The sequence below is a fragment of the Lontra canadensis genome, unplaced genomic scaffold (assembly GCF_010015895.1).
Source record: "Lontra canadensis isolate GAN:19392208 unplaced genomic scaffold, GSC_riverotter_1.0 scaffold135, whole genome shotgun sequence".
In the NCBI taxonomy this organism is placed as follows: Eukaryota; Metazoa; Chordata; class Mammalia; order Carnivora; family Mustelidae; genus Lontra; species Lontra canadensis.
Window position 1 is genome coordinate 2,340,815 of NW_022631129.1, and position 261,528 is coordinate 2,602,342.

At 38.4% G+C, this 261,528-nt stretch overlaps 1 protein-coding gene across 2 annotated transcripts; it reads left to right on the top strand.

Moving 5' to 3' along the window:
* The first annotated feature begins 9,302 nt into the window (after positions 1-9,302).
* Positions 9,303-229,776, top strand: GABRB3 (gamma-aminobutyric acid type A receptor subunit beta3). 2 transcript variants are annotated; one of them, XM_032843092.1, is made up of 9 exons: positions 9,303-9,415; positions 10,251-10,342; positions 10,567-10,634; positions 159,815-160,035; positions 184,634-184,716; positions 187,342-187,479; positions 213,095-213,247; positions 219,297-219,541; positions 227,848-229,776. In XM_032843092.1, exons 1-9 carry the CDS (start codon positions 9,336-9,338, stop codon positions 228,187-228,189), a joined length of 1,422 nt encoding a protein of 473 aa, XP_032698983.1. In that variant the 5' UTR covers positions 9,303-9,335; the 3' UTR covers positions 228,190-229,776. The 2 variants fall into 2 exon arrangements, with proteins under 2 accessions (XP_032698983.1, XP_032698982.1); XM_032843091.1 differs by lacking the exon at positions 9,303-9,415 and adding an exon at positions 9,938-10,121.
* The last annotated feature ends 31,752 nt before the right edge of the window (positions 229,777-261,528 follow it).

A 261,528-nucleotide genomic window follows, 5' to 3' on the forward strand; every position in this document is an offset into this window, starting at 1 on the left:
ATCTAGTTTAAGATCTTTCTAGTTGGCATTTTTGGCAAAAGTACAATACCTCTGGTAAAAGGTTTCATGGTCCTAAGAACAACAATAAACTGTATTATTTATTAACTAACAAATATTTTGTGTTACCACTGATGATTTGTTTTTCAGGGTATCTTGTCTTCTATCTCCTCAGTTAATTAAAAATGGCAGCAGGTTACCTTTGTGCTCATTGTCACATTTTTCCCCTCTTCCCATTACTGTTTAAGGAACTACTACTATTCTAGTAAAAAAAAAAAAATTAAATAGAATTTCTGATAGGGATTTTACCATAGATGTAAATGTACTTAGAATATATAAACCTATTTTGCTAGTAAATTAATAATGTCTTTAATTGACTAAATACATAGTGAGTATTATGTGGATAAATGTTCTTATCATTGAAAAGATCATTTGCTATTTTAGATTACTAGATCTGGCTGGAAAGTAATAACAATTTAATTTTCAATTGTGATTTTTCTAAAATCAAAATCAGCTCAAGAATTCTTCTGGCAGTAATGATGTAAATGTAAGTGGGTTCCCATCATAAACAACTGGGAAAGCTGAATAAAATATATGAAACAGCTTTATTTACACACTGAACAACAGGCAGTGCAGTGCTTTGACCCCTTAGAAAAGGGAAACGGGCCCTATAATTGAACTAACTTTTTGCCTTGAGATTTTATGGAACACAATGTAATGAGAGAAAACTCAAACAGGATATTCATTGGGTTGAGAAGACAGAGAGCAGAATTCTGAAAGATCATAGCAACTTATATCTGCAAAGTATAGAATAGGAAAGAAGGATGCTGTACAAAGAGAGAGCTCCAAACATGTGTCCTCTTGCATCTGTTGATGAATACTAAGCTGTGCAATCATACCGTAAGTATCCACAATGCTAAGCAGAAAAGAAGCAAGGACCTACAAGCTGTATGATTTTCAGATGTTACACAGGATGGGAAATATTCAAGTTCTGACCAGCCAGAGTGGAAAGTCATTATTAAATGCCTGGGATATTCAATAGGTATTTCATAAAGATAATACTTTAGTAATGTGTCCAAACTAACCTCAGATTAAATGTTACCTTAGACCTGCTCTAAACAAAAGTTTTAAACTACCCTTGAAAAGATCACACTGATCATCAAGTAACTGAACTGCAAGAACAGATTCCAACACTCTTTAGAAGAAGATAACAAAATCTAGCACAGAACAACATAAAATTCAAAATGTGTAATCCGAAAAAGAATTAATAGCATACTAATAATCAGAGAAATGTGACATATAACTAGGAAAAAAGCAATTTATTAAAAATAATCTTGGGGCGCCTGGGTGGCTCAGTGGGTTAAAGCCTCTGTTTTCAGCTCAGGTCATGATCCCAGGGTCCTGGGATCAAGTGCCGCATCAGGCTCTCTGCTCAGTGGGGAGCCTTCTTCCTCCTCTCTCTCTGCCTGCTTCTCTGCCTACTTGTGATCTCTGTCAAATAAATAAATAAAATCTTTAAAAAAATTATCTCAAACATGAGAAATGATTAATAAGCAGATACAAATTTTTAAAATCATTTTTTAAAATTTATTTTCAGCATAACAGTATTCATTATTTTTGTACCACACCCAGTGCTCCATGCCATCCGTGCCCTCTCTAATACCCACCACCTGGTTCCCCCAACCTCCCACCCCCCTACCTCTTCAAACCCTTCAGATTGTTTTTCAGAGTCCAAAATTTTTAAGAGTTTACTCTTAATTAGCTCAAGAATTTAAAGGAGAAGTAAACACAATAATGGCAATAATGGGATATATAAACACAGAACAAAGTGGAATTCTTAAAACTTAAGTAAAATTTCTAAAATGACTGTGTCCCTGGAATTGATTAATGTTGCAGAACTAATACAGCATTTTTTTAAGACTTTATTTATTTGACAGAGAGAGAGAGAGAGAACGAGAACCAGCAGCAGGAGCCACAGGCAGAGGGAGAGGGAGAAGCAGGCTTTCCACTGAGCAGGGAGCCCAATGCAGGCTGATCCCAGAACCCTGGGATCATGACCTAAGCTGAAAGCAAATGTTCAACTGACTGAGTCACTCAAGCACCCCCGATATAGTATTCTTATGTATTGTATCATGGGTCACATTATTTTGATTTATTTCATTCTTTAATTTATTTACATTGATCACTTGATTAAGGTTCTATCTGCAAGCTATACTATTAAGTTTCATCTTTATAATTAGTATTTTGGGGGACATACTTAAAAGCTATGTAAATATACCATTTGTGATAAAAAATTAATTAATGCACTTAAACTCAAATTTTCCTATTTTCTTCTGTAGGTTGTAGTTTATTATTGCCTTCATTTATTTTTATGCTCAAATTTTTCAACAGCTGGACAACATAAACACATTCATGTTGAATTCTGTGTCTCCGATACATCTTCCCTATTCCCTGATCACTTCCTTACTGTCACAAGATATTCTTGTATCCTCTTATACTTTCCCTGTCCAACTCAAGAATCACCCATTTTCTCAAAGAACCAAGTTTATTTTTTTTTCCCCCCAGTATAAAATTATATGTAGACGCCAATACCTGGGTGCAGGGGATGCTGAATGCTATTGGAATGTCACTGTTCCCAGACTTTCTTGGTGGATAGAACTAAATATATGTATATATACGTATGTGTATATAAATAAAATATATGTACATACGCATACATATATATGTGTGTATATATTTGTATTTATATATTTTGAAATTGTTAGTTCACACTAATGTTTGGTTGCAGTCTCACATTACAGGGACTGTTTCTCCCTTTTTGGTATTTGTAAGTCCCATCTCTAACAAAGAGAAGCCTAACTACCATTACTCATTTGATCAATGCCCCCACTATGTAACTGATCTCCTACTGCTGTCCCTATCCCCATTCCCTGCATACATTCTCCTTTCCCTGTTCAGGTTCTGAATCCCCATTTGGACCATTTCAGTGCATGGATGCCCTCCTCACTTTTTCTGAGCTCTGAGTTTCCATGACAGAACACCCCAGCACATGGATGCCCACATCATTTTCTCAACTCACTCATGCTTATCTTGGGAATGCCTTCCGAACACAGCTTGGGTTCCAACTCCTTATTCCAGGTTAACCCACCTTTCATGGATGCACTGCTTATTCAGCTTGGGCTTAGAGCCTCAATAGGGCAGACCTTGACACTTGACATGCCTTGACACTCTCCTTGACACTCTCCTCACCCTCTGAGGTACCGACTCATTAGCTTAACCTTCATTGAGGTGTGGCTTTACCTTATTTTGGCTCTGATTTCAAACATTTCCCTACATCATTGCCTTCCTCATCTCCTATGGATCCTGACACCCATGGTAGGCTGTCCCACTCCAGTGACACCCTCCTTACTTGCTTTGGCTGTGACTTCCAAACTAACATTTAACCAAAAAGTACTCCTTTCCTGCCCATTCCTACTATGAAACCTCATGCCCTCCTCACATTGTCTGGGCCCTGACACCTTAGGTCAGAGCCTAAAAGCACTCTACTCCAGGCCAGATGTGTACTTTGTACTGCTGTACTCTTAATACTGAACATTTCAGAAAGGTACAGTAGAAGAAGAAGGAGTGGGAGGAGGAGAAGAAAAAGAAGAGAAGGGAGAGAAGGAGGGGGAAGAGAAGGAGGAGGAGAAGGAAGAGGAGAAGTGGAGGAGGAGAGGAAGGGGAGGAAGAGGAAGACAAAGATGAGGATGAGGAGGAGGGAGAGGAGGAGAAGAAATAAAAAGAAGGAAGAAAAAGAGGAGAAAATGTAGAGAGAAAAGATGAAAAGTAAGAAGATGCTATTGTCATACTTAATGGTGAAAACAAACAAAACAACAACAACAAACCCTGAACATTTTCCCATAATACTGGAATAAAACGAGGTTGTCCTCTCTCACCACTTTGCATTGTACCGGAGGTCTCTGCCTGTGGTGTAAGGCAAGAAAAAGAAATAAGAAGCATCCAGATAGGAGAAGAAGAAGTAAATCTGTCTATAATCACAGATGACATCATTTTTTTACATAAACCTAAGGAAACTACAAAAAATAAATTCTATTAAGATAATAAATACATTGAGCAAAGTTTTAGGGTGCAATGTAAATATATAAAAATTATATTTCTATATATTATCAAAAAACAATGGGAGAATGAAGTACTAAAAATAACATTTATAATAATATAAATATGAAATACTTAGGGGTAAATTTAGTGAATCAAATGAAGACCTTTGCATGTAAAATTATAAAATATTTTTGTGAGAAATTAAAGAGTGCCTAAATAAATGGAGATATACAGAATTTTCCTAGATTGGAAGATTCAGTACTGTCAAGATGTCAGTTTTCCCTAAATTCATCTATAGATTTCATGTAACATAAATTAAAATTCCATGAGGCTTCTCTATTGAAATTAATAAAATCATTCTTAGTCTATAAAAACACAAAGACCTTGACAAGTCAAAAACAATTTTGGGGAAGAAAAGCAAAGTTGTATGAATTATGATACCTGATTTCAGTATTTACTTTACAACTACATTAATCAAAGCAGTATTAAATTGGTTAAAGAATACACATATAGGTCAATGAAACAGCTAAATAAAAGATCAACATAAGAGCAATTGATTTTCAACATATATATAAGGGGAACTCAAAGGGGGAGGAATAAGATTTTTAACAAATTATGCTGTAACAACTAGATATCCATATGGAACAAACAAACAAACAAACAAACAAGAACTTTGATTATTACTCATATCATCCATAATATAAATATAAGTTAAATAATACATTTAACTTCTTAGAGAAAGCATAGAGAAAATCATAACTTTTGATTAGGGCAAAGATTTCTTAGGTAGAATACCAAAAGCATGAACTCTAAAGGAGAAAGGTTATTAACTGAAATTCATCTAAATTGATTTCTTCTTTTCTTTGAAAAGTACTATCAAAGAAGTGTAACAGCAAGGCCACAGACTGGGAGAAAGTATCCACATTACAAATATCTGACAAGGGACTTATACTCAGAATATATAAAGAATTGTTACATCTTAATAAAAAAGAAAAGTAGGAATACAATTTAAAAATGAGGAAATCTTATATATTCAAAAAGAATAAAAAAAAGAAGATATGAGTGGTCACTATGAAATAAATTATACTTGTTTATATACTTACACGTTACTAGGAAAATGAAAATTAAAATCACAATGCTACTCTACCCTCACTAGAACGGATGGAGAGGATACGGAACAGCTTCAATTCTCATGCATTGATGTTGAAATGTAAAACCCTTAGCTACTGTGGAAAATATTTTTGTAGTTCCTTAGATTAGATTATGTACAATTCAGCCATTATACTCCTAGGCATTTACCTAAGATAAATTAAACCATATATCCATAAAAGACCTATATATGACTTTTTAATTTATCATTGCCCAAACAAGGACGGTTCAAAAACAGATTAATGGATAAATAAGTTGTGAAAGAGCCATACAATGGAACACCACTCAGGAGTTAAGAGAAACAGGCTGGGATCTGCAATTTATAGATATTAGAAACTAGGTAGTAAAAGAAAGAATCCAGGCATAAAATAACATATACTGCATAACTCCACTTATGTGAAATGTTAGGGAAAAAAAAATCTGTAATGATAGAACTTAGGTCAGTGCTTGTCTAGAATCCCTGTGAAGGACATGTAGGTTTAAGGATTGAGAGGGAATTTGAGGATGATGAGAATGTATACTGGTTTATACATTTGTCAAGATTCGTCCAACTACATATGCTATGCCTCCAATTGATTGCATTATTTTTAAAGAGTCTTAAAATATATTGTCAGAAGCTTCAATGCTGTTTTAAAAAACCGGTTGATTCTCCATAAATAAGAGGCAACTGTGATTGACCAAGAGACCTTTTGGTGACAGGCATAGGGGTCAGCCAGGTAAAGCGATCATGTGACAATCTTCATTTATCTTCCTTTCTTTCTTCCTACCTCAAGGACTCCAAAATAGTATTCCAGCCTGTTTAAACCACTTCCCTATGAAAAAATAGCATTCCTGTTCTCTTTCTTCCTTTTTAAAAAAATTTTTATAGTGTCATGTTTGTCACCATACAATACAGCATTAGTTTTTTGTTTTTTTTTCATTTGTTTTTTACAGCATTAGTTTTTGATGTAATGTTCTAAGATTCATTGTTTACGTATAACACCCAGTGCTCCATGCAATATGTGCCCCCCTAATACCCACCACCAGGCTCACCCATCCTCCCACCCCCTCTCCTCTAAAATCCTCAGTTTGTTTCTCAGAGTCCATGGTCTCTCATGCTTCATGTCCCCCTCCAATTTTCCCCCTTCACTTTTCCCTTCCTTCTCTTAATGTCCTCCATGTTATTTCTTCTGTTCCACAAGTAAGTGAAACCATATGATAATTGACTTTCTCTGCTTGACTTATTTCACTCAGCATAATTTCCTCCAGTCCCATCCATGTTGATGCAAAAGTTGGGTATTCATTCCTTCTGATGTCTGAGTAATATTCCATTGTATATATGGACCACATCTTCTTTATCCATTTGTCTGTTGAAGGGCATCTTAGGCCTTTCCACAGATTGGCTATTGTGGACATTGCTGCTATAAACATTGGGGTACAGATGGCCCTTCTTTTCACTACATCTGTATCTTTGGGGTAAATACCCGGCAGTGCAATTGCTGGGCCATAAGGTAGCTCTATTTTTAATTTTTTGAGGAATCCCCGTACTGTTTACAAAGTGGCTGCACCAACTTGCATGCCCACCAGCAATGTAATAGGGTTCCCCTGTTCTCTTTTGACATGAAAATTTACCCCTTGTGGGACCCCATATCATTTTTCTCCTTCAGCAGAAAATAAGTTAAAGTGAAAAGTCAATCCATAATTTCCTGCTGCTTTGGCTAGTATATTAGCATCATTTAGTAAAGATATGGAACTATTCTTGGTTTCAGGAATCCTGTCAAGAAGAGTTAAAGGTTGGAGATGCCTGGAGTTCTGTGATCACCCAACCCTCCAAAATGGCTATGTGAGAGGGATCTGATGCAAGAGGGTGGGTCCAGGGGCTGCATGCTTAGCCTTTGTTGCTCATATAAGTGCAAGCTGGGCAACAGCCACAATGAGTCTTATAACTCATGTACATTAATTATACCTGTATATACTCATGACAATGTTTTCCCTTGATTTTGCCTTCATATTATAAAACAGTGCCTTTTAGATGATACTTTAATAATTTGCCAACTGGTTGATGACTTGGTCTGGATTCCCCAGAAAATATATCCTGAGGCAAAATTTAAATGCTGCAGTTCTATTAGAGTGTTCAATACTAATGAAAATGAGAATGAAGTACAAGTACTCAGTACAAGATCTGAGGCATGGAAGAAGAGAGAACACATTGGAGCTACTGCTGCATCTCAGGGCATCTCTTACGGAGCAATAAAGGGAAAATTATTTATTTACCTGGCTCCCACCTCTCATTCACCAAAGTTCCACCCCATGAACCGTTAGCTCTCCAGCAACTTCGGATTGCATATATGTAATTACTGAGCAGGTAACTTCTTAGATCTCATTGTCAACTGAGAAACTTGAAAGTGGGAGGTGAGAGATAATAAATGTGGACATGAAGTGAGGGATGTGAGTTTGTTCACATGTAAAGCTGATCATAGCTCTTGCGGAACTGCATGCTAAAGTAGGAACTGGTATGAAAAATAAGGCTGAGAATCTCAGGACTGGCTGAAGCTAAGATCTGAAGCGGTACACAGTTGGATAATAATTACAATTGTCATGTGGTTTTGCAAGTTTTAGAACATATAAACTAGTAGAAAGAGGAATAATACTTACTATGTTATCAGCTTTACTCAAACACCTTATTCTCATTGTTTACTTTCTATAGCTGTGATCCCCAGCAGGGCATTTCTTTAAAAGACATATATGCAAATAGGAGAAATAGACTGAAACATGAATGTGGAGGGAACAGCATAATAACACAGAACTCATTTTCCTTATAATTCCATTGAACATTAACAGAACACAGAATATAAAGTAGTTGTGAACAGACATTTCCAGAAAACAATTAGGGAGCTATATTTATCTCTTAACCTATCTTAATATCAACCTTTCAGGTTCTGTGGTCACATTTTCTGTTCCAAAAATAAAATTGCTGATTTTTGAAAGAATGATATTTAAAATTAATGCACAGAAACATGCTAGCTTTTAGAATATAAGTCTAGATTTAGACATTTACCTACACAAAGTCTCAACAGTAGAAAAGAAGACCTTAATCTTTTTTTTAAGATTTTATTTATTTTTGAGAGAGTGAGAGCAGTGGGAGGAGTAGAAGGATGAGGACAAGCAGACCCTGCACTCAGCGGGTAGCCTCATGTGGGATTCAATGGATGCTTAACCAACTGAGCCACCCAGGCACCCCCAAAACCTTAATCTTTATAGAAAAAAAATAAGTAAATACAGAAAGGCAGTTACCTATTAATTAATTAAGTCCTAGAATGGCCCAAGAAAATCTATCAAGCACAAAAGTGAAGTTGATTTGTAGGATTTGCTGGTTGACCACAAGTAGGATTGTGTAACCATGTTCCTCAATATTAGAAATCTGAGGAACAGAGAAACTTTATTGAAGATTATTCACTAAAAAAAAATATACAACCTGTAGGCATGGATGAACAGACACCCCTTCGGTACACTGGTGACACACAGGGCAGGGTGGCTTGTGGTGAACATTGGTCTGTTTCTTAGTCAAAGTACCACGGATCTTCTAATGAGAACCAAAGGATGGTGTTTCTTAGTCAAAGTACCACGGATCTTCTAATGAGAACCAAAGGATGGAAGCTTGTCATAGAGAAAACAAGTTTCCTTGCTTTGTATTAAGAACCACGGACAGCTCCACAATGCACCAAAAAAAGCAAGTTACTTTCCCAAACCTGGAATGACAGCCAGGGTCTCCTCGTCTGATTTAGACTCCAGCTTACTGATAATAGGTGCATAATCAGGCCTCTCTTTACCATTCATTATAAATGAATTTATGTGAGGAGGGAGGGCCCAGCGCTCATATGAAATGTTCGAGGGTGAGAGTGAGAGGAATACTTTAATGAACCGATTTTTTGAAAATGGTCTTACAGTGCATAAATAATTAATAGAGCCGCCATGCAAGGGGCTGGATGATGGGTCAGGCGGGAAAGCCCGTGGGTGGGGGCAGGGGCGGGGATCCCCGCGTCGCTGTTTGAATGCTCAGTGGCTGTGGGGGAGAGCGGATCCCACCCAGATTAGGTCGGAGGAGCAACGCCATGTGCTCCAGGCTCCCAGCTCTCCTGCTGCCCATCTGGCTCTCCTGGACCCTGGGGACTCGAGGCTCTGAGCCCCGCAGGTGAGGTGGGGTTTTCCCCCCGACCCGCAGTCTCTTTCTAGACGCTGTAGCACTCAGTCCGGTGGGCACAGGCGGGCGGGGGTCGTAGAGGAGGTCGGACCCAGGAAAGGGGCGGGGGAAAGCGGAGAGCGTTTCCCTCACCGCCTCTGCCGGTGTCGCCGTGGGTTCCCTCCTTCTCCCGGTCGCAGGGAGCGCGGCGGAGCTGGGACCGTGGCGGAGCTGGTTTCACCGCCGACCCCGGCCCTGCTCCGCGCCGCGCAGCCGCGGCTCCAGCTTGCTGTCCCCCGCGCGGCTCCAAGTCCCGCTCCGCTGCCGCGGTGTCGGGAGGGAGCGCCAAGGGCCGGGGCCACCGGCCGCGGAGGGTGCGGGGGAGGCCAGGGCAAGAGGCTCAGCCTGCTCCGCCTCCGGCTTGCCTCGCTTCCTCCCCCTCCCTCCGCTCCCCAGTCCGCTGCTCCTCCTCTCCTCAGGCCCGCTCCTCCCCCTCTTCTCTTCCCCCTCCCCCTCCGCCCTCCTCCGCTCGGGGCCAGCGCGGCGGCGGCGGCGGCGGCAGCAGCAGAAGCAGCCCCGGCTGCGGGTCGCGACGGCGGCGGGGCGCCCCCTCCCCCGTGCCGGGGCGCGGCGGAGGGATGTGGGGCTTTGCAGGAGGAAGGCTTTTCGGCATTTTCTCGGCCCCAGTGCTGGTGGCGGTGGTGTGCTGCGCGCAGAGGTAGGGTCGCGGGTGGGTTGACGGGAAGCGGGCCGGGCGGCGAGCAGGGCGCGCGGGTGTGCGCGCCGGGAGCTGGCGGGTGAGCCGCCGTCTGACCCTGCTATCTGTGCCCCTTGCCCCCTCCCCCAGCGTGAACGATCCCGGGAACATGTCCTTTGTGAAGGAGACGGTGGACAAGCTGTTGAAAGGCTACGACATTCGCCTAAGACCCGACTTCGGGGGTAAGTGGGGTGTGCGCGGCCGCTGCGGGAACCGCGCGACCCACAGCGCTGGCGGCCTGGGTGGAGGAGGGAGGCGGAGGGCGCTTAAGCCGAGCTGCGGCGAAGTAGAGGGGGTGGAGGGCATTTCGCTTGCTCCCACTCCTCGGGTAGGCACCCCCATCCTCAGAGCCACCCTCACCCCATGCCCGAGCTTGGCTGATCAGTGTGTCGTGCTCTTTCTGCAGGTCCCCCGGTTTGCGTGGGGATGAACATCGACATCGCCAGCATAGACATGGTTTCCGAAGTCAACATGGTGAGTGCCCTTCCTCCCCAGGGCTGTCCCTGAGCCCCTGCCCCACTATCTGGGCCCTCAGTACTTGGCCAGAGGCCTTCTTTGACGGGGCCGCCCGCAGAGGGAGCGGCTCTCCGGGAGCCAGCCCCCAGCTCGTGCGGCTTCCTCCACCCGCACGGTGTGCGCGGGGGGCGTCGTTGGCGTTGGTGCCATGAGGAGGGCGCACCCTTCCTGCGGAAGGAAGGGGTCCTGGGCTGGCCTAGCGCTGGGCTTTCACCGCAGCCCTCATGCTCCCAGCTCCTCCAGGGGTCTGTCACCTGGTCCTGAGGCTTCCCAAGTGCAGTCTCGCCTCCTTAGCAACAGGCGCTGGGGAGCTGGGGAAGAGAGGCGAGTTGTGGGGGAGGCTCATATTCTAGATAAGAGGTACTTACGGTTTCCTTTGTTGTATTTTGGAAAGAGATGTTGGCAGCTGGAGAGAACCAGGGACAGTGGTCTGTGTATTCTAGGATGTCTCAGGTCAGTTTCCTTGGTCTCTGGCTTTTCTAAGGGCAAGCTCTTTGGCTGTGAATCCCGGAACCCCGCTCCGCCAAGTCGCTGTCGGAGGTGCTGACGGAGACCGGGCGGCTCGAGAACTGGGGGAACTGGGCAGCAGGCGGGCAGCTCTGCTAGGAGAGTTGAAGGCTAGTGAGCCCAGTATCACTTAGATACGTTCATGCTGTCAGGGTTCAATATCGTAACCTGTGGAAAGCAGAGAGGTCCGTGTCCCAAGGTGCGAAGTGGGTACCATGTGTTTGTGTGTGTGTGTGTGTGTGTGTGTGTGTGTATGTTTTGTTTGTTTGTTGCTCAGGGCACTTTAGGACAACAGGGAATAAGGGCGGGGATGACCCCTTTCATTTGTTAATTGAGCTGAAATATCCTGGGATTTGGAAACAGACTTAATTTTCTGTTGAGTGGCACTTTAGAAATTGTAAGAATGAACATTTGGAAACAGTATTTTTTGGGAGAAACCATTGGTGACTTCTTTCCAACATAACATTGAGGATATAATGAGGCATGGTTTCAGATAGACCCAGTAGGTTTCTCAAGTCTGGTATATGTCAGAATCACCTGCGCAAACTTGTTTTTAAATGCATACTCCCAGGTTCCTCGCAAGAGATTCTGATCCAATCGTGAAGAGGAATCTTGGGATCTCTGCATTTAAAACTAGTGCTTCACACTTTTGTGAAGTAAGGATTTTGTGGACAGCATTTTGAGATGCATCATCATAAATAGAAATATGGACATTTATAAAAATTAAAACAGTTGTTTTGAATAGACTGCTTAGCAAGATATGTTTAAAATACATACTACTGTGGATTTTGTAGGAAGAAATCTCTGACTACATAAAATTAATTTCATCAAATTTTCACTCTTAATCTAAAGTTTTAAAATTATATGTGTTTTAAAATCATGTACTTTTCTTTCAATGTATATCACTCAGGACATTTTTGTACAAGGCATTATAATCATAAGTGTTAGTAAGAAACACAGAAGGAATAGCACTTAATACATAACATTCAAAATTAACCTTACATATGTCTTTATAATCTTGTAAAAATGATCCTTCCCAAAAGTTATGCTTTTTGATCTTAAGTGAACTAAGTTGACATAATCTGTGATTTTCTCAGTTGAGAATTTCGCATTCTCTAGAGACAATCTTTATGGAAGATAATTGACTATTTAATGGATTATTGTATCAAAAATCTGTATATTGGATGTCAAATGAAAGAGAAGATATGTTGATGTGGCTCTTTAAGAACTTTATACAATACTAGAACAACCAGATGAATAAGGAGAATGCGTTCTTATACACTACTGCACATTTTCTTTGAGTTAACTTCTTTTTTTAAGATTTTTATTTATTTATTTGACAGAGGGAGACACAGTGAGAGAGGGAACACAAGCACGGGGATTGGGAGAGGGAGAAGCAGGCTTCCTGCTGAGCAGGGAGTATGATGTGGGGCTGGATCCCAGGACCCTGGGATCATGACCTGAGCCAAAGGAAGACGCTTACCACTTGAGCCACCCAGTTGCCCCTCTTTGAGTTAATTTTTAAGTTTAGTTATCCAGTTGTCATCATACTGATACTTGGTACCTTTGAAAACTACATCAGTAGTTGCCTAATTCATGCATCATGAATTGAAGTGTCCCAATTTTCTCTGGACCCAATAATAGAAAGGCATATTTAAGATACAAGCCATTATATTAAATAATCTTTAGTTTAGTTTATATCCTAAAGCCAATAATTATGCATAACTTAGGCATAGTATACTTGCATGCATTTTTTGCATTCTCATAATGCTAATTTTTGTAGTTCTCTAAACATATATTCATTGTAAACAAAAACTGAGAATTGATAAGAATGGAGACTTGATAAGAATTAGACATATTTCATGTTTGAAATATCTTCAACAAGTGGACTGAGTAAAATCTTATGCTAGAAAAATATGATTTCTCTTCACGTATTTGCTCACAATTATAGTTATGATATTTGACCTATTATTTTTAAAAATTTATTTATTTGAGAGAGTGAACATGCACTTGCACACACACGGGGAGAGGGGTAGAAAGAGAGGGGAGAGAGAATCCCAAGAAGACTGCTGCTGAGCACTGAGCCAGTGTGGTGTTAGATCAGGACCCTGAGATCACAAGCTGAGCTGAAACCAAGAGGGCCATGCCTAACCGACTACACTACCCAGGCGGCCCTTGACCTATTATTAAAGAAACTTTGAATAGCAGTGGTTAAGCATTATTTTGGAGGTCATATTTCATAAGGAAAGAACAGAAGTACAAGCATAAGATTAGAACCATCCTTCAATCATATTGCTTAGAAAAAACAAGTTCCATTTATGAATTTCTTTAATCACTTTACTGGTCACACAAAACTAATATGTGTGAAGTAATGAAGCTGGATAAATAATGGTCTTGCTTTAAGAATATTATAGCTATTAAAGGTTGTAACAAATGGTTTTAACAAAAAGTATGATGTAGTCAGTCCCATTAGAGGAACAAAAGAAAGGAGCACACAGAACAGAGAGTGGAAAGTAGGGGTAAGATTGGGGAGGAGGGAGAAAGATTATTTCTGACATGGAAGGTTTCCTGGGTAAGTGGCTTAGATGGAGGAGAGTGTTGTGGGTTAGGGAAGAAATTGGCAAAAGTTTGGATGAACAGATAAGCAGGATAGGAGGTTATGAAGGGGACAGTCAAAAAGGTGAAATTGGAAAAGTACAAACCCCTGTTCACTTAGGTTCTTCTCTGCCATGCCAATTCCAGATGCTAATTGTGGAGAAATAAAGAGCCCTGTAAATGTTTTAAGCATGTGATTGACATGATTTGAGATGCAGTTTCAAATGAACCTTTTAGCTAAAATGTAAATTTAGATAGAAGCATGAGGATGTTACAGTGGAAGCAAAATTTATGAGAAAATTAAGGGTATATACACACATATATATAAATTATATAATTATTATATAATATGTATTTTATTATATAACTTATTAAATAAATTATTATGTAAATATTTATTTTATTAGATATATAGATATATTTTTGAAAACATTTATTTAGTAAAATAAAAACTTACCAGAGTTTCAAATAAGAATATGTAAAGCAGGGGCACCTGGGTGACTCATTCGTTAAGCGTCTGCCCTCAGCTCAGATCATGATCCCAGGGTCCTGGGATCGAGCCCCGCATCAGGCTCTCTGCTTGATGGGAAGCCTGCTTCTCCCTCTCCCACTCCCCCTGCTTGTGTTCCCTCTCTCACTGTGTCTCTCTCTGTCAAATAATTAAAATCTTAAAAAAAAAAAAGAATATCTAAAGCATGTGTACCTCAAGGTGGAACAGATATGTGCATGTTCATGAACTTTTGGGGGTGTTTGTAAAGAATAACATACACTGCATAATAGTAATATTGGTACTTTTCTTTTTACAGTCGTAAAGCACAATCTTTGTCTATTGAGAGTACCTACAGATGGTACCTCCAAATAATACATCTGTCCTCAAGGAAATAAATAAATTTGTATATATACATGTGTACATCATCATGCTTTTTGCTATTTTGTAGAGGCAGTCTAAGAATGAATTTGAGTATTTCAGTATTTAACTATAACTTGTGTCATGGAAAGTAGAGATAGTCTACATTTCCATTTTTTTTTAAGATTTATTTATTTATTTAGTTGACAGAGAGATCACTAGTAGGCAGAGAGGCAGGCAGAGAGAGGGGGAAGCAGGCTCCCCACTGTGCAGAGATACCAATGCAAGGCTCAATCCCAGGACCCTGAGATCATGATCTGAAAGCCAAAGGCAGAGGCTTAACCCACTGAGCCACCTAGGTGCCCCTCCATTTTTCTTATTCTCCCAATTCTTCTTTTCATGCACCTTTTTAAAAATTAGCTGACTTGACAGAGTCAAAGGAAAACCATTTTGTCTTACATAACTTCCATTGTTTCTCTTAGCTTTTGTTTTAAAATGTCATATAATTTTTAACATAATTTAGATTTAGTTTACATATTTCTTTAAGTGACATTGTATGTGTGAGAGAACACTGTTGACTGAAAATTTTTATATACACTTTCTATAATTCTGATGCTTAAGTATTGGTCCTAGTGTATAAAAGCATATGTTGCATATTTAGATGGGGATATGAATAAATGGGGGGAAATTATTGAAAGTGTAGGAAACAAAGAAATATTAAAGATATAAAACAATTAGAAAATTTTATTTTCAAAACTATTTTTACTCAGAGAATGAAGTAGTTCTATAACTCTTAAAAATAAATTTAAAAATGAAAACAATATTTTAAAGTACTCTTGGGTTTTTTTCTAAATTTGACTAGAATAAGCCATTGCTTGATTTATTAATTCAGAGAAGAAACTATACATACTTAATTTTTACTTAATTAAAGTATTGAGGATAGAAAACTAGGTTCAAACTCTAGTAGTCTTAATTTTTATGATTTATCTTGTGCTTTGTTATTTTTTACTTAATTAGTGCATCAAAATTATTTCTAACATAAATGGAACTGCAGGATTATTTTTTTCTGATATCATCCATGTAAATCATAAATTGTCTTTTTTTTGTTCCTGAGTTCCTTTTAGGTAATATATAATGTGTATCCTTAGTTGTTATAAGAAACATTTTCATCCATTTTTGTAGTTTTATTGTATTCCTTTCTCATCTGTTGCATTTTCTTATTATAAAATCCACTTTTTAAAAATGTCTAGATGTGGGGTACCCAGATGGTTCAGTCATCAATTGTCTGCCTTGGGCTCAGGTCATGATCCCAGGGTCCTGAGATCCAGCCCATGGGCTCCCTACTGGGAGGGAAGCCAGCTTCTTCCTCTCTCCCTCCCCCTGCTTGTGTTCCCTCTCTCTCTATGCCTCTCTCTGTCAAATAAATAAATAAATAAAATCTTTAAAAAAAAGAAGTCTAGATGTAAAATAACTATTTTACGTAACACAGTTTTGCACATCCCAAGAAGCAGCTTTGGAGCTGCATCACTGTAAAATGGATACAGTCTCACTCATGTACAAAACCAGGCACACACACACACACACACAGACATTTGCACTATCACTTTGTCTTTCCTCTCTTCAGGAAGAGTAGGAAAAGGGAGGTCATCTTGGTTAGAGTGAGCTGGGATCTGTGGTCTGGAGAATTCGGCTTTCTGGCATTTTTGACCAAATTTATGTTAATCAATCCTCCCTCCCCACCTTTCAGAGTCTAGAGGTTTCTTTGTCAATAGAAAATGCTGAACCAGAGTACAGTGTCCAGCACATGCTAGAACCTCAGGTGGAATAAGAGCTAAATCCCAGGAGTCCAGGTAATGGGCTGAAAAGAGCCAAATGGGGTTGGAGTTTTCCATTCTATTTCCAAGTCAATGGGAACATCTAGCCTTAGGCAAATCACTTAACATTCAGTAAATCAGTTGCAACCTTCCCAGATGCCCATAACATGCCTACAGAATGGATTCCAAAGTGATATCACACTTCTTCTACAGAGAAAATCGTGGTAGACAATCACAACTACACAGACGCTTGGTAGACAGCGATCCTTTACTGATTTTTTTCCTAGAGGCTTGGGCCATATTTAGAGTTTGCATATTAATTGTTATTAGCATTTTTAAGGTTGAAAATGTGCTTAATGCTCTTATTACAAAGTAAACTGGGGGATGATTCAGCAGAAAGAAAAAAAAAAGTGTTTCTCTGACCCAGTTGGGGTTGGAAAACTGCTTACATGGAAGGCACTCCAGGGGTAAGGTCCACAGAGTGTGTTGGCATTTGGTTCCAGGTTGCTGCATTTTGGAGGTAAGGCTGTTTATTGAGGACATTACTTTTCACTGGCAGTATGTTTCATGCATAAGTGATGATCATACATCAATGCTGAGGCACTGATAAGAAAGCATATAATGAACTTCAGAGATGGATGAAAGTAATACCTTATATAATATGCTTTTTACGAAGGGGAGTTTGTGTTAAATATTGGAAGGAATGGTATAGAGTGTGCAAAGAGAATACTTTATGCCTTTTCCCTCAGGGAGGTTGTAAAGCTTATGTTGCTACATTTCTTAAAAGATGGATCTTACACACATTGTCCTCTTGTGAACCACCTCTTGCCTGTGCCTGGCTTAGGATTGTCCGGTGTGTTGCACATAGAAATACTTGGTTTGAAATTATGGTGCAAATATACTTATTTACATATAAACGAATTTCCAGTTTTTGCAAGTATAGCAATATGGATTCAACCTTTGAAACTTCTGTTGTGACTCTTCTGTTGGTACAGGATCTTTCTTTCTCATATGGGTTCTGTATTGTATCATGTATACTGTCATTGCATAAGAAGCTTACGAATCATTCAGAATCCTTTAAATTATTTTGTATTACATGTTGAGGTGCAACTTAGGGAAATGATAACTTACAGTTTTATGCCGTTTTGCAATTTATGAACTACTTCGAGTATTTTGTCATTTGGTCTTCTAACCTGATGGCAACACAGGTATTAATCTCATCTCCATTTCTCAGAAGAGAAAATAGCTGTAGGACTTGGGAATAACACTAACTTGGCCCTGCTCCTTTGGTGTTTCTCACTCAGACTACAGGGCAACAGAAAGTGCTCTGTTAGGAGCACACAGGATTTTATCTTCTTCTGCGACATTCACTGTTGTCTAAATTAGATTCTCCCATTCTACTTTTCCATGAAAGTTTATTCTTTGCTTATAACACTTATTGCACTGTTACATATGATTAGGGTGTATTTATTTACTTAAAAATCTTTCTCCTCCATTCCTTTTCCCATTAGATTATAAGCTCCATGAGACAGAATGATATCTATTGACAGTCCTTGCACTCGATAGGCACCTATTAGACAAGTTGTTGAAAGAAAGTGTATGAATGAAGAATGAATGAATGAATGAATACATAAGTGCCTAAATAAATAGATTATGTAGCTTTCCAATGAAATATTTTTATAACCCAGAATTTGGGCTCATGACCAAGAAGAAGCTTCTGGCTCAACGTGATGTACTGAGATTTTACCATAGGGGACTTAATTCAGCCAGATTTTGTATGATTGTACACAATATAATACCTTCAGCTGATACTTTGTAGCTGCTAGCCCTTTCACTGGAGAGCTTTTATGCCAATTTCAAAGCAGAATGGAGAGTATTGTAGCAATGTCTGTGTAAGGTTTGGTGCGGATATTCTAACACCAATCATTGCTGCCTTCTTACACTCAGTTTTGTGTCTATTTGTCGAGTATATATGGGTTGAGTTTTCCTATATGATATGAGTTTTGATTATTGTATACAGATTCATCATCCATCAGGCTTTGCCTTCCCTTCCCAGTGGCCACTCAGTAGTATAGTGAGATAGTGAGACTGTGGTGGATTTCATTTGTTTGCTTGCTTTCCTGCACAGTTTACTTTTGGACCATTTATGCCAGGCATTACGAAGATTCTTTAGCTGCAAAATTTGAAACACTAAGACTAAGATAGGTCTCATCTCTTGGCAATCTGCTCAGTACCACCAGTTCAACAGAGAGTCAAGCCTCTGATCTCTCTGGCTGGGGATGTAGAATTCCTTTATTCCTTCTTATCAGGAGACCGCATCAAGTAATAGAAGTCATTTGTAAGCATTAACTCATGTGTCCCTCTTTTCATTTTCCATCACACTTAAGCATCACACAGAGGCATTAATACAGTGAACAAAAAACTTTAACATGCATGGAACTGACATTTCAAATGAATGGGAATAAAATTAAGATGTGAGAATGTCACAGCTCTTTAAATGCCCTAATTTGTGCTTCTCCAGTCAATCAATCTGAAAGAGGATATAGATTCTACTGATTACAGCATCATTGTATTTTATCCCAGTTCTATAATGCAATAATTCCTTTTATGTTAAATATTTGCTAAATCCACATGCTATGATTCAGGACATGAAATACATTTGTTTTATTTTGAATTGACTTTAAAGGACAACAGAAACTACTGATTTAAAGCTGTATACTACTGATTGTGTTTGATACATATGTATAAAACATGTTACTTAGATCAGCATCACATCATTGTTCTTTTTAAACTGAGCTTTTTAGGGGTGCCTGGGTGGCTCAGTGGGTTAAAGCCTCTGCCTTCAGCTCAGGTCATGATCCCAGGGTCCTGGGATCGAGCCCCGCATCGGGCTCTCTGCTCAGCAGGGAGCCTGCTTCCCTTCCTCTCTCTGCCTGCCTCTCTGACTACCTGTGATCTCTGTCTGCCAAATAAATAAATAAAATCTTAAAAAATATATAAAAAAATAAATAAATAAACTGAGCTTTTTGAATAAGACTTACCAATTGATAACACTAATGAGTAGAAGAAACAAGTTTTCTGGGTCACCCATTGCTACGTGCTCTGTTTATGTGTGCGTGTGTGCATCTATGCAAACCAAAATTTGTTTTAAAAGAAACAACAATTTGGGTAATTTGTTGTAATATTACTGATTTTTCTAGTCCTGCTAAGGCTAAATATCTATCCAAGAGATAAGTTCAAATATCAGGTGGGAAGTAGACTAGAATGGTTATAGAGTATGGGGTCTGTCCTGTAGAATATGCTTAGTAAAAATTTGTTAAATGAATTTGTGACCCTTGTAATAAAACTGTACCTTTGATAAATTTTATTATAGAAATTCCCATTTGGGGTGTTTGTTTTGCATATAAAATGAACAATAGCTTTATATGCAAGGATTCCTGTGAACTTGTCACACACACACACATGCGCACATACACACACACACACACACACAATTATGGAAAACAATGCCATTCATATCATCTAGACCAGTGACTCCAAAACTTATAGATAGACTAAGAATATTTGTGTAGTATTAGAGTTATTGTAGGGGTGGACATAGCTAAGTGTTCTCCAAGTATGATTTCTCATCATTGGTGAATTCTGTGCTTTGCCTTTCTAGAACAGCACACATACTAGAAAAAAGATTGGGAATAACTGTTTGAGTATATGAGGACCAGGATTGACTGTGCTATATTCCTTTTTTATGCTGTTATACATTCTACAGATAATTCATTGGAATGAGGGCATATTTAATTGTGCTGTTGAATGAGTTCATATTTCTGAATCTTTGTTTTGGCCCTGGGCACTAAAATTTTCTGTGAGAATGTCATTTCATGTGGTATGGGCTAAAATAATGATTTCTTAAGAAAACACTGTTCTATAGAATGCAAATGTGGGCCCCATAATCAAAATATTTCTGCTCAAATCATATTGGAAATTATGTTAAAGATGTAAAATAGGTTTCTTCGCTGCAGGAATTTCAGACCCATAATATGCTAATGATTTTGTAAATCTTCTTGGGAGGGGTGAAGAATTCAATATTTTAAAAATTATGTTTCCCTGGGCACTTTTTCTTTGTGGGTGAGGGACCCAATTAACACTTCTTCATGAAGTTTTTGTAGAACATTGTTTAGAAAATATGGGGCTAATTCATTGATTCATAACAGCCATCTCCTGTGAATGATAACTGAGAAGATTGCTACATTAATAAAACCTCTTTTGGGGGCACCTGTGTAGCTCAATTGTTAAGCATCTGCCTTTGGCTCAAGTCTTGGGCCCAGGGTCCTTGGATCAAGCCCCTCATCACTCTCCCCACTCAGAGGGAAGCCTGCTTCTCTCCCTCCCACTTCCCCTTGTGATCCCTCTCTCACTGTCTCTCTCTGTCAAATAAGTAAATGAAATCTTAAAAAAAAGAATAGTTTAAAAAAATAAAATAAAACCTCTTTTGGTGAAGATGTCCACAGCATGGAAGGTATAATTTTGATCAAGAATCTACCAGTACATATGGGGATGGGTTATTTTTCTAGAAGGAAAGATTAGGCATCTGTTATAACTGATTGATAAAAAGCACAAAGATTTTGTTCTATAATTATAGACTGCCATATTGAGGGAAATCTGTGTGTTTTAAGCTTCCTTGTTTTCTTTTATTATAAGAGTACAAGTACATGATACAGAGGCAGAGATGTATGTGTTAAAGAAGAGGAGATGCTAAAAGCTCTTGGGCCAAAAGCAGCAGACTAATATTGAAAGCAGAATATGGCTCCCTGAGGCTGTCAGGCTTGGCCAGTGGTTTTTAGATGGTGGTCTATATGTTATTCATATTTATATGTAATATAACATTCTGTTTGGATGAAAGGTTCTTGTGATAAACATACATATAGCATCCCTTGGAATAAGCTATTTCTAAAATTTCCCTTATGACTAATTTTCTATAGTTCAATGGGAGAGATTATATATGTTTATAAATAGTCAGTGACAATAGTCTATAAGGCAGATGCGTTTTCTGGATTTTTCTATAAACCACAGTGATGTCATAAGAGGACATATTGCTCAACATTGTCCCTACCACTGTGGAGGCCCTGCTGGGGATCTGTGGTAGGTTCAGGGATTATAAAAGACTGGTGGTAAGGGGCACCTTGGTGGTTCAGTTGGCTAAGTGTCTTCCCTCAGCTCAGGTCATGATCCCAGAGTCCTGGGATCACCCAGCATAGGGCACCCTGCTCAGCAGAGAACCTGTTTCTCCCTCTCCCTCTGACTGCTTCTCTTCCTATTTTTACCCTCCGTCAAATAAATAAATAAAATCTTAAAAAAAAAAAAAGACTGGTGGTAATGAGCAAATAAGCCAAAGTAGATCCAAAAAATAAGAGATTCAGAATGCTATTTGATTATAATAGTAAATGGGGTTTTGTTTGTTTGCTTATTTGTTTTTAGCATTTGGAAGCACAAAAAGCTGGTTTAAAAAAAAAAAAAGATGGGGCGCCTGGGTGGCTCAGTGGGTTAAAGCCTCTGCCTTTGGCTCAGGTCATGATCCCAGGACTCTGGGATGGCTCTCTGCTCAGCAGGGAGCCTGCTCCCCCACCCCCTTCTCTGCCTGCCTCTCTGCCTACTTGTGATCTCTGTCTGTCAAATAAATAAAATCTTTAAAATAAAAAAAATTTTTAAAAATTTTAAAAAAAGATTCTTATTTTGGAAATATAGTATTTCTCTCTACATATATATGTATGTAAAATGTATAACAATATATATTTTATATATTTATATATTTATAAGAAATTTTATATTTATATATTTATAAAAACATTTATAAATATAAAATATAAATATGAGAGAAATATAAATAAATATAAATATAAGAGATATAAATGTAAAAGAAATATACATATTTCTTTTCTCCCATGCTATGCCTTATTTAGTATTACACTGTATTACATCTAAATTTTATCTTTAGTTTATGATTGAAAAGCTACTCTCAAAACTTGAGATTTTACTTTATTATTGTAAATCGTTTGGAATTTTAGTTACCTAGGTGATTTCTTTAATACTCCGGGTGTTTTGCCTTTAGAGACCATGGAGGATCTAACTTACAAGGTTGCCCTCTGCTTTAAAAAGAGTTGCTTGTCAGAACACTTCGATCCCATGGAAGGGTTTGTTGGAACTTTGGCAAGACATTCAGATGCAATGGTCCTCAATTTGATCTTTTTAAAGAGTGTGTTAATAAGATTCTCTAAATTGCCTTCCAGTTCTGGTTTCTGTGTGTCTTAGAGTCTGTGAACAGTTAGAACCATTAGGGGACCTTCTATTTGCCTTACACAAACCACTACTTGTTCATTTGATACTGCATGTGGTTTAATTGGTTATCTGAGAGGTTGTCATCTGGCAGTTTGCAACCTTGTATTCTAAGCATGGCAAGTGTGAAACCCAGAATGGTTTTTTTTGGGGGGGGGCGGGGGGGCTACTTATTTCATGTGCTATGAAATTCAGACATTTTGCACATGAAGAGCTGGGATTTTAAACTCTGCATCCATGCTCATCAATTTTCAGATCTCAAACAGTGGTATTTGCTTTCTCAGTTTGAATGTAGAATTATAATTTACGAGTAAAAACTATAGTGGTCTGTTAAAATTACTTTTTTTTTTAACATTCAAAGTATAATCTTTACATTACTACCTAGGAAGAACAGTATAGAAATGTCTTAGTTGCTATTGGATTCCAAATTGTCTATATTCAGGTTTTTTAAAAACTCTACATAAATTTAATTCATGCATAATTTTTTAATCTTCTATGGTCTTTTATTAACATAATATAATTTTAATATTGTTTGAATTCATAATGCAGTCCAAAGGGAAGAGGGCACAGACCTGGTCAGTGTCATCAGGACTGCTTCATTCAGCCAATTTGGAATGCTAAGGCAGCATTCAGTGGAGAAAATTTTAAACTTAGACCTCAAAGGTAGAATTTCCCTATTTTGGCTCTACAAAAAAAGAAAGTTTTACCATTTTCTGCCTTTTTCTTGATTCCTAGTCTTATTTAAAATTGAATTTCTTATATATAACACCCAAGCAAGTGAACCTGTGCAGATATAGGGATAAAAATTTCACTTACCTCTACTATAGATTGCAAAATAAAATATGTAAAATTGTCTAATTTTATTCCATAAAAGTAAAAATGTGGGTGTACCAATTGTTACATTATTAAGAAACTACCTATTTAGGATGATATAGATTAAAATGCATAGTGTGACCCAAACTTAGATCTAACCAATCAGTAACCAAAAACAAACAAGTAAACAAACAAACAAACAAAAATGGCAAAAAACCCCAATAATTTTCAGAGTGCTCAGCTCATATTTTTCCACTGTAGGTGAAATCCTGCTAATTTGTAGTATCTGGTTAAGGGGAATTGTAGCATAGTCTAAAATGATTTCCTGATTTACACTTTGAAATTTTAATTTGTCTACAGCGATGGCCCCACATGTATATATTCCTCAAAGGTTTTTTCTCAGCAGTCCTTCTCTCCTTCCTTTTCCCTCTCCCTGTCCCCACAGACAAGAGAGGTATGAAGATTCTGGCAAAATTCAGATATTAAAGGGGGAAGACACTTTGTTCTAAACGTAACCAAATTAGCACTCGGAGAGTAGAGCCAACTCTGCGGATCATGAGCATGGCTGGTTTACTGAGATTAAGGAGAAAAAGCCAAAAGAGGGATAAATGTTCCTGAATGACATTTATCTCCCCTTACCAGATAAGAAGTAAGGGTTTTACCTGCCAGTTTCTCTCACCATTTATCTTTTCGGTATTTTGAATTCAAAATTTGGATACCTCAAGAGCCCGTTTGGCTTAGTAATGTTTCTCCTTTTATCATATCTCTCAGTTTCTGAAACAATGAAGGAAAATCCTCTTTTCTTCAACATTTTTCAGAGGAAAACACAATGAAATTTGTTAAACAAATGTTGACAGGAAAGCAAGTGTCTATTAATTGATATCCAATTTCCCGATATGCCAGCCTTTGCCCAAGACTGTACTTGGTTATGCAGTAATGTGCAAACAGAAAAATCAGAACCTGCTCTTGCTACAATACTAATAGAAACTGTCAGTTAACCAAGGGAAAGTCTCACAAATCAGTCTCATACATTACTGAACTATTTTCTCTATTACCAGATAATATGAGTGTTTCTAGATCACTCTTCTGTGGAGATTTTTGTGGGACTGTCCACACTAGAATGGCAATTGTGAAAACAACAATAATCACACACACACACACACACACACACACACACACACACAAAACCCTAAAATGTAAAAGAAAGCATGGTGGAATTCCATTATACTGATAGTAGAGCCTGATGGGATGGTAGAGAAGAGGGGTGTGGGGTTGTTTTGTGAATATGTATGGCAAGCACTATTTGTGATGCTTCAGCATGAAGTCCTATACCTAATTTACACTTATCCTAACAGCTCTTCTAAAAATAGACTATGCATATAGATTTTTTAAATCTCAAGCTTATCAAAACACCTTGCATTTATAGGTCAGCACTAGAACTTGGTGGAAAGAAGCAAAGCAACAAACTTTCCCTTTTTTAAAATTCTTAAAATAACTAATATCACTTAATAATTACTTCTTGTATTGTCTTTCATGGTTGGACTTTTTAGTTCAGCCGCTTTGTTGACTAATACTGTTGTGCTGTTTCATTCCAAACGTTTTTAGATTTAAGCGGTGACCTAACTAGTATGTAACTGCTTTCATAATAAACAGAATGCCCAGGGCACCTGGCTGGCTCAGTCAGGAGAACATGTGACTCTTGATCTTAGGGTCATGAGTTTAAGCCCCATGTTGGGTGTAGAGATTACTTAAAAAATTAAAAATCTTAAAAAAAAAATAGAATGCTCACCATCAGAAATCCACATGATGATAGTTTGGGATTTTCCCTATTTCTTCAGTTTAGCACACCTGTGCAAATTTTGCCTGCTTTACTTCAGACTTGAAACTGGCAAGACCTCAGGCCCACATAAAGTTATTAAAGAAACTCACGAGGAGGGTGCTTGACTAGAGCCAGGAGTGAGTGAACTAATGAGCGAGTTGGACAGTAAATGTTTGAAGTATAAATAATTTTAAACTCCATGGTTGCAGCAGTGGTAGGAATGAAGAAAGGACTGACAGACAGTTGGGCCTGTGAAGCTGAGAGATATACAATCAAACATTACTGTTGGTATTCTGAAAAGCAATTTTGGGGAAATATGGCTAGAACTAGAAGGCATGGAAAAGACTTTCAGAGACCTATGGAAGGAATAAAAATAGCAAAAATGAGCAAAATTGTTATAAGAAACAGGATTTTTTATTCTTTTTTTTTAAAGATTTTATTTATTTGACAGAGAGAGAGAGATCACAAGTAGGCAGAGAGGCAGGCAGAGAAAGGGGGAAGTAGGCTCTCTGCTCAGCAGGGCTCCATCCCAGGACCCTAAGATCATGACCTGAGCCAAAGGCAGAGGCTTAACCCACTGAGCCACTCAGGTGCTCCAGGATTTTTTTATTTCAGAGCTGCAAAACTTGCCAGTTGTTTGATAGATGTTCCTTTCAGGTATGATAGGAGGAGCAAAGTGGGAAGGAGAATAGTTAAGTGAAAAGGAAGACAGGATTCTTCTCTCTTATCCGGCTATGAACTCTCTAAATAATCAGCACATTAATGAACTATTATATATACAGTTGTGTCAGGCAGGAGATTTTTCCTTGTGAGGGATGAATGCCCTGTACATTCATAGTGAAAAGAAGGCCTTCTTGGCTTGGAGCAGGCACGATGGCTGATGACCATCTATTGGGAACTTTGGTACTCATTATACCTTTCCTGCTTTCACAAGAGAGCATCTATTATTTTCCAAAATTTATATATGTATGTATATATACATACACACACACACATATGTATATTTTCCCACTAGAAAATTTAGAATATTTAGAAAAAAATCCTTGGATGTATTTTTAAGTTTTTTATACATATGTACCATGTATGCACTATTTTTTACACATAGTATGCACAAGTGATTATCATGCTTTTCAGTGTGATTTGTATAATATACACTTCCATGCTATTGAATATATTTTATGGTTATTTTAAGAGCTGTATGTTATTCCCTTGCATGGCTGAATAATGTAACTTACTTAATATTTTCCTTTTGTTAGCTATTTAGGTTACTTGCTCTGATTGCAAGAAAATTGTGTTTTTGATCACTATCCTTGTACAGACATGGGGAAACTCTGAGGAGAAAGGCCTAGAGCTGGGAGGAGCCCATCATCACTAAATGTACCTCTGGACGGAAGGGTCCTCTTGTGTGTCACTGCCTTGATCTTTATCAGGAGGACAGAGAGGCTGATTTGACGGGAGCTCCCGATTAACCTGAGGGTACTGGGTCTATTATTTTTTTATTAACATATAATGTATTACTTGTTTCAGGGGTACAGGTCTGGGAATCATCAGTCTTACACAATTCACAGCACTCACCATAGCACATACCCTCCCCAATGTCCATCCTGAGGTACTGTTTAATGAAGCATTAGTTAACTTTGCCTACAGGAGTAACAATTTCAGAGATTATTTTCCATAGACTTAATGAGAAAAAAAAAACAGACATCATTTAATGTGATCTGAAGTTTGGTCTACTGATGCAAAGGCGGGAGGGGGAAGTAGGTGGTCATTACCATTTAACTGAAAAGAGAATTTGGATTTTTCCACGTTGATTATGAGATGACTGGGTAATTATTCTTTCTGACCACCCTGATTCTATCATGCCCAGAAATGGCAGAAAAGCCATTCGGAAACAACCACAATTTCTTGATTACCCCTGACCTCTGTTCTTATCTTTTTCACATAAAAGTCACACATGTGACTAAAGGTGCCATCCTGCTTTTGAGAAGATCCTTTTTGCTGGTCCTCTTGTCTCTTTCTCCCTAACTTCTTCCCTGTTAGAAACTTTAATTTGACACCTTAAGCACCTTGCTCTGCCTCTCTCTCATACCAGACACTAAGGAAATCTCTTTCAGGTTTCTGTAGTCCTCATGAATGTAGTCAGCTTTTGCCCGGCCTTCAAAAAGATATTTGTCCAAGTGCCACAAGCAAACATACCCACCAAGAGGAAATAGTTTCTGACTACAAAAAGTCTCTCAGTATATAATTTTTTATTATTTAATCTTCATTGTTTTCACCACATGGAATATTCTCTCTCCTTAACGTCTCCATTCTAACCTCACATCTTTCCTGGTAGTGTTGACCACAAGTTTTGTTTCTCTCAGAAGATTAAGAGCATAGGCTCCTTTGCCCTGTATCAGCAGAACGTAGGGGCTCCTGTTTCTGATGTCTTTCTCAGAGAAAGATGTTTTCCCTTCTGTCTGAAATCCATCATGCTTTGTGTGCTCTGTGTGTGGTTTTTTCTTGTGGCCCACATTCACTACATCTTTTCAACATATCTTCCTCTTCATTAGGTTCTTTCATTTTGTCTTCATATGGGAAAAGGAACATATCTGTATATAAGAGAGATAAACCAGGCTCTTCCCTTGACTGCACTGCCCTCCTTGACCACATATTTCTGGACACTATTTCTAGAACCAGTGACAACCTGTAGTCCTTGCCCATACCCTCACTAAAAAGGTTGCTGGGGAGTGTGTATCCATGTACAAGTGTTCTAATCAGGCTTGATCTTCTGCATGTTAATGCGGGTTAAAGTTCCTGAATTATGCTCCTCCACCTTATCACCCAATCCTAAAGATACTTTTTGCCTTTCCTTTTTTTAGTTTCCCTCTAGTATCCAGTTGTTCACCATGTCTTGCCCCGATAATTTTGGTAATATATTGAAGACTCACTCCTTTTTTTCCCCATGACCCCGCTTTGGATCCCTCAAATACAGTCATCATGATCTGTCTGAAATCTGTGATTCTCCCATATTCTGGTTCCACTTGTAAGAAATTGTTGCTCTACTCTTCCTGCTGTTTCCGGAATAGGAGACCCTAATTGGCTCCAGAGTACCTGCTGGATATGTCATAAAATGGGTGATTGGCACTAATGCCTACAGTGACAGGGATGTTAGAGTTAAGAACCAGCTTCAGGATTTGGAGCAAAGTGCCTGTGGGCTATGTCTGTGCACATCAGGTTAACCATAAGGGAAGAGAGTGGAGCTGGAAATTTTCAGGTTCTAAGCTGATATCAGAGCCTTCCCCATTTGGTTCGTACAAGGGGCAAGATTTTGGGTTCTTCCTGAAAAATGCAAAAATGAAAGAAATGGCATGTATGAGAGTGTTGAGTATACACAGTGGGTTTTGAGAGCACTCAGAATCTAAGAGCTGGGTTAATAGTGCAGTTTTCACCTTGATATGGTCAACTTGCCCTATGATTACCCAATTTTGCTTTATTCTAATCTGCACTACAACGTTAATGTATTTATTTTTCCATTACTTTTCTATTAGCCTTCAGTTGCTTCCCTTGTACATTTCTTCCATTTACCATATTAGGTATCACTTTACTTCCATATATTCCAACTATCAGCCATAATTAGATGCCTTAAAAATGAGTATTGATAGTGATGATATTTGGAATGTCAAGATGGCCAGAAGCAGAAGAGGAAACCATCACCCTGATATACAGTGCAATGAGACAGACAGAGCCATTAAAGGTATTCATGAAAGAGAGCAAATAATGAATGTTGAGGAAGTAATTGTGAAATTGTGAGAGTTGGAAGGGTGTTTGCTATGGACTCCTCTCCACTAGACCATCACCTTAATCTTGGATAACTGCACAGTTAAAAGGGAGAATCAGAAAGAAAAGACATAAAGGAGTGGGTATGAGAAAGGGTCTTGGTCTGCCACTTAAGTAACACTATGATGTCAAATTTTAAAACATATTTGAAAGCATTTTTTTTTTGGGGGGGATAGGAAAATACATTTCTTGGGAGGGGCAGGCATGCTGTCTCAGCTAAATACCTATATTTAATATGTACCTCCCTTCCTTGCCAAGTACCCATTAGAAGTAAGGTTATATATTATATCAGAAAATTAAGGATGGATATAAAGCTTACTGATGGTGGCACAAAAGCATTGCTTTTATTCCTAAAATAATAAAAACCTGGAATTAGTTAGAAAAAGAATAGACTTGACAAATATGAAAGCTGGAGAAGTGGTGGCAAGATTTGTGCCCTGGCTAAATTTCATCTGCTGAGATGCTGAACCAATAACACAAGTCACCTGAGAAAGGTGTTGATGAGTTTAGAGATACTATTTTTTTTTCTTTCTAAGTGCTTTGAGAATATTGGAATATAATGAATGTGAAAAGCCATGCGTTAAATTCCAAATCAGAAGGAAGAGGTGAGAGGTGGTTAGTTTAAGATCCTTTATCTCATGACCTTCTGTGTCTAGAGAGCTCTTTTTAAACTGAAGGAAATCTGATCACTGCTCTGTTATTACCATTGGGCCTTGTTCCAGGAGCTGGAAACCATACACTATGGAACAATGTAGCTTTCCATCTGCAGTTGTTCTGGTGCATTTCTGGTTTGAATTTCCACAATGAATTTGTTGCCAGTTGATATTTAAAAGGTTATTATTATATTTTAAATATTTGATTAACACAAATTGTAAAATATGCTTTGTTAAAGAAAGAGAGGAAAGAATCCCGTGACTTCTAGATAGCTGTAACATCAAAACAGTTTTTTTTTTCAAGTTAGCTAAAATAAAAAATACAAACACTTAAATTTTGGAGAAATCTTACAAAAGTGCATTAACATTGTCAGTTCATGAATCTTCTGTAATTTAGAAAGATTATGAAAATCTAGAGATTCCACTATTCCTAGATGCTAATTGCATTTTACAACACATTTTGCCGGAGGAAAAGAGCCAAGTGTTGCATTGTTATGTGGGGAACTTAAGGGAGAAAATGATTCTGTCATAATGAAATGTGAAAATAAATTAGCTTTGGAAAACTTTTATGATTCATGATATTTCTGTGTTGCAATAATTTATTAGCAAAACTTTTCTTATTCCCCAGTCTAAATAGCATTACTCTTGACCTCTTTACCAGCTACTTCACAAGCTTTCAGAGATTGTCCTATTTCTGTCAATTTTCTACCATTCATGAGTTAAACATTTCATGAAATTCTATTTCTTTAACTTAATAGAGCCATTTATAATAAAATAGCTCCTTGTGTTAACTTTTCTTTTCATAATCAACAGTAGCTTATTTAAAACCAATGTAAATCCCATATTTTCATTAATCTTAATTCACTTGTCTTCATGTAGTCAGCCTGTCTCTTCTTATTTAATTGAGCATGCTTTAGAGATGGGTACCATGCCAGCTGGTCACTTTGCTTGGTACAAAACAAAACTATTTTTAAAAGCATAATTTTTATTTTTAATAACAAAAAGTTGACATTCCTACTTTGTTATCTAGTTTTCTAGCTTGGGTTGGAAGTACCTTATCATGCTCTGAGCAGTTCCATCTAGAAAACATTTGAAGGACAGTATCTAGGCAGTGAATGGGGTCTAAGACTTAGTGTTCCACTACTTCTAATTGAGGGTTTGCTTTGAATGGATAATTAACACCCACAGATTATTGAAAACCTCATTTTAGTAAGTAGTTTTAACTTCTTCCTTCACTGAACCTCTTCCAGAGTTACTAATGAGTAGCAAAATGGACTGATTTCGAATTTGAGCTCCTTTTATTTCCCTGCCTTCTTTCTGATGGAGGTGCTAATAAGCAAGAATGCAATCAAAAGGCATGACACATAAGGGAAGAATTCAATGAAACTGTTTTTTAAAAACCTGTAAACAGATTCCTAATTCCTGCCAGCATGGAGTAGCCTCATTTTTCCTTTTCTTCCCTCTTACAACTAAAAGCCCGGGACATAACACAGCTACTAAACAAGATTCTAAAGGTTGAAAGAAGAAGGGATTACCTGAAGTGAGGAATGGCTTGGTACTGAATTCCCTGGGATTTCCTTCTGCCTTTCAGATGTCCCAGATAGCATACTGGGAAGCCTACAGCCTAGATAGAACTGTCAATAAATAGAGACAAAGAAAATAAACTCCGAAAAAGCCCCCTCCTAGCCAAAGGATCAGGAAAAGAATGGCCTAACAGAACAGAAACTTTTTGATAATGCCTACCTTAGTTCAGCCAAACACTAACAAAAAACAAAACAAAATAGAAGCCCCAACCCTATATATCCTCCCTTCATGGTTTCATCCAGGCCAAATAGGAAGCTAATCTTCTACCCACTGCCCAGTGGAAACAGGTGTACATGCTCCCAGAGTATAGAAGAACTGAACAACACCTCAGTCAACAAGATCTGATTGTCATTTAAAGAATACTTCACCCAGGGGTGCCTGGGTGGCTCAGTGGGTTAAAGCCTCTGCCTTTGGCTCAGGTCATGATCCCAGAGTCCTGGGATCGAGCCCCAAATCGGCCTCTCTGCTCAGCAGGGAGCCTGCCTCTCCCTCTTTCTCTGCATGCTTCTCTGCCTACTTGTGATCTCTGTCAAATAAATAAAATCTTTAAAAAAAGTTAAAAAAAAGGAATACCTCACCCAAAACCAGCAGAAAACAAGTATCCACAGATAATTTCCCATAAGACAAAATTCAACATATTTAAGAGACTTCATATCCCAAAACCAAGAAATATAAAAGAATTCACATCATACAGTTTGTCTATGTTTTCTAATTACAATGAACTCAACTAGAAATCAATGCAGAAAGACAATGGGAAGATCTCCAAATAATTGGAAATTGAAAAAAAAAAAAAGACTTGTAAGTAATCCATAAGCAAAGTGGATAACTCAAAGGAAATGAAATGAATGAATGAATGAATGCTGAGTGCAAATGAAAATGTAGTGTATCAAAATTTGTGGGATACATTGAGAGAAGTGCTGAGAGTGTAAGTTATATTGCCAAATGCGTACATTCAAAAAAAGGTGGTATCTCAAATCTAAGTATCTTGAAAACAAGAAAACATTAAATTAAACCCAAATTAAAGATATGTAAGGACGTTATAATGATAAGAACAGAAATAAATGAAATTGGAGACAAGAATATTAGAGAAAATCAATCAAATAAAAAATTGGATCTTTTGAAAAAGTCAATTAAATTGATAAACCTTAAACATACATAAAAAGAAGACACAAATCACCAACATCCTAAATGAAATAGGAGCTATCATTACACATCCTACACTCATTTAAAGAAAAGTAAGAAAATAGTATGAACAAGTTGCAGATAAATACAACAACTCAGGAGAAAAATACCAGTTCCTTAAAAATCACAAATTACTAAAACACATTCAAGATGAATTAAGTAATCTTAAGTAATCTGAATATTCCAGTAATGACTAGTGAAATTGAATTTGTAAATATAAGTTTCCAAACAAGTAATCTTTGGTCCCAGATAATTTCCCTGGGAAATTCTATAGTACATTTAAAAAAGAACTAACACCAGAAGTACACAATTTCCTCTGGAAAGGAGCAGGTCCTAACTTATTTTAGAACGTCAGTATTGCTCTGATACCAAACTAGAGAAAGACAGACAGCACATAAGAGGAAATCTCTCAAGAACATTGGCACAAAAATCCTGAACAAAATACTTGCAAATCAAATTCAGCAATTTGTAAAAGTAATTCTATGCCATGACCAAGTGTCATTTATTCTAGGTGTGCAAGGCTGTTCTTTTTTAAATAAAAAATCAATCTGTGTTTACAGTATCAAAGGGTAAAGAAGAAAAATCATATGGTATATATCAATAGATACATAAAATACATTTGAAAAACATAGTAACCCAGTCATAATGAAAATTCTCATCAAAGAAGAAAGAACTTGCCCATTTAATAAAGAAAATCTGCAAAAACCCTATAGTTGTCATCGTGCTTAATGGTAAACGACTGACATGGATGGCAAATGACTGATAAAGAAAATACATACAGTTTGGAAAGGAAGAAATAAAAATGTCTCTCTTACCAGATGACACCATCATCTATGTAGAAAATTCCAAGGAATCTGAACAAAAAGTCCTAAAATTAAATTCAATAAGGTTGCAGGATATGAGATCAATAGGAAAACCAACCACATGTCTATATACTAATGAGAATGTGTAAACTAAGATTAAAATTAAAGATAATAACATTCATAATCACTTTAAGAAAATGAAGTACTTAGATATAAACTTAATAAAACAGATAAAAAACCTGTACACCAAAAATTGAAAAATGCTAAAAAAATTGCAAAATGTTAATGAAAGAAAATTTTAAAAAGCCTTAATAAATAGAGCTACTGTTTTCTGAGCTGGAAGACTCACCATAGCAAGACATTGATTCAAATTGATATGTAGTCTTTATGCAATTTCTATCAAAATCTCAGTAAGATTTTTTTTTTAAGATTTTTATTTATTTGACAGAGATCACAAGTAGTCAGAGAGGCAGGCAGAGAGACAGAGGAGGAAACAGACTCCCTGCTGAGCAGAAACCCCCCCCCCAATGCTGGGCTCAATCCCAGGACCCTGGGATCATGACCAGAGCTGAAGGCAGAGGCCTTGACCCACTGAGCCACCCAGGCGACCCAGCAAGATTTTTTACAAAGACAGACTGACTCTAAACCATAAATGGAAAGGCAATGTACAAGGAATGCTAAAATAATCTTCAGTAAGGAAGGAAGGAAGGAAGGAAGGAAGGAAGGAAAGAAGGAAGGAAGGAAGAAGGAAAACAGTGGGAGAGAACACTCTCTACAATGTTTATTTTTTTCTGTGTAACTGCAATAATCAAGTCAGTGGGGTATTGGCAGAGGGACAGACATATAGATCAGTGGAATAGAATCCAGAAATGACCCACACAAATATGCCCAACTGCTTTTAAACAAAGGTTCAAAACAGTTCAGTGGAGGGAAGACAGCCTTTTCAATAATGTTAACGGAACAAATGAATTTTGACCTAAATTTCAGATTTATACAAAAATTCACAGAAAATGGGCTTTCACATAAAATGTAAAACTTAAGAAGCAAATATATGGGGAGTATCCCTCAGGCCTGGCATTAGGGGAAGAGTTTTTCAACTACACCGAAAGCTTGGTTCATAAAAGAAAGAAATTAACAAATTAGACCTCACCAATATTAAAATATTTGCTCTGCAAAGACCCTGTGAAAAACATGAAAAGACAAGTTATATAGTCAAGGAAAATATCTGCAAATCATATATTTGATAAAGGACTTGGATTTAGCATATATAAAGAATTTCCCAAATTTAAGAGTAACAAAATGAATAATCTAATTAGAAAATGAGTAAAAGATATGGATAGACATTTCAGCAAAGATTATATATAGTTGGCAAATAAGCACATGAAAAGATGTTCAATATCTAAACACCTATCAAGATGGCTATAATTTTAAAAAAAACAGTGACAACATCCAATACTAGCTAAGATATGTGGAGAAACTAAATCACGGATACATTGCTGGTGGACTATAAAATGGTACAGCCACTCTGGAAAACAAGTTCACAGTTCTTTATAGAATTAAATGTGCAGTTACTCTACAACCCAGCAATTGTACTCTTTGCTGTTGGTCTCAGAGAAATGAAAACATACAGTCACACAAAAACCTGTAAATGAAAATTCATAGTAGCTTTACTTTCAATCACCAAAAACTGGAAACCAAATGTACTGCAATGGGTGAATGGTTAAAGGAACTGTGATACACCCATATCATGGAATACTACACAACAACAAAAGGGAATGATCTACTGACAATTCAACATTTGAATGGATCTTATAAAGTCATGCTTTTGAAAAAAAAATCTCAAAAGGTTACACACTGTATGGTTCCATTTACATAACAAGTTTGAAGCAACATTATAGAGAAAGGACAGATGTGTGGTTGCCAGTAGTTAGAGAGGGAAGAGGAAAGGATGGTGGTAAGGGTGGTTATAAACAAGGAGTAGAGGGAGGCTTGTGATGCAAGAACACATCTGTATCTTGACTGTGGTTATCTGAGTCTCATATGTGATAAAATTGCATAGAACTATAACCACCATGCCCCCACCCACTCATCTAATACAGACACACACACACACACACACCACACACACACGAGTGCATATGAACCTGGCAAAATCAGAATGACATCTGTGAATTGTATGGATATCATTTTTTTGATTTTGGTATTGGTTTATATTAATGCCAGATGTTACCATTGGGGTAACTCGGTGAAGTGTACTGGAATCTCCTTGTACTTTTTTTTTTTTTTTTTTTTTTTTTTTTTAGGATTCTATGTATTTATGACAGAGAGAGATAGCGAGAGAAGGAACACAAGCATAGGGGAGCTGGAGAGGGAGAAGCAGGCTTCTGGCTGAGCAGGGAGCCCGACATGGGGTTTGATCCCCAGACTCTGGGATCATGACCTGAGCTGAAGGCAGACACTTAACGACGGAGCTACGCAGGCACCCCTCCTTGTACATTTTTTTGAACAGTTTTCTGTATATCTAAATTAAAAGTTAAAAATTAAATTAAAAGTTAAAATTAAATTAAAAGTTTAAAATTAGAGGTTAAAAAATTAAAAGTTAAAATTAAAAAGTTAAAAGTTAAAGTTCAAAAGTTAAAATTTAAAGTTAAAAATTAAAATTAAAATTCGAAGTTAAAAATACTGAACTTCTGCATAGGTATACATAAGTACATATATAAATCTACTTATAATAATATGTAATACAAAATAGAGGAAATTTTTCTTGAGAATACACATTCAGAATTGAAAACATGAGTTTCAATGAAATGGGTTTATTACTGTTTTTCAAATTTTAAGGGAAGTTTCTGTTCCTATTGAGTTACGTTGAAAATAATTTCCATCATAGCTGGTAACTATATTTATCTCACAAAGGAAGCACGGTTTAAGTATTTAAAAAATTATAAAATGGAAAGAAGTGGGCATTACAAAAGCAGTTAACTGTCCAAATAGCCTATGTGACTTTCTAAGGGAACTATCTGAGAATTTTCATGCTGGATCCTAGTATCAAATGCAATTACTGAGCAGTTAGCCCTGATCCATACGAAACGGCATGTAGAAAGAGCACGTAGATTGTGCCGTTTTTATATGCCTCATTCAGAAAGCCTCACCCTACATAGAATTCTTCACTGCAAGTTGTGTTGAGCTCTGCTAGTTATTTTGGTGGGAGGCATGGTCTCAAGAACACTGGAAGAGAAATTACGTACATAGGACTTTATTTTTGGTGACTGGCAGCAGTCTTCTTCCCCAGCTTCCTAATCTGTACACGTAATTTTCTTCCTCCTTAGTGAGATAGGAAATAGAATTTTTTTTTTCAAAGAAACCTGAAATGTATTTCTTAGAGATGAGTGCTCAATGCATACAAATTGTTGCTGATCCTTGTCTGCATGTTCATTCATCTCTGGTGATCCATCCAATCACTGCTTTGAATCAGTTTTTTGTTAAGATGGTAGAAATGAAAATGGTACAAGGTAAATGTTCACAAGGAGGAGTCTTCCTATTAAGTCTTCCTATTAAGACTGTCATGTTACATTTGGCTCAGTAACAAAACAGAGAAACTAAGATGATGTGCACTTTTCCCTCAATTTTGGATTTTCTTTGCTCTGGCATGGAATGTTGGTTGATCTAATGAAATATTATGGGAACACATAGTTATATGTGGGCATCATTCTGAATCAGAAAGTGTTTATAATGATACATCCTAATAATCAAGCAATACAAATTGAGCACCCACAGATAAGCATTAATAGCTATCTGCTTTAGGCAGAAAATGAAGGAGTTCAATTTCTACAAGCAACATAGCTTGCTTAAAGCCAGGATTCAACCCCAACCTGAAATCTTTCTACTATAGAAGTGAATGCCTTTTGGGGTGTGAAGGCTTTGGTTAGGGATGGTGGAAGGAGTGGATATAGGAGGCCGAGGAAAAGGATGTCATCCATTATATGTGTACCATTTTCATGAGGAAAATAAAGTCTAGTGACAATGTAATGATAGGATGAAAGGACTTAATATTATATAGATGCTAATCATTCCCAAATTAGTATGTAATTAGAATCCCAGTTACAATCTAAATTTCTGGCAAGAACTTGATAAATTGATAAAGTTCATATGGGAGAATAAATGAGTAGATAATAACAGTCTGGGAGAAGAAGATTAATTATGGGAACTTTCCTCATCAGATATTTAAAAAGCAGTATAAAATGAGAGCTGATTAAGTTGCAGCAAGGATGATATAGTGAATCAGAGGAAGAGAAGAGAAAGTCCGGCAACAGATAACATTCATATATGAGAATTTAGGCAGTTAACAAAAATGGTGTTTCAAACCAGGGACAAAAGAATAATCTATAAAGATTTGGGCGAAAATATTACCTACTTGGTTTTCTACCTTTTGCTGTGTGTAAATATCTTCCCGATGAAGCAAAGGCTTGCACACTGAAAAACAAAACAAAACAAAACAAAAACAAACAACTCAGGAGAAAATATGGGAGAATATTTGGACTACATCTTGGATGTTAGTTATGATTCCAAGATAGAAAAATTTATGTCCCTTCCCTTCCCTTTCCTTCCCTTCCCTTCCCTTCCTTCCTTTCATTTTTCTTTCTTTTAAAGCTACACACCAAGACCAGACACTATAAAGAAAACAGAGTTAAATTAATAATTGGGTGAATTGTACAGTATGGACTGTACCATGGCAAATAGTAGCTATCTACTGTGGGAAAAGTACTCTTAGACCTAATGATATCAAAAAGCTGGTCTTGTAAGAGATCTATAAGGGGCCCAACGGATAAGCCATAGAAGAAACGTGGATGTCAATAGTGATAATGAAGAGGATGCCAATAGGGGTAAGGTGCTTAGAGAAGCACAAGTAAAGCAATACAGACAAATCATTACTTATCCAGCATTAATAAGGCTGCAAACAAGTATGCTTCTGAAACATGGATCGTAAGAATGCATTAGGATACCATAGAGAAGGGTCACTTGACACCATATAGTGCATTTTAAAAACTTCCTGTTTTTGACTGAGATGGTGCAGCATGAGAATTTTCCTTTGGAAACACTTGCAAAATTGTTATAAAGAGAATTACATCATTGTTTAGGACAGTGAGAAAATGATAAGTAACTACAGTAAATGCCCATAATAAGGGAGGCTCATTAAATAAGGGTGGATACTTTCAAACAACAGCATACACTGAAACCCTTCAAAAATTTAAGTGTATATATAGCCCCATGATGTCCATAAATATTTGTAAAACAGCATATGTGGTATAAACATAAATTTGGGAAAAATGTATATACATTAGACATGGGCAGAAAGAATATTCTCCAGTTATACCATGTGTTTTATTTAACTCTTTTGGAGGGTATCAGGGAGATGGTATTACAAGGTACTTTCACTTTACAAATTTCTTTTCTTTCTTTCTTTCTTTTTTTTTTTTAGTTTCACAGCTAAGAGGAAGTATTTTTTCCCCCCAAATGGAGATTAGAGGTATTGGACAGCTGACTTTTGTGGGTCTCATGTCTCAATATTTGGCATTAGCACTCATGCCCAGTGGAATGGCTGCAATATTAATTCTCTTTCCTTCTCTGTTAAGGATTCATGGGAATCACCAAAAGCATCTACTCATTATGTCATAGGGAATTCACACAAGACTTAAACATTTTCTATTCTGACCCTAAGCTTGGTGCTGCAAAGAAAAAAGATAAATAAAAGAAATAGCAAGAGATGAAGACTTTGAATGGCTTGCTTTGTGCCAGGGGTTTATATAAAGTATCGAGACACCCATACACACACCCCTTCCTTAGCTCGATGGGGTAGGTATCTTTGTCATCATGCCATTTTCCAGGGAAAGAAACAGAGCATTTCATAAGTGTTCTGTTCCTCCAGGCATCCGAGAGTCCGTCTCAGCATCTGTGCTCTTGGTCTTGAATGTTAGCCTCTCCTACTGTCTCTATCCTCCAAGCACCTCCAAGAATGCACATGTATGTGTTGGGGAACCTGGGAAGATTCTATACAGCTTCTCTGTCCACAGGGAGACTTTGAGTGTGAAAAAGCATTACTAGTAACCATTCTGGGACAAGCAGCGGTAAGCAAGGGTGCCTGGGAAAAAGTGGGACCACCTACAACTGCCATCAAATTAGGTGCATCTCATATTGTCTAATAGAGAGCAAAAGTGTTTCATGGCACAGATTAGGAAATATCTGAGAGTTCAGAAGGAGTGCAGAGCCCTGTCATGGGAAAGGGAATGCCTTTGTAGGGTGCCACTGGCAGCAGCAAGGTTGTCCAAGCTGAGTCCACAGAACTGGAGGGCTAACTCAAGTGCTGCAGAGGAGAAACAGACCTAGTGAGGGGATGTCCAGGGCAGGGGGCTCCTTCAGCATTACACCAGGCGTTTCTCCTGCCGGGAATATAGCCCAGTCCTCAGGCCCCACTGCACTGCCCCTGTTATCTGCTTGGAGATGGTTTTGTTCCTTACGAACTAGCATGCTTTCTCCATTCGTGGCAGCTCCCTCCCTGACTAGGCCAGGGTGAAGTGATGGCTTCTATCCTTGCTATGCTTCTGAGCCCTGCCTACACTGCAGCTTCATTTTCCTGGTTCATATCAGCTCACTGGAGCTCGTCCTCTGCTGGACTCCTATTACTCAGCCTAACCTTCCTGGCCTGCCAGCGTGAGCTTGGGGCCTGGCACCCTTGAAGATGGTGAATGTGGTGGGACATGAGTCTTGACCAGTCCTGAGAAGCTCCTGACTGTTGTTTGAATGAAGGGGTGCAGACATCAAAGCTGATTTGTAGGAAGACTACCTTTTTGGCAAGGTGGTTAAAAGCAGGGACATCCTGGAGATGGAGACAGGTGAGCAGCTTGTGCAGGTGTCAAAGCAGGACGCAGCAAGGTGGATACAAGAACTGGAGGTCAGCTCTTGCATGCATCCCCTTTTATTTTCTGGAGATAAATAATTTTAACTCCATTTTCCTCACTTCTACTTGATATATTCCTCTTGATCTTTTCCAAAACATTCCCATATTCTAGTTTTCCAAATTAATTGTCTAGACACAACAACCATTTATTACTAAGAAATGTCTAGTCAGTAAGAAAAGACACACTCTGTCCCTCCTACCGCATCAGCCTCTCATTGCATCCTGACTGTCTAGTTGGTATAGAAAGGTGAATGAATTAGTGCATTAATTCGCTCAACAACTATTTATTGAATACCTACTAACACCGTAATAGACTTCTGATTTCCCATCAACAATATTGGACCCACCAAATATGGTAAACAAGTAGTTCTTATCAATAAGGATAAAGCTGTCTTGATTTTCTTTTAAGTTAACACTTCCTTCTCCTTACATGTCTGACACAAACACACAAGATAGAATATCATGCAAAAAGTGGTATTTGTCTGATCAAAGGCCCTTATAATTTGGTAACAGGCCTGCATGTGTTCTGTAGAAGTTGTTCTTATTGTAGACATGTTCTTTTTTTTTTTTTTTGAGATTTTATTTATTTATTTGAGAGACACAGGGATCACAAGGGGGGGGAGGGGTAGAGGAAGAAACAGACTGTCCGCTGAGCAGGGAGCTGGATGTGGAACTTGATCTCAGGACCCTGGGTTCATGACCTGATCTGAAGGCAGACACTTAACTGGCTGAGCCACCTTGGTGCCCTTTTAGACATGTTCTAATTGATAGATAGACATCTGTCTTATTCTGTCACATAGAGCGAGAAGATGGCTCACTTGGATGGGCCTCAGTTGGCAAGGGTGGGGCAGGCTGGGTGGAGATGCTGCACCTCCCAGTATCGGCTGCATGAAGATGGACAAAGCAACCAGCACAGGCACTGAGGAGCTAGGTCACTTGGGTCCACTTCGTCACTTCACTAAGCCCAAATTTGATTTCTTGTCTTTGATAATGACCTTGTGTGTTTGTTGCTATAACTAAGTTAAGTAAGATGTATCATTAAAAGTGACTACTGCATATGTTCAGTACATCCTAGGTCTTTACCCCTTTGTTCTTCTCTCTGCCACTGTCAAACCTGAAAACTCACCCTCTCTTACTCTAGCATTTCATCCTTTGTAACTTATTAAGATATATGGCTGCTCTCTCACAGATAAGCCCATCCATCACTCAGGATGTGATAGCTCAGGCAGTCAGGAAGTGAGGAGAGAGTTCAGTGGAACACTTGGCTTCCCAGAGAGTGAAACTCAGCCTCTCGATTGCATCCGTGCAGTTACATGTTATCCGGGAAGGAATTCCAAGGTAGGGATAGGAGCAGAGTGTGGAAGGCATCATGGAGTGAAGACCATGAGAGGGGTGCTAATAGCAACAGTCCCTGTTAGAGAATCAGAACTCTCTGTAAGCTGAGTGGACAAGAGTGTTCACTGTAGGTGGGATGCTCATTCCCTACCAATAACTTGTATTGTTTATTGAGATTCTTTTAAACTTTTCTAGCCTAAAAAGGAATTATAATTCTCACTGAAGATAAAGCAGCAGAGACAGACTCTCTCAGTCACAAATGATACAATGACAAATCCATACAAATTGCCAATATGTATAGGATTCTAAAAAAGTTGATATTTCTCTTCCAACCTTCTCTCACAGAGGAACATTGATAAACTTAGACAGAGACTTAATGCCACATTCTAGTTTTAATAGCAAAAAAGCACAAAATAAACGTCCAACGAGTAGTGTGTAAATAAATGATGGTACAGATTGAAAAGGTACAATATTACATGGCAATAAAAATTAGTGTTTTTAAAGCTATTTCCTGCTAGGAGAATGTTCATATAATGTTAAGTTTTATGCAATAAACTACATAAAACCTTTGAGTAAATCAAGATATTGGCACTAACAGGTGCATGAAAACTGATTTGAAGAATCTCTTCCCATTGGCCTGCAAAATTCATCTTTGTTTTCAGTTTCTATCTTGATAAAAAAATTTACATTTTACCTAGCCAAAGAAATAAAATTTATCTTTATTTCAGAACATGGAAATGATTGATTTTGCTATTCTCCTATTTTCTGTATCCAGTCCTATTTTGCATAGTGAGTTCTTTTTCCCCTGGGCTATCAAGTTGTCACTGCATCCAAGGTCTCAGGCTTTTGAAATATCCGGCAGAAATCACACAGATACATGGTACTTTTATAGTCAAATGCTCCACAAACAAATCAAGAAGGAAGCAAGTACTGGTGGCCTCAGCTGTGTCAGTGGGCATGAGTGTAGAGGGTGTCTTTCCTTGTCTGGCAGTGAAATAGCACGTTAGATGGCATTGGTGGCCCCTGGAGACCTGGCAGTGACGTAAGAGGCTAAGTGGGAAAATCAAGAAGGTCAAGCCCAGAGGGAAAAGGTGGCACTTTGCCAGCTGTCCTCCTTATTGGAAAATGAACTCTCTCCAGACCTAAGCTTGGAAATGCTGGTGATCTGTCTGTGTATTTTAGGGCATTTCCACGCATGCCGTGTCCTCGGGCTATTCTCTTCTCTGGGTCAGGGCCCATTGCCATTATTTATCCATTACTTCAGTCAGTGTAACTGGGGACCTGATTATCCTTACAAGAGCCCCCATTGTGTGATATTGAAATAGAAACATGGGCTAACTAGTTAATTACCTTGCTTTACTCCACAAAGGTGCCCTGTGCTCCTGATCCACAGCCCTGGAGTGTCCCAACTCCCCATGAAAGCCCAAATGTTGCCCTTCCCATGGGGCATGGGACTTCTTCCCTGATGTCTGGGGTTTCCCCGTACAGATGTTGGCAACATGTTTTCATCAGACTGTGGATGGAAGATCCCTGATGGGAACATTTAGCTAACAATTTCAGAAGCAGTCGTCTTCAAGACAGCAGTTTCTGTCATGATTTATTATTTCCATCCCTATAAACTGTTGCTAAAGAAAATTCTTTACACTTCAGCTTAAAGTGAAGCATAGGTTATGCCTTGTAATTTTATCATGTTGCTGAATAGCATATTTTTCTTCTGCTTTTTCCTAATGGTACTATAAGTATGTGATCCCACTAGATACTGGCTTATGTAAGTAGCTTCTCTTTTTTTAGGGTCTTTAGGTCTTTAGGATGGAGGATTGACCTATCAGAAGTTGATCTTTCCTTGTAACCAGCTAAAATTCCATGTCGACCTTGTTCTCTAGGAAATAAACATAATCGATACACAAATATCATTCATTACCCAATTCAGCCACATGGTCTCTATGCAGGGGGCAGAGGCTATTGTAATGTTTTTCAGAACAGCACTAAGTACTATGCAAGGTCTCCTCTTTTCTTGTTGACAGCTCTCCCACTTGTCTCCCTCTGTTTGTTTGTTTACCGAATTTTGACATAAACCCTTTGCAACTGGCATTATTGTGTGTAATCGTCCATGCAGAAATAGAAATGCAGAGTGTCAGGAATACAAATAAGGGAAGAAAAAGGACATTATGCTATGAGCTCAGTTCTTCTGTTTGAGTTGAGTTTCATAAGAGGGTACAAAAATAGCGTCTGCGTTGGCCTGCACGCCCTTTGCATACAAGTGTGGGTTTCTATCTATCCTGCTTCCCATGTGTGTCCTCAGAAAGAACTAATGAGGTTGAAATCCCCTGTGTAAACTCCAACGTGAAGCCCAGGGAGCCAGCAGAGCTCAAAAGGTTTTTATTCAACTTGAGAATTCAACAGGGATATTATTCTGGTAAGATCTGTGTACGATGAAAAATCATTCTCTCAGTGGCGAAAAGAAGTCTTTTGAAACCTGGAAATGAAACGCTTGCTGTAGTAAGCGGTGCTTTTTTGTATGTCTACTGGTTTGTTTTCTTCTTGCTGTTTATTTTTGTTTTGTTGTTGTTTGGTGATTTCTTTCACTATTTTATTAAATAGGTCACAATATGTCCTACTAGTACTTTCCCATTTAAACAAGTAGAACTGTGAAATCAGTGTCAATTACAAGCATAACTTTCAGATGAAAATAGCATCATTGATTTGTTGAAAAGATTTAAAAAGAGAGATGATATCTTTCATATTAGTGTTGCTGAACATAAAAGAAACTTTGCAGTAACAGCTACAAGGATCACACTAATACGACTAAATGTTGAACCCGGATTTTATTCATGATTGTTTGATAGGAGTTATTTGTGTGCTTCCTTTGTAAGTGCTGTGTGTGTGCAAATTCACTTTTCACTTACAGTGGTCCTGTGAAGAAAGTGTTGTATTATTAACCCTTTTCTTAATCAATGAGGAAGCTGAGGCCCAACTGGGGTAATTTGTGCCATATCACATAGCCAGAGAAGAGTAGACAGAGGACTTAAGCTCAGACATCTGGTTCCGAATTTTTGTTCTTACCTTCTATATCGTACTTCTCATTAATTCATTCATAAGTACATGCACAAAACCCAGAAAAAAAATGCCCCCCCAAAAGAAAAGGTCTTAAAATGTAAAGGAAAAGCAATGGCCTTGAGCATCCTGTTTAGACTCTGAGTGAGATGAAAGTAGGCTCAGCCCCTCCCCTGTCCTCTGTGCCCCCGTGGCCTCAGGCCAGGTGCTCTGTCTTCTCTGCTCAGTTTTCTTCTGTCTGCAGTGGGATGCGGCTGTGTTTACCCACGGGGTCTTGGCAGAGAACACATGTGTGTACTGGGAAACTATAGTTTTCATCCTGTAAATCTCTCTGTTCTAGATGTTCTCATCACTAGTGTCAGAGTTTCAGGAAATGACACATAATAACCCACAGAAGAACAGTGTATTTTCTCAGTTTGGACTGTCACAGCAGGTATTTGATGGACTTCTCAGGAATTCCGTAGATTTGAAAGCCCCCCATTTTCTAAATCCTTTTGTGTGTCTTAGTGTTCCTTCCATAGCAATAAAGGGGACACTCCTTTTGCTTCATCCAGCCAGGTCATTCCTGTGTTCAGTATCCATTCACAGCAGTTAGTGAGGAGCTTGACCTGCCAGGCCCTGTGCTCGGGGTACATCCAGGGTTATCTCAGGGGAAAAAGTCAAATCCCTGCCGTGTTGGAGCTAACAGTGTATGGGAAGAGATAACAAACCAACAAACATGCAGCAGACCTACCGGTCAAATAGGAAAGCTTCCTGGGGAGCATGGTGAAGTCGGGCAGATAGGAATGAGGGGAGGCCCCAGGCTTGGGTGAAATCTGAGTGTGTACCTGGAATAAGTGAGAAAGCAAGTCATGAAGATATCTGGAACAATGATGTTTAGGGCACAGGACAGAAAGTGTAAAATTTTTGCCATGAGAAGGACAGCTAAAACAGATCCATTTTTGTCCCAGCAAGTTGTGGGGAGAAGTGAGGTTGTGAGAAAATAAAGAATACCACACTCACGCACAGTGGCGGCTCTAGAATTACCCCAGTTAGCATGATGGCTACTTCTGTAGGCCTGCAAGGACCCCAGCCATTAGCTTGCTGACTTAGTCCAACAAGGAATGCGGTAGAGTGGGCAGTCGGTGGTGGGTGGGTCACTGAGCATGCCACAGTGCTCCCTGGCCTCCTTGGGTCTGTGTGCCTCATGAGAGGACTACAGAGAAGGGGGCCTCTGGGCAGGGGTGGTGGAAAGGACTATACGATTGAGGGCTCCAGGTTTTGTTGACTGCATGTCACTCTTGAAGACTAATTGGAGGCTGGAGGTAGCTGTGCTTAGTGGTCTCAAGAGTAGTCTGAACATTCTCTGCAGCTGACACCACAGAGAATGTAGAGACCCCATGCTGTCCCAACACTGCCTCCCTTCCACTTCTGGGCCAACAGTAACCATCCTGTGGAGTACTGGCAAAGTTAAGAGCTGAAAGAATAGATTGGTTTAAAAAAGAATCTAAGTATATATCTTACAGATAAATTATTGAATCAGACTTATTTTAATCATATATACTCAGGGTAGGTAGGAGTGTTTTTGGGATACCCAAAAAGTGAGCCTTCTTGAGGAGAATCACATAGGAAGCTATATTTTCATTGTACATTTTAGTGCTGTCATGCAAATTTATACAACTAGATGCATTTAAATTGCTTAGCACAAAACCTGGCCTATATAAAGGGCTAAATAAAAGTCAGCTGTGGTGTATGGGGTGATATATCTAGAAAGGATAAGGGATATTTTGGGAAATGATATACAAATGGAAACACGAGAATCCTTTGTATTTGAAAGTTTGACAACAATCCTAAAGCAAATATGTGATGAGATTTGAAGTAAATTAATGGCAACTTTTATGGAATAGTACCATCAGAGCTTTTTTGAAGAATTTTGATAATATAAACTTACCCTCCCTCATGAATATTTAGCTTTGTCAGTACAGGCAATGTGGCCGCGGTGATTACCTGCTCACAAAAATCCACTCTCTTCTCCTTCAGACCTGCAATAGACCACATTTTCCAGTCTCTCTTATGGTAAGTGTGGCCTTATGCTTGAGTCCCATGGAAATGATGGGTCCTCTTCTCGTTATGGCCTCTAAAGACCTGTATGCATGCCTGGGTGGAGACAATCCCCAGAATTACTTTGGAAGGCATGTGTTGAAGATGACAGAGTCTGTCTGGGAACCCAAGTGAGTGGAGTCTTGACCACTCACTTGTCTGTTTCCCCTGCCCAGTGCTGTGACTAGAAGACTTAAACTTTGATGGTGTTTAGGTTTTGGTCTCATTGATACAGCTAACCTAATTAGTTAGCCTGACCCAATATACACGGTATATGATAAGCTATTTGACAGAGCGTCCCTCAGTTTTCCCCCATAAGAATGTCTCTCCTTCCTATTTAAGTGTTTGTTTATATCCAAGCTTGAGGGGAGTAAGAATTAGTCCAGGTAACTTAGAAAATAATATTTTGACCATTGACACTTGGGCAATAATTCTACTCAAATATTGTGCTCTAATTTCTCACCGATGCATGGGTTAGAATTTGTGAAACTATATATAATTTTGAGCATATAAGCAAGTATATTATGAGTAATGAAAGCTAGGTTTCTCATTGTCAGAGAAAGGAGTGACAAAGACAGGGGCAACGGTAGAATGACCTATGCAATTTATGAGACCACAGATTTTTGATGTACGTGTGGAGAGAGAGACACAAAAATGGACATAAATGTACAGAATGTGGTTGTGTGTGTGTAGAAATGAATGTCCCATCTTGAGCTGAGAAGCAGTGATACACTGGTAGCAAGGAACATACCTAGCTTCCAGATCTTGGTTTCCAAATATTTTCCAATGAAATGAACCTTCTTGGAGTAATAGCTGATTTCAGGGCTGGGGCAGGGAAAGTACAAGATGATCCTAGAGTCTCTTTTCATACCAAAGAGTAAGAAGGTGCTTAAAAATAATGGGAACCCATTGGAAAAAACATGGGAACCAAGCTGAAGGCGTTAGCCAAATCCGGAACGATTCAAGCAACAAAAAATGACAGTAATGGACTATAACCTATAGAATAAAAGTAACCCATTGAGGATTAATGAGTGCAGTTGTTGTGACAAGCACCAGGTGTTGTATGGAAGTATTGAATCACTAAATTGTATACATGAAACTAATATTACACTGTATGTTAATTAAATTGGACTCAATAACATTAAAAAAAACCCATCAAATAATCCATGAGTTCATACTAGTATAAATAAACAATTTAGTAAATAAATATATAAATAAGTGATCAAACAAGGGAGCCCTTCCTTACTATAAGGGATGGTCGACTGGACACCTGGCTGGCTCAGTGAGTTAAGCCTCTGCCTTTGGCTTAGGTCATGATCTCAGAGTCCTGGGATCGAGTTCCGCATCAGGCTCTCTACTCAGCGGAGGGCCTGCTTGCCCCTCTATCTCTGCCTGCTGCTCTGCCTACTTGCGATCTCTCTCTCTCTGTCAAATAAATAAATAAAATCTTTTTTTAAAAAGTGGGGGAATGGTAGACTAAGAAAACCACCATTAGGCAGGCGTCATAGCAATAGTTGGTTCAGGCAAGAATGACTAGTGTGCTAAAATTAGTGAGTGAAAATTTGAAGAGAAACAAAACATTTGCATAGTCGCACAGTCTCTCTCCACAAGATACTTATTAATTACAAAAGGAAACAATAGTGAACTAACCGCAGAAACTAGGCAACTAAGTAATGAAAGTTGCTGATGACGAAATCTTACCAACAGTGGCACAAAGAGACATCCTACCCTTCCTGATGTGACGCACTGAGAAGGGTACAGCAGTTCTTCAGTGATATTATTCCCTAAAACACAGAACCTGAACTGAATCATGAGGAAAAAAACAGACAAACCCAAATCGCAGACATTCTACAAGATACCTTGCCAGATTGAGGAAGGGTTCAAGGTTCAAGAAGACTAAGGGGCTGTGACACCTACATGCAGTGTCTGATCCTGATTTGGATCCTGGTCCAGAAAGAGACGTTAGTGAAACTGTAGATGAAATTTGAACAAGGTCTGTAAATGAGTTAATAACATGATACCATTATTGGCTTCCTAATTTTAATCAATTTGCTGCAGTTTTGTGTGATGTTAACAGTAAGGAAGCTTGGCAAGTAGTATATCGGGAATTTTTACAATTATTTTATAAATCTAAAATTATTTCAAGATGGAGAATCAAATAAATAAATAAGAAATTATTCATATGTTATTATGCATTATCATAATATCATTACCAGTTGCTTGCATATGAAGTAGCTCATTTTCATTCTGGAAGCATGAACTTATCTGAACATCTTGCATGGTGCCTGGAAAGATGGCTTCTGCCACAGCCACCTATAACTTTCCCAGGAACAGATAAGATCAGCTGAAACCCTTCACAAGCCTGTAAGAATCCAGACTGGTTTGTGTGTTCTCCAGGAAATAAGGCGTTTCTTCCTATTAACCAATTCATTCAACAAATATCTGTTGGATATTTCTACCAGGCACAGTGTGAAGCACTTTGGGAGACAGACATGAATAAGAAATGACACCTGTCCTCAAGGAGGATACACTCTACCACTTGCATTTGGCAGGTCATGGCCAACTTCAATACAATGTGTTGTGTGCTCCCTATGCTGGGATAGCCCTGGTGGGGAGGAGCTGTTAATACTTGTAGGTGTATTTTGCATGGAGGAGAAGATAAAAGTGTTGTAGAACAAGTGACATTTCAAGAAGATGGGCAGGATGTTCCCTGGGAGAAGGGTGTTCTCACTAGAGTTTTGTTTTGTTTTTTTAATGTTCGGTTAGCCATTGTATAGTAGTACATCATTAGTTTTTGATGTAGTGTTCAATGACTCCTTAGTTGCATATAACACCCAGTCTCATCACAACACATGCCGTCACTAGAGTTCTGCATTAAAAAAACAAAAACGAACAAACAAATAAACAACCCAAAAACCACAGATACAAAAAGTTTGGTTTGTTGGAGACTACCAGAAGAGCAGAGTGATGAATATGTGGCTATAGATGAAATGTGAAAAAAGGGGGGTGTTTCCAGATTGCAAGGTGCCCTGGTAAGGAATTTACTTATGTCTGTGGCTAACAAGGTTGCTTCTGACATTCTTCCTTATTGAAAAGCAATTTAGGAAACACCCATACAATTATTTGATACCAGCCTTTTGATCGATCTCTTTTTTTTTTTTTCCAAATAATCAGTGGAGTTTTAGGAATTATGGGTAACGGGTGGGCAGAGAAAGATATAGTAGGCAGAATCTGCCCAGAATCTGTGAGAACAATGACAGTGGCTGGAGGCCGTGTGTGTGTGTACACATTTGCCTACCTTCAGCTCCCACTGCTGTGTGTTCAGTTTTTTGTCTGTATGGACAGGCACATTCTATCTTCATATATGCAAAGATAATTATTTACTTAAATTAAGCTGGAGTAGCTCATTCTTTGCAGAATTATAGCTGATGAATGCCAAAATGTGGGATTTCTTAGTGTGAGAACAGCTACTCTAGGTGGGGGTTATATTCTGAGATAGTCCATACTTATGAAGATGTAGAATTATAACGAATGTGAAGAGCAAAGGAGAATACAACATTCAAGCTATTTTATCATAGGAAAATGTAAATGATGTGTATAAACCTGTTTCAAAGCTCACATACATTTTATATAGTGACCTTGTAATGACACTAAAGATCATATTACTTCAACAAATTCCTCCAGAAATTGAGCTGAATTTTCTTGTGTTTTCTTTGATATGTGGAACTTCAGGACCCACTCCTGCCCTTATTAATGTGCTTATCTTGGGCAGAGAACTTGAAATGTTCTCAGTGGAAGTACAAAGGTCTTTTTGAGTGACATTTTGGAAGCTACTCTGAAAGTCTTAAGGTTGACAGCTTTTGTATTGTTATTAACATGAATTTACTCTCCTGGGAAATGTATGATAAAATCTAAAATAGTGTGAAGCTGATAGGTCCTTGAGGCAAAGCAGTGGGCACAGGAAGGCAGTAACAAGTACAAGCTGGGCAGAGAAACCCAACGGGTGAACAAGGCTAATTTTGATACTTAGAGGCAGAGGATCAAAGGCAAGGCCTATAGAACTGGGAAATCATATTTGAATGAAGAGAAAGAGTCAGAAACTCTGAGTCTTGTGACTTTTTTCCTAGGTAGGCATTGTGTCCTGAACAGGATACCTTTGCCTGGGGTCCCAGTTTCTCCATCTATAAAATCTAAAGAGCTACTGAGGTAACGTATAAAGACGCTGTCAGGGGCACCTGGGTGGCTCAGTGGGTTAAAGCCTCTGCCTTTGGCTCAGGTCATGGTCCCAAGGTTCTGGGATCGAGCCCCACATTGGGTTTTCTGCCAGTGGGGAGCCTGCTTCCCCCCGCCTCCACACCTGCCTCTCTGCCTACTTCTGATCTCTGTCTGGCAAATAATAAATAAAATCTTAAAAAAAAAAAGACGCTGCCAACCTTGAAATTCTGTCAGGTATGAGGGGGTGAATGTTGATGTAAAGTTCAGTGAATACATTGCCTTAGAATTTTCCCCCTCAACCCAAATCACATAAAAGAAGCAAGGGTGAGAGGCTAGTTTTAATTTGCACAGCTCACCATGTGGCTTATTTTCTCCTGGAGTGCTAGTTTCACTATGACTCTAAGCGGCCCAGAAGGATAACCAAGCAGAAGGTCTTAGGGTCCAGTGTTTTCAGATTCTGTCTCATAAATAAACAAGTAATCCAAAAGGCAACCCAGAGATTTCAATGAAATAGCTCTTTTGTTTTTAACTTTTTATTTTTTTATTAAAATATAATGTATTGTTAGCCCCAGGGGTACAATGAAGTAGCTCTTTACGTCTTCATTTTGTTGGCTGGTTCTGTATTTCCCCAAACTGGCTTAGAGCTGATACCAATAGCCCCGACATCACCCAACCCAACCGATTAGAATCTCTAGGCTGGAACTTCAGCCTAGTTAAAAATCTTCTGGGTTATTCTAATGACCCACTCCTGTTGAGGGTTCCTTTCCTAGATGGCACACACTACGGAATGGGAAAGTGAAATTAGATGATGTAGGCTGTGGAAGATTTATTGCATGGGACACACTAGGGGTTCATTTAAAAAAAAAAAAAAAAGATTGCATTCCCGTTTAAAGAATGCAAAACTCTTGCTAGTAAAACTGTGCAGATGGAGCACTGAGCTTGGGGTGGAACTATAGTTGGAAAATAACTGTGATTATGTTAGCAAGCACTAATTGAGCCACTGCTATGGGCACAGATCTCCCTGCAGCATTCTTAGATATTTCTACAAAATATTCCAGGAGAACAGAGGGTGCAGCTGAAATCTACCCGTTCTGGCTCTTTTTGGTGTCTCAGCTGACTCACCAGAGTCTTGAGTAATCAGAGTGCTGACACCCCTGGGCGGGAGTGCTGTGGGCATTTGGGGGATGGGCTCTTACACCCATTTTAGGAGGGTGAGCTGCTGTGGCCTGACCTACTGAATTCTGGCTGAAGTCCTCCCATTTTCAAAAAGCCTGAGAAGAGCTGAGGAGACCTCTTGGTAGATGAAAGGAGAATGGAAACCTTGCAAAATAAAATGTTTACTCACATTTGAAATGTTGGCATTTTTTTTTTCTTCCTGATGGGATCTGGTTTGAATCCCCCTTTTGAGTACTTTATTTGATTCAGTGATAAGACTGAAATTCTTTAAGCACTTTTTGATAAATGAAAGCAAATAGAGTCTTTGGAATATCAACATAACTCAGTTCACTGAATTTACACTTCCCACGTTGTGGTCCTTAGGCTTTATCTTTCTTCCTTAGCTTTTCCTCCAACCTCTATTTCAAGTTTCAATTTGAGGGAGCTTCCTTTTGAAGTAACTGGAAAATTCTCTGGGCTTGTGTACTTAGCTGTCACTGTGTGTGTAAAGAAAGTTTAAAAAGAAATAATGTAAAAATTCATGAATCAGAGAACTCTCAATATTCCTAAGACGGGGGGTATTGGTAAAATAGGTAAAACCAGATGCCTTTTGAGGATGGAGGGGGCAGGAGATTGCACTCTTGCCAGTTTTTAAAAGTATTTCTCTCTGGGTCTCTCCGTGCTCTGAAATGAATGCCCGCTTGTTATGGTGATCTGGTGTCCTAAGTCACAGTGCCTTGTGTCTCCATCACACTTATTTCAGAGCCCAAATTATACTGAGCTGCAGGAAGGAAGTGACAGTCTGACAGTCAGGAGGTAAGTGATGGCTGATGGCAACTCACAGTGGTGACCGATAGTACAGATTCTGATGATCAGTCAGGTTTGGGCATCACCAATTTTGGTAATGGAATCAACTGTTGGATCAGTTTTTGCTTTTTACTTTTTCTCTTCTCATCCAAGTGTCCTGGTTTCTTGAAGTGGTTGGTAACATTAGTAATCAGGGCTAACCTTCCTGAGAAGAGCTGTGTCCAGACTGATATGCTGGCATATTTTGTGACAGAAACAACGACTGCCTGTATGGGATAGTAAGACACGGTGTAGGAATCGGTGTCTTTACTCCTTGAGGCAATTTAAAACACTGCGTCTGAACGATAGCAAATACTCGTTATCTAATGTTGTCAGTCATTCAAGGCAGAATATTTTAAAACTTCGCTTTTACACACCAGTGTTGCAAAATGGAGCACCCAAACGTATGGATGAAATTCGAATATTAACAGTTTTAATAATTATCGACAGTTGCTGAAATCACCATGCCACAGATTTTCACAGAATGATTTCATGCCTGATTAGAAGTGTGAAATTGAAACCAGGGACGTTTAGTTTGTGGTCTGTGCCAACCTGAGTTCCTGGGAATGTCGACATACATGTCTGTGTAGGTGTGGCCTTCTTGGAATAGCTCACACTAAACAGGATCCCCTGGGAAGTAAACATGCCCTGCAGTCTGCCACGTGCCCAGCTCTATGCTGCATGCCGTGCATGCAGAACAAAGATCATGGAACTCTTGTAGAGGCAGCGGGAATAACTACAACCCACATGGATGTGTGTGTTACCCAGCACAGGTGTGGTATATACAGGGAACACCAGGCAAGGTCTAACTGCCCCACCCAGGAGGTAGATTCATGCAGGATGGAAGGAGGGGCCTGGATGCCCTGTGGTGTTGGATCGCACTGAGTTGGGGATTCTAGAAGCCTGTGGCTTTATCTGTACGTAGGAACACACCATCGCTAACTGCATCACGATCATCATCTCACCTGCTTTGTTGGATGTGGTTCCTTTTTATTTCTCAGGGTGTTTTCTAGCTCCACTCCTAGCACGTGCTCCCTCACACCCCACCACAGTCAGCAGAAGATGTTCAGTTTGTGCCATTCCCTCACCACTGTATATCCTCTGGGCCCTTAGGACAAAAAAAATAAAAAAAAATTGATCATTATCTTACATTTTGAAAACAAGGTTTTTCTGTTTCCTTTTTCCAAATTGGGATATTGATCGACTCCTATGTCTGAGTTGGGTGGATTTGCTTTAGGAGAAGTGGGGAGTTCCTTCAAGGATTGGTTTCCCGTTCTCATTGAAAACCAGCCTCTGTTTTCCTGGGAAGTTTGCATTCTTACCATGGCTTGTTTGTTCCCTCTGCATTTTGCTTTTTGTAGTCTGGGAGATGTCACAAGTCCAGACATTTTAGGGAAATCTTTGTAATGACACATGGTCACATTCTGTAGATTATTAATGATTTACAGTAAAGCATGCCTATATACAAGTCATGTACACTTTTAATAACTTACTCACAAAGGAACCCCTTTTGCGCAAGAGACGACAGATGAGATTCAGGCAGTGAAGACTTCAGAGCGTCTACTCCCCGTTGGTACCCTACACATCATCAGAGGAATAATGCGCCGGCCCTATGCATATTAACATTTTCTAGCATCTCACTCTCTTTAATTTTTATTTCAAGAACATATTCTATATGCTCAGAACCAACAAGAGAATTAAGTTTATAAATGGTTTCACAATTTGTTCCACGTAATTACCAATGCTAAGTCATATCCTCCCAGTTCCTGCCTTGGCACGTAAGCACTTATTGTCATACTGTGGCATCTTTGTGAGAGTCTTACTCCGCCGTGTGGGTTTTCTTGCCCCTGTCTTCAGGGATGCAGCACATCCCACACACAGCTGCAGGGAAGAGTCTTTGTAGCCGTCATATCTGTTGCCCTGTTCCCTGCTCCATTTGGGAGAGGTTCTGAGATCCTTCCACATTCAGAGTTGACTTTGCAGCCCAGAGGTAGTGGCTTCCAACAATTGTTTTTCCTTCCTTTCCTCAAACCTTTCTGTCCTTTATGTACCAGCCCACATCTCCCATATTCAGTGCTGCCTCTCTCCTTCGGTGGCATGAGTATCAAGGCTTGCTGGTCCTGGAGAGTGACTCCCCAGGCCACATCTGCCTCAGCCTGTAGTCTTTCTTGCTCACACCTGGTCTTCCTTAAACCTCCCCATTTGTCCTCCACCCACTCTTCTTGCCCCTCATCTGTGCACTCTTAGCTCATCTAAATTTAGCCAGCATTCTGTTTTGATTTTTTGTTTGTTTGTTTGTTTTGTTTTGTTTTACCTCACTGCTATGTGGCTTTATAATTTTTCCCATGTTGCTTTTTTGGGATGTGTTTTCTCTCCCCATGATGCAGGTGATGTTTCCTTTCTCTGTTCTTTCTGTGTCCCCTAAATATGTCATATTCTACATGGGGCTCAGATCTGTGTTTGACAAGAGTTTATGGAATTTCTCTTGTGAACCAGGGACAGTGCCAGATGATTTCAAACACACATGTCATCCTTACCAACCACAGTGATAATGATGATAGCTACAAGGGGGTTATATTTCAGACACAGTTCGAATCTATCATCTCATTTATTCCTCCCAGTGAGAGACATGACAGTGATAGGCAGGGTCTGTTCTGAAGGCTGTTTTACAAGTGAAGAAACTGAAGCTTGAATAGGTTATGTAAGTTGCCCCCAAATCATGCACCAAGATGCTTTCACATCTTCCAGGACTGAGATCCCGGGGATTTGAATGGAGCAACAAGTTCATTCTCTACTGTTACCATTCACGTTGCTGGCATGTGTTAGTTTTCTTCTGGGTCCAAGGTTCCTGTCAGCATTTTCACCTTAGCACCCAACCTCGGGATGACATACCCTTGGACATATATGCTGTGGTTGTCTCCCTTTCCTGGCTACCTCACCTGAGGTTTGGTGTTGTTTTGAAGTATCACATACAGAGAGGAAAGTGGACCCATGAGGTGGGCAGCCTGGTAAATTCACACTCTTGCACAAGTTGCCACCAGTGCCCAGATCAGGACAGGGAGCACTTGCTCTCCACCCAGCACACCTGATGTATCACAGATGGCACCACCCTCTGCTGGAGCCCTAGCTCTGTCCTGTTACAGCGCCCATGTCCTCAGTGCTAGTTCTTCCCTCACGTGGCTGACAGAGCACAGCCATCCTCTGAGTGACTGACTGGCTTGGAGAACTTTTCATCCTGCCTTCTGAACCCTCCACCCTACAGATCCCCAGGCTAGATCAATCCCATGGCCACTGCCTTCCTCCACACTCATGAACCTCAGCCCTGCATTTCAGTGCCTTCGGAGATGAATGGTTTTCTGCAGTGATGTGACTGCCAACATTACTGATGAGTAGTCCCCACAGTGATCCATGTGCACTTACTCACTCTGCCACCCCTCACCTCTGCTACTCAGAACTTCACCATTTTCCTCATCCCACACCTTCTTAGCAGCTGGCCTGTGTCCCACAGCCTGGAAAGACAATGAAAAGGTTTTCAAAAGGAAGTCCCCTTGGCTGTCCTCATAGGACTGCTGCCCCTTCATCTACGGACATGTCTTCACCCCAACACTTCTCTCACAGCTGCATCTCTCTTGGCTACTCTTGGACCCTGAGTGCCACCCCATCGCCCAAACCAGAGTCCTCTGGGCTCTTTCTTTGCTGTTCTTGCCCTCATGGCCTGTTCAGTTTGACCAGCAGAGCCTTACAAAGCTGTCCTTTTCTCTACCCTACCCCATCCAGTGGCTCACTGGAACTTCTGTGTTGGTCTTCTCTTGCATCTGCCATTGGAGATGACCTCAATGGTGTGACTTCCTTTGTTTCCCACCAGCACCTGGAATACAGCCTGCAGGGCCAGTAGCTTCCTGTGAACCCTTAACTCCACATACCCTCCTGCCCTCCTCCTCTTTGTTTTATCCTGAGTGTTTGCTCCAGGCTGGGGTGCTCTTGTGCGGGTCTCTGTGTACAGAGCCTCCTCTTAGACCCAGGGTCAGTACCCCAACCTCTATCTGCCCTCCTCTCCTTCCAATGTCATTTGCCCTCTGATAACCCCACTAATGAGTAACACAAGCCCTTCCTTCTTCCAAGGACCACATTTGCATCCTAAACAACTGCTTGGAAGTTTGAGCATTGCAAATATAAAAGGTCCAAAACAGAGTTTTTCAATCATTGGCTCCTGGTTTCCCTATACTCTCTATTTCTCACTCATCAGAGAATCTTGCAGAGTGCCCCCTGCCACACCTGTAGATCACTCCTCTTGTTACTGTTCCCACCAATCCTGTCCTTACCCACAACTTCATCGTCTCCATCTGGACCCCTTTAACTGACCTCCTTGCTCTTCTCTTGTTGCCCTTCCTTTTGCTGTTGATGCCAGAGTGACTACTGAAAATCATGCATTATATTTCATATGTAAAATCCACTTTATGATGAAATATATTTATGATGAAATGTAAAATCCACTTTATGATTCTTTATGTCCTCTCTGCCCTGCCCTCTGTCCCCCTTCTCTGCCTTTCCCCTCCTCAGGCCTTGTACTGGCAATCTTGGTTTTGTTAAGTTTGTGTCTACCTCAGGGCCTTTGCATTTATGCTTCTTGCTCCCCATTCCTCTGTCTTTTCTGGGCAAACTCCTTAATATTCAAATCTGTATTCAAGTTCATCCTCATCAGAGAGGGTTCCTGCATTTAATACAACTTCTCCTCTCTGTCTTAGTCACTCTCTCCCCTTACTTCTCAAATCCACAGTGTAAAGATTGCACTATCTCACCATTTGTGTATTTCTTCCTATTCTCTCTCCCTTAGAATATAGGATTCACTAGGGTGGGTACTTTTATGTTGCTCACTGTGCTCATGAGAAAAGGAAGTTCTTTCTGGACAGTAGCTGTGGCTGGAATCATCCCCCACACAGTACAAATCATATTGCTCACTGTGCCCTGCTGATTAGCACTGTGCCTGACACCTGGTGGATGCCCTTTTCCTGGCACTGTCCCCCTATTGCTGTGGGGGGAGTGGACAGGTGAGCTGACTGGTAGTTGGTAAATGCCATGTGTGGCTATGTTCAGCTTTTACATTGTCATTTCTTAGGGAGCAAACTAGAGCTTGGCACATACTTATTGGGGATGATTGTCATATACAACAGTCAACTTTTTACTCTTTGTTAGATTAAAACTCTAGAAGAAGAATGTGAACATTTTTTTCATGGAACAACTCTAGGAAAATTAATTTATTTTAAGAATTTGGGGGGCGGGAGTTCTAATCTGGTTGTATACTGTATCATCTTACAGGGATTTTTTTTTTTTCCCTCTCTTCCTCTGCGATCCTCCCTGGTTTCAGTGTAACTTCTGTCCCCATCAACATGCTGAAACCCCTCATGCTAAAATTTCATAAAACCCCCTTTTGTCTAAACTCTTTGTGTTAACACTGCCTGAAGCCGCCAGATCTAAGGGATGGTATTCATGCTGTATCAGACTGACATTTAACACCTTGGTCCATGTCTATGGATTCTCATCACACCTGCAGCAGAGAAATATATCTTGCTCCATGTGACTGTCTAAAACATCTCAAATTCACCATTTCCAATAATGAATACATACTCTGAAATGGGTGAAGTCATGAATGACACTTTCCATCATCTAACACAGAAACTCAAGTTCTTTCTTGACCCCATCCTGTTCCTCAGCCTGTACTTGTGATTACACAGTTACTCTGGAAGACTCAGTATCCCAGATGATTAAGTCTTTATCTTATTTTCCATCCTAAATGCTACTGTTTAAGTTCAGTATCTCCTCAAGTTCAGTATCTCTGGATTTTTGAGGTCTTTTCCCAAGTGGTTTCCCTGTTTCTGACTTACCATCCATCTTCTATGCTGGAATTATCAGATTCTTCTAATACAAATCCTATCTCATATTTTTTTTGTTTGTTTTTTACAAAATGTTTGCTAGAAGCACACCTGTCATTCACAATTTTCATTGCAAATATCTTCTCTTCCAGGAATCCTCTTTGTCTTCCACAGATGATTTCTCCAACGATCCCATAGCATCTGGTAAATTACTGTTAAAACGTTTGTCATACATGCACAATCATGCATTTTTGTGCTTCTTTCTCCTTGGTTTTATGAGTGATTCTAGGATGGAAACAACATTCCCATCTTCCTTGGCATTTCCGACATGTAGCACATTGTCCACACAAAGTTGAAGCCTAAACACTGCTTCTCAAATACCAATCCTCATTCCCTTTGGAACTTTCACTCCACCTCCCTTCTCTGAAGACTCATTGATGAGAGTGGTGGGAGGTTGGGTGGGAGACTGGGAGTCCCTATTTTTTTCATGCAGAGATCTGTAGACATAGATTTAGTAAATACTGGCTTAAAGAATCTTTGTGTTTGTTTGTTTGTTTTACTCAGCATCAAGACACCAGAGGTTTGAACTGTGTCAGTGAGCATCTCTGATTTATCTTGATTTATTTTGAGCAAACATTAGTAAGATGTGTCCTAAGGTATCAGAAAAACCAAAGACAGGTTATTTTTTTAGTCTGAGAATGCTCAAATTTTTTTCATATAAATTAATGCTAATTTCTTCCTTGCTTTAGGCCATTTGGACTTAGAAAATCTTCCTTAGGAACCCTCTAATTTTATATAGCACGGGAAAGCCACATATCTTCTTCTTTGGTGAAACATCTGTTCAAATCTTTTGCCTGTTCTCTTATCCTTTTTTTCTTATTGTTGAGTTTTGAGAGTCCCTTATATACCTTGATATAAGTTCTTTTTCAGATATATGCTTTGCAAATATTTTCTCCAAATCTGTAGCTTTTCTACTATTCTTTTCACCCTCTTAATAGTACAACAGTATCTTTCAAAAAAGCAAAAGTTTTTCACTTTGGTGAAATGCTATTTCTCATTTTTTTTCTTACATGGATTATGCTTTTGAGTCTAAGGAATCTTTGTCTAACCTAGGGTCACAGAGGTTTCTTCATATGTTTGTTTCTGGAAGTCTATAGTTTTAGATTTATGTTGAATTCTATGACCCATTTTCACTTGGTTTTTGTATATAGTACCAGGTATAGGTTGAAGTTCTTTTTCTGCACATGGACTTTTCCTTTTGTCTATGGAGATATATTACATATATATATATATATACACACACATATATATATATATACATATATATATACACACACACATACACACACATATACATATATGTATATATATACACACATACACACACACATATTTGTATATAGAATTGTTCTAACATCATTTATTAAAAAGTTCCTTCTCCACTGAATTATCTTGAGGCTTTGTTGAAATTAGTTCATAAATGTTTGGGTCTATTTCTGGACACTGTTTTCTTTCATTGATCTGTTTATCTTCATGCCATTCCATGCCATGACAATTACTTCAGCATATAATAGTTCTTGAAATAAGGTAGTATTAGTTTTAGGAGTATGTCCTCTTTTAAAAGCTTTTTGGCTATAATAGGTTCTTTGCACTTCCAAGTGAATTTTATATACATTTGTCAGTTTCTATGAACATACTGATAATGTATTGATTAATTTTTTAAGTTAAACTTACTTTGAATGCTGGTATGCACTCAACTTGGTCAAGATATATTATTATTCTTTTTATATACAGTTTGATGTGATTTGCTAAATTTTTAAGTTTTTTTACATGAATGTTCAAGCAGATATTGATATCTAGGTTTTTTTTTTCCTTGTGATTTCTCTGTCAGATATGGGTATTAGGGTAATTTTAACCTCACAGAATAAGCTGGGGGTATTCCCTAAATGTCAGTTTTCTGGAAGAGTTTGTATAGAATTGATATTAATCCTTCCTTATATGTTTGGTAGAGTTCACCATTGACAGATCTTTGTGGCAAAGTTTGTAAAAATACAATTTTAATTTCCTTAATAGATACAGGGTTATTCATGTTACCTGTTGTTTCTTAGGTAAGCTTTGGTAGTTTGTGTCTTTGAAGAATTTGCCCGTTTTTGTCTGAGTTGTACAATATATTGATATAAAGTTGTTCATCACAGTCCTTTATTTTCTTTTTCAACATATATAGACCCTCAGGTGACATTACCTCTCTCATTCCTGAAATTGATTATCTTTGTTTTCTCTGTTTTTAATTTTTTTCCCTTATTCATCTGTTAAAGGTTTATCCATCTTCATAAGGAAATCAACTCTGTTTCTTTAATTTTTCTGTATTGTTTTTGTTTCTTGTTTCATTGACTTCTAATCTGACCTTTATTATTTTTTTTTTTTTTGCTTAATTTGGGTCTAATTTGATCTCTTTTTTAGTTTTGTAGGGCAGAAGCTAAGTGATTTGAAAGGTTCTTTTCTAAAAGTAGACATTCAGTGTTACAAATTTTCTCAAGTACTTCATTAGTGCCCCCTATAATTTCACTAATGTTATATTTTCATTTTCATTCAGTTCAGAGATATGTTATACTTCCTTCATTTTTTCTCTTCTTTTCTCTCTGTCTTCCATTTTGTGTAGTGTCTACTACTGTGTCCTCAATTTCACTAACATTTTTTAGCAAGATCTAGTCTGTGCTTATTCCCATGCATATGTTTTTCATCTCAGATGTTATAGTTTTCGTTTGTAGAAGTTCAATCTTTCTTACATCCTTCATGCTTCTAGTTAACTTTTTTTAATATATAGAATAGACTTATGACAATTTTTAAATGTTAATCCTAATTTTTTTTTTTTTTTTTTTTTTTGCTTTCTGGGTCTGTTGCATTTGGATTCATTGGTATATGTCCATATGGGTTGCATTTTTATGCTTCTTTGGATGCCTAGTAATCACTGTTTGGATTTCAGGCATTGTGAATTTTAACTTCCTGAGTGTTCAATATTTTTGTCTTCCTATAAATATTCTTATGCTTTGCCCTGGGACACAATAAAGTTCCTTGGAAGTAATTTTATCCTTTTGAGTGTTGCTTTTAATATTGATTAGGCAGGACTGGAGCATTGCTCAGTCTGGGTTTAATTATTCCCCATTATCAAGGCAAAACCTTATGAGTACTTCACCTCATGTTCTGTGAGTCTTGTTCAGTTGCGGTAGGCACTATTTATTCCTAGCTCTGGAGGTGTTTTTTTGTTTTTTTGTTTTTGTTTTTGTTTTAAGATTTATTTATTTGTCTAAGAGAGAGAGCACATGCAAGTAGTGGAGGAGCAGGAGAGAAAGAATCTCAGGCAAGACCCCCTGTTGAGCACGGAGCCTGACACGGGGCTCAATCCCAGGACCCTGGGACGGTGACTTGAGCTGAAGTCGAGAGTCAGCCACTTAACTGACTGAGCCATCCAAGCATCCCAGAAGTTTATTTTTAAACCCTGACAGATGTTCCCCTGAATATTTATATTCCTGCCTCTCAATTGGCTTTTGGGTTTGTTTTTCCTTTTCCTACTGTTTTGATATATTAGCTTAGTGTAAACTCAAAAACTTATCACACTGTCTAAAGAATGATACTTTTTTCTTAGATTTATTAAAATTTGGTTATTTAATCTAAATTTAGCAATTATGTTACTCTTATGGAGGTTCAATACAGCACACACAAAAATAAATGTTTTCTTGTTGTGGTGGTGGTAGTTGTTGAATCAAATTTACTATATCAGCTTTCTTTTTCACAGTCCTCATAACTAACATTTTAACAGATGAAGTTTCTGACAGCTGAGCGTAGGGAGAATAAACATGCATCTGCTGAACACAAGCTAAGCGGAAACCTTTGGGGGAATACAGGAGAAAGGCAATAATGAGGTTAAAAAAGGGAGGATTAGCCCCATAAATATCTCTTATCTCCCATTAGGCCCTCTCCTCAACTTTCTCCTACCCTCTCTTTTTATTCTCCTTCTATTTCACTTCCTCTTTGGACATATTTTTCATTTCCCCCTATTTTATTTTTCCCTATTTAATTTTCATCATTTAGAACAATACTCTCTTCTTTTTCTTGTTGTGGGTCCCTTGTCACTATGTTTTTATGTTCAGAGAACAGTCCCCTATAAATGTATTATAATTGTGACTCCCTGGGTGTGATCGCACAGCAATCAATTGAATTCTAATAGATTTCACTCTGGCATTCACAGCCGTGTTACAAAAGAAATGGAAGAATATGTAATAGAGACTGAATACTTCTTATACCAAGAAACAGCCAAAATATTCCCAGCCCTTACCTTCATGAAGCATATGGGTAAATACTCTTGTGTTTTCTCCCTGTTTCTAATTCCCAGAGGCAAATAGGCTAATGACATTAGTCACATCAATCCATCTGTCCCCTTTTCCTTCTGGGGTATAATCAGTTGACATTTCTTTGGCAGCAGAGAGGCTAACCTGGCAGCCTGCTTTGCATCTGTCTTTTCTGCAGATTGCATGGGGGCTGTTGCATCTCCATCTCCTTTGCTGCATGTGATTCATAGAGGCTGGCTTAGCTAATGAGCACTGAAGTGATGGGGTGGGGGGGGGTGAACTGAAATGTAAGATGATTTCTAAGTCCTTTCCTAGACCTGAGATTCAATAGAAAAATGAAAGATCTTGATGGCTCCTACCTTGATCAGGTCCCTGAACCTGACATGAGAGACAGTGGGTGTGGAGAAAAAAATGTGAGAGGAACATTGTTGTTTGATCCTCAAGTTTCTTGCATGTAAGACCACTTTTATTTAGCTAGGGTTGTTATAATTTACCAGGTCAGTGACTTGTAAAATGTTTGCATGGGTTTGTTGAGAGAGATATTTCAGTCTTCTTTTGTGGCCCAAGGGAACAGACCAGAGTTTCTGCATACTCTTGAAACTCTGGGCAGAAAGGAGATTGGGTGGCGAGGGGTGGGGGGATGATGGGGCATCCCAGGATCGAAGAGGGTATGGGCTGACATACATGTGGTGTTTCCCATTTTATCTTATATCTTACTTCTTTGTAGGATTTGAGAAGTGCCAGGAGGTGGGGGAGGGAGAGAGGGAGTGTGTGTGTGCGTGTGCACTAGATAGCTAGATCCAAGTGAAAATGCAGGAGACAGGTCATTCTCAGCAAGGAGGGGAGACCTACCCCATGCTCAGGGGTTGAGAAGATAGTCACTGAGATCATGTTGTATAGACTTCGCTTCTTTACAGAACTCTTAATTCTCAAACAGAAGTTCAGCAGTTGATTTTTAAGCATATCCAAATAGTGTTTATTTCCAAGGAATTCAGAGGAAGAGCACATTATTTAAATAAAAATAAATGCAATTTTTTAAATTGGCCATTATTTATCCTGTTTAAGTAGGATAATACATTTCTTTAAAAACATTTTCTCCTGGGGCGCCTGGGGAGCTCAGTGGATTAAGCCTCTGCCTTCGGCTCAGGTCATGGTCTCAGGGTCCTGGGATCAAGCCCCGCATTGGGCTCTCTGCTCAGCAGGGAGTCTGCTTCCCTTCCTCTCTCTCTCTCTCTGCCTGCCTCTCTGTCAACTTGTGATGTCTGTCTGTCAAATAACTAAATAAAATCTTTAAAAAAAAATTCTCCAACCTGGTGCTTAAAAATAATTGAATCTTTAGAATTATACTTCCCTTGCTGTTAGCACTTTAAAGAATCTATGGGGATCTGAAAACTGCAAGGCCACCTACTTCCAGAAAAGCCTTATATATTACAAGCATTCTTTAAAATGTGTGTGGGTTTGGATATAAATGTGTTTTAAGCACATGTTTTCTTGTGTCATCTCTTTTTTTAATCCCCCAAATTTGATTTTATCACTTATGTCAACATCCTCTCAAATTCATTATATGATGGCCCGTTTCTGGAGTGCAACATCATATTGTCAGGTCTGATCCAAGGGAACACAGATATTCCATGTATATGCTTTTTTTGAGAACATTTTGATGTCTTTGTCTCCCACTGTCAATGGTATTCAGGTCCTCTTTATTATACTCTGAACTCGACAGTACCTGGTATAAGGTTCTTGCCCAGTGTGGTGAATGAGCTGGATCGTCAGAGTAGCATTGGTCTCCTGGCCACTGGAGAGATGAGGCTCAAATGGTCTAGAGCCTTGCCCTGTGTGGAGTCAGGTAATTGTTGATCCAGGGCCAAGGTGAGAACATGTACACATGTGTTACTTTGAAAGTCCATTCTGATTCCGTAGATGAGGTCACACTAGGCGTGATAGACATGAATGAGCCCCTAGCAGAGTGCTGAAGAATGTACCATTTATTCTATCCACATGCATGGGTATATGGAAAGGAGTTTAAGGATTGAGGGATGTCAATAATTTAGATACCTAAAAGTTTCATATGGGAGGGACCTCAAGTAGTATAAAATTTTCACTTTGAGGAGAAATAACATAAACCCAAACACCACTGCATTTTGTTTTTGGTTTTTTGTTCTGTTTTGTGGTTACCCCTGTAGAATTTACTCCTTACTTTCTTGCTTAAACCTACCAGGAAAGCAAAAGCTATTGAGAGTTTACATAAACACCATGAAAAGACAAATTGCCTTTCAGTGACTGAAGATGGGTTCCTTGGATTTGCTGTCTCCATGTCAAGCTCTTCACTACATTAGATTTCCAGGATTCAGGAAGAACACCCAATGAGGTTTTTTGTTTTTTTGTTTTGTTTTGTTTTTCATTTATTGATAAGCTGTCTTCCCCAATTCTATTGCTGCCATGATTATTTTGAACAGTTATCTGTTAGATCAGTTAAGAATAAGAAAATTAAAGTTTTTATCTTACCATCATTTAGTCTTTGTGTAGATACACATTTCTTACCTATTTCAATTTTCTTCTTTCTGAAGAACTTCCAAAAGTCCTTGTAAAACATGTCTACTGACAACAAATTCTAGCCACTTATGTTTGCCTAAGAAAGTCCACTTTTCTTTTACTTTTGAAAGATACTTTCACTAGATAAAGAATTCTAAGTTAGTGATTTATATCTTTCAATAGTATTTCATTCCATTCCAGTCTTGTTTTTATGGTTCCTGAAGAGAATTTTGATGTAATTCTTATCTTTATTCCTCCTTAAGTTATTTTTTCTGGCTTTTTATCACAGTCTTCTCCTTGTCTTTGTTTTTTGTTTTGTTTTGTTTTGCAGCTTGAATATGATCACCCTAAGTGTATTCTTTTCCTGTTTATTCTGCTTGCTGTCTCTGAGCTTCCTGTATATGTGTTTGTTGTCTGTTATCAATTTTTGGAAATTCTCTATCATTATTACCTTAAATATTTATGTCTCTTTCTTTCTTCTCCTGATATTTCCGCTACACGTATGTTATACCATCTGTAATTTTCTCACAGTCCTTCGATATTCTGCCCTGTTTCTTTCATTATTTTATTTCTCTTGGTTTTCCAGCTTAGCACATCTTTATTGACATTTCTTGAAGTTCACAAATTCTTTCCTCGGCTATGTCTGGTTTACTGATGAACAGTCAAAGGCATTCATCATTTCTGTTAACAGTGCTTTTGGTTTCTACTATTACCTTTTGATTCTTACATAGAGTGTCCATCTCTCTGCTTATATTACCCATCTCTTCTTATATGTTGTCCATTAGAGCTCTTATTAATCATAGTTGTTTTTAAATTCCTTTTCTGATAATTCCAAAATTCCTGCTATATCCAAGTCTAGTTTTGATACTTACTTTGTCTCTTCAGCCTGTACTTTTTTTTTAATCTTTTAGCATGTCTTGTAATTTTTTTTAAATTTTTTTTGAAAGCTAAACATAATGTACTGGTTCAAGAGAACTAAGGTAAATTGTCCTGTAATGTGAAGTTTTATGTTTATCTGGGTAAGAGTTAGTCTGTGTTTACTGTTTGCTGTAGCTGTGGCTTTCAATAAGTATTTCTTGTTTTTTCCTCCTCCTAAATGAGCAGAAAGACTAGAAAGAGCTGGAGTTATATATTCCCCTTCCTTCATATTGGTTAGGCTTTGATAAAATAGTTTTCCTTGAGGAAGGTCTTGTTAAGGGAAAGAAGACACTTTGAGTGTATTTCTAAGTGGCTTCTTTTCCCTTTCCCCTGTTGGAAACACAAGAGGTTTTTTCTGCAGTCTTCACCTTAATAACCTGCTGGGGCTCCTGGTGGTAAAAACTTACAAAAGTGCGGGAGCCTTCCTAAGACTGTACCCACAGGAGTTTTTAATTTTCAAGATAGCCTATGCTCAATCTCTAGCAAATATTTGCTAGCTACAGCAGCAGCTTCTACTCTCAGAGAGCTGTGATTCTCCAGATCTATCCATTGGTCTGTATAGTTTTTGAGACAGTAGCTTGCACTGTGGCCTCAATTCTTGGATGGATCTAAGAAGAGTTGTTGATTTTTAGTGTTTTCAGCTTTTTTCTTGTGAAAACAGGAGCAATGACTTCCAAGCTCTTTAAATGTCAAAGTGGAAATCAGAAGTTCCTTCCAGGTTTGAGTCTCTCTCTCCAGAGACATCAAGTATTACCTTTTGTTGTAGGAATACAGCTCCAGTGGACTTTTTCTTTCTAACCCAACAAGGTTACCACAACTGCCTTTGTATTTAGCATGATGCAAATAGGAGACATTCACTTCCATTTCTTTTTGTGTGTTTCCTGTGACTATTTCAGTCTTCTGGAGCACATTGAAAATAGTGCTGGAAATGCTAGGGAAGCTTGCAATATTAGGCTTGCTTCTGCCACTCATCAGCTGAGTGAATTGGAGCAACTCAGTAATCAGTTTGTGCCTTCGGTTTCCTCACCTGTGAGAACAGTTACTGATACTTGTGCCCTTCTTCTGATTGTTATGAAGGTCAAATAATGCAATGTACTGATGCATTTTCAAATGAGAAATCCTGTGGGAGTAGAAGGTATTATGCTAAGCAAAATAAGTCAGTCAGAGAAAGATAAATACCATATAATTTCACTCATATGTAGAATTTAAGAAACAAAACAGATGAATATAAGGGAAGGGAAGAAAAAATAAAATAAGGTAAAAACAGAGAGGGAGGCAAACCATAAGAGACTCTTAACTATAGGAAACAAACTGAGGGTTGCTGGAAGGAAGATGGGGGGGGAAGATAGAGGGAAGTTGGGGGATGGGGTAACTGGGTGATGGGCATTATAATAGGAGGGCACTTGATGGGTGTTATATGCAACTGATGAATCATTGGATTCTACCCCTGAAACTAAAAATAATAATAATAAAAATTAAAATTAAAAATAAAAGAAAATGAGGACTCTTGGGCCCTGGATTTCTCTGTGCTATTTTTTTCCCCCAGCTGGAACTATCATGGCATTAGTTCCTCAACATTTGAAATGCATGTGAGCTTGGGGGCAAGCAAGACCTTCTTGTGCAACCTTAGTCTTTTTAGTCTTCCTTTGTTTTATATAATCTCTCCCAATTTCTTGAGACCTAATTGTTCTTAAAGTTAAGATCTGAATCCTGTGCTACATGAAGAACATTTTAACCCATAAAAAAGAAATGAACTTTACTCAAAATTGTAAATGTTAGAAATCAGTTAAGTAAAATGAGATTTCTTACTTTGATCATGCAAAGTTGTGATTCACAAAGCACCTTAGTTTAGACTAATTTACACTTTTCTATTATCAAAGCAGTGTAAATAATATAGAAAAGATCTTAATGTTTCTTTCTCGCCTTCATTGGAAAAGGTATTGCTGTTATTACATGTGACTAAGGTAGATACGAAGATATCCATATGAACTACCCCCAGATAACTGTCAGCCACATCTGGTACAGGCCATAAGTCTTCAACTGCTTCAGACACTAAAGATAGGGACTTAATAATCATAATTTAATATCATCCTAGACTAGATCCTAGACTGGACTCTAGAGTCAAACACTTGCATTTCCGAGTTGACTACAGTCTTAACGGGCTAAAAAGCAACTTTTGAATTACAAGAAAATGTTCCACTTAATACTTTTACCTGAAGATTCCACAGAAATATATAGGAGAGCTTTGTGATACTCAAGCATGGAAACTGTTACATCTGAAAAGATTTTTGCTGATCTCATCATCATTTGACCCTTTGTTCTAGTCCATTGCCTTGATGAGTGCAATGGGCACAGTTGCTGGCTCTTTCAAATGAGTCATGAATTTCTGTGATGCACAAAGTCCCAACCAAGGGCCTGTGTGTGCAGTGAGGGATGGTAAGGGACTCCATTCATTATCCTTTCCTCCTTCCACTGTTTATACTTCCTTCCTCCCTTCCTTCTTTCTTCAGGTTTTATTTACTTATTTATTTTTAAAGCACTGCTTAGATAACAATCACCTCTCAGGATGATTTGTACTTGGCTCAAGACATAATCTTATTGCTCCTCAAGAAACAGTTTCTTGGGGTCCCTGGGTGTCATGGTCAGTTAAGCATTTGCCTCTGATTCAGGTCATGATTCTTGGGTCCTGGGCTGGAGTCCTGTATTGGGCTCCTTGCCCAGCGGGAAGTCTGCTCTCCCTCTGCCTGCCACTCACCCTGATTGTGCTCTCTTTTTGATAAATAAGTAAATAAAATCCTAAAAAAAAAAGAAGAAAGAAAGAAACCATCTCTTTCTTATTTGTCTAGAATGAAAACAGTTTTTCTTCTAATTCCCCAAGTCTTTGTAACTACTTTTGGACAAGAATTTGATTTGACTTTCTCATTTTCCATGGGAATGTTGGGAGAACAAATATGAGTTGAAATCTCTGTGAACTTTTATAAAGAAAGAGGATTCTAGAAGTGTGACTCCTGCTTTAGAACTTGCATAAGAAAACAAGGCTTAAATAACCCTGAAAATAAAGAAGAAGCTGAAGTTTTATTATAGATTTGTGCTTTAAAGTCTTATTTACAACTTAGCTAGATTCCTAGGTAATAAGAATTTCATCATGATATCTAGACGGTTTAAATTATCCAAGTATACCTTTTTAGAGTTCTTGGAGTATTAAAATGTTCAGCATCAGTAACCAATTATCAGTGTCTGGTTTACATGTTGTCAGATTTTTTCAGCTGCTTGAAAGTGACTGGGCTAATTCCCCACCCACTGAACAAATAAAATGAACACAGCTCACTATAGATTTTAATCTATATGGCCAAAATTTGGACTGAAATAAACAATAACTTGGAAGGTCTATCATAAAAACTCCATAAATGATAGCACTGACATATATGACATACAGTATGGCACAGATAATCGAGTGATTCCTTTAGAAGAGTTTTCCACCTCTCTAAATGCCTCATGCCTCTCCCCCAAGAAAACACAAGCTGAGAACAGTCACTACAAAACCATCATTGGCATGGAGTTGTGGAAGCTTAGTTCACAAAAGGATATCTGTGCAGTGCTAGTTTAGTACCTTAGACAAACACACCTACTGAGGTTTGGAGAGGGAATGGCTAGCGTGAGTTTCCAGAATGAGCTAGTGAGTAATGGTGGGGCAGCTGTGGAATGCATTTCTGGCAACTGTAGTCCATGTGGTTGGCATTCATTCTACCTGACTGGTTAACTGTGTGGCTAATGTTTGCCCTGTGCCCACACCTGAACCTAACAACCAAGATTTTCAGGGGAAAATACATTTTAGATACATTCATTTACCTTTGCCTTTAAACTATGCGTTGTGTCTGTTTAATTTATGATAACTAATTACTGACTTTGAGCTTTTCACTCAAATTGTCAGTCTTGTGGTCATTATGTAATAGAGAAAATTTCATTTCCAACTTTAGTTTTTGTTTTGTTTTGTTTTGTTTTTCATTTTCTGATTAACAATGATATGTCATAAAGTCAGTGTGTCTTCCTTGGTAGTAGATTCTCCACTGGACGCAAAAAAAAGATGTTCTGCAAATATAAAAGGATTATTAAGATTCAGTAACTTGTAACCTACTAAAAATTAAAATAATATGTCCATTTTAGGTAATTATTTGGTTTGAAGCAGGACTCCTTTTTAAATATACATTTTCTAATGATGGGAAAGAGCATTCATCATGGAAATACTTATTAAAATTCTCAGTCAGCAGGCGTAATTAAATAGGACCAGACATCCTACAGGGCAGCAGAAGCAAATCTGTATGAAAAATGCAAGACCTGTCCCATTTTGCACTTTTCTGCCAGACTTTTATCAATGAAGTGAAAAATAACAACAACAAAAATTAGGATGTCATGGTTGTAAATATTTTATGTTATACAACTTTCCATCAGTCCGAGAGACAATTGAGAAGGAAGAATGGGAGGGAGGAAGGAGGGGAGGAAGAGAAAGGGAGGAAAGAGAGAAGAGAGAAGAAAGGAAGCAAGCAGGGAGGATGGAAGGAGAAACAACAAAAAGATAAATGACAAAATGATGCCAAGTTGTGTCAGAGCACTCCCTTTTGGAACATGGCACTTAAACCTTTCCTGTTAACATTTTTTTTTTTTAAATAGGAGGTTGCTTCTATAAACATTTAGTTACTTATATGAATTTAGTTACTTGTATGAATAAACTCATTTCAATTTAAAACTCATTTATAATTTTCAAATCTTCACTGAATTCTAAATCTTAAATACATATCTATAACCTCATTCTTTCAAAAGGTGACACTGATAAGTTTCTTTTGAAATATCTTCAAAATAAGTGATGGAAGTTAATCTGAAAAGTAAAGCTAAATAGGTATTATCCAGAACTGTGTGAGAACAGAGTAGAGAGTCAGCCAACCAACACTGAGGTGAAGAAGAAGGGGAGTGACATGGCTCAGGCAAGACCACCACCCCGCCACATACACCCAGAGAGGTATAATCTCCCTGCACTCAGCTTGCTCAGGGTAGGGGGGTGGGGGAATGTCCACAAGGCTTCTTCTCTCCAGGATGAAGCTGTGTGGTGTCTGAGAGCTGCAGAGAGCTGCCTGGTCATCAAGTTTATGCCTCTTTTGCTGAGGTAGTCGGTTCCATCTCAGCACTTTCCCAGATGCAGCTACTATTGATAAAAGAACTTCCACTTAGTAGAGAAGTATAACACTCTAGGCAGAGCCTTTATTAAACATATTCTTTGCAAAGTGGACTTTGTGCAAGTTTGTGATTCACAGCAACTCCTCTGTGGTGTCTCAGGCACAACCACCCTGCAGTCCAAGAGCATAAATGTGTTATCACGCTAATGATGCTGGAGCTCATGCGGTTTCAGCACTTTTCCCTGGGGCATTGCCAGTGCAATATAAAGCAATATTGCTGACATATTATCTTAACTTTATGAACATCCTTTGATGTGGGGTATATTTTCATGAGCCATTCAGCTACTATCAAATTAATTGTTAAAACTAGAGTTTTACCATCCAAATATTTTGGAGCCGTCAACAACTATTCATACCTTCTAACAGAAGCCATAGATTATTTAGAGCTTTAGATATTGTAATGGACTTTGTTATTTATCAATATAAATGCTTTTGCTGAAAGTACTGGAATATCCTCAACAACAATATAAAGATGACAGTGCCCTGAAAACTCAGTGACATACCATCCTTGCTTATTGTTGAAGATCTCCTTCTATTTTTACATTGTGCCCTTTTTCAAAATAGCTGATGATTTTCTTTTTTATGGCAGTCATTCATATTTTGGGAAGATCAGGACCACCATATTTACTGAGAAATGGTGGATCCAGTCCAATATCCTAGCCAACAGTCATACATTTGTGAGCCTTTCTTATCAATGACCTTGACAAGTTCGAAATCTATTCCTGCTGTCTTTACCTTCCTTTAATAATTTATTTTGACAACTCCTGCATGGCTCAGTGGGTTAAGCATCCAACTCTTAATTTCAGCTCAGGTGCTGATCTCAGGATAGGGGGGTCAAGCCCTAGTTGGGCTCTGAGCTCAGCAGGGAGTCAGCTTGAGATTCTGTCTCTCTCCCTCTGCCCTTTTCTTGCTCTGTTTCTTTAATTAATTAATTAATTGATTGATTGATTTTGGGAGAAAGACAATTACCATATGGTTTCATTCATATGTAGAATATAAGAAATAGTGTGGAGGACCGTAGGGAAAGGGAGAAAAAACTGAATGGGAAGAAAGCAGAAAGGGAGACAAACCATGAGAGACTCTTAACTATAGGAAACAATCTTAGGGTTGCTAGAGGGGAGATGGGTGTTGCGATGGGACAATTGGATGATGGGCATTCAAGAGGGGACATGATATGATGAGCACTGGGTGTTATATGCAACTAATGAATTGGTGAACATTATATCTGGAATTAATGTTGTACTATTTGTTGGCCTAATTGAATTTAAATTAAAAAAATGTCAAGGACATGGTGATTAATAAAAAAAGACCTGACAATCAAAATAATAATAATAATTATTATTATTATTATGAATAAGTTATTTCATAAACTTACTGTAACTATTCTTGAACATAATTATATTTTAATTCTGCGTTATTTCTTGAGATAATTTCACTTGTTTATTACCTAACACTGCCTATTGTTTAAAAAATTGTGTATTTTTGGGGCGCCTGGGTGGTTCAGTGGGCTAAGCCTCTGCCTTCAGCTCAGGTCATGATCTCAGGGTCCTGGGATCGAGCCCCGCATCGGGCTCTCTGCTCAGCAGGGAGCCTGCTTCCCCCTCTCTCTCTGCCTGCCTCTCTGCCTACTTGTGATCTCTGTCTGTCAAATAAATAAATAAAATCTTAAAAAAATGTGTATTTTAAACTCATATAGGTTAGCACATAGTTAAGCATTTTTAGAAATATAGAAAACAAACCCAAATTCACTTTTCTCTTACCAATTGTGCTTTTATGGACTTGGATCAAAACTTTCATCTTCCACCATTCTATTCAATAATCATTCATGCGTGTATTCCTTCATCATTAATGTTATCTCATAGGAGGATTAGTTAAGTGCCCTGCATCTCAAGTTGCCATAATATTGGCTGGGTGGTTTTTTTTTTTTTGTTGCTGCTGTTGTTTGTTTTTGTTTTTGTTTTTTTACTTCCTTGGAAACAGACCATGATATTAGGATCCAAATTTTAGCGGTTTTAGGAAGGGCCTTGAATGCTGGCAGAGAAATAGGGCAGTGATACAGGGGAGGAAAGCCAGCCAAAGAAAGCCTCATTTTTAATCCACTTACCACTGAGAGTGACTTTAGCTTAATTCCATGGGAAACAGTAGGCAAATGTGTAAAACACACCCATTGGCATTACCTCACCCAAGAAAATGGGAGATACCCAATACATGGGTGAGGTACTGACAGTTGGCTCCAGTAGAGTTGGTGTGAGGAATAAATGCATCATTATGTGGGAAATACTTTGAATAAAGAGAGTCTTGCACATGGTAAAGTACCTAGTATCTGCTAGCTATTATGATTCTTCACTATGAAATTATATGATAGCTATTTTTAAGAGCAGTACATATTTACTAAGTGCCAACTATAGGTTCACAGTCCATCAGATCCTAGGGTAACCCCACTGGATAACACATGGTCTCACTAAGTTTACAAGTTAGTTGGTGGACAAGTCTGTGAAGAAATCAGTGTGGTTAGTGCCAGGACACAGACAGGAAGGGAGGGCAACATTCTGTTGAGAGAGGAAAGGGAGCTTCATTTAGATCTGAGCTACAGAAGAGGGATGTTTAAGGTTCGCTAAAGAAGGTTGACTGTGGAGCCTGGCCAGGCTGAGGAAAGGCGTATGGGACCATGAAGACTACAGAACAAATATGGAAGTAGGGGGAAGACGCTGGATTAAAATCTCAGTAGATTTTTGTCATAGAGCAGGGAATTTGGAAGACCAAAGAAAAGGAACAGCTTTAAGGGCTTGTGATTTGTGCAGTCACCAGGACCCTGTGCTTGGAAGGGCTCCACACTTGGCTTAATGTTGTACTCTTATCATCCTGACATTTTTCATAATTTTTGAAAAAGGGATTTTGCATTTTCACTAGGCCCCATGAGCTGTGTAGCTATTCTGCATAAGAGCATTAAGTTTGGGACCGATTTTAAAGGGTCTTATTAACCTTTCTATGATGGTTAATTTTGTTTATCTTGACTGGGCCATGAGGTCCCAGATATTCGGTCAAATGTTATTCTGGATGTATTTGTAAGGAAGTGTTTTTGGATGAGGTTAACATTTGAATCAGTAGACTGAGTAAAGTAGATTACCCTCCTCAGTGTGGGTGGGCCTCATCCAATCAGTTGAAGTTATGAATAAAATAAATAACCTGACCTTCTTGTGAGTAAGAGGGAATTCCTCCTGCCTGACTGCTTGATTTTGGACTTTAACTGAACCACTGGCTCTTTTTTATTTTCTGAATCATGCTGCCCTTTCAACTAGAACTACACCATCAACATCTCTTGGTTGCCAACTCCATGATCATATGAGCTAATTCTTTATAATATATTCACAGGTAGATACAGATACATAGATTTAGTTAGATGATTTCTGGATAGATAATCTCCTGTTGTTTCTCTGGGGGAACCCCCACTAATATGCCTGCAAAGGCTTTCATAGTTTCCTATAAGAAATGTGGGACCATTTAAGTTTTTGCATACAGGAAAGTGGCCTGTGTCCTAGGAAAAAATCCAAAGCACAGAAAAGATGAGTTAAATCAGGAAGAGGCTAGTCCAGCAGAGAGATGATGAGGGCCAGCATTTAAGCAAAGTGGTGGTGAAGGAAAGCAGTTTATAAACCATTTGGTGTGCAAACTTAAGGAAATTGGGTCTAAGAAAGAGATGAATGAAAGACAACCTCACAAAAAAAATTTGGGAGACCAGAGTTCTCATGCTATTGTCTTCCCTCACTTGAAAATTTCCTTGGTAACTCGTCATTTTTTCCCTCCTCACTTGCACTGCTTCCAGTAGCATTTCCCTCTTGCTACCATGTGGCCACCAGACTAACACCCAGTGTCCAGATATGGGTGGCAATGTGGGGGTATGCTTATTCTCTAGTTGGTCCTATTGTCCATGCTGATGGATGGACTGAGTTTTGTATGTCTATTTCTGACTGCAGAAAACATTAAGGTCTTCAGAAGGCATCCTGAAGTTATTTCTAGCTCCCTTTCCTGGGTTGGAAATGAGAGCTTGGAGCCATTCATTTGGTAAATAATGACATTAAGTCAAACATGCATATACTGAAGTGTCACAGCATCTTTTTTCTAAATCTCACTCTCAAAAGTTCTGCTGTGGTTATTGCCACTAATTAGACACTTTACTCCCTGCAATAACTCCATAGTATCTGAAAACTTAGAGATGGATTTGTGCTCTCCTCCTTCTAGGTCAGTTATGAAAATGTCAGCTACAATCTTCATGCCTCTCTAGAGAGCTCTTCCTCTTTGTGTGTCTTTATTCAGAGATATACAGCATTATTTCTACTCATCTTTTTCCATCAGCCAATTTACTACTTACGGTTTTATCATTTTATATAGTTTTATAATGCCTTACACTTGTTTTAGTCAGGAGTGCCTGGTAGAGAAAGCTATAGAGGGTTTTATTTTAAGTCTAAATATATTATATGTTTGGATTTCCTGCTGTCTTCAGACTCTAGGAGACAAGGGTGACACAATGTCTTCTCACATAGATTGGGTTCACTTAGGTCATTTCTCCTATGACAATCCATGTCCTTCTAGAGGTCAGTGTAAAATTGTCCATCTCATTCCTTTATTCATCTTGCAAACACTCTAAAGCACTTACCATAGGTTAGGAACTAGGTTATGGGCTAGCAGTAGAGCAAGGGCAGACTGATGTGGCCACTCTTACTCTCCATCCTACCCAGCAACAGGCCATTTCCAGCCAGGAAACCCCACGATATGAGGGCCCTGAAGCTCCAGGTGGGAACTTAATTAAATTGAAATTGACCCTCATCGATCTGGAGGAAGTTGTACCTCACATATGGTGTTCATATTTGTATTATTTCGTAATAGAGTACATCTCCACGGAAGAATCTCTAGAAACCACGTGCAGGAAACATCCAGTGTTGATGCCCAGGAGCCACACTGCCCCAACGGTGTTTTTATGAGCAGCTGTCAGCACACTGGCTTGGGTAGCGTATTTTAAAGTGGAAGCCAAAGTCTGGACTCCTGATCCCTGAGCTTTTCCTGAATTATCCCTAGAACTGAGGGAACCTGCAGTTTGTGTGGGGGAGATAGGACAGTGCTGTTGGTGACCATGCAATCTATTCATGTCTCAGCAACACACATTGCTGGCACTGTGAGATGAGTTCCTTACCTGGGCTGGGGTTGACCTGCCATGTCCCACCTCTCTCACAGTCCTGTAGGAGGCTGATAGGTACATCCAGAGGGCAGCGACAGGCCTGAACTGGCGCCCCATCCAAGGGAATCTGCCAGTGCTTTATCCTCCTATGTCATGATCTAACAATCTGTCATTATGTTACTCACCCTAAGGTACAGGGCTGTGACCTGCCCCAACTTATCCTGCTAGTTAGGGGCAAAGCCAAGACCCAGACTTCACAACCCCCTTGTAACTTCAGGCTCCTATGGGCAGAAGAGCAAATTCTCTAGAACATAGAGTTTATCCTCCTTCATTTAGCCGGGAGTTAGGAGCCACCTAGTAAGGCACTCGACACCAACTGACCATTCATTCAGTTAGGTCAGTCTTAAACTCTTCATAGATATGCTTATGTTTCCTCTTGCTTCATTGTAAGACTTTATCTGCATTCTGCCAGCAAAAGACGAAGAAGCTTATAGAAATCTGCTTGGGTGCTTTTCTTCAAAATAGCAGGAAAAAGGGGTGCCTGGGTGGCTCAATGGGTTAAGTCTCTGCCTTCGGCTCAGGTCATGATCTCAGGGTCCTGGGATGGAACCCCGCATAGGGCTCTCTGTTCAGCAGAGAGCCTGCTCTCCCCTCTCTCTCTGCCTGACTCTCTGCCTACTTGTGATCTCTCTCTCTGTGTCAAATAAATAAATGAAAAATCTTTTAAAAAATAGCAAAAAAAAAAAAAAAAAGGGAGGGTCAATTGCCTTGGGAGTGAGTAAGGAGAAAAGTATGGGGACAGTCATTCCAGGATTTCCCAGGGCTTTATCTAGAACATTGCAAATATGAAGGTGAAAGCAAGTTTTATATACTAAATTGAATCAATACTACCTGAGCAACATAAGAGAAATACAAGAAACCAAACATTAGATATGAGCATCATATGCTATAAGGACAAACTTAAGTGTAAATATTGGAGTCAATGATTTAATAAGACTCCTCTAGAAAAGTAAGGAATCAGAAAGTGTTCAGGGAAAAACAGAGGCAAGATAGCAAGTAACTTAATAATAATTACATTTAATAATAAACATTCTTCTACTTCACTAGAAATGTGTTTCTTAAGCTGCAAGGCCTGGGAATTTCTGATACTAACTAGAGCCAACATAAACTTATGGTTTCTGGTTTGTAATTTGGACCATTACCTATACCTTGACACTTAAAAACCTAAATGTGGATAAATATGCATTCTCTGGGAAAACCTTGAAAAAAAGACTTTCTAAGTTTTTCTTATGTTCTGACTTCCCATATGCTTAGCATGGACACAAAATAAATAGGAATCACATTACTGATCAAGTGTAGCAACTTGGATCTGATAATATGCTCACATTTTCCTATATGTGGAGTCAGATATCACTTGAGACATAGTTTATGTTTTTAGTAATCTGATTTTGAAGGGAAATAAGCATTTAGAAACTTATACTGATTTGCTCCCTGAGGAAGGAAATGGAAAGCAAATAGATCAGCCTTTCATCTTAATTCATACTGGGTGCATGAATCTTAAAAGTTTACGTTTTGGACCAAGTGAGGAATATATCCAGGATGATTAGATCAAGGAAGGATCATATTAGAAATGTTGATCATTGACTGGTTGGTTAATTTCAGTCACCTCCAAAAGATTGAAAGAAATACATAATGAGCAGTAAGCTTCCTTTTTTAAAAGTATTTTATTTATTTATTTGACAGACAGAGATCACAAGTAGTCAGGCAGGCAGAGAGAGAGGAGGAAGCAGGCTACCCACAGAGCAGAGAGCCCAATGCGGGGCTCGATCCCAGGACCCTGAGATCATGACCTGAGCCAAAGGCTTTAACCCACTGAGCCACCCAGACACCCCTGAGCAGTAAGCTTCTTAAAAGTAAGAGCTTTGAAATCAGGCCTGATGGAAAACAAGGGTAAGAAAAGTAATGGGAAGCAATGGGGAAGGTCAATTATTTAAAATGCATACATTCATGGCTGCTACAGTTGGAAGATAAAGAGCACACATTTGGCTCGATTTCCAGCAAGCAGCACAAAGAAGGCAGGACAGTTGTTCACATAAAGTGTGATGCTCCTGGGCTTGGTCTGAGGAAGACTCCTCCATGGAGCTCCATGAAGAGTTCAGCACTCTTGGCCCCTCACCGCCAGGCTCTAAAGCAGTGATTCCTGCCATGACGGTGCTGACAATAATAACAGTCATGACCACTTTTTGAATATATACCATGTCCAATTATAGAGAAAATGTGAGTTAGCAGCTCTAAAGTTCAGCTCGCTAATAAATGGTTTGTTCTCCACTCAATCTGATCACCAGGGTTTTGCTTTTAACCACCACCCTATAAATTAGGGAAAGAACAAATTCAGAACACTTCAGTCTGAAAAGAAAGCATCCTCTGTGCCAGAAGACATGTTGAACAGTGAGATTAAATTGATCTATGTGTGACTTTTTGTCTGAAATAGATTTGGATCCAGGTGCCTGGGTGGCTCAGTTGGTAAGTGCCTGCCTTCAGCTCAGGTCATGATCCCAGGGTACTGGGATCTGGGATTGAGTCCCCCATTGGGCTCCCTGCTCAGCAGAAAGCCTGCTTCTTCCTCTCCCACGCCCCCTGCTCGTGTTCCCTCTCTCACTCTCTCTCTTTCTGTCAAATAAATTAATTAAATATTTTTTTAAAAATAAAAATAAAAATAAAATAAAATAAAATAAAATAGATTTGGATCATGACATCAAGCAGGGTCAATCGCATGACAAGTTTGCTAAAATGCTGTTAGGCAATCATAGCATAGGCTCTAGGGTTTGCAGAGGTGTGGCCCTAGGCTTACAAGTTCTTCCCAGGGTGGGATTCAGTTCCACTGAGGTGTTAAGAAAGTATCAGGAATGATAAAATACCTGTAGATCATGTCTTGGGGTATTTTCCAGAGAGATAGAACCAATAGGTTGTATACATAGATGGAGATTTAAATCAGCTCATGTGATTTTGGAGGCTGGCAGATCTGAAACCTGAAGACTGGGCCAGCAGGCTAGAGATGCAGTTTTGAGTCCCAAGGCAGTCTGGATGCAGAATTCCTGCCTCTTTGAAGGACATCGGTCTTTGCTCATAAGGCTTTTAACTGTCAGATGAAGCCCACCACATTATGGAGGATAATCTGCCTTACTCAAAGTCTACTGATTTAACTATTAGTCACATCAAAAAAAGTGCTTTCTTGGCTACATATAGACAGGAGTTTGACCAAGTATCTGGGTATCCCAGACTAGACAGACTGACACAAAATTGACCATCATATCATGTTAAAAATGGAATGGAGGGAAAAGAATAATAAAAAATGGCTAGTTGGGTCAGGGCTAGATTTCTCCATATGTGCTTATAGGGCATATTAGGGAATGAGAAATATGATTTGTGCTTTGGGGTGCTGGAGTGAAGAACCAGGCCCAGTTAGGGATGCCTGCCTCGCTCAGTTGGTTAAGCATCTCTCTTTGGCTCAGGTCAAGATCCCAGGATCTTGAGATGGGTTCTACTTTAAGCTCCTTGCTCAGTGGGGAGCCTGCTTCCCCTCTGCCTGCCACTCCCCCTGCTTATGCACTCTCTCTCTCTCTCTTGCTCTCTCTGACAAATAAATAAAATCTTTAAAATAAAAGAAAAGGAAGCAGGCCCAGTGGGTGCCAGTTACAGGAACAAATGTTAGTCTGAGATAAGGAAGTGCTCCCCACACAGGGTACCAGGATGGGCTGCTTCCCTAATCTTCGGACATAGGAAGCAGTGAAATTGGCTCTCAACTTTTGTGATGGGACCTGTTTATTGCTCTGGGTGGTCCTAGATTTCCTTCTACTGTTTGAGAAGATTTAGTTTAAGATTTTGTGATCATCAAAAGCTCAATTATGTCTTTCCAAAACAAACTTGAATAAGTACACCAAAAATGCAAATGACATAAAACAGCTAGAAACTGAATTTGAAAAGGAGTGATACGGGGACAAAGAGGATGAGTATACAGTAGACACTATATCATATGACAATGTGCTTAACCAGATCAGAGTGAAATTCTAATATGTATGTGTGAATTCTCAACAGCAGGTGAGTGTGATTCTCACTGTCTTATTCTGCAAATTCAGAAAGGGTATTTTAGAAATGTGACGCCAGGCAGCACTTATCTTAATGAGGTCAGAAAACGAGATTTCAGTGGACAGTGTAGCCACCGATCAATGAATGAGGGGCTTAGAAGCAATTGCCAGAAGACAGAAGAACTTTCCCATTTAAAATATTTTATGTTTTTATTTTCGTTATTTGAAACATATCATAAGACCAGTCATCTACACCCCAAATCCTGTAAGGTTAGATCAGGGTGTTGGTTTCATTATCAAGGATTCAAAGGGGCTGGCCTTGCGGGGATTGATGCTGTAGATATCCATGCAGGTCCCTATAGACCTCCAGTCTCCCAGGGAGAACCTGTCCTCTGGATAGCGTCGTGTTGGAGCTATGTCATGCTGCTTGAGGAAATTTTACATACGCTGGCACTTCTGGTTCTTGATCAGAACCTGGCCTCAGTGAGGCACATGTCCACCTGGGACAGAGAGCAACACTAATGCTGCCCACCTGCCTTAGAGTTCATGAGTTCAGGAACCAAGGCTCTGGAAAAGCAACTTCCCCAGAGCCTAAACCCAGGTGCTCCCTCAGGATCCACCTGACTGGGTGGTTTGAGGGTCACAGTGAGCTCAGAGCACATATGGTTCATCCATATTTTCCTTTGATGCATTCGTGTTCTCTCTCCCTCCATCTCTGTCTCTGTGTCTGTCTGTCTTTCTGTCCTTCTCAAATTGAATAAGGTCTGGAGAAGCAGGGAAGGGCACTGGGTCTGGGCAGGATGCTGCCAGGATCTTTCCACTTAGCAGTCCTGTTCATTACCAACACCCTGAGAGCTTAATAATAGATTAAAAAAAAAATCCCAGGAGTCTGAAAGCTGTACCAGATTGTGAACCAATTAATTTAAAATAAGAAATCGTGAGCAGACTAAGCACAGAAGTCCTCATAGCCAGCTCATTCTCTCCTGATAGACCCCTGAGAAGGCAGATCATAATGAGAACGTTGCTTTGGTGGGTGAAGATAAAAACCCAAAGGCATTGAGTGGCTCTTATGAAAATGTCTTAAGAGAATTCGAGGGACAGTCACATTCTAGAAGTAGCTTTGCCAACCATGCATAACTCTGCTTTCACTTTTTTGGGGGGAATCTCCTCCTTGGTGCCACACCTCTTTGATTTTGTTTTTTTGTTTTTTTTCTTGACATATGTTAATAGCAGTAGCTAATGGGATTCCTAGGATGTTCATACTTTTGTGTGAGCCTACTTTTGCATAGAGTTACTTTCTAGAGCTTAATTGGAAAACAAATTATTGATCTATTTATGTAGTGATGGTAGTTTAGGCTGATAGAAACTTTTTTTGATGTCCTTGTCATCCTCCTATGTGCTGATATCTGGATGAAATTTGGAGCCTTTTTTCCCCCTAATTTTTAAGTTCTTCTGAGAACCTCATTATAGCCCTCAAATACTGACAAGAAAGGAACACAAATAATTAATTATTAAAGTAGTTTCATGAGTCAACTTCAAAGGAAAAAGGAAAAAATCAGAGTAAAGAAATAGCTCAGAAAAATGCGATACTCCATATTAATGGGCTGCTGCCATTTTGATTCACTTTACTGTAAATTGCCCCCCCCCCTTTTTTTTTTTTTTTGGAAGAAAGAATACTGTTTTATCTTTTGTCTCCTTCTGGGTTCCACACAATTGGGTTGGTGTTTTGACTTACAGTTTGGGCCTTAGAATTCAGTTAAGTGCATGAATGGCATCTCTAAAGTTTTGGGGAGAAATCCTCTTTCTCTAAGCTGAAGGATGGTCAAAAGGAGGCCAGAGAACTTGGCTTCATGTTTTGGGGTATTTTCTCTGTCCCAAAAAAAGCAACGTTAAGAAAGACTCTGATACATTGGGTGTTATAAACAACTAATGAATCATTGAACACTACATTGAAAACTAATGATGTGCTGTAGAGTGGCTAACTGAACAAGATAAATTTAAAAAATTTTAAAAAAGAAAGGCTCTGATAAACTCACTATCACTAACATGTCAGTGAATAAGAAGACTTAAAAAGTTTTCAGTTATAAATAACTAAGCAATATTTGTATTATCTCCTCTATGGATATTTGTGGTCCATGTTGGAAATAAGCTAAAAGATGGACTTCTACCTGGGGAATTGGGACATCTTCCAGCTCGGTGGAAGGAGTATTTGCAGTGGGATGGGCTTTCTGTTCCTGAAATCAGATCTGTTTCCTACCTAGCCCTTTGAAGGAAAGGGCTTAACTTTTAGATTATTTTAGGCGAGGCTGAAGGAAAACTAATGCAGAGGTCAAAGAGGCAAGTGGGATAAAACTAAATGAATATAATTCTGTGCATAGCTGATCCAGTTAGGGAAGAGTCCTTCTTATCACAGGGCCTGGACATGTAATACCCACTGTGCCTGAGAGACAGGCCAAAATTCATGGTTATGAGCCACTTCTTTAGTTAAAGATACATTTTGGAAAACAACATTAACCAAAACCACTAGCTAAATTTAAAAATGCTTCTAAAAGAGGAAGAATTAAAAAAAAAAAAGACTTAGAAGAAAAGTACTTAAATATGATATTTGGTATAATGGGGAAATCTTAATCATTTATTTAATCTTGAATTTATTGTTATTCGATTAATACCAGTCATGCCTATATCTATTAGTAGGGCATGAAGTGCAAATGACAGTATTTTATTTACCTTAAATTTATTGGAGATGTTTAACCATGAAGGATTTGGAAGAGTATGCCTAAAACATTAAATAAAAACTAAGATATTAAGAATAAATTCTTTTATTTTTATTTTAAGAGATTGAGCTTAAGAATCATTTGTGGTAATGTATGTAACATACTTCTAAAAGAATGACAGGTGTGTGTGTGTGTGTGTGTGTATGCATGTGTGAGAATTAATTAGCACACACACAGTGTTGGAGTATCTTTCATCTGTCCAAATGGTAGTTTTAGTTATACCAGCTTCTGCTTGGTTGCAGGGTTGCCTCTGTCAGTTATAGGCAGGTGGGCCTCTTCAGGGAGCCTGTTCACTTGGATCTCATCAGATAGACAGTCAGTGGCTATAAGTCAACCTCCTACCACCACGGGTTTGCTAGGACCAGAGTCAGAAATGAAAGGAGAATAAAACCTAAGGGTATCCTTAGGAATTGGATTCTGTATAACTCAATCAAATGCTACAGCTGAATCAAATTCAAAGAGAACTGAAGGTCTGTCTAAACAGAACAGTTGGGAGCAGGTGCTAAGGAATTTGTTTAACAACTCAGATGCTTTGAAAGATGTGCTCTATGTTGATGTAAGAAGAGCTGTAGGGTCTGACAGTGACTGCAAGTCATGTAATTAATTGTCCAAGTTCTTTTCTTCAAGATGCTTTCCATACTATTTCTACTTACACTGACCCCTCTTAAAACATACACACACACAGACACACACACACACAGGCACAAGGTGGAGGAGCATTTAGAGTCCTCTGATTTTTCAGCTTCTTTATGATTGAGTTACATCATCTTGGAAGGGCTCCAAGGATGGAGGGAAAATGGAGAGACTGTGGTACAGCTTCTTCTTTTGAACCGATGTTCCACTCTTGAGTAGGGTAGAACAACTGAATCAAAACCAAAGCTTTGGTTTTATAAGCTGCAAAGAATCTTAAACCTTGCTGTGTTGTTCAGAAAATTGGGGAAAAGTCATGGTGCCGTGAGAAATCTAACTTCATAATCTCAATTGGACCCAGGGCTCTTGAGTGTAATTTAATATTCACTGCCTCATTAAGAGATCCAGGAACTCCTGAGATTTCTGAAATCGCAAGTAAATATTTCACAGGGAGTCTTACTGGCTTGGTAAGTTTGAGCCTGCCTATCCCAGTGACAAGGAAGGCAGAGGTTTGGATTGCACAACTCTCTATGGTAGGTTGGTTCCATTTAATATATCATACTCTTGACTCAAGGAGAAAACAGTGTGTGGTCTAAGAGTGAGACACCTTTTTCTTCTGCGCAGAAATGAAGTGTTGGCCCTGTACTTGCACTTCTCAAAGCTGGTGATCTTCTGGTGACATCCTTAATGCCCATGACTTTGTAGCTATGGCCTGGTTCATGTTTCCCTTTTTTAGGTCCTCCTGTGAGCACATTTCATTAGATCTCTGCTCACAGTCATCTCCCCAGGGAGGCCTTGCTTACCATGCATCACTCTCTGTCCCTTCCCAAGGCTCTGATTTTCTTCATGACATGTAACCAGTCTCCATCACTGCACTATATGTGTAAGTCTTTATTAGTTCATTAGTTCAGAATTTCAGTGCCAGAAGGAAAGAATCTTATTATATTTCTCTCTGCTATGCCCACAGGCTCTAAAACAGTCTCTCAGGAAATACTAACAGATAAAAACTAAACTGAATGAATGAATGAATAAATTAATATCTTAATGCATGCAGTCCTGGAACTTGCTTAGGCTTTTACTGCCAGATAACATATTTTATAGATTATGTATATGTGTCTTTGAGAGAGGACTTACATAAAACTACTCTGAGGTGTCAGATAAAAATAGAAAAAGAAATCTGCGTTAATATGGCGTTGTCCCTGTAATGGGTCATTAATTAACTTGTCATATTCTATCTTCTATCCCAAGAAGCAAGCTTTGGGGAGAGTTTTTAACACGATGGTGCATTTCTAGATGTATTCCTATGTGCAGGGCATCCTCTAAGAATACAGTAACTTGTGTGAGGCTGACCCAGCATCTTGGTGTGATGCACAAAGCTGCCTGATTTGCTCACAATGAGAATGCTTCCTGTGATATGGATTGGCATTGCTTTCATTGGGTAAACTAAGTCAGACACTGCTTTTCCTAAGAATGGAAGGATAATTCCCTCTCCAACAAGGTACAGGGTGGCCCTGGGCACCCTTCAGCTCAGATCAGCATTTGAGAGCACTGTTAAATATTACCACTGCAAGTGCCTTAGAGGACAAAGCGGAATTTTAGGTGAAGAGGTAAAACTGTAAGAAATAGAGATAAGGTAGTTACAAAAATTCACTTCTCTAAGAGAGACTGGGAAGAGAATAGACTAAAGCCTGAATCTGACTACTCACTCTTCTAATGGTTTGAAAGAACCTTGTCACCAATTTGCCTGTATCCACCCTACGAAAAACAAAACAAATAAACAAAAAACAGTCACAATTTGAATTTTTTCTGGCAATATTATGGATATTGTGTTTTAGAAGTTCCTTGAATATAAATGCCTTAATTCTGTGCTCAGCTTGTGTTTTTTAGAATGAGTTGGAATTAGTCTTGGGGAGAGCTGCGTCAGGCAAACACCATACGAGGTCGGTTGGCCACTCAATTATGACAAACTCTGATTCCTGCTTAAAATTCAGATTCTACTCTTTTGTGTATGTTTAGGCATGTAAATATGACAAGTACCCATATTTTTTTGTGCAATAGAGTTTAAGATAGCATAAAATAATTTCCTATTTTATTCTAAGAGGATATACTTTTTCTTTCTCCCTCTGTTTTGAGTGCTTTTTTTTTCTCTTCTTTAACCTCATTCTATCATTCCTCCTCTTCCTCCATGTAGTTTTCTTCTCTCTTCATAAATATCACTGCTCCATTCTGATCATGCTCGTAGAGGCCCAGGATTTTTCCCATCATGAAAACCTCATGTGTATAAAATGGTGAATTGTGCCCAGAAAAAACGGAATGATATTAGACAGCCTATAAAGTCCTAAGCATCCACGGAAAAGGAGGGAGGGAAACTAGAACTACAGAAAAGGAAACAAACAAAAACATTGGTTATGAGCAGAATGTAGGGTAATTTTTCCAATTTTTTTTTCTTGGTATTATCTCCTTCCCACAGCGAAACCATTTGTTCATAATGTACCAAAGTGAATTAACAAATTTATATTTGTGAAGATGAAAAATAGCATTTTGCCTTAGACAAGATGAGATCAAAGTCTTCTAGAAAATGACTGAAAGAAAACAGAATTTCTGGTGTACAATTTCAGAATCTTACCACCTGTCCCTGTGGCATTAGGGAGAGGGAAGAAAGAACTGAGCATTTCCTTCCAAAACCTCATTTCAATTTTTTAATAGTAAAAAGTAAATTGAAAACATGTCAACCATAAAATGGATGAAACACAATAAAGCCATTCTGAGATTCGAGCAGAAAACCCGACCCAAATTAATCAAATAAGTACTTTACAGTTCTTTAATATGACTTATCCATAAAGCACCCCAGCATTATAAAGCACAGGGCTCTATTACAAATTCTTCTGGTCTCTTGTTGAATGCTTAAGACACTCATAACAGTGAAGAAAAGGTGCAGTCATCACGGAGAGATTCTTTTTCAGCAGTATCAGATCATTCTCTGAACTAGGAGGAAATGTGTCCCTGATTCAACCTGAATCTAAAGTTTTCCTGCCTTCCCACAACACATAGATTGCTTCTAAAGCCTCTGGATATGGCACTTTTGCTCAGATATATGTGAGAGATAATTTTAGATTTCACTATGAATTTATGAGTTATTTGTATAGCATAACAAATTCTGTTTATTTCAAACCACCTAGTAACAGATTCTTTTTTTCTAATTTATTGTATCATGGAAAATTTTTAAGAGATACCAAAGACCTAAAAGGAAAATGATTGGTTATTTGCATTTAGTTATGGGGACATTTTTGGAAATTTAAATCCTAAATTTTTCTTGATGAAAATGATGTTGGGGAAATTTCTTTCATCTTTTCTCCATTTATCATGCCGTTTCTTCTTTCATTATGTGACCTTGGCCTCATCACTTAGCAATAGAATAAGAATAGCTTCCTAATAAGGGGCCTTAGTAATTAATGGTCTTTGGAGGAAAAAATGAGAGCCTAAAGGTGAAAAAGGAAGAACACATAGAAAAAGCAAGGAGAATACAGTTTTTTAAAGTTATGCTGTGTCTTGAGTATACATATATTGATTTCATCATATTTCTCAAAATACAGGTACTCCTCATAATTTTCTCAGTGCCAATATTATCATTTTTTTAAATCCCAGAATTTCACTTTTCTTATGTCAATATTTATTGGAAAAGCTGGAGCTGGGATGTGGTAAACAGCCCCTGAGTACATACGGAACTAGTATATTGAGTGGAGCCCTGTGGGCTTGTCTTGAGCCCTCTGCCCTCTACTCTTCTTCTTACTGTCTTTTGGTAATATCCTCTGAACTTGCTCTGCCTGAGCCTCTTGGATGCCATTCACAGTATGGGGCGGGATGCTCCAAACCAAGTCTGCCCTTCTTACCCTGACCTGCCCCTTCTGCTGAGGGTCTGTCTCAAGGGCTCCCTCCCCTCTTCCTTGCCCCACCTCCAACCAGAGATGCTGTCTTCACCTCTTGGATCTCTCTGTCTATCTTCTTCTTACTATTCCCTTTCCACTCTGCTTCCTATCTCAGCCCAGACTCCTCTCTCAGCCAGACCATTCCACCTGAGTACTTCCTATGCAGTTTTCTAGGTGCGTTCCTCTGTGGGGAGCCTGTACACCACAGATCAAGAGCACCTGGGCTCCTGCCCTGTGGCCAGACATGCTGGACTAATGGCTGAAATTGGTCTCTTAATTATTTTTTTAAAATTAGAGAAAATCTAATCTTTTGAGTGGACTGAGACTTTCTGAATATTTCTTCATGCAAGTGTTGCCCATATTTACTAAGCACCGGCTATGTGTGAAGCATGTGCTAACTATTATCTAATGAGGCTGAAGAGATAGATAAATTCTCTCCTCAGGGTGCTTGGAATCAGCTCAAATCATCCTCATCCTTATCATCAGTAAAGACTCCAACCCATCTCTGTTCAAGGGTTGTGTTGGCTAGTGACAATTGTTGGGGTATCATGGTTTTTTTTTTTTGTATCATTAACTTACTTTGGTCTTTCTGCATTTTGTAATAAGTTGGTCCAGTCAGCTAGAAGTTTATGTAGGTTATCACAAATATGTGTGTGGAAAATCAACACAAATTTCATCTTTCTGCCCCAAATAAAATCTTTGCAGAAAGACTAGGCATTTTAAGAATGAGGTTGTATTAGGTTGGAAGTTTTTAAAATGGGTTTTATGATAAACTTACAGAAGTCTACTTAAATAGACTCCATTTAGATTTTTGAAGTACTTCTTTTTTTTTTTAAAGATTTTATTTATTTATTGACAGAGATCACAAGTAGGCAGAGAGGCAGGCAGAGGGTGGGGGAAGCAAGCTCCCTGCTGAGCAGAGAGTCCCAAGTGGGGCTCAGTCCCAGGACCCTGGGATCATGACCTGAGCTGAAGGCAGAGGCTGTAACTCACTGAGCCACCCTGTGCCCCAATTTTTGAAGTACTTCAAACTAACGCCCTTCTCATCTTAGAACTCTGATGAAGAGAGTGTTGGTTTATAGTATATGGCTTAGAAGAGTCTAAACTTCACCTTGTTTCCAAATGTAACATAAAAGCTCTAATAACATATTGATTTGATACTAAAGGTAAACTTGTTTCAGTCCCTTGTATAGTCCTTTGAATAAAAGGAAGTGCTCTCTGTATTGCCCAATTAGCCTCTCACCGGTTATCAGTTGTATGACCATGGGCAGGTCTGCCCTTTGCTCTGTGCCTTGATTCCTGAAGCACGGAATGAAGAAATGAAGCAGAAACTGGATGAGGCCTCTTGGGAAGCACCACTTTGCATTGGGACAGCACACGTAGGGGACATTGCATAGCTCCAAGACACTCTAAGGAGAATGGCATCTGGATCCGAGGTGGGGAGTCACAGGAAAGGTACTTGACCCAAAGGAGAATGATCAGGGTGAAGGATGGGAAATCTTGGACCAGGGCAGAACTTTTTTATGGACCCAGAGATAGGTAGTTGTAGGAAAGACAATAAAAACAATGTTAAAAACAGAAAGGGATTCTTGGACCAAGGTTTAAGAAGACAAGAGAAAATGTCAAAGAGAAATTTTCATATCAGAATAGGAATACTGAGTGAATACAAATAAGAGAGAGAGAGAGAGAGAGAGAGAGGGAGAGCACTCTTTTGAAAGAGTCTGGGAAAGACACTATAGGGTCATAAGAACATTAGGGACCACCACCTTCTCTGGGGAGAACCAGTTGTGGTGTTGACTATCAATAATTAAAGAAGTGAGTGATAATAATCAACATTTCTTGAACACTTGCTCTATGATGGACATTGCACTATGTGCTTTGGATGGGTTATGTGATCTAATGCTCATAGTAAATCAACAAGTGAGATACAGTTATGATCCCAAAAAAACAAATAAGGAAATTGAAGTTTGGGGATGCTACCCATCTAACAAATGCACAACCAGGATTTGAACCCATGTTGGGAGTCACTGTCTTACACCACAAAGAATTAAGATAAGACTGTTTCAGTTAAACAGTTAATGGAGGTCATATTTTTAATACCAAAGATACTATACTGTGAATTTAAGAATTTAAAATAAATGTGAAGAAGTCAGGGTGCCTGGGTGGCTCAGTGCGTTAAAGCCTGTGCCTTCGTCTCAGGTCATGATACTAGGGTCCCAGGATCAAGCCCCGCATCGGGCTCCCTGCTTGGAGGGTAGCCTACTTCCCCCTCTCTCTCTGCCTGCCTCTCTGCCTACTTGGGATCTCTGTCTGTCAAATAAATTTAAAAAATCTTTAAAAAAAAAATGTGAGGAAGTCATGCCTTTGTAGAGGAATGAGGAAATTTACTAAGGCCTGTCAGGAGTCTACACATTCCAGGTGTAGCTGTGTCATGCTTCCAGAATTTACTAACCTGAGCAGGTCCCCTTGGAGGACTCTGCGCTCCATGTGGCCACTACCTGAGAGCAGTTACAATGAAAGGAAGCAGGTGAAGTGTCCTGGAGTGTGTCATGCCACAGATCCTCCTAGAGACAGAAGAACCCTGATGCAAACACCCACAATCTCCAGAAATCTTAGGAAGCTGTCCTGCTTAGTGGTTCACTCTTTTGGCTCTAGTTTCTAAGACTTTGGCAAAACCCTGCCTCTGCTCTGACCTAGTGTGAAGCCATAGAGTGATGTGCCTTCAGTAAATATTTGTCCCATTAGTTATATACCTAAAGTATCTAAAATCCACAAACGGTGTCCATTGGGAAATGAGAAAAAAGTATGCATTTTTATCCTGCTATGGTCTTTTTCAAAGGAAATGGATTATCCCTTGGTCCCCCTGGGAAAGGACAGAGATGAACTTTCCAACCTAGAATGTGTTAGACCTCTGGGTCTGATGTGATTGGCCCTGTCTTTCTTCTTCCTGACATATCCTCCCTCTTAGGGCAGCCTTGGCTGTTTAAATATTTTCTAGGACCAGTGAATGCTTCCTCCACACAAACATTTTATCCTTTGGGGAGGGGGCACCCTTGCCTGGAATACTATATATGCCTCAGCTGGATCCGTGGCTCTAATTCCACAGAAGTTTCAAGTCTTGTAGGTGGTTTTAGGGATCCCTGAGGAGACACTGGGTTGCATTCCTTGTTTACAGCTTCCTGGGACTTCCTTTGACATGTAATAATGATTAATGGTATAAATAGCATCTGTCAGGTTCTCTGTGGCTTGCAGATCACTTCACATCCCTCCACATTTACCTCTTGCTTCTGAACTGACTCGTATAGAACAGCAAATGACCCATGAAAAGCCTGGAAGGGTTACTGCATCCCTCAGCCTCCCCTACTTTACAAGCCTGAGTGACTTCAGCCCTGCACAGACAAGAAGCCCAGTATGCTGCTGGTGAGTGGAAAATACATTATCTCTAGCAAATTATTCTTCAGAAAGAGTTGCCATAAAAATATTCAGTTCTCACTTCCCATCTGCCAAGTAATAGAAATAAACTACTCAGTTGGTGCCTTAAAAATTATTTGACCATAAGTAATATGGTACTTGGGTAGAGTGGAAGAGTCATCCTTTCATCTGAACAATTCATTTTCCCCTGAAACCTAAAAATAGAATCACACTTGGATAGATTATTGAGGAGTTTTACAGAGGCCATTTTTCAGCGTTCTTGTCCTTACGTAAGCATGCTTTCTATTATGTATTGGCTTCAGGCTGGAAAGCAGCACAATGTGGGTGTGTTCATGTGTGTATACATGTTTGTGTGTGTTTGATGAAATAATGATCTAGGGTCAGAGTTTCAACTTTGAATGACCTGAAATAGAGAAAGAAAGAAATAGAGAAAGTCTGCTTGTCTCATTGTTACCATACATAATGCTATGCCATTTTAACATATATATCATTTGTTATCCTTCACCGAAAGAAAATAGCCAGGTTTATGGTTTTTACTGCATACAACTTTGTAGTTTATCCTAATGCTATCCATACATTGGCACTTTTAAAATGAACAAACAAAAACTAGCAAACAAAAAATAAACAAACAAACAAAAACAAAACCAGAAACCTATATGTCTATCAGATGAGGATTTATTCTGAATATTAGGAAGCTGTTGCCCAGAAAGGCTAAGGAATAGTTAGAAGTCCCTAACCCATCTAGCATGGGTGTAGCATGGAAATTAAAGGATCCTCTTTGATCTGACACCATCCTCTTCCAGCGCCTTATTTCCTACTCTTTCTCTTGTCATGTGTGAGAAATGAAGTTTCCTTTAGATGGAACATAGGATAAATATCAAAAAGAAAACATTCATTTTTTCCCTCTTCTTCTTCCTCCTCCTCCTCCTTAAAAGATACTCTCAGTCCTCTAACATTAGTTCTTTAATTCTGTACGTTTATCCATCTTTTCAATAGCACTTTCACTGGCCTATACCACCTTTATAATTTTGCATTAAGTTTCCAGTTTGTATTTATGTAATGAGAGGACTTAACCCTATAATCTTTAACATTCCTTCCCACAATGAGAGGTACACTACCCAGACTGAATGAATTTACAAATAAGGACAAGGTTTCCAATTCTAGCCAAGATGGAGCAGCCCCTTTCCTCCTAGCTTCTAGCTCTTACAGCTAAAGCATACTGGATGGATGTGGCAAAACAGATCAGAAGATTTTGAAACTGGAGAAGCAAGGCAGACTGTCTTGGTCCTCAGGACTGAGGAAGAACATGTGATTTTCTGTCCTTCTTTGTTATCTCTTTCCTGTACCAGACCCAGTGCTGGTAAAGGGAGCAACGGGGAGGCACCAACAGTCAAAGAACTCCAACCAAAGCCTCTACCCCAGGCAGAAGACCAGGAAAAGGGTGACCTAACAACATGGAGAGGTTTTTAGCAATGGTTGTCCTCATCCAGCCAAACACCAACCGAATAAGTGCCTTTTCCTATCACCCTCATGGTTAAACTGGGGATGAATTGGGAGAAGAATGTCCACCTGCCCCCAACACAGCAGAAGTAGGTAGCGTTACTCAGATTTTCCACCAGGTGGTGTCAATGGGCTGATCATTGGATGGACCTACCATCCCTTGCAAACTAACGCTCCTAGTTTTCCGCCTGGATGGTGGTTGATGGGGTCAGCAAAGATTTGATCTTCCCTCAGCTTACCCCAGTGTGGTAGTGTAAGTAATGTATAACAGGGAACTAAACCTGTATCCTCAATCAGCAGCAGTGGATGTAAGGGAGGCAGTGTGAGGGAGGTTAGTTAGCCCCTTGCTTCTCCCCCTCCAAGATATCAGTGTGGAGCTGAGAACCCATCCCCACGTAATAGCAATGTGACTAAAAGAGCTGGTGTAAAATGGAACTGTCACTTTGCTTTTTCACGTTCAGATACTAGTGGGGTGATAACAATGAGAATGAGTGAGGTTGCAAGCAGGACTATCAGGATTTCACTTACTCCAACCCTCCCTGATTTCTGTGGGACCCTGCAGGAAGCAAAGCCTTCAACCCTCCCTGTACCAGCAAGGTGGAACATGTTGGTACAAGACAAGGCTAGCCTTTTTGCCCTCCACCCCTTAGGTCAATGGGGTTTGATGAGAGGGTGAGATAGGGGTGGGTTGTGTTGTGGGTATTTATACCTCCTCCTAGCAATAAGTGACTCAAGTCAACCATTTGTTTCCCACCCCCTGACCCCCACTCTGGAGTCAGCGTGCTCAGTAAGGAGTGGATACACTGCATTTCCTGGAAATTTGTTGACAGGGTCTAGGGAGAAGTTGAATTTATATCCCACTATACCCCACACACGTGCAGTTAGGTGTCATGAGTCAGAGAGTGAGGCCAACTGGAAACTTGTGCAGGGAAGAGTCAGTAGAGCTCACTGGGGACCTAAAGAAAATCTGCTCCATCCAGATATGCATGTTAAACTTAAACAGGGTGACTACCTGCTCAAATGAAGAAATGATGGTATCCAGAGTTTCACAACATAATATCCAAATGGCCTATATACAATTGAAATCATTTGTCATATCAGAAACCGGGAAAATCACAGCTTGAATTAAAAAAAAAAAAAAAGGCAACAGATGCCAATTCAGGAATCAGATATTGGAATTATCTGACAGTGATTTTAAGGCTTCAACCTTAAAATGTAATTTTAAGTTAATTTAACCAGTCTTAAAATGAGTAATTACAATTAGACTTGAAACAAATGAAAAAAGAAAATCTCAGAAATGGAATAGAAAACATAAAAATAATAAAAGGAACATTATATAACTCAAAAATACAATAAGTGAAATTTAAAAGAACAAAACAAAACCCTCACTAGATGGGAGATTGGAGATGGCAGAGTAAGGAATGGGTGAATTCTAGACAGATCAATAGATATTACCCAATCTGAAAACAGACGAAAAGTTAGACTGGGGGGGAAAGGAACAGAACCATGTGGGGTAATCACAAGAGAGCTAACATTTGCATCTCCAGAGTCCTAGAGGAAATGAGAAAATGTGGGGCTGAAAAAAATTTAAAAAATATCATATTTGGAAATTTTCCCAAGTTTGCAAAAGTCATAAATCTACAGACTCATGAGGCTTATTGAATCATGAATAGGTTGAACCTGACAAAATCCATACCAAAAACAATGTGATCAAGCTTTTAAAAAGAGAAAAACAGTTCTTAGAATCAGCCAGAGATAAACACAACTACCTAGAGGAACACAACAGTCTGAATGACAACAATATTCCCATTTGAAACCACAGAAAACATAAGGAAGGTGGCACATTTTTCAAATGCTGAAAGAAAAGAAATGTCACCTGTGAATTCTACATTGAGCAAAAATATCCTTCAGGGATGAAGAGGAAATAAAGGTATTCTTAAGATTAAAAAAGAGAGAGAATTTGTCCTAAGAGACCCACCCGTACACAATACCTAAAAGGAGTTCTCTAAACAAAAAGGAAATGAAAACTGGGAAAAAGTGTTGCATCATGAAAGGAGATAGAACTGTAGAATGAGTAACTTAGTGGTAAATATAATGAGATTAAAAAAAAAAAACCACTTGAAGCAAAAATTATAGCATCTTTCGATGTGGCACTCAATGAATGTAGAGGAAATTTTTAAGCTACTTCTATTTAAAAAGATAGATGAGTACAAGGACCAAAATAGATACAAGGTGTTGCCACTTTGCTCAAAGTGGTAAAATACTGATGCCAGTGGATTCTGGTATGTTTTATGTATATAAATATATATAAATAAATATACATAAATAAGTATATAAAACACTAAGCAAACACTGAATTACTATATTGAGATAATCAAAACATGACAGATAAATCAAAGTAGATTTCTAAAAGATACTCCAATAAGCCATAAGATGGCAAAGGAAAAAAAAATGGGGGAGACAGGAATAAAAAAACAGAACAAATAGAAAACAAGAAATAAATTGGCAGACTTTAGCTCTAATCTATCAACACTTGAAATATGAAAGGTCTAAAACATACCAATTAAAAGATAAGACTTGTCAGAGTAGATGAAAAATGTAACCCAAAGGTGGTATATGCTTTCTACAAGAAGTTCACTTCAAACATAGTGGTATAGAGAGGTTGAAAGTAAAATGATGGAAAAGAGAACATATCATGCAAGCATTAGTTTTTTAAAAAAGCAGGTTTGACTATATTTATGTAAGATAAATTGGAGGTAAGAATAAGGAAAAGAGGACCATTACATAACAATTAAAAGATCAGTCCACCGGGATGATACAGCAATACCAAATGTTCATACAACAAAAAGCATGAAATACCCAAAGCCAGACTAGTAAAGCAGAAGGGGAAAAATAGCCAAGCCCACAGTGGTAGCTGGGAGCTTCCCTACCCTACTCCCAGAAGTCTGTAGAGCCCCTAGACAAAAAAATACATAAATAAATAATAAAAAAAAAATCCCATAGCATTCCTAAAAATAACAGAATCCAAAAAATGGAGAACACATGAGCCATTGTCAGGGGTTAGGAATGGGGAGGGGATGTGGGTGTAGTTACAAAGGGCTCACGAGGGAGTTCTGTATTTGAATTGTGGTGGTGGTTACACGGATCTACCCACGCGCACACATGCGCACACGCGCGCACACGCACGCACACGCAAATGATTGCACGTAAACCTAGTGAGATCTGAATTAGGTCTGGATTTTACCAAGGCCAATTTTCTGGTTTTGATTTTGTGCTTGAATTATGCAAGAGTCCTATGGTAGGACTGGGGGTGGGGGGTGGGGGGAAGATTGGTGTAGGGGATGTGGAACCTCCTTATACCTACCCCCCCAACTTCTTACGTAACTCTATTTCAAAATAACTTTAAAACAAACTAACAAAGGAAGAATGCTAACACACAGTATGCCACTGGGTGTTTGTTGGAGTTGCATCTGGACGTGTGGTCATGATTTTAGAGTCAGTACAGAAATTTATTCCTCTTTCTTCACCTGATTTGAACTGGAGTTGTAATGACTGTGAAATGTATTTATCTGTGCTGTGGACTGAAAATGAAGGATCCTTTCCAGGGATCGCCAAGGCGAAGCCACATGTGTCGGGGCCAGCATCTCAAGTCCCCTGGGATCTGAAGCCCAGGGTCTCCCCGTTCATCTGCAGACAAAAACCATGGCAATGTCACTGTGCATAGTAATTATGCCTAATTGTTGTGAGGTTTCACTCAAAGCATCAGAAGCTAAAAATAGGGCCATTTATTTCTTGATGCAGGTGTACCATCTGTGGAAATGCTCCTGGCTGTGAAAGGGGCAGCATAACCCAGTGACAAAGAACATGTGATCGGACACATCTATTGATGGAAATGACTGAGGCAAATAAAAATTATGTGTATAATCAAATAGGAAATTAACCATTTATATCTGATTAGCTCTCTTCTAGAGCCCTCTTTGAAAGCAGAGAATCCTTAAAATTGTAGAATGAATGCTTTTCTCTGGTAATCGAAGTGTCTCTTCTTTGTTGTGAAATGTGAATGAAGACCAAGGGGCCCAAGCAAATCACCTGGGAAGATGTATTTCTGGCAAATACACATCCTTTTTATGTACTGCACAAGTTTAAAGCCTCCACTCATTTAAATGGATTATGTTTTGATAATTATGAAAGATGGTATGTGACTAAAGACAGAGTGGAGATGACCACATAGCTTATTGGTTTTAAATATCAATCTTGTATAAAATAGATGATTTGGGGGTATATATTAGTCACTTCGGCTATCTTGGCTGAATTTCCTTGGATACTCAATATTTATTATATAATAACATGTTTTTCATGTTTTTTGTGGCAGTCAGTGCTACACCTTAAGTGTACTACATTAATAGCTTAACACCAAAATAGCCAAATACTGTCCCAGCCAGAGAACCTGGGGGACTCATTTTAGGCTGCTCCTGAAGGTCCAGGTTCACATCTCAGCTCCCTGTCCATCCCACCTGACTAGGGGAGCTTTTCCTTTGGTGTTTGTCCCACTCTCTTCTCTGTACCCTGTAGGCATTTCCCTCACCACACCTTACTGCTATTGTAAGTAATACTGCTCTGAGCATAAGGAGGCAGGTCTCCTTCTGAGACAGTATTTTCTTAACCTTTAGATATATTCCTCGAGGTGGAATTGCTGGATCATATGGTTGTTCTATTTTTAATTATTTGAGGACCCTCCATGCTGTTTCCCCTATTGGCTCTACTGATTTACAGTCCCACTGAGAGTGTGCAATGGTTTCCTTTTTCCCATGACCACACCTGCATTTGTTATCTCTTGTCCATTTGATAATGGTCATTCTAACCAACATGGTGTGATATCTTATTGTGGGTTTAATTTGGATTCCCCTGATGATTAGTGATGTTAAGCATCTTTTCAAGTACCTGTTGGCCTTTCTTATATCTTCTTTGGAGAGAGATCTGTTCAGATCTTTTGCCCATTTTTTTTAAATTGGGTTGTTTGGTTTCTGGCTATTAAGTTGTATGACTTTTTATATGTTTTGGATGTTAACCTCTCATCAGGTATATGATTTTCAAATATCTCCTATTTCATGGGTTTTCTTTTACTTTGTTGATGTTTCTTTTGCTGTGAAGAAGCTTTTTTAATTTGGAGTAGAGCCACTTGTTTATTTTTTATTTTATTGCTTGAGCTCTAGGTGGCATATTCAAAAAATCATTATGAAGACCCATGTCAAGGAGCTTTGTTCTTATGTTTTCTTCTTGGAGTTTTATGGTTTCAAGTCTTAAACTTTTAACACATTTCAAGTTTATTTTTGTGAGTGGTGTAAGATAGGATCCAGTTAAATTTCTTTATGTGTGAATATCCAGTTATCCCAGCCCCATTTATGGAAAAGACTATATTTTCTCCATTGAGTATTCTTTGCTCCTTTGTCAAATGTTAATTAACTGTATATGCAAGTTTATAACTGGGTTCCTGATGCTGTTCTGTTGAACTTATCTGTCTGTTTTTTATACTGGTGCCATACTGTTTTGATTACTATAGCTTAATAGTGTAGCTTGAAATCAGGAAGTGTGATACCTCCTGCTTTGTTTTTCTGAGGATTTCCTTAGCTCTTAAGGGTCTTTTGTGGTTCTATATACATTTTAGGAATTTTTTTTCTACTTTTGTAAAGAATACCATTGGAATCTTTATAGGAATTGCATTCAATCTATAGATAGCTTTTAACAATTTTAACAATATTAATTCTTCCAATCCATAAATAGGGGATACTTTTTCATTTATTTGTGTTTTCTTTGATTTTTTTTCCCTCAGTGTTTTTTAGTTTTTAGCACAGAGATTTTTCATGTCCTTAAATTTATTCTTAAGTATTTTATTGTTTTTGATGCTATTGTAAAGGAGATGGATTTTTTTTTCTTTTTCAGAAATTTCCCTGTTAGTGTATAAAAATGCTACTGACTTTTTATATGTTAACTTTGTAACCTGGAGCTTTACTGGATTAATTAATCAGTTCTAACAGTTTTTTGGTTGAGTCTTTAAAATTTTCTGTGTACAAAATCATGTTTCCTAAAAATAGAGAAAATTTAATTTTTTCAAATCCTGATACCTTTTATTTCTTTCTCTTGCTTGATTTCTCTAGCTAAGATTTCTGGCACTACGTTGATTAAGAGTGGACACTCTAGTCTTATTACAGATCTTACAGAGAAAGCTTTCAACCTTTTACCCCTAGTATGGTGTAAGCTCTGGGCTTGTTATCTATGGTCTTTATTATGTTGAGATATGTTCTTTCTGTGCCTAGTTTGTTAAGAGTTTTTATCATAAATAGATGTTGAATTTTGCTGAATGTTTTTTGATATGTCTATTGAGATGATCATGTGATTTTTTTCTGTTCATTCTTGATTTACATATGTGAAACGATCTTTGCATCCCAGGGATAAATCCCACTTGATCACGGTGAATGATCTTTTTAATGCACTGCTGAGTTGGTTTGCTGGTATTTTATTGAGAATTTTTGCATCTATAGTCATCAGGGATATTGGCCTGTAGTTTTTTTGTTTGCTTGTTTTTCCTACTAGAGTCTTTTTCTGGTTTTGTGTCAAGATATCAAGTTAATGGTATGAAAATAATGCTAATCTTGTAAAATGAGTTTAGGAGTGTTCACTCCTTTTTGATTTTTTGGAAGAGTTTGAAAATTAATAGTGTTGATTCTTCTTTAAATGTTTGGCAAAATTCACCAGTGAAGCCATCTGGTTCTTGGCTTTTGTTTCTTGGGAGATTTTTTATTACTAATTCAATATCCTGACTAGTAATTGACCTATTCAAGTTGTCAGTGTCTTCCTGATTCAGTCTTATAAGTAAGTTTTATTAAAGTTTCTAAGAATTTTTCCATTTCTTCTAGGTTTTCCAATTTGTTGGTATATAGTTCCTCATAATAATTTGTTATGACCTTTTGAGTTTTTGTGGTGATAGTTGTAATGTCTCCACTATATATATTTTATATATTTATATATTATATATATTTTATCTCTCTCTCTCTGTATATATATATATATATATATATATACATATATATATATAATTTCAGCCTTTCCCCTTTTACCTTGATTACTCTATTGAAGTGTTTATCAAATTTATTTATCTTTTCAAAAAACCAACCTTTAGTTTGGATAATCTTTTCTATTGTTTTCTGTTCTCTATTTCATTTATTTCTGTTCTAATCTTTTTTTTTTTTTCATTTGCTAATTATGGGCTCAGTTTTTTCTTTTTCTAGTTTCTTAAGGAGTAAAGCTGTTTGTTTGGGCTCTTTCTTGTTAATGTAGATGTTTATTGCTATAAACTTCTCTATTAGAGTCATGTTTTATTTTATTTTACTTTATTTTTAAGATTTCATTTATTTATTTGACAGAGCTAGAAAGAGAGCACAAGTAGGCAGAGCAGCAGGCAGAGGGAGAGGGAGAAACAGGCTCTCTGCTGAGCAGGAAGCCCGATGCGGGCTCCATCCCAGAACCCTGGGATCATGACCTGAGCCAAAGGCAGCCACTTAACCAACTGAGCCACCCAGGCACCCCGAGTCATGTTTTATTTTTTTGTTCATTTTTGTGGGTTGTCTTTTGTTTTGTTTTGTTTTGGTTTGTTTTTTTGCTGTATCCTAGAATCCTGGTGTGTTGTGTTTCCATTTCATTTATCTCAGCTTTTTAATTTCCCTTTTATTGTTTCTTTGATTCATTGGCTGTTTAGGAGAGTGTCATTTAGTTTCCATGTGTTCATGAATTTTCTAGTTTTCCTATTGTTGTTGATTTCCAATTTCATGCCAGTATAGTCAGAGAAGATACTTGGTATGATTTCAAGCTTTTCAAATTTGCTAAGATTTGTTTTGTGGTCTGTCCTTGAAAATATTGCGTGCATGCATGCATGAGAAGAATGTGCATTGTGCTGTTGTTGGATAGGATGCTCTGTATATATCTAAGTCCATTTGGTCGATAACATTGTTTAAATCTGCTCTTTCCTTATTGATTCTGTGTCTGGATGACCTATCCATTTTTGAGAGGTTGGTTATTAAATTTCCCAATTAGTATTATATTACTGTTTATTTCTCCTTTTAGTTCTGTTCTTCTTTTTTTTTTTAATAAATATTTAGGTGTTCTGATGTTGGGTGCATAAATATAACAATGTTATATAATCTTGGGGTCTTGGTCCTTGTCTTATTATATAATGACCTTCTTTGTTTCTTTTTACCATGTTAGTATAAAAATCTTTTTTTTTTCCTGATCTACTTATCTCTGACCTTGCTTTTTTTTTGGTGGGGGAGATGTTACCATTTGCTTAAGATGTCTTTTTCCATCTCTTCATTCTCAGTGTAGTGTGTAATTGTCCTTAAGACTAAAGTGAGCCTCTGTATCCTGGATCTTAGATATTATTTTTGGAACTTATTTTTATATCTCTTTACTGGAGAATTTATTCTGTTTATGTTTAAAGCAATTATTGATAGGTAAGTACTCATTATTGCCTCTTTGTTAATTGTTTTCTGGTTGTTTTGTAGATCCATTCTTCTTTGTTTCTGTTTATGCTGTCTCTGTTGTATGCTATAGTGTCTTGGTATCAGTTACACTTTGACTTCTTTATCATGTTGTTTTGTGTAATTACTGGAAGATTTTTCCTTGTGGTTACTGAAAGGCTTACACAAAATATCTTTAACTTATAACAGCCTGTGTAAAACTAGTAACAGGTTAGCCTCAAAAAAATTCCTATACTTTATAGTTTTACTTCTCCCCCCCGTCACATTTTAGGTTCTTACTGTTAGAATTTACATCTTTTTATATTGTGCAGTAACAGATTATTGTGTTCATGTTCTTTTTTTTAAAAACTAGAGTTATGAGTTATGCACCACTATATTGCAGAATCTATGTACAACTATGTATTTACCATTATCAGTGATATTTGTACTCCCGCTTTTTGTTCTTTTTGTTCTTGTTAATTGTGTTCTCTTCCTTCCACTCGAAAAACTCTCTTCAGCATTTCTTCTAAAGCAGGTCGGGTGGTAATGAAATCCCTCAACTTTTGTTGGTTCAGGAAAGTCTTTATCCCTCTTTTGTTTCTAAAGGACAGCTTTACCAGGTATAGAATTCTTGGTTGACAATTATTTTCTTTCAGTATTTTGAATATGTTATCCCATTCTCTCCAGGCCTGAAAAGTTTGTGTTGAGTAAATACTGATAATAGTGTTATAGGGGCTCATTTGTACATAACTTCTCTTTTTTCTTGCTGCCCTTAAAATTCTTTGTCTTTGTTCTTTTGACAATTTAGTTCTAATCTGTCTTGGTGTAGCCCTGTTTGGGTTCAAACTATTTGGGATCCTTTGGATCTCAGAGGATCTGTATTTACATTTCTTTCCCCACGTTCAGAAAGTTTGGGGCCATTACGGTTTTAAATATACTTTTTGTCCCTTTCTCTTTCTCTTCTCCTTCTGGAATTCCAATAATGTGAATATTGTTTCTTTTCATGTGTCCCATGATTTCATAGACTTTCTTCATTCTTTTTCATTCTTTTTTTTTTTCTTTTTGCTTCTGTGATTTGGTAATTTCCAATGTCTTATCATCCAAGTTACTGATTCTTTCTTTTGTTTGGTTGAGTCAACTTTTAAAACTCTGTATTCAGCTCTTTATTTCAGTTATTTTATTTTTCTGCTCTAGGATTTCTGTTTGTTGATAGTTATTTCCTTGGCGAACTTCTCATTTTATTCATGCATGATTTTCATAATTTTCTTTAGTTGTCTGTCAGTATTGTCTCATAGCTCACTAAACTTCCTTAAAAAGAATTATTCTGAATTTTTGGTCTGACAGTTCATAGATTTCCATTTCTTTAGGGTCAGTTATTGGAGCTTTGTTAGTTTCCTTGGCGGTACTTACCTAATTTACCTGATTTTGTGATCCTTGATTTCTTACAATGATATATGTACATTTGAGTAATGGAGCTCTTTTTCTAGACTTTGCAGGTTTGCTTTTATAGAGTTGGTTCTTCATCACTCAGCTTAGTTTGGATTTCTGGGTATGTTTGCTGATAATGTCTTTGCTCTGGGCCAGTCAGCTATGGCTGCCTATCTCTTGGCTCAAGTGTCACTGGACCACACACCTTTTAGGAGTTATTACCAGCCTTCCTGGTCAAATGGGGCTGGAAAACACTCTCCATAGCAGGTAGGGCTGTGATTCAGGTACTTGCACGGGACTGGGCAAACCAGGCTCCATGGCTAGCAAAACTTCAATTTTGAGGATCCAAATCAGACAGATTCTACAACCTGCTTACTTCCCTGGTCACTGTGCCCCTGGCTTGTTTCTGCAGTTAAGCAAAGCCACTGGTTGGGATTCTACTTGGGCACTGCAGGTATGAACTAAGTCCGCCAAGATTATGTGCTGTTGTTGCAAGCCTCTCCCCTCTTCTCTGTCACAGTCAGATTCCCAGTGGCTGGGCCCTGTAGGGTCCCTGCAATCCTCTGATGTGAGAAAAAACATAAACAGTATGGGCTGCTATAAAGCTACCCATATGCTAGGGGAGACTGGTTATCCCCCCTGGGTTCTCTTTTCCAGCTGGAAGAAATTGATGCTCGGGGAAGCCTCTATATGTAGTAATACACTCACCTGTGGGAGAGACTCTGTGGTCAATGTGAACGTACATCTCTTACTGAATGCAGCCTGTCTTTGTCTCTGAGGTGCAAGGGATTATTCATTTACCTCTTTATTCTAGGATTCCCTTAAGGGTGTTCTTGAATAGATGCTAATTGCTCTACTTGTGATTGGGAGTGAAGTCAGAAACACTATGTCACCATCTTGGTGAATTACTCTAAATATTTTTAAAAATTCCTTGTCATTTACAAAGTGTGGTCATGCCACTATTTCATTTTTTCATCATGACAGATGTGTGTGATAGGCCTACCTAGTTTTATCTCACTTTGCAAGTTATGAAATGAGGATCCCAAGCATGTTAACTTTCGGGGCTAGAAAAGGCAATTCCAGATCCAGAGCTCAAAGTGGTCTTAGTCCTGGGTGCTTTCCCTAAAATATCCCACAGAACTGGAGTGCTGCCTGGAATTCTGCCAGATTGGGGGAAATAGTCTTTTACTATCAAAGCATTTTGGAGAGTTGCCAGTTGATTTTCATTCTAAATAAGGCCTCTATTAACTCTGATATATTTATCCTCTGTATTGAAGTTCAGAGGAGAGAGACAAGGAAATTGACTTGGGATTTAAGAACTCCCTCACCATCTGAGATCAGGTGGTTTTCACTACAATATAACTAAACTGTTTATTACATATATTCAGTTGCTATGGACATAACCATGTGTTTTGTGATCAACTAGATGTTGGGAGGGTCCTAGCTCCAATCACTTATGCACATGTGCATTTTCCCTGATGAGGCTTAAATCTGCCAATTGCTATTCCCTGAAGTGTACATTAAAGGGATTCCTTCATCTTTCCTAACAGTGCTAGCAAAATAGCTTTACAACATGCTTCCTGTGACTTTTTATGTGCTGTTTTACTTGTGGATTTCCCAAATGCAGGCAACTGTCCACAGATATGGTGCTTTCCTTCAGAAAGTGACTGGGCTGTCTTTAGAAGCTCATGGTTATTTCTTTGCTAATGGACCCTTTTCTTGACAAAGAAGGTTTATTCCTTTCTCATTTCTGTCTTCCTCTTTCATTCTCTCAGTTTTTAAACTACCAGGTGAATATGTGTGGAGGATGTGACACTTGAGTAAGGTTTGTTAAAAAATCAAGTTTATAGATGGTCACCTTTTTTTTGTTTTGCCATCATCATGCTACTTAAATTATTTTTAATAAGTTGTTGGCTTCATTGTTCAAACAACAAATGAAGCTTATAGAGTAAAAGATAATGTGTGAGTTGAAACATGGAACGGTGGACCCACTACTTCATCTAGCAGTGTTTATCTCAGATCCCCCTCCCAAATAATGTCAGTCTTTGAAAGCATGATAATCTCACTTTATCCCCAGGTCTTAAGAGCAAAATACAGTGGACGTGGGTTTTGTATTCATGTGGCTAAATGTGAAAGAGAAAATATATTCTGGGGGCAGAGATGGATTGCTTGTAGGAGCAATTTGATCAATTTATTTTAGCATTGTTATGTTCACCTATGATTTATTGTCCAAGTGAGCATGCTATGACTTCCTCTGTGGCTGAATTCTAGTTTTGAGTGTTTGATTTCAGTGCGCAACAGTCCTGAGAATGTCTGAGATCAAAACAGCCAATTTCCCTTCAAATGCCAACAAATATAGAGGTCTTAGCATTAGCTACACAGGTAGCATCATGCAATGCAAAGAATACGGGCCTTGGAATCAGATGGAGACACACTATTTTGAGCACCAATTAGTGCATAATGTAAGTTAATAAAACTCTTTGAAACTCAGATACCTGTGAACTAGGAGGAATACCCCTATTCCTCATATGTTTGCTATGAAATTTAATGAAATCACCCATATAAAGTAACTAACAGTGTCTGGGATATATTATGTTCCCATTATTACCCCCTTTTCTGGTCATTAGCTCACTCTCTTCATTTTCAGGGATTTTACTCACATTTGGATACATGGATGGCTAGCTTGTTACCTCACATCCTTCACCAGTTTCTCCCATAAATCTCTCCATTACTAAGTTAGGGAAAGTAATGAAAAGGTTAACATTTCATTGTGAAAGTCACTTTGGATTGCATTTGACGATTGGGATTCAACTCAAAGAATTATGAATCATTGATTACCAGTTTTCTCCAAAATCTGAAAATTAGTGAAGAAAGAAACCACTCACCCTTAGTTACTAACAGCTGCAGGGGAAGGAATGTTTGGTTAAATAAGGCAATAAATAAGATATGCGTCTCCACAGGAAAGAAAAAGTCAACGGCAAATGAAGTCCAAGCTGTTTGTCTTAAGCCCATCTTCTGCCCACAGCAACATGAACACTTCTGGTGTGAGTTAAGATGAAGAGAGAGGAAGTAATTGCTTCCCAAAGACCATTGTCAAAAAGCTGAAGACTATACTGATGACTATAAATCCTCCACATATTGAACTGTATTTTCTTTACACCTCAATACAAAAGGGAAGGTGTTGCTTTCTACTCTGAGACCAGAGCTCTGTATGAGAGCTCATTATCAGTGTTTGTAATAACCCATTATACTTTGGGACCCAGATCACAAGGATCTCAAAACCCAGTCAAGAATTCTTTTTTAGAAATTCTGTGCTAAAGGATATTCAGAGTAAAGTTAACAAAGGTTAACCATGCTTAAGGTACTTAAAGAAAAATCTTAAATTTGCAGTAAACATAAATCATGTCTCTGAGGTTTTCTGGAGGGACTTGATTTTATAAGAGTCATTTAATTCTTCTTGACAGCATTTATTATTCAAGTTTAGGAAGGATCAACTGAGTTCTGCTTGTTACAATAAAGTTGCAACACAATTTATACTTTAGGAGGTCAAAGTGATGAGAGATGGACAGGCTAGATCATTTGTTTTTCAGATCGGAAGCTGTGGCAGGTGAGTCACTTACTGGTGGCAGAGTAGAAGTTTAGCTCAGGGCTGTCCCCTCTTCCTCACAAAAGAGGCAAGCTGCAAGGACTTCTGCATCTGATGACTATTAAAACATGCATGACAAAAAAATCACAAAGAGATAAAAAGAAGATACTACAAATGGAAAACTGACTTGCCAAAATACATTAATCAGAGGTTAGTAGCTATAATAGACAAAAAGTGCCAGGACAAGAACAATCTGAAATCTGCGGAGAAATCTGGGCAAAGGCCTCATTTCATCTACTCGCAGAAAAGGAAATACAAGTGATGAAATTATATGTACCTGATAATTCAAAAAATGCAAAAGAAAACAACAGTGAGCTTTCTTTCTGGTCTAATAAACCAACTAGAACTGCAGGTGCTTGGGTGGTGAGGCCAGGCTTTGAAGCAGGATCCTGACAGGTACATGTGTACCCATACTTTGAAAAGTTCTCCCTGAGAACGTAGCTGGAAAATTTACATTCACTTCTATCATGCACCCCACAAAATAGTCACTAGCCTGGAAATCTATGTGTCTCTGAAATTTTTCATCACTCTATTATTTGTAGCTCTTAAAAAAGGGGGTAGTTTAGATAAATTATGATACATCCATCTAATAGATTGTGCATGTAAAAAAGTGATCTTCAAAGAATTTTGAATGGGGAAAGATGTTCAAAATGCAATTTTACATGAAATGAGGCACACACAGCACAAAATTCAATATAAGCATGATCCCAGCTATATTAATTCATGTGTACTACATTAAAATGTAAGCCAGTTCACCCACATAGTAATAGTAGTTATCACAAGGTAATATGGGTTTTGTTTTCTTTATTTTTTCAAACATTGTATAATAAAGGGGAAATATTTTTATAGACAGAAAAAGGAACATGCTTATTTTTAAATAATTTACAAAGTTAAATTAGAATCAAACCCATCTTTTGCAGTACCTCAATTTGCCATGAATTTAAAATTTCTGGAGTCATCAAACCCCATATGTACACAGTGCATTCTCCACAGATCACATGAAATGGCTGTTGCACACCTCATAATGGTATTATTACCCAGTGTTCTCTGGACTCAGGACTTACTATTTTAACATTCTAGCAGCTTATTAGTTCTAATAAACATTATAGTCATGAACTGATTGAGTAGTTTTCCAAGCTGCTTCCCAGGTTTTCCATATGCCTTGAAAAAAGGAACTTACTTCAATATTCAGATACAGCAATTTATTTTTTTCAGCTTCTACATACTTCCTGTTGGGGAGAAAAAAACAATAATAATGACTAATATTTATTCAGTGTACCAAGAGCGCTAGGTGTGCAGTTTCATTTAGTCCTCTTGTGTTCCTATTTTAAAAACGCATAAAGGAGGGGCACCTGGGTGGCTCAGATAGTTAAGCATCTCCCTTTGGCTCAGGTCATGATCCCAGGGTCCTGGGATGGAGCCCTTGCATTGGGCTCCCTGCTCAGTGGGGAGCCTGCTTCTCCTTCTCCTACTCCCCCTGCTAGTGTTCCCTCTCTGACTTCGTCTCTCTCTGTCAAGTAAATAAATAAAATCTTTTAAAAAATGCATAAAGGAAGGCATGGGAGGCTTGCTCTTCAGGCTGTCTTGTCCTCCCTGTCATGCCCCATGCCATACATTTCCATGTCTCTGTATCCTGGACCCAGATAAATAGGCATAAATAAATATTTTAATTGTCATTGTACAAAGATTAGATTTACCCACCAATTTGATAGTTAAAGAAATTGTAAAGCTCCATGTCTTGGTTTTTCAGCCCAAGCATTGGAGATGATTAAGAGTTTTAATCCAGGCTAATGTTCACCTATCTGTCGACTGTTTCAAAAACAAAAACAAACAAACAAACAAACAAACAAACAAAAAAAACGTTTTGGCTTTGTTAAATTAGAAAAAAAATCAACCAAGTAAATTTGAAGATCTAATTGACTTTATTAAACCATTTATGAATTGGGCAGTACCTCCAGTACCTCACCTAGCAAGTAGAGGGGGCTCCAAAGAGTTGTACAAAATGGAAAGTTTTTATAGAAAGAGGGTGGGGACAAGAAAGGTATTAACAAAAGAAAAAGATTGTTCCAGGGGAGCTCAGTTTCTAGAGGGAAAGCAAGGTGTCTCATTATACATATTACATCATTATCTTTGAGGGGTGAAGAGTTCCCTGGTGAGAGATCCAGTTTGGAATGAAAAATTCTTGGCTGACCAGTCAAGACTACATTTCTGGAGGAAGTTGAAACAGCAGTTAGGTTATGTATTGGGCACTGGTTTGGGAATCCTAAGTGACACCATTTTGATCCTGTGGGTTTTTTTGTTAGTTCATTTCAGTAACAGCATATATTTTTATTTTCATAGATACATTTATGTTTTATTAAATATAAATTTATGTTTTCATGGGGTTATGGGGACAATCTCTACATATCATACAGTTAAAATTGTGGTGATTGTCTTTTGTTATGTGTGTCATTTTCTTTGTCTCTGGGAAGATGCTAGCCTTAAAAACAATAATCTAATCTCTAAGAATTACATCCACTTAAAATCTACTTGCCTTTATCTCCCTCAGCATATAAAAATGGACTCTAAGCTCTGACGTTTATTCAGTCGGAAACCACCAGTAAGGAGGCTTTAAAAACAAGATTTATATAGTTCTGAATATATTTGCATGTTTTCACGACTCAGTACACCTTCTGACTTTTATCAACAAGTAGCTGAATGCAGAGGGATGATACTAATGTTGATATTAAAGGAACTACGTATTTCCATTTGCTTCTGAAGACAGAGGGATCTTCTGACCATTTGCTAACATCATGCAATAGCATTATACAAATGCTAGTAAAATTAGATGAGGTGCAAAGTCTTATTTGCTGTGTATGTTTTTAATTAAACACACTGATTATAGAAAAATATGTTCACATAACTCTCCTGGGTAAGGGGGTGGTGGAGGAGCAGTTACCCATAAAGCAGCTTCTGGTTTCCAAATTCAGAATCCATATCTTTATTTATTTATTTTTTTTTCTTGTGTGGCTATAGCTTCCTCATTAAATGTCCTAAAAATTGACACCCACTTCATAGAACTGACTTCTGTGTCTAGTCGATGGCTGCAGTGCTGAAAAATTTACTTGATCCTTTCCCTATGCAGGTTAATTGCATGACTTTGCACTCCTTTGAAATTCACTGTTTTGTGATAAGATCGGCCCTACTGCAGTCATTTAAAATGCAAATTATCATAGCAGGGTAGCAAAAAACTGTACTTACAAGGTAATGCCTCACACAGTGTCTGGGCTGGATGTGAGAAGATTCTCTAGGGTGGGGAATTGGGAGCGGAAAACCACTACTAAGAAGAAAAGGAAAGAAAACCACTAAGAAGAAAAGGTGCCTGGGAGCCTTGTGTGGGTGGGTTTGGGTCCTTGACCTGTGAACTCTGTGTGCTGGATCAGTGCGATGGCCTGTCCCTCAGGCAACTGTTGTGGTAGGGTGTGGAAGTGGAGGACAGTCTCATCATGCTCTTTCCCTAAAAAAGGGCTTGCATAGGGCCAAACCTGAATCTGCAGCTTTCTGGGGAGGGCATCCAGAGAGCACTTGACTGAATTATGCAGGTTAACAGATGCCTCTAGGATGAAATGGTGAGGCAATGAAAAAGAAAATAAAAATGGCTCTAGAGGAAAGTACATATAAGGAACAAGTGACAGCTTTCACACTTGGATCTGATTTCTCAGATATATATTTGGCTTGTCTCAAGCCCTCCGGCTCTCCACTGGGATTGTGAAGCTCCTTTGCTGGGTATCAAGTTGTAAGCAGATTTGCCAAGCTTTGCAGGCAGATTCCTGAATGCTCATTATGATCGCCTAAGAAAGGCTTCCTCTGCAGGGCTGCAAGGCTTTGTGGAAGGACCCAGGAATGGAGCCAGAACTGGTATCTACACAGGTGTTGCTTTGACCTCAGTTTCCCCAACCTGTGAAATGAGAGCACTGAGCAAGATAGTAAGAATAAATTATAGTTCTAAAGCTGTGGGTGCTGTTCCTGAGAAATAATACTCATGTCAAATATTCTGATTTTTGTTGCATGAAGAGTTTGGAAAATACCAGTGTTCACTGCAAAGAACAAAGGAAATGATTCTCAAGCTCTGTTTTTGTTTGTTTGTTTCTTATCACCTTTAAAGTCCTTTTTAGGATTTTGAGGCTGTAGAAGTCAGTGTTGGGGAAAGATCAGTCAGCATGTTTTGGTACAATTTTGCTAAGTTATACTTAAGTGTTAGTTTTTAAGCAGAGTAATCGTTATTTGCTTTTTACCTGCGTGTTCTAATTGGACATACTGAATATGGTTCCTCCTTGCAAATTCTGATTCTCAAAGGACTTTGAATGACTCAGTAATTTTCCTATAAATTGCCAACACAAACTATCATTTTATTCTTTATTTATCTTTGATAAATATAAAATGCTCAACTATTAAATAGTTGCTCTGTTGAACAAAACTTTGAGAAGTTACAGTATTGCCTCCTATTGTTGAAGTTAATCAAATTATTGTCCCTTGTGGATAGTAAAGGAAGTGATAAAAATTATTCCTTGCTCTATTTGGTATTTTTTGTTATGCAATTACATGATAAAATATTGTTCTTATGGTATCACCTCCAGGCTTTCTTGATAGATAACTTTCAGAAGTATTTGGTCCCCTTCCCCTGGACTTATTCACAGTATTCCAGGGTCTGGTAAGGAACACGGTATGACCAAATAATGCCTGAGCAAGAATCTCACATGTTTGAAAGTTGGGGGCTGCTACAATGAGATTGCAGTACCCAGTGTAGGGGAAGAAAGAAATTCTTTTTCTGTAAGCACCTTAGAATCATACCCTCGGGTTAGGGCTCTGCAAATTAGATGGGCAGAAGACAGATTAGTAAGAGAAAAACAAACAAAAGTGTATTAATGCATTAGTTGAGCATACCCACAGGAGTACTCAGGGATGGCTTAACTCAAAAGACGTGGTTGGGGAGCACCTGGGTGGCTCAGTCGGTTGAACATCTGACTCTTGAATCCGGCCCAGATTATGATCTCGGGGTTGTAAAATCAAGGGCTGAGTCTGGCTCTGTGCACAGTCTGCTTGAGACTCTCTCTCCTTCTCCCTCTGCTCCCTTGCCCCCTGCTTGCACTCCCTCTCTCTCAAATAAATAAATTAAAAAAAAAAAAAAAGGTGGTTGGAACTTGTGCTTACATGGCATCTTAACAAAAGAATGGTAAATTTGTACATAAGTGACACCATAAGGAAAAGGCTTTTAGGGCTGGCAAATATATGAGGAAACTAAGGGTAGATAGGAACCAGTTAACAAAGCTTGTGTAGACTGTCAGTGTCATCTCATCTCCTTTAATAAGGCTGTTACTTTCTTCCTGGTATGGACATTGGGGAAGGAAGGAGCATCTTCATCAGAGGACTCTGTTCCGTTTTCAAGTAAATAGGGGAAGAGTTCTTCTTGTGTCTGCTTTTTCTGAGTTGCCTTCAATGCCAAATAATTCTTAGGCCTGAGTGGCACATTTTGGGTTGGTATATTTTGAACCTCTTCATCAGCCGAGGGTAGGTCCATATAAGGGCTGGACTACCACAGATCCAGCAAGGGTTGCAAAAGCAGACCAACCCACACATGCTCAGGCAGACAGCCTCCAGAAGGAGATCGGGGTTTTTACTTTAGCCATTCTTCTCCTTACTGGGCCTTGGTGTCCTTCAGGAAGGAAACTGCTCATGGATACCGAGGGTACTCCATGCATGGTCTGTGGTGAGTCTGCCTTCCTCATGTCCAGAGATGTGGGAGAAAAATCCATGGTCAAAATACGCAGACCTCAAAGACGTTGACAGATCTCGGCAGCCCCAAGACGCAGCTATCGATGGATGCGTCTGGATTTCCCTTGCTTCTGCTTTTTCTTCATTTTTCCCCCCTTTTCTCTCCCCCCATCTTTTCCCCATAGCTCCTTACCTTCTTCGTGTAGAAATACTTAAGTTCTCAAATCTAGATCCATGAGCTGCTTCTCTCAGTGCCCACTATTCCCCAGCCCCATGCTAGCCCTTCACTCTGCTCCTTTGAGATTACCATCTGGCTCAGAGTAAAGTCCAGTATTGCTGATACCAGTTTCCAAGCCTATGTGACTAGCCCTGACCAATTGTGTCTACCACTCGCTTGCTCTCTCCCCAGCCCATTGACTCTTATCTTCTTTATTTATCTAATGCACCAAAGTATGCTCCCACCCCAGCACCTTTCCCTGTTCTCTTCTTCCCTTCTGGAACATTTCCCTCTAGCACCAGCCTGAGGATACATCAGCGTACCACTCTATTCTGTGCTCAACCGTTTCCTTTTCAGAGTTTTTCTATCTGCTTCATCAAAAATAACATTCTTCTGCACCATTACTTCTCCATTCTTCCAATGTACTTTTATTTTTCTTCAAAGTATCTGGTGTATCTTGTAATTGTTTGTTTTTAATTGTTGGTATGCCCCAGAAGAGCTCTATCTGTGCAACTCCTGCAGCGGTGCCTGTCAATAGGACATGTTAGTAAGCTAAATGAAATAAGTTAAATGAACTATGATGAGTCTCCTCTGCATCATGTCTCATCACTTTTCTTTAAAAATTGCATTTGCACCTTCTTCTTAACTCCTTTTTGTCTAGCTCTCCTACATGTAATACTTTCCATTTTATTTTATTTTATTATTTATGCCATTTCTTTGTTTTTTCCCTGACAAAGCCTTGTGGACAGGCTCCACAACAGGTTAGGCCAAGTGGCTTGCAGACTTGCATTTGGTTCAGTGTTCTCTATTGCTTTAAAGTTTACCCTGTGCAGCTGGACCATCTCCCCATCCTTGCTTCTGTTGCTGCCAAGCTCCGGAGCACATTTTTGTGCTTTCTCCACTGATGCAGGGCCTATTCCTAGTTGTCCATTTCCTTCTGATTCATTCTTGTTAGTAGTTCTCCTCTGGAGCTTCTAAGTGTGCCTGCAAATACCACTTCATTAGGAGTCCCATTCCACTGCAAAATTGTGCAGATGTGTCTCCATGTTAACCCCTTGGCAGTACTTGTTCATATATTTATTCATCAGGAAACAGAGGTGAATCCTGGGCTAGCAGCTGGGAATCAGAGGGGCTTTTGATTGACAGTCATTGTCCTTGAGGAGCTTTTATCCAACTGAGGAGCACATAGACAAAGGGATCATTTGAGATCGAGCCTTGTAGAGTATGCTATGAAAAGTAACAGAGCAACTCTGGATGCCTCTTGGGTTTGAGGAGAGTTGAGGAGCTCACCATAGTCCTAAGGGGGTATGCTTAGGGACCTCCATGGATTCTTTTAAAATATGGCTTAGAGATTCCACTCCATAGGTCCTGATTTGGTGGGTTTAGGTCAAGGCAGAAGCATTGCATCTTTATTGTGGAAAAAGGACACCCTGGGTACTACATAGATATGCAATCCACCAGTGGTAGTGACTGGCCCCAGACACTATGTCAACTTTATTCACAGAAAAATATCCTAAATCATTTCAGGCGTCCCATTGAATAGCCTACTAACTTGCAAACTATTGAACTAGATTCATCAGATTTTGCTAAAAGCAAAGATAATTTTATAATGCAGAGCTAGAGAGTACATTCTATTTTTAAGGTTAGAAGTAGGAAATTATATATGTAATATATGCTTTCAATATCCAGATACAGAAATAGCTTCTTATTTATCTAACCTTGATGAAAAAGAAGTTATAGGCCATAATTTAGTGTGGGCTAGTCATTTTCCAAAAAGTGGCAGTACTCTCATAGACATTAAATACCCAGTATGGAGGAGGCTACAAAATGTTTATAGTAAGCACCAAGTAACCTCTTGTGCGAGGGTGAAGTCCTCAGGGCTTTGGGTCTGATGCTGCTCTGTCTGGTCACTCGTGTGAGCTCGGCATCTGCGCTTCTGGATGTCATGGTCGGGGAATTGGGTCGCTTTGGGACACTGTGGTGTTTAACTGCAGAGTTTCTGTCATTTTTAAATGCAGTTCCTTACCCCAAGTCTTGTGTTAACATTTAAGTGGTTATAAAACATTTTTTTAGAAAATCGCATGAAGTCATCAAATGTGAAGTTCTGGAAAAAAACATCCTTATAAAATAGGACTTATATTAGTCACTAAGGTTTTAAATGGAAGAATTAGTGACAGTATTAAATTTTACCTTCCTTTCCATCATTCCTTTGTTGTATATGTATTTTACAAACATTATATCTTGCATCTCATGTATATATGCACACTATCTCATGCACACCCTGATAAATCTGATGGGAAAAAGCCATTGCTCTTCCCCAGCTGCTCATGTTCAAGTTATCTCTGGCAGTTCTGATCCAAACACAAATACATGTTTCTTCTCCATGTACAATGTAAAATATAAAATTCACGAAGGGGACATTATCTCCCCAAATTTGAGTTACAATCTTCTGCATGTACATCACCAAGTGATGTTGGATCATCACGGGAATGTGGCAAGACATGCACGACTTCCCTTCCCAGTTCACTGGTCACAGAAAATCATGGCAGTCCCACATCTGCCACACCATCTCATGATGGGAAGGAGGGGAGCCAAGAGATTTGGTGGCTGCGCAAATGATGCCTGATGAGGACAGAATGTTGAACTTTATTTATGGGTGGAAGGATTAGTATATTTATAAGCTGAGGGAAAGGAGCCAGGAGAAGGAAGACATGAAAACCGGAAGTCAGGCATGGATGAAAAGAGTTAAGAACAGACGGGAATGGTTTTCCTGTCTCTACTTTTTCTTTCAGTAGATTTCTACTTCTCACTTGCACTTCACTTTTATACTAAAAGTGAGAATAGATAGCTTGGGGACTACCTGATATTTATTGTGTTTTCAGACCTTATGTTTCGCTTACTCTTCTCCTTCAGTCTTCATTTTATTGTCTCTCAAAATGCTCACGGTCCGTCATGGTTCAGCCTGAACCCCACCTTCAGAAGGCTCTCTGACGCCTCTCCCCAGATGCATCCTCTTCTCAGCTCCCATCATCCTTTAGCCCATGTTCCTCTCTTTTAGAGCACTTTTCCCTTCCTGCCTTGTTGTGTAATTATGTGTGCCCTCCGCAGAAGGGTGACTTGATAATGGAGCCACTAAATTGGTGTTTACTTCAAAATCCAGCTTGATTTCTTCCTCCTCTCTGGAGCATTCTGAACTACCCATGCCCACATTGTTTTTATCTTTTCCTGACCTTTCAAAGCTCATTAAAAATTTGTTTTCATCTCCATGACTTATTTATTTTATTTTAAGATTTTTATTTATTTATTTGACAGACGGAGATCACAAGTAGGCAGAGAGGCAGGCAGAGAGAGAGGAAAGGAAGCAGGCTCCCCGTTGAGCAGAGAGCCTGATTCAGAGCTGGATCCCAAGACCCTGGGATCATGACCTGAGGCGAAGGCAGAGGCTTTCACCCACTGAGCCACCCAGGTGCCCCTCTTATTTATTTTATAACTGGAAGTTTGTACCTCTTGGCCCCCCTTCACCCATTTTGCCCATCCTCCAACATCCCCCCACAGCTCTAGCAATCATCAATCTGTCCTTTGTATCTATGAATTTGTTTTGTTTTATTTTAGATTCTAGATGTAAGTGATATCATATAGGATTTGTCTTTCTGTGTCTGACTTTTTTCACTTAACAAAATGCCTTCAAAATCCATCCATGGTGTTGCAAATGGCAACATTTCATTCTTTTCTATGGCTAAAAAATATTTATATATATCTCACGTCTTTGTCTATTCATCCGTTGACGGAAGCTTAGGTTGTTCACATGTATTGACCGTTGTGATAATGCTGTAGAGTACATGGGGGTGGCATGCATTTTTGGGTTTAGTGTTTTCCTTTTCTTTGGGTAAATACCCTTAAGCTGAGCTTGATTTCTTTCTCCTCTCTGGAGCATTCTGAACTAACCATGCCCACATTTTCTTTTCCTGTTCTTTCAAAATTCAGTCAAAAAAAATAATGAATTGATCTCCTTCCTCAAGCACTGATCCTAGTCTACCTTAAATATTTCAGATATTTAAGACTGCCACCCCACAAATTTGTGAGCTCACAGTTGGGTCGTCAGTTAATGGTAGCTCTCAATATATGCTCATTCAAAGAATGTCTTCGAGGATCCTTTTAGTCATAGATGTATGTCTATTGTTCCAGAAAAGATAGTAAGCTATTTCTAGAACAAGATATTTCATTTCTTATATATCCTTTCAAAAATCCACTATAAACTATGCTTAAATAAAAAAGAAAGAATCTACGATAATTCCAGATTAGACAGTTAAAAACTAATTGACTATGGTAGAAACCTAGGAAATGTTAGAGTCTGTACATGTATGTATTACTAGTGATATTTATGATGAAAACAGAAATAGTATGCAAACTGATTTTAAATGAAGCATTGCCTTTGTGTGTAATAGTTGCAGGGATACACAGTTGAAGAGGTAAATGTCTATATGTTTCTGCCCAAATAAGTAGCTATTATATGTCATAAAGAAGCTCAGAAAACAAACAGAGCTGTCCTCTGCAATTTACACAGCGTAACCAATTCCATGGAGCTCCTGAGTATTGTACCACTGCTAAACAGAACAATAAGGATTCTATTTGGAACTGTTTTATAAAGATAATATGCTTTGGAACAACCATTGCATGGTGAAACAGATGTGACCTTCTTTCCTGATTCCATTTTGAAGGGTTTAGATTGAGTCTCTATTGTAGATGTTTATTTTGTTCATTCAGCCCTATAGCAGGACACTTGACTTCAAATTAAAGATTTTTATACATCAGCAGACCCTTTAATCTCCTCTCAGCTTCCTTGTAGTAACATCCTAATATCTGTTTCAGACTAGCAAGCATTGATCTTGAGTCTTATAAAATACTGTAATACTGCCTTAGATACTGCCTAGTTGAAGATTTTTTTTTAAAGATTTTATTTATTTATTTGACAGACAGAGATCACAAGTAGGCAGAGAGGCAGACAGAGAGAGAGGAGGAAGCAGGCTCCCCATGGAGCAGAGAGCCCGATGTGGGGCTCGATCCCAGGACCCCGGGATCATGACCCGAGCTGAAGGCAGAGGCTTTAAACCACTGAGCCACTCAGGTGCCCTGAAGATTTTTAAATATCCACAAAAATAAATGTTTATAATGAGTTGATTAAAAAATTATATGAAAGTCTCTTAATATATTATTACATTGTGACTCAGTTACCTTATTTTTTGCGTGCAGAAGGAGAACCTATTCCTTAGTACAACAACACATGAAACGATGTCCTTTCATTTCTGTAGAATCAGAAAAATGCATTGTGTTTCAAATTCTCTTCTTCCCTCATTAATGTTTCACCTCCGGGTCTTTGTGTGGTAGATAAGATATTTGGGGTCCTGACTAATTTGGTGTTATGGTTGATTGTGCCCCAGAAATTTTGGCATAAAATGCTGACAGAGCTACAAGCTGAATGGTACATTTTCTCGTAGAAAAACAATACTAGAATTACACAAGTGTATAGTTTTACACTTGGCAAAAGACATGTAATGGAATCAGACAAAAAGCCTTGGTGCCTTCTTGATAAAAACTGGAGAAACAGAGGGGTGCCTGGTGAGCTCAGTCAGTTAGGCATCCAATTCTTGGTTTCAGCTCAGGTCACAATCTCAGGGTGGTGAGATCAAGCCCCATGTTGGGCTGTCTGCTCAGCATGGAGTCTGAGATTCTCTCTCTCTCTCTCTCTCTCTCTCTCCTCTGCCTCTCTCCCTGCTCATGCTCTCTAAAGAAAGAAAGAAAGAAAGAAAGAAAGAAAGAAAGAAAGAAAGAAAGAAAAAGAAAGAAAGTGACAATAAAATTAAAAAAAAAAACTGGAGAAACAGATGTGTGCCCCCTAGGATCACTCACTTGGTGGAATGCTTTCCCCATTCTTCTGAGAAGATGGAGAGGCAAAGAAAGGAAGCTGGTTGCCCATCACACTTCTGATCCTGGGAGTCCTGCCTACCCAGGCTCTGGGCACCCACATCATGGCATCTGCTCCATGTTTTACAGTGGTGTTCTTTTACTGCCCAATTTTTGGATGGGTTTTTCTGTCCTCATGAAGGATGTCTAACTCTTAATTTTCCTTTCACAATAGTTAAGTGGTGTTCTACACCAAAACTAGAGGAAGATATGTACAGTTGTGTGTATATTCATGATAGGAGGACTGAGAGCAGGCTGTGGTTGGTAGCCCCAGGTTCAACCTAAAGGTTAGCACCTCTGGGATGTCCCAACCTATGATGGTGACTGTGGGACACAGAGCAGGACCAAGGTGTTCTAGGGGAATGAGGTGATGGAGGAAGGCCTGCAGCACATGGGAGGTAGTGAACTGAAGGAGGGAAGGAATGGCCTCTGAGACAGGGCCTATCAGCTCCCAAATGACATCAGCTGACGTGCAGGGTCTCAAACCAGCTTCAGGAGAAGGTCAGGCTCAGCAAGCAACAGCCCTGTGCTAATGAGTCTTTTGAGGTACCTCCAAGGAGCCTCAGCCACTGAGACCCAGGTGAGTGAAGCCAAGTGGGAGTTGCAGGTTTCCAGGTTCCTGCCTCATCAACTCCAGATACATGCTTCCGTATGTTCACAAAGAAAACAAATACCGATACATGCACTTTGCCAGTCGAATTTCAAGCTGGGTCTAGTTACGTGGTTGAGCACAACATTTCCATCAGTCCCCCCATGACAACCTCAGGCTCACACATTTCTCTGGTCCTCAGAACACTTGTGATTGGCCATCTCCATGTTTGATCACTTGCTATCTAGTTGTTCATTGTGTCATTTGTAGAAAGACTGATGCTGAGATTCTGTAATGGATGAAATTTATGCTCCAGGCTTGAGCTACACAAAATGATATCATGAGGGATACATTTCTACTGATGTAGTCCCATCAAGATACTGAAAGCACTAAGATCTCTGATTCCTACTCTCTTCAATGTGACAAGAGAAAAAAAAAAATCACCCAGTTGTATGTTGGCAATTCCAAATTGGGAAGACTAGAAGCAGATCAGCTTCAAATCTTCCTTGGGCTCTCTAATCAGGAATCCCCCCATAAGTTTGTATGGGAAAGTTAAAGAACTAAAAATTATTTCTTAGTTCCTATGTGTTGAGAGTGATTGCAAATATATCCAGATATATAGTTATATGGGTTTGTTTTTATCCACTTCTTTAGAAATATTATGTAAGAAAGAGAATTGTAATGTATTTTTACTTTTTTTTTTACATCAGAATGTTTGATAATTGAAAAAAAAATTACTTCAAAAATTAAAAAAAGAAAGCTGAGAATGTTCATGTTTACTCAACATCCAAATAAACTGAATAGTGATTTTCAAAGATTGATGGCCTGAAATAAATATAATATAACTCAAAATTTAGGGGATATTGTACATATCAGGCCTACTATAAATTACCAAGTAATAAATGTCTTGAATAAGTGGGCCAGGTGACTTCAGATCACTGATACTGAGAAGAACATTAAACACCAAGTTTGACTGAAGTAAAATAGATAATTATGGAAATGTGATTATCAAATTTTCTGTTTATGTGCAGTGTGTGTAGGAATGGGGTACTTCTCTCTCATAGTGATACTTACTTCTCTGGTTTGCTCTACATGATAATTTTCATACCTAGAAATATATGACCTTACTGTATAAAGTACCTTTTTGTTGTTCATCTATAGTATGTACTTGAAAGATAAAATTAATTCAATGAGTAGCCACATGTGCCAAGTAGGATAAATTAATGAGTGAGTAATTCAATAGGGAGCTTAGAAATATTAAGAGCCAGTCAGAGGATAAAGTAAAAGTGTAAACTATACCCCCAGTTACTTATATATTTTTATAGAGTGATCAAACAGTACAGAGACAGTATTGATGATGACTGTGGGCTGGGCAGGAATGTGAAGGCTATCCCCTTAGTACTGAAAAACAGGCAAAACACTTATTCTGTGTGCAAGGTTTGTTTGTAAAATACTCACATAATCAACCTCATAGGCTGATAATGAGAATTAGATCAGATGCAAAATATGAAAAGGTTAGGAAAAAACACAATCTGCTAAAAATAGGAAAAACATAATTAAATGATAATAATTCTGGTTATAGACAAGATGGAGTAACAAGGATAGGATTTGCTGTTCCAACTAGAACAACCAATTATTTTTGTTTTTTTGTTTTTTGGTGTTTCTACAAACAACAAATAAATTAATCTAATCTAATCTAATATAGTATGATATATGACATGATTGTTTTCAAGGCAGTTAGTGACTGTGGTCCCAAAGGAGTGGGAAACAAACAGGTAAGCCCTATGATTGACCCAGCTCACTACGTCAAGAAAGTTCCAAGGACACGATATAGGAGGGGAACCTAGGCAGAACCTGATGGTGACCCTGAGTGGATAAGGCAGAGCAGAGAGTCTGGGGAGACAAAAATGGTTAGAGTTCACAAGATACATTATCAGAGAGGAAGATAGTACACAGAGAAACCCCTAGAGGACTGCAGAGTCCCCCTCAAACATTCAACAGAGTATTGAGATCAGTGCATGCATACGAGGAAAATGCTTGAGGCTGGGGGAAGAACAACCCAAAAGGATCCCCCTAGCTTACCCAGGGCTGGGAATTTCCTGTTCCCACTCATTAGATCTGAAACCTCATAATTTATGAGGCATTGGTATAGTACCATTGAGTGAGTAGGTAGGGGTTTTACTTCGACAATAGAGAACAATTAGCCACAGACTGAGCCCAACTCTGGTTCCACTTAATAAATCTTTTAAAAGTAAGATCCAAAAGGATCAAATGCATTCCAAATAACTAAACAACATCCCCCCCCAAAAAACTGAAGCAAATTTACAAGAAAGCACAAATGCCTAGCTCTCAACAAGGTGAAATTTGTAATGTCTGGAAGCCATTCAAAATTTACCAGACAATTTACGAAAACAGGAACTATAATGAGAGAAACAGAACCATCAAAATTGACCCAGGATTGACACAGATGTTAGAATTAGCAAACAAGTGCATTAAAACAGTTATTATTGGACTTCTAGTTCTGACTAAGATGAAACAGCCTTGTTCTTTGATTCTTCCCCTCACAAATGAAAATCCCTGAATGTAATACAACAGACACAAACAAAGAAAGCTGGGCTGCCTAGAGGACATCAATAAGATATAAGATAGCAGGAGCAAAGGCTATTGGCCACTCTGCTTTTCTTCCTTCCCCCTACTTTGTCAGTTGGGCTCCTTGAGCTGAACTTTCATTCCCACCCTGTAGCAATAAAGCCAAGTGTTTAGCTTTCTGTTTCCTCCCTACCTTGTGTCATTGGGTCTTAGAAGGACTCTGATTGTATATCCCACCACAGAGGTGTTAAGGTGATATGAGACTATGCCACCCTTGTCCCAAGGTAGGTTTTAGTGGGAGCAAGGAGGGGATGACCTCCTATCTTAATGCACCCCAATGAAGCAGTACCCACTTTTGGCGGGATGCTGTAAGTGGGGACTAGTGGGAACCTGAACATTCACACTCACCTGGCCCTTAAGCTATACCTGAACATGGGAACTGCTTACTAAAAACAGAAGATTAAATGGAAGTCTCCCAACATCATGCCCTAAATATCCAGTACATAATAGAAAAATCACTCATCGTTCCAAAAACCAGAATAATCACAACATGAAAGAGAAAAGCCAATGCTGAGACAAATTGAATGGTGCAATTGTCTGATAAGGATTTTAAAGCAACTACAATAAAAGTGCTTCAGTGATCAGTGACACTCTTAAAACAAATGAGGAAATAGAAAATCTAACCAAAGAAACAGATATTATTAAAATACAGAAATTATAGAATTGACAAGTACAATAACTGGAAGTTTAACACCTGCTGGATGGGCTTAATAGTAGAGTGGGAATTAAATAGATAAAATTATTGAATTTAAGATAATTAACAGAATTTACCCAGCTTGAGCAACAATGAGAAAGAGAAACTATACTGAAGAAAAAAAAAAAGAAAGAAAGAAAGAAAGAAAGAAATGAATAACATCTAGCATCTCAGGGACTTGTGGAACCATAACAAAGAAACTAACATTTATATCATTAGATTCCCAAAAGAGAAGAGAAAGTAAGTGGAGCTGAAATGTATTTGAAGACATATGGCTAAAAATCCCCAAATTTGGCAAAAGTGATAAATGTATGTATTTAAGAAACTAAACTACCCCAAAAAGAATAATCCCAAAGAAATCCATGCCAAGATCCATCATAATTAAGCTTCTGAAAATTAGAGATAAAAGTCAGTTTCGAAGTAGACAGTGAGAAATTATATGGGAACACCAGTTTGAATGACAGCAAATTTCTCAAATGAAACCATGTTGTAGGCATGTAGTAGGAAGTGGTACAATAGTTTTGCGAGATACTGAAAAGAAAGAATTATCACCTACGAATTTTATACCCAGTGAAAATATCCCTTAACAATCAAGGGGAAATAAATGCATTCTCAGACATAGATAACTAAGAATTTGTCGGTAGGAAATCTAGCCTTTGAGAATGATTAAAGGAAATTTTTCTAAATAAAAAGAAAATGATAACAGAAGTCTTGGAAATTCAGAAGGAAAAGAATGATCCCACTTGACATTACTATCTTTAATCATAATTAGATAAATCATAATTAGATGGCTGAAACAAAAAAAGAAAAACAAACAAAACTGTAATATCATTTGATATGGTACTCAGTGTATTTAGGGGAATACTTAGAACAAGTATGTTTTACACAGGACAACAAAGGCACCTAAGTGAAAGCAAGTTTTCTATACCCCACCTGAGATGGTAAAATGTTGATACCAGTGGGCTGTGATAATTAGCATTGTATATTATAATATCTAGAACTATTAACAAAACAATGCAAAATGATATTCTCAAAAATATTATAAATGAATCAATATGAAATCCTAAAAATTTCAACTCAGGAAAATTTACAAAGAGAGAGAATCAGAGGAAACAAAGAGAGGACAGATAATAAAATAGCAGGCTTAATATTCTAACATATCAATACTTACTTTAAACGTAAATACTTACTTTAAAAGATAGGAATTAGTTGAATGGATTCTAAAAATACATGATTTGATAATATGCTCTGTAGAAGTAATTCACTTCAAATACAGTTACATAGATAGGTTGAAAGTAAAAGGATGAAAAAATATATATCATGCACATATCAATAAAGGAAGAAAGCAGGTTTGACCATGCTAATATCATATAAAATATACTCTAAAGCAAAGAAAACGCTCTTTGACAGACTATTATGTAATCGATCTGCCAGGAAGATGTAACACTCCTAAATGTGTGTGCCTCAAAATATATGAAGCAAAAAATTTATAGAGCCCAAAGGAGAAATAGCAGATCTACAATAGTAGTTGAGGACTTTAGCACTCCACTTGGTAGAACTACTAGGCAGAAAACTGTCAAGGAAATAGAACTGAACAGCATAGTCATGGTTATTGACATATGCACAACATTCTACCCAATGAAATAAACTACATACTTCTGCAAGTGTCCATAGAACATTCAACAAGATACATCATATTACAGGCCATAAAACAAACCTCAACAAAGTCAAAGGAATTGAAATCATATAGAATATGTTCTCTGACCATAAGGGAATCAAACTAGGAACCAATAACATTAAAAACAGAAGTTTATCAACATACTTCTAAATACTCCATGGATTTAAAAAAAAAAAAAAAAGGAAATCTCAAAGGAAATTAAAAATGCATGGAACCAAGGACATCTGGGTGGCTCAGTTGTTTAAACATCTGCCTTCAGCTCAGGTCTCCATCTCCAGGTCCTGGGATCGAGCCCCCTGTTGGGCTCCCAGTTCAGCAGGGAGTCTCCTTCTTCCTCTCCCTCTGACTCTCCCCCTGCTTATACTTTCTCTGTCTCTTTCTCTCTCTCTCTCATATAAATAAATATTTTTTAAATGCATGGAACTGAATAAAAATGAAAGTACAACACATCAGTATTTGTGGGATGCAGCAAAAGCAGCGCCAAAAAATGAAATTTACAACAGTAAATGCTTATATCACAGAAGAGGAAGGGTCTCAAATCAATAATTTAAGTTCCTACCTCAGAAAACTAAATACTATCAATATCATAAATAAAACAGGATAGATCACTATAGATCCTGCTCCCATTAAAAGCATGATAAGAAATTAATAAAGCAACTCTATATTCCTTGAAAACCAGAAACTCCTAAAACTCAGCTGAAGTGAAACATATAACCTGATAATCCTATAACTACTAATGAAATTAAATATGCAATAAAAGCACCCCCACCCCTACCAAAATTGTTAGGTCTAGATACTTTCATTGGAGGAGTCTACCAAACTTTAAAGAAAAATAACACCAGTTCTACACGGTCTTTTAAAATAGGAGGGAACATATTTAACACAGTCCCATCTCATTTTATGATTTAGTATTTAGTATTGCCTTGATATCAAAACCCAAAAAAGACAGTAAGAAAGAGAGAGAGGAAAGGAGGAGTGGGAAGAAGAAGAAGGAGGAGGAGGAGGAGGAATGGGGGAGGAGGAGAAATGATTTAAAGACAATTATCAGTTATCTCTAACAAACTTACATGTAAAATCTCAAGAAAATATTAGCCAACAGAATCCAGCAAAATATAAGATGGATCACACACCATAATAAAGTGGGGTTTATTACTGCTATTTGAGGTTGGGCTCAACATTTAAAAATAAATCAATAATCTTCCATAACAATGGGTTATAGAGGAAAAAATCCTAACTCATATTATTTGAGTAAAAAAAAATAATTTGAGAAAATCTACCACTTATTCATGATAGAATCTCTCAGCAAACCAGGAAATGAGGGGAATTTTTTAAGTTGACAAAGAGCAACTATAAAGTATCCAAGGTTAACATCATATTTAATGTGTTGTTACAATCATAATTTAATGTTTATGGTAAAAGACTGAATACTTTTCTGTTAAGATTGGGAACAAGTCAACAATATCTAGTCCCACTACTCTAAACAACATACTACTGAAAGTTCTAACCACTGCAATGACAACAAAATGAAAGCAAAGTCATATAGGCTGGAAAGGAAAAAATAAAACTGTCCCTACTCGAAAATGACATGATTGTTCACATAGCAAATCCCAAGGAATCTATATGAAAATCCTTCTAAAACTAATGTGAGATTGACAAGTCACAGGCTACAACTTCTAGAATCAATCTCATTTCCATATATCAACAAACATGCGAAAACCAAAAATCAAATCAGAATGCCATTTGGATTTTATCATTCCAAAAAAAGTGGAACACTTATGTATCACTTAACAATACACGTGCAGGATCTGTATTCTAAAAATTTCAAAATGGCTGATGAAAGAGATCAAAGACTCAGATGAAGGGAGAGACGTACTGTCTTTGTGAATTGGATAATAGCTTAGTGAGCATGAAAACGCCTTTCAAACTATTTTATAGTTTTAATGCAATTTCTATCAAAGTCACAGCAAGGTATTTAACGGACACAGATAAATTTATTCTAAAATGTGTATGGAAGGGGATACCCCTGGGTGGCTCAGTCATTAAGCATCTGCCTTTTGCTCAGGCCCTGATCCCAGAGTCCTGGGATCAAGCCCCACATCGGGCTTCCTGATTGGTAGGAAGCCTGCTTCTTCCTCTCCCACTTCCCCTGCTTTTGCTCCCTCTTTGGCTATGTCTCTCTCTGTGAAATAAATAAATAAAATCTTTAAAAAAATGTGTATGGAAGGGCACAGGACAGGAATAGGTAAGACAATTTTTAAAAAGAAAATAATGTGGTAGAATTACTTTCCACGATATTAAGGCCTACCATACAGCCACAGTAATCATGAACGTGTGGTATTGGCAGAGGAACTGACACATAGTTCAATGGAACAGAGTAGAGAATCCAGTAATAAACCCACAAAAATGTGCCAAACTTTCTTCACAAAGGTATAAAAGAATTCAGAGGTGCTAGGGCAATTGAACATCCGTAAGCTAAGAACAAACAAAAAACTTCTATTTAAATGTTGCATCTTGTACACATGTTATCTCACATTTCACCTTCACAGACTTAAATATGAAACTTTTAGAAAAAAGCATAAGGGAAAAATCATCAGATTCAGGGCTAGACAAAAAGTTCCTATACTTGAAACCAAAGTTTCACACAATCCATACAAGGGAAAACAAAAAAGATAAATTGGACCTCATCAAAATTCAGAATGTTTGCTCTGTGAAAGATGCTGTGAAGAGGATGAAATTACGAATTACAGATCTAGAGAAAAATATTTGCAATCCAAATACGTAACAAAGGATCTGTATGTGTGTATATAATAATAATAATGACGATGATAAAACCATTAGAAAACAGGCAAAAGACATGAACAGGCATTTTACTGAAGAGTGTATATAAGTTGTGAAGATGTTCAATATTGCCAGTCAGTAGGGAAAGGCAAATTAAAACCAAAATATCGCTACAATACTTATCAGAATGACTAAAACGAAAAGTAGTAATAACACCAAATGCTAGTGGGGACCCAGAGAAACTGGATCACTCATGCATTTTTGGTGGGAATATAATATGATATACCCACTCTGTAACATAATTTTGAAGTTTCTTTTAATAAAAACCAAATATGTGCTTACCATATGACCCAGCAGTTGCATTTTTTGGTGTTTATCCCAGAAGAATGAAAACTGTTCATAGTAGCTTTACTCATAATAGCTTTAAAAAAAAAGTAAACAACCTAAATGTATTTCAGAGTGTATGGTTAAATAAACTGCCTTATCCATACGTTGGAATGCTACTTAGCAAGAAGAGGGAGGAGGCAACTGATATGTGTACTACTTGGATGGATGTCATGGGAATTATTCTGAGTGAAAAAAAGTATCTCAAAAGATTGCATACTACATATTTATGTTTATGAAACATTCTACAGATGATACAACTCTAGATCTGGAGAACAGATGAATGATTGCCGGGGGTCACAGATGGGGGTGGAGGAATTGAAGAAGGGAAAGCTATCAAAGGCCTTGATATGAGACAAACTTGTGTGACATATGTGAAGTATATTGGATGTATTCTAGGAATAAAGATACCGAAGTAAAGTATCTTGACTGTAGAAATATTCAATAGGTTGGTGTGAAATTGTATTATATAGTCTTGCCAAATGTAACCTTGATAGGAGATTGGATATAGAGTGCAGGGTAGTTTCCATATTATTTTTTATAATAACATATGAATTTAGAAAAATATCAAAATAAAATATTTAATTAAAAAGTAGTGATTACAGTTGTGTCCTGTGTGTTCAAAAGTTTAGAAGGGACATGAAAGATATAAAAAACAACCCAGTGTCTGAGATGAATGCACTGCATGGGATGAATAACAATTTGGAAGTGCTGAAAAAGTTCGCACACTTGAAGCCACTGTAATAGAATCTATCTAAAGTCAAATACTGAAAAGAAAAAAGGTGAGAAGTGTTATAAAGAGTATTACATAGTGCAAAAAGGAGGGAGACGGCAAAAAAAAAAATAAACATATAGTGACCCCACATTTTCCAAGTTTGTGGAAAACTATAATCCTAAATATTCACGAATATCAACAAACCTCAACTTTTATTTGTCTCCAGGAAGCATGGAGACAACCACGCCATAATCAAATTGATCAAGATCAGTAATAAAGAAAAAAATATTAAAAGAAGTCAGAGGATGAAAACGTTATGTACAGAAATACAGCATAATGAGGTCAGTAGATTTTTTTGTTAGAAATAATGCAAGTGAGAATACAGTGGATCAACATTATTAAAGCAACTGAAATAAAAAAAAAACAACTATCAATCTAGGATTTGTATCCTCTGAAGATATCTTTCACAATCAAAGGCAAAATAAATAATTTTTTAGACATCCAAGATTTGAAAGAATGCATTGACAGCAGAACTGCAATATAAGAAATGTTAAATGTAGTTCTCAGGCAGAAAAAAACTACCACAGATGGAAAGATGGGTCTATAAAAGGAATGGAAAACAACAGAAATTATAACTACATGGGTAAATATGTAAGATAATTTTTTATTTAAATAATTTTAATCAGATAACTGAATATTGAAGTTTATTAAAATATGCACTTAACCCATTGGATTAAATAAAGGAAGGGAAAACTCATGGCAATCTGTTGTTTGAAACTCTGGTTTAAACACGGCGGGGGATCAGTGATCCTTGCCAAGTTTTCAGCTTATATGAATAAGTAAATGTCACTCATTTTAAAAGTTAACTCAGAAAGAGCAACCTTTGGAAGGACAACGATTTCATTTTTGGTTATGTTGTGGTTTTTTTTTTTTTTAAAGATTTTTATTTATTTATTTTGAGAGAGAGAGAGAGTGAGAGAGAGCATGAGAGGGGAGGTCAGAGGGAAAAGCAGACTCCCCATGGAGCCGGGAGCCCAATGTGGGACTTGATCCCAGGACTCTGGGACCATGACCTGAGCCGAAGGCAGTTGCTTAACCAACTGAGCCACCCAGGCACCCCGGTTATGTTGTGTTTTATCTGTTTCTAGGGCATCCAAATACGTGCCTTCTAAAGCCTATCAGGAATAGGAGGCCCAGCTCTGGGAAGTGTGAGCTTGTTGTGTTAGTACAAGGAAAAAGGAATGGAGGAGGCCAGGGTCAATGGTGTGGGTGTGAGAACTGAGGTGAGGAAGGCACTAAGTAAGGTCACATGGCCAGCACGCCAGAGGAAGGATCACAAGCCCTTGCTACCGTCATTAACTGCGAAACACCCTCCTCTCCCTCCTGCCTTAGTAAACAGGGTATCAACTGAGTGGCAAAACCATACAGATGCACTCTTAGCCCCAGGGTGTTCTTAGTCTCCTCTAGGGCCACTGCCTATTTACACCTGCTTTCCATTCTCCCTGGGCCAGGGAAGAATGGGACCTACTGATGCTGCACGTTCTCAGGCACTTTGGTTGATTTCTTCCAGCAGGAACTTGCTGGGAGGAAGGGGCCAGTGGTGGCCTTGCTCTCAAACCTGTTCCCAACCCCAGCATTCTCCCTGATGCCTTTGTGGTTGTCTTCACCCAGAGCGGCTGTCTTCCCTCTTGGCTGTGCTCTGGGCTTCTTTCCCTACCATCTGTGCACTCGCCTTACCAGACCTGCCCCCTCTTCCCTGAGTGCTTCTGGTGCCTGGGGGCTTTCTCCAGGTGCCGAGTTTGCTGTATGGGGTGGGAAACCTGGACCTCAGAATTAGCCAGCAGACGTCCTGATCTGAAGAAGCCAGGTGTGCTTTGATTGAAGAGCTGCATCAGACTAATTTGGCCCCTTGACATCTTTCATGTGAATGTGCTCTGCACCCTGCAGTTTTCTCTACCAGCTTGTTCAGGCGGAGGTTTGTCTTCACTGCAGTCGGTGAACATGGCCAGCAAGAAGAAGATCCCTACGTAGTTGTTGAGTTACTATTGTTGTGAGGACAGCTGCTCAGAGAATAGTGCTTTCACCTCAAGACCTTACTTCTTCACCGATATAACAACTAAACTAGCAGCTGATGATAGTAACTTCATATTTGATCTTTTTGAACCATCAGTAAATAGCAAAACTAAACATCAGTTCACCTCTTTAATATCAGCTGTGAAATTAAGAAAACCTTCCAAAGCAATCTCCAAGATACTTTTTAAAAAACTCAATATGTGCATAAATATATATTTATTATATGTATATCATTATAATATATCATTTTAACATAAACCTATACCATATATAAGTGTGTTATATATAAACATATTGGACATTAAAACATTTATATATAAACATACACTTATATATTTATTTATATAATTATTTTTTTAAAACAAAGATCTTGCCCTTTTTTTTAAAAAAAGATTTATTTTTATTTTAAAGAGGGAAGGGAGGGGCAGAGGGAGAGGGAGGGAGGGGGAGAGAAAGAGAGAAAGAGAGAGAGAGAGAATCCTCAACCAGACTCCCTGCTGAGCACAGAGCCTGACATGGGGCTCAGTCCCAGGACCCTGAGATCATGACCTGAACAGAAGCAATGAGTCAAATGGTCAACTGACTCAGCCGACCAGACTTTTTATTTATTTAATTATATGTATTTATATATACATATATATTTATGTATACATTGAGGTTTTTTTTTGAAGATTTTATTTATTTATTTGACAGACAGAGATCACAAGTAGGCAGAGAGGCAGGCAGAGAGAGAGGAAAGCCTACTGAGCCCACTGAGCCACCCAGGAGGCCCTACACTGAGTTTTTTAAAAGCATCTTAGAGGTTGCTTTGGAAGGTTCTTAATATTTATAATTACAGTATTGAATTACATTATAATTACATATAATTACATAATATTTACATATAATAATTATATATGTAATATATTTATATGTATTGTAGTAAATATGTAATAAATGTGTAATTATAATTACATATAATTACAGTATTGAACTTGAACAACACAGGTTTGAAACTCTGTACGTCAGGGGCACCTGGGTGACTCAGATGGTTAAGCGTCTGCCTTCGGCTCGGATCATGATCCTAGGGTCCTGGCAGCGAGTCCCACATGGGGTTCCCTGCTCAGTAGGGAGCCTGCTTCTCCCTCTGCCTCTCTCTTTCTCGCACTCTCTCTCTCTTTCTTAAATAAATAAATAAAATCTTTAAAAAAAAAACCTGTATACATTGTATACATACAAAAAATCCATTTATACATGGATTTTTTTCATTAAGTTTGGGACTGTAAATGTATTTCTTCACCCTTGTGCTTTTCTTAATATTTTATTTTCTCTACTTACTTTATTGCATGAATACAGTATATAATACATATAACATAAAAAATATGTGTTAACTCTTCAGGTTATTAGTAAGGCTTCTAGTCAGTAGGCTATTATTAGTTAAGTTTTGAGAGAGTCAAAAGTCATACACAGATTTTTGATAGTATTGGGGGTCAGTGCCAGCCCCTGTGTTTTTCCGGGGTCAACTGTGCATAAAAACAAGCCTCTATTTTATTATATATAATATAAATATAAACATATTTATTCTATATATAAGTATATATTAGGTATAACTGTATACACACAAACACAAAGATATATGTGACAAAAGTAACCTGATTTTGATGTGTATATTACCCAGGACCTTGTGGCTGTGCATCAAATTGGAAAACAAATAGTTTTGGAATGTTGGGCAGCTGGTTGCCGAGGCAGTCAGTGTGACTCATGGATTACGCAAGCCTTCTTGTTCGTTTTAGCTCCCTTTATTATTTGTCTTGTCTTTACTTGCCCTTCCTATCTCATTATTAAAATTAACAAGTGAACTAAAAATGGCTTGTAGCATAAGCTTACTTTGCACAAGCCACTTTTCTTAGCACCTTTCTTAGTACTTGCATATATTCTCATGATATCCATATGAAGATGTCAGTGTTGGCGCCTAACAGCATCTCTCTCCTTTCAATTTGCTCATAGAATCCCAGTTTCATTCATTCAGTCCCCTCAAAGACACCTCAGATAGAAAGTCTGAAGTCATACTATCCCCTTCCCCTTGCTGGTGACTTGATTAGGTGGTGATCACACAATCCAGTTTGGGCTAGAAAGGAGAGCAGTCTGATAAGCCTTTGTCTTTTTAACAAGAGTCATGAGGAAGACATGGTCCTACACAGAACCTGTGGTATGCTGTATGTGTTGTGATAGTTTGCTCTCCATGGTCATACTACAACAAAGGAATGCTAAACAGTCCTACTTCAAGGCTCCACAGGGAGATGTATTAGGTAGCTATTGGCACAATTATGCTGCATAACAACCTGCCTAGAATGCAGTGGCTCAAAACCACAATTATTTTTTCAACTTCACATGTCTGTAGGTTGGCTGAGGATGGAGTAATCTAGACTGCACTCATGCAGGCTTGGTTCCAAGCTGCAAATTGCGTTCAGATTTGTACCATGTGTTTTTCATCCTCTGGGCAAACCTACACTTGCAAGGGAGCAAGCTGAAGCATGCAAGCACATTTCAAGTTTTTGTTTAAGCCACATCCTCTAATGTCACTATGGCCAAAGCAAGCCATGGCCGTGTCTACCATCAGTTGGCAGGTAAGCATCCATGGTGAAAGTCTCTGCAGAGTGATGTGACAAAGGATATGGGTGCAGGAAAGAGTGAAAAATTGGCAACAACAGCACAGTCTACCAAAGGATATAATTTTCCTTATCATTTAAGCTAGTGGAGGCAGGCTCTCATGTGGCTTACAGCTGAAGACATCCAAAGAGAGGTAGGTGTTTCAAGTTTCCTAACTTACAGGTGAGGAAACACAACATGTACTCTAACCCCAGAGCCTCTGCTCTTTGAGCTATGTTGAGTAAATACAAGATTATCATTTCTAGGACAGTTGCCAAGAGTTCTTTAGGATTATGTATTAAGTGCACTTTCATTTGCATAGATTTCCTCTCCAAATTGACTTCTTAAGTATCACTTTGGGCAATAAAGGAAAAGACATAATTTAAGGAAGAGAGGAAATGGAGAAGAGAAGGTAGCAGTGAGAATAAAAGAAACACACACAGAGACACACTGGGTAATGATGTAAGACAGTGTATGAACCTTGTGAAATTGATGGTTCAGGTATTACTGTGGGATTAAGAGGTCAATAAAACATCTCTCTTCTTTTTTCCTCTCAGAACCAGTTGAGAAAGAGATAAAGTCAACTGAGCAGAAATCAAAATATCAGGTTTATTGTTGGTGAGATCTGGAGTGAAGAATATGTCTTTGATAGGCAGGCACACACACTACTTCCAGCCACAGCTACACTAGGAAACTGCAGGATTCAGAAGCTAGCTGCAAAGGAGAGAGGGCAAGGGTGCTGTTCAGAGTGCTGGCATTTACTTTGCTCTGATTGATAGATGAGTTACCCCGTTCCCATGAGAGGAATGATAGCCTAGCATCAGTCTCTCCCCACATTGGCAAAGTTCTGTCCAACATCAGTCCCAAGGGAGGAAATTCTCAGATAGAAATAAATGAAGAACTAAGTCAATCAGAGAAAGACAAATACTGTATGATTTCACTCACATATGGAATTTCAAAAACAAAATAAGTGAACATAGGAGAAAAAAAAAACAAAACAGAAGCAAACCAAGAAACAGATTCTTAACTATGGAGAACAAACTGACAGTCACCAGAGGGGAGGGGGTGGGGGAATGGGTGAAACAGGGGATGGGTATTGTGATGAGCACTGGGTGTTGTATGGAAGTACTGAATCACTAAATTGTACTTTTAAAACTAATATTGCACAGCATGTTAACTAAGTAGAATTTAAATAAAAACTTTAAGAAAAAAGATTAAAAAAAAAAAACAAAAAAACTAAAGCCTTAACTTAAACCTAAACCTGGATGTGTCGTAAAAGAAACAAGAAGCAATTTGAGCTAGATAAACAGTAGGAGTGATTTTAGGACGTCTTGTGATAATGGTAGTATTTTAAGAAAACTAAACATGAATATAACATAAATATATTACTTAGGCTTGAAATGTAGGTAATGGCTTTATCTACTTATTTTGAACCACAGCAGGAATCAAATATGCTGATAATTCATCATCCTGCTCTGAAGTCTTGAGTTGGGGGATTCCAGCATCTCTGACCGTGTTCTCCATTCTCTAACACTTTTCTATCTCCTTGAATCCCCACTATGTCTTCAGGTCTGACCTCTCCATCCTCCCACGTTCAGTCCTCCCTCAACAACATTCCCTCCATCCCATTGCACAGGTCTCAGAGTCGCCTTCTCCCGCATCTGTCTAATAGGGCTTCAGGTCATGAGGTTGGGATTGGACCTACTTGGCCCCACCATTTAATTGCTTAGGATTAAGTAAATTCATTAACCTAGGACTCAGTTTTCTTGCCTGAGAGTTGACATGACAATAATGTGCACTTTAGGAAGTGGCTAAGATGATGAGTGTCTCAGAAATATGTGGTCTTGGTAGTATTATTATTCTAAGTTCCTCATTGTTGGGCTGCTGAAGGTAATTAAAAAGAACCACAGAAACCGGCTGACTGTGGTTATAGGTTCTTCTATAAATGTACACTTTCAGTCTCTGTTGGATCCTCCAAATGGCTCAGCATTTTGTTTTGGTATTGTGCCCAATAATCTCTAAACACAGAATTGGACTGTTTCATCTGGCTAATAAAATATCCCTCTTGTAGAAAATTTGGAAATTAGAAAACATTGTGAAGAACTCATGATCCCACCCCCTAAAGAGAGCTTTACTCCACTATTTCCACAGGATAGGGTATTTTTAGTGTATTAGATATGTCTATCTCGCTGACTAGTTGGCATTCATCTATTTAACCTTGTATCCATCTTACTTTCTCCTATGGACTCAGCATATTTTCATTTCTCTTCATAAGCTCTCTTTTCTTTATAGCAGCTGTTGGAGAACCTGGCTTGTCTCTTTAAACTACCTCAGTTCATGTTATTCATCTCACCAAAGGGCCACAGAGAAGACAGAGAGAGAAGCCAACAGCTCTGCTACCTCCTTGTTCCCCAGACTCCTATGTGGCCTCCTGCCATTTAGCTCTTCCACTCTGCTCTGTTTCCATGGCTGTTCTCTGCTTACTTTCTCCAAGACTCAGCTCCTGTTGCCACCCTCTCAGGTATCCCCATCAATCAGCTCCATGCTGAAGCCTCCCCCTTCATCTCCAACCTGCCAGCCACTGTTCCCTTCCCCATCACATGGGACCTGTGGTCTCTCTCCCTCCTCAACCTACAAATGTGCCTTTGGGTTTCTGCCTAATGCAGAAATCATTTGCATGTAAGTTACCACGTCCTCTGAACACCCTCCACCCCCGCACCCCATGGCCTTTTTCTAGACTGCCTTTCCTCCAGTTCTCAGCTGCTACATAAACTCTTGAGTTCCAATTCCTGGTTTTACTGGTACTTGCTCACTCCTTCTCCGCAGTATTTTTTATTGATTGATCATCTTCTGCCCTCTTCTTAGGGATCATAGGTTCTTACCCCACACTCACTCTGTGGTTATTTCATCCACTTCAAAGTCTTCACCTCTTTTAATCTTTAATCTTTAGACGCTTACTTCCACATCACACTTAATGCTTCTCACTACCCTGCCCCACTGCACTTCCAAGTTTCTGTGAACAAAACAGAACATCTTTACAATGGACTATTATTCAGCCTTAAAAAGGAGGGGGACCCTGATACATGCTACAACATGGATGAACCTTGAGGACATCATGCTAAGTAAAATAAGCCAGTCACAAAAGGACAAATAATGTATGATTACACTTATATGAGATACCTAGAGTAGTCAAGTTCATAGAAACAGAAAGTAGAATGATGGTTACCAGGGTTTAGAAGGAGGAAATAATGAGTTAGTGTTTAATGGGTACAAAGTTTCAGTTTTGCAAGATGAAAGGAGTTCTGGAGATGGAAGGTGGTGATGGTTGCATAGCAGTGTGGCCATACTTAATACCACTACTGTACACTTAAAAATAGTTCAGCTGATAAAAAATTTTTTCCAACTTTATTGAGATATAATTTATATACAGCATTAGGTACACTTAATATGTATAATTTGAAGATTTGATACACATATATACTGTGAAATTAAGCTAGTAAATTTTATGTTATGTGTCTTTTACCACAATCAAAACAGAACCCAGAATATCTTTTCCTCCTTTTCTGATTTATCTACTTCCGGACCGGAATAGCCTCCCTTAGTCTCCATTTTGGATAAGCAGTTGCTCAGTGTCCCCATGTGTTTCTTTGCACAGCCCCCATTGCTGACCTGTAAGAATGGCTCTGGGATCCTCTGTTTACTTAAGCCCCATCTCATGTCTTACTCTGGCTTTCTTCTCTTGAGAATGGCTACAGTTTATCCCTATAGATTGCATTCCTGAATTCAAACTATACTACTTCTGTAGAATGCCCAGCTTTTGTATGTGCGCTTCTCTCTACCAGGAGTGAGTACCCTTTTTCCTTTCTTTAACAAGCAAAGGTATACACACATGATCTGCACACAGAAAAACAGATTCAAAGTAGATCCTAGAGCTAAATGTAAGATGTAAAATGACAAAACATTTAAAGAATAAAAAAGTTAAGACTAAGCCTTCCTGATCTTAGTTTCAGTAAAAATTTCTTAGATGTGACATCAAAAGTCCAAACAATAAAAAAAGACGAAAGACCTTGATAATTTGGACTTGGTCAAAATTTAAAATTTTAGCTCTTCAAAATATTGCTAAGAGAATGGAAAACAATCCACAGCCATGGAGAAAATACTTGCAAAGCATACAACTGACATAGGACTTCTGTTTGGACCACAGAAAGAACTCTTACAACATAATAAAAACACAGATTGACAAAGATTCTGAACACACCTTTCAAAGACATTAAATGAACAGCCAATAAGCCAAGGAAATAGGAAATGCAAATTAGAAGCAAAATGAGATACCCATATCATACCTTGTAGGTTGACCATAGTAATAATAATAAAAATGAAAATACCAAGGGTTTGCAAGAATGTGGAGAAATTGGAAACTTCATATTGCTGGGGTGACTGTAAACTGATGTGATTACTTTGGGAAAACAGTTGGGCATTTTCTTAGGGTAGTTATCATATGACCCTGCAGTTCCAGTCCTAGGTGTGCGCCCAAGAATTAAAAACATTTGCCCACAAAGGACTTATACACAAATGTTCATAGCAGCATTATTCATAATACCCAAAAACATGAGTATTCAAATACCCAAATGTTCATCAATTGATAAATGCATGAACAAACTGGTTTAGATTCATACTAGGCGATAAATATTTGGCACTAAAAAGAAATGAAGCACTAACATATGCTCCAAATAAACGTGCATCAAAAATATCATGCTAAGTCAAAGAAGCCAGACACAAAATAATACATGCCGTATGGGTCCATTTATATGAAATATCTAGAAAAGGAAAATCCACAGACACAGAAAGCAGATTAGTGATTGCTTAGGGTGATAACAATGTAATGGAGAGTCACTACAAATGGACACATGGCTTATGTTTATATGTTCTAAAATTATCCATGGTGGGGCTGACTGGGTGGCCCATTTGGTTGAGCATCTGCCTTCTTCTCAGGTCATGGACCCAGGGTCCTGGGATTGAGCCCCATGGGGAGGCTGCTTCTCCCTCTACCAGATTCTCCCTTTGCTCGTGCCCTTTCTGTCAAATAAATAAATAAAATATTTAAAATTAACTATTTAGTTAATTAAAATGTGAATTTTGCAAATTTATAAAAAATATTTAATTATACCCTTAAAACAGGTGAATTTTTTGATATATAAAGTATATCTCACTATTAAAATAGATCTCATTACTTGGATGTGGAAATAAAATTTAAGTGTATTCTTTTCTTTTTTTTTTTTTTTTAAGATTTTATTTATTTGACAGACAGAGATCACAAGTAGGCAGGCAGGCAGAGAGAGACGGGGAAGCAGGCTCCCTGCTGAGCAGAGAGCCCGATGCATGGCCCTGATCCCAGGACCCTGGGATCATGACCTGAGCCGAAAGCAGAGGCTTTAACCCACTGAGCCACCCACGTGCCCAAATTTAAATGTATTCTTAATGAAAATATCAGGCAGAATAAATCAGACACATTTCATGCACATTTGAAACTAATGTGACATTGTTTCCAAGTATACTTCAATAAAATATATCTTGTATATTTTATTATATATAAATATACGTGTTATTTGTATATCATTATATATTATAAACAATATCTATAACATATTATAAAATAATATATAATATAAATATATAATAGCAGGCATAATAAAGATGGCCTAATTTCTGTTAATAAGTAGTTATCTCTCTGTATACACACACACACACACACACACACACACACACAAATACCAGACCAGAAGAACTGAAAGTATATGCATCAGAACAGAAAGAAAGGTGACTTTTGATTGGAGATATTAGAGGTGTTTTTAATTTTCTCTTTTCCATTTTCTAATTTTACCACAAATCTATAGATGAGAATTCTTGCTGAGACTCCATCACATGCAGATGAGATAGAATTACTCTCATTATTGGCCTTCCTCCCACCTAGTGCTTCCTTTCCTCACCGCATACACACTATCATGAGGACACTGGCATCTCGTTTCCAAAATTTCTTCCAAACATGTTCACGCCTTTCTTTTTCAGGGGAGCAGACATTTTATTTATTTATTTTTTTAATACAGGGAATTTTTTCCTTTTTCAATACAGGGAATTTTTTCCTTTTTTCCCAATACAACATTGTATAAATTTAAGTTGAACAATGTGATGACTTGATAAATGTGTATATTGGAAAATGTTTACCACACATCCTTCACCTCAAATCATTACCGTTTTGTTGTTATTGTTGTTATAATGAGAACATTAAAGCTCTGCTCTCACAGTAACTTTCAAGTATATAATACAGTATTATCAACTATTAATTATAAACACCATGCTATATTTAGATCTCCTGAACTTATCTATCTTATAACTGGAAATTTGTATCCTTTGTCCCACATCTCCCCATTTTCCTGTACCCACCAATCCCACCAACAACCTACTCTCTGTGAACTCAGCTTTTCTAGATTCCATATATAAGTGGACCATACAGTGGTTGTCTTTCTGTCTTGACTTACTTCACTTGGCACAATCCTCTCAAAGTCCATCCATGTTGCCCCAAATGCAAAATTTCTTTCTTTTTTATGGCTGAGTAATGTTGCATTGAATACATAGAGATATCTCTCCATATATTCCACTGTATTATAGTATTCCTCTGTGTGTGTGTGTGTGTGTGTGTGTGTGTGTGTGTGTGTGTGACATTTTCTTTATCCATTGATCTGATGGACACTTAAGTTGTTTCCATGTCTCGGCTATTGTAAATAATGCTACAATGAACATAAAGGTGCACATATCTCTTTGAGATAGTGATGTCATCTTTTTTGGATATATTTTCAGAAGTAGGATTGCTGGGTCATATGGTTCTATTTTTTAATTTTTTAAAGAGTTTATTTATCTGACACAGAGAGAACACAAGCAGGGGGATCGAGAGAGGGAGAAGCAGGCTTCCTGCTGAGCCAAGAACCTGATGTGAGGCTCCATCCTAGGACCCTGGGATAATGACTTGAGCCAAAGGCAGACCCTCAGTGACTAAGCCATCCAGGCACCCATTTTTTTAAATTTTTTGAGGAACTTCCTTTCATTTTCAATAATGGTTGCACCAATTTACATTCCCAGTAACAAAGCCACCAGGGTTCCCTTTTCTCCACATCCTCTGCAGCACTCCTTAGCTCTTATTATTATTTATAATAGCCATTCTCACAGCACTCATGACTTTCTATTGCCATCACTACACTCTTCATGGACTGTGGTAGTATGTTAGTTGCTAGGGCTGCCATTACAAAGTACCACAGAACAGGTGGATTAAACAACAAAAATTTATTTTTTCATAGTTCTGGAGTCTAGAAGTTCAAGATTAAGGTGTCATCAGGGTTGGTTCCTTCTGAGGGTTGTGAGGGAGAATCTGTTCTAGACCCTTCTCCTAGCTTGTGGTATTTTAATGTCCATCTTTGGGTTCCCTGGGCTATAGAGGCATCACCCCAATTTCTGCCTTCATGTTCACAGCTGTTCTTGTGTGGTGTCTGTGCCCAAATTTCCCCTTATTATAAGGATACTACTCATATTGAACACTGATAATGTCTTATTTGCCTTTGAATTTCCTCTCTTGTATGTCAGTAATGACATACATATGGGGGGCACCTGGGTGGCTCAGTGGGTTATAGCCTCTGCCTTTAGCTCAGGTCATGATCCCAGGGTCCTGGGATCGAACACCGCATCGGGCCCTCTGCCCAGCAGGGAGCCTGCTTCCCTTCCTCATTCTGCCTGCCTCTCTGCCTACTTGTGATCTCTGTCTGTCAAATACATAAATAAAATCTTTGAAAAAAAATGACATACATGTGGTCATCAATAATGTTTATTGGATAAATACATGAAAATGTAACAACAGAGTGAAAGATTTGTACCTTGGAGTTTAGATTGAGGTCCCCCATAAGGCTAATCCCAGTAAAAACCTGTGGAGCGAATCTCTACACACACACACACACACACACACACACACACACACACGGCCATCCTTAAACCCAGAGAATGTGTTTTGATTGCATATTGGTTCTGTCATGTCCCCATGCTCAGAGGGAATGCAGATGTTAATGGCATTGACCTCAGTGTACTAGGAGGGAGTCTGAAGACACCACAGGAAGAAAATTGTTCCTCCCCACAGCTGAAGACGGCATTTTGGGAGATGCCCACAGCTGCTATTTTCAGTTTGCTCTAATAAGCGACTCTGTCCTTGAGGATTTGAAGTTATTTAGTGGATGTGCTTAAAATTGGTCGTCCATCTCTGATTGCTCCTTGTCCCTTTGCATTGTTTGCTTTTCTGTTTTCCAGCACCCACAACCCTGTGACCTTATTTTAGCAATTATGTATTGATTATCTCCTGTAACACAAAATGGGTGCATGGGGGTGTTTGTGAAACAAGTAGATAGAAATTACTTGGTAAACTCTTATATATGTCCTGTGATGTTTTAAAGAATTATGAAATTTTAGTAATCTTGATAGTGATCAGGGACAGCCTCCTTATTTTAGGTGAAGAACCGAGTCCACAGTGGAGAAGAGTCCAAGAAGTCTCCATAGTAGACGTATCACTTGAGTGTTCCTTGCAGAAAGATGGGATGGAGTAGGAAAGCTTGTAATATGGTGAAAATATAAAGAGAGCTAGCCGTGGCGAGGAGCAGAGTGATACAGAGGCTAGACCAGTGCATTTGGGAAATCAACCACAAAGCTCGTGTGGACCAGCCAGAGTTTATAGTTCATGTGCTGGACAGGGAGAACACTTCGTTGCTTAAGAAGACCAGGTTTTTGGCTCAAGCAATGATGAGCCCAGTATCAGGTTTATTTGCAAGTGCAGAACAGGTCCCCCTGGCAGGATCCACCTATCAGAGTCCTGGAAACACAGACTGAGGGAAGGTAGGGCATGAAGGCCCAGAGCTGCAGGGCCTGGCCAGGACCAGAGCACACAGGAGAGGGCATGTTCCTCTGTGCTGCCTCAGATGCAAACAGAGTGAGGTGGGGCTGACCGACAAGGAGGGGAGACCCTTTCAACAAGTGGCCAAGAGAAGCTAGGCAGAGGCTAGTGAGACACTGTACTGCCTAGGGATGATGATGAAGGCACTGGCCAGGCTGAGGAGTGGGAGGTGGGGGTAAGGAAGTAAGGAAAAAATGGGCCTTTAAATGTTTTGGATATGAGAAAAGACTAGGCTTGGACAGCAGATCTAAATAAGAGTGTCACATGTCTTGTGGACTGAATTCTTAACAAGTATTCCTCTTATAAGCTTGGTTAGGCAAATGTAAATAAATGAATAAAAAGTGATGAATGAATGAATGAATGAATGATTACAAGACTGAATGACTACATTCGTGAATAAATGAATTGATTTAATAAGTGCCTGGCCATTAACTAACTGAAAATCTTTTTCACAATAACCCCACAGTATTTAACAATTACATCCTTGTGCAGCTATCCAGTACTGCTTTGGTGTGTGTGTGCGTGTGTGTGTACATATGCATGCAGATATGTGTATGCAGATAGGTAGATAGCTGAACTATTTTTAGAGTGAGAACAGTAATTCACAGTGTTCTTTCTGTTTCTCCTGGCTTTGCAAGCTTTCTCTGCTTTCTGAACTGCACAGCTAGGATCCAGCCACTGTGCTGCTGATACATTGTTTTGTTTAGCTAGTAATCACAGCTTAGAGATACATTTTCCTTCCCATGAGTTTGGAATGTATATTTGTGTATTTATATTTACATTTATACACATACATATTACCTGTGTGTGTTTGTGGGTGCATGCATGTGTGTGTATTCCTTGTTCTTTATTCTTTTTTTAAGCTTTTATTTATTTATTAGAGAGAGAGAGCAAGACTGAGACAACATGCAGGAGAAGCAGCAGAGGAAGAAGAAGCAGGCTCCCCACTGAGCAGAGAGCCTGACACAGGGCTCTATCCCAGGACCCTGGAATCATGACCTGAGCTGAAGGTGGATGCTTTACTGACTGAGCCACCCAGGCGCCCCAGCCCTGTTCTTTATTCTTAACGTTACTTCATTATGGCAGGGCACTCAGCAGCTGCGTATGCATCTTGCTGTCAGCTCTCCTCTGTCAGTCAGGTTGCACCTGTCACTGGCCCAGCCATGAACTGGTAGACTGGTGTGACTGGGAAATCTCCATCCACCCCTTGACCTATCCAGTGTGACTCATATGTGCTAATGAAACTGACCAGAGCAGATGTGATCTCCTTCTCAGGTCCAGGGGTTTAGTCATGGACAGTTGAGGGGCAAAGTATAATTCTGAGAACCTTAATTCTGACCATGAGTTTGTATTCCACAGGACAGCTGACCCTGTATTCTGGTGTCCTGTCCCTTAGCTAACCTTGGAACCTCAGCTATGTCGGTCAATCCCCTATCCACCTTCTTTACTCTCTCACTGTCATCTGGCCTGTCCCAGAGGGAGGCATCCATGAGAACTAAGGTTGTTGGAGCAGCTCTGTCAAGCCTGCTCTATAGAACCTCCAACATTTGCTTCAGCTCTGGGAAGTCATCTGATACAGTGACCAGGTTCAGACATTATTTCTCTGGCTCATGTCCTGCACTGGAAGGCAATCAGATCATCGCAGGTTGTCATTCATAAAAGTAAATTTGCTAACAGCCATGAACGCTGGAAGGAAGTCTAAGGTCTTTTACAGATGTCTATCACTCATAGTACTGTTTCATTTAACCTTGCACAAATTTTTTTTTTAGGATATGGGGTTACATTTTCAGTCAGAGCATAGCAGGAGACAACAAAAAGGATTGTAGCATTTTTGACATCGCACCTTATACATTTTAAGTGCCCACAGTTTCACGGTTTTAAAGGTGAATATAAAGCAAGTGAATCATGACTGATTAAATTACCAGCTGTTAATTATATTGCTGGTTATAAATTATAAACCCTAATTCTAATTAACACAGCAGTTAATTAATTGACAACTTCGGTTGTGTTACAACTGAGTCTGGCATGCACAATTCCAAACTCATGGGAAGGGGAAAAAATGTGTCTACAAGCTGTATAATCAGTGGCACAGTGACTAAATCCTAGCTTTGTGAATCCTGAGACAGCCTGCTAGGGAACGAGAAATATAAAGGACACTCAGAATTATTGTTCTCATACTAAAAATAGTCTAGCTGTTATCCAACATGAGGTAAGTCACATATGGAATACATGTATTTTAATATCCAACATTACTCACAAAATCAAGAAAATGTACAAATAACTTGATAGTTGATGTTCTAACCAAAACCCTGGTGAATGCAGACCTTTTGCTACTTTAAATCCCCATCTGGATGCTATGTGAAAGTTCGTTGTCAGTGGCTCGAACCCTCTTGGCTGGTCCACAGCTCTGCCTGATGATTCCTGTGAACTCATATGCATAGGAATAGTGTCAGATATTACGTTGAAGTTTACTAGAACCACAATTGCCAGCTGAGGGAGTACACTTGGTTTCTTAAAACAGTCCTCTTCCTTTTGAATAATTAAACAGTTCTTGTTTATTTACCAATTTCTAAGCAAAACATGGACATTTTAACATCAGAATCAGTCTTTCATGACTCCTGTTGGCACCACCAACATTTCACCTTCTCTTCATGAATCCTTAATCTTTCCTGTGCATGCATGATGTGAAGGTATAAGTATTGAAAGGGAATAATTAGAAACATCTGTTTACATTTACCAGAAGCAGATATTAAAAGAATTAAAATAAGCACCACCAGCACGCAATAGATTAAAGAAATTGAATATGCAAGAATATCTGAGTATCATGAGAATGCCAGATTTCTGTGTAAACACACTATATGAATACACTGTATGATATAAAAAGATCCTTTATGAAATGATATAAACAGCAAGCAAAGTTAACATGCACTGAATAAATATTCTGAAATATTCATTTCTCTTCTTCCTTTACCAAACAGCTCGTCAGTGTGACATTTGACGATAGCAGTGTGAGTTGGGTTGATGGCCGTAGTTATTTATAGCATCAGGACCTGGAACGAGGCAGGACATCCATGCTCTGAGGCAGTCCTCGGATACCTGTGCTGAAGCACAGTCAGAAACCTGTAATCCTAGAGCCCTAAACCATGCCTTCATGTTGTCATGCTAGCTGCTTGACAGAGTTGATGGTTTTTGTTGAGACCGCTCAAAGCGGTTTCCAGCAGAACACATTGGCAACCACTAGAATCTCAGAAGCAAGTGGGAAGATTGTGTTCTTGCAATGCACACAGCACGGACTCCTCTCCATGGCAGCGCATGGCGGGAGCCTCCATATGCCTGTGTTTCAGTACACACGTGCATGATTTCTAAATATAGACTGTTGATGTTAGGAAGTTGAGTTTACTAATTTTAATGAAGTGAAAGGATTCTAACTTTAAGTCAAAATAGTGATCCGAATGTGAATTCATGGAATAAAGTCTAATTACATGCAAAAATAAGAATCACAAATAAAACTTTTAAAAAATACCAGTGCTGGTTCTTAACCTCGTACAATTCTGACCCAAATCAGTTAGGTTGGGCCCTGGAATTGGACCAGGAATAAGGAAAGAGAAAAGGAAAAGATGATTAAAGATGCTACCAAATAGAGCTGTCAAAAGAGCAATTGGACAAGGAATCATTGATCAAAGTAATACCTGGCTTGCAGATAAAAACAGGATGTCATTAGCTAAACATTTTGTTAACGTCTTAGGGATGGATGAGATCACCATGGAAGAGGGGAAGAAAGGGGGAAAGGAGCAGGGTCAAGCCTGAGGCAGTCAAACATTGAGATACAGTTGGGAACCTCTGTACTGTTTACCAGCTTGCATTCCCACCAACAGTGTAAGAGGGTTCCCCTTTCTCCACATCCTCGCCAACATTTGTTGTTTACTGTCTTGTTAATTTTGGCCATTCTAACTGGTGTAAGATGGTATCTCATTGTAGTTTTGATTTGAATCTCCCTGATGGCTAGTGATGTTGAACAATTTCTTTTTTTTTTTTTTTTATGTGCCTGTTAGCCATTTGTAGGTCTTCTATTGGGAAGTGTCTATTCATTTCTTCTGCCCTTTTTTGGACTGGATTATTTGGTTTTTTTGGATGTGAGTTTGAGAAGTTCTTTATAGATCCCGGATACCAGCCCTTTATCTGTAATGTCATTTGCAAAAATCTTCTATTCTGTGGATTACCTCTTAGTTTTGTTCACTGTTCCCTTTGCTGGGCAAAAGCTTTTTATCTTGATGAAGCCCCAAAGTTAATTTTTGCTTTGTTTCCCTATACAATGGAATATTACTCAGCCATCAGAAAGGATGGATACACCCACCATTTGCATTGACATGGATGGAATGCAGGGAATTATGCTAAGTGAAATAAGTCAAGCAGAGAAAGACAATGATCATATGGTTTTACTCATATGTAGAACATAAGGAATAGTGCAGAGGACTACATGGGAATGGAGGGAAAACTGAATGGGAATAAATCAGAGTGGGAGACAAACCATGAGAGACTCTGGATTCTGGGAACCAAACTGAAGGTTACAGAAGGGAGGGGGTTGGGGAGTGGGGTAACCAGGTGATGGATATTAAGGAGGAAACATGTGGTGGTAAACACTGGGAGTTATATGCCACTAATGAATCATTGAACACTACATCAGAAACTAATGATGTACTCTATGCTGGCTAATTGATCATAATAATGAAAAGAGAGAGAGAGAGAGAGAGAGATGGGAGGTGGAAGCACAGGAACCCTGAGATGAACCACTGATGGAGTAGAAAGGCCAGAAGAGAGAGTGTCTCCAGGAAAATGAGCTTTCAGCCATGCTCAAGTTCCCTATATATATATTGAGTCAAATGAGGACAAAAAGCGCCCTGGAGGGTTACCCAAGTCAAGGTTACCCAATGACTGTGGAGGTCATTGGGTAACCTTGCTGTGAACAGGCTGGAGTTTGGAAGCAAATCTCAGGTGAATTGATGAGGGGATGAAAACTCTGTGTTCAGCAATTTGGTTGACTAGAAATTCTAAAGAACTTCCAGTATAAAATCATTAGAAATGGTGAACAAATCATAATAAACATGGCTGACATGTATCACCTAATTTACAGGAAAATAAGAGAAAGTTCCAGGATCCACAAAAAAGGACAGATTTTGAGAGAAAACTGAGGATCAAAGTGTTGTAAGCTGTACTTGAAGACTGGAAGGCCTGGAGTCGTTTGCCCCATGTGACCCGTTGGCTTGCTGTTAATGATGAGACAGAAATAAGAGACTAAAGTAAGGAAATCTATAAAGCAGAGGGTTAAAATTGAGTCTTCATAGAGCTGGCACACCCAAGGGCCACACGCTCATTAGAAGGGTATTGTAGAAAGACATTCCCCAAAGGGAATTCCATCAAAGGAAGATGATAAAAAAATATGTCTGTTTCACCTGGGCTTTCAGTGGCATGAAAGACATCTTCCCTGAGAATTTGTATCACATGCCCATATTAATCTCGATTTGGGGATTGAATTCAAACTGCAGAGAAATTTTCACTGGAAGTGATCTGAGGTTATCAACCAATGTAGAACAACAGGTGAAAGCACATGCAAAACTTTTATGAAGGTACATGCTGACAACAAAAACCCCGTAGAAGTTCTGCTCACTTGTTCAGCAAATGTTTATGAAACTTCTATCATGTGCAAGGCACTGTCTCAGCACTGTGCTCAGAATATATCAGTCAGCAAAACAAACTTCCTGAACTCATGCAGCTTACATTCTAGCATGGGAGAAAAGGACATAAACATAATTTAAAAACATAAAATACATATACCATACATATATAGAATATGAACAGGGTTAATAGGATAGAAGAGGATAGGGGAGGAAGGTCGCCATTGTCAGGAACAGGAACTTTCCATTGTCAGGAACTTGTTCAAAAGGTGAATCTGAGTAAAGAAGTAGGTGAGGAAGTCAGAATAAGGGGAGGAAGGTTATTTGGGGAAAGAGAGTTCCAGAATACAAAGGGCCTAAAGTAGGAGAATGTCTGGATTGTTTGAGGAACAACAAAGAGGGTATTATTGTGTTGGGGCCAATGATTGGTCTGGGATTTCACCAACAGTTTCATGGATGCTGAAAAAATGCATCAATCTTGTGGGTGAGACAAAGGACAGTTGACTACTCTCATCTAGGGGCAGCAATATAATTGTGGGGTCCAGCACAAAATGAGAGTACCGGTCCTTTGTTTAAAAAGAGGGAGTAAATTGGGGCCCCTGGGTGGCTCAGTGGGTTAAAGCCTCTGCCTTCCGCTCAGGTCATGATCCCGGAATCCTGGATGGAGCCCCGCATCCGCATCCGGCTCTCTGCTCAGCAGGGAGCCTGCTTCCCCCTCTCTCTCTGCCTGCTTCTCTGCCTACTTTTGATCTCTGTCTGCCAAATAAATAAATAAAATCTTTAAAAAAATAAAAAGCAGGAGTAAATAATCATTCCTCTCCTATCTAAAAGCTAGCATTTGTGTTTCTCCTTCCTCGGAAACTTGTGCTTGACTGTGTGAAAATCGGCATTGCAGTTTCTTTCTGGCTACCTAAGGTTTGATTAGTGTCCCAGAGGATAGAACTGTTTTATGTAATTCCATGTAGCGATGCCCACCCAAATTTTTCTGCTGAAATTCAGAAAAATAATGATGATCAAGCCAATATTTTCTGTTATATAAAGTATAATATTGTTAATATTGTGATTTATCTAATAACAGTAGCCTAACCGGTTTTGGGTAAAACCCAGAAATAGACATGATCTCAGAAATGAATGAGCTTGCTGTCTAAAAATAGCACATCTTCTTAGAAACTGAAAGTACTTTAAAATGTGTGGCATCACTAATCCACATGATTTGTCTCTGAGGAGAAGAAATCCATTGTTAAATCCTGCCATAGAGGCACATATATAAAAGCAAAGGGCATTGAATTCTCACAGTTTAAGTACATGATGGGGTTCTTCATTTAAAATGGGAATATTCAGGGCGCCTGGGTGGCTCAGTTGGTTAAGCAACTGTCTTCGGCTTGGGTCACAATTCCGGAGTCAGAGGATCAAGTCCTGCATCGGGCTCCCAGCTCCATGGGGAGTCTGCTTCTCCCTCTGACCTTCTCACCTCTCATGCTCTCTCTCACTGTCTCTCTCTCAAATAAATAAATAAAATCTTTAAAAAAATGTTTTAAAAAAATAAAATAAATAAAATGGGAATATTCATCCTTTATATTATAATAAATATTTCTTTCTGTTGAAGCATATTTTTTCCTTATTTGCTCTCTTGAAGGGATTCAAAGAGAAATGATTTTTAAGTGATATTCAGTTCAACAAATCTAATGGTTTGAACTCTAGAAGCCATGTAACCCAAAAGATGTCACTATTTAAAGACGTAAAATCTTCAACTTCATGGCCATCTGCAGGAACCATGCCTGAGCAAGGGAAAAGCACGGAGGCTTGTTAAATGCCACACAGTCAGAATGTAGGCAAGTCACTCACAAGTCTCCAAGTGTGACATTCGACCAGTTGTTCGAATATCCCTCAAATATAGAGGTGTTGAGGGTTCCTTGCACAAGCAATATGGCTGGTTCTCACAGCCAGTTCTTGGAACATCTTTGGATGAATGACGTATTTAAGAGACATCCCATCCCCTTTTAGAAGCCTATTAATTAAAGATAGCTGCTAGAAAATGAAGATCCATATCGCATATATATATATATATATATATATATATATATATTAATATATCATATATATTAATATATACATAAGTTACTGAACAGTCTGGTGTCTTTAGCGAGTATTATTCAGATAAATACTTTTTTAGAATAAAGGAGAATATGCAATGACTCTCCAGTTTACAAGCACATTCCAAAATTTCATTCATATGGTGTTTGTGCTGAGTTGAAACATCTGTTCTTATACAGAGTGTGAGACATCTGATCATCTTGTATATTCTTGTATTTAACCCATTATATACCTGAGGTCTGGTGTTGGACTTAGCCTGCTCTAGACGTGGGTAAGTGTTCTACCATGTAATTTGAGAGTCCAGAAGCTTATCTCTATTCGTGGAGCCGTCAGTGAGACACTCCCAACACTCTGTACTGTTGCTGACTCACGGGCCAGTTCTAGATACGGAAGGCATTTAGACAATAGGATCAACAGAGCCCAGTGACTGAACACATGTTGAATGTAAGTTAAGAAAGAAAGAAGTTGGTGTACAGCCTCTGGTTTTGGTTTGGTTGAAAATGAGTGAGTGGGTACAAAATGGTGGTACAGAATGGAGAACAGATTTGGCATAGAAAGATAATGAGTTAATTTTGGACATATTGAGCTTGGGTGGCCTGCAGGGCTCAGAAGGCAGCTGGATTTACCCATGCAAATCTCAGAGAAGTACAATGTCACAGATACTGATGGAGGAATCTGGGAATAGGAAAGAAAAGCAGGGATACTTCTCTCTCCTGGCTTCCTGATGCCCAATTTGGGAGAGTATCTTCCCCTTAAAAAAAAAAAAAAAAAAGGCTATACAAGGCCACCAGTTTACAATTAAAGGGGGCCATGAACGAGACACTTAATAAAAATGTTCTTTATATAGAGGGGTCAATTGACTGTAAAGTGGGGTTTTTCCCAATTGAAAATGGGGAGGACTGGGTAGGAAGTGAGTCCAGGAGCATTTGAAGGTCCAGTCATTCATAGCAGGTTAGGCTGGCAGGATGGCTGGTTCTAGTTTTTTGTTATTAGTGCTATAGTTATTTTTACAAATCTGTGTTTAATATTAATCTGTAACTTCAAAACATTTTACAGCAGAATAAAAATGATTGATAAAAATCTAGTGACCTGATACATTTCAAGGAACAAGCTTGTATCTGTTACATTTGTATATTAAGTAAAAGACACATTTAGGATTTTAAATGCAAAGTGTGAAGCCTACTTCAGTGGTGTTGAAAATTCTACAGTAAAGTATCAGGCTGAGACTTTTTCAGCTGAACCTCCAAATAATATCCAAATAATAATATCCAATAATATCCAATATCCAATAATATCTAATAATATCCAAAATCCAGTAATATGTAATAATGAAGCCCATTTTGCTTTGCTGTTTGGTATGTTCTTGGTATAGAACAATGCACTGGGGGTCCAACTGTGAAAGAGGAGTATTTTTTTTTCCAGTGCTGGGAGGCTTCTTTCAGGGCTGCCTGCCCCTGCTTTAGGTTGAGGGAAGACAATGCAGAATTTTCCAAATGCCTAGTATGAGTCAAGCACTGTGTTAAGCATTGTTAGCTCAATTAATTGCTAGAGCACTTTTTTAAATGACCTTTTTTAATTTCTTTTTTCCTCAAGAGATTTCTGAGACTCAGAGTGATTAGGTGACTTTCCCAGGTAAGGTCCAGAAGAAGGAAGCCTATCCAGTGTGTCAGAAGCATTGTGCCCTACTACTCCCTGTACATCAGCCCCTGCCAGAGACTTATTTAGCTGTGGGCATCTGTCTTACATTTCCCTCATTCTCATTGGCTTATGTTGAATTCTCAATTTTTTCTGATACTACTTTTTTTTTTTTTTTGGTCCTTTGAATGTAGATTGGTATAATCATTTTGCTTTTCAAACTTAATGGACTCCAGAAAAATATCTATGGTATCTCTTTATATGTGAAAAGAAAAACATATATTCAAAGTAATTTATATCCTATGCCAGTTTTTCAGGTGGCTTTGGAGAACTGGGGAACTTGTAATTATTTTCACCAGCCCTTTTACACTTCATACAGAGGTGACTTGTTCATCCTTTGAATACATTTAACATTTAGGTGAATGAATAAAAAATACAAACCATGAAACTTTGGGCAGGTATAACAATTATAAGAAGAACAGAACATCTCTGCGACCTACCTGCTCATTTGCACACCAGCCTCCTTTCTTCCCAGCCCAGACTTAGTAGATATCCCTTAAATATACACTTATTTTGCATTATTGTGTGTTCCTTGATTCCTAATGGGTGCCTCCACCATGCTAAGCCCTTAAAAGTGTGGCAGGCTCTCTTCCCAGATAGGGTAAGTGGGCTTAGAACAGTGAAATGGTTCACCTACATTTGCCCAGTCAACAGGAAGGAAGCTAACTCGAAACTTGGGCATATTTGATACTAAAGCTCCTTCTCTTAATCACTTTCATTTTTTTTTTCCTTTGGTTCAGTCTTATGTTTACCTCCTAGATAGTGAACTACTTAAAGTTACAAATTATGTCTTCCTTATCTCTGGGTTCCTAGCACTCTGCATAGTCCCTCATCTATGGAGATACTCAGGGAGTGCTTGAAAGGGGATGGGGCAGGAAGAGAGGGTAGCAGAAAGAGGTATGTCATGCTTTCTTAGAAAAAAATCACCATATGGATTCAATGAATGGAAACCTAAGCACCAATGAAGTCTGTTGTGGGAGAAGAGGTGGATGGCACGTTGGATACTCCTTTTTAGATGGTTAAAAAGAATGGATTCGAAATTTCTAAATACATTTTGTTAAGAGAAGTGCCAAGATTCCCCCAGCTTAATTGTAGTTGCAGAAATGCCTGCAAAGGGAGTCTCTAGGACCTAGGTCTTATGCATACTTTTCAGAACAATTTTCATTAACCTGAGAACAACTTACCTGTGAGGTTTTGTATCACAAACTTGCTGAAGCAGATGCAAATGCAGGTGTCCCGTGGCTTTCACAGCTGCAGCTAGATATTTAAATGTGGTTTAGAGATTGCATTTCTTTCTCAGGGTTAGTAAATTTTGTCTTCATTTCCTGCGCTGAGGAAATCTCTTCAATTTCTTAATTGCAGAATAATGAGCAGTATCTCCACTTTCAAATATGTATTCTTGTTATTTTAATGTGATAAATGTGGAGAGAGTTCCACCAGCAGAAAGAAACTTTGTTGTTTATCTCTTATTGCAATTTATGTGAGCTGCTTGAATGCCCAAAAGATAGGCTGAGGTTTTATTTTGTTATTTTTGTTGTTACTGCCTCTGTTTCTACATTCTTAGGAGATTTTGAAAGGACTGCCATCTATGTATAAATGCTTGGGAGATGAATGGCTCATATTCAAGAATGCCTGTTCCCTGCCCCCAGCTACTGGGGCTAAGACTGCCAACAATCCTTTCCTAGCAGTCCCAGACTGTCTACTCCTTCTGCCCCACCCACTGTATTTCAGCCCACTGGCTCCAAACCCTGGGACCCTGGCTGGGCTGGTGTCTTACCCAGGAACTCTGCCTTCTGACCTTTGCATGAAATGGATTTTTGTAAGCTGGGATAAAACCTGACAACTATGTCACATTTTTTCAATGACAAAAATTATGCAAATTCTAAAGAAATTACTAAAAACTTGAAGAACTTCCATCACTAGTATTTGTTCTCACCTTGTAAAAGCAATATGAAGCAGGTAGGAATGCACCTCCATGGACTTATCAGTATGCTGATTGATTTGATACACAAACATCTGCACACACAGGCATTCACAGAGTTAGAGAGGGGAAAAAGTCCATGACTTCAGTAGCTTATCAGAGGTTATGATCTCCCCCAAAAAGCCCTAAGGAATAATGACCTTCTCATTGAATGATTTTGCCTGTAAGATTCTTTTAAAGAAAGACTGTTCTGAATATAGTTCTTACTTCAGTATTTCTTCATGCTGATCCTAAGTTTGTCATATGCCTTTTATAAAATGGGGAGAGAGGAATTCAAGACATTCAAACTTACCTAGTGATTTTGTTCAGTTACCATAGTTGAAACCAACTATAATTAATTAATCCACATTTATACATTATATATAGGTCCTAGTGGACTAGAGAATTCTGGATGAGGAAACACTTGGGTTTTCCTCCTCACTACCTAAACTTTCTCCAGTGAATCCCATATCCCAGGACTATAGTGTCCGCTGGAATCTGTCACAGTATAAACCAGAGAGGGGAGGCTTCCTTGTATGGATAACCATTTCAGATACAGTTGAACCTGGTAAGGCAGAAGCCCAGGTGGTCTCAACGGTGTCCTGGGTCCAGGTCCACACAGACACACATACATACACTCAGGCAGTCTGTGACTAGATATGGAACAGCACAGATCCTGCTCCCCTGGAGACATGGCTGAGCTAACCTAGGAGGCCAAGGGTGGTTCCTCTACATGGGCTTCCAGTTGCCTTCCCTGACAAGGATTTAGGGGTAGACAACTGAGTGAACAGAGAAGCAGAGGCGGTAGGAGGTGCTGGAAGCTGAGGGGGCTGAGGGCCAGGAAATCAATGTGCTTACTTAGGGCCCCCCAACTATCTGGTGCCAGCCCCATTCCCAGATTGGATCTGCACCTAAACCAGAAACCCAGTGTTCTCAGGGTCCCCCAGGCTGTTGAAGCGGCTGCTAACACAGTGGATGAGAATCATTATCTATGTACACACGTTCAGTGTGTCAATTAATTAATGTATAGGAGGGATATTTTATAAATGCTCAAAGTACTGCAAATCAACTACCACCCAAAGCACAGTGTTCGGAAATCAAGTGATTCCAAATTATACCCAGAAGGAACTCTGTGAGCCTATATTCCCAGCCAGGTCTGGAGAATCTGAGACAGGGCTAGGAGTGAAGGTTTTCCCTTTCAATCCATGAAGGCCCCACAGCAGAGGGGGTTCTGTGTCTCCTGGACACAGCGCCCCGCCCTTGTGCCTCAATTAGCAGCTATTTCCGTCACTGCTGATCTCTAGACCATTGCTCCCCTCCTGCATCTGTCAACATGTTCTGTCTAGATGTGCTGACATGGCTGGTTGTGCCACAGCCAAGGGTCAGTGCCAGGAAGCAGACTGCCTCTTCCTACCACAAGTAGATGGTGTACAAATCTAATTAAGCCTACCCTCCCAGGGTGAGGTTTCTGGAGCTTCTGTCCATCACACGGCACAGTGAAGGGGCTTCGCGGTCCCCCAGGCTCCACCCCTCCTGGACATCCACTACTCTCATGAGCCTACTCCTCCCAGACTCCTGCTTCTCCCCATGCCCCACCCCTTCCTGTACTTCATTCCTCTGTATTCCTCACAGAGCCTAGATCCTCGATGCTGCCGCACTTCTCCCTCCAGCCCTTTTCCTCCAGACCTTTGCTTTTCTCCACACCAGACCCTCCTCTCACTCTGACCCCCTTTTACCCCCAAAGCTCCTAATGCCAGCTTTTCCCTATACTCTATTCTTCCTTCATCCCCACCTCTCCCCACACCCACTCCTCCCTACTGTCTCTGTCCAGGAGAGTTAGTTTCCCCGCAAAGGGCACAGGTGGGAAAGGAGGAAACAATCACAGCTTCCTCTTGCCCTGGCAAGGGCTATTGGTGTCTGAGAGTTCTGCATCAGTGTGACTGCAGACCCTTCCCTGTGCTCAAGTGGATCATATCACCAGAACCAGAAAGATGAAAGCAGGGACACCAGGAGCTCTCCAGAGCCCCAAAGAATGGAGAGGCTGGCATTCACCACCAGGATCAGATTCACCAGTATTGCCTGGTTCTAATCCCTATCAAGGCAGGAGCCCCCAAAAGCCCTGCATTTGAGAAATGCCATTTCAGGGCCTTTCCCCCTGTCTCCTTCCATCCCCCTCCAAAACTCCCCTCAGCTGTACCACATTTGGGGGTGACCAATCCAAAAAAAAAAAAAAAAGGCAAGGAAGGCTCACAAAGGCTCTGGGGAGCTCCAAATGTGGGAAGCACCAACTTGTCTGGGATCCCCTGAAGGAAAGAAACTTTCACAAGGCATCTGTATACATAGCAGCTGTGCTAAATGTTTACGAGGATGGGGGGCTTTAGTGGTTCCATAGTGTTTATTCCCCTCAAAAACAGCATTGACTTGTGACTTGCTTCTCCACCTTTTGAGAAATCTTTGCAAACCATCCTCCCACCAAGCTCATTTCAGTATATTACACAGAACAATTTAACTCCTGTCCCTTAGAGCTTCGGTTTCGAGGTTGAGAGTTGCACCCTGTAGGGAGGTAGCCCCAGCTTCAAATCCCATGTCCTCTAGTTACTCTTGTTTAATGGGGCATGCAGGGGAGGGAGGAGGCAAATTATTTCAGCTCTTCCATTTTTTTTCCTTCATCAATTGGGGATGATAATGAGAATACTAATAATCCCTGCATTATGTTTAAGTGAAATGACATTAGAAATGACTGGCATATGCCAAGGGATCAAAGCGTGTTCACTGTTACTGTCATTTGCCTGCCAATCTGTACAGAAGGAAGTGGGATACTGAGTAGTGTCCCCACTGATGTAGTGAAGCCATTGCTTCAGAAGGCAGAAGTTGGATTTAAATAGCTATTTTTCCCTGTCTGTTACCTAAGCTCTCAGCAACGCTAATCCACTCAAGTCACCTCAGCAAACACCCAAGACCAAAATTGAGAAGTGTTGTTAATGGTGTGGAGAAAGCACAGGTCAAAATAAGACCCAGAGCCCGAGCTTGCAGACTCTGGATGACAACTGGGTTCCCAGGATAAACTGACACATTCCCTCCATCCTCATGGCAACCCATGTGAACGCCAGTTGGAAGGGAACTCAGAGATGTGCTAGACTTCATGACTCAGGCGTAGGATGTGGGCTTAGAAACCAAAGAGAGAAGCAAGTGAAATGCTTCTATTTCAATAAGAATGTAATTTGGAGCATTATATTCAAATAGAAAATCCTTTAGCTGCTACTGCTGATTTATTTCCACCTTGTTATGCCACTAGAACTTTGAATGTTTCAGTTAAAATGAATCACCTACATTAGCCATCGTGCATGGTAACACAGGGAATGAGATGGCACTCTTTGGGGGTCCATTTGCAGCCTGAGGTACATCAAGCCCAATATCTGCAAACTTTTAGGATTTCCCTAACCTGCATCCCCCTTCCACTTGTTCTCCCTTATCAACCACCAGCAAGCACTCTCTACTCATTTTGGTCTTTGCTCATCAGCTCTCTCACCACCGCACTACCGATCTTCCCGATCTGTGATTTTGTGTTTAAAATAGGTTTTATTATTATTTGGGTATGGCAAGGGCAACAGATCAGAAGACAGCTGCCATTAGAAAGATAGTTTGCAAACCACAGACCTCAAAGGAAGGGGGTACACCATCCATCGCAGGGAAGAGGGTGGGGGCACACACAGGGAAGCACTAGGGTCGGTCACAGGAAAGAAGGGAAACTGTGGGTAAAGAGCTTTATTGTGGTTTCCATGAGAATGAATGGGCAGATGGGAGGCTGGATAAGCAGGCTTAGGATGGGCTAGTTTGAATAATTTAAGTGGGCCCTAGGGTCTAGACTGTCCCTATTTTCCTGGTACTTGAACATAGTTGAAATATTGGCCTGGAGTGTGAAAACCCAATAGAGAAGGCACTTGGGGTATGAGCTCTGGATTGGTTGATTTGCATCTGGAAAGCACAATCTAGACCTTAACAGAATTGGTTGCTATCTCTAGGAATTGGCTAGACCTGAGGGAAAGGAGGAAAGTCCTTCCAGGGTCAGCCAGGTCTAGAAGTGCTTATTTAAAGCATAAGGAAACAGAAAATAAAAGACTATTAATACGCTTGGTTATGTCACTTCCTACTGGACTGTCAATGGCTTTCATTGGCTGAGGAGCTGGCATTTGAGGTTTTTTGTTTTGTTTTTTTTTTACATTCTGGTCCCTGCTGTAGAGTCCAGCCTTGCCCACCACGCTGTCCTTTTCTCCTTTTGAACCCTAAGTTGCATGTAAACTGAACTCCTCACTGTCTCTCATTAGTTCAGTAAAATCAATGAAACAAAATCAACATACTTGTTGGTGTGCCTGGGTGGCTCAGTTGGTTAAGCCACTGCCTTTGGCTCAAGTCATGATCCCAGAGTCCTGGGATCGGGTCCCACACCGGGCTCCTTGCTGAGTGGGGAGCCTGCTTCTCTCTCTGTCTCTGCATGCCACTCTGCCTGCTTGTGGTCTCTCTCTCTCTCTGACAAATAAATAAAATCTTCAAAAAAAAAAAAATCAACGTACTTGTATGATTCTTTTTCATGCCCCCTCTCCAATATCTGGCTAACCAAGGCCTATCTTTAATGTCACCTGCTCTATGAGAGCTGGTGATGGTGTGTGGCCCAGGTCACACAGGTAATGCCAGGCACAGAGCTCTGTCCATGTAAGTGCTTAGGAAAAAACTCTTCTATGTTTCTTCTCACCCACTCAAATACTATCTCTCCTTCCAGTTGCAGATAAAACCTCTATAAAAACTCCCCAGCCCATTCGAATTTTCTTGCTTCCCCCCACCGTCTGATTTTTTTTTAATGGCCCTTATGGCTCAAAATTTATTTTGCTGATAGTTGTTTAGCATGTATTGGTTTTGTCACCTTTCCTGTGAGCACCTGGAGAAGAACTTCCAGGTGTGTTCTTTGTCATTTCAGAGCCTTCTGTGCTCTAATACTCATGAGATCAGTAATAAGTAGACATTATTAGATTAATAAACACTGAAAACTACCCTGTGAATCAGCAAAATGAGTATTGGATGGGATGTCATAAGACATGTGTCTAGGATGGGTTCTTGAATTGATTTGCAATGCCACCTCTCATTGCCCACAAAGCCAGGCTGTTTGCAGACATCTGGAAGTGTGTGATTTCAGTTGCTTCTCTAAGAAACAGTGATTTCTCCTTCCCTGGTGAGAGTTTACCCTCTTCCCTTTGGATTTCCAGCTTGGATCCTTCTATAGTGGGTTCAGGATGTCCCATGAATATTACCAAATTTTCAGACTTGATTGTCATAGATTGGAATAGTGATTGCCAAAAGAATAAAAATTTACAAATAGAATTTTCATGTTTAGCCGGATTTCTTTTTTCTACTTTCTTACTGCATACTTTGCAAACAAACAAACAAAACAAAACAAATGAACAAACAAAATGTAGGATCATCTGTCTAAATACTTGCTTGTTTTGCTGGCAAGCCTGTGGGGGTTGCACCATGGCCCATTTCCCCCTCTCCTACACCTGGCTTTAGCTATAGGCTCCCATTTTCCCCAGACGAATGCATCATCATATCAAGGTGATGATACGGCCTAGTTAGTGTGGGAATGGCCATGGCATTCCGGAAGAGAAAGAAAATGTAATGACATAGAGACCTCCCATGGGTATTATGTCTCCAGGGTGCAGACGGTTTTTATTTCCAGCTCTCATGGAGGGCAGGAGAGGGAAGTGGCTTACCTTATAGAGAAAATCTGTAGATAGAGCTCCTCTGCTGTGGATGGTAAAGATGCACGACTGCCTGGTGGGAGATGGAGGACCTAGGGGACTTTTCAGGGTCCTGCCAGCAACCTGATTTTATGATGACTTAAAAAAAATTTTTTTTGACCTTTATATTGGTGTGGCTATTGCTTAAATGCCAATACATCTCATCTGGTTCTTACCTAAATAAAACAGAGGATTTAAAAAAATTTTTTTTTATTAAAAACAACAACAACAACAATAACAGGGCTTTTATAGACATGATTTACACCTATTAAGCCTCATATTTACATTTACAAGAAAGCAACCACTGTTTCCTACCTCTCCTGAAAATAATGTCCATTTCTCCTGGGTTCCAACCTGAATTTGACCAGTCATGAAGGAAATATGCCTGTGGCTGTGCACAAACTAATTCTTTTCTTTTCTTTTTTTCCCCCCAGGATTACACCTTAACCATGTATTTTCAACAATATTGGAGAGATAAAAGGCTTGCCTATTCTGGGATCCCTCTCAACCTCACGCTTGACAATCGAGTGGCTGACCAGCTATGGGTGCCTGACACATATTTCTTAAACGACAAAAAGTCATTTGTGCATGGAGTGACAGTGAAAAACCGCATGATCCGCCTTCACCCTGATGGGACGGTGCTGTACGGGCTCAGGTCTGTCTGCCTTTTCAGGACCAATTTTGCAGTTGCATGGTGCATTGATGTTGAATTTCTCACTTGAGGTGATTATAGGGAGTGAGACCACGTCTTCAGATTATTAGGAGACAACCGCAAAACACTGAGATTTGCACACACACACACACACACACACACACATCTTAGAAATACAAGATTTGGGGCATTATTGTTACCATAAATAGTCACCACGCAAGGGAAAAACTTCCTCCTTGGATTGATTTTAAATAATTGGTTTGCCCTATCTAAGAACACAGATTCCCTGAGGATGGATTTCCCATATTATAACCACAGAGTCCTGTAATTAATATTGCTGTGACACTGCAGAGCTTTTCAGTAAAGTTTTCCCAAAGCTGTTTGCCCAGGTGAAAAAAAAAATGTCTAGTTTTGCTGTTACACGGTATAATCTCCTCAGAGCTTCATGAGGTAGTGTCACCAATATTTATGGGAATGACTAAATGAGAGGCTTCCTGATGAGAATCATCTCTCACCAAGTCTCATAAAGAAATCACTTGACTCAGTAAACCAGACTGCTGCCTGGAACCCTGAGGAGGCTCTGGGCTTCCCTGGTTACCCTGGAAACCACCAGACCTTCCCATGATGCTCCACCACTGCTGGTGGCTAATTATTTGAATATCATCACCCTTGCTAAATGGTGATCTTAAAAATCTTTCATCCTTGTGTTGATTTTGCAATGATTTTTGTTTTGTTTTGTTCTGTTTTGTTTTGAAGTGATTTGTGTGTCTGTGTCTGTGTCTGTGGGTGGGTAGGTAGGTATGGGTGTGAGTGCGTACATGCATACATGTGTGTCTTTCTTATATCCTGGCCTAAAAGTGCCTTCGAGATCTTGTAGGAATGACCACAGTTTTGAGTAGGACACAGGTGGATATCTTGGAGAAGATAATTTGTCATAAAATTTTGTGAGTCCATAAGCCTTTAACGAAGACTCCAGCACATCTAAAGGAAATCATAAAAACATATATTTAAATCCATATCACTGTGACTTTTACTGCTTCAGATGAGGAAAGGGGAATATTTAACATTGCCTTAAGTAGAAAATATTGAGTGACTTTCTCAAAACAGCAATATACAGAATAAGAGACAGAATTTTAGCAAAAAATCAGACTTTGTAATGGAGGAAAAGTGTTGCATGTCAAGCAAGCCATGGTATTACTGTAGGAAAAAAGTTCAGATTGATGTTTTTCTGGACATTCCAGGCATTTTGTATTTTTGCCTGGAAATAAAAAACATGGATGTAAAATTCTGGAAGTTCTGACAAGTACATCAGTTGTACAAAAGATTACCCAGAAACCATGTGAGCATGAAATGAGGAGTCATGTCCCTCCTTTATCTGCCCCCCAAAATATGAATAGAAAAAGTGTGTGTATGTGTGTGTGTGTGTGTGTGTGTGTGTGTGTGTGTGTAGAGCAAAAAGAAACAAATCTCAATAAAAAATGAAGCCTAGACTTCTTGGCTTTTTAAAAAAGAATTATTTATTTATTTTAGAGACAGAGAGAGAGGAGAGAGAGAAGATGAGGAGGGTTGGGAGGGGCAGAGGGAGAGGATGTAGGAGAGAAACAAACTCTGCTGAGTAGGGAGCCTGAGGCAGGGCTCAATTCAGGACCCTGATATCATAACCTGAGCCAAAATCAAGTCAAATGCTTAAACATCTGAGCCAGCCACCTAGGCTTCCTGGCTTTCTAAACAAAACTTGGTATTTGGGTCCTCTCCATTTTTATTTTTGCATTCTTTATTTTCTTACCAGAGGTAGAATATGTTAATATGCCTCTGTTGAAACTTTAACTGTTAGGATAGTGCCTTAGTCTATTCACACTGCTATAACAAAATACCATAAGCTGGGTGGCTTACAAACAACAGACATTTATTTCTCACATTTCTGGAGCCTGTAATACAAGATCAAGGTGCCAGTGTCAAGGGGCGGCCAGCTTCCTCATTCACAGTAGGTGCCTTCTTGCTGTGTGCTCAGCTGGTGAACCCGGCAAGGGAGTTCTGTGGGATCTCTTTTATAAGAACACTAATCCCATTCATGAAAGATCCACCCTCATAACCTAATACCACCACCTTAAGGGGTTAAGATTTCAACATATGAGTTTAGGGAATGGGGACTTAAACATTTAAACCATAGTAGTCGGAATGATATGATATGAATGAAGGAACTGTAACAAATTTCCAAGCTGTGTTTGGAAGTGTTGGATTTAACAACATAAAACATGCAAGAATAAGGAAACCAAGAGAATAAAACTGCATCCTTAGCTAATACTCTGCCTATAAATTTATATATAAAAGTTAAGTAATCGTATAATAAGCTTTGGGAAGTTTTCAGTAATAAACTTGGTACAATTACTTCAAGAACTCTCTAGTCAAATTTATATGCATTATACATCTCAAACAGCCTTTTAAGTCAGTAAATGGATTTCTAAATAAATAGCTGTATTTATTCAAATGTAGTCTTAATATACTCCTTAGATCTTTATTTAGAACCTCATATTTTTGAAACAATTCTTCAGATCTCTGTGGACCTGGACAAGCTGTCAGAAAGAAAAATCTCTAAACAACAGACCGCCACATTCTGCACATGCTTAACAGCTACCCTGTGCCATCTGATTCCTTTTGAAATTGGCTGATCTAGAAATTTCTGCCTTTAGATTTAAAAATCACACATAGCTATAGAAGTCAATTTGAATTTGAATTTGAAGTAATTCAAATTTTTGGACAAGAAGCACTTTAGTATTTCAAAATACTGATAATGTAATTAAATTCATGTATATACATATTCTGACTTACTCTATGTGAACCGAAGTACCATTTATATTTATTCTATTTTATACACACACACACACACACACACACACACTCACAGTATAGGTATTGTGTTTCTGGTTTAAAAAAAAAAAAGTGTGAGTGTTCACATTGGTAAGGCACCCTCTGTCATCCTCTTGGCCCCAAACCCTGTCGTCCATTTGTTCTCTTTCTCCTGTTGTGTTCACTGGATCATATTAGTGACATGGCAAACCAAGGATGGGCCAGTGTATGAAACCCTAGTGATACAGTATATCCTTTTGGTATCTACGTACCATGCATGAACCTGAAGGAGGTCTGATACAGCTGAGGTCTTTAGTGAGTTAAACTCCCATGAAGCTTGATGGAGCACTGGGATCATTGTTTATCTCTGGCTTTTACAGTGCTGCTGATGAAATTCCAGCCCAACAGGGATTGCTTTCTTACTGGCTGTATCTCTGAGATACTGGTTATCCTGGATGTATCCCTGAGACATCAGTGTTGATTATTTTCTCCCCATTTGAGACTGGAATTTCCTTCACCCAGCTATACGCAGTTGCCTATACTGGTAGGTCAGTCATCGTTAAGCTCCTCTAGGCTTCTTTTCCTGTTCATGTCCAGCCATTGCAGTACAGGATCAATGAGGGCTTTTTCTTTATCAAGCGTAGATGAAGATCTCTGGCTGTGGATGAGCTGTCCATGATGTAGGTTTGTACGTCATCTCAGTCTTATTCTGGGAAATCATTAATCTGTTACTCTGATGACTCTGCAAAAGTGGTCGATGACTGCTCACACAGATAGTTGAGAGTGATCATGTTCTTCTAGCGATAAAAAGTCATTATAAATCAGAAACTGTTTTTTCAATGACTCTTAAAGCCTCTTGAGTTTGAAACTTGGGCTAACGCTACCATGAGCTCATTGGATTGAGCTCAGCTAAATCAGTGATGAGCCTTTTACACACTCTACGTCACCATGTGATGTGAGAGAATGCTCTAGATAGGGCATACATACCATCCTAAAATAAAACTGGGGCTCTTTGAATTTCCTTTGGGCAGCCAGACCTTTTTAGGAACTAGGAAAATCTTGGCTAAGATGCTTATGGATCTTGGGCTGTTCCTGTCACAGTTTTTCTGTTTTCTTTGGTTCTGGGCTCGAGTTTTTTTGCTGCCTGTGAGAAGGTAGAGTCGTCCCTCTCCTGTCTTCCTGTGTTTCTTTTTCAGTCAGCTGATCACCTGATGTCACTGAATATCTTACCTAGCACCATTTTGTAGCGTGACCTTTTCTTCAGGCCACATACTTCATCTTTTTTTTTTTTTTTTCCTGATGCTAGGAATTGGAAATGGATTCACAAAACAGTATTTGATTTGCTTCAAAAAGCACCTGAGAATCTAAGGTTGAGTCATCTTCATCAAAACAGTGTAGCCATGTTCTTCCTGAGAAGCTTATTGCAAAGTTTGTTGGAAGATAAACTGCAACATTTCCACTTGCTATTAAAAATACTCAAAATTGTTAAAGTTGACATTCCGATAATGAAGAAATTGAATGCAATATATTAAGATGAAGCTACAACGTATTTCACAAAATTCAAATTAAGTCATCTAATTGGTTTGGCTGTCATCTAATTGGTTTGGCTGTCATCTTATTCTTTTTATACAGTGGTTCCGACCAGACATCTCTTTCCCCCAGAAAATATGTAAACTAACAGAATTAATAAGGCCCATGTGATTTGAGCACAGGCGTGCTTACTTTCCAAAATCCTATTTTGCCACTGTTTCTCAGTTACTTCTATGTAAGTAAATAACATATTGGTGAATTGCTTTCTAAAAAGGATCATGCTGGGACCCCTGGGTTTCTCAGTCAGTTAAGCATCAGACCCTTGATTTTGGCTCAGGTCATGATTTCAGGGTCGTGGGATCCTTACATTGGGCTCTGTGCTTAGCACATAGCACAGAGTCTGCTTGTCTCTCTCCCTCCCCTCTGCTTGTGGGCTCTCTCTCCCTCTCTCTCTCTGTGTTTGTCCCAAAAAATAAATAAATAAATATATATTTTTAAAAGGATTATGCCAGTATTTACTCCTGTCAGCAATCAGTTACATATTTAATGTTGGACATCTGCTTTGGACTGTATCCTTATTTTGGTTACTGCAAATAACCTATCTATTTACTTCATCCCTCAGGACTGGAGAAAAATCTCTCATTTCATTTTAAGTTCATACTCATAAAATTCTATATCCTTCCTATGCTCATCCGTTCTTACCCTGCTTTTAAGGACTCTTTCACACCTTCACTTCAGTCACCTCCCGCCACGCTCATTTGACATTGCCTCATACTTTCATTAAAAACACAGAAGCTTCATCTTCCCATTTCCCATCTAACATGCTTGTTACTCACACTCTGACTCTTCCACTCACTCTTTATCTTGCTTCTAGTATGCAGACCTTCCTTCCACTCTTCAGAAGTATCAAGCATTAGGATGTCCCTGTCTTAAGGCCTTTGCACATGCTCTTTGCTGGATGTAATACAACACTTCTAGATATTTGTGTTTTTAGTCTCATGGAGTAGTTACGTAATTGAGGACAGTTCAACGGTCACCTCCACAAGGAGAATTCTGCTTTGATTGTCTATTCCCTTTCTATTACAACATATTGCTTTTATTTGCATTAGAGCACTTATTTAGATGTAACTTTATTTTGCCATTTTATTGCAACTTTTATGTATTGACTTTTTATTTATCAATAATGGTGGGGAAGCCACCATGAGAATATAAATTTCCTGAGAAAAGATCTGTTTCTGTCTTATTTATTGTTCCATCCCCAAAACCTAATGCAGTGCTGGGTGGAAAAGATATTCTATGAGGATTAAATTTAAATTCTAATTCTTTCTGTAGTATTTCTATTTTTATATTTTCTATTTAGATTCTTAATCCATCAGAATTTATCTTGGTTAGAATTATGTTCATTAAGTATTACTTTGAACAAGTGCTATAATATATCCAATCTTTCCTACATAACATGTGACATTTCTGAATTCATTCATGTCTTCATTTCATGGCTTATAGCAGAATTTTGTCATTTTCTTCAGATAGCCCTCTCATATCTTGATAAGGTTATTCCTATTCATTATGTGCGATGCTTTTAGGAATGGGATCATTTTTGTCTTCTTTTTCCAACTGACTTTTACTGATATGTGGGAAAGCTAAGGTCTATTTGCTTATAAGTATCTTTGTTTGGGCATTTATCCAATATCATATCCATTTAGGCTAACAGTTTAGTTAATAATCTTGAGGATTTTTGTCTAATAGTCATATTTTTATAATGATTTTTATGTTTATTTTCTTTAGTTTTATTCTTATTTCTATTTCCTGATTATTGCACTGATTTCAGCTTCCAGAAAATACAACACAATAGGGATAACAGTGTACATTATTTCCTAGTTCTTTGTTATAATTAGAGTGCTTCTTGTAGCCCACTATGAAAAAATGATTTGCATTTTCAGTTTAAGGTAGTTACAAATCATTCTTTTACTTTTATTAAAAAATGTTCTGGGAACTGTGACATGAGTTGAATAACACAGATATCACCAATTTATGAAGTTTATATTCAAGAACTAATTATAAATCAGATAACTGACCCCAGATTATTTTTTCTTTACATATCAGAAATAAAAATAGATTTTTATTAATTCACCCCATATGCTCATTTTCCTAATTTAACCTGTAACTGAAATGTATTAATTCTCTACCTTGATTCATCCTTAACTTCCTGAGATAAATCCTATTTTATCATGGTGGGCAATACTCTGTAAAAAACTATTACATTTGTTCTGTCCATGGCAAACTTATAATTGTTTTTATTTTCATTGAAACATGATTGACACAAAATGTTCTGTTAGTTTCAGATATACAACATATTGATTCAACAATTGTATATATTATTCAAGCATACCATGATAAGTATAGTCACCATCTGTCATGAAGCAATGTGATAATATTATTGACTATACTCCCTATGCTGTATTTTTCATCTCTGTGACTTATTTATTTTAGAAATGGAAGTCTGTACCTCTGATTCCCTTTATCTATTCTACCAACCCTCCACCCTCCTCCCTTCTGGTAGCCACCAGTTTGTTTCCTGTGTTTAAGAGTCTGTTTTTGTTTGTTTCCTGGTTTGCTTTGTTTGGATTCTACAAATAAGTGAAAGCTTATGGTATTTTTCTTTTTCTGTCTGACTTATTTTACTTAGCATAATGCCCTGTAATTTCATCATGCTGTTGCAAATAACAAGATTTCATTTCTTTTTATGGCTGAATAATATCATAGTGTGTGTGTATGTGTGTGTGTGTGTGTGTGTGTATCACATCTTCTTTTTCCATTCATCTATCAGTGAACACAGGTTGCTTCCATAATCTTGGGTGTTGTAAATAATGCTGTAATAAACATAGGGGTGCATATAGCTTTCCAAATTAGAACTTTCATGGATGGGGGTAAGTGCCCATAGTGGAATTATTGCATCCTATGGGATTTCTATTTTTAATTTTTTGAGGAATTTTCATACTGTTTTCCATAGTGGTTGCACCAGTTTACATTCCCACCAGCATGCAGATCCCTTTTTTCCACATTACTGCAAACACTCGTTATTTCTTATCTTTTTTGATATTTGCCATTGACTGGTGTGAAGTGATATCTCATTGTAGCTTTGATGATTGATGGATGATTGATGATTTTCCTGATGATTAGTGATGTTAAACATCTTTTTATATGTTGGTTGGCTATCTGTATGTCTTTGGAGAAATGTCTATTTAAGTTCTTTGCCCATTTTTTAATCAGACTATTTTTTTGATGTTGAGATGTGTTCTTCATATATTTTAGATATTAATCCTTTATCAAATATATCATTTGCAGATATCCTCTCCAATTCAATAAGTTGACTTTTTGCTTTGTTGATGGTTTCCTTTGCTATGCAAAAGCTTTTTATTTTGGTGTAGTCCCAATAGTTTACTTTTGCTTTTGTTTTCTCTACCTGAGAAGACATATCCATAAATATGTTGCTATAATTATTCCTTTAAAAATCTTTAGACAACAAGTTTATTGGTGGTAAACATACCTTGTGACCTAGTCATAGTGCAGTTTTGTTTGTCCCCCATGATCACCTTATACACTGTTCAATGAGGTATTACTTAACCTTATAAAAATTGGGGCAGATCTCATGTTTTTCTGCCAATATTTTAGTAATAGTTCTTTTTTTTTAAATTTAATTTAATTTTGTTTTTTTCAGGGTTCCAAAATCCATTGTTTATGCACCATACCCAGTGCTCCATGCAATATGTGCCCTCCATAATACCTACCACCAGGCTCATCCCACCCTCTCCCTCCCTCCAAAATCCTCAGTTTGTTTCTCAGAGTCCACAGTCTCTCATGGTTTGTCTCGGGAATTATCAGGTCAATGTTTAATACTAAATTAGATTTAGCATTAATATTTTCTCCTTCCATAGCCCTGCCCTATTTTAGGCTAGAAGCTTGTAATGGCAAAGGGAGGATAGTTGATTTCTCAGCCTCCCTGATTCTACTTTTCTCTATACTTCTTCTACCCCACAACCCAGGTTGACAGTTTACGTAAGACTCCTCCCATTTTGGAGATTAAGGGGATGGAGGGAAAATAAGGAAAAAAAGTTTTTACTTGAGCTAGTATCATTTTTCCCATAGCTTCATACTCTCTGGACTTAGAAGATATTGAAAATTGACTCTTCTCAGAGCTTCCTACCAAGAGGGACCTTTCTTCATCTGGTCCCTTGACCAGCATTGGGGGTTGGGAGAATAGCAGAGTAGAATGTGTTTCTATTCCATGGAGTCCCTTGGAACACTTTCCTCAGCTCCAAGAATCCATTTTTCCTGGTCAGTTTCTATCTCTCTACCCCCTAGGCAGCCGTATTATAGAGGAGCCAATATAACTTTGGATCTTCCATTTTTTACATGTAGCTCATGTGTGATCCACAGGAAATATGCCTGCATTCCTACTCTGACAGTCCAGTTCCTATTCAGTCTCCTCTGTTCTTACCACCTCAAGACATTCTAATTGTCCCAAGTCTGAAGTAGACACCATTCCTCCTAGAATCCCAACTGGAAGAGTTAATCTCCCATAGGGATGGCTGGAGATCGTCCCAAGAAATCTATTCCCAGGTTAATTCCTTGTCTCCCATTATTCTGACTCCAACTAAGATCTATGACTTGGCTGAAATTTCTAAGAACCATGGACCAGTTCACCAAAATTACCTAGTAAATTATTTATTGGTGAGGTGGTAATGTGGAACACTCACACACTTGTGATATATGCCATATAGATTCTGTTAAATATAGCAATAGATTATATCTGTCTTTATATTTCATGGTATGTTTTAACATAATATGAATCAAGAAGATTTCTCTCTTTTTGTATGTACTGTAATAGATTACGTTATATAGTAAATATCTATATTTAAGGGTTAGTATTCCTGTAAGTACTTTAAAAAAATTACTCATAAATATACATGACATATGAAATGTTTTGTATAGAAGCATGGTACTTTGAATAGGTTCTTTTTTTTCTTTCTTTCTTTCTTTTTTCTTTTCTTTTTTTTTTTTTTTTGCTTAAAACAACAGGAATTTATTATCTCACAGTTCTCTAGAAGTTTCATTTATTTTTTTCATTTTATTTTATTTTATTTCTTTTCAGTGTTCCAGAATTCATTGTTTATGCACCATACCCAGTGCTCCATGCAATAAGTGCCCTCCATAATACCCACCACCAGGTTCTTGAATGACGTTTTCTACCCTGGCATACAGTTTCAGTTTCTGCTATACTTATAGTTTTCTCTAGTTTTTCTTCTTGTATCAATCTTGAAGATTTATGTTTTTTAGGAAAATGTCCTTTTTTATCTGGCTCTTCTAATTAATTAGTATGTGCATATGCATTGCCCCCTAGAATATATTGTTATATGCCCTTTTTCATTTTTAATTTTGTTCAGTAGGATAAAGAATTTTTTTTTATATTTTAAGGAGCTAGCTCTTTATTTCATAATTCTGTTTCTTAATTTCTTCTTTATTTTAATTATTTTTTTTTTTTGCTTTCTACCACTGTTTTATTTATTTATTTATTTATTTATTTATTTTTTATGTTCAGTTAGCCACTGTATAGGACAACATTAGTCTTTGATGCAACATTAGTCTTTGATGTAGTGTTCATTAATTCATTAGTTATATATAACACCCAGTGCACATCACAACATGTGCTCTCCTTAATACCCATTACATTGTTACCCCCTGCTCCCCACCCCTCTTCCCTCTGAAACCCTCAGTTTGTTTCCCCAGGTCCATAGTCTGTCATGGTTTGTCTCCCTCTCTGATTTGTCCCCTCCATTCCCCTATAGTCCTCCGTGCTATTGCTTATGTTACATATATGGGTGAAACTGTATGATAATTGTCTTTCTCTGCTTGACTTATTTCACTTCACATAATCTCCTCCAGTTCCATCCATGTCAATTCAAATGGTGGGCATTCATCCTTTCTGATGGCTGAATAATATTCCTTTGTGTATATACACCACATATTCTTTATTCATTCATTGGTTTAATTTCTGCTTTATCTTTATAAATGGCCCCCTCCCCTTGATTTTAAAGGTCTCTTTACTGGGGAGTGACATCAGCAAAATGGCAGACTAAGAACCTTCAAGTTCTTGTTTCTGTACAGAAATATCAAAAAAATAAGCAGAAGCTGTCTGAAGCAACTTTATAGGAGCTCTGGAAAATATTCCAGAGTCCAGAGAAGCCAACCAAATGCCAAATAAGAAAAACAAACAAACAAAACACTATATTCAAAAGAGTTGGAAAGTTTTGTGACATTTTTTACCTGCCATTTCCCCATCCCCACTTTGGTTCAGGGGCAGGTGGCAGGCTAGTTACCAGTTTTCTTCCTTGCATTGGAGGGAACAGAGGAAACCTTGTTTGTAAATTGTTGTGTACATATGTTCTAAAGTGTCTGGAAGATAACTGAAGGACTGAAACATGATGCTCATCTCTATTTATACAGATAACTCAGAAAGCGGGCAGGAAAAGAAAAGCAGGTTGTTCTCATAAAGGCTGCATGTCTACAAACCCATAGGTGTCCAGCTCAGGAGACTCAAGGTAGAAATATGAAATAGACCATGGAAGGCCCAAAGGAGAAACTGGAGTGAGTTTCTGAGAAATCAGGTTTTTCAAAAGCAGCTAAGTATACAAAATTTAGAAAGTTATGCATATGCCCAGGCAAAACATATTCTTAGAAAAGTCCTGAGAAGACCTAAAGTTTTTACCTTGGCTGATCCCCAGGCACAGAGCCATTCTAGCCAAGTGGTGAAAGAATGTGCCAGGACAGAGACATTCTGCAAACACAGGAAGAGGTGGTTGTTTGCTCTATTGATTGTTTGTTTGGGTTTTTTGTTTGTTTCAGCTCCTGTCATTCAAAGACATTTCTGTTAAAACATTAGCTGAAAATGAACTAATAGAACAGAGATTTTGCTGATTTTACTGATAAGTAAAGTGTTTTTTTAAAAGTTTAGAAATACCTCAAAATAAATGAATTGTTATGACCTCCCTAGAAAAGAACAACAATAACAAATAAGACAGCAGTCCCCATGGGAAGGAAAAAAAAATCTGATTTTTAGAGTTACAACACTATAATAGTCAAATGACTAATTTTTAAGAAAAAAATATCACAAGACATACAAAGAAAGAGTAAAACATAATTCATTCAGAGGAACAAAATAAAAACTGTCCGTGAATATGTCCAGACACTGGACTTACTGGATGAAGACTAAATTGTCTGTCTTAACTATGCTCAAAGAGATAAAGGAAAACATGAACAAAGAAACAGAAGGAAATTGAGAAAATGATACATGAATAAAGTGAACAAAATAAAATAAGGAGGTAGAAATTATAAAAGGGAACAAACAAATTCTGAAGCTGAAAAAGTGATTGAAGTGAATTCACTAGAGGGGGTTCACCACCAGGTTTCAGCAGCCAGAAGAAAAAAAATCAGCAAATTTGAAGATAGGACAATTAAAATGATCAAGTCTGAGAACAGAAAGAAAAATGATTGAAGAAAAGCAAATGAAGCCTAAAGGACTTGTAAGAAACCATAAGGAGCACCAAGGGATGAACATGAGAAAGATTCACAGAGATTATTTTAAGAAATACTGGCTAAAAAATTCTGGAAGTTGGTTAAAAAAACAAAAACAAAAACAAACAAACAAAAAAACACATGAATCTACAAATCCAAGAACCTCAATGAACTCCAAGTAGGATAAAACCAAAGAGACCCACACTAAGACACATATAATCAAACTATGAAAAGCAACAGATACAGGGAGAATCTGGAAATCTTCAAGAGTAAAATAACTCTTCTTATATAAGGGAGCCTCAAAAAAGATTATCAGCCATTTTTTTAATCAGAAACCTTGGAGACCAGAAGGCAGTGGAATGATTAAATATTTGAAGTGTTGAAAGATAAACACCTGTCAAAAGAGAATTATAAATCTTGCAAAATTGCTCTTCAAAAGCGAGGAGAAATTAATAAATTCTCAGATAAACCAAAACTGAAGGACTTCATTACTACTAGACCTGCTCCACAAGAAAGGCTAAAGGGTGTCTTCAGTTTGAAATGAAAGGATACTAGACAGTAACTTGAAGATATATGAATATTAAAAGATCTCCAGTAAAGGTAAATGAAACTAGTGTTACTTTAATTATTTTTATAATTCCACTTTTTCTGTTATTTAAAAGACAACTGCTTAAAAATAATTGCAAAGCTATGTTGTGAGGTACACAACATATAAAGATACAATTTGTAACATCAATAACAGGGTGGTGTAAAACAAATTGGGTAGAGTTTTTATATGTGGTTAAAATAAAAGTTATGTCAATTCAGATTAGATTATTATAATATTAAGATGTCCCCCATGGGAACCAAAAAGAAAAGAACATGCATCAAGGAAACAAGAAGAGAATAAAAACATCTCTCTCTCGCATACTCACACACAAATCAACAGAAAAGAAAAAGTTGGAGGAAATGAAGGAACAAAAATCTACTGAACATACAGGGAACAGCAAAAATGTAGAAGTCTTTCCTTATTAGTGATTACTTTAAATATAAATAGATTAAACTCGGGGCGCCTGGGTGGCTCAGTGGGTTAAAGCCTCTGCCTTCGGCTTGGGTCATGATCCCAGGGTCCTGGGATGGAGCCCCACATCAGGCTCTCTGCTCAGTGGGGAGACTGCTTCCTCCTCTCTCTCTGCCTGACTCTCTGTCTCCTTGTGATTTCAATCTGTCAAATAAATAAATAAATCTTTAAAAAAAATAGATTAAACTCTTCACACAATAGCTAGAGACTGGAAGAATGGATTCAGAATAAAACAGAATCTACCCATATGCTACTTATGAGAGACTCACTTTAGATCTTAAAGACATACATAAATTTAAAGGAAAAGAATAGAAGAATGTATATTCCATAAAAATAGTAATCTAAAGAGAGCTGAAAGATTAGAGTAAAGATAGATAAAATAGAGAGTACTAACACTATGTAGAAAAATCAATGGAATGAAAATTTGGTCCTTTGAAAAGATCAACTAAGTAAACTAACCTTTAGTTAGACCAACTAAGAAAAAATGGAGAAGACTCAAATAACAAAAACCAGAAATGGAGAACATTACTACCAATTTTATAGAAATAAAAGACTTACAAAAGAATACTGTGGAAAATTATATAACAAAAAATTGGATAATATATGCTCAAGTCATGATCACATGGCTTACAGGATCAAGCCCCAAGTTGGGCTTCATGCCCAATGGGGAGTCTGCTTGAAGATTCTCTTTCTTTCCCGTTGCTCCACTCTCTCTCTCTCATGCACATTCTCTTTCCCTTTCTAAAATAAATAAATCTTAAGAAAAAAAAAACTGTCCCAATTAAAGTCATATTCATTTGTGAAAATCTGAAATCTTTTCCCTTAAGATCAGTAGCAAGGATGCCTTCTAATGCCATATTTGTTTTAATAGGAAAAGGAGCAAAATTGCGTGCAGATAACAAGATTTTATGTAGAAAACCTAAAGATTCCATGCAACAACCTCCCAATCTGTTAGATCTAAAAATTGAATTCAACAAAACTACAGATTTCAAAATCATCTAAAAATCAGTTGCATTTCTGTATATTAACAGTGATCAGTCTAAAAAGGACATTAAGAAAACAATTCCATTTCGAGTAGCATACAAAAAAATGAAATGCTTAGGAATAAATTTAATGATGGAGGCAAAAGACCTGTACACTAAAGCATTGCTGAAGGAATTTAAAGAAGACAAAATTTAATGGAAAAACTTCTTGTATTCATTGATTGGAAGACTTGATATTGTTAAGATGAAAATACCATCCAAAAGGATCTACAGATTCAGTGTTCCCCCTTTTTTGTATAATGGAAAACCCCATTCTAAAACTCATACAGAATCAGATGGAACCCCAACTACCCAAAATAATCTTGAAAAAGAAGAACAAATTTGGAAATCTCACATTTTCTGATTTCAAAACTTACTACAAATCACAGTAATCAAAACAGTGTGATACTGGCATAGTAACAGGCACACTGACCAGTAAAATAAAATAGAGAACCCAGAAATAAACTTAAAATATATGATCAAATGATTTTTGACAGGAGTGGCAAGACTCTTCAATGAATAAAGGACAGTCTTTTTAACAAATAGCGCTGGGAAAAACTGAATATCCACATGTAGAAGAATGAAGTTGGATGCTTATGCTATACCATCTACAAAAATGAACTAAAAGTGGATTGGAGATATAAATGTAAGTGCTAAAACTCTAAAACTCTTAGAAAAAGATGAGAAAAGCCTCATGACATTGGATTTGGCAATGATTTCTTGGATATGGCATTAAAGCACATGCAACAAGAATAATAACAAACTATAAATTGGACTACAGCAAAATTAAAGATTTATGTGAATCACAGAACACAATCAACAGACTGAGGAGGCAACCAGTGGAAGGGGAGAAAATATTTGCAAGTTATATATCTCATAAAGGCAGTTAATATTCAGATTATATAGAGAACTCTTAATGGTCAATAACAAACAATCAGTTTAAAAACAGATAAAGGACTTGAATAGTCTGTTTCTCCAAAGAAGATATACAAATGGCCAATAGGCATGTGACAAGATGCTTAACGTTATTAGTCACTAAGGGAATGAAAGTCAAAACCACAGTGAGATACCATTTCATACCCATTAGGATGGCTATTATGAAAAAAAAAAAAAAAAACAGAGAGAGAGAGAGAAAGAAAGAAAAGGAAAGATAGAAAGAAGGGAAAGGAAGGGAGAGGAGAGGAGAGAGGAGAGGAGGAAAGAAGGAAGGGAGGGAGGGAGGAAAGAAGAAGAAAGAAAAGAAAAGAAGAGAAAAGAAAAGAAAAGAAAGGAAGAGAAAGAAGAAAAAGTGTTGGCAAACTTACAGAGTAACTGGAATCCTTATGTATTGCTGATGAGAATATAAAACAGTTCAGCCACTGGGAAAAGCAGTATGAGTAGTTCTCAAAAATTTAAACATAGAACTATTGTAAGGGCCAGCAATTCCAATTCTAAGTATATACCAAAAGAAACAAAAGCAGTGACTCAAACAGATAGATTTACACCAATATTCACAGCAGCATTATTCATAATAGCCAAAAGTTAGAAACAAACCAATTGTACATCAACACATAAATAAACAAAATGTGGTATATACATACAATGGAATATTATTTGGCCTGCCTGCCTGCTTGCCTGCATCCCCTCCTTCCTTCCTTCCTTCCTTCCTTCCTCCCCTCCTTCCTGCCTTCCTTCCTCCCCTCCTTCCTGCCTTCCTTCCTCCTTTCCTTCCCTTCCCCTTCCTTTCCTTTTTCCTTCCTTCCTCCATTTGTTCCTTCCTTCCTTGCTCTCTCTTTCTTTTTTTCTTTTTCCTTTTTTCATAATAGCCATCCTAATGGGTATGAAATGGTATCTCACTGTGGTTTTGACTTTCATTCCCTTAGTGACCAATAATATTTTAAGCATCTTTCCACATGCCTATTGGCCATTTGTATATCTTCTTTGGAGAAACAGACTATTCAAGTCCTTTATCTGTTTTTAAACTGATTGTTTGTTCGTTTGTTATTGACTATTAAGTGTTCTCTATATAATCTGAATATTAACTGCCTTTATGAGATATATAACTTGCAAATATTTTCTCTCCTTCCACTGGTTGCCTCCTCAGTCTGTTGATTGTGTTCTGTGATTCACATAAGTCTTTAATTTTGCTGTAGTCCAATTTATAGTTTGTTATTGTTCTTGTTGCCTGTGCTTCAATGCCGTATCCAAGAAATCATTGCCAAATCCAATGTCATGAGGCTTTTCCCATCTTTTTCTAAGAGTTCCAAGCAATGTAAATGTACTTTATACTAAACTGTACGCTTAAAAATGGTACAAATGGTAAATTTTATGCATATTTTAACGCAATTTAAAAAAAATTAGTTTCATGTTTAATTTGTTGACTTGTATATTGTTTGTTTTTTGCTCTGTTTGTCTAATAAAGCTGTTTCATACCCATTTTCTGTCCTATACCTATCATCTTCTCTCTGTTTTCAAAGCTTTGCCTTCTTCTACCTTTAGGAAGGTTCTGTAACTTTGCCCTCTCCTTTCCACTTTAAACTACTGTCCCCAGGCAGGAATAGCAACATCATCCGAGAAGTTCAGAATTACAGACACACCCCAGACCTTCTGCTCAGAATCTGCATTTTAACAAAATCCTTCAGTGACTTGTATGCCCATTAAGTTTTAAGAAGACATCCCCACCATTAAATTATTTTCAGCTGCATCAATTATACTATCTGTTTTCAGTATAAATTTCAATTCAGTATCTAAGGCTGGGAATCCCAGCGTTCTTTTTCGTAGCTTTAATAGCATCTATTTATGCCTTTTTCTCAGGCTGTTCTTTCCCTGTGTCTCCCTGCTCTTGTTCTAAAGAGAGCATATGCATTCATGCCTTTTGACTACAAGACATAGATCTTCTAAATATTTCAACTTTCATTTTTCACACTTCCATACTTTTCATAGAACACTTCTTGGTTTTATTCATGATTATCCTTGGGTGGGATATATCCTAGAGACAAAGTGATTTTTTAGTGAGACTATGGATATGGTAAACTCGGTCTCCTTCAGCCTCATTCTCACCTTGGAAGGCTTAATTAACCCTTAGGGTATAAATCTGAAAATTTGGTTAATGTGCTCCATTTGTTATGCCTAATTGCATTAATTCAGAGTAGGATCCTCACTTCTGACTGCCTGGTTAACTGACTAGGCCCTGAAGTCAGGTGCAATGTATGATACTTTGCGTAGTCTTGAATGATACCTTCCACTCTGGTATGCGTGGCTTCCAAGTCCTATAGATATCTGCCTTTAGTAGCAATGGATTTTCTTTGAGTCGGTGGGTTACATGCATTCAGCTGTGTTCCCTAACCACTTCCAACCAGAGTTGTGTCCTCTGAAGATATAGAAGGGAGGAGAGAGACAGAGAGAAAGAGAGAGAGAGGAATTGGGGGTTTGGATTAGCAGACAAGGCCAGACCAGTCACTTGTCTGGCTCAATGCTGTTTTCTAGCCCTTTCCATGGGAAACTTACACATGGTGATGAAGATGTTCTATAATCTGTACCGTCTGATACGGTAGTTGCCATGCCATATGTGGCCATTGAGCACTTGAAATGTGGCTAGTGCATCAGGGGAACTGAATTTCAAATTTTATTTCATTTTTAATTACTTTAAAAATTTAATGTAAAATAGTCACATGTGCTAGTGTCTACCCATTTGAACAACATTCTGGAGGTGAAACTCTGCCAAGTGACATAATCAGACACAGATAGGTGGGAGTACTTTCCCAGTTCCTTCAAACTGATTCCTCCCTTCCTTTTCAGAGCATTGAGCCTGTAGTGTTCTCCTTAAGAACTTCCTCAATCATCCACTCTAACAGTTCTGTTCCTGGCTGATGATTGAGGACCTGGCATACACCTGTCTGTTGGTTTCGGTTTTCAGCACTCCTAGCAGTTTTGGCCTTTGTGTTGCTTTATGACCATGTGGTTTGAAAATCACAAAGAGATGCATCAGAGCCTGTCTCATTTGCCTGATGTGACTACTCATTTCACCAACATTGATATTTCTACAATGATAGTGAATTTATCCTGAGACAGAGAGATAGATGCTCCTGTTTTAGAAAAATGCTGTCTACAAAGGGCATTGCTATCTTATGACACTCTTGAGAAGTATCAGATTGTGATTTCCATTTATTAATAGGAGAATGTATGCTTTTCTATGTATGTTGTCACCTGTGTTGATTGTTGTATCTCTTATCTATTGCCACAATGTTGCTGTGTAACAAATAGCTGGAAAGCCTCAATGCCAGATGATAGTAAGTGCTCATAACTTGTGTGTCGGTGTGATTAATGACTATCTCTGCTTGTCCTGGCTAGCTCACTCACAGATCTTTGGGTGGGTGGTCTCTGAAGGGATGAGTAGGCACCTCCATCCTGCTCCCCATGGCCATTGTCCACCTAGGACCAGAAGATTCATCTGGGCATGGTTTTTTCACAGTGAAGGCAGAAGCACAAAAGGAGACCAAAAACAGAATGCCTCTTGGGAGCTAAGCTTGGGAGTGACACATTGTCACTTCCACATATTCCGTCAGACAAAGCAAGTCACAAAGCTGGCCCTTATTCAGGAGGTGGGTAGACAGCTTCTTTTCAGTGAGAAGAATTTCAAATGACATGGCTAAGAGAGTGGATATTGGGAAACAAGGAAAGAATGGGGCTGCCAACAAAATCAACTTAACCTAACGACTTTCCCAGCAACATGCCCAAAGAATCTACATAGCAACGGCTTTCAGACAGTTCTGTGAATGTATTTCCTTTTTTTAAAATATTTTATTTATTTATTTGACAGAGAGAAAGAGAGAGAGAGCACAAGCAGGGGAAGAGGCAGAGGGAGAGGGAGAGGGAGAAGCAGGCTCCCCACAAAACTGGGGAAGCTCGATATGGGACTTGATTCCAGGACTCTGGGAATCATGACCTGAGCTGAAGGCAGTGGTTTAACCAACTGAACCACCCAGGCATCCCTGTGAATGTATTTTTTATATTTTTTTGTAAAACAAAACAAAAATTAGAATAAATTAAATGCTGGTTTATGCCTTGTGTTTTCTCCACATTGAGTAGTAAGCACTTGCTTTAGAATAATACTTAGTTTGAATTATTTGACTTAGGTTCTTAACCCTGCATCTGTGTTCCTATTCCTGGAAAAATGCCTGAAGAACTTGGCATTTGGAGAACCAGGAAAAAGAGGACTGTGAGTTACCATGGAGCTGTTGCAAAGGGCTGAATGATTACCTATAAAGCAGTAGTCCAGATGTGCTGCTATCCCATGAGCATAGATATAACCATTGCCCAGAGTTCTCAGACATGCAGCCATCCCAAGTGCAAGCCAGAGGTCTGTACACAGGAGGTGCTGCTGACTTGCTTCTGGGACCTCTTAGTTTAACAAGATTATGATCAGAGAGCCAGGACTCTACTGATGGCTGCATTTTGCTGTCATCTTCCTTGTAGGCCAAGCCATAAAACTCATGGGCATAAACATTGACCTGCTAAGAAATCATCATGTGGCAGAAGGATTCAGAGAGACTATCTGGCTACTAATTCAGGGGGTGTCTGTCACTAAGCATCTTGACCAGTAAGCCCATGGAGTTCTCAGTGAGTCAGTAACTGCACAGGGCCAGGGCTCCTGCTTAGAATGCTTGAGAGGGCAATTGTCCCCTCTTGCACTGAGATTTTGGGGATTAAAGCCAAGAAGGGCTAAGCTATCTCTTTCCCTTTCTACTTCGAGTCCCATGCTGTCTGCTTTTGCCTGACCCCCCATATCTTCAAAGTCTTTGTTTTGTTCAGTGATTGTTCATGGGACACCCAGTGTGTGCATGTGGGAGATATTCCAGGCACTGGAGAAATGACTGTTTATAGAAGAGACAAAGCCTTGCTCTCAGACTCATCTGAGGAAATAAAAGGGACCTACAAGTCAACAAATAGGTGGATGTTCCAACTGTAGATAGTTCTGAGTGTAATGAGAGCATTCAATGAGAAGAGAGGTAGATGAGGCTGAGATACTTTAGTTCTGGAAGGGCTCTGAGAATGCTTAGTCAAGGACATTTTCATTTCTGTCCTGCCTGGCATTTACCATGAATCTAAAAGTTTAGTACAAGATGGTGAAAAGATTGTGCTTAAAGCTTAATGATTTCGCTGTAAGGACCCCAGACTCTGCCCATAGCCCACCTTTCCCAACAACGTTGGCAATAGGTATCTTTGCACCTTGGCCAACAAATGGACGTTTCAGGCAAATGTTTTGTGGTAATAAGTGTGCTGAGCAGTCAACAGAAACATTCCTGCAGCAGCCTCTCTAGGTGGTCTGTGGGGAATTCTGCATTTGTGCAATGACATGAGGAGTTCGCATCTGCCCTTATTACTATTTACAATTGGTGGAAATTTAAAAATACTGACACCAAAGTACATCTCATAATCTTAATATATTTGAGACAAAGTGAAAACCCTTCAACATGTTAAGTCATGGGTCTCCTCGACTCGGGCTTCCTCACTCAACTGTATGGGCAAAGGACACACAGGAGTGTTTATAGATGATGTCCTAAGATGGCTGTTACCACATCATAGGATTTTAAATTTGCTGGAGATAATGATACCCTTATAAGCTTTGAGTTTATTCCTTGAATTTTTATACTTTTGACTGTTAAACATAACTTTAGGAATATATCACTTATAAAAGCAAGACTATCTACTAAATTCTATCTTATTCCACAATAAGTTAAATATCACTACTGTTACTGCAGGTATAGCATGTAGAATATTTATTTTTTTCTTTTACATATTATATTTATATATTGTCACATATATAATGAAAATACTGTATGTATGTGTAGGAACTCTGTGTGTACATTGTATACATTATGTGTATATATATTATATATGCATATGCATGTGCATATACATAATTACAAATTTCTGTACCTTCTTTGAGCTTCAACAAGAACTTCATTCCCTGAGTAGGCTTCTAAAAGCTGAATATACAGTATGTCACACTTTAAGGCAGAAGAGATGTCAAAGAGGGAGTAGCATGTAGGATTCTGGTTTGCTGGATCTGAAAGTTGCATCTGCCATCTAGTAGCCTTGTATATGTGGCCATGGGATTTATTCTTTCTGAGACTGGGTTTTTTTATCTGCCAAAGGGGAATAATAATAACACTTCCATAGTATGGTTATTAATTAAATGCATAAATGTTCAAAGGCTGAGCATAGAGCTGGGTACAAAGCAAACTTTCAACCAATGTTACATGAAGTACACATATGATTCCATGCTGTACTGAGCAACAAGGTAATAAATCAACATCCTTTTCTGTAGTGTTTCCCAGTCCTCTATCACTTCTCTACTTCTCTTATCTTTTTTTTTAAACATTCTACTTTCAGCACCCTCAAAGTGTGATTATTTGTAAAGAAAGCACATACTGAGAGGTAGACACTTTTTCTTGACTACAATCTTTCTCTGCTTTTCTATCATAAGCATAAATTACAGCTATAGATGCTCTAAACACTGCTCTCTCTCAATCAGTAAACAAAAAAGAAACAATGACACCCCCACCAAAAAGTATCTACTGAAGAGTAATACTGCAGAAATCTTCAGGCAGTCATGTTTCTTATGACCCTGTCACTAATCCTTAGAAATAGTAAAATTCTCAGATTACAGAGGGCTGCAGAAGTGAGCTTGATATTGGTTAAATCCTCCTCTCAGGACAAAGAAAGTTTATTGGGAAAAATATGAAAAGTTGTGTGTGGATATTGGGGAGGCTTCCCTGCCCTTGTTTCGTGTCCATTAACTAGGCTTGAGCTCTCAGTCCCACAGACTCAAATTCCCTCCTACAATTTCTGCAAAGCCCCAAGCCTCAATTTGGTCAATTCATGAAAAAAGTTCACTCCCCAAACCAGGCATGAGTTTAGCCAACTTGGAAGAAGGTTTTATGGCTCAGGGAGCTGTTCTGGCCTGCCACACCCTTCTTGATCTTTCGGTACCCCCCCCAACCTTTCCTTTTTCTTGACTTTCTGTCCCAGTGGCACACAGACCTCTTTCCTTCTACTGTGTCATCCCTGTACTTACCTTTTGTAACATGAGTAGGCTCTTGTGTCCTACTTTCCACCAGGAGAGTGTTTTCTTAGTTATTTCTTCCTTAGGAAAAAGAATGGTAAATATATATATATATATTTTTTTTTTTTTTTACTGTATTTGTCAAGTAAATTGGAAAAGAACTCCTTTTTACAGCCAGTCTTATGCCAGAATGAAAAGACAAGACAGCAAGTATACTGGGAGCCCTTTTACAGATTCTTCCAACATCATGTTACACTTCCAGTAATGCCCATGAAACACATTACATAATGTCACAACCAGTGTGAATTCCTAAACAATTTGGATATGTTCATGTTCTTGTTTATGTGCATGTATTTTATAGGTGGCATTGAGAATGAATAAGAAAAACAAACAGAAAATAGTAGTCTCATTTATTGAATTTCAAGTGAATTGGTACCAAAATATATAGGAACTTTTTTAAAATTTGAAGATTTCTAGTAGAGATCTTTTTTTCTTTTCTTCATAAAAATTCATAATTTTAACAGAAACTTATTCTAGTTTTGCCTTATAGAGATCTTGTATGAATGTTGGGTAGTCAATATGCCATAAAACATGCCAGAATTTTAAAGTGTGAGGCTGGTTCTTCAGTTAACTAGAAAGTCAGATGTTTTAGAAAAGTACACCAAAGAGCTAGGTGTCGACTTTGGATTATAGAATGTAATCCACTCCTTGGAGTGACAATTTAAAGTGTTATGACATTTGGAAAGGGCACACTTTCTCCATTGGTATGGGTCTCACAACATATGTCTGCATGGCACTTACATACCATTTGTAGAGAATAATTTAATATTTACCCATAATTGAAAATATGTTAACATTTTCCCTTATTGCTCTTCTTAGCCAATGAAAAGTAGTCCTTTTCTCAACCTGCCACTTAACCAGATGCTAATAGAAGGACATGCTTTACTATTGCACTCAGGTTAAATGAGACAAGCCCAAAAGAAGTGGCACATGCCTGGTGTTTTACTGGTGTTTTGGTTAAGATCTGCTGATAGGAACAGAACTTGCTCATGTTGCCCAAAGTAGGAGAAGGTCTGTGGTGAATATTCATATGGAAGGCTATCTAGAGAAAGCTGAATACTGACCTTCAAAAAAGGTGGAACATGAAAGGTGGTTGGGAATTCAAGGTAAGTCTAGGGATCTTCGGAGGAGACATTCTTACTTCTTCATTCTTATCCAACATTGAATGGGTATAGCCAGGGCTGCCAGTTACGTTCTTCCACATAAGCCATGAGAATGCTGTTTCCTGGTGCTCGCTTCAGCAGCACATGTACTTAAAAAAAAAAAAAAATGCTGTTCCCTGAGATATGTGGTACATACACTGCAAGGCCACGTTCTGTGACCCAGCCTTAGTGACTGCTGTCCCTTCAACCATCCAATTTGCATTTTTCTCTACCTCTTATGCTTTCTCACGCCTCACTTTCCAGTTGGAAAATGACATTTTAAGCCTCTAATTCATGAGCTTGCAAGGCCATCTCCATTCTTGCTCTGTCTTTAATTCACTTCCCTGGAAAAGAATCCCTTTAGCTCCATTTTGCCTTTTAGGTCAGGCTGTACCATGGATTCTTGATCAAGTAATGGTTGACTATCCTTGAATCAGGTCCCCACCCCAGTCCTGTCAGCTGTAACTGAGGTGGAAAAATGGAGGCATTCTAGAGAAAAAGAGTATAAAACATAGCGGCTTAATTGCATTTCAACAGAGGCTATGTGTAGGTTGGTTTCCCTAAAAGGCTGTACACAGAGTAGGAAATAAACTTGACATTTCTAGAAGTGTTGTTTCTTAATGGACAGTTGATTTAACCATTGCATGGTGGAGGCTTAACTGTCCTTGGGCCCTGATATAAGTTCTTTCCATGGCTGCAGCTGACCCCAAGGGAAGCTAGTCCCCTTTATTTTGATTCATAATCAATAACCTGGAAGCCAAATATTCTCTTTGAAAAGGTAGATGATATCATGGTGAGAATCTCAGGGGCTTTAGGATGCAGCCCAGCAGACAATGATGATAAAGTAGGATGAAGCAGAAACTTGACTGAGAGTTCCAAAGTGCAGCCTGTGCAACTGTAACTGGTTAGACACTTCACATGGAAAAACAAAGAATTCAGTCTTGATTTAATCAGTACTGTCTCCACACAAAAGTTTTCTCTGTGCTGTAAGGTTGGAGAACCACTGAACAAGGAGGCAAAACAAAACTTGAAGACAAAAGTTTCCTTAGAAACCCTTTTATCTGCCCTTGTTTAACCAAAGTCAAAAAGGCTACATGAATAATTATATCAGATTTAGAGGGGTTTTGGTTGCTTTTCTTGACAAATCTGGACTATAAGGTACTCAAAGCTTACTCAGTAGACAGTATGAAATATAGTTAATCAGGTGTATCTTGGGGAAAAGGGGTCCTATATGAGGGCTGCTCATTGTTTGACTGGAAGCAGTTTTCCTGATACATTTCTGATCTCATCTTTACTGTCTGCCCTCATCTGTGTGTTTCAGAATCACCACAACCGCAGCATGCATGATGGACTTGAGAAGATACCCCTTGGACGAGCAGAACTGCACGCTGGAAATTGAAAGCTGTGTGTATCTGTACTTCTTTTTCACTCACTGTTTTTCAGGCCTGGCTATTATTTGACATCTTTTTCAAGGCATATGGCATTTTCTTGACATAGTTTTTAACCATCTTAAAGAGGGGAGGCTTAATCCTCCACTCTGCAAATTACACTGTCATGAGAGAGACAGAGACAGAGATAGAAACCCGGCATAAAAGAGTTCCCCATTCTAATCTGATTAAGAGAGTATGCTTGCTGTGCTGAAATATAAGAAAACAAACACTCCTCATCTTGGTCCATTCAGTGAGAAGAGAACAAACACTGAGATGCAATTTTCTCACAATATGCTTCATCACACATGAGTGGCTGTACTCCTGTGAACCTGGGCAGTTGGAGTAAAACTCATTTCCCATCAGGAACTCAGCTTCACAAGCAGACTATTCCTGCATTTTGGCAATTTTCTCAATTTGAAGAGTATTCAGATGGCTTATTGATAATTCAGTGTTGAGTACTTCTTTGTGAGGGACGAGAGCTGCATCTTTATTACTTAACAAAAAAGTGTCCTGCCAGCTACCTGAACTACATCTCCTGGCGTATCCAGATGTTACTGTTTTTGTCATCACTCACCTTAGTCTATCATAGATTGGCTTATAATTGGCCTAAATTGGATTTAGTCTTATCTGTGTTTATATGGATTTTGTTAAGGGGGATGGCGAATGACTGCAAATGTTACTCAATGCATTTGTGGTGAGAAGTGAGTGTCTTTGTGAGTAAACATACTGGGAAGTTGTGGTGGGTGTAGGCCAGTTTTCATCCCATATAGAGCTGGCTCCACAGAGCCCCTCACTTCCACACTACATCACTGTCAAATTTTCTGAGAACTGTGCTTTCAGAAAAGTGAGGGACATGGAATCATGTCAAGTGAAGCATGGTGGAATCATCTGGGGAGATTTAGCAAGTAGGACAGAAAGCTCAGGGGAAAGATGATGATATCCCCATAGTGAAGGACTATCTTGAAAGTTAAGTGGATTCTGTGTGACCAGAAGGTAAAACTCCCAGTGAGGTGAAGAAAGTTTCTGGAAGGCAAATTTGGGACCTAAGTAAGGAAGCAGCTTCTACTACAAATGCATGAACACATAGTATGTAGTCTCAGAGAATACAGATTCTGTTACTGTGACATTTGAACTGAGGGGGATGATGGGCAGAAAGGTCTGGTATCAAAGAGATTTCCTCAGAAAGTATGGGGCCATTGTCTTCAGAGAATCCATAGTTAAAGCCTTTGAGTGGGAGTAGGGATTTTCTGGTGAGCTGACTACACACATATGCAAAAGGTTTTATTTAAGTGAAGATGGAAATATGGGGATGTGTGAGCCCCTACCCATGGGGGTGGGTAGGCAAGCCCTGAGCACAGTATGCTGGTTTGAGCCACAGCCAGAAGACCAGCGGGTACTGGGCTCAGTAAGTGAAGGAGAGAGAGTGGATGTATTCATGATACACAGAGAATACTATAGATTCTCGGCATCCTTGTAAGGAGTTTGAACTTTATTGGGAAACGTGAGGAGTTTAAGCAGAGGAGTGGCTTGATAAAATGTGCGTGTTATGAACAATTGCCATGGCTGCCAGATGAGAATGGAATGTAAGAAAGTCAGAAGGAAGGGAGGAGACAGAAGCTGGAACTACCATGATCCAGGGAGAGAGTATAACAGATGGGACAAGGGAGATGACATTTACCATGGGAGACAGTCATCCCCAGAGCTTTGGTCTGTTTGTCAGATATGGAGTGTCTGCCTTGCATTGTATTACACATTCAAATAATCAAAAAGTCCCTTATACTAATAGGGTATTTTTCTCTAGGTGTAAGTTTTAATCAGCCTTACTGACAAAGTTGACCTAATCCTTTAGAAGACTCTAGGTGCTACAAGAAATACCAGATTTTATTGTCCTATTTCCTCATTCTGAAGAAGCATTGATTGATTGATTACCAAGTGAGTAATCAAGCTCATGCTAAGAGCTGGGCTTGGAGCTATAATCCAGCTAATAAACACTCCTCTCTTTAAGGCCAAGAGTATCCCAACAAAAGACATTTTTAAAGATGGCAAACCTCATAGCCAAGAACACCTGATGAAGCCACCCAAAATTGCTGAGGAGAACACTATTTTGCCCTGAGAGTTTCTGATGTTATCAGAAACTTTGTTATCAGACATTGATTAGTTAAATCCACCCTTAGTGTTTTAACTTTTCTATAGTTTTCAGAGTTGCCTTTCTAGAATTCTTTATATTTTATTTTTCGTTTATTTTTTTCTTACAACCATCTTTTCCAGTGGTGTTAATATATATTTTAAATTCATTTCAGTGCAACCACCTAGTTCTCTGTGATTAGGATTTGCAAACAAAACTGTGGTCAGAGCATTCACCCTCCCCAGTTCCTCTACTTTTCAGCACCAGGGTGGTGCAAATCAGACAGCACAAGTAACCAAAAATATTCAAAAGTTAGTTCTCTGATGACACTTTTTCTTATGGACAAGCACATGAAACAAATCTACTTCAAATATGAGCAAGCTGTTTTTCCATTATTAGTTAGTTTCTTCAGCCTTGCATGTAAACAAAATGATGATTCTTCATTTCTGCCATGTCCCTGTTTTCTCTTGGCAGATGGCTATACCACAGATGACATTGAATTTTATTGGCGTGGCGGCGATAAGGCTGTCACTGGAGTGGAGAGGATTGAGCTCCCACAGTTCTCTATTGTGGAGCATCGTCTGGTCTCGAGGAATGTTGTCTTTGCCACAGGTGAGTCTTGTGTCCCCTCTCTGGCTGATTAAGCAGTGATGGCCTCCTAATGAAACTGTACAACTGAATCACAACCCTGAGTCACCCAAAGATGTACCGCCATCGATAATTGATCATCTTAGCTACTCCTTTTTTTCTGTATCTAAAGGGATTGATAAGCTTTGATGGAAAGGAAAGATCACCTGACAAGGAGAGGCACTGAAGGGCCGGTTATTGAGAAGTTAAAAATCTAAGGGTAAATTTAACCAACCCATGTTTGGTAAAATAAGAAACTCTCATCTCTGGGCAGATAGAAGGCCATTGATGGCCTTGGAGGCAAACAAGAAGGAAGGAGGAAAGGAAAGAAAAGAGGAAGAGAGGAAGGGAGGGAAGAAGAAGGAGGAGGAGGAAGATCTGAGGAAGTGGTGCTATTCCCCTCCAGAAGTAAGAGACTTTCTCCTCACTTCTGGGGTAGCAGTCAGTTTTGGTGGTCCAAGAAGTTGCCACACCCTCAGTTAGTGATGCGTATTGAAACAAGATCATCCTCTCTTAATACTATCTGGTTAAGGTTGCCCTGGCCTTGGTTCCATTGTCATTTTCATCTCAACCATCTAAAGACTCAGAAGGTATGTTCTGCTCTCCTGTCCGTCCTTCTGAGGCTTTATTAAAGTACAATTATTTGCATTTTAATTTGTGCAGTACTTTCTTGCTATCTTTGCATTCCTGCTGAGTGCCATATACTATGATTGAGACAATAAATAAAAGTGCTTTGTAAATTGTCAAGTATTATAAAGACCACAAACCCTGGGTTGAAAATGCTAAATAGAGGCAGAGCTGGAACCTCCCGTCTTGGCTTTTTCCTGTTGATATAGGTTGAACATGACAAGTAGGTCGCAGTTAGCTTTAGTCCTGTGAGGGCATTCATGAAGCTCAAGGAAGGTCTGTTCTCTCTACCTGTTGCCTCTGACTGGAATGCCTGTGACCCACAGTCACCTGCTTCCCCTTCACCTGGTCACCTCCAACTCATTCTTTAGCTTAATCTCGATGTCATTTCCTCTGGGAAGGCTTTTTGATCCTGGCCTACACATCTACACTGCTAACCCAGGTTCAGTTAAGTGGCTACTCTGCATTCCCATGGACTGCACTGATCTTTTTCTAGCTCTGCTGTGCCTCTCTTCAAAAGTACATCTCCATTAGGAGGGATCTGTCCTTGTCGTGGTTTACCCCCAACTCCTTCCCCACCTTGTGTAACGCCTCAATATCCTAGGCATGCTGCAAAAGTCCCTGCATAAATGAACGATGATTCAAGTGTTGACTTCCCTCCTCTCCACCCCAGCCTCTAAGAACCACTGGGACATGCCAAGTATAGACAAAAGCCTGAATGTTTAAGACACCAGTCAGGTCCATTTTGATGCAATGCCACTTAATCCTTTGTTGCAAGAGGTGCTACAAATATCCCTGTAAATCTCTAGAGGCACTCATCTAGAGAAGTAAGATCCAGCAAGTACATGGGCTTATGATTTCTGGTTTCTACAACCAAGAAACTTATCCTGTGATGAACTGTATAAAATGATTTTTCTGCTTTTAGCATCAGGATTCAAACTCCCATGCTCCAGGTGATATGAGTAAAAGGTCTGCTCCAAACACAAGGGTAGTTTTCTCTTGGTGGAATTAAATGCCGGTGCCTGCCTTGGGTCTTGAAAATTGTTGTTGTGGCCCTTAGTATGCAGCCATGAGGATCTCTTAACTGCATTTTCAGGCAACTTCATCAGAAAGCTGGATGAAGTGTGTGTGGAGGACGCAGTGTTTCCGTAGGAAATTGCAACCAGTTAGAATGGCTTTCCTGAATCCTCTACCACAGAACCACTCAGGGACAACTCTTTTATAAGTGCAGTCTTTTTCTGCATAAATACTTCTTTGAAGTATTTATATGGTAGAAAATATCTCAAACATATCTGGAAAAATAGATACTACAGGTGTGGGGGATAATATTTAAACTATGCATAGAGCCATCAGCCCATCAGAATGTAGTGCAATGTCTTCTTCCTAGCACCTACCAAGTTCTGGCAAGTTATAAGCCAAGAGTTCCATATCAGTCAGCTACAAACCTCCTAACCTTCAAAGAGGTTTATATCGTAAGTCAACTACACTTCAATAATAACTTTATTTAAAAAGTTGCAGTTTAAGTTATTCTAATTGACCTGTTCATGAAAATTGGCACGTCATGTTGCTTAAAATTTATTTTAAAATTAAATTTTACACTAACTTTTTTTTCCCCTTTCCATAAATGTTCTGAATTAATGAGATTTTGATCAGTCAACTGGATTAAAGAATTCTGTACCCTGATAGAATTCTCAAGAAAGGGAACAAATGCTCTGGAGGTTTATTTGGACCAGGCAGAGTCCATGATGAGGATTTATTGTGATTGTTTCCACCTGTCCTTCAGCCTGTTGGTAAACACAGGGCAGCCAGACGAGTCTGCAGGACAATGTATGGAGGCAAGCCTGGTTTCAGGAACCCAGTAAGGCATATGGAGTGCAAAATTTCAGGAGATGTTCATTCTCAGAATCATGGAAGTGAAATTTTGTGCTTTACCTCTTTGCCCTTGTCCTATCCATTTGGGGAACTTGTAGAGAGCCTCCTGCTAGTCCATCCCCAGAGTAACGTGCGGTTGCAGGCTACAGGGAAGAGAACACCTATAAAACCAAGTTATGAATATTCACTCAGCAATTGGCATGAACTAGGAGTGGGGCTGGGTCCAGCATCAAGGAGAGAAACAAGGAGAGTCTGGTCCCCTGGGATTTCTCATTGGACCTCCATGTTTCAGTGATGTTCCCCCCGATGATGTCACATAGTCTATTATGTAGAGGAGCTTTTAGCGGGAATCAAGCCACAGTAACAGAACTCAATGAAATATGTTCAAGCGAAGGTACGTACAGAGTTTAAAAACAGACACTGGAGCCAGACTGTTGGAACCTAAGTCCTAACTGAAACTTTCAAACAGTGTGACCCAGGGCAAATAGAGATATTAGTAATATCTATTTGGAGGCGCCTAAGTGACTCAGTTGGTTAAGCGACTGCCTTCAGCTCAGGTCATGATCCTGGAGTCTTGGGATTGAGTTCTGAGTAGGGTTCCCTACTCAGAGGGGAGTCTGCTTCTCCCTCTGACCCTCCCCCTTTTTATGCTTTCTCTCTCTCTCTCTCTCAAATAAATAAATAAAATCTTTAATAATAATAATAATAGTAATAATAATATCTATTTGGTTAGGTTTTGAGAGGATTACATGGCTTGTATAAACAAGAAGCCTAGAATAGTATCTACATTAAGCCCTGATTAGGTCTCATTAACTAAGATATGTGGGATCAGGAATGAGGCATATTCTGAGGGGTCTGATAATAGACACTCTAGCAGCTGACCAAATCTTTGTATATTAGAAAATTTGTTCTCCTGGACTATTGGGCTCCTAATGGCTTATTGGAGGGTTTTAAGAGTGGGTGTTGTCTTGGATTCATATTTGTATCCCCATCCCAAGCCCAGTCAGCAGTTTGAAAACTGAATGGTTATTGAACTGAGGAGAGAAAATCGGACCATCATTTCTGAGTATGTACTGAATTGTAATCAAATGAGTCATTTCTCTAAGAGATATTATAAAAAAATAATGATATTATATATTCAATTATATATTTTTTAATTGTACCTGGGAGGAAATTGAGTACACCTTTGCCTAGAAAGAGGGAGCTGTATTCCATAAGTGTGTTTTAAAGACAACAAAGGAATGACTGAGATCATATTGACAAGTAATTATTCAGTTCCTACCAGGATTCAACAAATGGTTTTTGGGAAAATCAACCCCTTTATGAAGCAAGACCACATTACTCTACCTTCTAACCACAGCGGCATGCTATATTATAATTTATAGCACCTTGTTTTAAACATTTTTCAGTAATGTCCACTGAGACCAGTAGTGGGCAAATAAATTAGCCCAAGTTAAAGTTTAGGAAAACAGAAGCTCAATAATAATAATAATTTGACCAAATTTACATGGTAAAGCTAGAAAGGATAGTGATTAATTCCCAAGTTTCCCAAGAAATGGGAACCTATAATACATTTTTTTACGAAGATTTTAAAAGCTAGTCTTTTTATGCTTTATTTTAAATGATCATTTTCTACGCTTTTACATATTAATATTATAAGTGTTGTTACAAAACAGGTGAGTACATAGTTGGGATGACAAATAATGTCCACAGTGCCCACCTTTAGAATCTGTGCCATCTCTCTTTGACATGCCTATGCTAACGGGCCATGTGTTCCTGATGAACAGTGCTTTATGCAGGTCTCTAAAAACTGATATTGGGGGGCACCTGGGTGGCTCAATCATTAAGCATCTGCCTTTGGCTCAAGTCATATCACTAGAATGCTGGGATAGAGGTCCATGTTGGGCTCCCTGCTCAGCGGGAAGCCTGCTTCTCCCTTTCCAACTCACTCTGCATGTATTTCCTCTCTTGCTGTCTCCCTCCCTCTCTTGCTCTCTCTCTGTCAAATAAATAAATAAAATCATTTTAAAAAATGAAAATAAAAAAATAAAAACTGATGTTGGGATTGGAGGCCTCCAAATTCCTAATCCAAGGTCCTAAAATTGTTTTGTCCAACACCCAGAAATCTTTGGTGACAAGAAACGTGCCTCTGCCTTCCTGTTCACGGGCACTTTGCTGCTAGATTCATGGCTGAGCAATATTGTTTGCATGAAGCCATTACCCAGATCCAAACACTTTGATGCCTGGCTCTTGCCTGCAGCATGGGATTCAGGCTCCTTCACCTTGAAAATAAATTATTCTTATTAGGCTTATCTTATGTCATTCATTATTTCAATCTACTGGATTTCTTGGGAAGTCCTGGAACCGTAATAAATATTCCTTCTTGATCCAGAGTTTTATTTAATTTTTTTATTGAAGTCTAGTTGACACACATTGTCACGTTAATGTTGTACATCATAATGACTTGACAACTCACTATACATTATTCTACGCTCACCACAAAGTGCAGCGGCCATCTGTCACCCTACAATGCTATTATAATACTGTTGACTATATTCACTATGCTGTACCTTTCATTCTTCTGACTTTTTCATTCCATAACTGGAAATGTGCACCTCCCACTCTCCTTCAGCCATTTTGTGCATCCACTGACCCCTTCTCCTCTGGCAACCATTAGTTTGTTGTCTGTGCTTAAAGTGTCTGTTTCCTCATTGTTTTGTTGTTGTTGTTGTTGTTGTTCAGTTGTTTTATTTTTAGATTCCACATATAGGTGAATTATATGGCATTTGTTTTTCTCTCTCTGACTTACTTTACTTAGCATTATATCCTCTAGGTCCATCCATGTTGTCGCAAATGTCAGGATCTCATACTGTTTAACAAAATAGTTTATAAAGTGAGTACTCAGGTTATTCTTCGGCACCTATAATCTGTAGGATGGAGGCAAACCTGAAAACATGCATGAGTAAGGTTTTCTAAGAAAAAGGAGGCTGATTAAAAGTGATACAGAGAGACAAAGAGAAACAATGCAAGGAGGATCCTCTCCCTCCTGCAACTTGTTACCTAGATATGAGACCAAATGGTATTTTCTTTCTGCTTTAACCATTAAAATAAAACATGTATTTACTATAGTCAATGTATTTCTATTTAATGTGCTATCTACTTCTGTAAGACACAGTAGGGAATCTATGGTAGAATTTCAGAAAATACTGAAGATGTATTTTTAAAGTAAGTAGAAACATATTAGTTTTTGAAATTTTTTTGATTGAAATCTGAAAAGATATTGGCCTTCTTTATAAGACTTTAGGAATAATGTAAGAAATTTTTACTGACCTTAACTTTTAAACCATCTCTAGGTTGGTAATCTTTAATCATTTAAAAGTTGGGGTCTAGGGACCCCTGGGTGGCTCAGTCAGTTAAGTGTCTGCCTTTGGCTCAGGTCATGATCCCAGGTTCCTGGAATCAAGTCCCACATCTGGCTCCTTGCTCAGCTGGGAGCCTGCTTTTCCCTCTTTCTGCCACTCCCTCTGCTTGTGCTCTCTCTCTCTTTCTGATAAATAAATAAATAAAATCTTTGAAGTTGTGGTCTAGAAAAATTTTCTCAAAAACATTAAACAAAGCAAATGTTATATCATCATATTCTCTGCTGAGCAGAGAGCCTGATGCGGGGCTAGATCCCAGGGCCCTGAGATTGTGACCTGAGCCAAAGGCAGGGGCTTAACCCACTAAGCCACCCAGGTGCCCCTCAAGCAGGAATTTCAATAAAAGATTTTCATTTTTTATCCAATTTCTGTTTAAACATAATAAATACATGTGTTACTGAAGTATTTGGGATGTGCCAAAAATATCTGACTGAATGTCCTTAGGGAAAACCAATTCCAATTCATTAAAAATATGTGAGACTTTTAAGTAAATTGTCAAACTCCAGTTTTAAAGATTTCTAAAAGACTTAATTAAGCAAGACATTCCTAGGGATGTTTAGAATTTTCCCATGCTTTATTTTTTTATACGAAGACATAGATTTTTTCTTTTCTATTTTAATATAGATTTTGTAATTTTTCTGTGTAAGCACATATAGAAAAATACTTAAAATATAAATGAGAGCCAAGTGAATTATCAGAAAGTGAACAATCTTTTTTTTTCTTTGTATGAAATTATTTTTTTAATTTTTTAAAATATTCTTTTATTAACATATAATATATCATTTTTCCCAGAGGTACAGGTCTGTGAATCATCAGGCTTACACATTTCACAGCACTCACCTTAGCACATACCCTCTCCAATGTCCATAACCCAGCCACCTTATCCCTATCTCCCCATCCCCCAACAACCCTCAGTTTGTTTTGTGAGATTAAGAATCTCATGTTTTTTTTTCCCTCCCAATCCCATCTTGTTTCATTTTTCCTTCCCTACCCCCCACAACTCCGTGCCCTGCCTCTCAACTTTCTCATATCAGGTGGATCATATGATAATTGTCTTTCTCTGATTGACTTTTTTTTTTAACATTTTTTTTTATTTTTTATAAACATATATTTTTTTCCCCAGGGGTACAGGTCTGTGAATCGCCAGGTTTACACACTTCACCACACTCACCATAGCACATACCCTCCCCAATGTCCATAATAACCCCACCCCCCCTCCCAACCCCCCTCCCCCCAGCAACCCTCAGTTTGTTTTGTGAGATTAAGAGTCACTTATGGTTTATCTCCCTCCCAATCCCATCTTGCTTCATTTACTCTTCTCCTACCCCCTTAACCCCCATGTTGCATCTCCTCTCCCTCATATCAGGGAGATCATATGATAGTTGTCTTTCTCCGATTGACTTATTTCGCTAAGCATGATACCCTCTAGTTCCATCCACGTTGTCACAAATGGCAAGATTTCATTTCTTTTGATGGCTGCAGAGTATTCCATTGTGTATATATACCACATCTTCTTTATCCATTCGTCTGTTGATGGACATCTAGGTTCTTTCCATAGTTTAGCTATTGTAGACATTGCTGCTATAAACATTCGGGTGCATGTGCCCCTTCGGATCACTACGTTTGTATCTTTAGGGTAAATACCCAGCAGTGCAATTGCTGGGTCATAGGGTAATTCTATTTTCAACATTTTGAGGAACATCCATGCTGTTTTCCAGAGTGGTTGCACCAGCTTGCATTCCCACCAACAGTGTAGGAGGGTTCCCCTTTCTCCGCATCCTCGCCAGCATCTGTCATTTCCTGACTTGTTAATTTTAGCCATTCTGACTGGTGTGAGGTGGTATCTCATTGTGGATTTGATTTGTATTTCCCTGATGCCGAGTGATATGGAGCACTTTTCATGTGTCTGTTGGCCATCTGGATGTCTTCTTTGCAGAAATGTCTGTTCATGTCTTCGGCCCATTTCTTGATTGGATTATTTGTTCTTTGGGTGTTGAGTTTGCTAAGTTCCTTATAGATTCTGGACACTAGCCCTTTATCTGATATGTCATTTGCAAATATCTTCTCCCATTCTGTCAGTTGTCTTTTGGTTTTGTTAACTGTTTCCTTTGCTGTGCAAAAGCTTTTGATCTGGTTAAAATCCCAATAGTTCATTTTTGCCCTTGCTTCCCTTGCCTTTGGTGATGTTCCTAGGAAGATGTTGCTGCTGCTGAGGTCGAAGAGGTTGCTGCCTATGTTCTCCTCAAGGATTTTGATGGATTCCTTTCTCACATTGAGGTCCTTCATCCATTTTGAGTCTATTTTCATGTGTGGTGTAAGGAAATGATCCAATTTCATTTTTCTGCATGTGGCTGTCCAATTTTCCCAACACCATTTATTGAAGAGGCTGTCTTTTTTCCATTGGACATTCTTTCCTGCTTTGTCGAAGATTAGTTGACCATAGAGTTGAGGGTCTATTTCTGGGCTCTCTATTCTGTTCCATTGATCTATGTGTCTGTTTTTGTGCCAGTACCATGCTGTCTTGATGATGACAGCTTTGTAGTAGAGCTTGAAGTCTGGAATTGTGATGCCACCAACTTTGGCTTTCTTTTTCAATATTCTGTTGGCTATTCGCGGTCTTTTCTGGTTCCATATAAATTTTAGGATTATTTGTTCAATTTCTTTGAAAAAAATGGATGGTACTTTGATAGGAATTGCATTGAATGTGTAGATTGCTTTAGGTAGCATAGACATTTTCACAATATTTATTCTTCCAATCCAGGAGCGTGGAACATTTTTCCATTTCTTTGTGTCTTCCTCAATTTCTTTCATGAGTACTTTATAGTTTTCTGTGTGTAGATTCTTAGTCTCTTTGGATAGGTTTATTCCTAGGTATCTTATAGTTTTGGGTGCAATTGTAAATGGGATTGACTCCTTAATTTCTCTTTCTTCTGTCTTGTTGTTGGAGTAGAGAAATGCAACTGATTTCTGTGCATTGATTTTATATCCTGACACTTTACTGAATTCCTGTACCAGTTCTAGCAGTTTTGGAGTGGAGTCTTTTGGGTTTTCCACATACAGTATCATATCATCTGCGAAGAGTGATAGTTTGACTACTTCTTTGCCGATTTGGATGCCTTTAATTTCTTTTTGTTGTCTGATTGCTGAGGCTAGGACTTCTAGTACTATGTTAAATAGCAGTGGTGATAACGGACATCCCTGCCGTGTTCCTGACCTTAGCGGAAATGCTTTCAGTTTTTCTCCATTGAGAATGATATTTGTGGTGGGTTTTTCATAGATGGCTTTGATAATATTGAGGTATGTGCCCTCTATCCCTACACTTTGAAGAGTTTTGATCAGGAAGGGATGCTGTACTTTGTCAAATGCTTTTTCAGCATCTATGGAGAGTATCATATGGTTCTTGTTCTTTCTTTTATTAATGTGTTGTATCACATTGATTGATTTGCGGATGTTGAACCAACCTTGCAGCCCTGGAATAAATCCCACTTGGTCGGGGTGAATAATCCTTTTAATGTACTGTTGAATCCTATTGGCTAGTATTTTGGTGAGAATTTTCGCATCTGTGTTCATCAAGGATATTGGTCTGTAGTTCTCTTTTTTGATGGGATCCTTGTCTGGTTTTGGGATCAAGGTGATGCTGGCCTCATAAAATGATTTTGGAAGTTTTCCTTCCATTTCTATTTTTTGGAACAGTTTCAGGAGAATAGGAATTAGTTCTCCCTTAAATGTTTGGTAGAATTCCCCCGGGAAGCCGTCTGGCCCTGGGCTTTTGTTTATTTGGAGATTTTTGATGACTGTTTCTATCTCCTTACTGGTTATGGGTCTGTTCAGGCTTTCTATTTCTTCCTGGTTCAGTTGTGGTAGTTTATATGTCTCTAGGAATGCATCCATTTCTTCCAGATTGTCAAATTTGTTGGCATAGAGTTGCTCATAATATGTTCTTATGATTGTCTGTATTTCTTTGGTGTTAGTTGTGATCTCTCCTCTTTCATTCATGATTTTATTTATTTGGGTCCCTTCTCTTTTCTTTTTGATAAGTCTGGCCAGGGGTTTATCAATCTTATTAATTCTTTCAAAGAACCAGCTCCTAGTTTCGTTGATTTGTTCTATTGTTTTTTTGGTTTCTATTTCATTGATTTCTGCTCTGATCTTTATGATTTCTCTTCTCCTGCTGGGTTTAGGGTTTCTTTCTTGTTCTTTCTTCAGCTCCTTTAGGTGTAGGGTTAGGTTGTGTACCTGAGACCTTTCTTGTTTCTTGAGAAAGGCTTGTACCGCTATATATTTTCCTCTCAGGACTGCCTTTGTTGTGTCCCACAGATTTTGAACCGTTGTGTTTTCATTATCATTTGTTTCCATGAATTTTTTCAATTCTTCTTTAATTTCCTGGTTGACCCATTCATTCTTTAGAAGGATGCTGTTTAGTCTCCATGTATTTGGGTTCTTTCCAAATTTCCTCTTGTGATTGAGTTCTAGCTTCAGAGCATTGTGGTCTGAAAATATGCAGGGAATGATCCCAATCTTTTGATACCGGTTGAGACCTGATTTAGGACCGAGGATGTGATCTATTCTGGAGAATGTTCCATGGGCACTAGAGAAGAATGTGTATTCTGTTGCTTTGGGATGAAATGTTCTGAATATATCTGTGATATCCATCTGGTCCAGTGTGTCATTTAAGGCCTTTATTTCCTTGTTGATCTTTTGCTTGGATTATCTGTCCATTTCAGTGAGGGGAGTGTTAAAGTCCCCTACTATTATTGTATGATTGTTGATGTGTTTCTTTGATTTTGTTATTAATTGGTTTATATAGTTGGCTGCTCCCACGTTAGGGGCATAGATATTTACAATTGTTAGATCTTCTTGTTGGACAGATCCTTTGAGTATGACATAGTGTCCTTCCTCATCTCTTATTATAGTCTGGCTTAAAATCTAATTGATCTGATATAAGGATTGCCACTCCTGCTTTCTTCTGATGTCCATTAGCATGGTAAATTCTTTTCCACCCCCTCACTTTAAATCTGAAGGTGTCTTCGGGTTTAAAATGAGTTTCTTGTAGGCAACATATAGATGGGTTTTTTTTTTTTTTTATCCATTCTGATACCCTGTGTCTTTTGATTGGGGCATTTAGCCCATTAACATTCAGGGCAACTATTGAGAGATATGAATTTCATGCCATTGTATTGCCTGTAAGGTGATTGTTACTGTATATTGTTTCTGTTCCTTTCTGATCTACTAGTTTTAGGGTCTCTCTTTGCTTAGACGACCCCTTTCAATATTTCCTGTAGAGCTGGTTTGGTGTTTGCAAATTCTTTCAGTTTTTGTTTGTCCAGGAAGCTTTTAATCTCTCCTTCTATTTTCAATAATAGCCTAGCTGGATATAGTATTCTTGGCTGCATGTTTTTCTCCTTTAGTACTCTGAATATATCATTCCAGCTCTTTCTGGCCTGCCAGGTCTCTGTGGATAAGTCTGCTGCCAATCTAATATTTTTACCATTGTATGTTACAGACTTCTTTTCCTGGGCTGCTTTCAGGATTTTCTCTTTGTCATTAAGACTTGTAAATTTGACTGTTAGGTGACGGGGTGTGGACCTATTCTTATTGATTTTGAGGGGGGTTCTCTGAACCTCCTGGATTTTGATGCTTGTTCCCTTTGCCATATTGGGGAAATTCTCTCCAATAATTCTCTCCAGTATACCTTCTGCTCCCCTCTCTCTTTCTTCTTCTTCTGGAATCCCAATTATTCTAATGTTGTTTCGTCTTAAGGTGTCACTTATCTCTCGAATTCTGCCCTCGTTGTCCAGTAGCTGTTTGTCCCTCTTTTGCTCAGCTTCTTTATTCTCTGTCATTTGGTCTTCTATATCACTAATTCTTTCTTCTGCTTCATTTATCCTAGCAGTGAGAGCCTCCATTTTTGATTGCACCTCATTAATAGCTTTTTTTTATTTCAACTTGATTAGATTTTAGTTCTTTTATTTCTCCAGAAAGGGCTTTTATATCTCCCCAGAGGGTTTCTCTAATATCTTCCATGCCTTTTTCGAGCCCGGCTAGAACCTTGAGAATCGTCATTCTGAACTCTAGATCTGACATATTACCAATGTCTGTATTGATTAGGTCCCTAGCCTTTGGTACTGCCTCTTGTTCTTTTTTTTTGTGGTGAATTTTTCCACCTTGTCATTTTGTCCAGATAAGAGTATATGAAGGAACAAGTAAAATACTAAAAGTGTGGCAACAACCCCAGGAAAATATGCTTTAGTCAAATCAGAAGAGATCCCAAATCGTGAGGGGGGAGAAAGGGGATAAAAAGAGGTTCAGAATGAAAAAAAAAGAAGAAGAATAAACAATTAAAAAAAAGAAAACGAATAAAGAAAAAATATAAAAAAGAAAAATATATATATATTAGATAAACTAGTTAAAAAACGTTAAAAAAGAAAATGGTATAAGTTAAAAAAAATTTGGCAGAAGAAGAGAAAAAAAATTGAAAAAAAAAATTAAATTAACTGCAAGGCTAAAGAATCATGGGGAGAAAGCCATGAGTTCCGTGCTTTGCTTTCTCCTCCTCTGAAATTCCGCTGCTCTCCTTGGTATTGAAACTGCACTCCTTGGTAGGTGAACTTGGTCCTGGCTGGGTTTCTTGTTGATCTTCTGGGGGAGGGGCCTGTTGTAGTGATGCTCAAGTGTCTTTGCCCCAGGCGTAGTTGCACCGCCCTTACCAGGGGCTGGGCTGAGTAATCTGCTCAGGTTTGCTTTCGGGAGCTTTTGTTCCCTGAGCGCTTTCCGTAGAGTTCCGGAGGACAGGAATGAAAATGGCAGCCTCCCAGTCTCTGGCCCAGAGGAGCCGAGAGTCTGGGGCCCCACTCCTCAGTGCGCCCTCCTAGAACAGCGCCCAATTGCTCCCGTCACCCTGGCCTCCAGCCGCGCTCCGAGCTGACTGAGCCTGCGAGCGGTTCAAGGTAACCCCGAGCTTAGAGCTCACTCCTCGACTCTGTCTCTGTAGCCGGCTTCCCCGTTCTAACACCTGTAAGCTCTGCGACACTCAGACACCCCCGATCCTTCTGTGACCTTGTGGGACCTGAGGTCACGCTGACCCCGCGTGCGCTTCACCCCGGTTTAGCCTCTGGAGCGATGTCCCCCGGCAGAACAGACTTTTAAAAGTCCTGATTTTGTGCTCCGTTGCTCTGCCGCTTGCCGGGAGCCGGCCCCTACCCCCGCGGTCTGTCTTCCCGTTGCTTTGGATTCACTTCTCCGCCAGTCCTACCTTTCAGAAAGTGGTTGATTTTCTGTTTCTAGAATTGCTGTTCTTCTCTTGGATCTCCCATTGGATTTGTAGGTGTTTGCAATCTTATATAAGCTATCTAGCTGATCTCCTGCTACCTGAAGTAGTCTCAGCCTGCTACTTCTCCGCCATCTTGACTCCTCCCCCCTCTGATTGACTTAATTTGCTCAGCATGATACCCTCTAGTTCCATCCACGTCATCGCAAAAGGCAAGATTTCATTTCTTTTGATGAAAGAAATTATGATGAAAGAAATGATGGCTGCATAGTATTCCATTGTATATATGTATATACCACATCTTCTTTATCTGTTCATCTGTTGATGGGCACTAGGTTTTTTCCATAGTTTGGCTATTGTGGACATTGCTGCTATAAACATTTGGGTGCACGTGCCCCTTCGGATCACTACATTTGTATCTTTAGGGTAAATACCCAGTAGTGCAATTGCTGGGTCATTAGGTAGCTCTATTTTTAAAAAGAAAGTGAACAATCTTATAACTGCAATTAGGTCAAAAAGTAAACCCTAAAATTCTCACTAAGACTTCTCATTTCCTCACCTCCCTCCTTTTCTCAAAGGAAACCAATGTCTTGTCACAGTATAATTAATTTTGTGTGTTTGGACCTTATTTAATGGGATAATACAGTTTGAATTAATTTGCAACTCCCTTCTTTAACTGAACATAATGTTTATGAAATCCATCCATGTCACTGTTGTGCATTTGTTTTCATTGCTATACTGCTGTGCAAGTATACCACATTTTGTTTATCCACTGTACTGCAGATGTAGGTTTGTGACTAATGCTACTATGTGCAGTCTTGTACTTTTTTTGTGTGTGTGTGAGTATATGCACACACAGATGTTCAGTGTATACCTGGACGTGTAACTGTGAACATTAATGATTATGCCAAGCTCTTTTCCAAAGTGTTTTTTCCAATTCACTTTCATACCAGTAATGCATGAGTGTTCCTTTAGTCCAGCAACCTTGCTAGCATTTCCCATGGAAGTCAGCTGCTGGGTGTTGGGTGATATTTTGTGCTTTTAAAACTTCCATGTTGGGGCACCCAGGTGGCTTAGTCAGTTAAGCGGCTGCCTTCAGTTCAGGTCATGATCCCATCGTCCTGGGATCAAGCCCAACCCACATCGAGCCCCACATCAGGCTCCCTGCTCAGAGGAGAACCTGCTTCTCCCTCTCTCTCTGCCTGCCGCTCTGCCTGCTTATGCACTTTCTATCTCTCTGTCAAATAAATAAATAAAAATTTAAAATAAATAAAATAAATAGAACTTCCATTTTTCTGAGTACTAGTGAGATTGCACACCTTGCCTATTGGTTATTTGGAGATCCTCTTTTGTGAACGACTTGTACAAGTCTCTTTTGTTAATTATCTGTCATTAACTTATTTGAATTATTTATACATTTCAGGTGCAAGTTTGTTATACATTACAGTATGTTACAAAAATGTGCTTTTTTACATTGAGACCTACGGTCCACCTGACTTTTGTGAATGGCATGAAGTATGGGTCGGTTTTATTTTCCATAGCTCCGTGGCTTTGCAGCAACACATTTGTCATAAATTGTTTGTATGTGCATAGATCTGCTTTGGGACTGTATATTCTGTACCGTGTGTTTATTCATCCATCTTTGTACCCCTTGTCGCACAGTGTTAACTAGTGTAGCTTTAAGTAGAGCAGGTACTTTATTTACTCTTCACTATCAGCTTTCCTGTTTACTCTTTATTTACTGTTGGCTTGATTATTTGGGACCCTTTATATTTCCCTATAATTTTTATAAACAGATCACTAATTTTCACCTAGAAAATGGTTTGGCTTTTTATGAGAATGCTTTAGTTGATTTGGTGAAAAGGCACATTGTTGTAATTTTTCCAATTCGATATATTTTATCTCCATTTATATAGGTAGTCTTTAATTTGTAGTAATAACATTTTAGGGTTTTCTGAATAGAAGTTTAGTGCATCTTTGATAGATGTTTGATATTTTCTGATGTGATTAGAGATGATAAAAATTTTTAACATTATTTCTTGTTTGTTGCTAATATATAAGAACACAATGATTTCTTATTGAACAACCTTGCTAAAAGTATTTGTTAATTCTGATAATTTGTGTGAAATGGTCTTTTTACCTCTCCCAAACACTGCAGAGACCTTTGTGCATCTTAACTCACCATTTCCTCATTCTGACTTATATATGCTATTATCATTACATATTATAATTTTATACACATTTACAAGCCTGTATAATGCTATTATTGTTGTTAAATGTTCACTTAGATATAATTATAAATGTCCTCTTTTCTTTGTTATTCATTCTTTCTTTTATCTCCAAGTCACTCTGCCCAAATAACTTTTTTTTTCCCTGAAAAACATTTTAAAAAGTATTTTCTTTACTCTGAGTCTCTTGGTCACAAATTTCTTTTAGTTTTTTTTTTTTTTTTAACTGTTTATGACCTTATGTCATATATTCTTGTATGATGGTTCTAGAAATTCAGGTTGGCATTTCTTTTTCTGCTTGAAAATAGTATTTCATTGTGTCTGGCTTCCATTCTTTCTATCGAGAAGACTCTTATTGATCTAGTTGATGCTTTCAAATTAATCTGTTTTTCTTTTCTTTCTAGGAAATTTTTATGGGTTTTTTTCCACTTTTTTTTTTTTTTTTAAATTTCATTGGTATTTATGATGTACCAAGATACTGTTTTCTCTGTAACTGGAGGTTGTAGATCTTCCTGATTCTTTGGCTTGAGGTCTCCTAACACTTCTGGAGCACCCTCAGCAATTACCTTTGCCCTATTCTCTCCTCCATTTTTCTTCTAGGATTCCAATTTTAATTATTCCAATTTTACAACTCCAACATTGGATTTCCCCCCATATCATCTATATATCTCCCTTTCCCTTTTGGAAGTTTTCATTTTATTTTCTCTTCATGATTCACTCTGGAATTTTCTTCTCACTTATCTTTCAGTCCAACAGTTTTCTCTTTATGTTTAATCGGTTATTACTATCCATGGGGAAATTGTGGACATAATTCCAAGTGTATGATGATGTCCTCTTTCCTCAGAGAGGATCTATGCTTACCTCTGTCAGGCGGCTAGAGACATTAACAATCCAGGACAGGTAATTCCGAGTTCAGATCCTGTCCTTGTGTATGTGTTAATCCTTCTGGTTTATCTTTGTTTCTTGGACACAGCTCTTTGGAATCCCTATTTGATGTTCTCTGTCCCTAGTATCTCTCTTTTAGTCCATGACTCTGTCAAATGTCCTGCTTAGCTTCTCATTTTCCCTTCTAAAAGTACATGTTTCAGCTACCTGAAATGGGGCTCACCTCTCTCAGTTTCTTTTTTCTCACAGATCTTGGCCAAGATTTTCACTGGCTTGCTATTTCTCCAGTGTCTTCAGGGAGATGTATTTAAATTTTGTCCATTTTCTTCTAGTTGTTTCCAGTGGAAGTGTTACCTATTCTACAGTAATTAAATACCATTGTTTGTCTGTTTTTTTTCCTACCCCTCTTTATTTTTTCAGGAAAAAAGTACACTTGTTTCAATATTTAATTCTTACTTAGTTTGGACTATTAATACATGAGAGTAAAAGAGAAAAAAAATTAGGATACACTTTGCAGTCACATTTTGGAAAATATAATTCTGTATTTTTCCAATAACATTATATAGAGGAAACACTCATCCAAGTCCTTTAAAGCTGAAAGGAGATCTGAGCTCTTGTTTGTAACAATAAAAAACTGTGAGAAAAAAAAAATAATAAGCAAAGCACTTGAATAGCAGTTGGTAAGGGAATCAGGTTAAAAGAAACATTGCATTAAATTGATTTCAATAAATATATCCAGCTAATAATCAAAGAGCTCCTTAAATATCACTCGGCACTGAATCACCAGATTGAGACTTCATCTTTTGTATTGGTCTTGAATGTATATTCTGCTGACAAGCAAAATTTGGGATGTATTTTTTTTTTTTGTCAGATCTGAAATTTACTTCTAACTTTTTGTTTTGTATGAGCTAAAAGACTGAAACTTTTGTTAGATATATGAAAAACACATTATTTAATATGCTGATTTAACTACCTGATGTTTTTATTTCTCTTCCCTTTTTTTCCTGGGATACATTTGGACTGATATCTTCTGGCTTTATTTTAAAATACTTCTGCCAAGATTAGAAGAAAGAAAAAGAGAAGGATCCCAAATTGAATGATAATGAAACATTTCTGTTAAGATATGTGAATTTTCTATCTTTCAAAAATCAATTTTCAAAATACTATTTTGCTTTTCATTAATCATTATGACAAATTACAAGTGTTTTTAAAGTATGCATATCACACTTTTAATACAGTCATTTAATTTTCTCTAAAGTCCATTCGTGAACTCCATGCTTTTAGTAAACTAAATTCCTGTGATCAAGTAATTTCCATTGGGTCTATAAATAACATCTACTATAGGTCTAGAGAGAGTATTATATGAAATGTTAAAAGAAGGAATTATCATCTTTATCTTATTTATAATTTAACCTTAAATTCTACAGACAAATTTCCATTCTTTTTCCCCATTTATTTTTGTTAGAAGGATCCTAAGAGACAATTCATCTGTGTTTCCTAACCAGACGCCAATCCTTCATCCAAAATCATGGGCCCAGAGCAAGCTTACTCTCAGTGCTAAATGAGAGCTTAGCTATCACATCTTGTTGTTACGAAATCATTTTCCTTTAAGGGCTCCTGACCTATGAAACATGTCCTACTACAGAAGCCAGATTTCTTCAGAAATTCATTGCCCCACATCTCCTTTGTAAAAATAATTCTTGACTACCTTTATCTTCTGGAATTATATTTAAACCTCTAGTACAATTTTTTTGAAAAATGCTCAATGGTAAAAACTCTTAGATTATAGAATCCTGAACACAGAATGCATCATAGAGGAAGAAAAGGAAATGAAGAAGCAACATGTGTTTATTGAATGTGTATTTTGGGCCAGGTGGTATGTTTTTTACCTGATATAAATTAAGCCATTTAATTTCCAGTAAAATATACATAGTAGGTATTCTATTTTCTTTATAACAGATTTACCAAAGTACAATTTAGATACATACAGTTCATCCATTTAAATTATACAATTCAGTAGTTTTAGTGTATTTAGATAGTTGTATAATCATTACTGTTCAGTTTTAGAACATTTTTATCAACCCAAAAAGAAACCCTGTACCCACCAGCAGACACTCCCATTTCCCCCAACACACTTCCTCTAATCCTGGGCAATCACTAATCTAATTTCTGCTTCTGTGTATTTGCCTATTCTACGTACTTTATATAAATAGAATCATATACTACGTGATCCTTTTGTGATTGGCTTCTTTCATTTAACGTGATGTTTTCAAGGTTCATCCATGTTGTGTCATGTATCAACATTTCATTTCTTTTTATTGCTGAATAACATTCCATTGTATGAATATATCATATTTCATTTAATCTTTCATCAGTTGATGAACACTGAGCTGTTTCTACCTTTGGGGTATTAAGAATAAGGTTGCTCTGAATATTCATGTACAAGCTTTTCTGTAGATAAGTTTTCATTTCTCATAGCCAATTCATTAGGATTGGAATTGAGGGATCATATGGTAATTAGCCAAGTTTAACTCTTTTAAAGAATTGCCATACTCTTTTCCAAAGTGATGTCACCATTTGATATTCCCACATATTCCCACAAAAAGTACATGAAGATCCTAATTTCTCCACATCCTCACCAACACTTGTTATTGTCTTTTAAAAAATTAAAATATAGTTGACACACAATGTTACATTAATTTCAGGTGCACAACATAGTGATTCCACAGCTCAATACATTATACTATGCTCACCACATGTGTAGCTCCCATCTGTCACCGTACAACTGTTTCAATACCATTGACTATATTTCCTATGCTGAACCTTTCATCCCCACTATTTATTCATCCCATAACTGGGAGCCTGTATCTCTCACTCCCCTTCATCCATTTTGCCCATCCACCACATTTTCCCCCTCTGGCAACCACCAGCTTGTTTTCTGTATTTATGGATCTGTTTCTGCACTGTTTATTTGTTTATTCATTTTTTTTTTTTAAGATTTTACTTATTTGAGAGAGAGAGAGCATGAGCTGCGGAGAGAGGTAGAGGGAGAAGCACACTCCCTGCTGATCCAAGAGCCCAATGTGGGGTTCAATCCCAGGTCCATATCACAGCCCGAGGCAAAAGCAGACGCTTAACCAACTGAGCCAACAAAATACCACATCTAAGTGAAATCATACAGTATTTGTCTTTATTTGTCTGACTTATTTCACTTGGCATAATACCATCTAAGTCCATCCATGTTGTCACAAACGGGAAGATCTTTTTTTTTTAAGATTTTATTTATTTATTTGACAGAGAGAGACAGCAAGAGAGGGAACACGAGCAAGGGGAGTGGGAGAGGGAGAAGCAGGCCCCCCACCAAGCAGGGAGCTGGATGTGGGGCTCGATCCCAGGACCCTGGGATCATGACCTTTTGAAGGCAGACGCTTAACGACTGAGCCACCCAGGTGCCCCAAGATTTATTATTTTTTAATGCTGGGTAATATTCTAGTGTATGTACAAACCATGTCTTCTTTATCCATTCATCTATCAAAGGACATTTAGGTTACTTTCATAATTTGGTCATTGTAAATAATGTTGCACAGGGGTTCATATATCTTTTTGAATTAATATTTTTGTATTCTTTGGGTAAATGCTGAGTAGTGGAATCACCAGATAGTATAGTATTTCTATATCTATCTTTTTGATTATAGACATCCTAGTGTAAAGTGGTATCTCATTGTGGTTTTGATTTGCCTTTCCCCTAATAAGTAATAATATGTTTTTATATTCTTATTGGACAATTTACTCTTTGGAGAAATGTTTATTCAAGTCCTTTGTCCATTTTTAAGTTGGATTGTATTTTTTTATAAGCCTTCTTTATATATTCTAGATACGAGATCCATATCAGATATATGATTTGCAAATATTTTCTTCCATTCTGTGTGTCATCTTTTTATTTCCTTGATGGTTTCTTTTGCAGATTAATAGTCTATAATTCTGATGAAGTATAACATCTTTTTTTTTTCACTTGTGATATCCTTGCCTTATTTCAGTACAAGAAAACTAAGGGTCTATTAGGACAGTCAGCTTCCGAAAGGAATAGTCCAAACAAACCATGAGGCTGAAACTAGATCCTTTAGACACCCCCACTCTTTGCTCCATAGTCATGTGATACAGCATTCTGGTTTTATTGTGGAGACTCAGAAGAAGAATCATTGCCTATTGAAACAACCTGAAAACAATTTTTTTGAGCTCCAGTCCTGTTTTTCTTCTTTCTTTCCTTCCTATTTCATATATATCCTTCCCTTCATGGGTTTTTTTGAACATAAAATAATTAAGGGGACTCATAATGAGAACAAGAGAATTACTAACTCTATTTTGAATTATAACATGAAAAAGTAGATTATAAATGAATGAGACAGCATGTTGAGAAAGACCGTGCTGACGAAAACCCAAGAGCATCACTGAGAGCTCACAAAGCTTCTCAGTCAATGGAGGGAGAGCCCCCTCACAGTGGCCACCTTAAAGAGGGAGAGGCACATGTGTATAGGTCAGCTCTGCTGCAGTTGCTAAAATAGTTTATTACTTTATGGACACATTTGAGTGGATCTCTCTCTCCACAAAGGTGACACGATACTCTGTCCACATTTTTTATGAGTTCCTCAGCAATATTAATGCTTTAGAGAGCAATATTAATTTAGGCTAGACTAAATATCCAGAGCCTTGTTTTGGTATAACTTTAGGTGCATCTAGGGAGAAAAGGTTGAGATCAGCATCTTCAATAGATAATTTTGCCAAGGAATTGGAACAATGCACTTGTGTTCAGGGACTGTTCCTCTATCTGTTGGCTCAGCACCTACTGGGAACCTGACCACATCTGCATTGGCACACAGGCTTTAGGGCTTCTGTGCCTTTCTGTTGTAATTTTTAAGCTTCTATTGCTGTTTTGAAGGCTATATCTTGATGTAGCTGACTCACTACTTCTCAACTTTATTAACCACTAGCTATGATCATGTGGGGAATTTTCCCATAGATATAGCATACATCATGGCATTTGCCCTGCAGTGTAAGGACTTTATCTAATAGAGCTACACAAGACTTCTGTGTGTTCTTTAGGATGCATATCAAATGGCAAAGGTCTTGGCCTAGAACATGTCTCAATACCTCTGAGAATTCTTGCATTTATTAACACTCTGAGGTCTCTTTCTCATGGCATATTGAAAGGCTTTTCTTCATTTGGCCCAGTCTTGAAGGCTTTCCTGCTTCCTTGCTTGAAAAAAAAAAAAAAAATTATTCAACCAGGAATAGTGTCTCACTTCAGATGCCATGAAACCTCTCTTGTATGACCAAATCTCATGCTCTAAAATATTTTTTGTATCTCCACCATGGTTCCTACCTCTGTTTTACCAAGGTCAGTCTGTATGGGCCTGACATGGATTAATTGGAGCTAGTTGAGAATGTAGACTCTCTTCTTTTTCATCTGTGTTGTCTATTCTATTCACCATTCCCAAGTCTAGAATTATGAAACTAGAATGGATGGGGCATATGGTGAATGCCTAAAAGTTGTTTTGATTTGAAGTGATACTTCAATTTCAATAAGTAGAATATATTTACTGAACAAATACATAAGAAAATGGTATGTTTCTTAATTTTCTAGTTCAGTATTATGAATTCTGTGTTATTCTAAGTTCTGTGTTATATCTTGGCAAATTTTCAGAGATTCAGGTTTTTTGGAAATCAGATTAGTATTTCTTTCCTTGAGATCTTCTGAATGTTTGACTATGTATTCATGTCATTGGCCTCCATGTTATAGGGGACAAGAATTCCCAACAGCCTCAGTCATACTTCATTACTTAGGTATAGATATTTGCCTCTGATGGGAATGGTTTTCCTGAAGACAGTATACTTTGGGAAATATCAAGAAAGTTGATTTGAAAATGGAAAGTTGAGGAACATGGTAGATTAAATTTTTACTCAAAAAATATTTGCTGCTCTCCCCTGGGAGGGGACTAAACTGTTCTCCAGTGACATAAAGATTACTGTAAGACAAGGAAATGTGAGGCCCATTGAGTGTAGCACTTCTCTCACAATATCCAGCAGTGCTCCAGATACAGAACTAAGCAGATATGTAACACAAGAAAAAAATCCTTATTGTCTGCTACGGAGATCTGGGGATCCTTTTGTTACTGCAACATAAGCCAACCTATCATAATGGATACGGAAACTATTGTTTAAGTATAGTGGCTATAGTGAGACATATCTGAAACAAGAGAAGCAAATGACAAGTGAAAAGTAAAGCATGAGATTGTCATGAAATTGAAAACTAAGAGCCAACACTGAAGTTACTTCAATAAAGATATTGAAGTTGCTATGACATTTCAAACTAAGATTCAATAAAGGTATCGAATGTTTTGAGTATTACACTTGCTAGAAAGTCATGTAAATAAACCAAAGGCTTCTATTTTCATGCATACAAATGTATTTGTTGATAACCTATGATAGTTCAGAAATTTACATAAGCATCACAGTATATGAAAAATACATCAATTCACAAACTCTGCCTTGGGGACTGTACAACTGATTAAGGAAGATTTTACCTTGCTAAATAGTAATAATTTTAATGAAAAAGAAAATGACTCAGGAAGGTAATGACTTTCACTTGGAGGAAAGAAGAAAGGACTCATAGAAGATACGGCATTTGACCAAGACTTTGGAGTATGGAGAAGGAAGGGCATTTCATAAGGAGGAAAAAGTGTGTGTGAATCAGAAGGGGCAGGAAATATGGACAATTATTTTGAGGCAGTGAGGACATTCTTTGGGCTAGAAAATCATCTGCTTAATGAAGAGATATAGTGGAAGCTGAAGTTAATCTGGGAAACATTTTGGAGAAACTAAAATACCCACATGTGTGTTTGGACCTTCGTAGAAAGCAGTGAACTATAGAAGATTTGGAGTATGGGTTGACAGCGAGTTCCAGGCTGTGCTTCAGGAATGTGTGGATGGAGCTTAGGGCCAAGGATTTGGAGATGGGAAAGCCTACAGTGAGGTTCTGAGCCAGCTCAATGGCACATTATGCCAATGAGCCATATATACGTTGTTTTATAACAATAATAGAATCTATCAAACCTGTGTCAGTGGAAGCTTTATTCCATTGATGGAATTGGGAGGATTGGTAGGCTATTTGTGGAATAAAAATCAATGTACATGTACACTTGATACTGAACACTAAAATAATTCCAACCTTAAAAGTAGGTTTGTGGTTAAGCTTCTATTGTGAACTTACCTAAGCCTTAACAACAAGTTTTTAAAATAACAAGGAAAAAAGTGGAATGGATAAATTCTATATACAAAAAATTAAAGTATTTATATGTCCCCCACTCAAATCCATTATAAGTTTTAAAGCAAACAACTGAGAAAATGCTTGTAGACAATAAACACAAGGGCTGGTATCAAAAGAACTTAAATGAATAAGTGAAAACAATAAGAGGAACAAAAAAATGAGAAAAATGAATAAATAGTATAATCAGATTATTTATGAGCTTAAAAGCAGAGGAAAGACATTTAGGAAGTATGCAGTTAAAGAAAGTGATTGGAAAGGACAATTTTTCCCAAAGAAATTAGCAAAAGTTATTTTTAAGAAATATTATGGAACATTGTAGTGTTTACAAGGTGAAATAGACAGTTTTATAAAGTTCCTATAGTGGTGTGTATACTGATATGATTCTTTGGCAAAGTAATTTGGCAATAATTGTCAGAAGCCTAAACATTGGCCCAGCAATTCCTCTTTTGGCATATCCATCCTAAGGAAGTAAGTCCAAATACAGAAAAAGGACTCTACACAGGGATAATCTTAAGAATATTATTTATAGTTTTGTAAAAATGGAAATAACCTAAATTTGTAGCATTCAGGAAAATGTATTTATAAACTAGAGTACATATGTATATATTTGAAGCAAAATTTGGAAGATTTTTAAATTGTGTTTACAAATAATTTGAAGTAAGTATGAAAATGTTTGTGCTCTGATGACAGTATGCAATATGCATTTGATCAGAGAGCTATGTAAAAGAAATTCTACAAGCACACAAAAACGACTGGAGGAAACTTTACAAATCATCAGCCTTTAGGTGCTAAGTCTCTTAGATGACTTCTTTTCTCCTTTATATAATTCTGGCTGAAAATAGTTGATGCCAAAGTAGAAGCCTGGAGATGAAAGTCTTCATCTTTGACATAGAATTAATAGTCATATGAGTAAATCAGGCATCTAAAGAAAAGAATATGGTGACAAAAACAGAAGACATGGAATGAAGTCTGGAAGATGCGTATACTTGGGTGCAGGAGGAGAATAGGAGCTTGTCAGCCTTGGAATAGAAGGAGGTCATGAGAAGCAAGGTACAGCAATCTCAGGAAAGGAGGACCATCCATCAGTGAGGATGGGAGGGAAAGAGGCAAGGAAGTTGGTGATTAGAGAAGGTCATTGAGTTTTCACTGGTTGACCTGCCAGCTGCTTCATTAGAATTTAGATCAGGAACTAGGAGGTTTGGTTCTGATAAAGTGGACAGGAGGAAATGGAGCCTACCCTTGCTTTGTTCTAAGAAAAGCAAAATAAAACAGAGAAGGCAAATTTAAGACAAAATGCAGTATAATCAGTGGGCAATTTTCTTACTCTGTGATGGTGGAGTTCCAAAAGTGTACTAAGTAGGACACATACAACAGATTAGCACTAGAATTCACTTACAAGAAAGTGGGCAAGGTGCTTCTCAGAGGCCCTCCTTAATGCCTTGTCTGTGGTCAGAGGAGAGCATCTCAGTGTACACTGTTACCTTCTATAAGACTGGACCTGCTTCTGTGACTCTCCAGCTCGCAGGGTAGCCCGGAGTTGTCTTTAGATGAGGATCAGTAATTTAAGTATCTGTGTATGGTGTTGCTCTAGGTGGATGGAGGGAACAACTGGTAAAAGCCATTTTTCCCAGTAAAACCTTGAGCCAAATCTCACCTATTTAAATGGAGAAGAGAATAGTCATTAATTAAATAATCAATAAGATACATGGCATGATTCTGTATTCTAAACTAAAAACTTCCCCAAAGTTTTCCCAGGGATAGTTCTCAGCTGAATGCTTGGCTTTAGAAGAATATCCTCATTATTCTCTTATAGACTAAAACAGACTTCCCTCCCAATTCTTCTATAGAAGCAAATTGCATGGGCCACCTCGTGGTTCATGGGCTTTTCAAATGCATGTTGTTGAATCATGGAGGTCAAAGCAAACTCTTTTGTTTGCCATGTCTTTTCTCCAGTGTAATCTTTGTCTGTTTACCATAGGTGCCTATCCTCGGCTCTCACTGAGCTTTCGGTTGAAGAGAAACATTGGATACTTCATTCTCCAGACTTACATGCCCTCTATACTAATTACGATTCTCTCATGGGTGTCCTTCTGGATCAATTATGATGCATCTGCGGCTAGAGTTGCCCTTGGTATGTGCTATTTTTAAATGATACCTAAAATGTAAAGTAACCGTATCATTACAGTATTAAGGATATTCAGAGGCTATAGTTCAACTACAATTTTTTGACATCATGACACCAGTCTTGCCCATACAGTCACTTTTTATCTTGAAACAATAATTTCATGCATGATTCCCTTGATGTGTTAATTTAATTATAAGGCTCCAATGTGAATTTTCATGCCCATGAAAGTGAAAATATGCTTGCCGAATATTTGCATAATAAAACTATTTTGACACTAATTTTAAAGCAAGGATTAACATCTCTTGTTCAAAATTGTTCTATGGCCCAGAAAGAAGACTGGATTAATTGGACATTCATCTTTTTTAAGTCAGAAAAATAGTCAAATATTATAGCATGTAATTGGAATTACACAATTTAATGGGCATTTAAATATGTGATTAGATTCTGAGTGATTCTCAAGGCTCTAGTGATCTGTAGTGGCCACTGGTCATTTGGCAACTGGATTATTAGCTGATGTACAATATATTTTATAGGTTCCAATAATATTTCTAAGATTTTTAAATTATTAAAGTAAAGCTTATATTTTCAAAAACATTATTCTCTATTCAGCTAATTATTATGAAGCTGCATGGTCAAAATAATTATTTAAATACATTTTAGAAAATATAGAGCTGAAGAGCAATTTTCCCTACATTCTTTCTCTCATAGGGTTGGGTTCAATTCCTGAAAGCAAAATTATCAAATAATATTTTTAGAAATTGATAGAAAATAATTATCAATGCATTTGCTGGTAAATTAGCTTACAGAGTACCATAAGAGTTCAGGGTTCCTGTTATCCCTCTTTCTTCCTTGTTTTTTTTTTTTTGTTGTTGTTTGTTTGTTTGTTTTTGTTCTTTCATCTTTTTCCAGGACTTCCAATTGATTGACACTGTTTTCCCTAGGAAAATGTGTGTGCATGTGTGTATGTGGATGTCTGGTTTAGACTCACAGAGTTACAGTTGAGATTAGATTAACACATAGGAAATCAGGTAACTATTCCCAAAAGTGTTAGGTGAATAATAACCTAGTTTGAGAAGAAGAAAGTATCAGAAAACTAAAAGTGTTATATTATTATGTATTTTTAATGGGTATGATAAGAAAAACATCCCTTAAGAAGATCTCCAGGATTTTTCAATGGCCTGCAGAGGTTTATCCTGTAGCAATAGTCCTTTCTGTAAGTTCCCCCTCCTCCTTTTTTTTTTTTTTTTAATGCTACTAGATTACTCTTTGTTAAATTATTTTCTTTTCCTCTCCCCGGAAAAGTCAGACCTAAAATGTATTTGGAGGGACAGATCTAAATTTTGTAGACCTGTTAGCTTATACAATTTCAGAGTCTCTCTTTAGGAAAGAGAATATAAAATAGACAAACATAAAATTACAGGATCCCACCCAAAGCCTGGATGGGGACTATGCAAGTAGAAACCTAAAGCTAAAGCTTCTTGAGTTTCACATTGAATTGGCCTTGGAGAATTTGTCATTATTGAGATAATTAGGGAACTATAAGTACCAAAGAACTAATTATCTGGCATCAGTAGGACTGAGGTGTACTGAAAATGTGAATTTCTAAGTTTTCTAGATATACACACTCTATAGCTCCTTAATGGTAAGACACTGTCTTCCACAATATTAAATAATCTATCTGAAGTGAGCTGTTGTCAACCCAGCCTCATTACAGTAAGTGAAAGTAGATTCCACTTTTTCTAACAGAACAGCATTATGATTATAAACCTAAATCATCCTGTTACGGCTTTGCTAGGACAAAGGAATGGTCTGCCCAGAGTTGCTAAGGCTTCACCACTGGAAGAGTGCCAGGTTCTGACTGATGTCACAAGTCTGGGAGGCGGATGTGAGTACAGAGGCAGAAGTGAATGGGCATTTGCCAGTGTCAAGATGAACCTGAGGCCTGGGGCTCTGGAAGGCAAGTGTGACCCTAGGGCCACAGCGTCTGAGCAGACTACAGTCCAACAGGTCCAGCTCTCAGGGTAGGATACCAGCGTGCTCACTCCCTATGTCCCACCTTCTACCTATGGAGAACAGGGATTCTGAGCCCAGATCTTCAGGGATTGGGACATACCACAAGGTCACCTCTAATAATTTAAGGAAAGTATAGCATAGAGTCATGAACACTGAAGAACAACACAATAATCATTAAGTTGAAATTTGCCAAATACTCAGGTGCCAGGTTCTCTGCAAGGCCATTAATGGGGTTACCTTATCTGCTCTGCAGAACATCCATAGCACAATATTGTTCTCATTTTACAGAGCAGGAAAATTAGGTACAGAGAAGCTACGTAACTGGTACAAAGTCATATGACATTAATCCTGTTAGTCTGACTCCAGGGTTCTCCCCTCTAACCACTACAGGTGATTCCTATGGTATTAATAGACAGTACACACAGAGTGTTCTTGTCTGTTACATTGTAAAAAACAATGATTAAAAATAAAAAAAAGCAAAGCAAGAACTATTATTAATTATTATTATTGCGAGATCCCTCAGAATCTTTAAAATGCTAATGTGCTCTGTGCCTTTTTAAGAAGATATGGCCATGGTTTGGGAGACTTTAATTGGAGAAATCCTCCTCCCGCAGTTCCATTCCCCCTGTCTCGTCTTGTACCTCACCTTTTAATTGTTTTGAGTGCTGTTATCAGCATCCTGAATGGCTGCACCATGATAAATGTACCTCATTTCTAAATGAGTCTTAGAGTTACAGATCCGTGCAGAGGGGTGTTCAACAAAGATATCCACGGAACGCCCTCTCTGGCTCACGGCTCTGTTGGATATGCAGTTGTCTGGAGTTCTCTCTATTGAGAAGGGAAATTCTGGTCCTTTTCAAAGCTGTGTTGCACTGCTGTTCTGTATACCTCGGAGTTTTATGCTTCTACTGATCAGGGGCTGACTCGCAGATCTGTTGAATTGCTAGTGTTACAAGTCATCAGGCTGCAAGGTAGGCAGTGGTATTTGGATGGACTTCCTTAAGGCGCCTGGGTGACTCAGGTCATAATCCCAAAATCCTGGGATTGAGCCCCGCATCAGGTCCCCTGCTCCATGGGAAGCCTGCTTCTCCCTTTCCCACTCCCCCTGCTTGTGTGCTCTCTCTTCTCTCACTGTGTGTCTCTCTGTCAAATAAATAAATAAAATCTAAAAAAAAAAAAAAGAAGAAGAAGAAGAACAACAACTGGATGGTCTTCCTCAAAACCCTGAAGTGAATAGTACTGGTCCTTTTAAAAGGGAAAATTTAAACTAAAATAACTCAGTCCACATGATTTTGATCACAAAGAAGAGAAATAAAATATCTTTTGATTAAATGATGCAAATTATATTTTTATTTCATAGCTTTATAATGCAGTTTTTCAAATATAATATTTTATTAGCATAATCTAAATGAGAAATAATTTGAGACTAACAATTAGTAGAAGGACTAAACAGCTTGATCAGTGTACAAAGAACATGGAAAGCACCATTCAGTCATCTGTACTGCAGTTGGATAGGTCCCCTTAGAGGGCAGAAGTTCAAAGCAAGGTTGTGGCTGTGGGTCTCTTGCCAGAAAACCAGAAGCTCCTGAATAATTTCTCTTTCTTTAATGATAATAATAAATACCATTATTTGTTGTTACCATTTGTTAACATATCACCAGTGGTTTTCAGGCATCACATTTAAACTTCACAACAGCTGTAGACAATGATGTGGACCCATCAAGTCTCAGGCCATGCTGCTGGGAAGCGACAGAGCTAAGCTTTTGGCCTGGGCCCTGTGGCTGGACCATCCAAGTCTATGAATCATTATTGTCCACCACCACCCACAATATCTAGATAGAAAGCAAAATTATACAAAGAATTAATAAATTCACTGGCCTTTTAAACTAAGAGCTAATATGAGCCCAAACAGAGCACTCATCCCAAAACCATACTATTAAGAGACTCCTCGAGCCTGAGTTTAGGTGCCTGAGCCAGGTTGCTGTCCCGTTTTCCTCAGGGCTGCTTTTCCCAGGCTGAGTGCCTGTGACGTGTGCTGGCTCTTCCTATCCCTGTGTTCTTTCAGCCCATTTCCCAGGACACCCACTAAAGCCTGTGTCATGCATGTCCACTCAAAATAGTCAACTAGAAAGCCACAAGAGCCAACTGGAGAGAACCAAAGCATTCATGTTTTCCAAATACGTTTGGAAGGGAAAAAAGTTGTGACAGCAAAATTACAAAATTTTTGAATAATGGTGAAAACATCTAATTTTGGACAGTTTGCATGGTTTCATATTTATTTGTAAACTGTCATCATCCCATTGCCATTTTTCAAATTTTAAAAGTCCCCAGGTGCACATGAATGTGACTTTAAAGGGGAACCTTAAAATATTCTGACGTATTCGATTTCCATATATTCCATAAGCTCTCATAGTTTGCAGTACACACAAAAATAGTTTCTCAGTGCCTCAATTCCTTCCTCTACTTTTCATAGCGTTTAGATGTGGGTGGAAGGAAAGCATGTGCTAGTGACAGAAGACTGGGCTTTATTCCTTGCCCTCCAGATGGTCTGAGCAAGTAGAGATCTGTGGTCTGGAGGTTGTCTCTGTGAGACACACAGTCTAAGGATGCTTACCTCCAACGATGGGCTGGGAATCTGGAGGACATCAAACTAAGATGCTTTATAAATACAAACCCTCACTGGAGAGTTGGGTGGGATCTGGGGCCTTAGAGAAGTGCCTTTGGTGGAATTATATGTAGAAGCTGTCTGAGCTCTGCCCTATATCTTGGGAACACTGACCTCTCTGTCCTGCCCTGTCCCCTGGCCTCAGTGACATCATATTTTTCAGGTTGCTGTGACTGAGGGACCATGGCTAAAGCTCTCACTTTCAGAAGTCTCCTTTTTGAGGGAAGACCTGACATAGCAATGAGGAGGAAGTGTTTCTCTCCACTGGGTCCTAGAAGACACGGGGATGATTGCATTCAGTGCACCAGCTGAACAGCTAGAAAAGAGATGACCCTTTGGAATGGTCTTGCTTCCTTGAAACTTCTTAATATTTTAAGAGAGAGCAAGTCTGTTGTAATATTTACTATCCACCAAGAAGTGAGCAATCCATATCTTTCCTGCATGTGTGACTTCACTCAGTTCATCAAACTCTAGTCATGTCACTGCCATGTCCCCTCCTCTCTGTGGCTTTGAATTATCCAATATGGGATATTTGTATTGAAAAAAAAAAAAGTCCATTGCTATGGTATAATTGCAAAATATGGTCCTTACATGTTTTTAGAGACTGGACTTAGCTCTGTTATGGAAACAGAAAGCATTCATATACTACTATCTAGAGAACTCAACATTATGACATTTTAAAAAAAGTTGGGAGGTATCTAGTCTATTCCCCTGGAGTATGGCAAGATTTTATGGTTTGAATAAAATTGTTAGCCCTTCATCATGCATGTTCTGAAAAACTTGTATAGACTCTTAGTTGAGGAGGGAAAGGACTCTGTGAGATCATCTGTCCTTGGTAACTTCCCTGAAATTCTCCTTTCTTTTTGAGCTCAGGACTAAATCATGTCCGCCCTCAATTTTAAAAATCATTGCCTCATTCCCCTTTTTCATAGAGCACTGTGGTAAGAATTGTTTTCTTCTGATGAGCAGACTCACTGAGCCCTCACTAATGGCCATAGATGACCCTCTTAGAGTCTTCATAGATTCATTCTTCTTGGAAGCTTCTCATCCAGACACACTGTGCTTTATATTAATTTCTGGGATCATTTTCATTTCTTCCAACTTTCTTGAAAAGCACATTCTCCTCAGTTTTCTCCATTCTCTCTCTGAGCCAGGTGCCATGGAGTGGTGCCCCACAGGGAACAGAGATGTCAGCTTCCTGACCTGAGCTGTGACCTGCTGCCCATACATGTTTCAGGCTCTGTTGCCTTCTGATCACCTAATAATATTCAGTCTACTATCTCCAACTATTTAGAGCTGTTTGAGAAAATATAAAAGTGAAACATGAGGAATGGAACTGCAAAGCTGCAGCCTCTCACCCTTCTGTTTCTTTTGTAGGGATCACAACCGTGCTGACGATGACAACCATCAACACTCACCTTCGGGAGACATTGCCCAAAATTCCCTACGTCAAAGCCATTGACATGTACCTCATGGGCTGCTTTGTCTTTGTGTTTCTGGCCCTTCTGGAGTATGCCTTTGTCAACTACATTTTCTTTGGAAGAGGCCCACAAAGGCAGAAGAAGCTTGCAGAAAAGACAGCCAAGGCAAAGAATGACCGTTCCAAGAGTGAAAGCAACCGGGTAGGCCCTCCACCAGCCTGACCACTCACCCCCATGTCTTTCACAGACCCACTCTGCCCCCTACCACTCATCAGTCACCGAAGTTACTTACCTGATCTTTAAGTGGGAGTTGTTTGGGCTTTTGGTCATAACCTGCAGTGTGGCCTCCTGAAAGTCACCAAGTTTTAGATAAAACCAAAATTAGTACAGAAACTGGAGAAGCCACAAGCTTCCAGTTTCCTCTGAAAAGAACAGAACATGTGAATACCATGTGAGATGTTGGCTCTGAACTTGACAGGCAAAAACATGTTCCAAAATGTTGCAATATTCTTTTAGTGATAAAATTACAAATGATATTGTCCAACATGTCACTGTTCTTTTTGAGAGGGCAGACCCCTCTCTCATCTACCCACTATCTGGCATAGTCCCCTAGTCCAAGGTCCTTAGTGCGAGGGAGGAGCAGTGCTCTGTTCAAGGGCTCTTGGCAAGTGTGTTCACAAAAGTCAGAGCCTGGCACAGATAACAGTAGCCAAGGATGGTGCATTGTTTTAGGAAGCCCTTGGGCTGTACACTCCAAAAGAGACCATAAATTAGGTTCACCCCCTCCAGCCTAGCATCCTTACATCCTTCTGGTTACAAAGTAGTTTTGCAATTTCATGTCATTCCTTTTTTAAATAAAAACAATATGTCATTGGAATTATAAACAGTACTTTAATGAAAGCATGTTATAGTTTCTATGTATGTTTTTCTTTATCATTTTACCTCTTGCACCCCATCAAGTTATCAAAAATGTATTTCTCCCTATGTACGTGCTGCAGTTGCTCCTACATGTCTTTATGACTTAATTCTTCTTGCTAAACTTACTTATTTCTCAAGCCTTGGTCTTTCCTTGCTTTTTCCCATGCTCTTAGTGTCTTAGTGCATGTCATGGGTCTGTTCCTTAGAGGAATGCAGAAGCTCCTTTAGAGCATTCACTGTGTCCGTAGACCACTGGTGGCCCAGAATAGGTTCACAAACACTCATGAATGAATGCAGGCAGTTAAATAAATGTAAATGGCTCCCATCCTTTCAGCAAAACATAAATAGAGTTGGTCAGAGAAACCCAGGATCTGTGAGAAAAATCAGGCTTCCAAAGGCAAAATTATCCTGAATTTCTTACTGGAAAATATACTTAGTAGCACACTGTTATGTTGCTAAATAAGTCTGCATCCTACTATGAATACACAATATGCTTTGGTCATGCTGTTTCCAAGGAAACTGGAATTCATCACATCATTATTGTTTCCATCACACCGATATACAGACACACATACACATACAATGCTGTTTTTCCAAATTCCCTCATAATTTAAACAGATTGTAAATTTGTTTCCTTTCTTCTAAATGAGATGGTTTAGACAGCCAAATTATTGTGGTACCTTGAGTATGAAGCTTAAAATTTAAAGCAAAAGCAGAAACACCTCTAACATGCACAGAGAAAAGTAGCAGAATGTGAAAAATATTTTACATCAGATATTGTATGGTAAATCAGATGCAGAGAAAAATTATATTTTATTCCCAAGGCCATTTTTATTGTTTTCCTAAAAATTTGTTTCTGTGTTTTCCCAGCAGCGTTGTTAAAGCCTTTATATGTTCATATTTGAAAAATCTATAACTATAGATCAGCAGCTAAGGTCTGAATTTGATATGCAAATTTACAGATAATAGTTTTAAACTCATATTTGATATTCTTAAAAATAAGGATTAAAAATTACTGCTGACCCACATCTAAGACTTTAATGATAATTTTCAGATGGAAGTGAATCCCCCCAAAAGCTTATATCATGTAAAGTGGATGAGTTAAGAGAAAGTGAGAAAAGAATCACAAACTTCATGCAAAAAATAAATGGCACTATGCACCTGGCCAACACCTTCAAGAATTTGTAATTATAATTATTCATTCATTCACTTTCAGTGATATTTTTCAGGGTTGTTTGTTAGAGTGGCCATCAACAGCCTCAGGGAAGTCCATCTGTGTTATAGATAGAAGCCCTGGCCCTCAGAGGGCTGCACCTGTCCTTGGACTGAAAGAGGACACTGGACTGACCACAGGGATTTGCACTGCCATTTTCTTTCTGAGGTCATATTTCCTGTCCCATAAGGGATGTCAGGGTGGTTCCCTTAGGGGCTCTGCAGGTCACCAAGAGGGATCTGTGCCACCAGTGACTGTCTTTGGGATGATGGTGTTATTGACCTTCCTATAAAACCTTAGGTAGATTTTCCTTATATTCAGTGGTTGTACGCAATTTTAACTTAGTGGTTGATTCATGAATGCTCAAACTGTTCTCGTATTCACTTAGTTTATCCTTAGACCAGTGGTACAATGTAAATCATGCCCTTAATTTATGTGTGCATAACCTCTTTGCTTTCCTGAATTGTTTCTATATTCAAGAATTAGTCTTTGATTGTGATGCATGTATTATGGTTACTACCTTTTGATATTTTTCAAGTTGACCAATTGGTATTGGAACTTCATGAAGTGTCAGAAAGTCATAATTCCTTCCAACATATCAGAGCTGCAGACTTGACATCATTCCTCTTACTAAAAAATAAGATCAGCTAGAGAATGAGTATCAATAAAGTGCTAATCTGGTGAGAGATTCTAGAAAAAAAATGAAAACCCCTTTGTGATATATTCTGCATGAGATGTTTTCTATTTGTGCCTGCCCAGGTTATAGAACAGGAAGAAAAGCTATATTAAACTCATTGATTATAATTACAGTAGATATGAGACAGACTCTTCAAAATATGAAGTATTCATATTTAATATTTAAAGTATTTAAGAGATGCAAGTCATCATCTGTCATCCTCTACAGGGCATTTCAGTCTTGTGTTTCACCAACACCACTTCCATCTGTTTTAAGAATTAAATTTTAGCTGATAGAAAAAGATTAGCATCTTTTGGGGACATATTTGTTTAAAATGTTTAGTTTCTAAGATTTAACACATTTTAATAACTCCTTTAATTCCCTTGGGGAAAAGAAAATCTTCTCATAATGTTGTTGGAAATTTTCTACACATTGCTTCACTTTTAAATGAAAACTATGTAAATGTAAAACTATAAGTCAAAAGCATCCAAACTAATTTACACTAAGCTCTTATTATCCAATATACGTTCAAGTTCCTTTCAAGATTATTGTTTTGTTTCCATTACAAGTGTTCACCCACTCTGAAGTAGAAATCGTGGAAAATAGTGTTGGTGCTTGAGACCTACCTCACACAAGCTGTGTCCCGAAACAGCTGCAAGGTAGCCATAAATGTCCAAAGCACCCAAGAGCCCTCCGCTTCTGTCAATTATTAATGATATTGGGTTTGGCTTCTCTCAAGGTAGGTTTCCTTCACTAGAATCAAGGGCACACACTTAGATCTCTGCCCTCACGGAGTCCTTTCCCAAATGCACAGCACAGGCCATAAGGGACTTGAGAAGACAGGATATTGATTCAAACAAATTTGTCATTAAGTCTTGAAAAACCAACTCAGCATTCAGTTGACCTTACTTCTTGTGTTTTCTCCATTCTTCCTGTGTGCTTCCCAAAACCACTGTGTACATTATCATCTCTTTGCCTTGGATTCTCTCTTTCCAGAATCCCTTTCTTCTTCATCCCCAGCTTAGCCTCCTTCAAGACCTCAGTCAGATGCTCTTCTCCATGACATTCCCTGGATATTTTTTTTCTACTACTTTTCCATTCTGCCTCTGTCACTCCCTTCTTCAAATAGTTGGTTTTGTCTCTGTTCTCCTAACTTCCACAGCACAAGCTCCACACTTAGGAAATGGCATGTTACACTTCACACCTATACCATGCTCTCTCTGCTAAACAGCATTTGATTCTTGGCAACTACCAGAATATGCACACTGTGGGTCAGATATGATAAATGGTCATGGAATGTGTGTCCATGAATGAGCCATCATGGACTCATGATGCTGAATGAGTCCATGGTATTCATCATCGGAATACAATGTTCTGTTGATGTGGTGTGTTTTTTTCACTTTTCTAATGGGAAGAGAAGGGACAGTTCTCAAACACAACTTTTTAAAGCCAGTTGAAGCTAAATCATTAGAACCATTGACACTGATCAGAATTAGTCTCTCATAAAATATTCCTCTCCCTTTAAAAAGAGACTTCTCATTTAGTATTTCATTCTACAAAGTCATTATAATCTCCTAGATTTTGATAGAAGGAGCCTTTCATATGGCATGTTTATAACTAAAAAAAGAGATTGTATTGCTGGCCTGTATTTAAAAATGTGTTTAAGTTTCATTATGCAGTATTTTTTTTTTAATATGCTTGTTGATTACTTGAAACTCTCACCTGTTAGACCCCTTAAGAGTAAGGATCTTTTCTTATTCACCTGTTAGGGTCTCTCACCTCACACAAGGCATGGTACGAAGAAGATATATAGTAGTTTTTTACATGAAAAATCCCAAGAGTCTGGACCTCTTGTGTGCATGTCTCCAGTGAGGTATCCACCTTCCTAAGTGGACCACTAGGCTTTTTGTCTCATGGTTTTGTTGTATTTGAAATATTACATAAAATGGAGAGAACGTTTTTTAGAGTTAATTGGTGTTTTCTTTTTTTTCTACCTTTAGTAAAATAATTTCAGTCCTCTGAGGTTCAAATTAATATATATTAAATCATTTATTATTATTGGAAAGTATACATTTCATATGACAAAAAAAAAACCAAGCAAGCATCTTCCACCTTTGATTATTTTCTGACGCAAATTTAGATAAATTTTGTTTTAAATATATCAGCTTACTATTTAAAAAAGTCTATTTAAATTATTGGTCAGTTAAATAAGGTCTAATTGAGCCAATCTGATAAGTGATCTCCGTTTGTAAAATCTCCATAAGTGATAAGTTAATATATTTCTTGTCATAATTCAAAAACATATTTTGTAGGGTATCACACCTACTCATTGCAGTACTAAAATACACTGATTGACTCTCTCTCAAGGAAAAGATGTCCAAGTGAGTCAGACAGCTCATTCACCATCCTGTTCTCTCCTGTGTGGCATAAAGCACGGTGGAAGGTACTAAAGAGAGAGAAGAGGCTACTAAGAGGCTTCTCTCCTCTAGAACACTGGTTTTAATTTTCCTTTGTATAAAGGCCAGCTCAGCTAACCCCATGGCGCTCTCCTCTCTGCTGTCTTAGCAGCTAGCTACCCATAGCTTTGAAAGCAGGTTCAAATCACCCCTTTCTTAGGGAGAGTGACTACTTCCACAGAGGACATGCTTGTCTTGTGCCCACTCCTTTGCTGGCTTTTCCTTTGTTGCCCCTCCCTTTCAGCCACACCTTAATGTGTGTCTCAGACTTCTCCTTCCACAGCCTCTTCTTACAGTGAGTGACTATCTCCCAAACCACTGGAGGTTTCAATGACTTTTTTTTTCTTTCTTTTTTTGGTAAGGGTATTAATGCTAACCATTTCAGGGCAAGATAACAAAAAGAACAGACATGGAACACATGTTCCAAATTCTTACAAAGGTCTAACATTCCTGGTACTTTTTAGATATAAGCCCCGTTCGAATTTTTCCCTCTACTGGATTAAAAAACAAAAGCAAAAAGCAGAACTCTAATGCTTCTGACAGAACTGTCAAAGCTCTGTCCCTACCCCCAAGAATGGGTCTCCATGAAGGGCCTTCTCCCCATTATCTGGGTGTTTTCTTGGTCCATTTGCATTTCCCAGCACCCCCAGGCTGGCTGTCCTCCATTCTAAGGAGACCATAGGTCTTCAGGGCCCCTCCCCACTATGGTGCTGCTGGCCCTACAGTTCAGAGGCAGCATCATGGAGGAGAACTCAGTACAGCCCAGGCTCATGTGTGCCTGCTGCTGCTACCCTGTCCCCTTGCACCCTGCACGGGTGGTATGAGTGTTTCTGCAGAGAGCTCAGGAAAGGCCAAAAGGCCAAGTGGGAGCAGGACAGCAGGCAACTCTCTCTCCACCCCTCTCTTCACTGAGAAGAGACAGAAGAGAGTGGTGATTGTGGAGCACCACTGCTGTGTGGACACAGCACATGCTGGGAGTGCTGGGATTTGCTGCAGTGATGGGAGAGGAGCCTTGCTCACAGCCTCTTGGCATTTCTCCTTTAGACTGCACTAAAGGAAACAGAAGGAGTGCGGTGCACTCCAACAGGGGTCCCTCTCCTTACTGTACTTCAGAAGAATGTCACTTTTCTACCTAGAAATCACTGTTGCTTTTTACTACCTGGAACATAAAGTTGAAATTCTTTGATGCAATATACAGAAACCCCTACTGGCTTGACTCTAATGTGCATTCCTATTCATCAGGGGGAGTATTTTCTTATTATAAAATGTTGGGAAGATGGTAATGACAGTGATAAGAATGACTACCATCCTGTCAACTGTGAGCTTAGCATGTGCCAGGACCCATTCTCTCCAAAGTCCCACTCAGCTGGTTTGCCTTTCTCAAAATACTTCTGTCATTTTTCAGGCCTTTGCTTGTGATGGTTTTTTTCTGCTTTTTGCTGGAAAATGTCTACTCATTCTTTGAGGCCCAACTCAAATGCATTTCTCCTCTGAAATCTTCCCTCTCTCCTCCTGTGGTAGTTTTGATTGCTATCATAGCAAATTACCACAAATGTAGCCATTTTAAAAAGCACCCAGCCAGTCTTTGCTCCTGGAGGCTGCCCCCTTTCTTCCTATGCTTTATCTGCAGTGCCCTCTATCAATAGAGAATCCACTGTTTCTCACCGCAAATCCCTCTGCTCTCTCCTTCTGCCACATCTCTCTTTCTCTCTTGCTTCCAGCTGGAGAATACCCTATACTTTTGAGGGCTCGTGTGATTAGATTAGGCCCATATGAATAATCCAGGCTAACCTCCCTATTGTAAGGTTTATAAGGTTAAATATGTTTACAATGTCCCTTTTGCCCATAAAGAACATACTCACAGGTCTGGGGAGTAAGGGGTGACATCCTGATGACCACACCTCTCCTTTCCCAAGCATGATTGAATGGTACTCCAAATCATGTGTTAGACATCTCAGAGTCAGTGTTGGTGCCTTTGTGCCTGAGCCTGAGTGGCCCCCAAAGGTTTGCAGCCTTTCCTGTGTCTGGGCTACTTGGTGTCTGGAAGTCACCCCACCTGTGGTCTTGGTACTGCTTGGAAGTCTGCATAGGCACCTGCCTCTTCTTAGTTGGGAATCGTCTCTCCATACCTCACCTCCTCCATATCTAGCACAATGCCTTTAATGAAACTAAAAAGTATACAGAAGATGGGAATGTGCAAATTAATATGTACTAATACATTATTGTTCCACACAATAATTAATTTAGTGAAAGTTCCATGGAAGAAACCAAAGACACTTAATCTAGTTCTAGAAGAAAGGGTAGGGCTTACACAGACAGAGATAGGACAAGGAAGATGGCCCTCTAGCAAAGGAATGAAGACAGCTGGGGGAACATAAAGCATGCTGGAGAGCTGTGAGACCGAGGGGACTATGGAATGGGCCACGTGCCCCTGAGACGGATTGGCATTGCTCAGAGAGGGGATGACAGACCCTTTAGAAAGGACCCCATTGAGGACCCCTAGCCTCAGGTATGCTCTGTGGAAATTTCATGGCAGACCAACAAATAAACAAATGGACCATTGACATCATCATGAAAAGTCTGAAGCTTTATCTGCCACAGAATAAAATGTTTAAGTTTGGCTCCAATGTGAGCTTGGGGGGTGGGGACTTTAGTCTATCATAAATATAACTCTTAAAAAAGAGGCCTCCTGCCAGGACCAGGATTGGGTAAGGAGATCATACTTGGGTAGGAGTCTGTATCTACCCCCCATCAAAGTCATCAGGAGTGTCCATTCATCATAGGAATATTTGCTTGTTTCTCCACAGTAATGTGAGTATTTTTGTATAGTCAGAAAAGGGGACAAGCTGACTTCTAAAGAAGATTGAGAAAGTATAGTTTCCATCCAGTGTCCAGTTATGAAAAATGGTGAAGACACCTAAGTTAACATCTTAAAAAGAATTTGTACTTTTTGTCTTTAGTAAGAATTTGTATCCATAATAGGAAATTTCAATTTAAAAAGCCCCCTTTATTTAATCTAATCTCCTATGTGAGAATTTTTAAATCAAGGAAATAAAATCTCTAAACTGTAGTTAAGCCTTCAAAATGACGTTTTCCATGAAAACAGTGCTGGGTTTGACAGATGTGCAATTTCTCATAATGTATGTGACATGATTGCATGGTATAAGTCTTGCTGGGTTTGTATATGAAAATTAGATTTACTGGCATGCTAGCTGTCTTAACGATGTGTATTTTCTTCAATTAGGTGGATGCTCATGGAAGTATTCTGTTAACATCGCTGGAGGTTCACAATGAAATGAATGAGGTCACGGGCGGTGTTGGTGATACAAGAAATTCAGCAAGACCCTTTGACAACTCAGGAATCCAGTACAGGAAACAGAGCATGCCTAGGGAAGGGCATGGGCGACACATGGGGGACAGAAGCATCCCGCACAAGAAGACCCATCTACGGAGGAGGTCTTCACAGCTCAAAATTAAAATCCCTGATCTAACCGATGTGAATGCCATAGACAGATGGTCCAGGATCGTGTTTCCATTCACTTTTTCTCTTTTCAACTTAGTTTACTGGCTGTACTATGTTAACTGAGTGACTGTACTTGATTTTTCAAAGACTTCATTTAACACTGAGTGAAATATTACTCTGCCTGTCAAGTTTTTATACCTGTACACACACACAGACACACACACGCAGACACACATATATACATACGCAATTGTATATATATGTGAACTTTCTCAGCATATATATAAAATACACGTGTATATGAGGATGTATGTGTTTATGTTTATACACATGGGTATGAGTACCCACGTGTATGCCAAACAAATACACATACATATATACATTTTGCAGCTATGGACAATTTAACACAGGATGCATATTAAAGAAAGTCATAGTTTTTTCTTTTTTAATTGAAAGGGACAAGCATCGTCTAAATATTATGCCTTGAGAATGAGGGCGTGAAACACAATATCATCCCAAAATGTGTCTTTTATTATCATAAGTTAGATGTTTTAGTTTAAAAATCAGAAAGAAACTCTTAGTTAAACTTCAAAAACTCATACAGTGATATTGCTAGGTTAAAATGAGTCACACACTTCATATCCTTTGTTTACTAAGTGAAAGCTTTTCAGCTTATTTGGTGATGGGGTTTACTTTCATCGGGCATACTTTTTCTGTACTGGTTTAGTGGATGAAGTGGGCCACAGGTGTGTGCTCACCTGTTGTCTTAAACACAGATAGATCCCAAGCTGATGTCTGAATGCCCATCTTTTGAAAACCCATCGGAAATGGATGGCATCTTATTGTAAGTACTCTGATGTACAGTGTATTCTTTTGTTTACTTGGAGTGGATCCAGCTTACCTGTCATGCAGGAACACAGTGGCATGTTTTGGCAATGTTTAGTTGACATTTCAATCACTGAAAATGTGCTCCACATCTCGTATGGATTTCTAGGCCTGATATCTAACAGAAAGCATAGACGTCTCAGGTTATTTGTTACTCTAAGGTAAAACCATCTAGGATGATTTTCCCCCTTGTCTTTACGTTATCAATCACTCTTATAACATTGTATGTTGATAGAAAATATATTTGCATAATATGCATATATATGTATATTTACCAAAATTTCCTTTCTTAATGCTTGCTATCATGGCAGCATGCGATGTCATATTTTCCTTTACGTGATGTAACTACTTCTGTTACCTAGAATTAAGATTGAGGCTTAAAACACTTCTACTGTTCAATTTCAGAAACCACAAAACATCTTCACACCTTTATTTCTTATGACATATTTCATAAGTACATCGAACTACTCCTAGTCTAACTAGGATGCTGCAGGAACATGACCAGTACACACCACGCATCACCCAGTGACCCATGACCGTTCTCTTGAGGCAAAGGAGAGCAACCTGAGAACAAACACAGTCACTTTTGGTTCCTTCTGATCCATAGCCTCATCAAGTATTTGGACTTTTTAAAGCTCGTAGAAACAAGACAAGGTGCACCGGTTTCATAGACGCAACCTTAACTTACTATTTAGACGAGATCTTTCTAAAGAAAAAAAAGATGATATATTTTTTGTAAACAATATTTCTATCACAGGCCTCCATAAACTGAAATGACTACAGTTGTGCAAAAAGATGTCACAGTGAAGTTAAGCATTTGGAGGGAAAAAAAAATATTCAGGAAAGAACTGCTAAATTAATACTTTATCCCAACATGCCACATATGCCTCACCCTCTTTGTTCTGTCCTAAACCAATGACCAAAATCTCTTCCAGTACTCTATTAGCTGGCACCAGTTTTCTCTGGGTAGATAGAGTCACCACCTTCCCTGAGTATGCACGTGGTGTGGGCTATCACCGTAAGCTGACCACTACTTGATTTTTCTTTGGCGGCCATGACAACCTTTAATTTGTGGGAGTCTGTCACAGTTCAAGACCCAATGTCAGGTAAAATACAACCCACAACATCTCATGCTAGAAGCAATGCCCAGTTTTATACCCTTTCCCCTCCTTCATTCCGAGCTTTCTTCAACATCTTCTTCCACCTGCTCCTCTCTGGTTTTATTTTTTATCTGGAGATTAGCCAGTGATTTCTTGGTCTTGGGCTTTTCTCTGACATTTTTTTTTTAATTTTTTCCATGGGTAACAATGAGGGATCCTAAAAGTTAAAAGAGATTGGGAAAAACCTTGTAAGTGGCCTTATCATTGTTAACATGTTAAAGAAAAAAAAAAAAAGATGTTTGTGAAGACCTTATCCCTTTCAATACTTCAGGTATATTTTTTTGTATCTAGTGATTCAAGGAGTGAGCTCCACATGCAGAAGAGGGACCCCAAAATGCAAATGAACATGGACAAAACTGTCAGTGACCGATTTAAGTGTACAATTTATACTTTTCAGAACTGTGGCATTAATTCTTTCTGGGAGAAAAATGATTCAAAACATTTTTTGATGCATAGTTGAGGTACCCAACATCAAAGGCAGAGACCCCATGGGGCTCAGAAGAGTTGCAGTCTGCTTACCAAGGTTTTCTGGATATAAATTTGCATGGTATAGTCATAATAGCTTTTGAGCTTTTTATATGCATTTGGCACCAAGACTGGGATCCACAACTTTGTAGACACTGCGATGAAGTTAATATAATAGCTATACTATAAATAGTGTTTGTAACTACACACATACATACACACACGCACACACACATACAAATACATACGTATATTCTGTAAAAAAAAACTTTTTAAGATTCTTGGGTATGTGTTTGCTTTACTCCATTTCAGAAGAAAATTACTTTTCTTCTAATAAAATTATTTTATAGCTTCTCCATTTTTAAAAGTTGTGAGAAATATTGAGAAGCAGAACTCTGTGCTGACAGAAGAGAGTTGAATTTGGTTCTCTGTTCTGTTATAATGACCTCTCATTACTCCACAGTAGTTACTGGAGCCAGTGAGCGAGCCGTATTGATGAATTCTGAACCCAGGCCTCTGACACTAATGTGAGGTGGCTTTTACCCACGTCCAGACATCTTGAGTAAGGAAAGAAAAGTTGAATTTGGAATATAATGATATTTCCTTCTCAACAACTGAACATAATAAAAAGTTAATTTTCTATGTAGTCCTGTCTTTCCAAAATGCTTCACAGGGGCTCAAATGTACAGAAGAATCTTGCTCTGACAGTTGGTTATTACCCATATTCAGATATACTTGAGACAACTCAAGAGCCCTACTACATAAATCCTTACAGAGAAAGACTGATAAGAGTTGAGTAATCTTATAAACAAGTGTTCTTCTTGTTCACCGACCCCAGGACTGTAGAGGGGTTTCACTGTCTATACCATGAAACATTCATTTCCCCCTGAATCATAAATGAAGTAGAAAGTATGTCATGATAATATTCCTGTTAGGTTTGAAGAGTACATGTACGTCTGCAGTATCATGTGTTTTTAATGCCAGCACCCAGAATTTTGACATATTCCGTCCTTCAGATTAAAGGCACTTTTCCCCTGTGCAGCTTTGGAATTAACATTTTCACCTAGGAGCTATCTCAGACAAGATGCCACACACGTTTGGGACTGGTTTTAAGGGGACAGGCACGTTGCAGCTGTAGGTGTTCATTTTCAGCATCTAGTAGATAACCCCACTGGTGTTAGTCCCACATGGTGTGTTTGATTAAAGAGAACATGTCTAACTTTGAATCTCCTGGCTTGAAATTATGAACCATCTCATAATTCTTACTTAATGCTCCACCTGAAAACAAGTCTGTATTTCTGGCCATTTTTATGTAAGCAAAACTGAACAATGGGTGAACTATTTGTTACTCATGGAATTGACTCTGGCTCTCATCTTACGTGAGCCATCGGTCAGAGTAACAATGAATCGTGGGGCAAAGAGCTGCCCAGGTGGATTAAATTTTCCCAGGACACTAGCTAGTGTGCCTTGGATTGATTACCTCTTCTACTGCATTGAAAGGTGCCATGTTTTCCGAAATACTCAATTCCCAACACCTGGGTAAATAGTGACCTCCCAGAGAGTGGCTCACACAACATGCCTCTCCCTAGGATGAGCTCCATAAACACGTTTTATCATTTTTGTCTCTTATTTCTACTTCACAAATCAGTGAATGTGTTCAAGGTAAGTACAGGATTATTCTAGTAGGAATAGGCGATTGCTGTCATGACCAACTCCCATGTTGATTTCATTTCATTGTAAAGATAAATTAAAACCCAATTTTGCTTAAGCACATTGATGTAATTTTTTGGTATTATTTGACATGAAAAAAAAACAGCAAAATTGAGTGATAGATACAATATGAAACTTGTTGATGAATGAATTCAAATTTATTAAAAAAGAACTAACTGACTTAAATACGAAGACTGATTTTTTTTTCTTCCTTGGCTATCTTTTGGTGAAATGGTGTGCTTATTTTAATTCCAGGTATTTTTAGATGCACATGCCCATTTAGGTTACTTGGAAAGTCAAAGGAAGTAAGCTCAAAGCTGACGGCATGTGAGAACAACTGATCCATGACATTTCTTTAAAAATCATGATTTATTCTGAACTTCAAAAGACACCTAGAGCCACAGAGATCCAGCTTGTCTGTGTCTTCAAATAAATGTTTAAGGAGAGAAATATTTTTATGTGAAAGACCAGGGGGAAGACCTACCAATAATCTCTGGCACAGGTGGTATTGGTCCTTACTTTTTAATTTTTTAGTACTAAAGGCAGTTTCCCTTGTTTCCTTTCCAGTGAGAAAGTAACAAGCAATGTCTATGAATGAATGAATGAATGAATGAATGAATGAATGAATGAATTCAGATCCCCAGACACCTCAAGCCAGATAGGGCTTTTATTGAGAAATCTATCTGTAGGCTCTCAGAAAAGCTGCTGGCTCACCTGCAGATACCTTAAAATGAAAATCCCCACTGTGGTTGTTAGTCTTATAAAATGTCCTCAGGCAGTTAGTATACCCTCAAATTTATCTACTCTAAGCAAAATAATACAAATTCTTCCGTAATTATTTACAGACCCTGTAACATTCTTTTTTTCATCATATGCTTTTACATCCCTGATCTACTTTGGGACCCTGACTTGGACATATTTCATGTTAATGCTTCATCTAAGACGAATATCACTATGAGGACATTTCTCGCCTACTCCATGAGGCTGTAACGCTGTTTATTCAGATGACAAGTTTAAATTACCAATAACTTCAGGGGGAAAAAAAAAAAGGTTTTCGAATTTTGAATGAGTTTCTTAAATCTTCTTTCAAAAGCAACCCACTTTTGATTAACCAAAAAAAGCCTCCCTAAATGCAGAGTACAATTATGCCCTGGGGGCCTTTATCCAGAATCTTTTCAGTCCCATGTCCCCAGGGCTACTAGGGTCCATGTACACATTTGGCACCATTTTACAATTCTTGCCCATCTGTTTTGTTTTGTTTTGTTTTAAGATTTATTTACTTATTTGAAGGCGCCTGTTAGCACAATAAGTAGCATGTCAGTCTCATAAAGGTTTACTTATGAATAAATAAATTCGATAGAGAGAGAGAACATGAGCACAGGTTGGGGCAGAGGGAGAGGGAGGTAGACTCCCTGCTGAGCAGGGAACCTGAGACAGGAAGCTCAATCTCATGACCCTGAGATCAAGTCCTGAGCCAAAACTAGGAGTCAACCAATAACCAACTGAGCCACCCAGACACCCCTCACCTACCTCCTTTTTATCAGCTTTAAAGGGCATGGATTGCCAACTCTCCTTTGAATGGGAAAAATTCTTCAGGAAAGATTGACCTTTGGAAGGTAGGACATTGAGCCCCAATAGGACTAAATCAGCAATGGTTATTGATTGAGGCACTGCTTACATTAGAGTGACTCACACTCTATGCTTTTATTTTTTACCTAAATAGGTTTCATTTAGAATCCATGGCCAAGCAATGCAGAGGGTACTTGTGAGCAAAATGTAGTTCACTGAAATGGTATGGAAAGGGTATGAGTGTATGTGTGTGCATCTTAAAACCAAATAGCAATTAAGTTAGTGGCCTTGGTAGCCAGATGATCCTAAGAAAAAATATCTTTACAACTGAAATCTCCATTTCTGATCCCTAGGTTTTCAAGCATTTGTTTCTTGACTCCCATTTTTTTAGATAAATATGTCAACACCCCTATATTTTCATGAGTTTCTCTTATTCTTTCCTCAACCCCCATCTTGTGTTAACTGTAGTTCTATATTAGCAGGGTTCAACACATCTGCATTCTACCTACAGTCATAAAGTTATATTTTACTATTTAATATTGTGTTTATAGATTGATTCTAAACAAAAACTAATGAAACAACCTACGTTATTGAGCTATATTCAATGTTTAATATTTCATTTGAAGGCATAAAGATAAATCTTAGAAGAAGGAAAAAAAAACAAACAAACAAATTCTGTAGTTAATCGTTTTTCTCACTTCAAAGTGGGTTCCTGAGTGAAACTCTGGACGTGTAAGAAAAGAGGTGTCCTGGCACCTGTTACTGAGTTACGGAGATTGAAAACTGCCCCATTCAGAATGGTAGCTACATTTCAGCCTTCAGGATTTTACTTTTAAATTAGTTCTAAAATTTCAAAAACAATGAAAAATGTTATCAAGTATATAAATTTTCAAAGCAAAGCTAAGCAGTTTGTTCTGACTTCTTTGTGCGGTATCTTGACCTCGGGCTATTTGAGGAAGAATCTTCCTAAGGTCCAGATATAATGAACTACTTTTTCCTACACTACTTCATTCGATCCAAATCATTCAACAGGTATGTTTCATCGAGTCCTTCCTGGGTGGTTTAGTCCCACCCAGTCACCCACAAACACCCATTCTGGAGTTTCCAATTTGTATTATTTTTACTTAGGAAGGAAGGAATGGTATGCTTTCTTGACTGTGTACCTAACATTATTCACCACATTAGTCATTAAATTTATTGTTTGTTGTCCTTTCTATCTTCCTTCATGAAAGTATTTTTCTTGGTATTAACTGACTTCCATACAAATTAGGACTGCTTGCATTTTGGACCTGCTGCAAAGTTCTCATCCTATGATTTCTTTCCATTGGACTCCTGGATTAGTTCCACCAATTTTTTTTCACAGCCCAGGTCTTCTCTTTTTTTATTCCTCATTTTGCCAAAGTTCATCCTCTGTCAATGTCCAAAAATATGACTAGAGGACAGAAGGTTTCTGAGGCTTTGCATATCTGAATTCTTTCTTTGTTTTTGTTTGTTTTTTGTTTTGTATTGTTTTTTTGTTTACTTGGTAGTTAGGTTGGTAGTGATGTGGATGCAAAGCAATCTCCCTAGAACTTTGAAATCATTGTATAATTATATTTTATCATCTAGTTATACTGATAAAAAATGTGATGTCAATTGATTCTTATTTACTTATAGAGACTCACCCCTAACTTCTCAACCCACCCAGAATTAAGGAAACTTTTATGACATCTTTCTAGCATTTCATAAAGATCTATTTAGTGCAAGTCTTTTTGTTCATTGTGTTGTAGAATCTGAGTGAAACTCTGGATCTAAAGATCTACATCTCTTAGCTCTAAATACTTTTTTTTTTTTAAGATTTTTTATTTATTTACTTGACAGACAGAGATCACAAGTAGGCAGAGAGGCAGGCAGAGAGAGGGGGAAGCAGGCTCCCCACTGAGCAGAGAGCCCGATGCGGGGCCCAAACCCAGGACCCCGGGACCATGACCCGAGCCGAAGGCAGAGGCCCCAACCCACTGAGACACCCAGGCGCCCTCTAAATACTTTTCTTATATTACTTTTTAAGAAAATGTCCTGTGCCTCTTTTCATGTGCTCCTAATAGTCAGATTTTGCACTTAACAGATCTATACTTAACGTATAACATTTCCTATTGTGGTTTTGTGTCTGTTAGCTATGTGTTCTAAGAGATTGACTTTAATAATTCAATTTCATTTTCTAAATAGCTTTTTTGAAGTATAAATGACATATTAAAAACTGCACATATTTAAAATGCGTAACTTGATCAGTTTTGACATATACGAAACTGCCATCCCAGTCAACATCCTCACAATCAAAATTTTGCTTGTGACACTTTGTAATATCTCCACCCCACTCTAGACACCTATTCCTGTCTCAAGCAGCAAGTAATGAGCTTTCAACAACTGATGCACTAGAGATTAGTTTGTATTTTCTAAAATTTTATACAAATGAAGTAGTATGCACTCCTTTTCCTCTAACTTGTTTTACTCAACATAATTATTTTGAGGTTCATTCATGTTTCAGGTATCAATACTTTGCCACTTTTTATTGTTCAGTTGTATTCCATTGTTATGATATCCACAATTAATCTACCCATTCCCCTCTTGATAGACATTGGATTGTTTCCACCTTCTGGCTTTTGTATATAAAGTTGCTATGAACATCCAGTAAGTTTTTGCACAGAATTACATTTTCATTTTTCCTGGGTAAATATCTAAGAATGAAATAGCTGGATGATGGTGATATATGTTTAACTTTTAATGAAACTGCCAAACTGTTTTCCAAAGTTGTTTTACCACTTACATATTTCACCAGTTGTACATGTGCCAGTTGAACATACTAATTCCTCCATGTATTCTCCAACATTTGGTACAGTCCTTTTAATTTTAGCCATTCTAATACCTATATGGTGGTATTTCCTTTTGGTTTTAATTTGCATTTCCTTATTGGCTAGTGATATTGAGCATCTTTCTGTGTGTTTTGTTACCATCTGTTTCTCCTCATTAAAAAAGGTCTGTTTCAATCTTCTGTCCATTTTTAATTGGTTTATTTTTTATTATGTTTTCAGAATTCTTTACATAGCTATGCATTTAAGATACAAATTCTTTATCAGACGTATACTTTTTAACTTTTTTCTCCCTGTCCATGGTTTACCTTTTCATTCTCTTAGCAATTTTTTTTCAGAAAGCCTAAGTGTCAAATTTTGATGAGGTCCAATTTATCTTTTTTCTTTTATGGGTTATATATTTGTTATTTCTAAGAAATCTTTCCCTAATCATAGGTCATAATGATTTTTCTTTATCTTTTCTTCTAGAAGTTTTATATTACGGTTAGACTTATGATACATTTTGAGTTAACTTGCATATGTTGTAAAATATAAATGGAAGTTCATTTTCTCCTTCCACATATATCCAGTTGTTCTAGCACCATTTGTCAAAAACACTATCTTTTACCCCATTGAATCGCCTTTGCATCCTTGTTGAAAATCAATTGGCCATATGTGTTCACTCTGTTTCTGGATTAGCCATTCTGGTCCATTGCTCTACTTGGCTATGTTAGGATCAATACCACACTACCTTGGCCACTGTTGTTTTATAAGTCTCAAAATCAAATAATGTCAGTTTACCAAATTCTTTTTCAGTCATTTTGGCTATGATAGGACCTTCCCATATAAATTTTAGAATTAGCTTGTGTGTGTGTGTGTGTGTGTGTGTTTGTGTGTGTGTGTGCACGCACACATGTGTATTATACACAGATTCTGAGAATTTGATTGAGACTACATTGACTCTATACACCACTGTGTGGAGAACTGGCATCCTAATAGTGTGGGTGCCTTTGCCTTGCACACTGACATTTTGGACCACATAATTCTTTGTTGTACAAAGCTGTTCTATGCATTATCAGATGTTTAGCAGCATCCTTGGCCTTTACTGACTAGACTTCAGTAGCACAACCTCCTTCCTCAGTTTGGCAACCAAACATGTCTCCAGACACTGCACAATGCCCCCAGGAGTGGAAAATTGGTTGAGAATCACTGCTTTGATTCTTCTTTAATTTCTTTCAGCTATAGTTTGTTTTGTTTTGTTTTGTTTTTTTTAAATAGGAACTTTGTACATCTTTTGTTGGGTTTATCCCTATTTCATATTTCTGGATGTTATTGTAGATGGTACCTTTTTATTTCAGTGTAGGATTGTTTGTTTCTAATAAGTGGAAATGCAATCAACTTTTGTATTGGTCTTTGTCTTAGTTCAGGCTGCCTTTTTTTAAGTCTGTCTGAGGATAGTAAAGGTTTTCTTGGATCCCCAGAGTATCTATTTAACATGAATGTTTTGGTTTTGTTTATTGCAGTGTTGTTTTGTTTGTTTGTTTTCATGGCAGTGGATTTCTTTCTAAGACTGATAGCCTTCTGTGAGGTATTTTGTGAGGTAGGTTTTCTCAGGGTTTCTTTGTGTTACAGATCTCTTGTGGTTCTCTTTTACAACCAGGTTTTTCCTATAAATATAAAGACTAAATTAGAGGTCTGAATATGTTTCTGGAATGTTAGCAGAAATGTTGTATTTTAGAGTGAGTGAACAGACAGCTAACTGACCTAAATGCTGAGGACCACCAGTGCCAGAACAAAAAGGGCTTCTGTTTTCTGGGCTACTTACCATTCCCACCTCCAGGATGCTAGTTCTTCATTATTTTTTAATGTCTTTATTAAAAATGTTTGTGAAGATTTTCTTCTTGTTGTTTATTTGTTTCCTTCATTTATTTATTTATTTATTTATTTGTGATAAAATTCACAGTACATGAAGTTGGAGGGGGGAGGCAGTGAGGGTGGAGATCCAATGGGACCGGTTGTCCCAAATGGAGATTTCCAGGAACGCTTCAACTTTTTGGACATCTCTTTTCATACTGCTAACATTATTTATGCTTATTGTATAGCCCGTAATATCTATTGACTTTATGATCTTTAGAAGAAAAGATTTGCAGACCCTTACTTTAGATGTTTTAGTTGAATGAAAAACAAATGGTTTGGAACCTAGCTTTTTACTTAAAATCACATTCTGGTAATAGTTCCCAAAAGGTTTTTTTCCTCAAACAATTATTCTTATCTTCACTATTATGGACTGAACAAGAAACACTTTCCACTATACTACATTGAGTTAGCAGAGGATTTCTTCTTCCATCAAACCTGTATCTGGTCATAGCTTTAGCCACCTATTTCACTTATGACTCCTTAGCTCATTTTTTGGTCCTTTAGTTTAACAGTAGGACTTGGAATAAAAATTCAAATTTTATATTTTTGAATAAGCCAAGTAAAAATTATTTAGCTTTAGTCCTTCAGAATTTATCTTATTGAGCTACCTGAGAATAAATAGTTGCTGAACTTAACACATTGATAATTCCCTACTCTCAAAGAATAAGCCTCTCAATGGAAAAAGAAGAAAATTATTTCTATAAGATATACTATATTGGGTTATTTACAAGCTTTATGTACATTATCTTCATAGAAAAATAATATTATTTCTTTAAATAGTAAATAAATCTGAGTTAAAGGAAAACACATAAATTTCAGAACCTTGAGTCTTTGATAGACTGTCCTGTTCTCCATTCCCCATCCATCAAAACCAAAAATGATTATTGGTGGAGATTTATCACAAGACATTAACTTTTACTTTGAGTATGGCTCTGGGAATTATTAAAAAAAAAAAAAAAAAGCTGATTACCTCTAATAGTAAGAACTGAGTTTGAATACAGAAAGATCAATGAAACAAAAAACTAGTTCTTTGATTAGATTGAAAAAATTGGCAAAATTTTAGGCAAATTTACCAAGAAAAAGAGAGTGAGACTAATTAAATTACTAGAATAAGAAGTTAAATAGAAGATATTACTACTGATCTTACAGATATTACAAGGACTATAAGAGAAAACTGAATAATCTTATGCCAATAAATTAGATAACTTATATAAAATGGACACACTTGTAGAAAAACATAAACTATCAAGCCTACTCAAGAAGAAATATAATTCTGAAAAAAAAAGTATAACAAATGAAGTGATTGATAGTAATTTTAAAAATTACAAAGGAAATTCCAAATCCAAATGGTTCCATTGTTGAATTCTAAAAACTAAAAATAAAAAACTAAAAATTCATACAGGAAAAAGCATTTGACAAACTCTAACACGTATTCACGACCAAAAACAAACAAACAAACTGGAAACAGAAGGGATCTCACTCAACTTGATAACAGGCATCTACAAAAATCCACAGCTAACATTATGGTAAAAGAACAGATGTTTTCTTACTGAGATCAGGAACAAAATTAGAATGTTTTCTCTTGCCACTTTTATTCATAATTGTAATGAAGATTTTATCCAGGTCAATTAGACAACAGAAAGAAATAAAAGACATCCAGGTTGAAAAGGAAGAAGTAAAACTAACTCTATTTGTAAATGACAAATATATAGAGAGAATCTTAAGGAATTTACAAAAAACCTGTTATAAATAATAAATAAGTTTAGCAAAGTTGCAGGATACAAGATCAAAACACAAAATCAGTTACCCTGTTATATATGTGCAATGGACAATCCAAAAATGAAATTGAAAGAATTCCATTCACAAGAGCATCATAAAGAATAAAATAGTTCAAAAGAAATTTAACAAAAAAGTATAAAAGTATACTCAGAAACTATAAAACATTGTTGCAGGGAATTAAAGAAGTTCTGGAGAAGAGGAAAAATATCGCACATTTATAGAGTAAAAGACTTAACATTGTTAAGATGGCTACACTCCTCAAACTAATCTACAATTTCAACACAATCTCTTTCAGAATCCTAGATGACTACAGATATGGGCAAGATGGCTCTAAAACTCATGCGAGATTGCAAGAGACCCAGAATGGCCAAATAATCCTGAAAAAGAAGAACAAAATTATTACTCACCCTTCTTGATTTCAAAATTTACTGCAGGGATGACTGGGTGTCTCAGTTAATCATCTGCTTTTAGCTCAGGTCATAATCCCAGGGTCCTGGGATTGAGCCCCTCAGCAGGGAGTCTGTGTCTCCCTGTGTCCCTCACTCTGCTCTTGTGTTCTCTCTCTCAAATAAATGAGTAAAATCTTAAAAAAAAAAAAAAAAAAAGAATGTGAAGAATTCGGAAACTGTCTCATATACTATTGGTGAGAATGTAAAATGGTGCATCCGTTTTGGAAAATAGTCTGAGTCCTCCAACAACAACAACAACAACAAAAAACAGAGTTACAGTTGGATACAGCAATTCCACTCCAGATATATGCTTGAAAGAAATGGAAACATGATGTTTATAGTAGCATTACTTACATACATAGTGGCATTATACATAATATCCAAAGACAGAAATAACCCAAATTCCAAAAATGGATGAATGGATAAACAAAATGTAGGCTATCCATACAATGGAATGTTATTTGACTGATACATGATACAATGTGGATGAAACTTGAAAACATTATGGTGCGGCGCCTGGTGCGTGGCTCAGATGGTTAAGTGTCTGCCTTAAGTTCAGGTCATGATCCCAGAGCCCAGGGATAGAGCCCAGCACTGGGCTCCCTGCTTGCTGGGGAGCTTGTTTCTCCCTCTCTCTCTACTGCTCCCCCTGCTTGTGCTCTCTTGCTCTCTCTGTCAAATTTTTAAAAAAGAAGAAGAAAAAGAAAAAGAAAACATAGTAAGTCAAAGGACCCAGTCATAAAAGACCACATAGTCTATGATTCTGTTCATTTGAAAGTCTAGAATAAGAAAATCTACATACAGAGAAAATTGATTATTTTTTCCTCAGGGGTGGGGTGAGGTGGGATGGGTGCTTAGCAGGGCATTAGTTAAAGTGTATGGGATTTCTTTTTGAGGTAATGAAATTATAAATTTGACTGTGGTGATCATTGCGCATATCTGTAAATATACTCAAAACCATTGAATTGTACCCTTTAAATGGGTGAGTTACACTATGTGATAATTATATCTCAATAAAGCTACTAAAAATTGAGTTTAGTTGGTGACAACAAAATTAAAGTAAAATAACAGTGATTTGAATAAGATATGTTCAACTTTTATCACAATCAAAAGATCTGGAAGTAGCCCTTCCAGAGTATGTACGGCAGCCCATACATACTCAGAGACCCAGGCTCCTTTTGTCTTATTGTTACCAAGATTATCTCATGGCCTACTGACTGCTGGACTAGCAGCTATAACATCTGACTTTTAGACAACAGGAAGAGAAAAGGGAAACAAAAGTTCAAGCCTTTCCTTTTTTAATGACACATCTCACAATTGCACCATACCATAGCTGACCATAAGCTAGTTATGTGTCTGTACCTATATGAAAGTGAGAACAAGCAGTGTAATTTTTAATCCAACACTACTATTATTATCAAATGGAAGAACAACAGTTGTAAGTGAACATCAGCCATCTTTGTCATGTTAACAATAAATCTTTGATCAGGATAGCCATGAAAACGTAATGATATTGGGTCACCTGGATGACTCAATCAGTTGAGCTACCAAGTCAATTTCGGCTCAGTCATGATCTCAAGGTCATCAGATCTAGTCCCCCATCAGGCTGCATACATAGTGGGGAGTCTTCTTGAGATTCTCTCTTTCCCTCTCCCTCTGTATGCACACCCTTGCTTATGCTCTCTCTCTAAAATAAATTAAATCTTTTTTTTAAATGTAATACTCTTACTAAAATATAAAATTACTGTCTTACTGAGGTGTGAGGTGGGAAAGGAGATGAAGAGAGAATATTTAATTAAAAATATAGAAGTAGTGAAATTTTGGGGTGCTTGGGTGGCTCAGTCAGTTAAGTGTCTGTCTATGACTCAGGTCATGATCCCAGGGTTCTGGGATGGAGACTCATGTTGGGCTTATAAATAAATAAAATCGTAAAAAAAGCAAAATTTTATATCAGAAACTCTGAGTGGCATTATTCATTATAATCAACTGTTGAAATTAAGGTTTTATAAACTACAGAAAAATAAGCATAAACTTCAGAAAAGCAGCTGATTTCAAGGCAGCTCTGAAGTAATAGGAAGACAGATGAAGTTTGTTCTCTCCCCAAAGACAAGGCGATTAAGGTGCTGGAGTATGGGGGCGCCCTTGGTGGCTCAGTGGATTAAAGCCTCTGCCTTCTGCTCCAGTTGTGATCCCTGGGATGGAGTCCTGCTTGTCAGCTCTCTGCTCAGCAGGGAGCCTGCTTCCCTTTCTCTCTCCCTGCCTGTCTCTCTGCCTGCTTGTGATCTCTCTCTCTGTCAAATAAATAAACAAAATCTTAAAAAAAAATTAATAAATAAGGTGCTGGAGTAAAAACATTAAAAAAAAAAAAAGAAAAGAAAGAAGGAAAAAAAAAGTAAGGCTCATTTAGATCAATTAAAAGTGGATGAAATATTTATTCTTTTTTTACCCTGTCTCTGCTGTCATGAAATAGAAACAAATACTGAGGAAAGTGTTTCATAAGTGATGACATTTGGAAATAAAATCTCTTTATTTTATCACATACCACAGATATGTGCAACCATCACCACAGTCAAATTTATATTTTCATTACCTCAACAAGAAATCCCATACACTTTAGCTATTGCCCTGCTATGCACCCACCCCACCTTGCCCCACCCCTGAGGAACAAATAATCAATTTTCTCTATAGTAGATTTCCCTATTCTCTTTATTTTATTACAATAAATAAATTTTATTTATTGACATTTCTTTATTTTATTACAAAATAAAGCATGTATTGGTGTGTCAGAAAGGAGATTTAATCTATACTCCTTATGTTTGCCTGATTTTGAATATTAGCACAGTCACAATGTTGGAAAAATTTAGCAGTCATAGGTGTTCACTTTAGTTTGAATTCATAGTTCACTTTTCAGGGTTGATTTTGGCATCACTTTATCATCTAATGTAAATAACCCATGAAGAATAATTTAATATCCAGGAAAGGAGTTTATACTTGAGTGCAGTATCATTTTTAGTTGCATACTAAACAAAGCAAAACAATACATTGGTGTCTTCACACCTATATTTTAAAATAACTATCATAATGAAAATAATCATAAACATTGTAAATCATGGCTTCTGGTAATGAAAGTCTCAGAAGTAGAAGGAACTCTTTCATAAAACCTACTTGCAAATGTATGGGGAAAGAAGATAAATAATGCACAGATATTAAAAGAAAGAACCAATTGCCCTAGCATTTCTTTAGCTCTAGAAAGATGTTACAAGAATTATGTCAGATCTTTGATGAACACTGAAGACCGGGACTCAACCATTTCCTGGCTATGTTACCTTGGAGAAGTTAATTAGCCCTTCTGAGCTTCATTTATCTCTGGTACAGAATGGTAATAATCCCCATCTTGTAATGAGAGGTCATTGAAGTACTTGCAATATAATAGATACTACCTCCCCCCACTCCAGTCTCCCTCTTTGCTCTTTAATGGGAATGCATCAGGATCATCAGTAGAATATAAGGCACAAGGCAATGGAAAAATCAGCCCAGTCATGTAGGTCACAGACATTTATTTTTCCCTTAATTGGTTCCCAAATTGGTATTTGGTCTATAATTTGGTTGAGGACAACAGTTGATGGGAGGTGCGGTGATTGAAGAGGGCTGCCAGCTGACATTGGTCCTAAAGTATCAGCACCACTTAAACCAGGATATTTGTATTTTGTAGCTTTTTGTTCTAGTGTTGGGTGCATACAGGTCTAGGTCCCCTAATGGGCTCCAGGAACCCTTGGAGCTGAGCAGACTGGGTTAAAAGCAGAGAAGCCAGAATTCCTTCCTCTCCTGCCTGTTGGTTGGGTGAGCCTCTCCAGGGCCTTTCCAGCCTTTCTTTCCTCTACATGGTGCTAACTACTGCTATGGGGCTAATAAGCACATTCAGATGGGTGACTAATAATTTCTCTACCATCAGCTCTCATTTATCACAGCCAGATTATTTGAATTTCAAATTATCTCCAGAAAGCCTCCCTTTTGAATATTTATTGACATTTCAGCAACTCTTCTTAATTAAGTACTTTATTGGAATGAACAAGATATTTGTTTACTCTAGTCCAGCAGAAGCATGAAAAGTCAAAACAACACCATTACTGCTCTGTGGAAGACACTGAAAAGAACTTTGCCAAGAAATCTTTGTTCCGTTTTAGATTCGTTATTCATTCATCCAACTGGCGACGAGTGATGTATAGGATGCACACACTGCTGAATTCCGGGCACGTGTAAGTGAAAAAAAAATACATTTGCTGACCTTAGGAATCTGAGAATCCCCTGGGGAAGACAAATATGAAAACACTGATCATATAGAAAGAAATGTATCTCAAGGAGGGCATAATGGACAATGGGAGGAGACGTCTAAGTCAGCCTCACAGAATCAAAGATGGGTCAGCGGAAATGGTACCGGAGCTCAACCAAGTTTGGGTGGCTGACAAACTGAAAGACTTCCACGTGTGATGGTATTGCAATGTTACTGAGGAAAGATCAGTCCTTTGATGCAAAGTTAAGTTTTCTGAGTGGTGATGTAATCCTCTTCCCATAGAGGATGGGTTACAGAAGTCGTACGCCCATGGTGGTTTCACTCTTTAATGCAATATGGGAATCCTCAGAATATTAGAGGCTTCCGCCTTCATATTTTGATGTTAAATAAGTCAAAACAATTATAATTGCATTCGTATATGTATTATTTCAGATATTTCATCCTCTAAAGGACGGGTGGACTGCATTCACTGTTGTATCCCATTAGAATCCATTTGAGTTGTTATGATGTGCCATTCTTATTCCAGGAGTTGGAATTGTCATCTGAACAACCATGAAAATAGAGGCTCCATGTATTGAATAAAGGGCTGCATGTAATGAGTTTTTACATAAGTCATCTCATTTAATAATATATACTAATAATTATTTTAGTTATGCTTATTTTACAAGTCTCTATAAAAACTATTGATAGGAGAAGAAAAACACTAAAAGTTTGATTGTTTTTCTTTATACAAACTTTAGTTTCTTGAACAACAAAAAAATACTTCCTTTTAATCAATCATTAATTCTATTTAGGTTTTGTATGATCTATAAATATACACTAATTAAAAAATTATTTCCTTAACACTCATTGACCATCATACCACATAACTTTTGAGTTTATTTCATGTTTTCAGTGATTAATAAATAACACTCTCATAATTTTTTATGATTAATGGAAATGATTGAAGAATAAATGTATATAAGGAGCAAACCATTTATTGAGGCATAGAGACATTGCCTAGATACAATTCTGAAAGTCAGAGTAGCTTTGAGTGGTAACAGAATTTAAAAGGCTATCTTTCCCTGCAACTACCCAAGGTAAGTCACTTTTCAACAGGATTTGAAGGGCTCTTGGGTGGTTCAGTAGGTTAAGCTTCTGACTCTTGATTTTGGCTCAGGTCATGATCTCAGGATGGTAGGATCAAGTCCTTGAGGAGCCCCACATAAGGGCTCAGCATGGAGTCCGCTTGTCCCTCTCCCTCCTCCTCTGCCTCTCCCCCAGCTGTGTGTGTGCACTCTCTCTTAAACAAATAAATAAAATCTTTAAAAAAAAAAAAAAAAAAGCTGATTTGAACAAAAGAGTAGGAAAAAAGCACCCCCCTGGGAATGGAAAAAACGGCAGTGTGGACAATGTTATATGGAGTCGTGAATCAGATGACACCATAACTTGCATATGACTGTTTTCCTTTGACTTTTTTCAATCTCCCTCCCATTCACTTCTTCAAATATGGGATTGTAAATGGGAAGAAGATAATCGTGAATACCACCATAGCCTGGATACATAAATGGTTCTCACTGATGTTGGCAACTGGACAATGGGTAAATTAGATAATATACATCCTCAGGACAAATATTAACATTGGAATCTTTGGTGACAAAAATGAAATCTGTTAAGCCAGAAAACAAAGATCAAATGCTACTATCTGATTTTGCTGACAATAAATAGAGACAGAATTATCCCCTGCCTTTAAATGCTTTATATGTTATTATCTTGTAATTATAATGTGATACCTAGATTCTATTTTAATTTATCTTGCACATAATTACCTAGTGCAAATGCTTTTCTTCAAACAGAAATTCATTTGATCAGCTCGGTGTTAGCAAGGAAGTACATTAGTGTATGTTTATTAGTGAATATTAAGGAATAGGAATGCAATTTTTGAAACAATGATGCAGCTCTGTGAAAATCACAGCCTTTATTTTCTAGTTGCCCCAATTTCATAATTAGTTAACATGAAAAGAAAGGCCACAAAACAAAATGCAACAAAATCCCATAACAGATTGGGGTCACTTTCCTTTAAAGATCTTCTTGATCTCATTTAAGGCTGGGTGCTCATGGAAGCAGAGCCTGATATGGGGATTCAGGTTCAACTGATTTATTGCTGATGTTCGCAAGTGAAAAGAAGTCTCAGCACAGACTGGCTTCTGTCCCATCCCAGGGAGGTGATGTGCAGGACCCCATAGGGGAAGGCCTTGGCTTCTGCACCCATGTCAGTCACTGGGGCAGGTTTGAGTAAACATGGTTCCTCTTTAGAAGAGGGCAGCTCTCCAGAGAATAGACAACTGTGAGGGGTAATCATTTCTGGTGTGCACCACATAACCAGCCCTCCAGCAATGACTCAGAAGTTACCTGGTAGGAAGCAAATGGAATTCTTGGAGAGATGTGCAGACCAGCATCTGTAGTTGGCAGCTATCTTTAAGGATGGTACTGTGTCAGTACCGGAGTATGAGATGCCCTCCCAGCAATGACCTCCAGCTGGCTCTGTGTCCTCTATAAATCATACCATTGACACCTGGGGAAATGGGGACCTTGTTGCATGATGTTCTTATAGAAGATTTGCCCAGAACACTGTCATTTGGGTGACAAATCACCAACAGTGCCATAAGCTTCCCATGGGACTTTAAGCCTTCCAAGGTTTTGTATGCCACAGGTGACAATACATTAACAGTGCTGAGCAAAAGGAGAATAACCAAAGACAGAGGGAGTATTATTTAACCAAAACAACAAAAGTGACTCTCTGGATTCCCTGGGTCATGGCCTTATTCACTGGACAAAAGTCTCCCACTCTCTGTGCATTGATACACCCTAATGCGTGTATCTAGAGTGAGGAGGAGGCAGAGGCCTGCTGCCTTAGACTCCAGGTCTGGGGGGTCTGGGAGGGTCTCCCTCCCTAGTCATCTTAGTCTGGAGGCCGCATCCTCACCAGCTGGAACTACTGATGCACTAACATCCCGGAAGGCAGGCACTCACTCCATTCTTGCTGCCAATATTACCAGGAGAGGAACATTTCAATAGGAGCTTCCCCAAAAACATGCTTTACAAACTTCACAAAATTTTAAACTAGTTAGCTTACACACCATTGCTCCTCTGCCCTTGGGAATGTGCATGCACTGAAGTAATGATTTCCATTAAGTCCTTCCTGGTGACCAACTAGGCCCAGTGCTATGCCGCTTTCATGAAGCATAAATAGGAAAGCTGATCTGAATCCTGGGGGCCTCCTTAGTGCAGCAAATGAGTTTCCTAGGTGTTGGGGCCTATTGAAAAGGAGGACATTTCTGTGCACTGTGCAGATTGGAGGGATGGGAATGAAGTGAGGGAGGCCAGTTAGGAAGTTATTGCAATGGAGCCCTTGAGATGCTTACAGAATACTGTGATGGCTGTAGGCTGGAGCAGGCAGGAGCATCCAGACAGACATCTCTCATCAATGTGGACCTCTTTTAATATGGATTTGGGTCCACTCCACCCAGTAACATGTGAGAAGAGTCAACAAGAAGCTGCCCCAGTTCTTTGATAGGCCACCAATGCTCCAGGGAAGAGTGGGGATATGTGTCCCATCATTCTGAGAACAGCAGGCATTAAATAAAGGTTGGTATCCTAGGTAATGTAGCATTTATCATCTCCATAGGATAAATCAGCCTTGAAAAGAGCAGAAAGTGAACAGCCCAAGGAAATCCTCTCCTGTTTCCCAACAATAAGAAGAGATAAGGGATGACTTGACAAAGGTGCTAATATGGGTGCTGACCCAGGCAGTCTCAGTCTTTTCCTGGGAATCCCCAGCAGTGTGAAAAGAACCAAAAAGCAAAACAGAGAGAATGCTGCCTCTCCAGGACCTTGCCCAGCGGCCTTCTGCCTCCAACTGCTTTATAAGGCAAAGGTAGGGTCCTAGGGCAGGATTTAAGTTACTGCTTCCCAGTGGCACCAACTTTACTCTCACCTTCCAATATGACAGAGAAGCACTGTGAGTCTCAACTGCAATTCCTGATTCAGCTACAAAAAGGTCAAAAAGAAAATTTAAAAATAATCATTAGAGATTCTTCTATAAGCTGGATGCCGTGCCCAGCACTTTCATATACAGTTGCATTGTTTTCTGAAACCCTTAAAACAATGATAGGAAAGTAGCTACATTTGAAAAATGAAAAGCCTGCAGCTGCTATGCCAAAGTTACATAATAAGTTGAAGAGCTGAGAGAACCCCTGGTCTAAATCGAGTTAGGTAGTGCTAGTGGGTTAAAAGGGACTAGTTTACTAATTAGTGTTTTGTTCGCCTGTCATTAGAAAGTCCAAGGTTATGGTAGCAGACAAGAGGAGGATGTAAGCCCATCTAAAGAAGAAAGGAAGAATGCTTTGTTCGTACTTCCTTATGTACTACTAAGACCAATGGAAAAAATTCTGTTATCTGATGTTTAATGTCTGATGGGTAACCCTTTAGTTGAAGGGGGATTACGGGAACGTTCATAACTGCAGTCAGTTCACAACTGGCGGTGTCTTCACCTCAGCAGCTGTGATTTGAGAGAAAAATGTGGATATACAGCATTCAGGAGTCAAAGCTTTACGTGTCCATCAGTTCCCCCTACCTCTGATTCTCAAGGAGTGAGGCAGGGTGGTTCAGGAGCTCACTGAACATGCAGTGGGTCTGTGTCACAGCTGAGCAACCTTGAACTTAGGAGACTCTGATCTTATAAGGGCCCCCAAGGAGACCAATTTCATTTTATTTACCTGTTCAAGAGAAAAAATATGCCTCTGTCCTGAGGGAGATACTATCTCGGTCTTCCACGAATATCACAAGACATGTAGAAACACCATGGAAACATGCCTCCAACAAGCATTCCCTGGCACCTGTAGACATACAAACTCCATGCTCCATCCAAGGGCCTACTGAATGGGAAACTCTGAGGAGAGTTGAACAAGCCATCAGGTGATTCCATGAGAAGCATGACTGTCCATCATCACTCCTTTGTTTCTGATTAGGTGTGCAGCTGTATAGGTAGGCAGTCAAGGGCTTTCGGACAAAGGAGCTGGATTATGTGCCTGCATGTTGGAGCTATCCTCCAGTTTACCCACACGTACTGGATTGCAAGTCCATTTTCTTCACTGCATAGTCCTTAGGATAATTTTATAATGGTGATTTCATTGATGGGCAGTCTCTTTTTTTCTCTTTTAATTTCACACAATGATAACATTGAAAACGCAGATGACAGTTTTGACATTCACAAAAACGCAGTTTTAATTAGTATGTTGATTACTTGATCTACAAAGCCAGATGCCTAAATATTATGAAAGGTCACACAGAAGAAATCTTTAGTTTTCATCTTTTAATTTTCTAATTTTATCGAATGAGAAGTGATTTTATTTAGTTGCATTAGAAGGTGATTTTATTGAGCATCCACCCTCCCTTTTTAATTTTTTTTTCTTTAGAGTAATTATAGAAATTCAAATCTCATAAAAGGAAGGAAAAAGTTAGATTACCCAGACCCTACCAATCAGTTGTCTTTCCTTTTTCTTTCCTAATAGCAAACATTTATAACAAAAGCTCAGTGAATAGAAAATACCAATATAGGGGCGCCTGGGTGGCTCAGAGGGTTAAAGCCTCTGCCTTCAGCTCAGGTCATGATCCCAGGGTCCTGGGATCGAGCCCCGCATCGGGCTCTTTCCTTGGTAGGGAGCCTGCTTCCTCCTCTCTCTATCTGCCTGCCTCTCTGCCTACTTGTGATCTCTCTCTGTTGAATAAATAAATAAATAAAATCTTAAAAAAAGAAAAAAAGAAAATACCAATATAAGGAACGATTCTTTGCTTGTTACAGATAACTGAAAAGATAAATTTGGATAAGCTTTCCTTTAGAAAGTGGTTTTAACAAAACTATCATTCTAGCTCTACTTTTTCCTCCGTGTTTCATAGATTCCATGTGAGATTTTTTAACTAGGGAAGAGTGCCATGGCCAATGAGGTGAACTTTTCACAGTCTAAATTAAAATTAAAATATTATCAACACTCCCTGTACTTCTAATAAATAGGTCTGGCAATAGAATTAAATTAGATGGGTACATATTCTTGGGTAAATTCAATCTAAGCCACCAAAACTGAATTCACTAAACATTTCCTTGCAAACCTTATCTCTATCCTACTAGAAAAAAAGAAAGAAAGAAAGGAAGAAAGAAAGAAAGAAAGAAAGAAAGAAAGAAAGAAAGAAAGAAAGAAAGAAAGAAAGAAAAGAAAACTAATGGAACAATTAATGTGAAAACAGGTTCAACTTAAATTCATACTACGATAATTTCCAGTTGTGTCAAGCGACCCTGGTTGTATATTAATTATGGAATATTCCGTCTCTTTGAACCCTAAGTGTTTGGGTATCTTGCAAACTTCTGTCTTTGCCTATAGCTTGTGGTGTTTCTGTAGTGGTTTATCTTTCTTTCTGGTTCATCTTGAATTAACATGTAAAATGTTAAGTTTCTATGATTGGAATTTATCTCCTCAACATAATATAAAAACATCTAATGGGAAGAAACTTGGGAGCACTTGGGTGGCTCAGTCAATTAAGCATCTGACTTTTAATTTTAGTTCAGGTCATGATCTCAGTGTTGTGGGATCAAGCCCCCCTCAACTTCGCACTGGGCATGGAATCTGCTTAAGATTCTCTCTCTTTCTTTTCCTCTCTTTCTATTTCTCTAATAAAATTTTAAAAACAAGTAAAATAACAAAACAAAGCAGCACACGTCAAAAACCGTCTTAGAAAAGAAGCTTGGATTTTAGATAATTAATGAATTATTATCCTGCATAATGAAAATAATCAACCAAATTTTTAACATGTGATTTTATTAGATTCCACATATAAGTGAAATCATATAGTATTTGTCTTTCCCTGTGCTATTTCACTTAGCATAATATCCACCAGGTCCATCCATGGTGTTGCAAAAGGCAACCGGCAGGGGAGGGGATGGGCAAAATGGGTGAAGGACAGTGAGGGTACTGGCTTCTACTTATGGAATAAATAAATCACAGGAATAAAAGGTACAGCAGAAGGAAAATGACCAATGGTATTGTAATAGCATTGTATGATTACAGATGGTAACTACACTTGTAGTGAGCTTGGCATTACCCATAGAGTTGTTGATTCACTGTGTTGTACATCTGAAACTAACATCACGTCGTGTGTTGACTATACTGCAGTAAGAAAAAAGCATGATTTTATATGTTGATTAATAAGGATAGTGAGACCCACCTGACTAAGTATTCCCAACTCTGCCAAGGCAGAACTACTTTGAGTAGTGTCCTGAGGTAAGCATGGGCAGGAACAGAGTCACAACGTTTTCATTTTCCTTTGCTATCTAATTTGTCAGCATACAAATGCTTATAGTATTCTTTTATAATCCCTTATATTTCTGCAAGGTCAGTGATGTTGTCTATCAACTCAAACCTACTTCTGAGCCCCTGGCAAATTTTTCATTTCAGTTATCCTTTTCAACTCCATAATTTACATTTGATTATCTTTATTACTTTCATCTCTTTATTGGCATCTTTCATTTGTTCAGTTATTGTTATAATACATTTATGTAATTCTATAAACATTTATGTAGTTCTATAAACAATTCTTTAGTTTCCTTGAATATTTGATAATAGTTGTTTATGCTAAGTCCAACAAACTGGCTCTCTCAGAGGCCGTTTTTATCTTCTGTTTAACTTCTTGTGCATGGCCCAGACTCTCTTATTGCTTTGCCCATCTCATCATAATCTGTTAATAAAACCCATAAATTGTAGGTAATATATTGCAGTAACTCTGGATAATGACACATATGCTCCCTTTTCTGGGATTTGTAGTTTGGGGAGATTTAGTGGCATATTTGGTCATTTTGTGCAGTGGTTTTGTTGGACCAAATCTGTGAAGTCCATTTTATCCACAGTGTGCAGTCTCTAATGTCTTTACTCAAAAACTCCCCTTATTTTTGTCTTGTAGCCTGGCTGTCTAGGGGTCACATCCTAGGCCTGCATTAACTACTTTTTGGTCAAAGGTTGTGCCTAATCCCTTTTAACCAGTTACGTTTTCACCTTTTACTGGTGGTTGCATGTGTGGCTTAGTGACTACTTTCACTATTTGAGGAACTTAGAATCTTGTGTCCTCCCTTCCCATCACATTCCTCTAGAGAGACTAGTAGTTTTGAGGTTAAATCTTCGGTTGCATCTGAAAGGTTTCAGTCTTGGGACATGTGCATGATCTTCCTGGTCACCAGAGATGAGTGTAATTTTTTTTTTAAGTTTTTATTTAAATTCAGGTTAGTTAGCATACAGTATAATATTCATCTCAGGTACACAATATAGTGATTCAACACTTCCATACATCACCTGGTGCTCATTATAACAAGTACATCGCCTATTTAATCCTTAGTTCCCATCACCTATTAAACACCTTCCCACTTCCCTTCTGGCAACCATCAGTTTTTTCAGGGATGAGTAGGACTTTATTTTTAAGCCTGGCTTCCTATGAGCTGCCTCAGTTTCAAGAGGTTTATTTTTTCTACCACTGGTGGTCACAGGTTGTTTTTAAGTCTCTAGAGCCTTTAAAAATCAAGGACCTTTACTGATAGATGTATGGGTGGCTTGGGGATTTTTTTCAAGTCTGAACCACATCCTGTTCTGATTTTCCTAAGTGGGTACAGTCTAGGGCATGTGCACATTCTATGATCCCTCCCGAGGGTGACCCAGAAGGGCTCCTCCTAGCTATCTCTTTTCTTTCTTTAGTCCTTCTGTTAAACCTCAAACTCTCTTTTCCAACAGGGATTTTTGGATTTCCTTAAGGAGTTCTTTTTTTCTCCTCTTGCATATGAGTCAAATCCACTTCATATTTACCAGGAGCAAGGTAAACTTGACGACATCATCTAGCCTGATTCCCAGTGTTCTGCAAGCTTTCTTTTGCTCCACCTATCCTGTTCTACAACCTATGGTAAAGGAAACACAGTGCATTGCGGCTGGCTGCCTTCTCACCCTCACTCTCCCTAGAAAATCATATCTGTAAAGATTATATTCTCCAGGCTCTCATGCACCTCTCCCTGGTACTCTGAATAATGGAGGTGATTGTGTGGAAGAACATGATCTGTGAAACTATTGGAAGCTTTTATTACATGGTAATGATCCTCAGCATCTGAACTGGATCAAACCAGTTAAAAACTGGGTCATGTGGGCTTGTCTGGAGTTTGCACTGGGCATCTGGCCTTAGTTTCTTGTGGCAGGGCTGGAAAACTGGGTTATTGTGGCTTGTTTGGTGAGTCCCTGGTGACAGTATTATCATTTGAAATTCTCTGGCAAATGCCAAATTTGTGTTCATGGTCTTATTTAAAGACCCCCGTGAGTTCTCTTGCTTCCTTCTTCTCTGATCATTTTGTGCCCTAAGCATTCAGCAGATAAGACCCTAACCACTGCAGTTTGAAGAAGAGTCAACCCAAGGCACATCCAATATATCAGAGAAAGAGAAGTGAGCAGCAATTAAGGAAAAAAATTTGATTTGTTTCCTCTTCATTCCTCAGTGCTTAACACCAAGCCAGCCTGGATCTTTTGGCCTCTGTCCAAACCTGCACCTGGCTGACATGTGGAAAGAGAGAGAGACAAAAGACAGTTAACTCACTTCCACAAGGGCCTGCTTCTCTTGGCACTGCCAAAGCATTCATTTCAATAGTGGAAGATAGGGCAAGAGGTTATATTCCACATGAGCAATGAACTTCAACTCATGGTGTTGTGAGCCACCGTGACACATGATGCATGGCATGGGCCCAGTGACTGTCAGGTTCTAACCAAGCGAGTTAACTTTCTTCTGTGTGGCAACGATCTAGTGGTAGAAAGAAAGGTTGAGATTGCTTCCTCCACTCATTCTCCATTGTGACAGAACCTTGGGTAGAAATTCCATCTTGCCTAGGCAGAGGCAATATACAATAACTAAAGGAAAATTGATTGTTCTTCCTTGACATCCTATTCTTCTGGGTAGATACTATGAAGTTAAAGAGTCAGACACACTTATTAAGGTTATGACTTTGTCCAAGTTACCTGACCTCACTGAATTTCAGACTTCATCTATAAAAGAATCATGCCAGTACCACCACCCTTGAATCACAAGTGAGACTCTAAGTGACATTATGCATGTTGTGTGCTACAACAAAAGAGCTCAATAAATATGGTAACAATTTTCTTTACTATTACATCATGGATTATAAAGGTCAAGTGCATTTCTATATTTCATTGTGTATTCAGTAAATTATGTCTTTGTTTCTTCTAATCATAAAATAACTCAAATAGATAGATAAATGAGATAGATTTATTCAATTTTTTCACAAGGTGTGTGGTAATGTTTTAACACCATGTCCAGAAGGATGATTTATGTTAACCAAAAATAGAGGTAGTAAAAATCAACAAGATTAACTGGAGTCTAAGGAAGGCAACAGCTAATATATCAGGTGTTCACCTTTGAGCATTTGTTCTGTAAAGTATTGTTATATACAATATGAAGTATTGCTGTAGAATAACTATCAAATCTATGTGTTCCTTACAAATGTTTTTAACTTGATTAATGCTTACAAAATCAAAAAAGAATCATTACCATTTATCATCCAGGTCCAATAGAAACTTTTTATTTTTAATTTTGATGAAGGTCTTACATAATTTTTCAAATTATTAACACAAGAATAGTGATAGTGAAAAATAACTTTGTTCAGAATTTCAATAAGAATTTAAATATTATAAAATAAAATATTTATTTCACCTTCCTGGTTTTAGAAATTATAGATACAACCTAATGGACAATGTCTTTTGAATACAACTCTTTATCAACTGTCATGTATGAACCTGTAAATACTGGTTGCAGATTTTTTTTTTTAAAGATTTTATTTATTTATTTGACAAGCAGAGATCACAAGTAGGCAGAGGAGCAGGCAGAGAGAGAGAAGGAAGCAGGCTCCCCGCTGAGCAGAAAGCTCAATGCGGGGCTCGATCCCAGGGCCCTGAGATCATGACCTGAGCTGAAGGCAGAAGCTTTAACACACTGAGCCACCCAGGCACCCTGGTTACAGACTTTTAAGACATATCTAACAGGTTCTAGATTATTATTACTTCTTTTTGTGCCCATATAGACAAAATGAAATACTCTTGAAATTTTGATGGTTCATAATTTTGTTAAGAAAGAATAGTCATTTTGCAAACCCATTCACTTTCAGATTAACAACACAAACTACAATGATCAATCCAAGAACTCTTTTTATTTCTCCATTATTTATTTCCTTCCAATAACCTCGGCATGCACATCTGCCTTTAGGATTGTTCTAGTTAAGAACTATATCAAGTAAACAATGAGTAACAAACACCATAAACGATGAAATAATACTGTCATACATCCTTTAGCAGAATAGGATGGTCCAGATTCGTTGGGGAAGTCCTCCCGGTGAAATGATTAACTGGATGCAAATGCTGTATTTTCTTTTTGTCCTTAGAAATATATTGTTCCCTCATCTATTTGAGAAAATTCACCTAGGATGATGTCATCTGAAGACACATAGTTTGAGATTTTGTGTGTATGGTCAATACTGACAGAATCTAGAGTGTTGCTATCTGTCTCTTGAATTCAATGTTCTAATCCATCTAAAGAATGTGAAATATTTTCCCCTCAAGAATTTTCTTTATTTCAATAAAGTTCTTTTTAAAAGGTGATTACAATGATGTTTCCAGACTTGTTTTATACCTCCTAAAAGGTGATGTAATACTTGGGAAACACAATAAGAAAATTAAAAGATGATATAATAGGTGATTTCTCCATTGCATCATTTTTGTAGGCAATGCCACCTATATTAGTTTTCTATTTCTGCTGTAACAAATTACTACAGATTTAGCATTTTAAATCAATACTTATTTAGTACCTCACAATTCTGTAGGTCAGAAGTCTGGGTACAGTGGGGCTTACCTTAAGGCATCTGCTTAAAGTCTGGTAAGACAATTATCGAGACGTCACCAGAACTGTATTCCTTTCAGGAAGCTCTAGGGAGAATTCACTTCCAAGTATTCAAGTTGTTTCCTGGATTCAACAACTTGTGGCTGTAGGACTGAATTTGCTGGTTCCTAGCTGTCTGTACACCAAGGGTTGGTCTTGTGCCTAGAGGCTGCTGAATTCTTTCTCATGCTTTCCATGTGGCCCCTCCAGTAGTGTTGAGTTGAATTCCTCTCGTATTTCAAAACTTTCAGTTCTCCCTTCTGCCATATCTCTCTGACTCTAGCCAAAGAAACTGTTCTGACATTAAGCGTTCATGTAATTACATGGCCACAGTTGGATAATCAGAATTATCTTCATATCTTAAACTCTGTGACCACTTTTGTCATATAATGTAACATATTTGCAAGATCCAGGGCTTAAGATATGGACTTCTTTCAGGGCCCATTCTGCCTGCCACACCATCATTCTTCCACTTCCTTGATAGTCTATATCTTTTTGTAGCATAATTGGAAGTAACTAATGAGCAATGATGAAATAACCTGTGGGGTGCTTGAAATATAAATAATGTTTCAAGCAGTAAGAAAAATAAAATCACTTAACAGGTCATACTTTATCTTAGATTTATTAAAGGATTCAATAGACAGATATGTTAATTATGAAATATAATACTATTCTGTGCTGGTGTCAGCCTATTGATAGACAGTGTAATGTTCGGACTGGCCCGTGTGGTTCTTACTACTATTGGAAGACACCCTCAGCAATAACCATCAACAAGGTTTATTACACACACATACTGAAGGGAACAAGGCATGCCTAGAACCACACAAAGAGATTCCAGCTAGAAAGAGAGAGGGATGTTTTTATTAGGGTTGAATGAGGGAGGCTAGAATTTCACAGGTTCACCCTTCATTGCTGAGTTTAAATTTTAAGATCTGAAAGAAGAGAGAAAAGAAAAGAAAAAATGGCCAGTCGGTTATTTAAATCAACCAAAGATCTTTAAATAAAAAAGCTTCAAGGTGGGGTGGCTGCCTCTTGATTCAACTGCCTGGCTGGTAATGTGTTTATTCAAGATAGCCCTCTTTGGGACATGAACAGACATTTCTGCAGAGAAGACATCCAGATGGCCAACAGACACACGAAAAAGTGCTCCACATCACTTGACATCAGGGAAATACAAATCAAAACCACAATGAGATACCACCTCACGCCAGTCAGAATGGCTAAAATTAACAAGTTAGGAAATGACAGATGCTGGCGAGGATGTGGAGAAAGGGGAACCCTCCTACACTGTTGGTGGGAATGCAAGCTGGTGCAACCACTCTGGGAAACAGCATGGAGGTTCCTCAAAAAGTTGAAAATAGAGCTACCTTACGACCCAGCAATTGCACTACTGAGTAATTTACCCTAACGATACAAACGTAGTGATCTGAAGGGACACATGTACCCGAATGTTTATAGCAGCAATGTCCACAATAGCCAAACTATGGAAAGAACCTAGATGTCCATCAACATGGTCCAAGACATGGTATATATATACAATGGAATACTATGCAGCCATCAAAAGAAATGAAATCTTGCCATTCACGACGACATGGATAGAACTAGAGGGTATTAGGTTTAGTGAAATAAGTCAATCAGAGAAAGAAAATTATCATATGATGTCCCTGATATGAGGAAGTTGAGAGGCAACATGGGGGGGTTGGGGGTAGGAAAAGAATAAATGAAAGAAGATGGGATTGGGAGGGAGACAAACAATAAGAGATTCTTAATCTCACAAAACAAACTGAGGGTTGCCAGGAGGAAGGGGGTATGGAGAGGGTGGTGGGGTTATGGGCATTGGGGAGGGTATGTGATATGGTGAGTGCTGTGAAGTGTGTAAACCTGGCGATTCACAGACCCATACCCCTGGGGCTAATAATACATTATATGTTTAGAAAAAAATTTAAAAAAAAAAAACAAAAAAAGATAGCCCTCTTTGAATGGAATGCCTCCATGATCAAAGAATAAATCAAGCACTTGAATTCCAAAATAAATAAATAATAAATTTTAAAAAAGAGAAAAGAAAAGAAAAACCAACTGCCAGGGTTTACACTACAAATACATTTAATTCTATTAAAAATGAGTAAAATTGTTCTTCTTCAGGGGAGGGGATGACCTCTAAGAAAAAATAAAAGTCTTCCAAAATGTAAATCCTTATAAATAGCTTGAACTGGGGGTTCCTGGGTGGCTCAGTGGGTTAAAGCCTCTGCCTTCAGCTCAGGTCATGATTCCAGGGTCCTGGGATTCAGCCCCACATCAGGCTCTCTGCTCAGCATGGAGCCTGCTTCCCTTCCTCTCTCTCTGCCTGCCTCTCTGACTACTTGTGATCTCTGTCAAATAAATAAATAAAATCTTTAAAAAAAAATAGCTTGAACTGCTTAAAAAAGAAACTCAAGAACTAAAAGTAGGTCCAGTGGAAACTAATGATTTTCCAAAGGTTAAAATTCAAACTGTTTTCAATATGGCTACCTACACTATGGCTAAAAAAAGGAGAAAATGCTTAAACTTAGCAGTTTTGGTTTACGTCTATTATAAGAAAATTCATTAGATTTTTTTTTGCTACTGAAATAGACCACTAGGGGAGATAATCATATTTCGCTTAAATATAGATAGGAACACAGCAGGAAAGTAGAAAACAAGAGTAATGATCTTTTAAGGGTCTTTCTAATTCCATCACTTTTGAATTTTACTTTATTTCTTACTAATGTCCTTACGATCCCTCCTTTCACACTCTACTGCCATACACACATATGCTTTGATTTGTTTGTCTGCTTTTCCACTGAGATTAACTCATGAACACTGTCAGCAGGTCTGTTGGCATTATGAAAGGTACCCACAAAAATCAGAAAATTAGTTCCTACTCAATTTTTCTACTTGCTTGGTATATAATCTCATTGATCGTTAAAATTATGCATATTTCACAAAATTTTTATGGGTCATAATAGACAAATAGGGTTATATGTGCCTTGTAATGTGGAATACAGATATTAGACAGGAATATACCATAAGTGCTATTCCCACTCGTTCTTTTAGATTTTTTTAGATTTATTATTTTTCAGATATTAGTTATTCATGAATTATTTCTTTACTTTTTTTAATTTAATTTTATTTTTCTGTGTTTCAAGATTCATTGTTTATGCACCATATCCAGTGATCCATGCAATACATGCCCTCCTTAATACCCACCATGAGGCTCATCTATCCCCTCACCTCCCTCTACTCCAAAACCTTCAGTCTGTTTCTCAGAGTCCTAGGTCTCTCATGCTTCATGTACCCCTCCAATTTCCCCCAATTCATTTCTCCTTTCATTCTCCTAATGTCCTCCATGTTATTCCTTATGCTCCACAAGTAAGTGAAACCATATAATATAATAATTGACTTTCTCTGCTTGAATTATTTCACTCAGCATAATCTCTTCCACTTCCATCCATGTTGACAAAAGTTGTCTACTGCTATGAACATTGTGCTACAGATGGCCCTTCTTTTCACTACATCTGTATCTTTGGGGTAAAAACCCAGTAGTGCAATTGCAGAGTCACAGGGTAGCTCTAATTTTTGGAGGAATCTCCACACTGTTTTCCAAAGTGGCTGCACCAACTTGCATTCCCACCAACAGTGTAAAAGGGTTCCCCTTTCTCCTCATCCTACCAACACTTGTTGTTAACTGTCTTGTTAATTTTGGCCATTCTAACTGGGGTAAGGTGGTATCTCAATGTGGTTTTGATTTGCAACTCACTGATGGCTAATGATGATGAACATTTTTTCATGTGTCTGTCAGCCATTTGTATGTCTTCTTTGGAGAAGTGTCTGTTCATGTCTTCTGCCCATTCTTTGGTGTGATTATCTGCTTTTTTGAGTTTGAGGAGTTCTTTATAGATCTTGTATATCAGCCCTTTGTCCGTAGTGTCATTTGCAAATATCTTCTCCCATTCTGTGGGTTGCCTCTTTGTTCTGTTGACTGTTTCCTTTGCTGTGCAGAACCTTGTTATCTTGATGAAGTCCCAAAATTCATTTTTGCTTTTGTTTCCTTTGCCTTCAGAGACATGTCTTTAAAGAAGTGGCTGTGGTCGATGTTGAAGAGGTTATTGCCTGTGTTCTCTAGGATTTTGATAGATTCCGCCTCATGTTGAATTCTTTTATCCATTTTGAGCTTATCTTTATGTATGGTGTAAGAGAATGTCAAGTTTCATTCTTCTACATATAGCTCTCCAATTTTTCCAGCCCTATTCATTGAAGATACTGTCTTTTTTCACTGTATATTTTTTCCTGCTTTGTCGAAGATTATTTGACTATAGAGTTGAGGGTCCATATCTGGACTGTCTACTCTGTTCCACTGGTCTATGTGTCTGTTTTTTGCTAGTACCATGCTGTCTTGG

Excerpts from the sequence above, each read along its gene's own strand:
- GABRB3 (XM_032843092.1), top strand. The coding sequence starts at position 9,336 with ATGTGCTCCAGGCTCCCAGCTCTCCTGCTGCCCATCTGGCTCTCCTGG. Across the intron at positions 10,343-10,566 it reads CCTAAGACCCGACTTCGGGG|GTCCCCCGGTTTGCGTGGGG; the intron begins GTAAGTGGGGTG and ends CTCTTTCTGCAG. Across the intron at positions 219,542-227,847 it reads CCAAGAGTGAAAGCAACCGG|GTGGATGCTCATGGAAGTAT; the intron begins GTAGGCCCTCCA and ends TTCTTCAATTAG.